The sequence below is a fragment of the Larimichthys crocea genome, chromosome VIII (assembly GCF_000972845.2).
Source record: "Larimichthys crocea isolate SSNF chromosome VIII, L_crocea_2.0, whole genome shotgun sequence".
Taxonomy (NCBI): domain Eukaryota; kingdom Metazoa; phylum Chordata; class Actinopteri; family Sciaenidae; genus Larimichthys; species Larimichthys crocea.
The window spans coordinates 18,705,138-18,993,495 of record NC_040018.1 but is presented as its reverse complement, the minus strand read 5'-3'; the positions used below and the strand labels follow the sequence as shown (position 1 = coordinate 18,993,495).

General features: G+C 38.9%; 5 protein-coding genes and 1 long non-coding RNA gene across 10 annotated transcripts; 2 read left to right on the top strand and 4 right to left on the bottom strand.

The window, feature by feature from the left end:
• Positions 1-49,054: 49,054 nt before the first annotated feature.
• mdga1 (MAM domain containing glycosylphosphatidylinositol anchor 1) lies at positions 49,055-211,941 on the bottom strand. 3 transcript variants are annotated; one of them, XM_027281803.1, is made up of 18 exons: positions 211,265-211,941; positions 210,058-210,147; positions 166,454-166,593; positions 146,904-147,078; positions 113,672-113,868; positions 111,045-111,177; positions 97,926-98,195; positions 95,700-96,029; positions 94,200-94,499; positions 88,213-88,479; positions 87,895-88,043; positions 79,039-79,219; positions 78,910-78,933; positions 77,175-77,327; positions 76,862-77,023; positions 70,453-70,583; positions 58,582-58,696; positions 49,055-52,489 (listed from the first exon to the last, which is right to left on the bottom strand). In XM_027281803.1, the coding sequence occupies exons 2-18, from the start codon at positions 210,122-210,124 to the stop codon at positions 52,404-52,406; spliced, it is 2,880 nt and encodes a 959-aa protein (XP_027137604.1). In that variant the 5' UTR covers positions 210,125-210,147; positions 211,265-211,941; the 3' UTR covers positions 49,055-52,403. The 3 variants fall into 3 exon arrangements, with proteins under 3 accessions (XP_027137604.1, XP_027137605.1, XP_027137606.1); XM_027281804.1 differs by having other exon boundaries at positions 58,591-58,696; XM_027281805.1 differs by lacking the exons at positions 146,904-147,078; positions 166,454-166,593; positions 210,058-210,147; positions 211,265-211,941 and adding an exon at positions 134,591-135,009.
• A 30,895-nt stretch (positions 211,942-242,836) lies between these two features.
• Positions 242,837-256,831, bottom strand: LOC104921781 (AN1-type zinc finger protein 3). Its single transcript, XM_010734423.3, has 6 exons — positions 256,454-256,831; positions 251,310-251,350; positions 250,491-250,676; positions 249,130-249,195; positions 247,197-247,418; positions 242,837-244,917 (listed from the first exon to the last, which is right to left on the bottom strand). The coding sequence occupies exons 1-6, from the start codon at positions 256,534-256,536 to the stop codon at positions 244,763-244,765; spliced, it is 753 nt and encodes a 250-aa protein (XP_010732725.2). The 5' UTR covers positions 256,537-256,831; the 3' UTR covers positions 242,837-244,762.
• On the top strand, positions 256,785-269,668 carry LOC109139292 (uncharacterized). The gene is made up of 3 exons (XR_002042140.2): positions 256,785-256,921; positions 267,681-267,762; positions 269,428-269,668. It is a non-coding gene; the product is annotated as an uncharacterized LOC109139292 (long non-coding RNA).
• On the bottom strand, positions 266,954-275,198 carry slc7a9 (solute carrier family 7 member 9). 3 transcript variants are annotated; one of them, XM_019262425.2, is made up of 13 exons: positions 274,986-275,198; positions 273,869-273,994; positions 272,920-273,067; positions 272,261-272,503; positions 271,290-271,415; positions 271,067-271,166; positions 269,979-270,023; positions 269,757-269,880; positions 269,421-269,524; positions 269,113-269,209; positions 268,455-268,604; positions 267,865-268,039; positions 266,954-267,725 (listed from the first exon to the last, which is right to left on the bottom strand). In XM_019262425.2, exons 2-13 carry the CDS (start codon positions 273,983-273,985, stop codon positions 267,664-267,666), a joined length of 1,491 nt encoding a protein of 496 aa, XP_019117970.1. In that variant the 5' UTR covers positions 273,986-273,994; positions 274,986-275,198; the 3' UTR covers positions 266,954-267,663. The 3 variants fall into 3 exon arrangements, with proteins under 3 accessions (XP_019117970.1, XP_010732724.2, XP_027137248.1); XM_010734422.3 differs by having other exon boundaries at positions 273,869-273,991; XM_027281447.1 differs by having other exon boundaries at positions 273,869-273,991; positions 275,029-275,198.
• Positions 275,199-277,571: 2,373 nt separating this feature from the next.
• On the top strand, positions 277,572-281,407 carry nudt19 (nudix (nucleoside diphosphate linked moiety X)-type motif 19). Its single transcript, XM_010734421.3, has 3 exons — positions 277,572-278,546; positions 279,074-279,275; positions 279,940-281,407. The coding sequence occupies exons 1-3, from the start codon at positions 277,656-277,658 to the stop codon at positions 280,152-280,154; spliced, it is 1,308 nt and encodes a 435-aa protein (XP_010732723.2). The 5' UTR covers positions 277,572-277,655; the 3' UTR covers positions 280,155-281,407.
• A 3,958-nt stretch (positions 281,408-285,365) lies between these two features.
• Positions 285,366-287,992, bottom strand: LOC104921778 (regulator of G protein signaling 9 binding protein). The gene has a single exon (XM_010734420.3). It carries the CDS (start codon positions 287,059-287,061, stop codon positions 286,318-286,320), a length of 744 nt encoding a protein of 247 aa, XP_010732722.1. The 5' UTR covers positions 287,062-287,992; the 3' UTR covers positions 285,366-286,317.
• Between the last annotated feature and the right edge of the window lie 366 nt (positions 287,993-288,358).

The window sequence follows — 288,358 nt, the reverse complement described above, 5'->3', positions numbered from 1 at the left end:
AACCTTCATAGAGCAACAGCAAGTCAGAGAGCAAAGACAGAAAGCCAGAGCAACACAAGAGAGAGGCTTTTAAAAGGTGTCCTCCGTCTCTGATTGGCTGACTGACTCAAGGGTTAGCCAATCCCCAGCTCTTCTGGAGCCCACAGGTGGCAGCCAACAGAGACACACACACACACACACACACACGCACACACACACACATCTATACAAGTAACAATTGGATTAGTGTTGAAGTTAATTTAAATCAGATTTCAGTGATGTGAAATTGTGTGTGTTCCAGTCAGGTCTATCGAAGTCAGTTCTTTTTTGGTGTTTTTCCGATCTAAAACTCAAGCAAAAGGTCTAATCAATCAATATTTACTCTTACTAAAGTAGTCACTACCGCCAACTGATTCATAAACCCATGTTAAGTTTACAGTATGTGGGTTGTGAATGCTCAAATTGTTCATCTACAGGAACAAACAAACAAACAAACAAAACAAAAAAAAACATTTAAAGCTGCACAATGTGGTCATAAAGTTGATTTTCTGGGATGCAAATAGAAACCATCCATAGGCACATACTTAATAAAGGTGACCTTTTTTTTTGCCTCAGCGTGTCTCTTTTAGTTAACCTTATTTCCGTATGACTGGTTGCAGAGAAGACAGGTATGTTGTACCAAGAAACTGAAGCACATTCCTTCTTGGGGAAATCCTGCTATTGTGCATACTGTTTAACTGTCACAGTTACTGGGACACTTTATGGAACTTAGCCATAGTAAATGTGTAAATGTATTCACTCTAACTTACTGTTATTAAGTCCACCTATATCTTTTTTTATTCTGTGACCAGCCAAAATGTCTACTGTGCAACCACCATTTTATTTTTGGAGAGCAGTCTCCTATATGAACTCCTCCTGCATCCTAGACATCATCCTCACAAAGCTGCTGAAGGTGGTATCTTCTACTTTTATTTTTAACAAATACATTGCTTCCAGTTTTAAGCATTTCATTGTCCCCTTATTACTAAATAAATGTATTTTGGACCCTTTGTTCTTAAGTAACTATACTATAGATCAATTTCAAAACTGTGTTTTCTTTTTTTAATCTAAGGTTCTGGCAAATATAATACTTTAGTTTATGTATTCTACAGATAATAATACTGTTTTTTGTTAGTCTGGTTTTAGAGCACTTCACATTACAGAGACAGCCCTTGTTAAAGTTACCTATGACCTAGTGCTGACTACAGATAGAGGTGACTATAGAGGTGATTTTCATTCTTATAGATTTGAGGGCCACCGGGGCACAGTTCTTACCTTACAATACTCATATCTCTCCAACTTTTATACACTCTGGGTAACTTTACTTCCTCAGTGCCTAGCTGTGGTGTCTCTTTCAGTTTCTTATGTTATTCAGAATTATAAAGTCCTTTCCCATTTCTATGTTGATTACCCTAAGCTATATATTCCATTAAAACCCATAAATTCTTGCAGCCTCTGTAATATCACAACTTTGATCTGCCTCTGAAATCCTAGATGTCCTTAAGTTTACTGATCATGAATTTGAGGTCATTCTTCTTGGCCCCCCAAATTCTTTCAGCTCTTTTAGTGCTGATCTTCACAGTCTCTCAAATAATATTAAGCAGATGATAAGCAGGTCTTGGATTTTTTAAAAAAAAAAAAAAAATGGTACATGCTTTGACCTGCACTAAAAAAAATAAATAATTTATTTACCTGGAACGTGCCCTCTTGACCATGGAGGTCTCGAGTTGCAACCCTGCTGGTTACTCCCAGGTCACAGTTTTCGACAAAGGGTGACCAGGCTAGCCTCTTGGCCTAATGAGCTCAGCCACAGTCCCTTGCTTTTGTTTTTTTGGGGGTTTTTTTTTAAAGCAAAGATGACATTGATAAAAGCAATACATTTATATTTTTGTGATGAAGCACCCCTAGTTTCAGAGTGTCTTTCCACAGTATTTCAACTTTAAATGTATCTAATATATATACATAATGTCATATACAACTCATCTGAGGCATGGACCTGTACAAAATCCATGTGGACTACTAACCCAGTTCTCAAAGACATACTAGTTTCAGAGGTAAATTTAGAACAATGGGCCCCAGATTAGAATTATGGAGGAAAAGAAAATGAAACTAGCTGCAGGTATTTGTCATTGTCATCTATGAGGAAGCCCCGGATCCTGGGGATTCATCATTGTTGCGACAGACTCCAGTGGATACATTTCCTTTACCTTTATCTAAAAGAAACAACCCACAACAGCTTGATTTCACAAGACCAGTTCTCCTCACATTACCTACCACTCAGGAGTGTAGTGGAGGGTAAACCCACATTTCAAATTTAGAAATAGCATTTTTCAAAATCTCCAGGGTATTTTGCAGAGTTTACATTGGCTAGTGCTTTTTGTCTTTGGTAAATTCTGGAAACACTGTAAAATGTAAAAAAACAAACAACTGAACCGTTGGCGCTGCTGTTTTTTGCTGGACAGGTACTGTGCAGGTAGCTGCATTTCCTTGTTAGGTGCTGCTGAGGGCATGGAAGTTATGTTAGTAAAAAAATATTCCATTGCTGATGAAATTCTGAAAGTCTTTTTATTCCTGTATAGTACTATGTTCATGAAACACAGTATAAAACTCTATAATAAACAATAATATATATTTTGATAGAAAAACTTTCTTCAGTTGTGACTTATTGGAATGGAGAGCTATGCTTTGCTATGATTCTAATGAAGAAGACAGTGAAGCACTTTTATCTCGCAAAGTATTTTCTTCATCCCTCCTTCCTTCAGCTTTACTCATCCCAAGATGACCTTTATGAATAATGAGATGCTCCAAAGGTAGCCGTGACAACAGGTCTTCCTTGGAGGCTGCAAATAGGCACCGAGATAAAGTAATTCAACACCTGACAAGGAAGTGCAGTGTGTTCGTTTCATCCTCTGAACGGGGGGGATGGAAGTCTGCTGATTAACGCTGACAGTCTGAAGAGAACATTGTGCCAGCACATTAATAATAAACTCTTTAAATGCCTGTGCATGCTTTTAGAGAAGGTTATACAGCCATGAAAGGAAGGTAAGATGTGGGAATGAAGGATGACCAAGGGATGGCAGCAGGGTTAAAAGACAACTTGGCTTGGTTTCACAGACTTTATTTGCAGTGCTTGTCCTATTTAAAGGTCTTAAGAAGAAAAATTACAATTTTGGGGGGGGATACTAATTAGCTATTTTTTTCAGCATTGGAGGATATTTTAGTATGTACAAAGTGCATAATTAATAAGCTAAGAAACTTAAATGGCTTCCGGGGTGTTCAGCATTAATTGCTTCGGCAAATTAACATATCCGCCCCATCATTTTCTCCCACTGTGACTTTATAACTCCAGCATATTCTGTGTGAAGAAGAGGCTTCATCACAGGGGATCAGAGAGGTCATGAACCTGACAGTTTTAGAACACATGGCATATTTATGGGGTTTATAAAGTATGTTTTAATGCTTGTCCATCTTATCTAAAGTCACAATCTGTTTCTTCTAGTCTTCAATTTCCTGTTCTGCTTCAAAACATGTTCAAATGCTTTTAGGTGTGTCTTAAGATCTGTTTGCATGTATGAATGTTGGTCCGGGTGTTTGCTCTAAGCACAGAGAAGGACAGATGCCTCAAGCACAAAACAGCAATATGGTAAAAAAAAAAGCTTCTGTGGCACTGAACTGCATTCATTTAAAATGTGAAAGTTGATAGGAAAAATAATGAAAATTAATGGGCCCAATGCCGGTGATTACCCACTGCATTGCTTAGGACACTGCTCCCTCTCAGATCATGTGAAGCCCCACCTTTCACAAGATATTTAAGGTATTTGAAGCACTAAATCACATACTAATATGGTATATATGTGAAGACATATATATTTTAAATATTTATTTTACAGTTTGGGTTCACAAAAGTAAGGTTGTATTTGTTCAATTATATGCCTCTGCATGAGTCATTGTTCCTGAGAGACCAAGGATTAAAAAATATACTTAGGGAAATGACAGTCTGGGTTAAAACTTAGTTGACTTGCACCCCGCATAGATGCAATGATGTGTGCCCAATGTGCCAAACCAGTGTGCCAGCTCAATGGGCGCAACTCCCCCAGTGTCAGATGACCAGGTTGTGAATCATTGATCTGAGCAAATCAATAGCCAGCACGTCCATCTCGCGACCACTCTCAGTGGGTTGCCATCTGTGTGTGTGTGTGTACATATCCTGTCCGAAGCCATCGCAGGAGCCCATCAGCACACAACAGGTGGCTGCCATCTGGGTCCCGCCGCTTAACACACAGCATGGTTCCCTGTGTAGGAGAGTGTTGTATGTATGCATGAGTTTGCAAGCTAGAGTGACCATAAAATGTCACGTGTGGGTGTGTATCCTCACTGACTGTACTGTGTGTAAGTGCTGTTGAATTGAGTCAGTGCAAGCATGTAAGAATGTGAACGTGCATGGCGTGTCTTGTGTGAATCTCTCTGTAAAATGTGTGTAGATGGAGATACAAAGTGGCACTGTGGATGTGTTGGCCGACACTGAAGAAGGTGGGGTGATAATAAAGTGGTAACAAGGTACGTGCTGTTTCGGCATGCCACTGTCATGGTGGTTGGCTGTGAAATATTTTGGAGGAAGCTTTTGGCTTGTGTGCATGTTTCGCACTAAGTGTACAAACATGGAAGTGTGGTGCGTTGGTGTGAGTTTCTGACACTTCTTGACAAGCTCCTTTTCTCGCTCTTCAGACTCACGGAGCTCTCTGCATATGTGTGTGGGCTTGAGTCATGATACTCTTGTCAATAATTGCACATGGGCTCCTATTTTTCTGTTGAAATGGGGACAAACCTATCTCCAGAGTGGTCCTTCAAGGTTGATTTAATATTTTCATGGCTTTGTATGAACAGATTCTGTATCTGAAAACAGTATATTCCTGGAATTTGTTAAATAGCACATCTAAAAGATCCCCCACTTCAAGCATCACATGGTGCAAATACCGTTTTTGGCAATTACAGCTTTGAAAGTACAAGCTTTATATGTTATGCTTCTGTAGAATACAGCTTAGATAGGAACATTTGTAGAGGATCCTGTGGTTTGTTTGTTTTTTTCCCACTCCTTTCAGTTAGGTACAGATGTAGTATTTGATGCCCTGAACTGAACCTCTTAAGCAGTATTCTACACACAAATCCTGCTATTTTAGCTAGATGAAACCCAGAACCATTGCTCCAAGGATGCAGTCCTGGTGTAGGGCAGACATGTACATAGGTGTACTCAGAAGAACACAAAGTACCTATGCTGCATGTATGTGCATATACTCTGCACCACACCACTGTCTTTAGCCCACATTATGACTTGACCTACATCCCCTTCTCCTCAAAAGTAGAGGTCCAAACTCCCAAGTCACGATACACTATAGCTTGGGGTTGAGGAGCAGATTTACTCCATGTCCAATTTCTTTTAAAAATGTTTTACACTATTAAATGAAGCAACTGTAGACATAATACTACAAACATGATTTGGTTGAATAATTACTACAGCATGATTTGATGAAAAAATGTGTGTGACAAAATTAAACAATACAAAGTATATTTAAAGTGAAATACATTTTGCTGTTTAGTTACATCTACTTGTATGGTGTGTGTGTGTGTGTGTGTGTGTTGAGAATTCAGCTCCTGGCTATAGTTTGATTTACGTGCATGTTGCAGGCAACCCAACCCATTATCTGCAACATCTATCACTGCCACAACCAACAAGGACGACGCACCACACACACCCCTGCTCCTGTGTTTGTATGTGTCTGTGTTGATACAAACATGTGCATATGTTTCCATGTGGATTTCCAAGTGTGTATGTGTGCACATTAACATGCACGCACCGTGTGCTTGCAGAGGCTTTGTCCCAAATCCCCAAACAGTACTACCTGCTATCAGAGTTACTGTTACACAGGCTGCGCTGTGGAGCAGAAAAGTAAACACACTATGAAACTCTCTGAGTCCCTTGGTAAAACTAGCAGTGGCCATACATCACAAGAAAGTGACCTGAAAAAAAGGAAAAAAGACAGATTCGGGTTCATAGGCAAGGATTGTTTCACTACTAATTGAAAGGAGATGACGCTTGTTTTTGAACTATGATTATAGTTTAAAAGTAAACAGTTTTTTCAGGTCACATCTAAATTAAAAGACAGAATCAGTATGCAGTGGTGTTGTGTTATGCAAGTACAGACAATGGTTTCCTTGCTAAAAGGAAAGTCTACATCAAGACACAATAGCATAGCGTGATGATAATGTACAGACTCCTCAGTGAATCAAGTCATTATATTTTCACTCGTTTAATGTTTGCTCAACACTAGGAGGATTTTTTTAGCCACACTGGTGTTGTGGTTCTGGGAATCAAAGTATGTAGTAGTTTAGATACCAGATGAACTCAGCCTGCCAGATCTTATTTGGGGTCCTGCGTTTACCGATGTCATAGCACATCAACACATTATGAACGGCTGTGTGTCAGAACAGAGATGAGAAAGAAACAAGATGGCTCACTCGTTATCAGCATGCTGAGTCTTCTAAATAGTATCTTGGGTAAATTAAATAACTTGGCACCCCTTTTGCTAACCTTTAATAAGTTGAAGCAACACTGCTTGAAATTGGTATACTGGTGGAATACTACTGCTAGACTACTATACCCATATATTATAATTACATTACTTATGATCAAAAACTACAAGTTGACAACTTCGAGCAAATGCAACAACACAAGACATAGCACCATGCTTATATTACATACTAGTCCAATAGCAAGAAGACCAGCTTGGCGTCTGTCTTTCAGCCTTTTATTTGACAAAGCTCTCACCAACTAACTATCAGTCCCAGATTTACTCATCTGACAGCTTCTTGCTTGGTCACTCTCTCCTTTCCTCTTTGTAGCTTCCTCCGTCAGCATCACCTTCTGTCTTTTCACCTCGAACATAGAGGCCGCAAACCCCAGTTATACCCGCTGGTTCTGGCATGACACCAACTCCACTTCCCATCAGCATTCTCTTGTTTCAGACCTGAAAAAACCTCCTCTTCTTCCCGGTGGTCCATAATACCTGTTTTACAAACCCTAAAACTCCCACGGTGCTCTGCGTTCACAGTCTGGTCAGCCCAGACTAAAACAATGGACTTAGCATTAGCAGCGGATATAGTTCACAGCACTTTACTTTCTGTCCATCAGGTAACTCACAGAGAATTGAGGTAAAGCAGCCGGAGCACATCAGGGGAACAGTAGAAACGTTTTCTTCAGAAAATATGATCCAATTATACCAAAATCAGTCAGAAAGTGTGTAACTTAGTGCATTAATATGTGACGTCCTTCTCGCGGGCAATCATATCCATAGCACAAAGTTACATAGTGCAAGAAAAGGCGTATGGGACAGAGACACCATTCATTTAATGGTAGAAAAGTTACCATGGATGTTGCCTGGCCTCGACATTCTGAGCTGTGGCCCTGAAGATTTTTGTCTTCTGCCATAGATAGTGGGTTGTCACTAAAAATAATAGTGAGCGAATGAGAGACAGAATTGTTGATGTCATAAAAACTTTAATCATAAAGTCTAATGTTAATCTACAGTTCTGTAGTTAATCAGTGAAGTGTATGAATGACTGCAGACATGAGTCTCTGTTAACAGTGACAAACAAACAGACAGATCTGCATCATATACACTTGCATAACGAAACCTTGTATTCATCCATTCAGATGGCAGGCGCTATATTATAATAAACAAAAGACCTATTTGCATGAGACTACTTTTACCAAGGGACCTCATGTAATTTAGAAATGACCCTCCATGTCTGTGTTTTGTGCAATGCATTTGTACAGGATAAGCATAGTATACAAGTATATATTTTACTCAAATTTACTGACATTATCCATGAACTTTTGTGATTGTAAACATGTCCTTTTCTCTTTCTTTCTTTCTTTCTTTTTTTTTTTTTAAATTAGTGGAATAGCATGCCAGGTTGATGTGTGTGTGTTGATGATGATGGTGAATGTGCGCAGCACTAGCTCAGCCGCAACCATGGGGACCATCTTTCCTTAAAGACTGTGATGCTGCTGTTGTTGTACGCACCAGTGATTTTATTTTTGTGCATTCTGAAATAAAGTTGTTCCAATGGTTAATATTAATTAAATTTGTTTAATACCAGTTTGAGAGAGTTGTTTCTTGGCAACAGTTTGGGAAATGAGCAATCTGTTCTTGTATTTGTTTGATATGTTGATTTCTGAAGTGTTTCCGAGCAAACAGAGCAGTGATGATGGAGGGATTCTGTAGTCCAAGATGGTGGATCATTTTTGTGTTACCCAGTCCCAGAAAGTGAACCGGTTGGCAGGAACCAAAGTGCGTGAAAATAATTATCTGTTGTGCCTGTTGTGCATTGTGAGCACATCATGCTCTGTATTGAGTAATATTTGTTCTGTGGATGATTTTGCATTTAAATAGTTGTAGCTTTGTATAAGCAAAAACACATGAATTTCTTGGTTGAGGGAGAGATGGTTAGGTCAGTGTTCCAGCTAGAAGTTAAAGTAAAACAGTTATCTGAGGTTAACAGGAGTCTGTAGGTCTGATGTTAATTTATATAGATTTTCACTCAAGGAGGGTCTAAGTTATGTAAATTTTTGTTTTAAATATGGATTTAAATTCTAAAAACTTTTCAAGATGACATTTACTTTTGCACAGCTGAGCAGGATTGCTGTCTTTCCTGCTTGATTGAGTCTAAGAGGATTGTACACTGCCTTTTTTTTCTTCTTCTAAAAATCAAAATAAGCCCTCAAATAGCAGGTAGATGATTCACAGGCATGTACAGTACAAGTGTATGTGCGTGTGATTCTTCAGTGGATATTTTGCGTAATTCAGCTCCACAAGCCTTTTCTTCCCTATGATGCTGAGATGACAGGGTCGTATGCCATCTCTTCTCCCTGCGTTCTTCAGGTGTCAAACTTGGACAGGAAGTCAGAGGATTTAAGCCCTGTGCTTCCTGCCTCACTATAAATTCAGTTATCGTTCAAGCACAGCTGTTTCTGCTGAGAAGTGTTGTCATCCCCCTTGTTGCCAGGATTATTTCGATTTAGGTATCCGTCACACATCCTGATGCATTTTGAGAATAAAGACAGCACAGTTCAGAGAAAGCAGCAGGAAGTGCTGTTGTTTAAATCCTGACCTTCAAAGTGTTCCATATAAAGCTAAACCTTAAACATACAATATTTTGATAATGCACACCATGAATCTTTTTTTTCTTCTTTTTTAGACCTAACATCGAATGTAAGGACAGTAACAAAATTTTAACTGGTTTCATTTTAACATTTGTGCAACATGTTTTGGTAACATTTTCATTTAGAAACAGAATTGCTGCTTGTGGTCAACAAGTTGTGTTTGTTTGCATGGGAATTGAATGTAGCATGTGGTACGAACGCGCACATGCTCTTGTATCTTATCTTTTTCAGCCCTGGTGGTATGCAAGATGAGGCCATGTGGGATAGCACATTAACATTTATTTTTGCATTTAAACTTTTGTTTCCTCTGTATACTCAAGGAAAACTTCACTAGGGCATTATTGTCAAATCACTTTTTTTCCCCTTTTTTTTAAACACAAGGCTCATTTAGACTATAGAAATCTTTTTGGTAGAGAAATTAATCTATAATTACATTTCACTGTGCCGGCTTTCCACTATTTGAGTTTTAGAGAAAACGTAGGCAGTACCATGGTCACACTGGCTAACATCCCATAAGCTTATGTTCTGCAGTAATTTAAAGGGACTCTTATAGCAGTGGCATTTCAGAACAGTGCACACACACACACCGATAAATGCTTTGATTTTCAAAAGAACTGATATTTGGCATTATTTTGGCATTCAAAATGTAGATTAAATACTGTGTTAAAGGTTCTTGAAGTAATATTCAGAAATCCCTTGTTAATGACACCTTTGGCCTGTAGGTTAACTGCAGCTAACAGCATGGCAACTTTTACAAACTGCATCAAATTACTATGGTATTAAACACACACACACACATTTTTTATTTTTTGCTGACTGCAAGTCCACAACCAGGTGCAACTAGCTCTCCAGTAACTGAAGTTATTAACATCAACTGTGTGAACATAACTAACTAGGCCTGTTTTAAGTCTGACTAGCACGCAGCTCACCCAATAATGTATCTATGTACCTACCGTAATGTAGCCATTAGAACAGTCAGCGTACAGGCTGACCTGCCCATTGCTGAACATCTGTAAAGGAGAAATGTGGATTGAACCAGAAAATCCTTGTAAGCACCTGCTGTACTATGTGTGTGTAGTAGTAATGCGCAGGGCGGGCAAGTCAAGTGATAAAGCAGCATTCTGAGTAAGTTATTAATAACTTACAGAAACATTGTGTGCACCTTCAACCTTCTCTTCTCCCTCTCTCTGTCACTCTCTCTCGCAAGCACACACATACTTTTTTTTTTTACAGCAGTGCTGTGCAGAACAAGCGCATCTAGTAGGGGCATTACAGTATGCTGGAAGCACATCGAAATCGATTAAATGCTGTTACTGTGGAGTCCTTGTTCCTTTTCTACACAGTGTATCCACACATTAAAGACCAAAAAAGACAGTATAAACCCACGAATGCTAATATTTATTTTGTTCAAATTCGGAAATTTACAGTGTAGCTAAAATGCAGCAGAGGACTGCAAAGGACAGTCACTAGAGGAGGGTAACACTGACACAGGACTCACACAGGAGGCGTGACGGCTGCGTGACAGCTGCGCCATGTTTTAGCTGCGTCCTTTGCCCGGCGTCAACTCACACCGGGTGCGTGTCTTCACGCGAGATCGCGGGATCACGTGAGAATCCTGGACGTACGCGAGACCCCGGCTGTGTCCGAAATCACTCCCTAACCACTATATAGTGCACTATATAGTGACCACGCCATTTTGTAGTGGTGTCTGAATGTTTAGTGTCCACTATATAGTGCACTGCATGTATCCCACAATTCACCGCGAAATGTAGTGAACATCCGATGGTCACTAACTGAAGCAAGATATCCCATCATGCATTGCCAGAAGTTCTCTGGGCGCGGAAAGGAAATAAATTGAAATAAAAAAGTAAATAAAAAGTAAATAATTGAATTATTGATAAAACACAAACAGCCAGACTGACAGTAGGTGGCATTTCTATAGCGCTACATGAGTTTTCTAAAATAACGGTGTATGTTTTTTTCGGCGGATGGATGAGAGGATGATGCTTAAATAGAAAACAAAACACGAAAATAAAACATACAGGACAGTAATCAAAAGACTCTAATTTAATAAAAATGCAGTAGTAAATGGACAAGAATTATGTGAGACGACATTAATGTGGTACGTTTTAATTGTCCGACAGCAATGACGTAATTACCGGCGCCAAGAGAAGTGTCCGAAAGTGTCCGAACATTTTTTCTGTTGAGCTCACTATATAGTCCACTACATTTATTTCCCTATGTAGGGAGTAGGGAGTAGGGAATGAGTGAGTGATTTCGGACACAGCCCCCGTGATAAACTGTATAAAGAAAACAACAACAACAAACAGCTGACTTTGCTTCTCTGAGGTGGAGGAGATTATAAAAAGCATCTGTTGTGTCATAAATTATTATGTGTTGTTCCACTTCAACAATTAGTCTCTCATCGTCCATGTTGAGACCTTTTGATCGATCTTTGGTCACCTGGTGCCACCGGTCATGAAGTAACGTTGATGTGAAGTTGTGATAAGCTACATGAACTGCGTATTGTGTTTTATTTTGAAAGGGGACGGAAGTTTATTATTATGTTGATTCTGTGTCGGATTTCCTGTCTGGTGGGCGGCTCGAGTCAAAAATAGAAATGCTACGGAATGCTCGCGCCGTGGCATGGAGAGACGCCCTGTGTGAGTGCTCTCATTGACTAGACTGGCAGCTATCTGCTCCGGTGACCGCGGCGCAGCCGTAACGCCTCCGGTGTGAGTGGGCCTTGAGTGACAGACGGAGCACTGCTCAGTATAACAGGAATACAGCTACCAGTAGTCAGAGCTAACCAAACTTTTCGAGAGGCACCTGGCTGCAGACCTCCACTGTCAGGCCCGGAAGTGATGACGTTTTTTGGGGAATGGGGAGGTGGAGAGGACATTTTGAGAGGGTCATTTTCATTTTCAGATGAAAATGATTTTCAGATGCCTCATTGAGCAGGTTGGTCCGTTGCTGCGTTACGTTAACGCGTCCGCCATATTGGATGTGGCAGATCTGCCCGTAAACTAATAACAGGAAATGGACTGAACTTCTACAAAGTTCTTTAAGTTAATGCCTCTTATACACCCATTCACACACACACTAATATATCTGGGAAACAAACAGGTACCAAAAACAACGTATGTAACTTTTAAAGTGATGATTATAAATGTTTACTCCTTATGTAAGCACCAAACCAACGTATGTATTTTTCTAATGCTGAGTGTTTACAGCTACTAATGTGTGTAACACTGTTACTGTGATGATAAGTATTGAAATATCTATATTTAACATTTAATCTGTGTCTATAACAACCAGATCCCGAAATAGTTTACTATAAAAACAATATATACAATAGACCGGGAATTGAAAGATTTTATGTCATTGTTTACTAATTAATTCATTTGTGAGGAAAACAATTCAACCGGAAGTGCATTCACAAATTCACGATTTTATTTTGAAATGTGTCCCTTGCATTTCCGGGCCTGACAGTGGAGGTCTGCAGTTTTATTTTGAAATGTATCCCGTTCATTTCCGGGCCTGACAGTGGAGGTAGGTGCCTGACAGTGGAGGTAGGTGCCTGAGGGTGGAGGTCTGCAGCCAGCATCTCTTGAACTTTTCTGCTATGAGCATCTGCTCTCACGCTGTCCGTGTCCATGCTGGCCAAAGTGTCCTCTGGAGCTTTGACAGTCATTCGAAGCAAACTGATGACTGTTTGTAAAACTTTCTGTGCGGAAGCTGTGTTGTATTGTTACTGTAGCTCTGCCTTTCTGAGCCGCTGTAACTGCTGTCAGGCTCTCCATGGCCATGCTCGAGACAAAGATTGCACTGGAACTTTGACAGTCACTTGAAGCACATTCATTGCCATTTGTAAAAGCTTCTGTGTGGGATCTGTGTTGTATTGTTAACTGAAATCTAGCATGGCTTAGCGAGGCAGGGCTAACAGCCACGAAAGTATTTCTGTCAAGACTGTGTGCATGCACTGACACACAGAGAGACTGCCGGAGCTATGACAGTCACATAAAGCATTCACAGCCATTTGTAAGAGTTTCTGTGTGGTAAATTTGTTATAACGCTATTTAAGCCAGTAGCTCAAAGAGGCTATGTCTCTGGTGTGTCTGTCTCTCTGAGACAGTATAGCTATGTGGCATGCCCCAGCAGACCATTTCACCAGTCCATTTTTTTCCTCCAAAGGAAAAAGATCTTTAGCTTTGGGGAGACATAAAAACCAATATCCCCCATAGATAGCACCAGTGCACAATGGTGTTATCCATACGTAGTATTGCAAAGGAAAGTAAAAAGTTGCTAGAAGTCTCTAAATGACGTCATCACCAAATTTGCATAATTGACCATGCATATGCAATTGTAATGGATGCTGTAGAAAAAAATAGGAATAACGTCAAAAAACACCTAAATATGTTACATATGAACTCCAAATGAACTTTATTCTGTCAACATTATATATATATATATATATATATATATATATGTATATACACACACACAAATATATATACAAATATATATATTTTAAACAAAGAACATTTTTCGTTTAGCCTACATTCGCACAATTCATGCGCAGTCTGGGCGATGTGAAGATCTCCTGCTCGGACTGCAGCTGGGATAGACTGCTGTATGACGACTGGCCGCCTGTGAGTGCTTTGTATATGTCAGACTCTCTGAAAGTCTCCAGTAACACCCGAAAAAAAGGCTAGATTTGTTGCTAGGCGCTTTTTTGGAAAAGAGTTGCTAGAGGGGTCTGCGGTATTTATTCATGTCTTGTAGAGCTCCAGGCACAACTGACACAAACTTTACTGCCAGATCAAACTTTTTGAGCAGGGCAGGTTGTTATGTCTATAAGTTTTATAAAACACAATTTATTGTCAGGAAATGAGTTGTTCAAATCTTGACAGTTATGGTTGACTTTATGAACACAAAAGGATAAATAATTTATTAAAGAAAATTCCATTAAATGGAGGTAGTATTGGGGCGGTGTTTAGCTCAGTTGGTAGAGCAGTCGCCCCATGGGCGAAGGCCCAGTCCCTGCTGCGGAAAGCGTTCGAATCCGACCTGTGGCTCTTTCCTACATATCATTCCTTGTCTCTCTCTCCCCGCATTCCTGTCACTCTTCAGCTGTCTCTATCAAACTAAAGCTTGAAAAGGCAATAAAAATAAATAAATAAATGGAGGTAGTATGAACTGCACCAGTGAAGGTGTTGAGTGATTAAATTCAATATGTGCATGTGTTGGTGAAGGGGTGGGTTAAGGGCTGTACTCATCGTTTTCATCCAACATTGAAAATTAAGCTTGTTAAACATTTCAGAAAACTTCAAAAATATATAGATATAGGTTTTATAGGTTAAGGCTTCATTCGTGAAGCAGACAAATTGTACTTGTAATTCTCTGTATGTTTGGCTTTTTAAATAAATGCATTACTGTGACACACTAAATTGTGCATGTAGGCAGTCCACTTTGGATTTCATCTGTCCATGACTACATGCCAAAGATCAATGGTTTCTCATTTAATGGGTCACAGATCAATGGCTCTGTACTGAAAGCAAAAAAATCAGTATAGAAGCAATTTTCCCATCTTCTTAAATTACTCACATGGCTGAAGGAAGCATACAAATGATTCTGTGTTCTTAAAATTTGCTCTAATATCATAATCATTTTCTATTTTAAATTTGAAGCATTCTTTAATTGTAATGTGCAGTATATCTGAAAACAAAACAAATACTACAACTGCTGCCAGTTTTGTATTTCACACAGTACAATCTAAATAAATTCAGAGGCTTACAGTAGCTCATGTACTAAAATGCAAGTACTTTTCTCACCTCTGCCTCCAGCTTGGATCAAACTGTTTCTTCAGGTGTTGCCAGCAGCCCTCTTAAGGCACAGTTTGTTTCTCTGCTTTAAGTGAATGGGTTATCATTATCACTATGTTCATCTCAGGCAGGTCATTTAAAACCAGCACAAGGTTAATTAATTAATCAAGTTTAATGGAGGACCTTGAAGTACCCCTCGAAGAAATATGTGTTTTATAAAGGCCTTAATGAATGCGACTTCACTGTTTGCCAGGACTTTATTGATCGGAAAACCTCATTCTTTCTAAAGGTCTTAGTAAGTCACGTTTTGCTTGGCGGTGGGGAATTTACTATGCTCAGCTTCCGAAGTCAATAACATGCAGTTGTAGAAGTTGCATGTTTTGAATAATTTGATTTTTTGTGTGCATTACTGTACAGTTAAAGTAATAAATCAAAGCAAACCATTGTAACTGTCTTGACTGGTAAAATGGATAGTTCAGGTATTTTAAGGTAGGAATTACTTATCCATACTAGATGGCAGTCAACTAACTGTCTGCTGTACTGTCCCTTTAACTGTTCTGTATATGTATACTCCATTTTACATATTCGCCCATGAGGACTGTGATAATTATATCGAAATATCATTCTTTAACCAAAGAAAAGCCGGTTCCTTTAAACTGTTAATAGTTGCTATGGAAATTTGTATAGTGCTCTGGGTTAAGTGGAGTAATTTAGCAGACTTAATCAGTTTAACAACTTCAATTAATCCTGAGAGCTCAGGAAGCTACATTACACAAAGACCATTTCGACTGAATTTCTGTGTCAAGTACAAGGTAAGTAATTGATGTAGTCTTATGTTTCAACTGTCTACAGTCAGTATGCACTATTAACATCAAATTAGTATTCTCTTTTATACACCTCTATACAGGATGCTATAACTAGGCTGGCACATAGTGGCATGAACAATATGTACAAAATACTAGGAAGGAAAGAGGTTAAAGAGTCTGATGTCATCTTCACACTTCTTTTGGTGTGCAGCATTAACAATTGTCTGTTAGTACCAAGATCAGTCAGCATTTGTGCACCCGGTCATGTTTCAGGTTTTATTGGTCTTATTTACATCCATTACAAATGACTGCACCACTACCCAGCCAGGGAACTGAATCATGTTATCACTGCCACTCTTGGCTTTATGCACAAAACATCATATTATCTCAAAATATGCTTTTGATGATAACAATGTGACTCAAAACATCAAGAAAATGCAGGAGATGGTTCTTGATCCTAGAGCAGTGAGCAAATGCCTGCCAGTTATCATCTGCAGCCAATCTATCACTCAGGTCAGACCATATAAATATAACGGGGTCCATCTGCATGATCTTCTCGGGGGGACAGTGGTCTCCAATATTCAAAAGAACAATTTTGACCCCCCCAAGAATCAACCACAGTTCGACCTCATATTTATTTATTTATTTTTTGAGAGAGTGGCGCATTTAATGTACTAAGAAAAGTGTCATACAACAAAAGAAACAGCAGAAGAAGATACTTTGTGCACGTCCATGTGTGTATGAGTGCACCTGCTTGTAAAAAAAAAGACAGCAGAGATAAAAGAGGCAGACAGAAAGTGGACTGATGAGATTCTGGTTTGATGTGAGCACACACATTGTACTACTCAAACAACACTCATGTCACAATATTACTGGCAGCATTGTATCGAAGTTCATTATTTCAAAGTTTCTCCAGGATGAGAAAATAAGTTTGCAGTCGAAGTACTATAGAAGTTGTCTAACAGCCAACCTCCATATTATCAGTTGTTGTCCTGGTGTCTGTCTCTCTTTGGGTTATTTACTTCACCTTAACATTGGTGATCCTGGATCATTTTCGGTATCATGAAGCCAGTTATCAACTATCTCTGTTTCCAGCTGTTCAACACATTACAAGACACATAATCATGAAACATAAATGTCTAAATAAAGTATCAAGATTAGATAAAATGCTCAGTTGATAGTACCTGCAGGAAAGACCAGTAACAGAGATAATGAAGTGATATGTAAAGAATATAATCACATGAATAAACATGAGAAGCTTTAGAAAAACTTGAAATAATTTCCCAATTTATAAATAAGGCTAAGGCTCAAATTAAATGTGGATATCCTAAGCTACAGTGTGTCTCTAAACAAACTGAACAAAACTTGTGACATGCTTGTAAACTTGTGTCTGGCTCCTGACTGATGGATTTTTTTTATTAGTGGTCAAACTGGTGAGTGGTTGGGCTATAGAGATGGTTTAATGTGAAGCAGGCCTCTATTGTTTTTGTTTTTAGGATTTCCAGTACAACCAGAAGCTCATGTATGTTTCTTATCATATATTCCTGCAGCCACACTATGTAGCATAGTGTGGCTGCATGTGGCTTTCATTACAACATTTGTGGCCAGTATGGTTAAACAGCTGCCTATTTTATCCATAGGGAGGTCAAGTGCACAGACGTCTAAGAGGATTAGATGAGGACGCTTGTTTTGATTGTGTAGAACATGTTATATATCTGATGGCAGGATGCTTTAGTCTATCAGTTTGGCTTTTATGGTTTGAAATTATGGTGGACCAGCCCTGTTGTGAGTCCAAAAGAGAGTCTCCATAAATTATATTATATCTAATCATAACACAGAATTAGATTTTTGCTGGCACAGTTTTTGTTTTACAGTCACTTATATTGTATCTGTGTTTGCAGTGACATTGTAAATAGGCTGATTTAATACATTTATGTAGTGTAGTCTTTTAAATTTCTGTGGCAGAGATAGAAGATAGTATATCGCTGCAGTCTCCATTTCCCACCCTGACCTACGCAAGGCCATGTTTTGTATTGACACTGGATGTAAATTGTGTACTGCAGAATGGTTGACTGTAAAAAAAGAATACTGTAACTTGTCCATTACAGCTTCAAGTGTCTTACTCAGTTTTAAGCAGTTAATACAAAATGACTCATAATTTTAAAAATAAGTATAATAACCAAGTGTACTGTGCCAACACAATTACTCAATGCCAATCTTGTTTGAGTTAGACAAATTGGTTCTTACTTATTTGCCAAAGGCATCATCAGTTAGCAGATATTTTGCAGATTTAGTAAATAGCTTATTAAGCTCTGACGCTAAGGAGACACACATCATCCCTTTTTAATGCACTGGCAGAGACACTCGCTTGTTTCATAAACACAAGAGAGCATCCCAGCGTGAAATGAAAAGGTGTCCCTACTGGTAAACGTTTGGTTTATATTCCATATTAGCATGCAAAGTGTAATTAAAAATTGAAGCAAACTACCTGCATGTGGCTTGTGAAATGGAGTGTGCTGATGAAGCTGCATTAAAGCATTGATTTTTAATTAGCAATTCTCAGGAGTGACATGAGCTGAAACATGAGTCTGAATAAATATAGTTTCTGATTTCAACTTCTTACTTATGTTACATGTATTTCCTTTTTTCATATTTAAAAAAGATTATTTGTGTTTTAAACATACTGTTGATGTTATTATAATGAGTTACTGTAAAGCAATTAGGTGTTACTTTTCATTTATTTTTTTTATTTCAACAGCTCATCCAACATAAGCATAAGGCATTCTTGCCAGCCGTTTATTAAATCTTCCACAGTGATGGCATAATACAGTACAGTATTCTTCCTTCTTTCTTTATAACCATTACCTTAATATGACTGTGGGTCTGTTGTGATAAAAAGGGGATCTTGGTAATGAGAAAATCATACTGTGCAGCAAATATCCACTGAGCAAATACTATACGTCACTCTAATCCACCTCCTGTATTACTCATGCATGGTTATAGCTTTGGTGACTGTTACAGCATTTGCTGCTATTAACCCACAGTCATTTCCAAAGAATGGGCTCACTGGTTTGTTAAGACAACATTGTTTCTCTTGCACATCTCATTCTGTGTGAATTCTATTGTTTTTTTTTCTCCCACTAGTCTTTTTAACAACTCTGTCTGGTCCTGTCAAATGCTCAGCTGGCTTGTATTTTCAAAGTTGTTAGACAGCCATGAATTCCAAGTGTTTCACCTCGAATGAAGCGAGCTGTAACTCAACCAAATGCTTTGGATAATGGTTGGCTATGAATTAATCTGTTCCACCTGATAGGTTTATTTGTGGGGGACAAGACAAAGTGATGTGTATTTAAATTACAACACTTGATTTCTCTGTTTTAAAGGTTTGAATTAACAGTTCTCGGGTGATCATAGGAAGGACATGAAAAATGAGGTTAGCAAAACACATCATGATATAAAATAAAAGTACTACAAGTAGCTTTATAGCAGGTTACAGACTTATTTCCCCTGATGCACACACCTTAATACAGATACACACACACACATCCATTTGTTGCACTACAGCTTTAGTAGTATAGGTTAGAGTTTCAGGATGCCGATTGATTGAACAGCCTTATGTATTTACTTCATTGTTTACCAGTGTCAAATAAGTCATTCTAATCTGAGTTTGCCCATCACACACAGTCCAATGGAAGCCTTTCTGTGATCTCCACACACAAGACACATATCCTGGATCCAACATACACAAACACATGTGCACACATAAGCACATGCACACGTGCAGTCAGTTGGAAAATTGCTTGGTGGTGATGTGCCATGTGTGAGGAGAGGCAGATTGGTAAAGAGACAATGTGAGAGAAAGCAGGGGCAGTCTGTTGAAAGACTGACAAATCCCTGACACTTAGTCTGTTATCTCTCCCCTCTCTCATGCAGTTTGCCTTCATATATTATCATGTAATATTTTTATAAGTGGATTATGAAAGTGTTGGCTTGATTTGGTTTAAAGTGGTTTAACAGTGCAAAATCAAATCTTTGAATTTTAAGAAGAAAGGTCCAGGATTGGTCAGGATTTTCTGACATATAAAGAGAGCACAAATGTGGTCAGTGTCCTTTTGTTAAAGTCACAGTGAAGCCAAAGTTAAAACATCTTTATCCTCTGTAATGGGACAGTTTTGTATGTGTGTTGTCAGACCTGGAGGTGGAAGAAAACGGTTAAATGAAAAATTTAGACCTCAGTCTGTTTTGTTTTACCAGATGTAATCCAAGCACACACTCACTCTGATATTGCTCTTGATCAGTGCACTTCTACATGAGAAGTGTGTTTGGAGATGAAATATGTTTTACAGGAGGAGAAAGTAGAGACATTTCCATATAAAAATACTCTGGTATAAAAAGATAATTTACATTTAATTAATTAGATTCAGCATGTAGAAAAAAAAAGAAGAATTAACACTGGGGCAAAGGATTAGAACTTGGAAAATGTCTCCACTGCTGGATAAAAAAAGACTTAGTAATAAAGATTACACATTACAGTTCAAGAATTCTGCTTTATAAGATAATTACTTGGTCTTAATTGTGTTTTTTTTCCCCAACAAATGAAAGCATGTTCATATAACTTAGACTCATTATTTAACATGGTATATCACAGATGTTATTGCTGGCTTTCATGACAGTTGCTAAAATAACTCATCACATCATCTTATTTGGTGGGTATAAATCACAATGTCAAAACAAACCTTTGATAGCTTGTCTCCCCTTTTGTATGTTCTCTCAGAGATTTCCTGCTGGAGTTTGTGTTTCAGAAGCAGACTGGTGATTTTGTGTTTTTTAATTAAGGCCGCTGGTTATGTCTTTGGTTTGATTATAACAGTGTAGCACAGCTCCGTTTGTGATGGAAGAAAGAAGCAGCTCCTTCACATTGCTTCTCATTAGAGACACTCCCGGGGCCTCATCAAAGATCTCCCTCCCTCACTCCCTCCTTTCTGCCATGTCCCTCCCTCCCTTTTTCCATAATGTGCCGTTTTCCCAGTACACTGCTCCGTACAGCTCTAGGACATGCTTAACAAATACACCAGCAAAACACTCACACTGAAGCTAGCTTTTCACTGTTTTGCTTCACCACGGAAAGAAAATCACAGCAGCTCTCTTCCACTGCAAAGTTCACTCTTGCTTCTTTGCCAACAAATGAGGTTTTCAGTGATCGATGTTTGATCTGTATACAGCATGAAACAAGATCTAGAGTTTCATATGCTGATGTTGTTCTAGAAAAATGAAGGAGAGGGGGTACACTTCATGAGTAAAAAATCCTAAGCCAACGCAGTTTCTGGCTGTATTACCTCAGTGTCACCAGGTTTTTTTCAATGAATGCATTCAAAAACAAAACAGTCTGATTTGACGGTAGACAAATTATAATTTAGTTTATTAATGTCTTTATTATGCAATATATAAATGATTCTTCTTGAGTCTTTACTCATTAGATCTTCAATGAGGGGAATTGGCAAAAGTTAGGAGATACTGAATAAGAGGAAATTATTTATTTTATTTATTTTTTTGCCTTCCTGTTCTCGGGTTTCACTGACACTTAAAAGCTATAGGAGGCATCAAGTAATAGCCTTATCTACTATCCACTGTAGCATCATACATTGTTAATTTGCACAGACGAGTAGACAGTTAAGTGAGTGGCGTAAACCCATTCATTGAGTAAATTCAAATCTGGAATGGGATTTTATAAGCACAAGATACAATTTTGTGTGATCTACAAAAAGTGCATAATAAATAATCCAGCTTTTGCCTTTAAATTGAACCCGCAGGGCCAATTACATGTGTTTTTTTTTTTTGGTTTTTTTTTTTTGCATTTTCTACACACACACATAAAAAACCCACACAAACATAGTCTTTCATTACCAGCCACAAAAACGGTGGATAGTGAATTCACCCAGCTCATGAATCATGAGATGACAGAAAGCCAGAAAGCTTGTGTTTTCTTAGAAAGCCATTTAAGAAAAAGCAGACGTGGTGAAGCTGGTGGAGGGAGGGAGGAGAACAGTGATTTTTTTTTTTTTTTTTTTTACTTGAGTCAAATAGTATTTTTAAAAAAAAATCAAGGTCTAACTCATCATTGCAGCACAACAAACAAACTGCCACAAAGAGTTTTAAGAAAACTGAGAGAACTGAGATGTTTTCAAAGCAAATGCTCAGAAAGACCTGCCTACACTACATGTATGTGACCAAAGGCTGCACCACTATTTTATTTGAATAGCACCTTTCAACAACAAGGCAATGCAAAATGCTTTACATGAGACACAAATGGGCATTAAAATAAGATTTATTTTTTTAAAAGAGAAATACAGAAGGGCACAGACAAATAACATTTTTTGCAAACCACTTTTCTCTGCAGATATTTTGGTTTGTGAGGATAATCATAAAATACAAGTAATTAACAACTTTAAAAAAATGTTTTAAATATCTTATGACTTATAATTTACTCCAGAAATAAGGACTTTGTTGTAGTCAAGACAAAAGATAGAAGATCAAATTACAGACAAAGATTGTAACCAATAAAATTTTCATTAATTTCAGATTGGTTTTAACAAAAACATATAGTCCATGTAGTTGGCATTAGTAAGGTGTATGAGAAAAAATGCCAAACTTCTTGCTGACAAGAAAGAGCTTAGAAAGGATAGATAATAAATAATAGTTGCCTCAGTCACGTTTTACTCAATCTTTTCCACCTTGAGCAAACCTGTGCATGCAGAACCATTTCTAATTAAAGTGATTTCTCCAGTTTAGTTGGCCATTATTTGAACGAATACGAGATGAAAATTGACTGTTTGAACACTGGACCTCACTCAAAATTATTATTTATTTTTCAGTTACAGAAGCTGACAAAGTGGTCGCTCAAATATTTTCATTTTCTACATTACAGACGGACAAACTGGGTACACTGTCATGATGGGAAAGGATAGTTCGAGTATTTTTATTTTTTATTATTCATGACTTCAGAGAGGAACATTATTTACAGTGAAACATAGCTCAGTCGTACCAAAGGGCTAAGAACTGGTGCTTCATTCTTCATTCTGCAGGATATATGTTCCCTCCTTTAACTTCTCTGCCAAAACCTGGAAAAGGAGAAATATTGCTACCTGGATAGATTTTTTTCACTACTTTCTTTTGGTGAGATGGTGCACCATAATATAATTCTACATAAGTCCGTATGCCCTTCTACCAACACATTTCTATGGTGTGAAACATCTCAGTGCCACTCAGCATTCAAATCTGATGTACAGTTTGCAGGAGACATTCATACATTTTAAGAGCATGGACAAAAAAATGGGAAAACTGAAAACAACAAAAAAATCGAACTGAAATACTTAATAGGGTCATCTTAGAGGCCTCTGTTGTCTTATATATATATATATATATATATATATATATATATATGCACATATTGGTATATAAATATGATGACTATGGGCCTTATCTTTAGATTTACTGTATGTCCCCTCTAGCCATGCTAACAGAACCATGACTTAACTTTATATGGACTGAATGACACATTTTACAATAAACGTCATAATCGTCAGAGGATGTAAACCACTGACTTTGGTGACCCTCTGACTCTCCACCAGCAATTTTACAGTTCGAGCTTTTTCTGAAATATCTTGACTGTTGAATGGATTGCCATGACATTTTATATAAATATATATTCATGGTGCCCAGAAGATAAATCATAATCCCACTTAATGATTTCTCCTCCAATGGCACCAATAGGTAATTTATTTCACTCATTCAATAAAATATCTCAACATCTACTGGATGGATTGGCACAACCATTCATGGTTCCCTTATGATCCTACAGACATTGGTGACCCTCTCTTACTTCTACAGTACTGCCATTATGAGGTTTACAATAGTGTTTTTGAACCAAATGTCTTATCAACTGTTGGATAGATTGCCAACATTTTTACACACATTCCTTTCAGGATTTTAATAACTTTGGTGATCTTTTGACTTTACACTGTGCACCATCATCAAAATTGCAATTTATCCAGTACTTTGTTTTGTGACCAAATACCAGCAAAAATAATTACATGCACATCAGCCTTATAATGATATTCATAAAGCAGCCAAACCAAGGACCAATGTCATAGTAATTATTCAGTAATTCATTAAATCTTTATTTGTACAGGGTGGTTCAATTTCCCTGTGTATACAGGACAATCAAGCAAACAATCATTTTAAGAGTGATTCAAACTTTGGGACTTTGGAAAAAATAATAATAAAATGGTGAAGAGGTTTTAAAAAAGGGCACCAATACATTAATGTGTTAATGTGTCGAGATTAGCATTAACTTTCCACTCAGATTGAGATTGAGCAACTTTCTGTGGACACCTCTGTGTGTCATTTACACATTGATGATGCATATGAGTGGGTAAGGTCCCACTGTAGTTATGAAAGTAGTGTGAGTCAGATGATTTTAGTTGTGAAGTTAAGGGATGTTGGAAGAGCATCATAAGCAGCCATACTTTTTCAGATTTGCTAAAAATAGCACTTCCTTAAAGAAACTTAAAGAAAGAAAAGTGTCCAAGACTACACAGAGTTTGCAGCACTTGGTGTTCTGGGAATTGTCTCAAACAATGTGGCCTAATTATCTTCTATTCGGCAGTTTAGCTATAGGCTGAGACAGAATAGGAAAAAATATTTTAAAAAGGAGGAGGGAAGTTGTGAGCAAATAGATAACAGAAAACATGATAAGCCACCCTTTATCCAAGTCCCCCCCCCCCTCTCTCTCTCACACACACACTCTCTCTCTTACACACACCCCCCCCCATCTTTGTATTCCTCGCTACATTCAGAGCAAATTGCTCTGAGACTCTTATATAAAGCTCCTCCAGCACAGCTCTCACCTGGGAACTGGCCCGGGTCTACGATCTATGCCTCATGCACTTCTAACTTTAAGTGCGTTGCCATCAGCTCAGCCAATTAAGCCTCTTGTTTCCCTGAAGTCCTGCCTTCCTCCACTAACACTAGTCATTGGAAATGAAAATAAGGTAGAAGGTTTTCCCCAGCCGGCAGAGGGGAATAGCCTCCTCAGGTCTGTGCCTGCTGTTGGACAAATCAAGCTTCTGACGTGTGCCTAATCTGGAGTTTAAAGAGTAAAAATAATACAACCCCACATAAAACTGTCCATTTCTCATCATGTGAGGTTAATAAATATCTTGTCAGCTAGGCTTGTCACCACAGTCTCCAGCTATGAGAAGTATAATTACGTACAATCCCAGGCCTTGTATGGAGATAGGCACATTACAGGATACTGGTGTTAACCCCTTGAATACTAAAACTCTTACTTGTAAATTGCAGTCAAGTGCTGAGGGAAGGATGAAGCGCAGCAAGCATATTAGGCTTCAGATTTTTAATGGTCTCCTCTGAGACTGAGAATCCCATTTGTCCAGAATGGACCATTGCTATTTCAGCTCATTGTAAATATATATAAAGAAACATAAAATACATATGGCCAAATGTGTTGTAGGGCCATATAAATTATGCATCTTTTATTGAGCTCCAACTTGGCTCAACAGAACCATTGACTCAGCTGAAGAAAGGCAAGTTAGTCTCCTTTCTCTGGTGGTCTGTTCACAGCAGTTTTAATGTTTCCTAAAGTATATCCTGCTGCTTCTGTAAGCTCAGAGAACAAGATGCCCTTCTGATATGAAAATCTCTTCTGCACTACACTCATGGTCAGTGTTCTGTTTGTGCAAGTATAATGGTGAGTTCACAAAGAAAGAGAGAGACAGAAATGATTATGTGCTTATCTGCCTGTTCTATGTATGCACAGAAATATTTCATAACTCATAAATTATGATTCAATTGCATAAACTAAAGGAATATTTAGCAGTATATGTAGGTTATATGTTGTACTGATTTAATAAAGGGTCTTGATATTTACTCTACTAAAGCAACAAACAACAGATGTTTCCTTTAATTGCATCTACTGTTCACACCTTTGCACCTCACAGAAATAAATATTTAAAATATTAATGCATATTGTGAAATAACAGATAATGACAAAGTCATGTTTTATTATTAATGCTCTGTGTAGACTGGTCCATGCTCATTGCACTCTAATGCACATGGTAAACAAGAGTTTTTATAGCAGTGGGTCTTCTTTTTATTTCCTGAAGCTGTGGACATGGACATAATATGACCCTTCTGAAATCAACCAAAACAAACATCTAAAAACTGTTGCAGGAACCCTGCAAGGACTGCATGAAACACTAAAGAACTAGAACTAAACATGTTATCCTTTTGATTGTTGTGTGTCTTATAATTCCAAAATTAAAATCAATCAAAACAAAAACAAATATTCATATCCCTCCAGTTTTCAAAATAAAGTAGATTGATGAAATTGGTAAACCTCTGATGTGAAATCACTAAACTAATGATCATACATGTGGTAGTGTCTTTACAGACACTTGTGTTTTCATTACATTATAGTCTCATAGTTGACACCTGTGTTAGTATTCATCCCATGTAGCGGTGAGTATAATGATGGGATTGCTGGGTAAGAATGCTTAATGATTTAAGTGATCACATTCAGTATGTTACATATATAGTGCACATTGCAACATTTGGACTCATGTACATTCAAATGTGACCTACAGAAGAACACTTTATATCTAACTTTGGATAATGATTGACTGATTAATGATCACCTTTTAAAGTCTCAACACGTCCATTAACACAAAACATTTAAAAACTCTAGAGTTTTCTCAAGTTTACTTGAGTTTTAGGGGCAAAGAAGTTTTAGCCTAGATTTAAGCCCTGATGTTCTGGAGCAAGTGATTGTGTGCAGTGGATTGTTGTGAATGTTGATGATATTACTGACTGATCTGATTCAGTGTATAGTTTTAGTGTGTAGTAAAGTTACTGAAGATTACCTGCTCCTGCTACCCAAGACTAATGATTAATGTGTTGTATGAGTTGTTCCATCTTGTTTTCACAGTGGCATTATTCTCAGAAAGACACAGGCTTGTTGTTAAACTCATTTCTAAACATTCTAAAATAACCCCAAATTACACCGCACGCGTAGTCCATAAGGCTACCGCTATTATTAATCTATTAGATGTGTACATAAATTGTATTCCTCATTTTATTGCAGACTTGTACACCACTTGTTGACAGGACAGAGTTGACAGGTTTGCTTGAGTATGAAAAAAAAGCCAGAGCATGTAATGGGCACTTCCATTTTGTTTGTCCATACTCAGGTTGCATAATTAATAAACAACTGGATGGTTTTCACATCAATTTGGTGTAAAGCAAGAATCAGAGACTTACTAAAAGATATTTCATTAGGACATTTCACAATGTTAGCCTTGGGCTTATGAATTGAAATCCTAATTTCATTTCAATGATTTGTCCTCCACTTTCCAGAACAGATTAGTTTGTGTTATACAGTACAGGAGCTTAGAAGCAAAATGTTACGCATGAACAGAAAAAAAAAATCTGTTGATAGAATGGTTTCAATAGTTGAAAGAATAGCTACAGTGTAAAAGTATAATTTAAACAACAAAGACACAACAAGACAAAGATCCCTGTGGTATAGTGTTCAGGAACATTACCATTGGCTCTGGTAGGTTTAATGCATCTTCAGAGAAGGACATACTTGTTTGTTTGTGGGCTGGGTGAAACTAAGCATGAGGTTCATTTTTTTGTTTTGCTGCCCTGTCTTTAAGGACATACTTTTGAGTTAAATGCACTCCATTTATGTTGATTTATTTTGGCTGAATGATTATGAAAAACCTGCTGTGTTACAGAAAGTGAACATTTCTTTTGTTTCAAATGTAATTTGCCAAGCTTTAGAGAGAAGATATAATATTTAGTTTAAGACAGAGTGGTAGAATAATCTGTAATTTTGTAAAAATGTTTAACCAGTGCAGCTGTACTTTTGATGTGTTTGGCATCACTTGTGCAAGACACAAACATCATCAACATCAAATTAAATCAGTCAATAAATATTCCCCAAATATATGATCTGATGTCTGAAAGTTGCACCACTGAAACTAACATTTGGAGTTCAGAATTGTGGGATTTAATGATTTCAAAACCAAAGTAATCATAGATTTTTTATTCATAAAGCATGTGTTTAATAAAAATTGGAAATTACATCTTTTGTTAGAATAAACACTGGTTTAGCAATTACAAATAAAGAGGAGAAAAAGTGTGGATCTCTGCATGCAATATCCATTTATTTCTTCCCCTCGCCTCCTCCCTTTGCTTTGACGTTCATTTGTGCCCCGCAATTAACTCAGCATATCTTTGTCATGATGTAGAAATAAACTGCAATTTAGCTCAGAAGGCATTTTAAATGTGCGCGTGTGTGGAGGGTAATGGTAAAACAAACGATAGCAAGAGGTTAATAGGGAGAGAATCAAAAGTGAAATTAGACACTGATTAGCTCATGTAGTGCAGCTAGAACCAGAGGAAGGGAAGAGGGAAGTAAAGGAAAGAAGAGCCGGGGAGTACAGGAAGCAAGGCTAGATGTTTAGCTAAGGGAGGGACGGGAGATGCGAGACATGTGGAGCAAAGAGATGAGAGATGAAAGCAAAGAGGGTTGTAACTTGTGCAAATAGAATATTTGTAGGAAATAAAAACCAAGTTGTGTCACATTTGTCAGGCAAGCAGAAATGCTTTCAGGAAGTGGAAAGATAAGGAGCTTACACTTACAACCAGATAAACATACTTGCCCGTGAAGCAGAGATGGAGGTGAGGGTTTGATGTTGAGACCATTAATGTGCAAACTGGAATCTGTTGGTGCTGATTCTGTCTGCTTGAGTGACATAAAGGTTTCAGTGTACTTTCTTCATGTAATTTTGCACTTTGGCACACGTTTTGCAATCAGAAACAGGCACACATTCAAACACATATTCCTATATAAAATGCAAATATGGCCATCTGTGGAGAGGTTTGAAGTTTTTTATGTTTGCAGGTACCCTTGCACACACAAACAAACTTATTTCTAAAGTGTCCCCCTATACTCCTCTGCGTACTTACTGAGAGAGCATGGTGTAAGTCTGAGTTCTCTTCATTTTCTGCTTCATCCTAATAGAGCCCAGTTTCTCCACCTCACATCCACTAGTGAGATGCAGAGTTGCATCAAATAAATCCCACTGAGCACTGGTCTAGACCAGGCTGCCTTAGGTTGACTTGTGTTTAGATTTGTCAGCATGACCTCTGATGAAGTCTCCATTAGCTGTGGCTGGGTAGCTGAGTCTATTAGTAAGGAGCTGAAGGTAATTGACAAAATAAAGGAAATAAAAGAGATAAAAGACTCCATTTTCATGCTGGCAACAGAGGGGTAATGTTGTGAATGCTGGGAGATTGGCAATTTTGCCTGCCTGTCCTTTTTTGGTAATTTGGTAACTTTGAACACACCTGTGACAAAGCTGTGTCAATGCAGGTAGCCCAGTTGAATTTTGGTATTAAATCTGGTCTGTACTTCTCCAACTCCCCTCTAACTTCCTGTAAAGCCTGTTATCAGCAATGTCTGCGGTGCTTTTAGTTACTGCAGTCCACCTCAGATGCGATGCTAACACCTGCTAAGACAAGCCCATCTCATAGAAATTACATTAATGTACTATTAATTTTCAACATAATGCTACCCTAAATACAACATGTCTTATATGGGGAAAGATTATGAATATGTCTGCTAACTTGCAGAATGTCTAAGCTGGACACATCTGCATAATATTCTCTAAAAAACAATACAAAATACTAAAATACAATATCCACACCTTAAACACAATAAAGCAAGTAAAGCATGGATCACTTTGTATGATGTCGCCACTTTGGTATTAAAAATGTCAACCTGACATGAAGTAAAAGAAAGATTGTGCTTACTTATTAACATTTAAGTGAAACCTGATCTTTCCAGCAGCTGCTGCTGAAACATGTTTTGAAAAAGTGACGCAACACTGTATCATCCAAACAATGTGAATATATTTAAAAGGCATAGCTAGGAAATATATTTGCTGATGCTGGTGGAAGACTATTTTACTTTTAGTACTTTGTTCATGCTGGTGAGACTCAGTGAATCCAGGCCAAACCTTCCTGCTACAACATTTCAATCCAAATCAAAAAGGAGAAAATACTAAATATTATAGCAAACCATCTTGAAAGTAAAGCAAATAAGCAATATACATGTGCTACATATCTTAGTAGGGTTGTCTAGGAGACTGTATTTCCTTTCCTAATAATATATTGTTCTTCAACATTTCCTTGTCACAATGCTGTCACTCTGTTCTGGGAATGCGTTTGATCCTCGAGTCACCGCAATTGCAAAGTTAGTAGACTGTTTGATCAAAGAGTATAACTGTCTTTTTATTAGCAAATGGTTAACCGTAGGAATGGAAATCAAAACACAGTCTTAAACTGGCCCTAAATGATTAAAGACTGCAGTATCTGTAGTATCAAGAAGCTTTTTAATCAGTTCTGAGAAAGAGATCTTACTCTGAGCATGTTGTGTCATGTTGTGAAGGCCAAAAACAGATCTATGTATCTTTCTCTAATACACAGATGAGACCCCACTCTGCTCTTCTCTTTTTGTGTTAATGGTGGACAGAAACAAATGTTCAAAAGTCTGGTTACACTTAACTTGAGTTGAATCAGGCCTAACAACTGTAGTATGTTTAAAATCTTAAGTAGTCTCAAAATGAGACAGTGGTGGGATTTACTCTGACGAATAACTCCACAATACGACTGAGAGACGTTTACATTCATCATTTCATGTCATGTGAACAGGTTGATTTTTTTATTCCAAAAAAACTAATAATTGGCTAATATTTGTTTTATAATAGATAATGATTGTTGAGTGGAGCTTTTATTAATAAAGAATTGGATGATAAACTAAGGAAATTGCATCAAATTACAACAAAGATGTATTGGAAAAAACTCTCATTTTCAAAGTAATCTCTCTGTAAAAGCAATCTGTAGTCTTCCTGTTCATTTGTAACATTATAAGACAGCAGAGGTAGAAAAAACAAAACAGAAAAACAAACTTGAATCAAACCTTTTCATTTACTCATTTTCAGCATGCAAAGTTGTTGTTTTTTTGTGTTTTTTTTTTATCAAGAACATCTGAACACAATCAGCCCCAAAGCAGGTTTGTTCATCTTGTTTTATGCATGCACCCCTCTTGTTTGTTTTGCTGTTATTTGTTGATGGGCTTTCTCTTTTGTATTACTGGAACAAATTTAATTAGAGCTGAAGGAATACAAATCAGTGTTCACCCACCAAATTCTATTTGGCCCCCTAATGAAGGACTCGGAGAGAGGAAGGAACGAATTACAAGTGTGTTTTCAAGAGCTAGAAAGAGAATTGCTCGAGGAATGTGAGTCTTTTAACAAATGGATGTAATTTTACAAACCAGCTCTATAGGCTACTGTGAGTGGACCCACTAAAGAACAAAAGGACAGTTTTTCTTGTTATTTAGAATATGTTTTGAAATGCATTGAGGATTCACTGGAAATTTAGACAAATATTGTACCAAAGCCTTCGTCTAACAAACCACAGAATATATTCGTTAATTAATCAATAGTGACTGATTCATTCATTCACATAATCTCTCCAGACATTGCTGGCTTACAGTAATCAAATGCTTATTCATTATCTTCATCCCGCCGTACCGCTCCTCTCCTATTTTGTTTATTTCTGTTTCTCTTGTTCTTTTATCCTGTCTTATTTCCCCCCTCTGCCTTCATTTTCTCACTCCTTCACTATTCTTTTTATTCCCCCTTTTGCTGTGTCCCTCCCCATTGCCTTGTTTTGTGCCTTTTCCACCTCTCTCATCCTCTATTCCCCTATGCTCTTCCTTTGCTCTTCTTCTCAGTCTCCCGTTCCTCCTTCCTTTCTCTCTTTCCCACTTTACTGCAATCCCTCATGCACCTTGACCTGAACTCCCTGCCTCATTCTCCCACAGGCAAGCTTTGTTTCTCAGTATTAATTGGCCTGGTATTCCTTCTGCTTCATGGGTCCATTAATAAATGATTTTGTGGCTGAGAGGGTTAGAGGAGGTGCAGGTCTGGGTCATCAAGAAACTGCAGTACACAAACACGTCAGCAGATATACAAACTTAACAAACAAATACATTGCATACATGAATAACCTGCTAAACATTCTGTTTAGGATGCTTAATGTGCAATACCAATGAATCACCTTTTGAAGGCACATTCAAGGCCCTTATGAATTTGGAGGTGGACAAACCTTTGTTAGTCTCTGTCCTGTCATGAAGTGAAGTCTTGAATTCATTTCGTAATCCTTGTTTTAATGCGCCAAAATTGACCGAGAAATACCTTGCTGTTTTAACGCCTGCCAAACTACCTGTCTCATACAATTGGAGACATCATATGTCCTCGGTAGCTCAGCGCTTAGTGCCCAAAATGACGTATAAAGTCCTTGTATGCATGCGCACAGCTCTAGAGAGATTCGCTGGTCGTGAGTTTGATTCCTGCAAGGCTCAAAGTGGTATGCACTTGATTCTTCATATGCTCCTTTGACTTGCAGGTTCAACTGTACTGGATTAAGGTCACTGGTAAAGGAAGTACTCGGGCGTGAGAGCAGTGAGACTGAACCAGAAGACACAATGAGCTAATACTGGGAGTTTACCTTCAACTTCAAATATTCAAATATCCAAATATCAAAATTATGACTTAATGCAAGTAACACTTTTTCAAGTTTCAGTCACGTCCTGCCATGCTATTCACTTTTTAAAATAGTTTATGTTTATGCTTGTTCATGCTTTTCTGTGACTATACATTTAATTCGAAAATGTATCAGTGTTCTGTCTACATTCTGAGGAAAATTAAAGACACAACTGACTCAATAAGAAAATGATATTTATGGTTCTTTGCTTGAGATCAAACCTTGCAGTGTTTGCAGTGAAGATACGGAGGGAGGGTTTAGGAGAATTTGCTTATTCACTTCCCCATTCCCAACTTGGTTTGAACATTAGCAGTGTATATGAGAGTGTGCTTGTCTGGAGAAGTGACCCCACTGACCATTAGAGCACAAATTGGGACTCATTTTTCGGGACTGAGGATTTGGGGAAAGCTAATTTACTGTAAATGGAGACAGACTGGGCCCTGGACTGTGACTGACAGATTCCAGCATTTTATGCATATTTGTTTTGACAAATTGTCTTAGTTTGGTCCATTTATTATATTTACATTTACATATAATTTATCAGAGAAATGTGGTGGTCAAAAGTAGATATTTTCACATGGATCTCCTTTATCGTTTGAATGGTTAATGGTTAAAAAGTAACTAATACTAGTTTTTAAGAAGAATACTTTACTTACTAGTAAGCATTTTAACATAGGTTGTTTTACCTTTTGTTCTAAGTAATATTTCAGTAATGGTGAGTTGAGTTAAGATTTTTAGTACTCTTTTTCACTGTTGTTAGTGGCTTCTGACTCTGAGGTTGGAACCTCTTTGATAATAGACATTGATTGATCATTGATTGATTGATTGATTGATTACTGCTGCCTTGACCTTTTGCCTGAAAAGAAAGCATGGAGCAAAAGTCAAAAAGTCCAGAGTGAATACAGAACTACTGGGTATCTTTGCTTCTGGATCATGAACCAAAATGCGGCCTGATGCTAGTCAATGTCAGCAAGCTACAGCATGACTGCAGGGCACAGGATGAGAGTTTTTCTTTATTTGGGTTGCAGGCCAACACTTCAAAATAAATCCTGGTATATAGTGCACCACTCTGCCCGCAGTGTTTGTATAGTAAGAGGGAAAAACAGGCAGCCTGTTGAAAAACACATACAGCAGAATAGTCCTATAGAGATATCATGTATACTCCATTACTGGCATGCTGATCCAGGCTATGCTGCGTAGACATAGTTTGGCTCCATGCAGTGTTCACTCTAAGCCTTTGCTGTATTTGCGCCCGTGTTCCTACAATTTCCAATTCATTAGGCCACGCTTTTTTTGAAAGGGCCTTCAAATTAAAGTGCCGGATGTTGTTTTTTTCCTCCACTTTCCATCCTCCATCTCTTTGTATCTCTGTCTACTCTTACACAGCAGAGTGTTTCAGTGAGCATGACTTTGTCTCTGAACTCCTAATATACAGCCTGGGTCCTCTGTGCTCTCCACTGTGTGTGTGTGTGTGTGTGTGTGTGTGTGTGTGTGTGTGTATTTTTGTGGATGTGTCTGTGTTCTGTTGGAGTCCTCTCTGTTCTGCCAAAGAAACTCAGCCCAACTGAGTTCTTTCAATTCATTAGCTCCCCACCAACGTACCCTGCTAAAACAAGCAGAAGCGGCACTTGTTTACTCTGTGACAATACACAACAGACTTAATAAACAATCTAAATCAGCAAATCTATCTTTGCTATCCTGTGTATGTTCTCAGTCCACACCTAATGAATTGGTTGTTGAATTGATAGAGCCAGTTATGAAAATTTCTGACTGGATTCTGTTTTTATTTTTAATATAACTGTTTCAGTGAAGCTACATTTCATATCCTATATATGTCTCCTGCTGCACGTATGCACATCTGTGCTTTGAACTACTGTAAATGTTAACATCTTCATGCTAGCATGTTCACAAATATGTGCCAACATGTTGTTGTTAAATAGCTGGGACTGTTCACGCAATTTGGATGAGGTACTTAACCATAGTCCGTGTCACTATGATCACTTTTACTACTTTACCTTCAGCTGTCAGACAATCTCTTTCTTTGGCACTAACCTCTGTACACATACACCACCCAACTACACACCATACTCTATTACACCACAAATGAGCTGTTTGGATTGCACAGCCAGAAAAACATGTAGCGTGTACCTTCTGTCAAATCTTTAGAAACATGAATGATATTCATCTGATTTGCATCTTTCTGACCTTTCTGCTTCTCTAAACAGGTGATGCACTGATGCACCATTGTCTACTGCAGGTAATACTGAATATGTATGTACCTAAGGCAACTTTATTTTAAAACACAAACTCTCCCTTTAGCACAAAGTACAGCAGAGGCTGATGGAAATGTCATAGTCGTTATCCTCTGATGAACCAGACTGTCTGTACAAAGTTTCATGATCCATTAATCCATCCCGTAGCTGATATATTTTAGTCTAGACCGAAGTGGTTGCCGACTGAAAAACTAGCAAAAGACAAACAGCCAAAAGGCAAAACATTTTTAGAAGTTTGTAAAGCTGTGACAACAGAGGCTTACCTTAATTGAATGTATGCATTCATTTTAGAGCCAAACATATTATGACTAATGTCACAGGGAAATCCAAAAGAAATAATCGTATTTCCCCTTTTTGGGCAGGGATCTAGAGTGTATTGGAAGATTTATTGCTTTCTTCCACATTTTATACAGCATGCCTCTGTGCTTCAGGTAAGAATAATCTTTTTAATATCACCTCCAGCTCCTTTTTTCCCCACCTCCCTACTATTTCCCTCAATAAATTTGTACAAAACACCCAATTCAAGAACCCAAACAATCTGGTTCAGAGTTCCACAGAGAGAGGGTAGGCAATATAGTGAGAACATTAACTCAGCTATATATTTTTTTTCCCTGCTCTCTGTCCACAAAACTCTTTGTTTCCATCTACACACAAAGTCTTGCTAAGCAAAGAGCATTTTAATCTTTGTGTTTTCGTGCACTAACTCAAACTCTGGGGTCTTGTTAGACGCCCAATTCCTTGTCCAGTGTGGGGCCTCTTCACCACAGGACTCTCACTCACCCATTGGCAATGATGGAAGTTTGTTGCTGCAGTTCAGCAGCAGTGGTGGTAGCAGACAGGCATTTTAGTAAAGTGGAGAGAGAGGAGGAGGATGCTGGTGGGACCACAATGCTTCTTCCTCTATGAAATGCAGGTCAGGTCTAGCCAGTGCCATGCTCTGGCTGAGGACATCTCACCTAATAAAGTTTTGAGAAAGGAAGACATGAAACACAAAGAGGAAGAGAGAAAGTGGAGAAAGCATGGGACCAAGAGAGAGCCAGCACTCTGGGATACAGACCGACAGACCAGAACATGCGAGGAGGCAGAGCTTAGACAGAAAGAGAAAGAGCCCACTGGGAAAGAGGAAGACAGAAAAAAAGAGTTTGGGTTTAATCCAGTGAGGGCTTTTTTTGTGTTGTGAAACACGCTGCTTTCATGAAATTTGATGAATTGTTGATAATTTAGCTGTTACTGGATGGTTTTTTTTTTTCAGTTTTTCTCCTTTGGTTGACATTCTGGTAATGACAAATGCTATAGTTTAGCTGTCGAACTTTTCCAACAACTTTTCAATAACAGAGCTGAAAGATAAGACAGTCACAGTCACATCAGCGATTGTATGAACTGTTATCTTGCTGTTAGCACCATAGGAGAGCAAACAGACTTAGTGCAATGTTCTCTATCTGGTCCGTGCTGATGCGGACTAAACAGTTTATACTGATTGTGCCTGTTTGTGTGTGTGTGTGTGTGTGTGTGCCTGTGTCTGTGTGAATATGAATACATTTATGCAGAGAGTGTGCAAACATGGGAACAGATAAGGGGCTGATTCAGTAAGAGTGGGTATGAGACTAATTGGCCAGTAATAAAACCACTGGCTTAATTACTTACACAGATATTTAGCTTGTCTGAGGCAGAAATCAGAAAAAATATCGGCACAAGGTCAGAAATACACTATAGCAACTTTGCAGTTAGACTACACTACATTATATATATTCATATAGAGAGAGAATACGAGAAAAAAGAAGAGAAGAGAGAAAAGAAAGCACAACTGGTTTGTAACTTTCTGCCTGTCATTTAGCATTGGCGGGCAGTGTAAAGTTATCAGAGCTTTCCCACTAAAAATAGCTTCCTGTTGAGGCTGGAATCGAGGTTGATGGAGTGAAAAAATAGACCAAAACAAACAACAAAAGAAGCTAAAGCAGATAAATGTTGAGGGACTGCAGTGTAAGGTGAAATGTGAGATGGGTAACAGTGAAAATTAGTAAAAGTATTGCTTAAAGTTTCTTTGTGGTGTGTGGGTATGACCACAGGATATGGAATACTGCTTCTCATAAATACCAACCAAGGGTATGGTGGTTACCTTTAGGTACTGGGGCAGACATCCAAGGTTGATGTGTTTGCGACTGAATAAAATAAATATAAATTGTTGTTCTAAAAAACTAAGGATTACTGCTGCTCACAGTTCCGACACATAAGAAGGTTGCTATTTTTTTTTAGTAATCAATCACCAGAAGTATATTTCATTTTAAGTTTCTGCTAATTAAGATGACTGCAGTATAATGGAATAATTACTCTTAAATAAATTAAGGCAGTGCTAAACGCTATAGACCATTTTGTACTTGCAGCTGGCCTCTGTCCCAGTTCTACTGATGTGACTTCAGCGGTCTACAGGGTGATTTATGGAAGAACCTTCTGTACGACACTGTCAGTGGCTCTGTATGTGAAAATATCAGTAGAAAATATTCTACTAGAAAGCACTTGGTATAATTGACTCATTTCCTGTCATCATGTTTACAAAAAACAATTTCTGGTGGAGGATACTCCCAGTGACTATCAGTAACTGGACACAATATTGAAAATTAGAATTACTATGCATTCCCATTCACTAAAATTGAAAAAAAAAAAAAAAAAATGAAGCATTTCTCATGTGCCTGCTGTTCGATGATTAATCCATCTGGCATGGTGAGATTTTGTAAAGTGCAAAATGTTTTTTTTGTTGTTTTTTTTGTCTGTAGTATTTCTCTTCTCAATGATTGAATCAAAGACTTACTGTTTACTGCAACCTAAAACAATTTACCCTTTACCTACTGCATGATGATTTGTTTCATCCTTCTAAGAAAATGAGTCATTCTCAAAGAGAGCTTTTTTATGTAATCACCTAAAAATGTCACAAATGTTAACTCAAATCCATTGCACATTTTGAAATATAAAATTGTATATTAGCTGCTGTTATTTTTCGATTTTAGTAGTTGAGCACTCATCTGTAGCAGAGCACCTGCTTTGTGGCCACCAGCAAACCCATCTGATGTCACTTGGTAGCACCAAGTTAAAAGCTTGTAAATGATCCTTCCTCCTACGGCATCATTTCCACCCACGCTAACCACAGTCATTCATCCGTACCCAAAATAAATATAAGTTAAAATAAAAATCAGCCATCTCAAACTGCTTATGCAGCCTCTGTGTACTACAAGCATTTCACAGTGAAATGACAGACCAAATATTTAGAAGTTATTTATCTCTCATTAATAGGACATTCTGTGTTCTGTCTGGTGAAAGTGTGTACTGAAATCTAGAAACTTGCTGTTCTGGTGCATCCCAGAAAATCTGTTTTTTAATCTCTTTTAAAATTCATTTCTAATGGCTGATGTTCTCCCATGTCTGGAGTGGCTACAGGCAACAGAAAGACTGAAGAGTGGATAAAAGAGAATGCCCTGCCCTGGTTTTCTAAGGCTTTATTTAAGAGGAAAAATGTAGTTTTGTAAAAAGATGAACCAATAAAGGCACCTCTGAGAATGGATGTGCTCCACGTCCTCTCCTACTAACCTCTGGCTGTCTCTATCTCACCCCGTCCACTTACACAGACACACATACCGAAATGCAGCTATACTAAACTCAGTAACTCCTGATCGCAATGATGAACGGACCATTTAGTGATAATGTGGAATTAGAAAAGTAACAAATTGCTTTTAGAGAGCCATGTGATGATGAACTAACCACATTATTGGTTTAGTTCAGTGGGACTACAATAACACCTTGACCTTGCAGTCTCAGAAACAATGATAGCAAACAAATAATGTTTGTATAATAATAATGTATATAATAATATATAATAATGTATAATAATTACAAAAGTAGCAAAAATGAATGACTTAAAACAACTGATTAATAATTGAAGTGAGAACATGATTTTAGCACATTTTAATTATAATATATCAACAACTTCTTCCTTTTCGCTTCAGTATTAAATACTTCTTTGACCCTTGGTAAATATTGTGTAAACAAAGACTTTTCATATTTTGTATCCTTATATTCTCATGAATTAATGCCAACGTATAGTGTTTAATACATTTAAAACAAGATTAGTCAGCCTTGTTGTTGGCCATGGTCTTGCCTCTTATATTGATTGCCAGCAAGAGCTGTGATGAGACTCTGTGTTGTAAAACTTCTAATACATCCATACTGCATCGCTCACGCGTGTATTTAAAATGTCTATAACATATTCATTTCATATTCAGCTGGGATAACGCAGAACTAAATGTAAAATGGATTGCTATTATATTGTGAATCCAAATGTGATTAAACCTGCTTCCTAAATGGCACATTTTGTCCCTGTTGTTCTTGGTCATAGTATTCTGCTTGACCTTGCCTATGCGGCACAGACCAATCGATGGCTGTGATTATTACAGCAATGTGAGTCACTTTAATTCCCGCTGGATGCCAAGGAATATCAGTATTCATGAGGACAGGTCATACTCCTTGGAGTTTTTTAATCCAAAATAAAATCGTGCTGATTATCTATCCCTCTCTTGTTCCTCTACCTACCTCCTTTCTCATATGTCATTCAGCAACAACTGACATCCAGAATTAAGCTTAACATGAATTTGTAGGACACACAGGAATGAGTCTACAGCCACACTAGCAGCAGGTGCTTGGGCTCAGTGGTGCTTTGAGCTAAATGCTTATATCAGCATAATAACATGACAATGTCTTTACCAAATGTAGTTTATTTTATATTAATGGTTTATTTGATAGACAAACACACACTGAAAAACAGCTATCTGATGCAAGCACCATTGTTAAGTGTTAATAAGCATATGCTAATTTGACTTGTTTAATTCAATACCACAAATTTCAACCTGATGGTGGTCAAATGATTACGAAAGTCATTTTGATTCATCCAAAAATATCTGCACACAATTTCATGGCAACCTGCAGTGTAACATTATAAGTGGCCTTGGTGGAAACCTTGTGCAACTCTTACTCTTCAAACCAAGTTAGAAATGTTAAAACCAACCTGTCAATGCTAAGACAACATGACATGAGTTAACTGTTAAAAACAGTTTGCAAATATAGTACAGGCTATGACTGAGAAGCAATTATTTTTAATTTACTACATGGAAAAGAAAAAAAAAGCTCCTGTGCTGTCTGTCAAGGTCTGCCACTTACATCATGTAAAACGTGCCTGCATGTTCTGTTTATCCTGTCAATAAAGTTGAATTGAAACACTTTTATCCCAAGAAAAACAGAAGCAACAAATTACCACATCATACTTGATTGACAAATTAAGGGACTTAAGCTCTACTATTCCCTGCCCTCATGAGTGGACAGGCCCAAAAGTACGGTCGATATTTACACCAATGATGGCAGTTCATCTAACAGTTATTGAAGAATTTTATTAAAACTGATTTCCTAACCTTATGGTGGTAGGCTACTAGAGTAAAAGATGGAGAAATGGATTTCATGGCAATCCACTCAATGGTTGCACAGTCATGGACTGTCCAAACAATTAATATATTGATATTGAAATTGGAAATTAGTAAATCACACCTGATAAACAAGCAGAACACAAACTTGCAGAATTGTGACATCTTCACCCACTCTGTAAGTGCAGCTGGGTCTCCACCTGTGGCTCCATTGCAACGTTTTAGTGCATTCTAGTTCTATTTGTGGGCTGTGGGCACCCACTCAACCATAACCCTTCACCAACACCCCTTCATCATGTCAATAACATGAGGGTGGCTGTGGATTGGAGACAGAGCAGGTCGTCGACTAATCAGATGATCAGCAGAATGATCCACAGCACCTCCAGCCTGCATGTCGAAATGTCCTTAGGCAAGAACCCCAAAATTGCGGTGTATGAATGCGTATGAATGGTTAGCTCCTACAACCGATGAGCCGTTGCCATGCCATCAGTGTATGAATGTGTGTGAATGGGTGAATGAGATATGTATTGTAAAAGCGCTTTGAGTGGTTGGAAAAGTAGAAAGGCGCTATATAAGTACAGTCCATTTACCATTTAATAATAAAAAAAAATAAAAAGAATAAAAAAAAATAAGCATAGTTCTTCTTATTTTTTTCCCACTTTAAGCATGGCTTGTGAACATGAACAATTAAATTATATGTGATCACATATGACGGTATGAAGGACTGTTGTGATCGCTGGCTGTCCTAATTAAACTGAGAACACTCACCTGAATAGCACTTGCTGGATGGTTGCTGCAGACAAGTACATAATATTCAGTCAAAACAATGAAATGATAGAAGTAAAAGTGGAATAAATTGTGCAGCATTCTGATTTTCTGCATAAACTGAATAAAAACATATAAAAGGAAAGGCGCAAGAGATGCTAAACAACTGAAGGTGGAGGGATCAGGTCATCTACTTTAGCAGTCAAGAAAGTTAACCACGTTAAATGTTAGGCCAAGACATTTTCCAGTCTGCAAAAAATATTCAGGTCACAGTGAGTCAGCACTTGTTATCTTGTGTAATGGTGCTTGTAAAATTTTAATCTTCCTCCTCCTAATTAAGCCTCAGACATGTTGGATAACCAAGATTATATCAGTTCTGTCCAATATTTGAACTGAGATTTGGACCAATGTGACTATCATTGTTATGGAAATTTCATAGGTCACGTGTGGGCCTTGAGGTCCTCGGCAGTATTAGTTTTTTGGCTTTGGTTGAGAACTGTAGGTGCCAGCCTATCTCAACACTGAAGTGGCCAGGGTCGAAGAGACCTAATGATGCCTTCCTAGACAAAATAGATAGCTTGCCGTTGACATTTCTTTAACATAAACAGACAACAGTGTCTCCAGACTAGAATGTACGTATACAGTAGCATTTGTGGTGTTATCTTGGGGTTTAAAGTCTGACCACCAGGATGAGTTGGGCAGAATGTCAGACTCAGGCACTTCTGATGTACTTTGTGAGTGTCTCTAATTCTCCTTGGCCAAGCGTCAATAAATAATACAGCATAAGACATCAGAGGCTCCTGAACACTTTCTTCCCTCCTGACCTCACCACTGACCTTTGATTTCAGCTAGTTCTCCACAACAATCATGATCAGCTGTTAAATGTGTTTGGAGATTTTAAAGTCGATTATTTCACAGATTTTTTTTACAACCATTAAGACCAAGGGTGCAGTGGTATATACAGGACAGAAGTTGGTGAACTGTAGTTTACACACCTTGTTTCACCTTACTGATCGATAAAGTTGAAAATATTAAATAAACTCTCTTAGATCTTACTGTTTATCAACAAAATTGTTATTATCAATCCTGCCAATTAATAATCTTTTCTCAGGCAGGTGATTAAATCTTTACTTACTTATAAATAGCGATGTAAACAGCATGGGAAGTTCTTAGAACTGAAGCTGAACGCATCGATTAAAAGACTACACATCTACACTGATGACTTCTGTTTTACTCCATGTATGTAATTACTCTCATCTTAATGCAATAATTTGTCTCTTGATCATTCTAAGGCCATTTAACAATATTTCCACTTCTGCAAACATCCATAAATAATGATTCCATTCATGTGGATATGTATGATCAGAATATAAATGAAGATTTTAAAAAGCTCATTTTAAATCTGACTTTAACCTTTATAGTATAAATATACTGTCTATTTCGCAATACATAGATTGCTGTATGCAAGTAAACTCAGTCAGAAAGCTGATGTGTGAAAGGAGGAAGTGGAAGATGTAACCTTTTGTTGGATATTCAGGTCGATGGTCGTCCTTTAAAGTAAATCATTCTCATGAGACCCTGAAACATTTATCAGAACAATTCAACATTTTACCTTCAGATTTCTGTCACAGAAGAAGCATTTAAAGAAGTCACAGAAGAGCAGCATTTGATTAATAATGTAAAGAGGACAGTCGTAAGGATGTAGAATTTTTTCCCCCGCTATACTCAGAGCGTCTGGAATAAAGCGCATAAGATCTCCATTGGCAGAATATCAAACAAATGGAATTTACTCTTCAAGCCTAACAAAAGATTTTCTCTGTAAGTGTCACTCCTTTGAGAACATTGCACATGTTAAGGTGTGTGTTTAACATAAAGCTCTCATCCATGAGATGACTTTGTGAGTATGGAGGTGAGGAGGAAGCAAGAATAGATCTGAGCTGCTGTGCTGTGTGTACATATCTTGAAATGTAAGCACTTATTATTATGATGAATTTTGTACGTTTTAAATTGACCCCACAGTTATATATATAATTATTATTATATATAAACATATTTTGGGCTGAAGTTTGGAGACAATATATAAGAGATGATGCACAAGACATCTAGATATTTTCATTTGAAGTGAAGATAAAAACATTTACTCATGTATTAGAATGAGAATAAATGTGCAATATTGCCATCAGTGTGGAAAATATGTCTCTTTTAGATTGTTCAAATAATTTTCTAAAATTTTGACTAGACACACTCATTTATATTTGCTTATTATGTTAATAGGAAAATCCAGGCAGTGTTACACTTGATGTAAACATTAGGAGCATTTTCAGAAACATGTGCTCAAGAACTTCAGAATCAAACCTTAACTTGGATATGGCCAGATGATGGGTTGGTTTGTGCACAAGCATTTACACTGATTCTACACGTCATAGGGATTTCTTTGGAGCAAAGCTCGGACATGTCAGTAATGAACCCAGGGTAATCTTTGAATCAACAGGCACAGTAGCAAAGCCCCCCTCCCCTCTTTGTACAAGTGCGAGACAAACGGAGTCACAGGCTCAGTAAGAAATCCAACCTCCCAAGTGAGACAGACAACAAATGAAGCCGAACAGCGCAGCTCTGAACCGTTCAGCCCAAACCCCTCCAACCTACGCTCCACTAAGAGGCGGCTCAGAGTAGAAAGCAGACATTAATTAGACTTCTATCTGTACATCTCTGCTTTGCTCAATTGAGGGATGAGAAGGGTAAAAGAGGAGAAGAGCTGCATATAAGCACGTCTCTCACGTCTGATACTATTCATGTAAGCCCATACCATCACCAAAAATGTGAAAAGTGAAAAACAAACAAGGGTGGAGCTAGTTTGAATGTGTGTAAGAGAGCAGCCATGTCTCAGCTGGATCTTGCAGTTTATTCTGAGAGGAAAAGCTCTATCAGAAGTCAAAGGTCAAGACTTACAGAAACGACTCAACCAAAAATAGCTGAAAACTTCAGCTTCATGACACCTATCACTTTTCCCTCTCTACACTGAGGTAAGCAAGCTCAACAGGAACAGCCTGTTACAAGAAGGTCAAATCCAGACAGATTTTTTATACTTACTGTATATTTTTGGTCTGTCTATTTTAGTTGTGGTAGAACAGGAATGGGAGACAGTGAGGGATGGAAAAGGACAAAAGGGTAAAAAGACAAAAAAACAAAAAACAAATAGGGAGAAACAGAAAGCAATTGCAAAACACAGTTACAGTAGAGGCAGTGATGTGAATGTCAGTACAAGTGGGAAATCACACGCCCTTAGAGTGTAAATGAGTTCTGATTACTGTATTCGTTGTAATGGTATGACTTTGTGGTGACATCCTACACTGAGATGCTAAAAGATGGGAGAAAGCCATTTGTGTGAGTTCATTAGACTTTTACACATCTCACAAATTAGGCACGTATGAGCTGGCATCCTTGGCAGTATAGTCATTAATGAGCAAGAGCTGAAATATGTTTTGTGATTTTTTTTAAATTCCTGAGAATTCTCATTAATTGCTACGTATGTGACTGTGATGCGTGCTTTGTGCGATCTCTCACGTCTACTCAGGACAAGAGTCATTTCAAGACAAAATACGTGAAAAACAAAGTCCAAAGCTTCGTCAAAAAAAAAAATCAGTGTCTTTTTTTTCTTGTCACAACACCATGTTTACCTTGATGGAGCAGATTCAATGAAACACACATGGTTTATTTGCTCCTGTACTATTTGTCTTTCTCTGCGCATTTGTTAAGTAGTCCAAACATGTTGGTCTATTAATCACACATAATGAGTGATTAAGTGTGTGTAGTAATTAGTATCTTTAGGCACCAGTAACACTTCTGTAATTACCCCCCTGCTGTTTTCTTGTAAAAAAGGTCACACCAGGCAACATCTTAGGCAGTCAGTCTGAGTACTAACACTTGCCGGCAGTGTAGTAAGTCCTACAGTTATTTAATCGTTGTACTTTACATGTTTTGTAAGTTGCATGAAATTGGTGTTCTTTAACTCCATTTTAAAGCCAAGACTTGAACTCAACAGTGAACCTTGTGACTTCAAGATGTGCTAATCGGGTCGAAGGTTTTAGGATTAAAATTTTTAACTATACTATAACAGGTAGTTAGCGTATTTTAGCATAGTCTGGATACAGGGAGGTTATTAGGGGCAGTGTAGCAGACTGGAGTTTTGGCTGGGAGAAATATCTTTCTGAAGAAGAAAGAAAGAACTGGCACAAAACAGCAACTTAAATTTTACACTTTGGCTTTTGTATGAATTAATTAAACAGGATGTAGCAAACCATACAAGTGCTGGTAAGCAGAATGTAATGCCTTTGGACAGAGCAAGGCTAGCTGTTTATGTTAATTGAAGATATCTAGCTACTGGCTATGTATAGGGAGTGGGGTTCAAGTAGTAGCTTTAAGTTGTAGCAGCAGTATGAGCTGCAGCAGATTTGTATTCAGCTATTTTGTCTTTCTTTTTTAATTTCAGATATGTGAAATGCTTAATCAATGCTGATCTTATGCTGTTCAAACAATGGATTGGATTTAGAGAATAATTCTGACTACAGAGTTCTGAAGCTTAAAAGTTTTCTTTTGAGAGACAGCAACTCAAATCATGTTTTTTTTTGTTTGTTTGTTTGTTTTTTGTCTGGAATTTTCTTTAAACGTCTGTAGAGACATCTTCAGCACCAAGGACAGTGCCAGTTTTGTAACAGAGCTTCAAATGAACGCTCACCACTGAGGCATCTTATTTTGCAATGAGTATAGTTTTGTATAAAGCATGGTAATACGGTATTTGATTGTTACAATGATGCAGACTGACATTTCCTTGCAGTTTCACGTTTCACTATAGAGAATTCACTACATAGCATCTGTCAGTTGTTCATAGAAGTGTGTGTGGACCATTGCACATACGCATGGATTCCTTCCTGCTGAAAATATGTTCCCTCACGCATGTTGCCATCCATCGTGTATAATCGATCAGAACATAAAATGCACTATCCCTACGGGCAGGGGCGTAAATATAGACAGCGTAGGGACTGCAGTTACACTAGTGCCTGTGGGGGTGGTGGGGAGGCCCGTAGAGAGAGCAGGTGGAGAACGGGCCCTTGTAATTCAAATTGTCACCTTGGAACTATGCCTGTGTTGAAAGAAGAACCCACATTAAATTAAAAATGGTGTCATGCCCTTGAAAAGGCGAATATCTCCATCATGGTTTTCTTTTTTTTTTATAATAGTCTGTAGCTATCTATAACAAAATGATATGCTTAATCTACATTAGCTATAAAGACTATAAATTAACTATGAAAATATATATATATTAAATTAAATGAATAGACTTTTATACAAAACTGAAGATCTGAATGGCAGATGGCCCACAAGTGTATAAGTCCTGTCAGCTGGAATTAGTAGTAATAGAGTATTTTCTGTCCTTTGGTGGACTGTCCAACCTGAAGCAACATTCAGCAGGGGACTAACACGTCTGAGCAGCCTCAGAACATGGAATAGAGTTATGTTGACAGACCACACATTTTGCCCAGGTCTATGATCTGATGTTTTAATCTTTAATAAAATGTATGCAGTTGGTGTTTATAATTGGTGCTTTGCTCTTAATTACACTGTATTTCCTTTTACATTCACATGAGGAGTGGACTTTGAAATGGAGGTATAAAAGCACAATTTCCAGCATAAAAATCACTAGAATGCGGGAGATGTGTCAAACATTCAAAATATGATGGCAGACCTCCAAATCCCCCATCTGTACATTTAGTGTACAGACATAAGAGTGATATCGATCTTTCATTTAACTCACAGCACAAATAAATGTATTTCCCAAACGCATATTACCTTTTCATACAAGGGCAACGGCAGCAACAAACAATAACTAAACCTCCTTGTTTCATTAATGTTTATTTATACCTTTCAGAGTCATATTTCAAATATATTTTCCTCTAAAATACTTCAGTACATGACAGAGAAATACAACACCCAGCACTGTGTGATACCCTTCTCTCTTTTTTTCTCCAATAAAGGTGCACTTCACATATTTTGTTCCAAAATAGATCAATACAGAGACTGCCGTATGCCATAAAACCAGACAGTCAGTGTGTGTAGCTATCACTGTGACCAATGCACTGTTTCCCAGAACTTACTTAATGCAAAGACAATGCTTGTCACAGTGAGTTACAATAGTCAGGTTAGTCCTAAAAAAGTAATTTAAGGTTTTAAGGCTTATCCCTTTGAAGCTGCTTGGTGAAACATTTGATGCCATAGAACACTGCAGAGAGACTCCGTCATGTGAGTTGGTCAAATGTCAAAAAAGTCCAGTGGAACACAGCGATTCAGGTGTGGGTTAGTTTATCGGAAGGTGTAGCATTTAAAAAAACAAAACATACTGCTTAAGATGATATATGGAGAGAACGTACCTAGTCAAACATCATACTGGAACTGAAATGTTTACCTAAAACAAATTGACACTGTTTTTTTATCTGTTTTCTGGGAAACCAGAGCAAGGGTCACCGTAGTTTGTGAAAAAAGTCATTCCGCTCTGTAAACCAAGGCTGTAATACTCTGATAATGTTTCAACTAACATTACAGAGAAGCATTACGTAGAGGTGTTTCCAGCTCTCAGTCACCGTTTGTTTCACATCTTATTTCCCACAAAAAAGAAAATAACTTTTGAACGTGTACCTCACTTTATTACTGTTGCCAAGAGTAATATTTAATCTATTGCCCCGCAGTTGCTCAGTGTATTGGCAGCTTGTACAGTTAAGGAGGGGACATAGGCTGAGTTATTCCAGACAGTCTCTTGCAGGTCAATTCCAGTCAATTCAAGACAGTACAGACAGTTTACAGTAGATGGAAGCTTAACAGTCAGTTTGTCATTCCAGTCATGTGTATGTATGTAAGTATGCGTGTACATGTGCAGCCTATACAGGGGTTCATTAAACGGATGAATGAACATGTTGCAAACATTTACAGCACACAAACAGAATTCTGTACTTTTTTGGAAATGCTACACTAAACACTTCTGTGTCACTGTCTTGACTTGTGTTAGAGGATTTCAGTTGATATCAATATACTTTTTAAATGTAACATATTCAATAGACTTTCTTACCGTGTCAGCTGCCTGATAAGAGAAAATCGAACAGTTCAAGTCATTCAACACTAATTTGTGTGGTAAACATTTAGCTAGTTGTCTTTTCTTTGGTTTGTCTTCATCAAAATAATTTAAAACTGGATCCTCTTAGTTCCATTAGTTCACTTGCTGTACTGTAAATGTTTTTTTTTTGTTTGTTTGTTTTGTTGTTTTTTAATTTTAGTCAATCCATCATTCTATCCAAGGATCAATTTATCAAAATGATAAAAGCCAACTAAAAAGGCCATTATGTTTGCTGGTTAAAAAACAATTTACAATGTTAAGGTCAAATAAGATTTATTGTTTCTGGTGCTTTAAAGTTGAAACACTTGTATGCACTTTGTATGCTATTGTATGCTAACTACCAGTTGTCCTACACAGTCTCATTGTGCTCAGATGTATGACACCGTATGACAATCATGATGTTTAATATGTTTGTGTTTTTGCTACTAAAGGTCACGTCACCTAGGACAGATATTTATTATTATTATTATTATTATTCACAAAACCTTTTGAATTCTTTGCTTTGTTAAAAAAATTAAGTTTATTGCCATATGTTAAAAAAATAGAACAAAATGAAGCACCTAATTGTTATTTTCTATTTAAATAATGTTAATCACTTGAAGTGATGCTTTCAGCATGTGATTATATTATGGAAATACTGTATAAGCTAATTTACTTTGTATCTATCCTAGATACTACATGACCAAGATGAAGTGTTGCTACAGCTGAGTTACACTCTGAATATTGCGAAATGGCAATTACCATACCACAAATAAAATGGTTTGTATTTAAACCAATGACAGTTGCTTGATTTACATTCTGTTGAAAACAATGTGTTCCATTTGGATGGTCATCAAATGGTAACCAAGCACTGTTTAAGATAACTCATCATAAATGATTGAACTTTTGCCAGTTTTAAAGAATTTTGTTGATTAGTTTTTGGAAAAAAACAAAACAAAAAAAGTTCCTCTCTTTCAGGAGTAGATGGCTACAGTACCAGTTACTTTGCAACCTTGCCATATTTCCACATGACACAGATTTTAATACATAGTGGTAAAAAGTGACAATTTATTGCCACGTTACTGGTGTAACATCAACATAACGATAATTGTAAAGCTAAGTAATGAGTTGGACTGTTATGGTATGTTATGCTTTACTATTTCTATTTGCATGTGGGTTAAAATAATACAATGTTTCCCCTTTGAATGTCATGTAAAAATTGCCACATAAAGTCAAAACACAGCCAAAGTGTGTGTGTGTGTGTGTGTGTGTGTGTGTGTGTGTGTGTGTGTGTGTGTGTGTGTCATTTTGGAAATATGACAAAGATTACAGTTCCACAGCACTCTGTCTGTTAATTTGCAGCTGTCACATGTCTGAATGCAATACCAATGGTAGTGTTTCCCCTGTTACTACTGTCATTGAAATATGAGGTAACACGAGAAAATATTTGACTGTTAGCATGATGAAATGCCATGCACATCAATGCTTAATGATATTTCTAAAATGTATTTTTACATGGGTTATGTACTGACCCACAGTGTGCCGCTTTAGTGCTTAATAATGCTCATGATACTGTACAACATAAGCTGATATAAATATCACATGTAGCCAATTCCCTATTAGCCATGTAGGCTGATGGAATTGGAGGTATTGCAATGAATACCAAACATAAAACATGTTTTATGATGTTGTCTTTTGAGAAAATGACATGGGAATTTTGAGATTATAAAAGGTTGCAGAATGAACAAGCTACATTTACAAGAAAGCATGTCACTTGAATTCACTTCTTACATAGTTTGTATCATTCAGGTACAACCTGCCATCAGGTGCACTCATTGTACCAAAGCACATTTATGATGAGAGAGATAAAGCTAAGATACATAAAACATTTTATATTGAGAGTTTGCGCACAGCAGGTTTCACAGGGCTTCCATGTTCTTATAATACACTACTGTTGACAGATCTACCAAACATGCCTTAACATGGAAAGTGCCTATCATACCAGACTGGGCAAACCAAACAGGCACATCATTTCTGTATGCTATGTAGAAGTTATGATTAGGAAATAATCGATACAATTTATGCCAACCATGATAAAGAAAAACAAACAAATAAACAAACAATAAATGGTGCATTGATCAAGTCAAAATAACATAACATAGACAAAAGTACATACAATGTTGAAAGGACTGATTGACATGTAATGCACATGGTAATGAAGCAAGTCAGCAAACACAAGCAGATCAGTTACTGGAACAAGGTGACTGGTGAATGAGTTGAAGCATGATAGAGCGAAATGCAAACATATTCGCCCTTGAATGGATTAAAATAGCTACAGCTGTTGTGAAACTTTATGAATGGTGAAAAATGAAGCGTGATGTACCCATTATCATGAGTTTTGAACAAGGTTTTAAGCAGACTGAACTGCTATCTTAAATGTAATCATAAACTATTGTATATAGATCTATAGATATGAGTATTGCTTAACTTTAACAATCATATCTATGTGGTTATGAAAACTGTTTACACTACAGACATTCAACGTTAATTAAACAATGACAGAGAATCTGATATGCAATCCACACTGCACGCCTGTCAGATACTGCTACTCTTCTCCATCTTTCACTCCTAAGTGTATGGCAAATTCATACATGACATTCAATAACCTGTGGAGAAAGAAGCACTCTCTAATCATATATTCAACTGACCTCACTGCTCTTCTCTGCGCCCCCTGTACCACACCATGCTTCTCTTTTTTTAGAGACATGTCCAGCAACTCTATTTCGGAGTCATGGTGTCCAGTGATGGGAAGTTCATGGTGAGGGAGCAGAAATTTGAATGTTGCATGTACCATCCATGGTCGCCCCTCTAGGTCATTCACAGATGAGACGTGTTTGAGGCAGAGGGTGAGCTGAGCGCCCAACTGTGATGTCAGCAAGGAAAACTGAGTGTGCATTTGTGTGTGTGTGTGTTTGTGTGTGTGTTTGTGTGTGTGCGAAGCAAAGTTGAGGTTTCTATCCAGGTGGCTTGGGTCATCCTTGCATTTTCCTCCTCGTGTTCAATTCAGATTCTGGATCACAAATCATCTTCTCTTCCTTTCATAAATATTAATATAATACTTTATTACCCATTGCCCTTGACCCTTAAAATGCCATAAACAAAACAAAACAAAAAAATTAAAACATCAAAAACACTGAATAGGTCTGACAAATTGAAACATCACATAATAAGTAGAATAAAACCCAAAGGAACAGCAGAGGTTGTATAAACGTTGTGCTTCTTTAATTTCACTTTGTAAAGTCCTCCACTGTCCTAGTTGTGTTTTAGTTTAAACTTTGTTATATTCAATATATAGAGAGATAAATGTACACGTATAATCCGCACTGAGGTTCGTCTCTTGTGGCAAGCAGAGGGCAAGCAGAGAGGCTACCAGGAGTGCCCTTCTTTTTCCCTCTGTTTCTGGTTTGTCCTTTCCTCACCATTCATTTGTTTATTCAGTCATTCATTCATCAGTTTTTTTTTCCTCTGTCTCTTTTTTCATTCAGCAGCTCCCATGTTCCCAAAAGTTGGGTTGGAAGGGAGACGGTCATTGTGAAAAAGAAGGATTTTTCCCCTCTTTCTCTTTCTTCCTGGAATCCCTGTTTTCTCGTTTTATTCCCTCAGGTCCTTTGTCATCTTTGGTAGAGTGTCCGACACTTTGGTGTGTCTGGGGAATAGGGTGGAAGGGGCGTTGAGGATTACGGTTCGAGGGAGTGAAGATACATGAGAGGGTGCACATGTGGATGAAGAAGGGTTGATGAAGGGGGAGGAAAAGGTGACAAAGTGACACGCCGACATGGATTACGTGAATCTAATCAGATTAATAGACTGACAAAGGAGTGTGAATTTCGACTGTCAAAGATCATTAAGTATGTTCACCCTAAATACAGTATCCGTTGGTTATACTGAGTGTCTGGACGAGAAAGGTTAAAAGAAGGCAGAGAAGGAAAAAAACTAGACAAAGACTATGTGTTACTATTTATCTAAGCAAGAAGGATGAAATGGATGCATAAAAGATAGAAAGGCAAGTGGAGAAGGACAGACAGTCAAGGAGACAGGTAAATAGAGGAAAGGACTAGAGGAGGGTAGAGAGAGAAGTAAAAGAGCGCGATTCAGGGCAGTGTCTGTCACTACAGACAGGTGGTGTTGTAGGAAGTGCTCATCATCTGTAGAGTAGTGACAGGAAGCAGGATAGGCCAAAGGTCAGCCAGCTGGCCAATGGGAGCGAGTGTGATCCACCGATCAGAACTGTGGAACAGACAAGAAAAGAGTTGCCTTATTAGCTCATACATAAAATAATAATAATAAATACTTACAGACTCCCTGTATCTCCATGTGATTTATTTAATGGTATGATTCATGACTTTCTTAGTCACTCTCCACTGGGTGTGCCTTTTTAAAAACACACTATAATTAGAGGCCTGCTGGGCAATCATGAGAGTTTTTAACACTCCAGCCTTCAATTCAGTAATTTTGTACTTATAATTTATCTCTCTGAGAAAAAAGGAAAAAAGATAGCATTTTATCACAGGCTGACATTCGTTTACATTTCACACGTGCTGTGTGGGTTCAAAAGTTAATTCAGGGATGAATACAAGAGATCCAAGGGAAATAAGACTTTCTCACAAATATAATTTCTCCAAAATATACATCTCAATTTGAAACAGAAGAGCCATTTTTACTTGGATGATTCATCCAAGTAAAAATGGCTCTTCTGTTTCCCACCGAGATACACTGTATACAGTATATATAAAAGCTCTCTTTATTTTTTCATCTGTCCCTTGTACAGTAAACTGCAATTTATTAAGACCAGGCTAACTTTGACATCACAGTAACCCCAGGCTAAGTAGATAACTCTACATGTATATATTTATCTCTTTGGCCTGAGGCTGCCTTTAAGCCTGAGGCTGAAAGGCATGTGTGATGCCAAAACCCTGGTGCGGCAAAAAACTTCTTCAGTGTAACAAAAAGCATGATTTTAACAATACCAAAATCATGTTACCAATGTGGAAAGAGAGTAGAGTGTTGTAGCAAACTGGATCAGTGTTTCATGATTTTACATGAAGAAAAGTAGGAGAATGTCAGGGGAAAAAAGACAGAGTCGAATGAAAAGGAAGGAAAGGGAGAGAGATGGAAACAAGAATGATGGGGAGGATAATTAAACAGATTCACACTTTGACAGCTTTGAGATTTTAATAAGAAAAGGAAGTTACAATTGATGTCATCATCACCGATATGTGATGAATTGTTTTTCTTGATTTTTTTTCTTAGGAGGTTGTTATTGTTTTTCCACGGTTAGAAGTACACACATCTTCTATGGTGTAAATCCATTTTACTCCTATGAATAACCACCAGTTTCAGACATTAATCAACTAACAACTACCTATTTTTTATGTTAACCTCTTACACAGGGAGGCACACTCACACTCATCTTTTACATAAATAAAATACACTAGTGCCAGGCGCAGATATACCTAGCACCTCAGCATTTTGATATTCGACCTTATGGAGATTGTCTCGTTTTGTAGCCAGCCTCATGTGGCTGTTCAAGGAACTGCAGTCACGGCTAAAGAGGTTGCTGTGTGGTTTCAAGACATTGTTTCAGTCATTGTAGTCTGCCTCTTTTTTTTTTTATCTCTGTTGCAATGAAAGCCCACTCAAACATGATTGGGACAACAAATGGAAATCAGAACGCTTCCAGCGCCAAAATCTTGGTTGCTTGCCTACAGATTGTGCATTCATATGCAAAATACATCTGTTCATAAATTCAGATTGTGCTACGACTTTTAATGTTGCAGCAAAGAACAATCAATTAAAGAGAGAAGAAGTGCCTTTCAACAATGTAAACCCTCGTATCAAAGGGCTAAGTTCCTGAATTATACCTGTAAAAATACAGCTGAGGTCAAGAATCAATGAATGTTACAACTATAAACCAGTGCGAAAATGACAATTACCAACATAAACCACCATGTTCTGAACAGATACATTACAAATACTCTCTCTTTTTACATGTACAAGCTGCTTAAAGACAGTTTCATAAATAAAACGTACGTATTGTGTTAAAAAGATCAATATGATTTCATATTAAGGGTCCATCCTCTAGGCAGAAAATCAATATTTATAATAAAGCCTTGATCTATATGCAGCAGACCCCAACCCAGCAAACAAACATTCCTCTCTCTCTCTCTCTCTCTCTCTCTCTCTGCCTCTCTCTTTCAAATCAAAATCAGATAATGGATTGCTATAGGTATATGAAGTTCAAAGTCTTTTGTGTGTGCTGGTGCATGTGTGTGTATGTTGTGGGTGGTTCATGTATGTCGTAGTACAGCCAGTGGACAGGCATTTTAATCTACTCATATGAATCTGAACCTGAATCTCTACACCCGCTTCACATGCTTCACTCGTGCTGCAACCAACTACAGTGCCTGTAGCTCAATGACAACATTTTACTTACCAGGTTAATCAGCAGGTAAACAGCACAAGTGGATAGATTTACTGTAATATAACTTGTTGTGGCGTGGAGATTCAAAACCGATTAAAAAACAGGATAAGTCCCAGTTTATCCAACATTTATAATGACTCCCCAAACTGTCAATGTTTTATGCCCATTAGCTCTTCCTGAGCTATGTCCTGATTTATATTTGAGCTAAAATAGATTAAGCAATCTCAGATTTCATTTTGTATTACTCCTGGATTACTGTTTCACCTATTTGGAAAGTTCTCAGAAAATGATGCAGTAGATCAATGTGACAGAAGAGCAATAAAGAGACGAGGAGGAAACGTCAATGCAGAAAAGAGAATAAAGTAAAACATTAAACAGTAAGAGACAAGCTTGCCTTCCACCATCGCTTCTCTTAACACACAAACAAGCCAGGTGCTCTGTGATTTATTTAGGCTCAGTTGCACCAAACACGTCAGAAGCAATTGTCCTTCATATGTGGAGGGCCGTAGGACAAAAGTCCCAAGAGCGTGCACACAGTTAACCTGAAGAAAATGTGTGCGCATCTGAGAATGCATATACTACAGTGTGTTTTTGAGTGGATGTGCATCCCTGTACTCGTATATGTGCAAAACACTTCTGGCTGAATGCACATATATGTGTGTGTGTGTGTGTGTGTGTGTGTGTGTGTTTGTGTGTGTAACATAGGTGTGATGTATCAGCTGGATGAGGCTACCATTCCCTCCACCTCCTGTGAAATGTAGGGAGCAGCAGCAAAGTCTCATCTGAGAGGCGCACTCAGGCTCAGAAACATAAAGATTCTCTCTCTCTCTCTCTCTCTCTCTCTCTCTCTCTCTCTCTCTCTCTCACACACACACACACACACACACACACACACACACACACACACACACATACACAAAGCCATATGACAGTTTGCTGATCAAAGCTGCTATTGATGTTATGTGCTGCTTTGTACTGGTGCATGCAAAAGCACTATCTCGCCATGTGTCTGTTTTTATCTATCTATCTATCTATCTATCTATCTATCTATCTATCTATCTATCTATCTATCTATCTATCTATCTATCTATCTATCTATCTATCTATCTATCTGTCTGTCTGTCTGTCTGTCTGTCTGTCTATCTATCTGGTGATGTACTATACAAGATATAGACATATATAGAACCGACTCGTCGTACAAATACATGCATACACAGAAGTGAAGTGAGACTGTGCACATACTTCAGTTTTGTAGTGGGTAATATGATAAGCAGGAGATTAAATCTTAGGTGAGAGGTGTAATGTTTCACTAAATAATAGTTTAGCCAATTTAACTGATTGCTATTATTTTTGGAGTCTGTACAGGTTTCTGTAAAATGTCAAAGTCACATCCATTAACTTAATTTTAAATGATTTGAGTATTAAATTTTATCATTCTTTTTGTTCACATTAGAGCTATCAATTCACTGTTAATGGTCATTTGATCGTACCCTGGATTGTGAAGCACTTGGCAAAGCCATTTTTTATGAATTAGTCATTGATCATCTTTCTGATGCCACGACGATGGTTTACAGGTACATGAATTTATTATTAATAAATTAGTGTTATGAAGACAGCCGTACTCAAGATGGTTTTATAAATAAATTTATATAGAAATTGCCTCCAAAGACTGTCTGTACTGAGACAATATGGATCTTGCGTTAAGCATAATTGGTGGTCTGATATATATTATTTTGCATTTTCCTCTAAATTAGATTCCTTTTAATTTCATCATACCTGGCAAACACAAGTTGAGTTTAGTTCTTTGCTAATCCTCATGTTTCCACTCCAACTGCATGGTGGCAAAATCTGTGCTCAAGACAGATGCATTTGTGTTTCTTACAGTGGCAAAGACTCGTCAGTCACCTGCCTGATAATTACCCATCTGTCTGCACTGTAAGTCTCTGCCTGCACAAAACCTGCAGGACACACATGCACACGCACACACGCACACTCAAAGAGCTCAAGAGCTTTCCTCTTCCTGTTTACACCGTCATCCATTATTCACTCTATCCGCCAGTGTCTGTACATGCACATATGTGCGAGATCGCACACAAGCTCACACGTCTCACATTGGGGGTTTGAGGAGGTAAAAGCTGGATGTTAATAATTCACTCTCTCATTTTTTGCTGTTTTGTGACGGCACAGATTTTTCTTTGTAGTATAAAAAAGTTCTCACCACATGCTGTTGCATAAAATCATAAAATTCTGTACATGTGACATTTATTGCATGACTACTTCCTGAAAGAGAGGCCTGCCTCATCTGTTGCTCTACCTGACCTGTTTTTCCCCATTAAGAGGTGTTTTTGGGGAGAATGTCATTTAAATTGAGGATTTAAAGACAGGAGGTGTTGTACAGTGGTAAAGGAACAATGGTTAAGGGGTTAACACATCAACAAAGTTTCAGTTTTAAAGCATCCTAATTTTACCTCACAGCTATGGCAGTGCACTTACAGAGAATGTTATGCGGGCTGTTATGAGAATTTAATGTTTATGCACCTGTGCGTGTGTGTGTGTGTGTGTGTGTGTATGCACATCTTGGCTAGAAGAGGGCAACTCTTACTGTAGCTAAACCTGCTGGCAGGTTTTCGTTTTATATTCTCTTTCTTCTTTCTTGGACCCGTTTCTCTCTCCATCTATTTTCCCTCTCTCTCTCTCTCTCTCTCTCTCTCTCTCCCTCACACACACACACACACATTCACACAAGCACATGGAATCAGTCTCTCTGTGTCGTTGACCTTTTCTCTCCCTCTCCCTCTCTCCCCCTCTCTCTTTTTCTTTGTCTCTTCTCCACACCCGGACCCTTTAGGGTATTTGATTCTCTCTCCACACGCTTACATGGACATTGCACTTGTTCCTTGTAACTCACTTGTTTTTCTCTCTGCTTCACCCTTGAGGAAAAGTGGACCATCACAAACAGTAGTTATACGTGGCAAAATAGTATTCTCCTATTCTATTTATGAGCAAATAGCTTGGTTTGGCTTATCTTGCATGTCAGCATGAGTAATGTGGAGACACTGTGATCAGTTCATGAAGTAAAAACTACTCTCTTGTTGGACTGATGCTTCAGCGCTGCTGATTCCAGGCATCGTTCTCCTTTCCTCACCGCACAGACATTCCTCCTTCACTCATGCTGTTTTTCTCTACATTTTTATCATTACGCCCTTTCTCTCCTCTCGCTCTCCTCTCTCTCTCTCTTTCTCTCTAAAGGGTAAATAACAGAAGCTTTTAAAAGATGACGAGCTGTGTGCAGAAGTGTAGCGATAATAAAGGGTAGATGACTAATGGAGAATAGAAGGTAAGGGGGGGAGTGATGTGGAAACTTAGAGGATGTGGCTGTGAAGTAAGAGAAGAAGGACTGCAAATGGTGATGAGGATACTAAATTGCTTCCATGCTGGTGCCCTACGGTGTCCACTTGTCTCCATAGAACCTCCAAACTGATAATCTTTTCTCTCAGTGCCATATTCCCATACCACCCAAACACTTAAGAAGATGTTTAGTTCTCTTTCTCTTGGTCTCTTGTATCCTGGAAATCCTGTCTCTAAAGTAATCGCCTTCTGTACTGCTCCTCAATTCTTCCTTCAGCACAGCTCTATTTGCATGTCTGCTGTAAACAAAAACAAAAACTACCAACAAATTGTAGATCTTTAAAGAATAATATTGCCTTCTTTATTTCAGTTCCCCTGAATGTGAAGAAAGAAAGAAAGAAAGAAAGAAAGAAAGAAAGAAAGAAAGAAAGAAAGAAAGAAAGAAAGAAAGAAAGAAAGAAAGAAAGAAAGAAAGAAAGAAAGAAAGAAAGAAAGAAAGAAAGAAAGAAAGAAAGAAAGAAAGAAAGAAAGAAAGAAAGAAAAATCTTACCTGTCTTACCTGCGCTGGCTACAGTGTCCTGCTTGCACTTTCCTACGGTGATGGACACATCATCAATGGCAATATCTCCCTCGAAACTTGGACCTCGAATTCCTTCAAACACAATCTGTTTAGGGAAGAGACAAAGATACACACATGTGCTGGGTGAGATGTATAATATGATGTATACCTGCCGAGTCAAAAAATTAAGTTAAGCATAACAAAGTTTTGTGAAGACCAGATCTCAAATTGGCTAAATGACTTAATTGAATGACACTGAATTTTAAAAAGACATTATGCTGAAACATTGAACAAATAGCATCCAGGTAGTAGTACCCTTGAGTATTTAAGTATTTCAAAGTTGTGTTCTTAACCCAAAATTATTTATGGACCCATAACAACAGAACTAAACAGGAGTTACATCTGAAAACCTTCCAAGCGACTTCCCTGTTTTAGCCACCAGCCATCTGGTTTTGACTGACAGCCTAATTACTGTGGTGTACCGAGACACCCAGCTAATCAAAAACCAAGTGTATTCTGCGTGGAATATGAGGAGGGAAAAGGCAAATAAACAAGGGAACTTTGTTGCTCCAAAACAACGACAAAAAAACAACTCTCATGGCTGCAGTTATTGGCTTTAACTGCAGACTTTGGCACTTTGTAATGTTTAATTTTAAATGTCATAGTCAAAGTCCTTCCTATATAATCATGTCTGAGAGGTTTTCAATCTTACAGTAATAATGGCTTATTATATCAGTTAAGTGGTTTCTACAGAAATGTGTATTATTCACAAATCAATGCATGAGCTCATGCATGTAGCAAAATGTTCAAGTAAGTTAATCTCCCAACTTGCTTTTGAGCAAGACACGTGTGACTGTGTGTATGAATGTGATGCTGATGGAAAAACTGCCAGCATGTTTACCATACAACATACAAGAGAGTGAGCAGGTGCATGAACGGAGGGGTGACAAATATGCATGACTGGCCTCACTTTAAAAACTCCATCTGTTGACACCAATCTGCTGTATTAACAGAGTATTTAACCCAGTAAACAGAGAACAGACCTGCCAGCACTTCTTAAATGTATTAAACTATACCAAAGGTGGGTTTAATTAACCCGGTACTGACCCACAAAAGAGAAAAGCCTGATCCCACTGCATATACTGTATGTTATATGTAAATGAAATGGCAGAGCAAACACACCGTGCTTACCACCTCTCACTGCTGGGGAATTCCATTACCTATGTTTTAATCTGCGAGTGTTGTGCTGTTAGCAGTTTCAGCAATGTCAGTTTGAGGTATCAAACAGAAATTCATGGGGCAGATACCAATAACCTATTCACTGCTATAGACAAGGATCAGCATGACTGTGTGCATATAAAGTCATTTCAGACAGTGGAAGCAGATAACTCTCTAATTGCCCCTCAGCTAGTTCGATCAACCTCTGGCTCAGTTACTGTTTGCTCTTCTGAACTTTTTCTACAGTGCAGGATATGCTATGGCCCCTACAACCTTGCGCAAGTGTATAGACGGGTAGCCTAGACCTTTTGTTGCTCTCTCTATGTATCAAGCTGTGCTACTCTCCAATTGGGAGAGAGTTTGTTCAGTTACATTCACAAAAGGGAGGGAATCACAAGAGCAGCACCACCTCTTCCCCTCTTGCTTTCTAATTTAGTCCCTGAATGAGAGATCTTATTTGAATGAATATATAAAATTATTAGGAGGACCTTGACACTGACTTGGTTTAGAGAGAGAAAACAATGCAGCAGCACAGGCTGTATGGGTTTAGCTGGTCAGCTCATTTGTGCAAAAAGATTATTTGACCTAAAAGGCAGAGGGTAGCTGTGATGGAAATTCAGGGCTAGTGAAAGGAAGAGGCCAACTGGTCAAAAATGTAGTTAACAAATTTGGTTCACATTTAGTTTTATTTATTTACTGTGAATTTGCGTTACAAATGGAAGCAGCCTACAACACCACAGGATCCCTATAGGAAATAACATAACTATGCACATATAAACACACCTACATGGACACCTGTGCTACTCATGCCTGCCTTCGTACACCCGCAAGCCCATCTGAATTAAACAAGTCGAAGAAAAGACACCAGATTGTTCTATAATTAGAGACGATGAGGGAGATAATTGGAGGAAGGAAGCTCACAGAACACCGGCCTTGACACACTAATACAGGGAGCCACAGCACAAATAACCATCTCCTTTAAGCTACATAACAACAGAATCATGCCGACCATAATAATTTGCTCAAAGATATCAAACAGAATGGCACAGCACAAAGCAATGCAATATCCTGCTATGCAACGCAGGATGGCAAAATAATGATTTCATGTGTTTATTTTTCTGGAGAGGCTCAGATAAGCAGGCCCGTGCCCTTTCACTTACTGTTCACTGCTGACAGATCAAGCTGAAGTATGTGGCGCCAGTGCCGACAGTGCCCTATACTATACTTAAACATCACTGCTGGGCACTGTGCTGAGGTGAAGTACTGTAGATCTCTGAGTTTCTGAATGGAGTGGTAAAGTTGCTTGATGTTGTGGAGAAATTGCTGAAGTCAAAGGTTAATGGTGAGTTCAGGAAGGAAGAAAGTGTTCAGGAGCCTCTGATGTCTTATGCTGTATTATGTATTGACGCTTGATCAAGGAGAATTAGAGACACTCTCAAAGTTCATCTGAAGTGCCTGAGTCGGTCTCACATTCTGCCCAACTCATCCTGGTGGAAAGACTTTAAACCCCAAGATAACACCACAAATACTACACGGCCAGAATTAGTCAAAGAGAATGTCTTTACCCATGCAGGTGTTATTGTCAGCATATTCTAGTCTGAAGACACAGATGTCTGTTTACACAGATTGGAATGTCAAAGGCAAGCTATCTATTATGTCTAGCAAGGCAGCAATAGGTCCCTTTGACCATGGCCACCACAGTGTTGAGATAGACTGGCACTTGGTTCTCAACCAAAGGCAAACAACTAATACTGCTGAGGACCTCAAGGCCCCCACGTGACCTTGTGTAACCTAAGGATAGAAACCTCCATAACATTCCATCACATCTTTAGGACTGATATTTTTTAGATATATTTTGAATTAAAACAAATTAACTAAATAGTTATTTAAGTATATTACCAAAGAGTGCTTTTTAAAAAGTCACATAAAAACTTGAACAATGCCCTAAATGCTATGGGTCATAAGATTGTGGGATGTAAAAATGGGGTCATGGACAATTAAAGGCTGCTATATCTAATGTGCTTGATATTTAACTTTGACATTTACCAAACACTCAAGAAACATCAAACTGTTTGGGAGAGGTAGAGTATATAATCTATTCTCAAAACAATTGTGAGCAAAATTCTCTTAATTCCCAATAATGGCATAACAGTGCACAGGGTGTGTGTGTGTGAGAGAGAAAACCTGAGTGAGATCGACAGCTCATGTGTGTGTACGTGTGTGTGACTCCAGGATCAAAGGGTGTACAATAAAGTGTCAGGTTGGAGTTGTGAATGTGTCGTTTTGTCGAGCCTTGTAACCTTTAATGTTCCCATTGATGTGCTGTCCACATACCAGAGGGGACACAGCCGTGAGAGAGAGACAGAGCGTGTGTGTGTGTGAGTGTGTGTGAGAGAGAGAGAGAGAGAGAGAGAGAGAGAGAGAGAGAGAGCGAGAGAGCGATGTACAGAGACAGCTTTGAAATACCAGCGCAGAAGAGAGTTGGTGCAATGTGAGGCACACAAATGTGGGTTGGCCTGGTTTCCAACAAGCCCCCCAGGTACCAAACACTGCGAGGAACACAGATGGCCTCTGGGTAATCCACAGAGGAGCGAATGGGGACACAAATAATCTACTACAACATGTTACCTCTTTTTTTTTTTCCTATTGATTTGTGCTTTATACATTGTTCTTTATGAACAACCAGCTTCAAAGCCAATTTATTTTAACTGTGTCAGATTTTACAGGAATGTGACTGGCAAACTTGCAAAAGTGACAGATGGCTGGTTCATGGAACGATAAAAACATTAGCCAATCTCTAAAGATATAATGTTTGACAAGGTATTAGTAGAGACATTTATTTTTCCAACGTGTACGGGCAGCTTAAACAAATATGTTCAGTTTTCCCAAAAGACGCAGTGACCCCATATCAAGAGGAGAGAAACTAGTGCAGTGGCAGTTCACATTTCATGAATTTACATCTCTAATATACACAGGCAGTATGTAATAACCATGGCCAGCAGGTAAACAATTTAAATTCTAATGCTTCTTTATCGGTTGGCTCTACAACTGTTTATAATAAAAGGCTTGTAATAATGCAAGCCATCAGCTGGGCAACAGCTTTTTTAGTAAGGCAGGATGGGAGGCTGTTCTCTAAGACATCATTACTTTTGTTGGACGGAGCACAAAGAGAGGGGAAATGCAGAGACGAGTGGCAGCACCTCAAAGGGCTTTGGTGTATGCAGTCAGTGAGCTGTGCACACGACTAGAAAGTTTGTGTTCTCCACGGACATGCTCTCAACATGAAGCACAAATGAAACAAGCCTCAATATGCAGTCACTCCTGCACTCTGTCAGACAAAATCACATTTACTTCAAAGAACAATCCTCTGGGAATTTAACTGAATTAGAAAATTGTGTGAATGTTATGGAAATAGATAATAGATAATGGACATGACAAGGTTGTAGCTGTTTCTTGGGAATATAAATTAAGGGTTTCTTGTAATTGTAGAGAAAAAATGAATAAATAATAATAATAAAATTTAACTGCAAAGTAACAGTCACAGTTACAGCCACTACTTTACTCAACAGTATCTGTTGAGTATTCACCCGAGGACATTTAAGTGGCTGATACTGCAATCTGTGGTTTAGACATAAGAAAGGAGCTACCCAACATCAACTCGTTGTAGAACCCAAAAAACACTGAGTTAGTAGGTTGCACAGTTAAATTGTTTCTTTTTCTGTCTGCACAGGGTGTTTTATTTTGAAAATTAACCAGATTCTCTATGCCATTTCGATCTGGACCACTTGATCTGCCCTGTGCTGCTTGACACGTCAAAAAGTAGAATAGCCGTGTACATCAGCAGAGCAGAGAACTGCTTTTGAAATCCTTTTGAAACGTGCTACGATGCTTCTGGTCAAATCTCAATCATTGCCTAGTGCAGCCATGATTTGCTTCACCAGTTGTGGTGCAACAAGAAGGCATCACAATTTAAGACAGAGAATGCTGAGTGGGCAAAACTGAAACTAAAAAGGGACACTTTTTATTTATTAAAATTATTAATTTATTAATTTTACTGTACAGGTGCTGTGCTGTACTTGCTATAGGTACTAATCAGCCTGTGAAAGCAGTTTTAATATGATTTCTTTTTCATACTGAGGTCATGATATCACTGCTGATAACTTCTATATGCTATATTATTTTTGATTTTCCTTTTGTCTCTCTCACCAGTCCTCAAACTTTATGGAATTACAATACTAAATCAACGGTGAACTGACTTAACTTTATTAGGATATAATTAGGTGTAATTCTGTGATTTACAAAAATGTGGCACTGCAAGTGCAGACTCTCTGTGTACAGTGACTGCCAGAGATTTGATACCCTGCGAAGCTTGGTAGCACCATGGAACAATGTTGTCACCAGTGGGTCCACACTTTTTATTCTACAGTGAATGTGCATGAGAGTGCAAATTCTGCCATCTGTTTTGTACTACTGCACAGACCAACAATTAGTGATGGTAATATGGCAACACATGTAGCTTTGTGGCAACAAAGACAAGAACAGGGAACATACCTGTACCATACATGTAACAGCAGCCTCATATGAATGCCTTCAATGAATTGCATGTGAAAACTTATGACTGATCGTCATGCAACATTACGTCTCTACTGAATCAGAATGTATGTAAATAAGTAATGAAAATGGGCAGTGTTTGGAAACTGTTTAGTTGCCAAAGGCTGCCAAGGCCTTGCATCATTTACTTATGAAAACACAGCAATGACTGGACCAATGCTTTGCCTTCCAGCAGATAAAAGTCATCTCCTCCTTCATAAATATCACTACCAAGAGTTTTAGATGCAGCGAGCCATAGCAATTGGCAAAATACACTTAATAGAGCCATTCTTTACAATTGCAACTTGTAGAAAATAAGCTAAACAGCAGAAAACAACAACAGATATTGTGTCAGGTAATTCCCATTGTCAACAGCAGCCAGCTCAATCATTATTATTGATTGTAAGGAAACTAGCACTTCCCCAGAGACAGAGACAGACAGAGAGAGGGGGGGGTGAGAGACAGACAGAGAATGGGAGTAGACATGGTGGCTGGAGGAACAACAGCAACAGGGAGTGGGGGCAGGAGAGGCAGCGATGAGAGCTGCAAGAAAGTGTATGGAGGACAGGCTGAGGGAGAAAACTCAAGAGAGACAGACAGGTATGGAGCAGAAAAATAAATGGGGTTTACCCTTCTTATCTCTTTTCATCAGGCCTTTGGGGAGCTCGATATATAACAGAATATATATTTATTTTTTTAAAGGAGGAAACGTGAGAGAAGGGGAGAGAGTAACTAGTCTGTTTATCAGCTCGCCTCCACTGGCAGGTGCTGGGATCAAGGCTGCATGCTCTCTACATTATTTAACAACTCCATTTGTTACACGGTAGCATTTTGTGTGTGTGTGTGTGTGTGTGTGTGTGTGTGTGTGTGTGTGTGTGCAATTGATAAAGTTTAAACTGATACAGCAAACTGTTTTCAATTGAATGACAGCACAAGAAGTATTTTTGTTATAACACACACACACACACAAAAATATATTTAATGCTTCTTCTCTCAACATCAGATGCACACAACTGTGACAACTTGGCTTTATTCTCTGTAACGCAGGTTGAACATTTCTGTAAAACCCTCAGTGGTTTTCAATATTATGCAGTCTTTACAAGACATAAAATTTACTACAAAAAAGCTATTATCTGGGAATTCAACAAAATTGGAAAATTGTGTGAATGTTGTTAAAATGAAAAGTTTGAGATAACAGATAATGTACCCGACAAGTCTAGAGAGAGAGAGAGAGAGAGAGAGAGAGAGAGAGAATATGTCAAGGACATAATGAGCAATGCTGGTTTCCTTGCAACCAAACTACAGCAGCCGATAATCAAGATAATAAAGCCAGAGACAGTTCCTATGATCACCGGCACACTATAGACATTTTTCACAGCAGACATTTTGACTTGTCACAGCAGGAAAAGTGCAGGTGACTGACTCTGTTCCATTAAGCGTCCTAGTAAGCCATGCCAGTGTGCCAGCATGCACAATAAAAGCAGTGAATGCAGTGATATATAATGTTGATATATAATGCTAGGACATGCCACAATGTCTAGTGTGAAAAGGATCTAATGGACCTTGATTGTACAAGATTGAGAGCAATTAATAATATTAATGTAGTGGACACATTTTCAGGAAACACTTGGTGAAGGACACACACCTTTTTAAGTAGACAAATTGTACAGTATAGATACAAGATAGTGCAGTATGTTATGACCAACCTAGTTTTTTATCTGTGTGTACTTAGTTTCTGTTCTTTCTTTCAGAAAGCACTCTATCATCTAACTCCTTCTATCCAATCAGTGGCACGGGATCCACCTACAAAAGGTCCTACCTCCACCTCCCACACACTCTGCCTCTCAGCCAGCAGACTCTGCAGGACCAGAGTCTCACAACACCACTTTGTGTTTTCTTTGTTTTCTTTTGTTTATTTAATAAACTCAAACTCTGTTTAAAAAAAACTCCTTTCCTCCTTTCCTCGTGTTACATTTTCTTCCGTCGTGAGCGTGCGCACATGAGAAAGACCACACAAGTAGGAGAGAGACAGAAGAGAAAAATAGTCATATACAAGGAAACTTTCTGTTGCCAAGGAAACAACCCCTCTCTCACATGAAACCTTTCTCATTCATCCATCTGGTCTCACCTACCTGCCTGAGTCACAATACAAATGACAGGGTGGAGAGTGGCGTGTTGAATGAATATTTAAGATGCATTAAGTGCTTTATTGATGACACAAACACATTCCCATGTCTCATTCCCTCACAGCCTTTTTGTGTCTCTAAAACATTTCCCACTTTGCTCACAAACACAGACACACAGTTCCCCTTGCTGTCGCCTCCTTGACTGTATAATTCCTATTCATTACCATCAGGTTATGGTGCCTGGACCAATTAAGCTGCCTGCTTTAAGACTACATTGACACAGTGTGGAAAGGACAAGGTTCTCCCTGGTGTCTGCCTCTCCTGACACACTGTATTTGTTTGCTGTGTGTGAGCGGTGTTTCTGCATGCATTTGCATCTGTGTCGTGTGTGTATGTCTGTTGTCACATATGTCTGCTCTGTAAGAGGTGACACCTTCAGACCTTTGATGGTTTATCCTTAACCTGCATTTTACCTTTTCACTCACCTCAGTTCCCCCACCACACACATTAATACACACACAGACAATTTATTAACTTCACATGCAGTTTGCCGTTGATTCAGTTATTGAAATATGATGACACATTCTCTTTTAACAATAGTATGGTGGCCAATAAAACAGTAAATAATCAGACCAAAAAAGAAAGTTTTTGTAGTTTTTGTAAAAACACTCGTTTCTTTTCTCATCTTATACACTGTTGGATTTGCACCATGTTTTAAACTCTCTTACTTTATGACAAACACATATTCTGAAAAGTACTAGTTATTGGTTAGTATTAAATAAACTGAAAGATGTAAGAGATCTGAGAAAAAGGTGCCACATGACCAACCTGTTAGCTTTCTGTGCTGCAGACTGTTCTGAACAAATTAGGGCAGGCCAGAAACATTGACACCAAGTTAATTACATATGCAGGATAACAAATGGATTACACTGTACACTGAGTGTGTTTACATGAGTTCAAAACTTTTGTCAAAGAAACTTGTTAACATGCAAATACGATAAAGTCCACACTGTCCAGCATCACAGAGGAGCCCTTGGTATGGCCACTGTTTCAGGCTTAATTTTCCCTTTAATGGTGAAAGAAACATGGTGTTACAGAGGCATAGTTAATGAAGAGCAAATGCAGCCCCCAGCTAAGGCCTTCAGCCTACATTCATCATGGATTCAATTTCCCCCATGCACGAGAGTATCTGGAATCATTACAACACAACTAGCTGGCATCCCTTGCTCATAAATAAGCCTGTTAATTGACCTGTCATAGCTAATTGCTGCAGGGGATAGGAGACTGGTGTGTGTGTGTGTGTGTGTGTGTGTGTGTGTGTGTGTGTGTGTGTGCGTGTGTGCGTGTGTATGTATTTGTAAAAAAAGAGTGTCTACGTTTGCATGTATCTGAATCTAACACAGTGTTTATGCATGTAAATGTGTTTGTGTGTAAAGATAACACAGATATAAAGCAATTGTTTAGTTGTTTAGTTGAAAACTCTTGCCTGAGAGTTTTGATTTTAGAGCCATTAGTCATCAGCCTTGAGACAGGGAGATGTGAAGTAGACCAGGGCAAGAATCGACCCAACTGGTCTGCCTGTCCCAGAACAGGGCCAGAGAGAAAGATAAGCAGAGAGAAAGAGAAAAAAAAAACAACAACAAAAAAACAAAAGATATAGAGAAACACACACTAGAGGATAGAAACGCAAAACAAACAAAACCATCATCATTTTTAGCCCTCACTTTTTTCTCTCTCTCTCTACTGGGTTGTAAACTTACTGAGGCACACACACACACACATGAACACACACTCATAAATAGACACAGTGAGGGAAAAGGGCTGGGGAAAATGAATGAGAGAGGAAGCATCATGTCCAGTCAGAAAGGAGGACTGAGTCATCTAGTTTACCCGGCCACATCCCAACAGGGAAAAGGTTACTGCAAGCGCAGCTGCCAAAGAGCCAAAGGGACCTCAATGGTGTGTCAACAGACAGTCTTCAAACACACACGCTTCCTCTGTTATGGCTCCCAGACTATTTTCCTCCACTATTGACTGAATGTGGACAGTAAACTTTAACTTTAAACTCATGGTGAACTTAAACAGGGGAAAGCTTATTGTGCAGCACAAATTAGAGAAGACTCTACCCCGAGAGCTTAATTTGAACTTGGTCAGAGTTTTAGTTGAGAAATAGTTCAGATCAGTTTCTAATCAAGTTCAATATTATTTATTTACTAATGTTACAGTAGGCAGGGACATCGGTAAGTAACTATCATTGTTACAGCAAATCAACTATTCTCTGTCCAAACATTAATACTCAATACAAATAATACAAAAATACATTTCTGATTACAGTACATTAGGTCCCACAGTGCACCTGTGTATTTGAACTGTATTTCATACCTGAATATAAACTCTAGTAAACAGATCTGCACCCACAATAACATCCTACATGCACTCATCCTACTCTCTCTCTCCTGAAATGTTTCTAATACTATAGTCACGGGACTGATTGATATAGATTACTGTTCTGAAATGTAAGTGGTATTATTGTAGAATGTTTTATAATTGTAATATCGCATTTTTAATTACAGGGACTAAGAAACTGTATTTAATTTGGATTGGTCACATTTGACTGATGCCTGATCACATTCATAAACATAGCATTTGTGTTGATACCAATCCGGTGTATTCCCACTGCTGCATTGCTAACTTCACACATTATTCTATTCTCTTATTTTCTTTCTCGTGACAGGCGGGTAGCGACATATGCACATTATTTGGATCTTTCAAATCAGTGTAAAACCTTTTTCCCCACCCTGTGATCAGCACATTCTTGATGAAGCAAATAATCCTCTGGTTACTGTGTGGATAGGCTTGCTGCTGACATTCAGCAGAAAATGAGCTGAATGTTCATTCAAAGGCCCTCATTTATCAATACTCCCCTCAGTACTAAAATGTCAAAATGCTGTACCCACATTTATTTAATACATGAAAAATGCACCCCAGTCTTTCATATAAAAGCTTGTGGTTAATTCATATTTATCATATTTTTACACTGCCTTCATTAGTACTACTTTTCTCACAAATGTGTGTGGCTTAATAAATAATAATGTGATGCTATATTGATTGCAGTAGGCAAACGCTCTCATTGCTTACATTCTGAGGCTGCAAGCTGGCAGGGGCGCTAACTACACAGGATGCTAATATGTGTTGGCTCTGACATCACCATATATAAAGTGGCAATGATTCTGGGAGCTCAAAAGTAAATCTAAATCTGATGCCTTTCTCGGCTTCTTTGGATCTTTAAATGTCACCGTGGAGACTTTCCTGTGAATTATCAAACTCTAAGCAGAGTTTCAATTCTTTGTGGAATTCCCTTGATTGCTAACGGTCACTAGAGTACAAAATCCCATCCTGTTCTATCTAAGCTGGTGTCCTCTTGGGGAAAGACACAGTAGTGACGAAATGGTTGCAGTCGAAGAAATGTCGTAGAGATGACAGGAAGGAGTAGGAATGTGGATGTAGAAGCATAAAATTCTGTTTTTTTCTGTCTTCTAAGAGCAACAGCCAAAGCAGAGCTGACAATGGTGTCGGCACATGGTAGAAATTAACCCTCAAGAGAAAAGTGCTGGAGGCTGATTTCAATTCAGAGCTTGACTTCTCTCAACATCAAGCAAACAGCATAGAGCACACTAAGTATACATGTTTGCCTCTGAACAGATGACCAGGTCATTCCTTCAGGTCAATTCATGCAACACCTCTCAGAGGCTTAGTGTGGCTGCAGGGGCAGGGGGAGTCTTACTGTCTCAGGTTATATCCTCTGGTCTGTTGTATGTTTTTCTTCAACTGGTTGCTGGTATAATAGTACAAGTGTGCACTATTTTCTGTTTTCCTATTGTTTCTCTAATTGTCTTTGTTACAGGAAAAGTAATCACCAAGCCATTACCTGGAAGGGTCCACTGGGGCTTATGTCGAAGAATGCTTTCTTCCAGTCTGGACCCTGATCACCAGACTTCATCCACACCGCCGAGTCCACAGAGGCAATACTTCTTACTCTCAGAAGTACATTGAGTGTGCCTGTGAAAAGTACACACAATCACACACACATACAGACCATTAGAAACTGTCAATGAACAAAGACCGAATACTGAGTTACGTTAAATGTATGTAAAACCTTAAGATTATTGAAACCCTTAAACATAACGACCCACACATGGTGACTTATTTCCACCAACACAGACATATGATTTAGTCTTGACAGTCAGAAAGGAGCACATACTGAATGACTAACTAGCACTGAAATACCTCAATCTGAACTGTAATTAGACTAAAAAGCATGTGTGTCTTTACTAAGTACAACAAGATAAGTGACCAACTCATGACAGATCCCAACGTACTTACAAAAATTCAATTGATTGTTTACAGTCACAAGAGAAACAGAAGGTATTGATTGTAGCCACTGCCTCCATCCCACTGAATACTCCATGGTTTACAGCCCAGCAACAATTTACTGCAAAAGGAACAAGCTCTGTTCTGACTGACGGTCACTGGCACAAATTAAGTCCTCCAGCATCACCAAGTATCGAGCTGCTGTGAAGCTGTAAACATTAAACACCATAAAGAAAATTAAGATTTTTTCTCACAATAATGGGGACCAAACTCTAAACACCATAACACTGCCAGAGCTGGTTTATATAGGAAGTGGAAACAAATGCATTTTTCATAAATCAGGATGAAGCTTTAAGGTCAGATATTGTATGTGGATGACATTTAAGCAAAAATGAAATGTCTGAAGCCCTTTTGATGAGAGGTTATATATCTTGAACCCTACGTTGACAGTCCAGTACATAGTTTTATTTTACACTGACATAACTGGAGCAAGGGGACAGCAGCAAGGAAGAAGGAAGAGGGAAAGTCAAGCACAGGTAATAATGGAATGAGACTGAGAGAGCTTTCAGGATCTGGAAGTAAGATCTGTTGATAAACTGACCACTGTTCATTAATTTAGCTTCCTGCAATCTACAGTATATACTTTACTTCCTTGTGAAGTTTGGTTAAAGTCCTAGAAAACGCTTGTAAGTACTGCAGAAACATGGCATAAAAATCAATTGTCCTGAATCCTGAAAAACAAGCTTGAGAGAACGACACCATTCAGCCATAAGGAAGTGGTCCAAAGAGTCTCTCTCTCTGTTTCTCTGTTTCTCTGTTTCTCTCTCTCTCTCTCTCTCTCTCTCTCTCTCTCTCTCTGTCTCTAAGGTGTGAGAGAATCATTCATCTTCTTAACGATCCTCAGCCAGCTCCTAATTGGAACATTAACCAACCACCAGTCTCTTAAACAAATGCGCAGGCAGGGGGCACGGTATCTGTAAGTACTGTATGTGTGCGTATGAACACAAGTGTGAGTTTGCCTATGTCCACAAATGTTTATCATTTGTTGTGTGTATGTGTATCTTCGAGCTAATGTTCCTGAAATAAGCAGTAGAGTAGGCTCAGAGTCATTGACTTCTTACACTGTTGGAGGTGAGACTAGGGGAAGTGCACTGGTTATGGGGTGCAGGGAAGTTAAATAACTAATAATATGTTGAGCATGTCCATACATTGTAGCCCATGCTGAGAAACTGTGACACTGTGAAATATGACTGAAGTAAAGTATAACAACTAAAATATGTGCACTGTTTTGCAATACTTCACCATTTTTTGGGAAAGATGTTTTTCCAATTTTTTGCCACTTTGCAAATGCCCATTCAATGAAAATTGAATGAAAAGATGGAGTCAGTTAGCTTAGCTTAGCATAAAAGTTGGTAAACCTCTTGTCATCACTAAGTTGTTGCTAGGCAACCAACAGAGCAAGAAACATGTAAAACAACCTTTTAAACTTCAGTTTTTGTACAGATTAGACACTTTTGTTTTTGTTTTTTTTACAGATTGTGTTTGTGTGGACAAACCCAGGCTGTCTGCTAGCTATATGGAACTGGTGTTCTCTTTTAATTCTCTGTAAGTTATCAGATAAGTGTATTTCTCCAAAATGTCAAACTATTGTTTTAACAGGAGGTTCATTTTATGTGGCAGTCTACAGACTGGATCATGCACCCTATAGTAGAATGACATGGCGAAAATGATGTGCCGATACTGCAGCTGAAATAGCTACATTAGAGAGTCACATGCAAATGTCCATTGCATTACATTTGAAAGGGCATGGACCGCACTGTGAAATTGTTATATAATGGAGACAAACATTGGATAGTTCTGGTGTACTCACCTTCACCTGCTCAGCCTACTCTCTCATTCTACCTCCACATATCTGAGCTTCATTGTCTCTTTCTCACACACTACCCATTCTCTCTCTCCTCCTACAGTATCTCTGCTGCAGCCTCACCTCACCACCTACACACACACACACACACGACAGAGGGAAGAGGACTCTGATAAGCAGTCTATTGATTGGACTGAGGTAAAGTAGAGTGTGTTGGTAAGAGTGTCAGAGAGGCAGAGGAGAAGGCACAGCTCTATCAGGGCTACTTGTCCATAGAAGCATGAGTGAGGAGGACAGAAGAGATATACAACCACACACACGGTACACACCCACTGCTATACTTTAACTCCAATGACTTAGACTGGCTGTCTTTTGATAATTAGAGGTAAATCCACATCCGATCTTTCCTCCTTCTGCGTCTGAATAGGCTTTAAATCCAGTGTGTCCCCATTTCTTGCGCTGTTTAGCCCCAGAGCTACAGCTATGCTAAACTGTGCACATAGAACTGAGATTTACGGTCCGTGGTCTGGCTTCTGTCACCAAACAACAACAAGCCAAAGCATGCTCTTCAAAGTTCTGAGTAAATAACTAAGTCACAAGCATGAGAAACGGGACCCATCTAGGCTTTTCTGAATCCTTCTTTAATCCAAACTTCCTTTTTGACACAGCGACAGTCCCCCAGTTTCCATCAGTGGCAACCACTTTGTAACTAATGTAACTAAAAAAAGACAAACAGCAAAACATGCACCACAAAATAAGTGCATTAGTGATATTTCAATATTTCTGTTACGGTCAGTAGTTAATGTGTTTAGTGTGCACAGTCATCTGTGTTAGAAACAATGGGGCAAAACAAGTGTAGTTTGATTGTGTGGTGAAATGTTGACTAATCCAAAATATTAAGCTGTTGGACAGTATAATTGCATAGTACCTTAATTACTCAAAATATAAGGTGACAGAAAATGTTTTAAGTTTTGGCCGCAAAGAGCTGATGCCTGTGCCAGCCTAGCGACCACTTTTAAAAGTGATGAGGTGTGTAATGTTTTCCTGAAAATAAGAAACCTGAAGAATTAGAGATAAACATGTTTTAATCAATAAAAAGTGTCAAATAAAAAATAAAAAACAAAACAAAATAAAGGCACATTTGCTAGTTGGTATTAAAAAAAACATCACACAGCATGTCAAAGCTTATGCTAACACAGCCAGCTTGTCACATAGGCACTCTGCTTCTGTTACATACAGACCTGTACACATTAATACAGCAAACAAATTAAAAGTCTTACTTAATAAAAATCCAAAATGACATATGGGGTACAATACTTAAATAACCTCAAACTCTAATTTGTTTTCATCACTCTGAAGTGTAAATAATCCTGTGATTTCAAGTAAGCTTGCCAGTGGCATTCTGCAAACTTGAGCTAGTCTAAAATATTACCCACTGCCGTACAAAACTAATTAAATGTTGTTTATTATTGCTGCCAGCAATCCCAAAGAGAAACGCATTAAGGTGAACAACAAAACATATCACACGGGGCGGTCTTTATTTGCACTGTCAGCCTTTTGCACACCTAAAATCCAAACTAGTCAAAGAGCTTTTTTAACTTATTTTGAAACATACACAAAAGATAGTTTTACCTGCTTTATATCCACATAACCTTATGATTACGAAATTGCTAACATGTATATGAGGGTTGAAAAAGAGGAACATTTTAACAGTGTTTCTAAAAATTGCTTTGTGCCAAAATATCTAAAGGCTTTCAGCATATGCAGCCTTTTTAACACTTTACAGTGGAGTAGATTAAGTACTTCAGCATAAAGCACTACCTCTTGCATCCTCTCACTACTTCTAACCATTAATGAGTTGATGGCCTCTCCTGCAGCTCTCTGTTCTAGCCCTTTTTACATCCCTGCTATGCCTCCTCGTACTTGTTTGCGCGCACTTCCTTTCTTGTTGCACTTCATTTTTCTCAGTCTATCTCCCTTTTTACCACCATCCTCTCACTCTCTTTATTAACCCTCCTATTTTTCTTTCCAAGGCTGGCAGATCCCCATCGTCCCCTCACTCTTCTCATCTCATCTCTCTTCTCACTGACCCCCTCTGTCTTATCCTCATCTTGTCTCTTTTCGTCATTAAGAATCACACTGTGTCTCCCTTGCAAGAGTGTGAGATCTGCCAATGTAAGGCAATTAAAGTGACAACAGACTGGAGCAGACTGGAGGAACAACAGAGTAAATTGAGGGAGGGCTTGTAGCAGAGCTGGGCGTAACTGGTGACAGAATGTACTAATTGTCAGCAAATGCTGTGTGCCTGATATAACATTGTCTTGTCTCAATTCTACAAGACCTCTGCATGTTCAAGTAAGTGCTTTAGTATCCACCACAGTTCACTTATAATTTTTGAACATGAGTTGAACACAGGCATATATCTCAAGTGGCAATCTGAATAATTCAGAATGTTTCTGATTCTCTGCCTAACACATTGTTAGTCTATTCTCACTACATGCCCACCCAGCCCATGGACCCAAGTGTAACTGCACTGGCTGCATTCTCTATTTTCATGTCACTGCTTACAATCAGAATAGTAGCATGCTGATGTTTAGCAGATATAATGTTTACCATGTTTACCATGTTTGTTAAGTGTGTTAGCATACTAACATTTGCCAATTAGCACTAAACAGTACAGCTGAGGCTGTTAGTCGTCGATGTGTTGTAGGTATTTGGTCAAAAAATCAAAAAGTATTGGACAACATAACATTTTGGCGAGATGATGGCCCAAGATGAAAAGTCAGATATGAAACCACAACTCATCCTCTGGGGACCATGAATGTGAATACCACATTTCACAGCAATCCATCAATAGTTGTCAGATATTTCAATAAAGAACTATATTGTATGCCTAATTACCAGTCACTAAAGTCAGCGGCATAGATTGTCTGCATGCCATAGAGACCTGTAGTAAATTGCCGGTCCATCATTAGATATCGAGATGCTTCACAGCATCAGTGAAGAAATTGACCTGCTAGTGGCGCTAGAGAAAAAGTCAGCTCACCAAAACTATTAAAATGTATTCTCTAGGGATCATAAATATCTATACAAAATTCAAGTGGGGTGCAACATCTATGGCCACAGGCCAAATGAGTAGTGAATGTTTAAGTTTTACAGGCACTCAACAGATTGTTTTTTGGCTCGTGCATGAATCAAATCTACTAACTGGCTTCTTTTTTTCTTTTTCTTTTTTGCCAGCATTTAGTTGGTGAAAGGTACTAACGCTGTGCCCTGACTTCAAGTGGTGGACTGACCAGCGGACCACTACTGCTAGCTGAAAAACAATATGTCCCAAAAAATTTTTTTTTTTTCTCATTCATACAGGTAAATAATACACATGTATTACATAATCATGTCTGTGAACACATGCATATACACACATTTGCGCAGAAACACTGTGCCCTTCTACACACCATAACATCCTTCGGAGACAGGGCAGGTCAGAAAGTAACAAATGTTACAGTAAAGTCTGTTTGCTTGGGCTATGAACACATAAATCAACGTTTTTGTATGTCTGTGAATAAATGTGGGTGTGCCTTCATGTTTTTGCTCTGTATGTTTTTTGTGTGAATCCATGCCTGGGCGTACGGTATGCTTGTGGGTGTGTGTAGAAGTGTGTGTGCAGGTGTGTAGGCTACATGATGTATGCATTCTAGCTGTGTGACAGAGCATATTATGATGAACAGCTCCCCCAAATGACTGATTGTGTCTTGCCACTGCCATAAATCACACACCCACTGCCCCCTTCAACCACCTCCAAACACACAAAAGCACCAGTGAGGCACAAGCAGGAACATACGAAGAAAACTTTGATAACAACCAAACAACCCCCCCAAGCACACACACACACAACTACAATGTTGTGTCTGACAAGCTCTATAAGTGAAGGTCAAACACAGAGTTCAGCTTCTGACAGAAGCCGAGCGATACGAGTATCCCGATAGTATCGAGTGTCAGCACGCTCTCCACTGTGTCATGTCATTGTGTTTCTATGGATGCTCTCATGTGGTAAAAGACAATGTGTGTACTTTTGAGCGTCATTCTCTGTTGTACTACTCACCAATATGCTTGCCCTTCATGTGATAGTAGAAGGACACACAGTATGGAACTCTGCCGGAGCCCTTGGGGCCCTTGACTGAGGTCACGTTAAAAAGTGGAGAAAGAAGACGAGCCTTGTCTCCCTGAACACGCGGCCGTGATGCTTCAATGTACATGTAGTAGCCTGAAACCAACAAGACAACACTTTATTGTCCAGAGTCCAAAATGTATAACAAATTTTATTTATTTTATTTCTGTTTTCTCAAATGTTCTGTCACTTCACTGCTACCAGTACTATATGTAAAACTGGACGTGTACATAAAATTATTCCTCACCCTCCTTGGTTCCACTGCGGTCAGTCTCAGGGCCAGTATTGGCAGATCGCTTGGGATTCTGCGTCAGATGATTCTGTCTCGTCCAATCAAAGACGTCACCCCGGTCTTGAGAGAAACCACAGATCCGCTCATCCTCAAAACCACACACATGGTCTGGTATGTGCGTGTGTGGGAAGGAAAAAAACAAGAGAAAAACACTTTAGATCTGTGGCATGTCTACAGGTAACATGACCTGCTATTTTATTTCCACCCACTTTTGCCAGTAAAATTAATGCCAACAATATATCTGTATAAAATAATAAGATAATATAACCATGTAATAACTTCTGCAATATAAACGTCAAAGGTAGACAACTTCAGACAGGCAAATACTGTTAAAGTGATAGGCACAGATGTAGGAGCGAGAATGCTGTATGTAATGATTTCACATACTATGCGTATTCTGATGTGTGATTCCCACATGCAGAAAATGCTACAGGTTAACTATTATTAAGTCAGACTGTGTCAACTAAAAACAATTCAATTTCAATTTGACTGTTTAAAGACACAAGATTTCCAACAAAACAAGGTATGGAGCCTTGAGATATTTTGGAGAAAGAACACTTGATCTACTAGTTTACACTATAGAATATTTCTTAGGATTTATTCAAGGAATGTTTATCAATGCCACTAAAAATACACTACTAATGAAAAATGATCTGTGAGAATCCTAGCTATCCTAGTTTAATCTGACTTTTGATACCTGAATTTATATTGTGCTCACAATAAAGCTTAGGGGAAACTATGACCAGATGTATCCACATGATACATTATCTTCTAGGATTTTTAGGATTAATTGTAATATTCTCTCATTTATATGTTTTAAGTTTAACATTTTGGATTTTCTGATGTTGCCACATACAAAAGGACAAAAAAAACATTTAGAGAAAGACCTTTGTGATGGATTTGCCACAATTTCTGATGTGGACGTCGTCTTGTTAAACCAGATATACATGCTTCTCTCTCTGCTGTTGTCACCTTCATTAGCCCATCTGGAGGGCTCTGCTATTATCAGACGTTCACCAAATAAATCAAAATTGAAGCAAGCGAGCGCAACAATAGCTATCGAAAAACAATCCAAGCTGACAGATTCAGTAAAGGCTTCCCGGACACTCACACAGTCCGCTGCAGATGCATATGGCTCGATCTCCCCATGAGGATGGCTTATGTGTGTGTGTTTCTTTGTTTCAGGGAAGCTAATCTATTACTATTCACACCCAGCTCCACTACATGCGCTCCTTTCAATTTGCACTGTTGTTCTCGCAGTCTGTTCCAATCTGCTGTTGTTTTAATTGCCTCACCCTGGCGGAGCCAACTGCCACTCCTGCCAGAAAAATGCTGTGTATCTCTTAATGAAGAAAATAGACAAGATGCAATTGACTGAGAAAGACAGAGGGATGTAAGAGAGAGGACAGTGAGAGTTTGTTCAATAGAGCAAGATAGAGATAGTAAGGTGGACAACAGAGAGAGGTAGGCCTTTAAGGTAATGCAAGATGTAAGATAGATTCAATATAGTCTACTAAATATACTGAATTTCAAATATGTATACCTATTTTCATATTGCATTAAGTGTAGCTTGCACAGAAACATGTCTTCCTAGCTTTTACCACGCTGTCAACAATCAGCAACAACAGGAACAACAAGCTGAACACTAAAATGTGGAGGAGCTGAGAATGGTAGTGGAGGGAGGTCTCACCTGAAGGTCTTGGGTAGGTGTAGGCTGTAAGAAAAATAGTACTGATTAACATTTAGATCTGTTAGTGTATGGAAATGAAAGATAACTTTAGAAGAAAAAAGTCTCCCCTTTTTTTCTAATAAGACTCACGTTCTGAATACTGAATGATGCGACTGATGTAGTCCCCAGTGCTGTAGGTGGTGATGGGTGCCAGTCTGACCTCGTAGGAAAGAGGGATTCTCAGATCTGATATGGTGTGGGACAGCAGCACACCCTTCTCCGGCTCCTTTCCTTTGAGATCTATCTGCTTTGACAGCAGGTTCTGCTTGTTCTAGATTTTTAAAAAGAAATGATCATCAGAAAATGTGGCAAAGTTGACTGAGGCAGAATACAGAGGTGTCAATACTGTCAGGAATATCTCACATATTTTCTCCTTTCCTGTCCTACTCCCATCATACCAGACACACTCTTATCTCTACCACTTCATGCTGATATGCCCGGATATCAAGACTTAACCAATAAAAAGTTAACCAAGTGATGGGAAACTCACTCCAGGTAACAACCCAAATATATTGCAGTGGAAATCCTTCAGATAGGTGATAGAGGAAGGATTTTGATTGCAATATTAACTGTTCCTACTGTATATTACTGATACAAGACTTTGCGATTTAATGCAAACAGGCAAACAGACTCGATACGTAAAAACTTTTCCTGGCAAACATATTCTCTTCTCAAATGTGACTAAAGCATACCCTCAAACCACTGATCAGTGTTGCACAAATATTTGTTTTGTAGATCAGCAATAATTTACTACACACACCTTATTAATCACCAGATCTTCATATTATTTTGATTAGCAGTATCTGTACATGTTTCCCCACATTTCCATTTACAATCAACATACCTCAGGTCTTGGATTGTACCTATCTTTAACTGCATAAGTCTTCAATCTTTTCTTTTAACCAACACATGGTAAAGCAACAGTCAAAAGAAAAATTTGCAACAATGTCTTCTCTTTAAATGCTTATTGTCAGTACAGATACAGTATGGTCTCCTGCACCAAGGTATTCAGCATTATTGAACTAAACAAGATGTTTGATTTCCAACAAAATGTATTATTTATTACTGTATTAACTACCACAACATAGACTAAATATTACTATAAAAATTATTTCACTTGTTGCTATTTAGTAATTTATGATTAAGCATTGTATATCCTACCAAAATGAAATACTAAACAGCTTTAAATAAATTGAATTGACTGTGCATGAAAATGAAAATGGATGGGATGAGATGTAATCCAGTCCAATTGTCTCCTTGTTTTTTCTAAAGTAAAGTCAGAGCTGTTTTTTTTTTTTTTTTTTTTTTTGTAAGCACCACTTTCAATACAGCTATTGCTGTGTTATTCCACCCACGGAGAGAAGGATCCATTAGCTGTGTATCTGCCTCTGATCCCAGCTACTTAAAGACCTGACAGTGAGCTCAATCTAATGCATTAGGTCAGCCACTCCACCATAACACCTTTGTACACCCACAGCATGCCATTATCAGGTAATGCATGCAGCAGAAGTGTGTGTGTGTATGTGTATGTGCGTATGTGATTTGAGTGTGTGTCTGTGGCGTGCATGTGGTAAATGTCTACAGAACAGCTCTCACACAGTGAGCAATCAGTGTAGCAGGTTTAAATATATATGTTCTTGTATTAATGTGCCTGATCAAGCCAGTTATTAACAGTGTGGAAGGTTAGAGGTCTCAAAGTAAATGTCCCTTATATATACTGTATATATATACCTGCATATACATTGTACACACAGTATAATATATATATATATATATATATATAAACAGGATTTATCAAATGTGCTGTCTAAAATGCGCATGCTGTTGTTCACACAGTCACACTGGGACGTCTGGGAAGAGGCACTGATGCATTCCATAACTTTCTCTATAATTGCTACAGTTCTGTATGCTCTGACATTGCCACAGTAAAATCACCTTTTCCTCCTCGCCTCTGGCACTCAAGTTGAGTTGCGCTATTCCCATTGGATGTCTACTTACCACCACAAAATTCAGACTCAGCTAGACTGAGCTGATCATTTGTATTGACAAGTCTATGGTGACTCCTGCTCTGTCTGCAAAGAATTTGATATGACTCCAATTATTGTGTGAGGCCCACATGGCAGCTACAGACCGATCCATGCAAGTTTGTGCTCGGCAACATACTTGGAATCAAATCCTTGCTTCCTCACTAGGCCCTATGCCACTAATGGCTGTTAAATCTTCTTTCCTCAGTGCAAGCCTGGCTGTTTCCATTTCAGTTACTCCAACTTTTTACCCTGTCTTGCCAGTTATGGAACATCCTTCCAAATGTGGGTGAAATTATCTTCTTTTTTTTTAATAAATCGCATTTCTTCCCAATGAATAATATGTTCTCCTCAATAATTTGTGTTAAATGCACAAAAATATTTGAGTTTGTTACAAGCCTGACCTACACACATAAGACTTTTCTTGTACCATAGCTATATTGGAGAGATTTTCACTTTATCAGCTATTGCAATCTCTAAATCACATCACTGTTGTTGGAAAGAATTCTGAAAACTTAACAAAGGACTTAGTAAGAGGATGATGTATAACAGGATACTGCCTCTTTTAATGAAAAGGCACCAAAGTGACCTTTTGCTTTAAGAGACCGTCACATCAAGTAAAGGTCAGAGGTTTCGATTTCTTAAACAGCAATGAGTCTTGTTGAAGTTTTCATGAATAAGGTACTAGTACTCAGATCATGAGCACCAATGCAAAAAAAAAAAAAAAACCCAAAAAACAAAACAAAACAAAACAACCAAAAAAACGTTAAGGAGTTAAAGTTTGATGTTAGAGCAGCTGCTGACATACAGTTTGATTTTTACATTGTTCTTGCATAAATATACCACTTATTAATGGTACGGAGGGTTAGAGGTACTCATTGACATGGTAAATGTCCCTTGTGACTAATAGATGTTATATATGACTTTTCTAGATTGTTCATGAGATGACAAATGGGCGAGGACAGTATAAATAGCAATGTTCTGATACACAAATCTGTTTTTATTTGTCTAACTTTCCCTTTAATAAGTGGTAATGTCTCTTTGGTGGAACTGCTAACAATTCAAACAAACTCTACTGTAGGCATCCAGTGTAAGAGATTTGGTCAGGTGGCACCAAAACAGAATACATAAACTCAAACATTATCATACAGTGTATAAAATTCACATGGTTAACAGTTAGATAGTAGAATGTATCATGCCCTTTTAACATCAACTTATACTCACATTCATCCATATAAACATTTACACACTGCTCATGCAGCATCTGCATAATTGTGTGAAATATAGCAGGAAAGTAAAGCTATGCTCATGTAATATGCATAGAGTGTGTCTTAGCAGGGAGACACGAGTTATTAATACCGAAGAGTCAGAGCTTTAGAAGTATGTTGAATGTGCTTTCTTCATACGTGGACAGGGTCTATGTATATACACACACGTACACTTGTTTTGGTGCTTTTTACAGAGTGTAGAAGATAGGCGACAGAAAGAATGAACTAGACTAAAACAATGCACTGACACACACACACACACACATACATGCTGCATGGACCTGTTCACTCTCACACACACACACACACTGGATCAATGAGGTGCTGAAGTGTGACTCAGTAGAATTCAGCTGCTCCCACTGCTGCTCTCTCCATCTGCTTCCCTCACTAGGTCAGTGGACATAATGTGTGTGTCTTTGTGTGTGTGTATGTGTCTGTGTGTGTGTATCAACTTAAGTGACAGGGAAAAGGAGGAGGGTCAGAAAGATATACAGCATGTAGAGAAAGGACCAAAAGAAGGATTGACTGGAGCGAGTGACTGACATATCCAAAGAAGCAGAGAGGTGGTTGGTTGATAGACTGATTCGGAAGTCCGTATACCTCTCTGGGTGTATGTGTGTGTGTGTGTGTGTGTGTCTGTGCCACACGCCTTGAGAGATTTCAGCCAGACAGTGTTTTTAGCTGTGTCTCCATCAGACTGTCAACAAAGAGACAACAAGACAAAAAATGTGTGAAGAGGGTGAGAGCAAAGGAGCAACGATATAATAAAAACACAGACACAGAGTGACGTGAGCTTATGTGTGTGAAGAGGCGGCCTCTTCAAATACTATGGTGTATAAGGTTAATTTTTCTATTATCCTATTTTTCTATTATTAATTGAGCTTTTTCATGACTGATCCAGTAGTTCACTGATATTGGCTCTGTGCATGTCAACAAGTCATCATCTGTGCATGTGTGCACTTGTGTCTGTATGTATGAGTATTTATGCTTGCACAGGCCGACGTGTTCTCCTTCTGGCCTTGTGTGTAAATATATGAGTGTATTCGCATATATACGTAAATAATTCATATATTTGATTTAATGTACAACTCTAATTCATCATGAATATTTTTAATTTCTCATATATATGATAATGGGGATGTGTGTTTGTGTGACTGTGTGTAGTTGTGATCTGAAGCCGGGTCAGCTGGCTGCCTGCACAACTTCAATGATACACAGACTCCATTGCTGCAGGCAAAAGAGTGGTCGATATAGAGATGAGGTGGAAAGATTTAGAGATGGGAGGAAAAAGGTGTGAAGAGAAAAAAACAAGGACAGTACAATAAGGACAAAGAATACATGCTGAAGAAGTGAGAAATTCATGATTAAAAGAAACGCATATGTATATTCTAGCATGGTATGTGTACAGAATCCAACATTTTGTTATGGAAAATGCTGTCCTTGTGTTTATATGTCTGAATCGAAATAGTTATTTCAAAGACAATCTGTTGTCACGTACTAAGTCAAAGAAAAGTCGAAATTCGGTGCAAATGTAGCCAGTGAAACATGAAAGAAACATAAAGACAAAATAAATCGCATTTATCCCGGGGCTTATAAGTCTGCTTTATAGACTTACAGAGACAAGAGCGAACAGTAGCGAAATTATAGAAAGAAATGGAAATTCTATTGAGTTTAGTCAGTGGTTGAGCTGCACACAAACTCACTCAGGCACACTCCCACACACAATCGATGCATCCATTACTATCTAGGTTTCATTTGTAGAGTTGGTACATTGGCTGTTTGGGGTAAATCAACAAGGACTGTACAAATAGTATAACTGCCTTTAGGTAAATTTAGGTAAATGACACAAGGCCACATTTGCTTAGTTTTCTGTTTAAGGGAATGGGAGAAGATTTGCTAGATGCCAAATTTATTATTAGCTACTGCATGCTTGATCAAGTCTGCAACTGCTTTTTTCCAAACTTCATATTCCCATAAATGCACATGCATGAGATAAGAGCACTGCATTAGTTTAATTTAAACAACTTGAGCTTCCTATGCCAGTGCCATGTGAAAAGTGTCTGAAATGAGCCACAAAAGGCCTCATAATTTTGTCTCTCTTGTTGCCAAAAGGTATAATTATCACTCATTAATTATCTCTTTTAAGAAGCTGTAAGGGTGGAAGTTGTGGTATGATGAAAAGGGGTACAAGGACAGCTCGATGAAAAAAGGAGGGCCTGTCAACTCTTTTAATTCCTTCACAGGGAAACCTCCTATAGGGAGAATGAAACTAAATTAAGTAGTGTAAACAGGGATTTCACAGGCTGGCAATGAGTCATAGAACAAAGCATGCCAGCCACACACACACACACACACACACACACGCACACACACACACACACACACACAGCCTGGACAAGTAGAAATGAAATAGAGGCTATTCATATGTGCATAAATATAGGCACAAATAAATAAAAAATACACAATTGCACATTAGAAAAGCACATTAATTTACACAACAACAACAAAAGCAAATGGACATAAAAGTCCTGCTCAGACTAAAGAGCATTGCCCTATATGAACTGATCTGAGTACCCTTTTATTCCCCTCCGAGTCTGCATGTCTCCCTTGAGAGCCCCTACATCATTTTGTATGTGCTAAAAAGATAGAGTGTCAAGGCGTTAAGAGGATGAGCTGGAGAAAGTGTTGCAGAAATAGATGGGTTGTGAAATTGAGATGGTATTACATTTGAATGTTCTCGTAGTCTATTTAATAGTCGAGAGGACCAGTGAGATTTGCTGCTTTTCTTTAATTTGCATCTTATTTCTCTCTTTCACACCCTTTCATTCACTTCTTTGCTCGCTCTCAACCTCTGCTCTGCATTTTCTTTCCTCTTGTCTCGTTTTTGACGCTCTCTAATGCACACATAAAAACATAGGCAAAGGTAAAAAAAGATTTTAAAAACAACAACAACAACAAGGAAAACTTGGAATTAAATAAACTTTAACAACATTCAAGAAATCTTAAACTGCCACTTAATGCGACTCGTTATTTTAACACTGCCAGCATAAGAACTCGCAGCCACTATTTATCACCGCTTTTTCAGCTGCCACAGTTCACCCAACATTAAATGCCATTAAGAGAGCTGGAGGAACTGAGAGGGAAAGTGAGAGAGGAGCATGTGGAAACAAAGAAGACTGGCAGATGAGATGGCAAAGGGAAAAAAATGTAAGAGATGCTGTATGTGATAAAGTTAGAGAAATATTAGTAGAAGGACAGAGGACAAGAAGTAGAGGGAATGAGAGAAAGGTAGAGACAGAGTTTTCACAGAGCTAAGGCATGCAATCACAAGTGCATCTTAGGAAGGCCAGTGCTCATTGTCTGTCTCCCTGTAGAGTCTTACTTAATGAGGTAAGCTGCCAAGTCTTAAAGTAGGAGGGGAATTAGCTATTCATCCGCACAAAAGCAAGCTGGCAGACCATGCACTCCCTCTATTTCAGTGTCTCTTTCACACACACACACATACAACAAACCCTCAGCAAGTTGTGTATAATTCACTATTATCCTTCCTGTCTTCTGATTCAAGGCCAGTAATCTATGAATAGATGATTGAAACAAAACAAGAAGGTGGCCTGAGGTTGCTCTCCTATTGTGTACAAAGGTTCCCAACTTCAGATTAGGGGCCTGCTAAGAGGTCATCCAAAACTGCTAGTAAGGGTTTGGTCGGGGTAAGGGGTAAATCTGATGAGAGTCGGGGGGGGGGGGGGGGTTTGCATATGGATGGCATATGAAAAGCGTACAGCGAGAGAGAGAAAGCTGCGAGCTGCGAAACCACAAACAGCTGTTTCTACGTGCCTCCCCCTGCTGATTTAGAAATTCAGGAAAAATGTAGCCCTCTGCTAGTGCCACATTTTTATATGAGTGCCCTGATTAATAATGATATAAAGATATAATCGAATAATAATGCATTCTTTGATTTTTGAAACAGTAGCCTTAGGGCTTGTGTCCATATAGCAGTTTTCTCTCTCATTGCACAAGCGCTTCATCCCAGCACTCCCAAGCATGCTGCCAGTGCTTTTCTGCCAGAGAAAGATGCTATATGGACACACAGTCTTAAGTTGTTGTTATTTAGGGTATTGCACTGTTAAATCAGTGATTGTGTTGAGAGCAAACCTATGCCCTTGCTAGTAGCATTAGTAAGTTTTTAGACACATTTGTGAGGAAATAGCTATGTGTGCATGTTACTTGGCATATAGGAAATTCATATTCGTATTCTCCCAGACCACGTCTATTTGGTTTAGTGGCTTAAAATCTATAATGGATAGCATGAGTTTTAAGGTTTAAGAGGTTATTTGAGTTAATTAACAATCAAGTTTGAGACTGCAAGACTGCAATTTAACACCCCTCACAGGGCTGTGAAAATTAAGTCACGTCAATGTTAAAGTCAATCATTTGAGGACAAGATAAAACATGAAACATAAGTTGTGGTTTTAACATCAGAAGTAAACACATTATTGTCTGTCTGGCACTCATTAGTAAAATATTTCTGTGGAGTAATTGTATGTGGAAAGTTTGAAATGACAGTTTTAACCTTAGTCCTGTTAACACAGACTCAGCCCTCTAATGGATCTTTTTAAAGCTGCCCACTCATCTTCACATCTCTGACAGTGGGAAGTAGAAAATGAAGCTTGTGTTTGATAAAGTGATGTGATCTATTAAAGGGGATGTGATGGCCATTAATTAAAAAAGGTGTAACAGGAAGAGATGAAAGGGGGAGAAAACTGAGGAATAAAGGTCTCTAGGGTTGATTTACATTAAAAAAAAATAAAGAAATCCGATAATCTACCTGTATTTATTTTCAGTGTTGACGTATTGACATAATAAAATATAAAGAAAGTAAACAAAATTCACGTATTGACATAATAAAATATAAAGAAAGTAAACAAAATTCACTTCATTTTCTTATGTTGCTGCATAATAAAAGCTTCATTTATGTTTGCTCTCTTTTCTATTCACTTTGTTTTCCTGGAAGGATTGTGAAATGAGCACACTGCAGGAGAACATTCTTTACAGCAGTAAACAGTGTGTTCTTGGAAACAACAACTTCTCCATGCATGAGAACATGAAATCTGGGTAAGAATTACATCAGAATGAACTGCAAAAAACGGGGTTATATTCCAGGAGGAGAGGAGAGGAGAGGTTGTTGAGAGTAGTTGTAGCACAATTCAGCGCAGGTCTCTATTGATTGACTACACCCGCCTGACACTACGCAAGCTCATAAAGCCCATGTTTACTTTGCATGCACATTACTACATACAGACTTGTGCGTATGTGTGTTCTTGTCGATACACGTTATGAACCTGTTCAGTCAAGGTAATACAAAACTTGCAAACAAATGCAGGTGAGCAAAGTTTGTCTTGGTTTGAGCCAGACTGATCAACGTCAGTCTTATGAGTATTTGATAAACCATGTCAGTGAGTTCCCATTTGCAAAACTATGTCCCTGCCTGTTCTCCAGATGAATATCACAGAGCCTGTACATGAAAGTGTGTGTACGTACATGTGTGCAATACAACATGTGCCTGTGTTTATTGGCTTTGAGCCGTACATAAGTACATGTGCTTTCACGAGTTGTGTGCACGTGTGGAATGAATACTTTGTGTAAGAGTGCTTTACCTTTCTGATATTAACCCAGTAGCCTATGATACGGTCTGTGGCCTCAGGATCTTTCTGTGTCCACTGCAGATTATAGGAATAGTTGTTTCCTTTTAGGATTCGGACTGGGTTGGGTGTGTCGAAGTAGAACTCAGCATTGTAGGGTTGTGCTGAGGGAGAAAGAGAATTAAATGTCACTAACATTGATAATAAAGAGGGCAACTGCCTCATGCTGAATACGAATATAAGATGGATGGATGGTATGAATAGTAGATAGAAAGATGTAGAACTATTTCCACAAATGGCTAAGAAAGCATTGTCCCATATCTGTTCACTAACCAGAGACGTTATATGTGCACGTTGATGTTCCTGCACTATTGCTGACTCGGCACTCATAAGAGCCGTTGTTGATGGGTTCCAGTTTAAACTTCAGCTCCGGCGTCTCCTTCAGGTCTGGCATGGGCATACGAATGAAATCGCCATTACGGAACCAGCGGATGTCTGTTAGGCCTGGTGGGTTTGACCGCAGGACTGTGCATCGCAAGGTCACCATCTGATAATTCCTAGAACGCACATCTTGGAAGACTGGATCCAGTATGGGAGGATCTGTGGACACAAAAGCATTGTGAGTTTTAGGCCATTTAAAACATTTGTTGATTCAAGTTTTTATACATTGTTCATGTCACCTTCACTTCAATACTTCAATACCAGAATTACAACACATTTTCTCACATGTTCTCATACACAAAATGTACAACATATTAACTGTGATGAAGTGCAGTGATGAAGTGATCCATGTAAAACCCATTATCCCTAATTGTTTTCCATTTTAAAACCCATTTTCATCATAAAGGAGAAGATGGAGATAGAGTGTAGGAGAAAGGGAAGTTTAAGCTTTGCTCTGGACAATGCAAAATGGACTGTGGTAGTGTACATACATCACCGTCATCCATGTCTCATTTTCTCTGCCTAGTCTCTTCTCTTTTTTTGCTCTCCACAGTGTAAATTTACTCACAGCATCAGAAAACGTCTGACACAGAGCAACTGTTATTGCCATGGGGGATCAGGCATTTCTATGAGGCATAATACCATCCCTGCTGCTAACCTATCCTAACCAGCCATAATTAACCTGTCAGCAGCAATGTGTGGCTCTGCGGTTAATGACTGAGTAACTGCTATTGCCCTGGGGTCAGCCCGAGACACAACACAGCCAAATGACTCTGCCACAAATCACCAACCAGCTAGTTCACCTCTGGCTAATCATGTAGATAATAGACAAGATGCTAATGGTGGTACTGTCGTACTAACGGTGATGAGATCTGGTGTTAAGGCCCCCGGAGGTGAGGCAGTATGACTAGAGTCCCGAATGAATCAAGTTTATCAGACTCAGATGTGTAATTATAGTCTAATCTATGATATGCCTGTAATTTAGACAGACAGGGCTATGGGTGAGCTACACTACAGAGGAGAGCCAGAGATAGGCGGAAAGATAACATAAAAACAGGGTCTGAAACAAAGAGATGCTTGTGTTGTGCTTGATACAATGTGCAAATCTTGAGGCAAATTTTACCATCTCAGGAGTAATGAAAGACACTGGACACGAAACTTCCATCATCAAAGTGATGTGTGTGACACATTATTTTGATAAACAGCTGATAGGGGAAGTGTCTATGGAATCCTGTCAATCTAACACACATTACAGTGTTGATGTCTTTAAATACAACCTTAAAACCCTCTTGACTTTTCACCATAATGTTTCACGGTTATTACTTATTTTTTTGTTAATTATTTAATTATTGTTATTCTTAGTTTTGTGTTGTACAGTATCTTGTTGTTTCTTGAATCCTCGGTTGTTGTTGTTTCACATTAGTGTTAGGTTGTTTAATTGCTTATTTGTATCATCCCATTATCAGCTTGTCAGACAACCACAACACTGTATGGCTTTTGACATTTGTACATACGTTAAAGTTAACAACTCTAAAGAAAATACATTTCTTTTTTCTGTGAATTAAGCTTTTACTCCTTATTTTCTACTATAAGCTCGGGAATACACAACCAAACCAAATCCGCAGTTTACCATTCTGTGCTTGCGCTCCAGTCAGAGGAACATGAGTAAGCACCTGCATGCCAAAAAGACTGGAAACCACCATAACATTTAACTTCTCAGCTATGTGTTGCCTGTTGTTTTTAGTCTACTCTCCCAGAATATGGATGCAACATATAAACAGCTTCTACTTTGCTACTGGGTGTGTTTTGACCTCTTGAAATCAACATATTAACTATCACATGGTGCCACAGCAGCACCATGTGATGGAGCTGAGGGATGGGTGAGTGGTCAAAGGTCATACTGTAATCCTATGAACTGATTAGTGTATGGTCACATACCCCAGTCCTGCTCATAGACACATATATGCATACTGATGGCTATCTGACTTTGGAAACAGGTGGCAAGGGTAAAGCTAAAGCAGGCAAACTGTGGAGCCATGGTGATAGAAGAAGGGAGGAGGAAGGGAAAAAGGAGAAGAGCTGGTTTGTGAGCAGTTTATAAATCATCCTATCCCCAGTAGAATTTGGTAGACAAGTTGTCACAGTTCCATACCTGGTCTTGAGTATTCATTTCACAATTATGTAAGTTTCTCAACAGTAGGTTACAGTTCCTCCGTTCTAACCCAACTTTTCAAATTCTCTGATGCTTTGTTTTTGCATTTCTTTGCCACTCATTCAGGACTCACGGCACCATAATGCAATACTTCATAGTCAGAAGACCATAATCCATGTAAACACACCATCGCTATCTGTCTTATCGAATGTTAAATGGATTCCATCCGGGAATGCAACACTGACCAAGCCAAACATTTACATTACACAGAGAGAAAATCAATTTACATGAGACTGAGAGAGGAGGGAGGTGAGTGGAGAGTACGGTGTGGTGGAAGGGTGAAACAGAGAAGGAGAGAAACCGCTCTTAAAGGAGAAGACAATGAAGAAGACAAATGACAGAGAAAGTGTGGTGTGAAAGTGAGAGAAGTCGATGATTGAGTATGGGAGGTGGGGAGAGAATGAGAGAATGCAGGATGCAGAAAGGGAATGACAAGACAGAGAGAGGTCCTCTCTCATGGCCAGCAGTTAGCTGATTGATGATGATGAGAATGGCAATGAGGAAGAACAGCCACCTCTCTCGGTGGGAAAGTGGGCAAATAAAGAAAGGATACAAGGCGAATAGAGGAAGCGGTAAAGGCAAGAGTGGTAAGAATTTGCATATCCACTTAATTAAATATGCTATAAAAATGATGGCATCCTTCCCTCACATTGATCAACAGTGCTAAAAGGAATGAGGCAAAACAAACCAAAACCAAAATAAACAAATGAAGTAAAATCGGAGTGGAACATAAAGAAGAAGGGACAGATCTGTTTGTTCGCACTTTTTTTGGCTGTAGCTAAACAATATCTCCTCTGCCAGCCTGTTTCTCTTTTCTTCTCTTTTCCATCTTTCTAACCTCCCAATCATTCAAATGTTTTCCTCAACAACTCACCCTGCCCTCCTCCCTTTCATTAACATCCCTAACCCTGCTTCCCTGTTTCAAGTTCTCCCTTAACCCCGTTTCTCTCTCTTTCTCTCTCTCCCTCGTGGTCCTGCTCATGTATCTGTGTCATCTCTCTGTTTCTTTCTCTGTCCAGAGTGGGGTGGCCACCTGGTCCATTAATCAGACTTGGCCAGTGTGGACAGTAGAGCTCACAGAGTTTTGCCCTTCCGCCCCGCCTGCATTAGCAAGCCCTGTAAATCCTTCTTGAAGGGAGGAGAGGAGAGGAGAGGAGAGGAGAGGAGAGAAGAGAAGAGAAGAGAAGAGAAGAGAAGAGAAGAGAAGAGAAGAGAAGAGAAGAGAAGAGGAGGAGAGGAGAGGAGGGGAGAGGGCAATGATTTGGGGGTGTTTTTATCAAGTACATCAGAGTGGAAAAATGGTCGTATAGTGGCTGATTTAGGATGTACTTTTAATTGCTCAAATATAAACTGGTTCCTCTCTTGCAATTTTGATCGATTGGAAACTAATATGGGAAGAAATATGGGACTGGGGTATAAAATCTCTTTATTCAGATAGAATGACCTTACTTAAGTCCTATGATTAAAAATATAGGGCCACAATATAAGTCAATTTGAGGATTCAGGTTCAAGAAGGACACATTTCTACTGTACCCTAAATTGCTTCGTATATACAGACCCATGTATTCTCTCTTTTTTAATTTTTGTGCTTTTATGTGTTACAGATGCACTGTTCTTGTTTTGTCGTATCCTCATGGTTTTTCTAATATCTGGTACATTTCATCACTTTGATTAATAGTAGCCTTTTAACATGACCTTGCACACAGGGCACACTGGGAGTGTGCTGAAAGGGTTGAATTGAATAGTAAATTCATGTTAGCATAAATTTACTGACACCAACACCAGTGTAAGGATATACTGCTGTGCAAGCTTCAAACCAATACAGTACATTAGTGACTCATCTATTAAATTTGTACCCTACCGAATGTTAAGTTTTTACATATCAGTCGGTTTAAAATTATATTGATGATCATCAAATGCAGTTTCAAACAAAGTTATGAGACGCGGGATGCAAAACCAACAGGCAGGGTAGACATCCTTCAGTTCCTCAGTTCAGAAGTGTTAAATACTGTGATTTAAGTGTCCATATGTTTGTGATGTCACAGAGAGAAGCTCTGACTCAACCAACTACCCTCTGTGCAGATAGTTTTCTGTAGGTTATGCTTGACTGTATCCATTGGTTACATGCTACTTAATAACAACACTATCACTCACATCAGGATATTCACAGCACATTACTGCTGCTGAGGACAACTTCTAAAAGGTTTTATGTTATAAAGTGTTATTTTGCCCACCAGATGTACCAGTATTATGTTTGTAACTCCCTGTTAACCATACATACACTGTTCTCTTAAAAGCTAAAGCAATTGGAATTGTGTTATAAAATACAAGAAAAAGTCATGTAAAGTTGGTAAGTGCTCAAAACCAGCATGTCCATGCAGCTTTGGGCGACAAGTGATGGTTTGATGAGGGTGCCTAAAGTATATTTAGTCTCCAGAAAAAAAACTGATTTTTGCTCTTTCCCCGTGCTTAGTTTCAGCAGTATGCAGTCAGAAGTGCTGTTGCTTGGTACTGTGAGTGCCAGTGCCGGCACACTTCAAGCATTGCAGAAGTAAGTAAAAGTAGCTAACCTCATGGGAGGGGAGAAGTTATTGAAATCATGTGTTACTTTGGCAAAGCCCATCCTCCGGGAGTTTATAATGATAGATCCCACTGGAGTACTCACAAAGAGGAAGGGGTAGGTTTAGAGAAAACATCCTTTAAGCTGTACAGGTGTGCTCATTTACTTTCCTCTTCTTTTGTACTCCCTTTACGTTACCATACATTTCTTTATCTGTCTTTAGGGTACATAGTTTTGAGAAAATTGTGAATATTATGCCATTGTTGAGGGTGGGGAAAAAGAAAAGTACAGTGTTTTAACAGATCTTACCATATTACCATAGCAACAAAGAAAATATAGCCTATAGAGGTATACACACAGGAATTATTACAGTAGGTACCTTTTCCACTTCCATTGAACATGATACCTACCAACATTTTCTCTCAAATGGTAATACCATGTTACTGTATTCAGGGCCGTTTTTTGCTATGGGCAATGTGGGCAACCACCCAGGGTGCAATCTATGTGAGGGCCAGTTTTCTATACCGCTCATTTCCACGTCAAGTTAGTGGAGTGGGTGCCCTCAGTGTCACGTCAACTTACTGCTGAGAGTCATACAGGTTTTGTGTGTGTCGGAAGGCACAAGGTGGAGGGGGCGGGGGATAGACTGATCCCAGGCGGCAGGACAGACAACACAAACTGCTTCCAAATAAATTGTATTTCATTCCTAGAATTAACATAGACCCATATACCTACATGTAATTAATTGAGTTATGTGAAAAATGAAAAAAATAAAATAAAATCTACGGGACCTCACGTGACTCCGGTTTATTGACGGGCGAACCTGCACTTGTTGTGTTTGCAACACAACAAGTGCAACTTTTATATATAATAAAGTAATACAGATCATTAGATTTTTAGAGTTTTGTATTTTTCTGTCTGATGTTAGTAGTAGAGAAGATGCAGCAATAATATTTTTTGAAAGCAGTCATAACCAATCTTCTTTACACCAAACTGCATTGCAAGAGATGGCACAAGTCCTTTCAACAAATAACCAGGCCTTGATCCAAATAATAGTGTTGTATGTTACTGTCGGTTGAGTTGGAGCATAATATGATAGACACTTACACTGCACCTTGAGCTGCACCTGTGTCTCTCTACGTTTGATGTTTAACCCGTTGTATGGAGCAGTCTGGCACCGGTACAGTCCCATCATGTCCCGACTGACGTTCTTTAGCCTCAAACGGCCATCAGGCGTCTCAATCATGGTCTTCCCTCCCGGCATCAGTAGGTCCTTTTCTGTCCGTGACCACAGTATAGGTGGACGTGGTTTGCCATCCACCACCAAACACACCAGATCAACATTACCTCCCTCTCGCACACTGACCACCTGACCGCCTGGTGGAACCCCCAGCACTGGAGGAGAGACTGGAAGGGAGGCAAGGACAGAGAAAGAGGGAGAGGAATAGATGGCAGGTTTTAGTTTGTTTTTTTCTCACTTGTACATACACAAACATAAATAATGCATTAGAGACATATGATGTTTTTAATAGATACAAACTGTTGCAATTAAGAACAATAGTAGCTTCACAAAAAAGCCAAAAATCTGATATTGCTTGTAAATATGTCCTAAAAATATAGATAGATCTTTTATTGCATATATATTAGCATTAAAACTACTGTCTACTCTAATCTACTCTAAATATATATATATTTTTTATGTTAGCCAAAGGAAAAAACGTAATAATATTAACAATTAAATGCAAAAGAAAAGTGCAGTTGAATGGAAAGAAATGTTGGTATGGTGTTATGTAACAGCAGTTGAATGGAAAGAAATGTTGGTATGGTGTTATGTAACAAGTCAGGAGGTGGAAAAGACTTTAAAAAATACAGAAGATGTAACGAGAGAAACAGAAGCAGGTGGAGAATAAAAAGGCATGGAAGAAAGTGACATTTACAAGGCTAATTCTATTGGCCAATCACACAGTTTGAATACGACATTGGACCATTACATGATTACTGCTCAGTACTAAGTGCTCAGGGGGTGAGGTGCATACTGATAGATAAACACAGAGGATACTGCATTAAGTGGATGTGGGAACAAAAAGAGCATATTCAGTTGATGCTGATGACGTGTGTGTGTGCTGACACAAAATGGAGAAGATTAGTTAGCCTTGTCTCAGTCTGTATATTGTATACAATATGCATATAATGTACAGAGAGTGCGATACTGTAAGAAGAAAGAGGGTAAGGAGAGAGGAAAGAGATGAACATATGTGAATGACACCACCAGGATGAAAGACAGAACAGTTAATTAATAAAGGCTGAAACAAACAGGATTTTTTTTAACAGAGTACAGTTGTTTACAAAAACAAATTGACACCGTCTCTGTGTTCAGAATATACTTAACTTGTAAAAGAAATAGCTTCTCAAACAAACAGCATGACCTACAATGTTAATAATTAGCAGTTACATACTGTAATACAGGAAAATGTGTCAGTCCATCGACAGATTTTTTTTTTTCATTTTGTGTGAGTTAACTATTTCACGATAACTGACAGTCACTTAGGAAGTCATGGAAATGTGTCTTAGTCTGACAGAGATGTGAAATAAAAAGAAGAACCTCACCGCTGTTCTGAGAAATGTTGACATCCACACGGAGCTCTATCACTCTGCTACCTGGGAAGTTCGCCATACAGCTGTAAGTAGCCAAGTCTCTGAACTTCAGGTCCACAATCTCCAAGCTGCTGGTGCCGGGTGCCATGTCTGGGTCACTGCGTAGCAGGATCAGGCTATCCGAGTTGAAGACAGGGGCACCGTTTTTGTACCAGGTGTAGTTGACCTTGTCCTGTGGGGTGGCATCAACGTGGCATGACAGCTTGAGGTCTCGACCCATTTGGATGGTCTCGCTGTCCTTGTTAGAGTCTGGAGTAATCTGGAAGGTCAAGTTTCTCATCGCTGTGTGTGGTGGTAGCGGCGTGAAGAGCAAGAAAGAAGAAAGGGTTAAAAAGTTAGTGCAGTGTAAGAGGTAGGCTGTGGTGAAGACTTGAAAAAAATGAAAGGGGGAGGGATGTCACCAACAAAATATCTAAAATTCTCACATAGAAACGATGACGTGCCTTGAAGAATTAATAAATAAATTAAGAAAATGTTTCTATACACATAAAATTTACAAAACATGAGTGTGTGTATGTATAATGCATACATACATATAAATAATTTACAAAACAATGCTATGCATAATCCACTCTCACTCTGAATGATATTGGTGGTAACCACCTCATGGAGTTAGCTTGTAATTCACCCACTCACTCACAAATTGAGCAGGTTTTGCAGGTTCTATAACAAATGGCACAAATACATGCAAAATGTGTGAACGAACAAGTTCACAAAGAGGGTAAAACAAACTTTTAACGGATAGAGAAGCATCTTTTCACCAGTGAGACTTGGCGAGAATTTTGTATATGTACTGTATATATAATACCGTAGGAGTGGCGCTCCTTCTATTTTGAAATTCAACCTTGGGAGCACGTATTTATGTATGGATTCCAGTTAAGTTTCTTACAATTTGCTGAAAATAAATGAAATAAAAATTAAAATAAAGTGGATGGCGAAGTTGGCTAATACCGTATAGAACAGTAGACAAGTTTGCTACAAAGTGTGTGAGACATAAGGAGGGGGCAAAATGACAAAAAGAAACTAAAGGAAAAAGGAAATTGAAGAAAAAAGAAAGAGAGAGAGAGAGAGAGAGAGAGAGAGAGAGACAGGAGCAAATTGTCAAGGAGGGAGAGACAAGAGGAGCAAGATAGAGAATAAAATAACAGAGGGATAAAGAGGAGGGGGGGACAAAATCAAGGACAAAGAGTAACTCTCACACTGTCACATTTAATTTTCGGTTTCAAAGCTTGCGTTTCCCCAACAGATTTCCATGTTGCATGCAAAACAGCTTTCTGTTTCCCCACTAAGGGGAGAGAAAGACAGGCGGCGAGGAGGAGAGGAGCTTGAGTTTAGTCTCCTTCCGAGCTTGTTAACAAGATGCTTGGGTGGAGCCATGTGATGTGAAGCGGTGACCATATGGTTAACATGATCCTGCAACTTTACCTGATTAGTGTGAAAACAATGTTGTGTGTACGTGTGGGGAGCCTGTGGAAGTCTGTGCGTTCATGTACATGTGCAACTAACTACCTGCTTGGAGACTGCTCTCTCTAAGCGCTCATCGAACATGCGTGTGTGTGCATGTGTGCCTCATTCACCATCTTGCCACCTGTGCTGGTGTGACGGTGCGTTCAGGCCCATTAAGCTAACAGGAGAAACCCATCCAGCATACGTTCTCTACAGTGTTAACTAACAGAAGAGACTGTTGCTAATTGCTTCCACTCCAGTCTAACTAATTGGAGGGAATAAAGATGATTAAAGGGGCTAAAAATAGCCGGGAGGGGAGGGAGAATGGAAGGCTTCTGTTTTAATGGCAGGGGAATTAGAAAAAGAGCAATACTTAACCCGCCTATTCTGACAAGACTCACATCAGCTCTCTGTAATGATGGATCAACCGCTTACGTGATGCACACCACAGAGGCACATACTGAACAGTACATGCACAGATGAATATATTTGCACACTAAAGCTACCAGTGACTAAACAGATGGCGCTTTTGAAATGAAAAAGAAAGCATGTTTAATCAAATATGTCAAGAATACTAATATATCTATTACTATATATAGATATGGATGGACCAAGCATTTTGCACCCAATCAACCAGACAGGCAAACATATTACACACACCTACCATCAACCTCAAAATACCCCCACTGTCTGTCCCCTCTGTCATCTGAAATCAAACACACAGACACTTACTCCTGACAACAAGATTGACGTTCTTGCGAGCAGGGTTGCCCACATTGTTGACAGCCGTACAGTTGTAGAAGCCTGCGTCGGCCGGTGTGACAGCCCGCAAAATCAGCGTTGGCCCTCTGACTTGGGCACTGAGGGGAAGGGGGCCAGGGTAGCGCGACCACGTCACAGTGGGGAGAGGGAAACCTGCAGTCACCTCGCAGGTAAAGAGCACATCCTGACCAGGGTCCACAACCACCGTGTCGTTTACTGATAGCCGGATCATTGGGGGAGCTGGATGGTGTGAGACATGGGAGGAAGAGAGAAGATAAGGATTAACAGTGCAAATCACTTTCTCTGTGGGTACACTGAGCACAGCTATGCTGTTTTTCTTTTCAACTGTCAAACTGTTTGCATTTAAATGATGACGTTATTTAAAAGTGAGAATGGAAGTATGTGTTAATGTGTGTGTATGCTTTTATGAGTTGTATTTAACGATGTATGCAATATAACCTAGCTAAGGAAACACTTTTCCTACCAACTCACTGAATTTTAAGTCCTCACAATCAATTGTTTATGAGTTAGTGGTTTGACATCATGTCATCTAAATAATGTGTTTTCGATTTGTCAGCAACTTACTGTACATGCATGGTATCCAACTCTTTCCTCACCTCAACCAGTTTAAGTAAAAATCTGAAAAGTACTGTGGTATGCAAGGACCAGACATGTATTGGTAATAACTACATCTTGAGCAGCAATGAACTCCCAAATTCTCTGAACCACTTATGGATATTTCAAAGGAGGGGGTTACAGCTGAGGATCACCATTTCACTATGTAAATCCCAAGACACCTGACCTCCAACCAAATCAGGACACAGCACCCTGTTTATAGTGTTCTTCTGACTGCAGATATGATGTAGTGTGAGGATAATTGTAGTATGAGTATGTTTGTTTCTCACAGCGTCTGTAAGCCATTGTGCATTCATGTGAGGATGTTTGAATTTCCAGCGTTTTCTCAGTACACACTAATCAGTAACCTTAGTTAATGCATGCTGCTGTCCCCTTGCTCTCATGTTACCCATATCTCACCTAAGCTACTGCGTCATTTTCTTATGACTGACCTAAAGGAAAAAGCACAGGATGACCCAAAATCTAACTGCAGAGGGGGAAACAAATCCTGTTGCCAGACAGAGATTGATTGGACCCATGCAGTTTTAAAAATACGGGAAAAGGGCAGAGTAGTGGGAACAAGAAGTGTGCGCGCACACACACACACACACACTGACACACACACACACGGTACTGAACAACTGATAATGAAGGAGAGAGTAAAAGACAAGACTGAAACTGATGAGGAGAAAGGGGGGCTAAAAACAACAAAAAAGGGGGATATTAATCATCTAAGAGGAGGTTTGGAGAGAGGGAGTAAAGAAAACATCCACGGAGACAGTGATACCAGCATGTACACACACACACCGACACACACTGATAACTACATGGGCTCACATAGTGTGTACTAAAATATTTTGACATTTGGAGATTTAAAACAGCTTTTCTCACACTAAAGGAAATCCACTGATTTGTAGTGAGTACAGATAAGAGTACTCTAAAAAAGGGCAGGGCATTGTTAACGTTTAAAATGTTTTACTTTTAAACCATCACCAGGAGTAGCAGATGGAGTTGTCAGGAAAACAACAGCTAATAAATATCGTGTGTGCCAGCTGATGGCTCATCACTTAGACTGATGACTGTACAGTACTTTACTGTATCTGCAAGTACTTCTTCATTTTGTTAATGAAAGTGCACTAATTCTACTGTGTGGAGGCTATATACATATTATCTGTCCAGTATAAAAGAGTCTGTGTGGAGTTTAATTCTACTTGCCATAAATCTAGTGAGGGTGGGAGTAGTGACTCACAGGCTCCCTCTTTCAGTATGTCCCTGGTGGCTGTGTGTAACTTTGCCAGCTGCGAGTGAGGATTCCCAGCTCAGCATTCAGCAATTGTGGCAAATTATATGCTATCTCTGTGACTTACTGTATTGAATAATAAGTGTAACAAGTGAATATATGGTATTTTGCAGCACTAAATTGGTCATAAAATGTGAAATTGTGCAATCAGCAAGTGGTGGTGCTAAAATAACCCTTCATCATTCCTCCATCCATCACAACACAATTTAGACTCAATAATTCTGTGGTGGTGAGTTTACTTACAAGTTATCAAGTTACACCAGCACCTTGCAAAAATATTTCAAGAATGTTTTTTTTACAGTTCAATGCTTCATGATAAAAAATTATAATTTTATACTGAGACAGAATTAAATGATCTGTATAATACGACAATTATTTTTAGTGTCAAACCTCCCTCAGCTGCCTCATGTGTTACTGATGGTCTCTTTTAGTTCATAGCTCTTAGCAACTCATTTTTTAGCATCAGCAGTTAATCGTGTTCAGAAAACAAGTGCTTACAAAACCACTATTATGCAGAATGATAATCAAAAGGTAGCATCCAGTGCTAGCTATCCAGCAGCTAAAGCTCTAGGTGGTGCTGAAAACTAAACCAGAGTAAACAGCAGCTTTATACGGTGATAGTATTCTGCTCCCTAGTGGCCTAAAAATCATGTGATGCAGTGGCAAAACAAGAAAACAAATACTGTATAATACTGCGCAAAGCCTACATACTGCAGGTGCTACGAAAGGGCAAGATGTTTCATCTTAACAGTTAATTGTTCATGTTTGTTTCGTTTTTGAAACTTACTGAATGATGCATTTCAATCATGTGAAGGCCTTTGCAGTAAACACATCCTGTTTATTTGTTCATTACATAATGAAACTACCTTTGGCAAATGGTGGCAGGCAATTGTGGTTTATGTAAAACCACTAAAGGTTTCTTAGTTGCACGCTCTGGCAATAAAATTTCTGGCAAATTGTGTGTGCTGTTAAAAACCTCTTTACAAAACAAGGCTCTCTATGTGGTGTGCACTGCACAGGGTTTCCCCACAGTGTATTGACCCTGTTTCAAGTGATCATACTTGTGATTGCGATGTGTAGTCCTAAAACTTTTAGCGCATTCAGAATCCTCCACATCACGTAGACGGCAATCTTATCTGCAACATCTTGTTATATAGGTTTATGCATATCTTGCCACAGGCTGTAAATGGGGTGACAAGAGGGTAATGCTGGGGGAAATGAGTTTGTGACCAAAATGTCACCTGTTTAAAAATCTGAATTTGGTGGAGTAATATAGAAAGGTTTCCACCTCCTAATCATCATCATCCAAGTCACCACTCTCAAAGTATTTGACCATGTTATAACAGCAAAAGAGTAGAAAAACAAGGTAATTGTTTAAAACATGCTCAGTCTACCTGAAACCTTGAATTATGTATTCTCTATTAGGCCTCTGTGTCACATGGATAATGCTTGTTTTCTATCGCAACTGTAACCAGCAGTTGATAACTCTATTTCTTTACCATATAGAGGCATAATGACACATTATTCCTTTATTTCCATGGTAATTTTATAGACAAAATCAAAGGAAACAATAACATTATTCCTTATATTAATTGATTTGCTTCACATAATTATGCTCTTTGTTTGGAAACACATGCGCAGTAAAAAGAGCTCTGATAAATACTTTATTTTCATGAATTCATACCAGCTCAATGGATAAAGAAAAATGAAAGAAGCTTACATTCTCAAATAGGTTTAGATGCTTTCAAGTCAGAACCAGGTGAGCTTACAGCGACCTGAATTATTTACAGCAATATGTGCAGTGTACCATTAGCTGATATTGTGGCTGGGGAAATAAAAGGACAATATTGTACACTTCCAGACATCCTTTATTATCACTCAAAAATTGCCAAAATAGGATGTTTTCAGCTGAAGAGATGAAGTGGACCCTTTTCACTGTTACTCCTACTAATGTCCGTGTGGGTCCTGACAGATTTTGAGTTGTGAGTCCTGTCTGAGTACCTCTGTAGTCAGCAGATAGGGAGGCAGTTGTATGTTTGATGGTCCAGAGACTTTTATCCATGTACATGTACATCATTTATAAATATAACTGCCATCTTTCAGTTTATCACAATTAATGAAAAACACACATTTGTTTTCACATGTCTTTGTACTATATAAAAAATTTGTAATGTGCTATAAGTTATTTCTGTATTTTTAAAATTCTTTTCAGGGATTGATGCCTGACTGAACATTATGGGTATAGAACTCATGCTTTCCTAATGCTGTACCTACAGTATTATGAGCACCATATGAAATACTGTATATATGTAAGATAAATAATGTATTCAAAATAGCTTGTTATCAAGCAACCGGAATGTCTAAAAATGATATATTGTTATATGTTATGTTGTGCTCTATGTTAAAGTGTTTGATTATGTACTGTATTTTCTATTTTTTATTTTTTCAGATTTATTTGACAAATAAAGACAAATAAAGCAGGGGATAGAGATGGGGGATCGCATGCTGCAATGAGTGTTAATAGTATGAACTTGTAATTGTAAAGCCATTATCAATATTGAGCCATTAGTTAATGATGCATTGTGGATTCATGCATTTTGCACTAAGCCCCATATTGGAGTTGTGAGTTGCTCAGAACTTGCTGGTGTGAATGTGTGTCAGTCCAGAGCAGGTTGCGCACTGTGTGCTCAATAAACCAAACACAGATTATTAAATGATTTTTAAAAATCCTGTCATGTCATGCACTAGTTAATGCATTATTTATGCATGGATGATCTTATGAGAAATTGTTGCTATTTTATTTTTGTTTGTTTTTTAAACAAGAAATTGGTTTACCAACAGTGTTGCTGAACATTGTGAGAGGACTTAATTTGAGAGGTTTTAAATATTATTTGGGCATTTTGAAGGAGTATACACCTTTACTCAAAAACAGACAGGCTATTTTAAATGGGCTCTAGAGGACAAGAAGGAGGAGAATCCAGGATTTTATCGACCTGAGAGAGTTAATCCTCAGTGAGAGACCGACCCCACAGAGTACAGGAAGCAATTCATTCCTCTAATAGACTTTGTGCAGTACATCCGCTCATCTAATCTCTTTTTTAACAGATTGCAATCGCCGTAATGAAAGAGGTGCACGGAGGCCCAGCAAACTAGTTTACAGATGCGTGTTTCTACTAATACAAGACCGCGCACAGTGCTGTGCATGCAGACAGACAGACCCGTACTCTCTTAGAAGGGTGAGAAAAATATGCACGCAAAAACACACACTAATGGGATACCTCTTGAGCTAACCTCACTGGTGATGGCTCTCAAGCTGACAAGAAATTTCACTGGTGTAACAACTGCAATCAGCACATAAATAGCACTGTCCACTTTCATTCTATCAAATCACAAAGCTAGGAACATAAACCCCTGTAGGTCTGAAGAGCTTTCTAAGTATTAAATGAACCTCCACAGAAACTGTTTTGCTTTGTTATCTGTCTGTTTGTTAAATACAGTTACAGTAAAGTATCAGGTCAGTTGGGGATATACTGTAGCAGAACCATATATGTTGTCATAACTGATTATACTGGCATTTTAAGGTCCAATAATCAAAGGCAATACGCATACTGTTTATGGTTTTCCTCTGGGTGCAGTGGTGTTCTGCATTAACTTAAAAAATGTATAAGTCAGGTTAACTGGAGACTTAAAATCGCTGCAGGTGAATGTCACCATAAAACAAATACACAAATTACAAGTTTCAGTAACAGGAACGACCAAAAGTACAGTTTCCAGAGAAGTCTGGGGGGAAAAAAAATAAAAATAAAAATAAGAGAGAACACTCTATGTGAAGCAAAATGGGGGGAGGAACTGAGGATTTGAGAATTATAGCTTCAATTTCCTGGGGATGCGTGGGTGACGGTAACGGTGGGATCAGCCAGCACTCTTCCAAAAGTAATGGGATTTATGTGCAGCACAGCGGTTTACAACCAGGTAACAAATGCCTCTCTCTTCCACGCTCGCACTTTCTCACTCGCTCTCTTCCTTTTCTCCCTGTCAGTTTGTCACTTCGGTATCTTCAATATCTGTGTCTTTACCTTCCCTTGTCTCCATCTCTATATCTAGTTCTCATTCTTTCTGCATTTTCCATTCACTGCACTCTCTGTATAACTAGCTTTCTCTCACACATCCTTACTATGTTTTTGGATTTGCAGGATTTAATTCATCAGTGAAGGAAAGGCAGATAGGTTGTTTGTTTTTTGGGGGGAAGGATCAGCTGGAAATAAATGCTTAAATGTTGATTTATATAGAGGTTTATTCTGACAGGTGCTGTGTGTTAATGTTGTGTGCCCTGAAAGTTGTCACCTTTGGGTTGGCCTAGGGGTTTGCCAACAAGCAACTGTTGATTCTTGGTGCCATCATAACAAAATATTCCAAAATATATTGTTATTACATCAATGCACAGATATTATACTCTGAAGCTAGGTGAGAAGAAGAAGCCCCGAGCATTTTAAGTGCACTGCACTGTGGTCAACCCACTGCTTCTTCACTACCTTAAGGTATTCTATTTATTTAAGAATACTATATAGTTTAATGGAAAAATTGAAAAGCTGTCCTCAAATGTTGATTTCAATTTCAAATGCATTGTGATAAAACCAATTAAAATGAAAGAATATATATTAAAAAAAAACAATGATAATTAAAAAGAAAAAACAACAGAGTTGGAAACATTCTGACATGTCAAAGTGAGCACAGATGAATCAATTAGAATAAACTTATTAATGACAACTGATTTTACAACTGTGGCAAGTGAAAATGTCTGTCTGTCTGTGAAAGTGACAGTGAATATGGAGAAAAAAATATTTGAAAAAATATTGACACTGAAAGTGTGCACGCACGTGTATGTATTGTATTGTATATTTGTTATTTACATGCGTGAATACTGAACCATCAGCAGTAATGTGCCTGTGTGTTTTTCCATAGTGTGCCTGCATGTGTGTCCATTCATATTTGTTTACCTGGATGTATGTGTATATCAGCTATTGTTAAAGGACTTACAAACTCATGCTTGCTCATGCATTTTCAGTTACACAAATACAAATTTAATTTGTACATTAAATACAATGTAAACTGGTCTGTTTATAGACATATTGAAAGACCTGTAAGTTGCCAATTTAAATCATTAACCACTGTTGGTCTCATTCATTTGTACAGTGCAGCTCTTGGGTATAAATGTGTGTAAATTTGTTTGAGTGTTGAACAGAAGACTGCTGGAAAGAGGCTGCGTACACACTTGTATAGTTAAAGCAATGTGTTTTAAAACTGGAAAGGTCAAATGCAGCGGGCGAAAAACAGAAATTGTGAGATTCTTAAAGCCCCTTCCAGTAACAAAAAAAAAAGATCAAAGCAGTCTTACAAGCAAATTGATTCTCGCCAGTGGTGTGCCTTTATATCCCCACACTGATCCCCAGTCTGGACTGGATCTACAGTAACACTGGTGGAGAAATGTCTGGAATGAACAGTGTCATAATTCCTGTAGGATGTCTTTAACCTAAACTTATAGAGCGCATGATCTATACGATAAATATATAAACTTATATTTGTATGAAAATAAACAAATATAAGCAATCAGTAAATATTGTAATGGATGAACAAACAATAACTTTAAACAAAGCTTTTAGATGTTAGATGATGTTAAATGCATTTTTCTCTCTTTCCACATGACCACTGTCAGACATGGATTATAGCCTGACATAAAACTGACTGCACAGATGAAGTACTGTACAATGTCCCATCACAGAGGTTTTACAGTACTAAAGGTTATTGCAGATTGCTCATTGATCCTCAACTTTTCATGGGGGAATTCATACGTAAGAGCCTTTGCCACCTATTGATCTTATCATATATATATTACACACTTGTACAACTGTCATATTATTGTGAAGGTATATTGTAGTAAGAGTTACAGTAATCAATAAAAGACTGAATCAACTCTCCCGTCATTCAGATTTACTGGCTGACTCTCAAAATTCTCTCTGTGTGTAAAATGCTTTAAATCACGGCGTCTGTGTGTGTGTGTGTGTTTGTGTGTGTGTGTGAGTGTGTTTCCTCCTTCCAACATACCAGAATTATTCATAAATGAAAAAGAGTTTCCAAATTAGCATCAATCTCGACATAAAAAGCTTCATAATGGAGAATTTTCAATAAAATCAATGTTATATAAAACTGAAAAGTACTTATAACGTGATTGTTGTTAAGAGCCAATTTCTCTTTTTATCTGAGTGGAGTATACCTATTTCATTTTCAGTTGGCACTGAGTGTATCTAAATCCATTCAGCAGCGTTCAGTTAATTGTTGATTTTTTTCCTAGGATGGGGAAGGCATTGTCCAATTTTAGTGGATGGAGTAAGCAATACCCAAAATACATAATTACGTAGTTATCTCTGCACCTTTTCTGTGGCTAATGTTAATTTCATAATAATCCTTATGTGACAATGTGCAAATAATACTGGTCCATTTTGGGGAGAGCTAAATATGCAAAAGTAGTCTGTTCATAACAGGGTGTTTATCCTTCTCTGGACAGGTTGGATTAAAGAAAAAGAAAAATCAGGCATGAATTAAGTAAATTGAGCATAACCCCTTCTCCAGGCACTACTACACCACTGACTATACCCATTTACTGTCCAGACACATTCCTGTTTTATGATTTTATTATGCTACCTAGACCTCTACAGGAGCCCACTTGTACCTCATGGTGCAAGTTTTAACTTCAAATGAAATAGTAAATGATAAATGACTGCCCTGTCTTCTTTCTATCTGGTCTGTTTTAAAACTTGTAACTTTAATATTATAAAAAATATCAGGCCACGATTGTGTGTGCCACGGTTATGGTCAGTGGAGGTATTTAGTCATAGTGGATGTCAATCTAATGCAATCTACTGTTTTGCTCCATCCTTTCACAAATCCAGGCCCTGTTCCATTAACCCCGTCCACCCCTGTACTCCACTTTAAATAACATGACAAGCTCCAGAGCATTGCCGCTTTATTTTTATGAGAGGCAAGGGAAGAGGATTTAGCCACTGTCAGCAGTTACTGGAAGGGGCAGAAGCCCTGTACTCAAATCCCAGGTTGGGATTATGATATAAAAATCAATCAATCTCCTTGTCCCAGCACGGAGAATCAGCGGTGATGGCATGACCTAGTTGGATGAATCTAATCTGAGCAGTGACTGACGCTACAAGGACAAAAGGCACCTCAGTGGGGAATAACAAAATACGCTCATTAGATAAATATTGTAGAAGATAAGAAACAATACAGCAACTCATTGTTGGTTTTCTTCTTTTACAATTCTCCGTCTCTTTGTCCATCTGTCTATTTCTCCCTCTCTCTACCCTCTGCGTATTTCATTTCCTCTGTCCTCTGCTTCTTTTCTGTTTCCCCATCTGTCACTTGTCTTGTTATTTTGGAGATTTAAAGTGTGATTTTCTCAGAAAACATCATTTTGTTTACATTAATGGTTTACTCTGAAAAGTGGTGTTATTTGTCTCTAGCTGAATTCATTTTAAAACCATGTTATTACATTATTCCCACTTTTCCTCTTCATCTTTTCATATTGTCTTGAATGTTGTGGCTAAAATGTGTTCAGGTGCACAACTACAGCATCTAGCTAAACGCTTTCAGTAGGGGCAGTCGACCGAATGAGATCAATTACAGTTCTCAGCAGAAATACAGTTACCTGGACGGTAATTGTACAGGTCGCCAGTGGTGCAACTATGGACATTGTGAGATACTAATAGGAGAGTAGGCAGAACATTTTACCATAGTTTATTTTGCTTATTTTACCTCTATTTGTATTTTCAAAACACACATTTTGACAGTTTTAGTCCTATTCACACTGGACTAGTAGCATCTAATGTGATTTAGAAATTACCATCCTAGGTCTGTGCTTTGTGCAGTACATTTCAACGAGATAAACAAAGTTTAATTTCTGTGTGGGGTGAACCATGTCACCAAAAGCCATTCAAGCAAAGCATGTCATCTATTTCATTGCCTTTTGACATTTCGCTTCTCTGATGGATTTGAGCTTGGTCTTTCTGTGAATGGTTCTCCATGCTCTCCTGCACAAGGAGTCTCTTGAATTTGTATCCAAAAATCTATCAAAACCTTAATTCATAATTGCCAACGCGCCCTCCATAATTCTTGGCTGGCAAAGAGGCAGAGAGTACAGAGACTCAATGAGTATCTAGAGTTTACTAAAATGATGCCTGTTCTTTGTTATGGTGGCACAATGTGAGGTTCAGGGTGGTGGGTGTATAGCTTGGGGAAACATGTCAATGCAGTTAACTTGAGGTTTATTTTAAGAAATGTGTTTAGGAATGGAGAAAAACTATAAACACACACACATAATCACACAGACTAAGCAGTGTGGTTTGTGTGAGGCTGTGAGGTCCAGACAGATTGGCTGTTCTGGCAAGTCTCTGAGCCTGTATGCCAACACCAGGCAGACTCTTATTGTTATTATGGCTGTTTCTGTGTGTGTTGACTGAGCCGTGGGCATACAATCGATCTCAGCCACAGGAGTCCAAGAGGGAAGGACAGGAAGAAAGAGGGAATAAGAGTGAAGAACACCCATCACATACAGCTTGAGCATTAACACCTATTTGTTTTCCTTTTTCTACCTGTTTGGAACACTCGTGACTGTTTTACAAAAGATGTTTATAAAATTCTCTGGAAAAGCCTCAAGCCTCTAGGAATATGACTTGAAATAGTTAAAATGCATATATGGTATCAAAGTTGGTGGTATGTCTATGGACAGGGACAACAGCACAAAGTGTAGCCACTTAAAATCATCAGTAAGACAACCTTTTCCGACAGGAAACTGCTGCAATTATCTACACCAGAATATTTCGAAATTTTACTTGTCATGGTTTTATTTTGTTTCTGTTCGTGCTTAGATGAGTTAACATGGCAGCTAATCTTTGGTAAAAGAGTTCAACTTGAATTCAGAAAGTGTACATTGTATTTTTCTGTTAAATAAGGAAAACAGTTTTTTTTTTTAAATGATTGGTTCACAGAAGTAATTGCATTATAAATGTCTAAGCATAACCACACGCAATTTCAAATCAATATCAGCAATATCAACCCAAAAATGATCAACTCCAAAAATTTAAATGACAATATTCCAAATTGCGAATAAAACTAATTCCTAATACAGTAGGTTTTAGATGTTTGCTATGTACATAAGATCCTAAATTACTTAAGTTAGAAGGCTGTTGTGGAGGTTTGACAGCCTGGTCTTACACTTTTTGAGAATTATACAGTCTATATATAGAGATAGATAGATGACCTTATGTGTTGTCTGCTTTAATCAAGTCTGTGAGCTACAGAATTCACCTGAAACCTATTCATCACTCGATTTTCCTGAACATTTCTCTCATTTTCTGTTTCAGTTTTTCATTTCCTCCTCCTTCTATATCTATCTCTCACCATGTCTTTCTCATGCCCAGTCTTTCAGAGAGATTCTAAATTCTGCTCCCACTCCTCTTAACTTCATCACAAGTTTGTTCTCTTCTTTGATGGGTTTCTTTTTTATTTTTTTTATCTCCCTTTAGCTCACTTTAGAAGACTCCTGGGGAACATTATCTCTTATCTAAAAGAGGCCTTATTGCTCAACTGATAAGCTCTCCCTCAGTTCAAAGTCTGTAAATAAAAAGTAAAGGGAAGTCATGGACACCTGTGGCCATCATAAAAAATGTGGCAAAAAACACTGAAGCATCTAAAAAGACCAATAATTTTCTTAATACTACAAAAAATACAGCTCTATTACTGAAGAAACCTGCAATTTGACAGTTGTATTAACCAACCTCAAAACCAAAACATGAATTGCTTGCTGTTTCACATTTCAGTTTTTGGATAGATAGACATGCAGATAGATATAACATTTAAGATTTAATTATTGAGCTTTGAACATTCTTGTAGAGGGAGAAGCTATATATATATATATATATATATATATATATCTATATATATATATATATATATTATATATAACTTTGAGGAAAGGAAGAGTAATTCCAAAAATGTCGAATTATTACTTTAAGGGAATATTAATATTTAATTTTCGTAAAACTAGTTTGATATAAAGAAACATATTTTAGCCAGATGATTACTTCTCTAAATCCTCCTTTCATTTAAATCCATCATTATGTTTGCTCTATTCATATTTTCAGTGTACATCTATTCAGTGCCCTCTGACCGTGAGAAAGACTGGATTGAGACGAGAACCCCTGAATGGTCCTCTTATCTTCAAAAAGCTCTTGAGTATGAAGAAAACTACCATGTTTCATTAAATATGATAACAAGGACGTTTCACATTTATGCAATCACACTAATAAAAGGAATTGATAATATGTTTGAAAAACACACATATTGCTATAAATCATGTAATTGTCTAGAAAGATTGAACAACGTACATTCTGGCAGTCTGGCATTTAGAAAATGAAGCAAGAAGAAAGGGAGAGTAGAAGAGAAAAACGAACACGACAGAAAAAAAAAAGAATAAAAAATTCTGCACAAGCACTGGGCTTCCCCTTGTGGTGTATCAGTCTGACCGTAACAAACCTGACAGGATTGTCAACCGCAACGATGTTGTCCTAAGTAACAGAGTTGCCGGGCGATGGCGTGCAGATGGACAGAGGGGTGTAGAGTGAATTGGAGATAACAGAGAGTGTGACAACTGAATTACAGCTGACGGCTCTGACATGAGCTCTCAGCAATAGAAAAACAAGACAGATGGGCAATATAGCACACTGGGAGGCAGGTGAAGCGATACAGAGACTGAGAGCAAATGTGAGTAGAAAGTCAAAGGGCAGGGGAAAAACCCATGAAAAGAAAGAAAAAGGGGACAGAGAGAGAGAATAAAGGAAGAGAGAAAATGAGAGGATGAAAGGAGAATGCTATTTCCTGCACAAGTAAAGATGGGTGACATTTTAACAATGAGAGAAGGAGAGCAAAAGATGTTGAGCCAAGACGCTATGACTATGCAGAGAAAAGATGGATGGGATGGGAGAAAGAGGAAGAAATTGATAGCAGAGGAAAAACAATCTTGGCTTTATAAACGTATGTACACATGTCTGTGTCCACACAAGCATTTGAAGCATTTCTCTGTCAAACAAAACAACAGTCAAACAACTTACTTGTGGCATTGGTGAGCCTGAAGGTGACCGACTTATCTTCGATGTTGCACACATTGCGGACTGACACCTGGCACGTGTAATCAGCAAAGTCCTTGGGTCTTAGGTTTTTCAGCTTCAGCACCTTGGTCTCACCCTAGAAGAGACAAAACACACACACACACAACTGTATCATGCTGCATGCTACATAACAAAAAAAAAAAAGTAGTACACTTTCTTTAAAACAGTGAATCCTAATATGTCCACATTTTCATTGCATACATTACATCAATTACAAGTCATTTTTATTCCAGGCCTTTCTAAACTGGGTTGTGATCTTGTGTAAAATTACTTCAATATTTGATGAGCCACAGTGTGATAAACAGGGTCAAAAAACAGACACAGATGCATGCATGCATCTACGCACACACACACACACACACACACACACACACATACTGTGTTTGTATGCCTGACATGCCCTGATTATCAACTAAAGTGTCTCAGATCTACATATAAAGTAATATGAATAATGAATTTTAAATGGCTTTCACAATGAGACCATTATGAAAATGAATGTGATCTGACCTGAAAGAGAAAAGCCAAATCCCACCATCCTCTCTCGCACTACTCATAAAACAATGTCTCTTACTACTCTAGTAGCTTTCTGTGTGCTTCATGCACATAAATACTCTCTTGGACACACAGAGATAGTCACACATCTCTTTTAACAACACAGGTGATTCTTCAGATCAAGACATTCTATCTAATACAGTGACTGTCTGTCTGCTGGAGTTGGTGATGGGCTAACAGTGTCTGAGGCAGCCATGGGAAGATATCTGCTCGCTGGCTAATTGAACTCAAGAGGCTCTGCTTTGTGGCTGACTGATTCTTTGATAAGTGGAGAAAAAAGGGCGCCGATGTGCCAATGCAACAATTGTGCTTGAACTGGGAGATCAGGCTTGGGGACTGTTTATTTTTATTATTTGGTTACATAGTTGCGAGCACACCCCCCCTTTTAACCAGGCTTCTCATGTATTTCAAGGCCATCTCCCAGCATCCTTGCATTTTGTTGTTATGAATAATCGTCATTGGTGTTTTTCTGATGTAACAAGTTGTGCGATTGTCTAAGCACACTAAGCACATCTCAGCCCATCTGTCACCACAATGCACATCTTTCAATGTGAGAGTGTGCACAGCTGCTCTCTGCTCAGGCAGACAGGCCAGCTAACGTAACTTAACAGGAGCTGTGATGTCACAGCACATTCCACCTAGAAAAATCTAAATACCTACATCTGCAGATTTTAGTTTAGAAATGTCAAGTTCTTGCAAAGCCAGACATGACCACATTTGGATGAGTGTGGCTGTGCAGAATGATCTGTATAATCTTTGTTTTTATTCAATGAGCACTGCCTAGTTTGACAGTTTGATCTAAGTTTTGTGAGCTTGTTTTGTTCTGGATTGACTCGCTGAGAATGACTTGACAATCACAAGGTAGCCACGCTCTAAATCATACCCTGCTTTATCATCTGATTTACTCTAAATGGGGCCATAATTTATAAAATGAACATCATGCTGCAATGAAGAAGACTTGAAACTAGAGATTAATGCCCTAATCTCATGAGGAAACTATTTACTGGGGTAATAAATCAAATGAGAAGTCAAGACAGCCAAATGTTCTCCCCCCTGCTGGCCACTGGACAAAATACTGGTTTAAGGTTTAAGACAGTTCCTCATGGGCTTCACTTTTCAGACAAATATGGGCAGAAGTGTAGAAGTAAAATGAACTTAACTATCTTTGATCATGAAGCCTGAAGCCTGATTTATAATTGTACATTAAATCAGGGTGGCACTATCACACACTACTCTATAGCCTGACGTGCACCTTTCCAAAAACATAACCGTGTTGTGGTGATGCAGACCACCACAACAACTGTGACTGGTCCCCTTGGTGTGTGTGTGTTTTGTCTGATAATGTGAGACAACCATGGATATATTAAGGAAGAACAGCAGTGACTGCAAAACCCCTGAATCCCTCTTAAAAAGGTTTAAACACAAAATGTGCACATACAGGACCTGCATTAGTTGAGAGATGTCAGAATAACAGGGCCGCCATATAGTTGGCACTCCAATAAGTTAGGCTTGATGCTCCTGAGTACCATGGCAGTGTCCAGGAGGCGAACTTTCAGCCACCAGTAGACTCAGCAACATGGTCCAAGCTGGACCCTCTGGTTAACTAAATATGACATGATCCTCTAAATTTTTAAATGTATTACTCTTACAAGAGACCCATGCACACCGCTCCAGAATGTGGAGAAATGTACAGACATGTCATGTGAAGTTAAGGTTAAAGCCTCAGGGTGGTCACTGGGGAAGCGGTTTAATGAATATTTGGTTCAGTTCCTGTCACAATCATAGTGCTCTAATAGTGAATTTTAGACAGAAAAGATTTTTATAAAATAGATAAAAGCAAGCGAGAGATTTACAGTGAATGAGTTTTCCCAAGACAAGAAATAAGAAGAAAAGGATACAATTCAGTTTGTGAGGCACTTCTTAAAGAGAAAAGCAGAAAGCGGGACGCAACTGCGCACCTGGCAGTGTCTGTGCTGCGCACCTGGCAGTGTCTGTGCTGCGCATGTGTTTGTGTGTACCTGAGTGTAAAGCGGTTCATAGATGTCCACTCCGTTGTCCTTGCTCTGTTCAATGAGCATGTTCCCACGTTTCCAGATGAACCGTGCAGGAGGGTTGGAGTTGACGGTGCAACGCAGGAACACCGTCTTCTCCTGATAGTAACTGCCACGCACGTCGCTGATGGTCTGGTGCACCGTCAGAACTGGTATGTCGAGATCTGTAAAACACAGCAAAGAAACAGAGAAAATGAAAACATGAAAACTCAGATATTGTTGCAAGGGGAAGAATATTGGTTATTACAATCCAGAAGCTTGTTCATTAAGGCCTTGCTGTGTCACACACAAAAATAAACAGCAAGAAAACCACAAGGTACAGTTTTATAACAGTTTCAGACTATATGGAGTCATAAAATACCCTTCAGCTTGTATGATGTAACCTTGTCTGTGCAAAACATTGGCAATATTTTTTGTGGCAGAGATGGGATTTGGTAACTGGGACACAACTGTAAATAAGGGCACACAAGTGCTGTTTGTTGGCTGAATGGCCCAGCCAAACTGACCAAAACTGTCCAAACAGTTGCTTATTGATCATAGCTTCTAACGAGCATCACTATCCAAACAATCTGTGCATTTTGCCATTTCCCTCTCTAGCTGTGACTCTCTCACACACTAGATTTATATGTTTGTTTGTTTTTCTGTCATTTTTATCTCTTTCTCTCCACTTGCCTAGTTTCCCTTAACATTTCCTTCATGGGAGTGTCATCTCCCTTTTCCTCCACTGGATAGGATTTCAGCTGCTGTCACAGGCATGGAGGCTGCCCCTCCCCCACCCCCCTCTCCTGGTTTCTGCCATCGCTCCAAAACACACTGCCACTTTCACTCCTCATCACCACCCGTCCCTCTCCATCCTCTCCTCCTCTGTCTCTTACAGGGCAGAGTTCTGTATGTGTGTGTGTGTGTGTGTGTGTGTGTGTGTGTGTGTGTGTGTGTGTGTGTGTGTGTAATCCTGATTCTTTACAGCCTAATTGGACGGTTGCGGACTTCAAACATCATGGAAACAATTTATGCCAACTCCAGGGTAGTCTTTTCTTTCCTTTTCCTGCCTTTCCATTTTACCCTCTTCTTCCTTCTTACCTCCTTTTCTCTTTTCTCTGCCCTTGTCCTTTTTCCTGTATTAAACCTGCTGTACGCTACTAAGTCAGTGAGGTACAAGCTACAGGAAAGTGGTGGGTGTTTGGTGGTGGCTATTTGAATTGAATGTACGTTTTGGTTAAGACATTTGAGAGTGCTTTTGAAAAAGGGCACAGCTGTCACATGAGGGTTGTGTCATACACAGGCATATGCACACACACACACACACACACACACACACACACACACACTTTTGTGGTTTTAAGGTTAAAGCTTTGGGAAAAGACTGGCACACACGTGAACATATAAAGGCAGCTTGAACTCATACACATAAGTTTTGTGACTCAAAAGAAAAGAAAAGAAGAGGCATTGCGCATGGGAAAGTATGATAATCTAAACACTTGTGAATATAGATGTCCTTTAAAATTATCTTTAACAAAGAAAGCTGGCATGCTGTCAAATTCTTTTTCTCTTTTGATGTGATGCCTGTGCTAAAAGCAACAACTAAGCCATATACTGTATAATGAATAATGGATTAGTAAAACAGGTCAGATCTCACAATAATTGCTTTCACTGAGTTGAAGGATGCTATTATATTTAGTAAGAAAATTATTGCAAAACATATTGATGGATTTTTATATGAATTCAAATGTTCTGATATTAGCTGTGGTTAAAACAATTCATTACCACCTTTAAAATAGATTCTTATTCTTATTATTCTAGCACTGGAAATGGATAAATGGAAGAAAACGGACACATTTAAGCTTCATATACTGTGTCTGACCTGGCTAAGCTGCTTACTTTAATGCAGTGAAGTATTTTTATATCTCTCTTACTTGAGATTTTCTCAGTGATTCAGTTCTTTGCTTTGTGAAGTGCTCACCTGTTTCCCTTCCTTTCATCTTCCTGTGGATGCCATCATTTATAAAACCACAACCAACAGGCTCGGACAAAAGGCCCAGCAGGAAACTGACAGTGAGGTACCACCAGTCTCTCTAAAAGCTGCCAGCAAAAGGCCTTCAAACCTGGGCAGCTATTAAAAGATATCTGCCTGTTGGTTCTGCCACGTGTGCATGTGTGTGTGAAAGAGATCTGGCAAAAGGGCAAGCACCTTTACTTCAATTTGTGAATATGCTCATGCCTATGTGTGTGTGTGTGTGTGAGTGCGTGTTTGTGTGTGTTTGTCTAAGACTGGCACAGGATTTCTGTATGATTTTCACAGATCATTTGCAGCGCAGGTGGAATCTAAGCTGACTAATGCTGTGTGTGCGCGCAGGTCTGTGTGTCAGACAGTGAGTGACTATCTGTCATTCTGTCTGTTTTGTGACACTATGGATCTGGTGAATGTGGAAAAAGTGAAAAGACAGAGTGACACAGACAGATGCAGACACAGACAAGTAGATTCTCAAGAACATCACGTAACTGTAAAGGGACAATACAGAATAGAGGTATTCAGCGTTTTTGAGGCCAAGGACCCTGTAGCTGATAGAAAGATGGAGCAAGGACACTTCTACACACTACTCTATATATTGTATAAAATAGTGTTGCATATTTATCTAGACCTACAATAGGCAGCCTATAGTGTTAGTTCACATGACTGGATGAGGATTTGTGGGTAGCCTTTTATAAAAAACGGACTTTACATTGATATATATCAATAAGGTGCTATTTATATATCTACCAATACTTTTTGTACAACGTTTTTTGTAAACACTTTTACACACAGCACTTCACCCATCCACACACACAATCAAAAGCTGCCATGCAAGGTCCCAACTGCACATCACCTACAGTGCTTCCTGTCCAATGTGCTCACAAATGACAACGTGCTCTACCACCGTAACACAGCTACCTGTCATCATCAGTGCTGTCTGAAGTTACGTTTTTTAGGAATGTTATTTGTCTAATAATATATTGGATTAATGTGTATTTTTACAAAAAAAAAAAAAAAAAAAGGTCAAACAATAATATCCCCCAGGACCACCTACTGAAAAACCAGGCTGTAAAGTCACTCAGGTTCACGTTGTACATTCATAATATACAGCCACAAGAATTCTGACTGCACAAATAGTTGCAAGTTAATAGTAAACATAACAAAAACACAATTCACTAATACTGCAAGCACAATCTGGTGTATTTGCACAGTACTAACAAACAACATTAAACAATCATCCCACTGGAACTCACACACAAACGAAAGAGAAAAAAATCTGTTCCTGCTGGCCTTATATTTTAAAATCCCTTTACTGGGGTCTTGGATAAAGCAATGACAGTACTTTTACAGCCTTTTTTTTTCACATGACAATTGTGTTGTAAAAGCTTTTATATTCCAAACTCCCAGGGTGGGTCTAACTTTACTCAGTTTGGGCCCTTAAGTAAATAGAGACACAAGATGAAACTGCAAGTGTACAAAAATACAATATGAAACTTTAATGAAGCTTCTGATTTCCCCAAAGTCCTGCCTTTGCACACAGCTTAGATCAATTGCACTGTTTTTGTTAGCCACAGCTTTTAATGTACATCTGCACATCCAAATTTCACGCCGCACTGGGGGTCTAGCATTGTTTTGTGCTTTGACACCACTGGTGCTGACACAAAGACATTTTAGCTCTCCCATAGAGCGTGGCCATTAGCTTGGACACATACCTGTGGGTAAAGCACAATATCACTATGTGTAAAAAAAAAAAAAAAAAAAAAAAAAAAAAAGTAGCAGCTGCCCTTTCCAGACCAAACACACTGTAGTTTTTCATATAGTTGGTACTATGACTGAATATATAGCATATACATATGTGTACAGTTGAGAACTCAGCCCAAAATACACAGCAACTTTCTAGCAGTACTGGCAAGTAGTCTTTACTTTAAAAAACAACAAACAATTTTCAGTTTTTGAGCATTAGCTTATTTTGTAAAGTTGTTTGTATTGTCAGAGACTGAAAAGGCACAGAATAAAAAAAAATATACAGGAAGAATAAACAGAACAAAGACAGAACACACACAATTAAAGTCCCACACTAGCTTGAAATCTACAAGGTCACAGTTATGTATGTGACATCCTCTGAGTGTGTCCCTTCCTCCTCCTCTACTCTGGGTGTGGTTTCTCTGCAGGTGTTTTCCATTACATTATTTTGGATTAGAGTTTTTATGCCACTGCAGCCAGGCGCTCACTCTCTTCTGATCTCTCTCGGGCTCTGCCCTGTTCTGGGCCAGGCATTCAACTGAGTTACCTAGACTACCAGGATCCTTGAAAACTATATTTTAACATAAACAAATAAAGCCTTCATCCAATCCAATCCAATAAACTCAGACAGCAGAAACAGAGAGCAACACTGTAACAGCCACTTGCCACGACTATCTGCTGTCGTTTTAGCAATTAAATATTTACATAATGGCAAACACCTCAGTTAAACACTCACACTTCATGATTAAATAAATATGACTTCAGTTCATTAAAAAAAAGGCATATCTCTAGCACACTGTATTATCTGGTTGACACAAATTAATACAAGATGGGGCAATTCAACAATGTTTTATAAAGTGTTGATCAGGCAACCAGATCCTATTAGACCAGCAATTTTACAACAAATGTAAAATTGTACTTCTGTTTGTTTAGAATATTCTCAGGTCCCATCTTTTAAAAAAATAATGCTGGAAAGTCTATATACACCAGCATGCGTGCTTTAACTTTACTAACTTGTTTGAGGTATTCGACAGAATAAAATTTTGGTCAGGTATTCCAATTATGTTTGCACCTGAAATTGGTGTTTGTTGTTTAGAAATAACTTTCAAGGCAAACTAACTACCAGAAAGAAGCACCCCTGTACAAACTTTGTTTGCTTGTTATCGAAGGAATCAGATGATCAGAAGTGTGATGAGAATGCTGGATGTCTAGTGACTATGCTGCTTGCAACTGCAATAAAACCCAGTGGACAGAATGCACGTCAACAACAAAATAAAGAGCCTTTTTTTCTGGATCGACCTCCGGACCTTTTAAAAATCTGTTCAAACCCCTTATCACTGAAGAATAAATACTGACTGACAACGAGAAAGAAATAAAAAAGGTAATGAATTAATTACTCAGACCTAACAGTTGCATGCATGTACAGTATCTTTTATAGACTCTGTGTAAAAATGACTCCACACCATCAGCAATCACACCACAAAAATCTCTTCGAAATAGCCAGAGTAGCCATGGCAATGATGGAATCAGAGATTTGCTCAGAAGCAATCCATCTGAGCGGTCAGGGTTGACTGAGTATGTTTTTGTAACAAGTTGACCTCTGCTGGGTGCTTTCCCCTGCAGGAGGACGCCCTAGACTCCAAATCCTCTTTGATTTCCAATAACATGTCCTGTACTCTAATAGCTCTCTAGGAGTAGACGGCCATTAGGGGACCAAAGAGGAGATGACAGGTTCAATTGAGTGTGAGCGTGCAATGGAGGAGAATAAGGTGTGGTATGGTTTGTGTGGAGGGTTGGGTGAGGGGATGTGATTGTGGGAGTAAGGATAGCTATGTTTAGCATCTATTGTAAAACACAGAACATAGTGCTGTTCCCATTAAACAGAACCGTAATCATTGTGATTCACTGAAGGTCAGTGCAGAATCTATTATCAATTTGCTGAATAACAAATGGGAAGGAAACTATATTGTACGTAAGATAGAAAGAAGGAGAGGGAGGGAAATAGTAACACACACACATACAGTATTCACACTAAACAGATGGGGCATTTTCTATTCAACACAGAGCAATATGTACTGCTGCACTGGATGCTAAGAACAAGGCTGATCCAAGTTGATATTCACACAATGTGAGAGTTTAGATACTCAGTTGTTGCTCACTCCATTTCTGTGGTCCTCTATGTTGATGTTGATGTGGCTAGAATTTCAATAAATTGATAACAAGACTAAGCGTACATGCCGATTGCCTTGTTTCATCGTTCCTCACTCCTCGGTCCGCTTCGCCATCATGAAGGCCGTTCCAGTCCTCTTATTTCTTTTTTGAGAAGACACGAGTGAGGATACACAAGAGCAGCCTTCGCAGAAGTCTTTTATCAGACTGACACACCTGTTTATTGCAGATCTGTTGGTGATTGGATGCTGCAGCTGATCGGACTGATTTGATGCTCGCAGAGATAACATCAGTCACTCCAGTTTCATACAGAAGTGGACAGACTACAGAACCAACTGAAAACTGCCACATTTTTGATTGTATGTGTTTTCAGACTCACCAGCCATTTTAAACTAGTGGATCAGTGCATCTAGTGTGATATGAGATATATAATTTTCACTTTGTCTAAAAAATATTGAGGCTACTAAATAGTCCAAACCATCAAAAGTGAATCCATAACAAAGTGACTGACAGCTGATTCAGCCGTGCTGTCGTCATCCCAAATGGATGTCACTTCATATGCTGGTTCAGAAGAAAGGATGGATCATTCTCTAAAGGCATGTTTCCTTGACCCCTCCCTTCTCCCCCATCTTTTCCTTTCATTTATCCTCAGGTCTCCAATCGGAAAGACTAAAATGCAAAGAAAAGATGCAAGTAGGTGCATAACAGATGAAAAGCCCAAAGAAGTTTCTCAGGTAACAACTAAAAATCAGTTTCTATAGACAATAAAGTCCAGACATATTTCAGTCTGCAGTAATAAGCGATCAGAACACCAACTTCAAAGAAAAAAAAAGTCCAACTCTCTCAGTCTATCTCTTTTTTCATACACAACACATTGCAAACACATTATTATAGGCTATCGACCACACAGACATGCATCCACACACAGAGAGAAAAGCCTGTGCATTCAGAGAGGCACAAACAGAGGCAGACTTGTCGTTTGATCCAGTTTCGCATCTCGTCAATTATTCAGCATTCTGCTCATAGACATCACCATAAAGAGGGCATAAAACATGCACGAGACCCACATTTGGAAATAACAAGAACATTGCCTGTGTTTAAAATGTGATATTGAGAAGTAAAGATTGATTTAGGCTGATTTTCTCTGTGAGGTTTCTTTAAGTGTACCGACAAAAACCATTGGGCTTTTGTGTTTTTAAACCTGCAATGTCTCTAGCCCAAATAAAAAATAAAAAATAAAAGAAAGAGGGAAGTAGAGACAAGAATGGCAAGACTTTTCCAACATTACTATTATTTTGTATAGAAGCACAGGAATCTGATCTGCAATGTATTCTTGGCGCAAAGAACAACAACAGTGTCATTTGTCAAAGCAGACACAGGACCATTTATGGAAGAAACAACTATGGAAGTGAAAAGTCTTTATATACTAAGAAGAGAATTAAATAAAAGTGGAATGATGAGAGATGAAGAGGTGGAAAACATAGACAGAGGTGGTGATATGAAATAACAGACAGAGAAGAATAAATAATGAAGCAGGAGACTCAGAAAGCGGCCATAAAAATATAAATGAAATACAGCAGCTTGATTGGATCGTATCAACACGATATCATAGCATACATATTTACGGATTAAATTGTGAGATGTCCTTATCCAGTGACCTTTCTTCATTCATAGTAAACATGTAGTCATATCGTTTTTTATGATTGTTTAAATAATTCTTAATGAGTTTGTTTCATACAAACATAGAAAGCACATGTATGATGATCATGAAGCCAGGTCACGTAATCTATGATAGCATTATTTGTTGTTGTTGTAAAAATCAACAACGTACTCGTTGTAGAGCTGTTGGCTGCAATCATTCTTTAATGTTACAGATAATTGCAAAGAATACGAAGAACACTGCAGTCTACATATGAATACACAGCAGCATCTTGTCTTACATCCTGTATTGTTAGGTTTAACAGCAAAGCACAGCCGGTGTTAAGAAGAATTACACAGTGAGTCTTCTCGCAAACTAATACTCATGAATTTGCTGAAAATGGTGCATTTTCGTTGAGCCAGCGCGTTATGTACAAGCCTTAATTAAGCTTTTGTCAGCAAAGAGCCTGGGAAAAGGTATTAAACATTCATGATGGTGTGACTCTATTATTTTAGGGCCATAAAAAGACTAATTTGGGCATGGTTATTTACCCTGAGTGTGACAGTGTAGCTGCACAGCAGTGGTGGCAGAAAGAGGGTGTTAAGGGACAAAGAGGCACAATTCACTCACTCAACCTCCGGGCTAAAATAACACACACAAATGCAAAAACACACATGGAAACACAGTTATGCAGTTATATGGGAATGCACACTCAAACATGCATATGCCTCTACACACACTCCTTAAGGCCAAAATAACACAAGAATCTCAGTTCCCTCGTTGCAGCCCCCAAGGGCAAAAACAAGAAAGTCCTTCTGTGTCCCTCTAAGTGCCTTCTGAAGTTATCTACGGGGAGCAGAGTGGATAAAGGATGCCCTTCTGAACTACTGTGGTCATGGGGGCGCCTGTATCATGGTGTAACAGCTGTGATCCATACAATACTGTGTGAACACTGTCTTGATGGCAGGTTGACGAAAAAGAGCATGATGACATCAAGCTTGCTCCTTAAAGTTGGCAAAAGAAAAACATGCAGTTTCCTTTACATTTGTGACAGTCCATATGCACAAACACTTAGATAATTCAGTCCCTCACATACACACACACGCACGCATAAATGTGGGCACACAACTAGGTGGCAGATGTGTAATGCCCAAACCTCTGGCCTTGGCTTGCTCTTTAATTAGCTTTGTGGCGTACAGGTCACTGTGGACTGCAGAGCATATGGTATGTCCATATAGATACACACACAGTAATATAGGCTGTTGCTGCTCTTATAATTACCAACTTGCTTGTGTTTTATTGTGTTGTGTTGAGGGACGAACACTAGACTCCGGGGCAATCTGCACAATGCCTTTAATAAAACAACTCTGGTCCACTTCTGTGGATTCCTGCTCAGATACTAAAGTGGAATTCTGGCACAACTTCACTTTTTATTGTCTTCTGGTTAACAGAATAATAATAAATAAATAAATAAATAAGACCCAAGAATCTCCCAGGACAGAAACAGGGCTGAAAAACACAGAATGCACCAGTCTCATCACCATTCTTAGTCAGAAGTTGGGATAGTTTTTGTCCATAGTTAGTTTGAAAAACAAAATGTAGAAGATGAGAGGTTAACCAATCTGTAAAATGAAATAAAACATTTAATATCAAGTTTTTTAATAATAAGTCTTGTTGTAAGTCATTTAAACAATACTTGCCATTCTGCCATTTTCTTCCAAGGTATTGAACAAATACAGGAAGCACTGATTCACTTTAAAGAGTATTTATTATTTTACTCTTGGATAGTCAATGCAGATTTATACAAGCAGAGTTTCTGTGGTATTTTCTTGACTTGTAATTGTATTTTTGTTCTCACTAGTGCCCACACAGTCTGACCTAACAAAGTTGGGGAGTTGACTATAAAGTGGATGACAAGGATACTTTGCAGCTCTTGACTTTCAGGTAACTAATGGATAGGTGGGTTTATGGTTTGTCAAGAGTCCACAATCCCTGCTTCTCTTTGGCTAAATGAAACCAACCATTTACAACCCCTCCATCTGTTATACCTCACATTCTACTTAATGAATTAGTGTCCCACACACATTTATAATGGTTTTAGATGCAGAGCATTTTTAGGCAGGCCTCATGTTATGTTTGTTTTTAGGAGAATTATTTAAAACATTCAAAATATCAGTTCAGGATGATCCAGATCAAATAAAGATTTTGCCCAAATAATATGACCTTAGTTGTGTTTCAGCTAGTCTACTATTATGACATAAAGAGTCATAATGAAACGTAATGATAGATCAGTGGATATCAAATATATTGAAGTTGTTCAAATAAGTAGAGATGCAACAGTCCAGTAATACTGGGCCACAAGCTTTGCAATAAATATAACTCAGTGTCCCATACTGTCATCCCCTCACAATTAGTGAGAAAGGGTATCACCAATATCTTTGACGCCTCATAACTGGCAGGTCAAAGGTTCAGCACTGCTCAGTGGCAGCTAATAACACACGCTACCATAATGCCCTCAAGCAAAACACTGAAAAACCCATCTGCTTACTCAATAAATATTTAACAACTCTAGCTAAAACCTTAAAGGTACATTTGAATTTTGAAAGGGATAAAGCATTAATAACTATATATATATATATATATACATTTACCATCTTTGTTAATCCAAAAACAAAACAGAGAGGAGAACATGTTTCAGGAGAATGTCACATGGTGCATTATTTGTGACCTGAGTGGTCACAGTTGTCCCCTTATGGACCATTAGTGAGTGAGTAGGAATTTGTGCAGATGTCTTTGGCCTGAACTGCAGCCATCTTAAGCATTCAGGGACATAAGGGAATATAACACATGGTCTTTATGACCTTCATAAGGCTTTATAGGGTCAAAGGTCGTAGGGAAGTATGAGTTGCTGTTTTTTTTTGTTTTTTTTACAGTAATGCAATATGAAGACCTCAGTTGTGGATGCTTGTGTCAAAGCACAATTCAATTTACTTGATAAATATCTCTGACATTCCGTGTATAATACATATACATATACATATATATATATACATATATATATATAAATAAACAATATACAACGAGGACACTCACAGCAGGCAGAGTAAATAAATGAACATGATTACATGATTATATGATGAAGTGATGATGACAAAGCTACTCCCATCACAACTCACACACTGTTACGACCCGACAGGGCAAAACATAATCTAGGGGAATTTAGGGAGGTAACAATTAAAGACCAGGAACAAAGGGATTAACCAAGGACTGACTGCTTTGCAGGGATTTATCCAATAACAACAAAATTTATACAAAGTAAGGAGAAGTCTTTCTCAAACGACACGATGCCGGCCAGAAACGATCACACTGCATACAATGAACCACTCGCTGCAAGACCACGCCACCACTGAAACACCCAGTAGGCAGTTATAGCCTACAGGGATTATCCAGTCAATCAGCTGATTGAGGGGGAGAGGGAAAGGGCGGTACCGGAATTAAAAAAGAACACAAGAGACAACAAGCCACACGCACCACGGCACATAACACACGCATACATATCACTGTCACTTATCGCAAATTCACAATAACAAAAAAGAGAGTTTGGGAAGATCATGAAGAGCATGGCCTTACAGAAAGGACAAAAAACAAAGCTGGGTCCCTCAGTCCAACTCCACCTTGGAGGATCGACTCTCAACCAAATTATAGCTCTTCAGGCCACCAACAGTCCTTCAAGTCTTATTTTAGAAGCTGCCCACAGCAAAACTCTTCACAAAACTTATTAGGCAACACACCAGAGAGAATAAACCCCGCCAGCCTGTGGCTGTGATGGTTATTGCCTAGTCTCCAGACTGATTTCTGCCGAAACTCAGAAAGTGCTGAGCTAGCCCACTCTTAACAAAATTTAACACCTTATGTTTGTGGTAGTGCACCCACTGGATACGCCACTTCAGATTTTTGCCGGTTTATTTTCCGGTTTAATTCCTGCTTTCTTTACATTTTTTATTTGTTTATGTCTCCAAGTTTTTCTGTCCCTCCCTGCTTTCTACAGCGACAGAGACTATTTCCCCAGGCTGGAACACTTGCTGGTAGTTTTGCAGACCTGTTTTGAACTTACTTTGGGTTAGGAAGTAAAAGTGCTGTAATATTCACTTGCTGTGATTCACTTTGGACTGAGGTTAAAAGCTTTATAACAATGCACACACACTGACAAAAACCTGTTCTCCATTATAATGGCAAACATGTTTCCTAAGCATCTTTTTAGTCATTTGGAAGTTAGTTGAATTAAAAATGGCATGTTATGTCAGTGAACGGGGCTGGATTCTCACATGCACTGCAATAAAACAACAGCATTCTAAGATTCAGCTAATAATGTTGATGTCTTACAATGTTTCATAAATAGTGTGTGATGCATGTATGTGTGTAGGTACTTTAGTATGTCACAAAATACTCAAGTGGAGTGCTTTACACTCCAATAAAAAAAGACCAGTGTGGGCCTCAACTCCCTGTTTCCATCACTATACATTATTCTCTGTATCTCAGTTCTCTTTATTTCTCAGTCTCTGCTAACTCTGAATCCCATCACTATTTCAAATCCTTTTCTTCCCAGACTGAATCGCCTCAAACTGAAAAAGACAGTACTCCTGCATGCAGCTGATAAAAAACAGATCTGTGCTGAATAATTGCCTCCTCGGGTGATGCTGATGTTGGTTTATTTGCTCCATTGATTAGGCATTTATCTGTTGACATATCTGTCACTTTGTTTCACCTCTTCACTTCGGTCTACAGTGGATCTGACACAAAGGCCAACAGAGTCATATAAGAAAACACACTTTGCTCCAATAATATTTGACTACATATTTCTAATCTTGGATCATTTCTATGTTTCATGGTCTTCTAATCCTCTAGTCTGTCCCTCTGTCTTCATCCTCATCCTATTTTATTTTTTTCTATCTGCCGATACACAGGCTGTGAGCCTGCCGGGAGGCACCTCCCATACTTTATAACACTACCTTCATTACCCAGCTCACTGCAGCTAGCCATAAGTGAAAAAAAAAATGGAAATGTAGGAGAAGGAAAGGGAGGTGAAAAGTAAAGAAGGAAGTACAGGAATGGTGAGGAAAGGGTTGAAAACCACAGAACAGAAGTCAATTGTGAAAGAGATTGTAAGGTTAGAGATGGAGTGAGAGAGACTGACATTGAGTGAGCACAAGAGTGAGTAGGAGGTACAGTGTACAGAGAGAGGCTGAAAAGGGAAAAAAATCAAGGAAGAGCAAAGCCATAAAATCTAAGTTGGAAGTTATTGGAGACTGGCTGAATGAAAAATGCCATCGCCATAAAATAATATTGGAATTGGTCTGGCCTTATGGCGCTGATGAATACAGATGCTGCCCAGCGGGGTCTTTGGCTGGAGGGAACTGGCTAATTTGAACAGCTATCCTACCTGTGAGGGCGGTAAAAAATATTAAAGGAAATGAAATGAAGGGTTCACTGTCAGTTGTTTAGTTTATTGCCTCACATTTCCATCTCATAGGAGGTTAGGTGTCAGACAAAAGTCCTTCTCGCTAAGAATAGCTGCCAGTGGGGTAGTTAACCATGTGTGTAGGATTTATCGTTAATATGCCTAAAATGAACCACAAACCCCTGCAGAAATGAACCCGCTTCAGCTTTAAACAAATATAATGCATGACACGATTCACACCGTCCCTCAACCTTGCACACTGAAATTAGAGCGTATTTTACCCTCGTCCCACTCCAACACATCATCAATAATTGGTCCAGAGGGGCCATGAGTAACAGCAAATTGATGACAGCTGAGTGAAAAGGGACCAGCTGAAATCTGATCAGGTATATCGACCTGAGGATATTGAAAAGACAGCTGGACGTCTTAATTACCGTCATGTTATGGGAATGCCTTTTTTTTCACATTTGAATTGGGTTTAAAGAAGGGTGTCAGGAAACCATAAGGTCATTTAGATCACAGGGGAAGTGAGTGAAATGAGAATTATTCTCCTTAATGGCTCTTAACAAAGATCAATGCTACAATTTCCACCCAGACTGAGAAATGTGGATTAATTATGCTGTAAGAAAACAAGAAGGATAAACTGTATGTAATCTAATCTATATAATTTTAATGAAGCGGTGCTGTTGTTGTTATACCAGGCTTTTACTGAAAATCCATAAGTGTAATGTTACTCTTTAAGTTGTCAAATGACACAATTTCTGCACTATTGGTACAAACATATTTTTTATACCCTGCAAACAAAATAATTTCCCTCTGCATGACAATCTACATGTTGCAACTGGTGACAGCTCAGTTGATCCTACAAAAGCACATTACATTACATCTACTTAGTAAAGCTTTTCCATTCTCACTCGTGTCTTTCTCTTAGTTCCTTTGTTTTTATGATTGCCTGTCTTTCATTGTCAGCACCACAGGAAACCCACCATGAACCACTTGATTTATGCTTCATTCCAGTGTAATGGTTATTTTCCCTGAGAAAAATATCAGTGTGCTTCAAGAGCTGGTTCTAAGGTCAACGTAATTTTAAGCCTACATTGCATTGTATAACCTTCATATAGAGGAGAGAGTCAATAAATAAGGGATGGAAAAACAAAGGGGGAAGAAAAAAAAACACATTTTAGATAAAGCTGGCCACACCATTGGGACAAGTGTAGTGGTCTTATCTCCTCACGGTGTGCAGGACAGCTTATAACCAATACGTCACCCTATTGTAAGTGTGTGTGTGTGTGTGTGTGTGTGCTCTCACTATGTGCCTGTATGGTGGTCTTGCTGCTAAATGCTTCATTCCTTTTCAATTCAGTACAGATAATGTATGTGTCAACTAGTATGAAACATAGATTTTGAAATGTGGAAACATCAGTAAGTGAAACAAAAATGGATTAACACATGGCTTTTTGTGTCTGTCAGGATATCTCACCCTCATATATTCTTTTATATCTCCTTGTCTTTCTATCAGTGTCGGGCAGTCAGCCTTTTTGATCAGTAAAACACAGTTTTCTTATCTTGTCTCCGCCCAGAAAAATGATATAAAAGCCTACCTCACTTGACTATGTATGAGATATTGGCGCGCTGCCATAAAAAAATCCACACTCCTGGCAATTTTTAATGTCCAAAGCTATGGTGTGATGGTCGCAAGATCATGGTTCACACAATTTTTCAGATATTCTATATTACAATGTAACATATATATATATTTTTTTGTTGGTTTTACCTATCTGCAGCTCTGTGTGGTCTACATTTTTCATTCTGTTGCTAGGTGTCCTTCCTTTCCTTCATCCTCTCATCTTTTTCTCTGTTTCTACACCTGTCTTCTTCTTTCCTCCCCCCACTCTCTTCCTTCACCCTCAGTTTCAACACCGTACCATTACATACTTAATGTTGAACAAAGCCTTCAAGCAGCTCTGCTTTGAAAGGAGTTAACCATGATGTAGTACCTCAGGGTGGATAGGTTGGGGACACAGACGACCCCAAACTGTCATGGAAACCCATGTCACATGTTATCAGTGACTCACCACACTCAAGCACAGGGAACCTGCTGTAAGGGAACTGTAGGGACTGTAGGTGTTGTCTGTGCATACAGTCACTTAAACCCATTCTATCAAAACCGCATTATTTTACACATCCATGTTGGGAGGCCAACGCGCACATGCAAATCATACACATAGAGACACTCACTTAGATTTATGCATTTCAGAAAAATGAAATCCTTGCGATCATACGCCACAAAAGATGGTAGAAGTCTGTACCAAGATGGTAGAAAACATATAGCCATTACACGCCAGTACTTAGACTAAAGGGAAACCTCTATAGGAATGGCTTATTCCAGAATAGGAAACATAGCTTTGTGTGTCAATTGGAGACGTCACATGTCCTTTGTTTAAAAAGAAAGATTCATCCACCTATTATCTGTAACCGCTTATCCTCATCAGGGTCATGGTGGGGCTGGAGCCTATCCCAGCTGACTAGAGGCGGGGATCCCTGTAATAATCCAAATCAAAATAATCAAAATATATTAAAACTAAACAAACATTTACAATATGATATAATAAAATACAATTATAATAATGAATGTCTTTACTGTCTTCACTAAGATATGCGACTGGTTCATGCAAAAAAAGGGAAAACTATTCTTCTATGAACATTTGAGCAAATATGTGCAGTGTTTGTTGAAATGTAAAGTGAGAAAATCCATACAAGATTCCACTGACTGTGAATTTCTTAAGTGTTATTAAGGCAGGCCATTAGTGCAAGCTAACCAATATCTAGAATTTGGATCAATTAGATTCTGCTGTGTTGAAGCAATCTGACACAACTAGATGGAGCCTGAAATTTGGATAAATGAGGCTCCATTGTGACAGTGTAATTGTAACATGTCATATTAAGCATATGTCTGGGAAGGAATGGCAGGCTGATTGTGGTTTGTGCTCATCACTTCCATCTGCTCGTCCATCTGTCTTGACAAATACAGCTGATATGCAAGCAAAGTCTAAAACTTCTCAAGTTTCACTAATTGGGGACCTCTGATGACCTCAGAAATGTTGTGATATAATGCTTATTGTATTCACATTTATATACCTGCTACTGTAGCTACATTAGCCATTGTGGCAGCAATTCTTTATAAATGTTTAATAGGTTGATATACCACTGTTTACTCAACAACTCTAAAACAGCTGCTGGATAAACATCTTTAGAAATATATGTCTCGATTGCACATTTATTTTTACATGTTAGAATCAGAAATATGTCAGTGATTAAAGATCTTTTACCTAATCTGAGTATTTTCTTAAATCTGCTTGCACAAAAGGTTGGGTAAAGGAACTTGAACTATAGCGATAAACTGCTTGATTGACATTCAGAGAAAAAAAAACAAAAAAAAACACTGCTGTAAGGCCAAAAGAACCATTTGAAACAGCCATTTTAAAGCAGCAGTGATGACATGACACAAAATAGCAAAGTGCAGTAGAACGACCAGTTAAAAGACTGCTATCTCGAATGACACTGTCACAGAGGAGCTGATGCAAACAGTTCACCTTAATATTCTTAACAGGAGCTAGTATTACTGTTAACACAGTTTATTGAGGAAGTGGCACCAAGTTAATTACAACAGTGTCTGCATGACTGTCACAGGCTGTATATTCAGTGGCTCACACTCAGCCTGTCAGAGGTGAATCAATACAATTCAATACACAAGAATGACATAACCTTGGCTGTAGTTACAATAAAGGGTATCCTAGAGCGGTGTCTGTTACTGTTTGAATCTCTAAAACTATTAAATACCAGTGTTTTGTTATTTCACATCTTAGGATGCCATCATATGCACACAACACCCCGCAGCTCTGTAAAAGTCACCAGCCACATGTGCTTTCACATCCACAGTACTTCCCATTCTACATATCCCTCTCTGAAGCCCTGTGTGACTTACTGCTATATAATTGTCCCAGCTGAATGGTCCCCCAGGGAGACCAAATGACCTCTCACAATAGAGATGCTGGGGCTAGAGCACGAGAGAGGACATAATTCTTGCATAATGAACTAAGTTGCGGGCCCAAAGCAACAGCACTGTGACAGCATTATGTTTAAGGAACAGAGCCACTGATACAGTAAGATGTTAGCAACATTCTGGGTCAATGCAAGTACTTTTTTCATTTGTCATTTTTCACACAGTTTTCGATGCAAAGCACTTCACCTGGAAGACCAGTCCTTTTAGTTAACTCAGTTCTTTTAATTAACTCAGTCCTTTTAGATAACTCAGTCATTTTAGACAACTCAGTTCTTTTAGTTAACTCAGTCCTTTTAGATAACTCAGTTCTTTTAATTAACTCAGTCCTTTTAGATAACTCAGTTCTTTTAGGTTGATGATAAATTGATTCAGAAAAACTGCACTTATGCAGCAGTTTAAGCTAATAACTCATGTATCCTGGACAAATGTGAAGAAATGTGTTCAGTCCAATACAGAAAGTAAAGCACAAGTCCACAGTTTAGCAATTTAAAGGATGAGTGCATAGGATTTAGTTGCATCAATGCTGAGTGGAACCCCCTTGCCTCACCCTAGAGAAGCAACGGTGGCCATGAAACAAAAAGTATGAAAATGCCCTATCTATCTATCTTTAGTGTTTACAAATTTTCAGGTATTTATGCACTAATGAATCCATAGTTATGCATATATCCCATTTCTACAATTATTCTGTAAAAAGAGAGACCTCTCAATTGCATACACTGGAGCTTTAAGTGATTAATGGTCTAAATTAAAAACATGCAGTGTTTTTAAGGAATGGCAATTAAAAAAAAAGAAAAAGAAAAAATGAACAACAGGAAAGTTTGTTGAACTTGCAGTAAATAGAGCCCATTTTGGAGATTAGCATAGCCTCCATGGAAATGAAGTTGAAAATCGACAGCGTACCTTTAAAAGTTTGACCTATAGCAACCCCACTTATGCAAATAAGTCATTCCTCATTTGTAGGCGTAGCTTTGTAGCTGGTTTTATGTTAACCACATTCACGAGAAATAGTGCCTTTAAAAGAATAAAATTCTGAGTTGTAATTGTAAATGTTATCAGACAAATGAACATATTTACTATACAAAATAATGAAACAAAACTGCTTAATTTCTTAAAGATAGAAAAGTGGTGTCATCATCTGATATATAACAAAGTCTGCTACTCCTGATTTGGGAATATTATTGATTTTTGAAATGATGGCCAAGGGATTCTCATAGTGGCTGAGTGTTGAATGAGTGAAAGCCTCCTCTTTTACAGGCATCTTCACTACTGAATATTTTACATAACATGCATTTAACTAAACGGTGCTCTAAAGAGGGATTCATAATACAGTAACTTCACTCTTTTATGTGAATACTGCTATCAGTAACATGAAAAAAATCCCAGTACTAATGTGATACAATGTGCAAGAAAATATCTCTTACACAAGATTAACCTTTTGAGGTTTTAAAAGCAGAGTGGAATTTTTTATTCTGTTCACTATGCTGATCAAAGATTTGTGGGATACATTTAAGTGCTTTTCCTTGTTTGGTTTGATCCACATTCTCTTGGACACAAAGGAGCCATTATCTGCAGTTGTGGCTTCTTTGATGTCTCTGCATGTTCCTCCGTCAAGGTGACACTAACCGACTTGTCAGGGAATGCACATGTCGGATTGTAAAATATGATTTTTGCTTGAAGGCAAAGGTTGTGGTAAAGACTCAATCAAACACTCTAACCCACTCTCTGTCTCTCCCTCGTATGTTCGCACACAGTGTCTGGCAGCAAGATAAAAATAATTAGGCCAGGATGGCTGTCTGAATAATAAAGATCCATTAGTAGCAGATCCTATACATTACAGGCTATCTTTACAAATGTAGCAGGGGACTGATGAGTAGGGCAAAGAAAAACCACTCATCTCCAAAGGAACACGCTCCTCTATCACCTACACTGTACTTACAGTGCTGTAAGCTATTCTAACATAGCTGTGTCTATACCTGTTAGCATGTATTTAATAGTTGCTCACAAGTGTGACAAATACCTGAAATTCACATACAGTAATGACCAAATGCATCTTTAGTTGTAGGAATTCAACAAATGGATGTATTCAGGTAATTTTTTAGAAAAGGATGGCTTCCCTTTTCAGGACTCATCGGTTTCTACTTTTGGAACCACCACACCTGCTAACAATTACCAAGAAGGACTGAATCAGGGTGCATTTGTGAGGGTGCTCTGCTGAAATTGTTCACTAATTTATTAACTACATATTTACACTGGAAATTTCCTCACAGCACATTGAAAGTAAACACAAAAAACCCCTGCAAATCTAGGGTGAAAATGATGTTTTGATTGATGATTTTGCTTCCAATTAACCTATGATATTACACAGCAATGAGGAATTTGTATTAATTAGTATTTAGAGATGTTTACCAAATCTGGGAAACAGGATAACATCCTGACACATAATAAAAATTATGAGCAAATCAATTAAAGAGAAGATGCTGCTCACATGTGGAAACAGATGGCCAGGTTAATTGTAACACTATGACAAGGCCAATGATTTAATATTTAGTGACACACCGCACATGACACTGTCAGTGTGAAATGTCAACTGTAAGCACTGTGATTCCTGTTAAACACCTTGCAGGAAAGCAAAACAATAACCTGTGCCACATTATTCACAACATTTAAATTTACAATTTTAATAAAATGCAGTAGTGCGATTACATATAGTATGTATAATCAAGCTTTTCTGTGGGACTCCACTCATCATTTAACCCATCACCTTGCACAATCAATTCACCCACGCAATGCTAATGCATGACATGCGCGCACACACACACACACACACACACACACACACACACACACACACACACACACACACACACACATACACACACACACATACAAAGAACAGAACAAAGTGGAAAAGATATTTTTATTATAAACACACCCAGGAGAGGGCTGCCTTTGTCTTTGGAGCACTGAAAATAACTCCAAGGTCAGTGAGCTTCCATTAGGGATTTATACCATAGCAAGTGCTAATTAATTAGGCCTAATGTGAGACAATGGTCGGATTTTTGGCTCATTCCCTTGTAGGAGATACAATGTAATACTCTGCTGGACTTTGGAGGCTATTTCAGGTCAGATAAAATCCAGTTGTTGTTTTTTTTTTTTGTTGGGGGGAGGGTTACCATAATTTAGCTGGCAAGCTTTGCTGACAACGCAATGCCTGTATTCACACGGGCAGCAATACCACATTACCACTGAGCAGCTTTTCTTGAAGCATTTGAGGGTTAAGTGCCTCACATAGATCTCTGATAAGAAAGGTGAACTTGTCGACACAGGTACTGCAACAGAATCTATGTAGCAGCACCATCTCTGTTATACTGGTGCTAATATTTTGCTTTAGTCCTGTTATAATCTAAGGCGAAGAATGTAATCTCTGTTTTGTGAACCTGATGGAATCCCATTATTAACAAGACACATCTTCAATACACATAAAATAAAATGTATTGTATGCAAACAGAACAAAGATTTGGAATTTAGTACAGCTGGTGAGAAGTATGCGTGATCATTACACAGATGCCATTTGACAGCCTCTGTCTTAAAGGACCACAGTACTGGTTTTGTTATTTAAATATAAAATGACACCAGTTTTCACTCATTATAATCTAATTGTACAGACTTCACATTCAACATCATCTTTGTATTTATATTACATTACTGCTGTGTTTTCCACCTACAGTACTGATGCATTGCCAGATAACAACAGCATGACTGACTGACTGACTAAACTATGAGCAGAAAATATGATGGATTACCTGCAGATTTATGTCCCTGCAAGCGATCTTCATACTGTAGTGAAAGAAATGAAGCTTAGCGAAAGTTCAATCAGTTCAATTAAAATTCTCACTGCATCTCTCTCTCTCTCTTTTTCTTTGTTTCTCTCTCAATCAGCTGATTGAGGGTGTTTCCCCTTTCAGTCAGACCAATCAGATTTTGCCCTGACTTGTGTGAGCCAATAATCTTGTTGCTGTCAAACTTGTAATCTGTTCCTTTCTCTTCTCCTCTCAGCTGTCATTTCACTGCCAGAACGATGCAACCCTCTTGTAACACACCTCACTTTCAGTTTTCATCACATCTATGCCCAAGGGTCCTTCTATTGAAGGAGAAGTCGAAATCTATTGCTGAAGCTCTGCGTGGATGAGATGTGGAGCAGGACCTCAGCAATGGCTGAAGCTCTGCATGGATGGATGACAATAGTATGGATTGTGATGATTGCATGGATGCAGAATACTAAAATAAAAAGAATACCAAGAGGGTTCGAGATTACAGTGGAAGCTGCTGCCTGTTCCGGAGCAATGATGCAAACAGGCAGGGCATGAGCACAATAATGTACATCAATCATAAACATAATACGCAGTATAAATATATAAATGTATACAGGAACACATGTAAATGTGTATATGTGAACAAGTGGATCCGCTCACATCGATCTGACAACGAATGCAAAAAACACAACATGTTTTCTATATAAACGTTTAAACAAAACTACAGTCTTTTGCTAACCTTAACCAAAGTGCTGCTAAATGGTGAAATTCAGGAGTATATAAACACAATTTCTTGGACACAGGCCTAATGTATTATGAAAATCATAGACCTATATGATAGTGTGCGGGCAAGGAGTGGGTAATACAAGTCATTCTCCCTTTTATTTCAAGAAAGTCAATTTCAGCTTTCAAAAACATTAAGTAAAAAATAAACCTAACCAACATGAAAATATGATTTTTTTCACAGTAGCATTTTTCATCTGATTCATTCTCTGAGATAGAATATGCTGGACCATGCTGACATGAAGAGGCAAAAAAACAAAGTGAGCTTAATAATTAGCTTTCTCATAAAATAGATATGCCCATGAACCTGAATGTTGTGTGGCAAAAAATCTCTCTGCTTCCCTTTTATCCAAAGGACTTTAAATAGCAGAAAGATGAACTTAATCAAAAAATATGTATTCATGTGGAACCGGACAATAGCTCCCTCACCTTTTCATACTGCCCTGCTGTCCCATATCTGTGGAACATCTTTTGCCTGTTTAGTCATAAAAAAAAGGATATACTGCAGGACAAAATTTGATTTCATTGAAAGAGAGAAGTATTATTTTCCTGCGACAATAGTCCTCCTGTTGCTGTTTAGCATACACACTGTCAAGCACATACACTTTGACACACTTACTTACCTGTACATACACACTATACAAATTAATTTTTCTTCTGAAATACAGATGGAAATACAGACTAGAAAAGACTCTACAGACTCTATATCTTCTTATTAAGTCAAGCCCATTCATGTGACAGAATGAATATATGTGATTGGTAATGAAATCCACCTTAGTGTTCCATCATATTAGTTCTGAAGTGGGGCTGACAACGATATGATAATAATCTGATAGCAGTGGAGGTGATACTAATGATATTCTCCTCCTTACAAAGATCAAATGAGAACCCAGAGAGACTCCGCTGGCGCTGTATGGTGCAGGTATATTTTTACTTTGTATTGTGAGTCAAATTATTTCTTTTACATATTTGACTGGAGGTGAGATAGTGGTAATGAGAATCTTTTAAACGCACAGAGAGAGCAAAGAACATGACCGATAGGTGCATCCATTACTGTGCGTATTCTACCAGTTAATGTTGAATAGTAGATGCACAGCTCTCCCTTCGATGTTGCTACATCAACATTTTTTAATAACTTGCTATTTGGGGTCATGTCAGGTTCGTGTACGACCATAACATGAGTTTCTTTTTAGATTACATTCCCAGGATAACCTGAATGAACTGTGTTTAGACAACCTTAAGTCCAGTGACGTTTAGTATTCAGTTTACTGAGCTGCTGCTTAGGAGTTAGTACAGTAAAACAGGCCATGTCCACATAGATCATTGTTTGCATTTGTCATGTGCCACTATATGGTAAATACATATAACACATTTTATTCTACTACAAAGCATTGATTTCAGTATCTCCAGATTGCACACAGCATAAGAAAGGGTATTGTTTTCGCCTGCGTGGTGTATTTGGTGGTGTATTTTTGTAAATATGTTACACCTCCTGGCCAAATCACAACAGTGACCTGTTGAGAGAAGCCTGAGGCCGTTTGCATATTATCAACACAACAACGCTCAGTGTTGCATGAAGACAATCTTCTCTGATGGATTGACGCAACAATGCCTATGTATAGTGTAACACATTGCTTCAAAGCTATGCTCAGCCATGAACCTCAAAGTAAAGTGAAGCAGTTTGACGCTGTCCTTTCAGTTTCCATTGAAAACACAGCTTTGTATTTTTCATGCAACTGGTGTGCAGGGGAAGCAAATGTTTTTGTCCTTGTGCTTGATTGCTCTGAGCTTATACCGTCACCTGAATAACTTAGCTTTTTGCTCACTGTATATTTCTTTCACTTTCAGGTTCAAGTAAACCCTGCTGCAGGGTTACTGTTGCCACAGGAGTAGCCTGTTAAGCATTTAGTACTTTTACAGCGAAAACTAGGACATTAACTTATTAGAAATAATTGAAACAAACCCCAACACACTTATTCCTTAAAAACTAAATAAATAAATAAAAAAATAAAAACGTTGTCATGTTCAAGCAGAATTTATTCAGCTACTGTATAATAGCATTTTCTACTCATATGCTGTAACTGAACTTGAAATCAACATCCTGTTATAATCATAGATTATGTATGCACTTTCAATGCATAGAATAAAGTGATGGCCACAAGCTGTATGTTCTCCTTTAAATAAAGCAGCATTATAATAATCTTCAACAACATATTTAACATAGCCCTGCACTACATACAATTTGGTAGATGGTTTAGTCCAAAGTGCCTTGTTGCTACAGTGTATGAGTGCTTACATCTTTGGCAGATGGGCCCAGTGGGACCCAGACCCCTAACCTTAACAGTGTTAGCACCACATTAAACTCACTGAGCTACTTTTCAGCAGTGCCATGTATCATTAAGTGGAACATTTTTACTTTTAAGCATGTAGCCTTTGGTACTGACTGTCCTAGATAGCTACTGACAGCTCACAATGTGCAAATGTGTATGTTCAGTCTAGACATTTAAGTGAACACTTGGTAGTGGAAAAGGCCTGGATTGCAGGAGGGGTGTTACTCTGGAGGGGTGTCAATCATCATGCTATGAGGGGTAGTTAAGTTTTAGTCAGTAACGGCAAGCTAGCTAAGCATAAGAGCTTCTAAAAGGCTGTGTGTGCCTACTTTCACAGAATAGAAAAAAAAAATACCCATGTGGAGTGAAAAATAAAATACTTTCATTTCGACTATTGAAACTGAATGCTCATTTCAATGACATACAAAAAAAAAAAACATTTAAATGAATAATTTTTATTCTTTGTGGTCCTCAAAGTGATCTTTTTTAAATGAAATAAAAAAACACTTACCAGGACAAAAAGAAGAAAAAGAAACATCTGAAAGCAACCTTCATGTACCATTTTGAGACCTTTTGATACAGAGGCTGTGAGATTCACAATGATCTCAATGGCCTTCTCTAAAAAGTATTCTGACAAGAAGGACATCATGAATTTATTGTCTTTTATGCCCTTCTGTAGACTGAAGAGGTCACCCTGAGACAACTTGTCTTTATGTATTTATTCATGTCCACAACAATGTGCCCACTCATGTTAAGGTAATTTTATTTTATTTTTTTTTCAAACTTCAGAAAAGTTATTGAAAGGCTGTGTATTGTGTTCACATAAAAATAAAAAGTCCCTATGTGAAGAGAAACATTTTATTTTCCCTTTTATTCTATTTATAGCAGCTTTTTCAAATTGCTATATTACAGTACCAATATTTAGTTTATTACCGAAAAACAAGTCAGTCAGACAGCATGTCTGTCAGTGAAATCCATATGGTAAAAACATGAGAACTCCATCTGGGTTCATATAAAGCATTCTTGATGTGACGTTACAGTACAAACCACCGAGCCAGTGTGCCATCTTCAGTTAACATGCAACGTTAGGAAATTATCATGGTTGACTAAAACATCTCCTTCTGTTGAATATCAGACTGCAAGGAGGAAAGACAACAATGAAGCTTGTCATTGTGGAGAGATAAATGTTCTGCATGCAAGCTGAAGCAATGTACTGTATGAGTTTTTGTGGCTGTTCTTGTGAGTACCTGTGTGTATTCCTGTGTACATGCAACATATATGAAGGTATGTTAACCCAAGTTGCAGGAACAGTAGATATGAGCTGTATATTCCTCGTCAAACACCCCTGCATGCATCGGTGAGCATCGGTGAGTGGCAGTGACACTTTGAGTAGATCATAAGCCTATGAAATTCAGTGTTAAATGAAAAACAACACATTACCATTTATGTGTCTATGTGTGTCAAAGCTTCTTGTGTATCTATGGCATGCATTTGCCAGCCCTATTTCATCATTGTATGTGTATGGTGCAAAGGAACCTGCTGTGTTGAGTTGACAGACACCAAGAGGATATTTAAAAAAAAACATTTTACCATTTGTACTATCATATCTAATGTATTGGATGTAGCTGTGCCATGCTCTCCCACTGTGCTACTCTTAAATGATCCCCTCATTAAAATGAACGTCTTTGAATAGATGTATTATTTTAATGGGCATCACTGAAGCCTACACATAAAGTGACAAAAGCTCAATGGATTAGCATATATATACTGTATGTATATATATATATATATATATATATATATTAGGGCTGTCGATCGATTAAAAAAATTAACTAATAATTGCAAAAAATTAATTGTGATTAATCGCGATTAATTTATCAATAAATTAATTGCATTTTTCTGAGACTGAAGCTTATAATGAATATTTATTTATGTAAAATGATCAAATTAATGTAGAATAAACACAGAGAAGGTATATTTAAATTCATTCATTTTATTGGCTTAAGGTGCACATATGCACAGTGCAAATAGAAAAAAGCCGGAATGAGGAAATATACTGACGAGGCCACACTCCCGTAGTGTAGACTGGCGAAGTCCCGTGGAGGTAATTTCAGCAGGGTGTTTTGCTTTGAGGTGATATGTTAAAGTCGTGTTACTTCTGTGGAATTTAAATTCGGCTTTGCAAACTGTGCAAATTGCCTTGTTTTTGTCCAACGAACCGTCGGGCAACTTTTTAAAATGAAATGTTCCCCCTAAAAGTCTGTCCTTATCCATCTTTCCGTCATAGACTCTCCTTTAGTTAGGATAGATCATAGACATATACATAGACGCCTCATTGAGCAGGTTGGTCCGTTGCTGCGATATGTTAACGCGTCCGCCATATTGGATGTGGCAGATCTGCCCGTAAACTAATACAAGGAAATGGACTGAACTTCATAAAGCGCCTTTCTACAAAGTTCTTTAAGTTAATGTCTCTTATACACCCATTCACACACACACTAATATATCTGGGAAACAAAGCTCTACTTTGCCACATCCAAAATGACGGCGACGTAGATTTAGCACTCAATGTGACGTCTATGTGTCTATGGGATAGATGTTTGACCGTGCATGTGACCAAAGGTTATGGGTCAGCCACCACCGGAAGTAAACAAAACCGCGTTAATTGCGTCAATTTTTTTTACACGTTCATTTTTTAAAATTAATCGGCAAAATTAACGCGTTAATTTTGACAGCACTAATATATATATATATATATTGATCTGATTAATATGGAATTATCAGTGGCAAAAGTGCATAGTGCTGGAGCTGGTATTTTTTTTAGCATGGTAAGCGATGGCAGATAAAATTTAAGAATCGCTATGATCACCATTTATTGCTAAATTATGGACTCCTGTTTCCTGCAAATACTATACAGAGATCGATGGGTATGTTCTGGACTGGTGCTGTCCCGAAAGGGTAAAAGTCTTTATACGGCAAGGTAAGGATTTATTTTTCTTATTGGAAGTGTGACAGATGTTACAGTTGACAGCACACTGGTACTGCACATACTGGCTCATTGACACAAGTAAATGAACCAGAACCCGTATTAATATGATTATTACACGTGTGCTTTTGTTTACCATGAGAAACATAAACCTTTTAAGTCTTTCAGTTTTAGAAAATTGGGCAATATGAGAAATTCACAATCATTAACATCCTAAATTATGTCTAACCCTGGGAAACTAATCTCTTACAGTACTAATGTCTTATGTAAAAGTAACTATTTCATCTGTTGAGAAGGAGTAAAGTAGAAAGCACAATACCAAGATTACACACAAAGGCAGACACAGTCACATAAAACTGTTGCTTGTAGGGAAATTAATAGTACATACTGCAAGGAGAGTTTATATATTACCAGGACTTTGACATCATACGATATACCTCTAATGTCCTTTTTCTATGTGCTGCAGACCAATTCAAATCATGGTGCGAAGGTCATATGTGAAGTAATAATAAAAAATAAAAAAATAGAATATCTATATAAACTTAAAGTCTCTTCAATATGAGACCAGCATGGGAACAATGGTCATTCCTTAATAGACACAGCCAGAATAATAAAATTAGACAGGGGATGAAACCAACAAAAGAAAGTAGAAGAGTCAAATCCTATAGAGACAAGGCTGAGCAATGGAGAAAAACACAACCAGACCAGGGAAATCACAAAGAAGCATGCACAAACAGAAATATATATTGGACGAGCAACAGAGAGTAATAAAAAGTAACACACAGAGAGGAAAAGGCAGGAACACATAGAATGAGACGATGAGCAGAAGGAAGAAAGTTGAGTGTGAGTTTTTGCCACACTGTGTGACTCAGACAGTAGTGTGGAGGTTCAGTGATTCACCCTCTGGATTCAGCCTCAGTCCCTCTAAAAGGTCAACGCTTCTTTTAAACTACCTGTTACCACCTCTCCCTGTATATGCCACAGTTCATTTGCCTTCTCTCTGTCAATGTCTGTGTTTGCAGCTTGTGCTAAAGGTGTGTTTGCATGCGTGTATGTGTGTGTGCTTCTTGCATTTCCACTTAGCACCAGCAGTGGCAGTGCCCACTACTCCTGCTCCAGCCAGGACTGGTGTCACCCTGAGGCACAGGCCCGTGTTATGACAGAAGACTCTGTCCAACACAGACAGACTAAATGCCACCTAGCCTGCTGTTTAAGGGTGTGAAAGTGTGTGTGTATGCCATTGCCAAAAAACACCAATTGAGATCTTGTATTACTGCACTGGGACTATTTCTAAAGATTACACATTCTTCCACTGACTCCAATATCCAGTGACAGTTATGGTGATAACTGCCAAACCTGTGAAAGGGTTTGTGTACATTTGGAGATTCATAGTCTTATATTCCAGTGACTTACACTGTTATTATTGACAATGCCACAAGAGGTTAGGGCCATTTTCCAGAAGTCAATCTGGCTGAAAAAAATCAGCTGAACAAAACGTTTATCTTTGATCAGCTGGATTTGCTTCTACACACCTAAACCCTAAGTATGTTGGTGACACTCACTCAACATCATTAGTGTTTGTGACACAGCTCCTAAATCAGTCAAACATGCTGTAGACATGATGTGTTTAGATGCACTGTGACTTACACTTACTGAGGATGTCATTATCCATTTATCATGGTTAAACATCTATAAATCAACATTTAAATCCTAGGGGAAAAAAGACACTCCTTATGAATCCAGGAGTTTAACTGAGACCTGAGCTTTCTTTAGTGTCACACTACATCAAACGTATAAGTTATAATAGCTAATTTGGTGTACAGCATCTCACAGACCCCATGGCAAGACATTATGCTTCCTGCTCGCATCCCCTGAAATTCTCCAAATTATGCAAACTGTCTTTCTAAAACGCATGATTTTCCCTAAGACAGTTTGTCTTCACAACCAGTATTTTTTGTGATATGATTGTAGCTCAGAATGTCCGACTGACATCGTTCTTATTTTTTCGGAACACTGACACTGTCCTCTATCTATTCATCAGGTGTTTTTGTTTTGTACAGAAAACGGGCAGTGGTGCTGTGAGGGGCTGCAGTTGTCTCTTTTTTGTCAGACGAGTACCCACAGTGTCACAATTTAAAAAAAAAAATCCCTGGTTTAGGGTAAGGTAATAAATCTTTTTTCTGTCTTTTGCAATTTTGAGTCAGCAAGAGTTTCACAGAAACCAGAATAAACCCAAAGGAATCGGCATCTCATCTCATCATACCCACTGTCACATCACTATTATCATCATCATCATCATCTTCATTGTCACAACATCATCATCATCATCATCATCATCATCATCATCATCATCATCATTATCGACCAATACTTTTTCACTTACCTGCTTGCGTCCTGAGGAGAATAATGAATTCACAGAGAGGATTTGATCTGAATAAAACATTTTGATCTGATCTCTAAGCTACAGTTAATCATTGGTTGGGTTTCTGAACCAAGTCCATCCCATCAGTAGAGGCTACTTAAAGTTAAACCCCGCCTGCTCACTGGCCCACTGCCTCAGTGGTTAGAGTGCTAGGTCAACGGTCAGCTGGTTGATACAGGTGACCCCCGTGCGATGGAGGTCTAACAGGGGAAGAAGGTTGTTTGCAGAAATGGGTGATGAGTGGATGAGATGTAGATGCAGAGTGGAAAGCAACAGTGAACCTAGTCTAAGTGGCTGTAGATTACTGAAAGGTTTTCTCTGTGTGCTTTCTGTGGCATTGGAAAAGAAAAGATTGACAGTGTGAAGCAAAAGCTTCACCTGCGTTTGCTCATTAACTACATAGACTTCAGAATTTCTTGACTGAAGGTCCCGCATGTAAATTCAAACAGAAAACAAGCTGACTGACATAAACTATTCCATACAGTCTGATTTATTGAAATAGCCCGATGGTTAATAAGTAAATACATGTTAAATTAATAAATGATCCACTGGCTTGAGTCAGGGTATATAACTAAAAGAAGAAAAGTATGAAGAATGTGTGTGAGTGGTGGTACAAAAGAAAAGGAACAGAAGAAATGTACAGATGCAGGTAGAGGGGGAAAAAAAATTAAAAACTAAGACGCAGGGTGTTGGCACTAAAAGCATGCAAGTGACTTTCATTGCATGTTCCTTATATTCAAAGCAGAACATTAAATATGTTCCTTTATACAAATCCTGAAACTCTCCACTCATATTTTTGTATGTCTTTTCATTCTCTTTCATTTCATTTCACATTTCCACTCTCTCACACACTAGATTTGAGTGTTCGTTTTGGCGTGCGCTTTTGGACACATTTGAGTATATGCACATACTTGAAAGTTTATGTTATGTGTGTGTGTGTGTGTGGTACATACAGAAAATGAGTGAATAGCAGGAATTTGTGTTTGTATGTGTATGTGCATACTTTCTTGCGTGCCTGTTTGCAGCTGTATGAAAGCAAAGTTAAAGCTGCATGCAGGGCAGATGACCTAGAGCCAGACACTGCTGTGTTTGGTTTAGCGCTTAACATGGAGGATGAAAGAACAACATGAAAGGAGGAGGAATGAGGGAAGGAGAAGGGGAAAATAAAGAGTGAGGTGTAGCATTGGCCATTTAGTTTAAAAAAGCTGAGACGTGGGAAAAGAACAGAATTGTGTGATTGAGAGAAACAGGGAGAGAAAGCGAGCTGAAGCTTGTGTTTGTACCGTGTGTGGGTAACAACATGTTCTGCCCTCTAGTCCAATAACTGATCTGTTGGATGCATCCAAATTGAAAAGCATATGAGTGCATCAACCTTATTATGTGCATCTCTCTCCCCCTCCCTGAATTCCATTTCCCCTTCTCGCTATCTTCATTTTCCTGTTTGTCTCTCACTCCATCCGTTCATCCATTCCCTTTTTTTTTTGTCTTCTCTCCTCTCTTCCTGTTGTTTTGAGTGTAACAACTACCTGAACCCCACTCAGCCTCAGAAAACCACCATGCCTTTCTATTTCTTTCTATTACAGCTGTTCACTGTTTTTCTGTGGAAAGGTAGAACCCTTTTTATGTTGTATTAAGCAAAATGAAAAGTGTCTTTTCTTCAACCTTGCAAATCTCTGCTTTAACTACAAATTATGTTCTGTTCCTCACATATCACAAGGTCTCCCATTGGGTTTTGACACAGGTCGTTTTTTGGAACCATGGAGTTTGTGTGTACTGCCAGCTATTTGGTGCCAGAAAAGCACAATGTTGGCAAGAAAGTTAAGCCTGGATTGAGCAGATTTTGGTCAGACAAGCAGCAATCACATTGACTGTGTATTCAGGCCTGAAAGGCACTTGTCAATCAAGCAAACCAAGTCCAAATCATTTAAATCATTTGAACTGCCGCCAAAATGTTAGGATTAGCTATTGTGACCCCATTCCCTTAAAATGAATCAGATTTATTACACTAAATGTACAGTTTATTAATATATATAAACTACACTGACTTTCTTTCTCTACAAAGCTGTCACTGGTCTTTTCAGTTGTCCTGCTGCTCAAACTGCATCTTCAAGGACACTGAGCCATGGTGGATTCTGCTTGCGACCCCTCTTTCTTCACTCTCCCATCCATCTTTCCTTCCACTTTCATCTATCTCTTCCCATCTCTCCCTCTCTCTCTTTTCCCCCAGTAGTCTGGGCTAATTGTTACATCGTTCTAGTACTAAAGTCGTCCTGTGTAGGAAGCGTGGCTGACCGCCGCTGGGTCTAACACGGCATGGGGGATGGGGAATTGAACAAGCATTGGCCGTCAGAGCTGGTTAGCTTCACAGAGCTCCTGTCACAACTACACACACAATACAACCTGTTTACTACCCAGGCCCCCTGCAATTACCAGCTCCCCAGCAGGGGCCAAGCCAGCGCCTGGGGAGAACTAACACTAACAGCAGAAAGGGAGGAGGATGAATGCGGGGAAGGGAGAGCCCCATTAAGAGGCTCAGGCAGGGTGGTGTGTAAGTGACAAATCCTAGAGGGGCAAGTGTGTGTGTGTATGTCTGTATATGTGTGTACTGTATGCTTGCGACTGCATAGTTTGGTGTAATAGATCTGATGCTAAAGGAGGAGTGGCTGACAATGGTGTTGTACTGCACAGAAAGCAGAGCAGAAGAAGACATGAATTCAGCAAATGAAAGGAAGGTAATGGATGTATAGTGTTATAGGGCCCTTGGAAAATCAGCTTTTTTTTCTATTAGTCTATAAACCCACCATTAAAATGATTGAATCAATAAAGGAAGGAACTATCTATGCAATAAACTGATGTAACGGATGGACAAGGATTTTAGAGTGCTGGGAATGAAAAAGAAACTGTATAAAAGTATTGATGTGTTGGGTATGTATTGCGTGTGCATCAACCTGTCACCATGACCTGGCCCCTGACTCACAGGGACAGTGGGGCAGTGAATCAAGCAGCAGCACGGGACCCCTACAACACAGCACTGCTTCTCACAATTCTATTATTATTATATAAAATAACAAAGGACACTTTGTAATGCCCCAGAACAAAGGTACAGTTTCAAATGATCTGTAAAAAGATCTGAAATGGAGAAGTCATTTCTTAATTATCAGTTGATTAGTCATTGAATTACTAATTATGGCAGCCACTGTCAAATCAGAGGATGTGACAGGGCTTAACAGCAAACAGATATTGAGAATGTTTCAGTCTAAAAAGCTTTTTAGAGATTTTATAGGATTACTTGAAAAACAGTGGGTTAGGGAGCCCGTACCACCTGGACTAACTGTTATAAAACTCACATTATGTCCCACAGACTTCACTTTTTCCAAGGAGTATCTGACAAAACAGGTTTTTTTTCTCTAATTATCCTCACTGGTGGGGTGTGCACATCTACATTAGCAAGCAACGGTACACTATAGGCAAAAGACCATTGAAATTGGGATGTTAGTTTCTCATGAGTTGCTGTCTCTTATCCACACCCTCTCCAAACAGAGCACTTCTATTTGATCTATCCTCTTCCCCACTAATCCTCCAACCATGCTTTTCATCCTTTCCACCATAAGTCATCAGATACTCCTGGAAGCCATTCCCACCTGAAATCTCATCATCTATCCAATCTGTCTTTCATCTTTCCTCCTCCAATCTTTCCATCTCGGACTATTCTAACAGTGGGAATGGCTGTAGTGATAGTCAGCTGTGGTCTAGAAGTGGACCTCTTTCTCCCTGCCCACTTACACTGCACATCTACGCGGATGGACTTGATGGCAGCCACCCCCACCCCGTTGTCGGCCTTGCAGTAGTAGCGACCCCCCTGCACCCTCTGGATGCCCTCAATGCGCAGCGTCTCATTGTAGATGGATGTTTCCTGGAACTTGTCTGATGCACTGCCAGCCGTCTTCGTCCACCGTACCTGGAAAGAGCGGGGGAGGGGAGAACATGTTGAATTGACAAAGATGCTGTCGGTGAAAGTGAGGTGTACCGAAGGACAGAATCAGTCAAAGTGTAATGGAAGAAAGTTAAGATGGCAACAGAAAAAGACTTTTGGCTGTTTCCAAAAAACCTTAAAAGACACCCACTCCAGTATTTCTCTACACAAACAAATCTTCATGTTCATGCACACTATTCATATCAGTATTAAAGGATGGTGTTTTTTTCATTCTGAAGGTCATTTAATTTAGAGGATATGTTGGATAAGTCACTTCTTCACTTCATTTTTGTCGATGCCTCCAGACAGCCTTTAATATCTGTTTTTGGTACTATGAGAGATTTTGGTGAAAATGTGTGCTCCCTGACAAAACTGTCATCTTTTTCTGTTGCCAACTTAACTTTCTTCCAGAAAATACTCAACAAAGACTCTGTCATAGACATCATGTATACAAACAAAAGATGTGGTCTGTTGAAATTTATGTCTACATAAAGCAACTTCAAGAGATTTCACTGCGTCAATAAATGATGCGAATAACTGATCAAAATCAGGAATGTAGTTGTGTCTTTTTTCTTGTGGAAAAAATCTCTGTCCCAATAGAGTGGAAGTTAATGACACTAAGCACTGTACTCTTAGTGTGTCCATGATGCTAAACTCAGACCACTAAGAGTTTTGACAAACTCTATATGGCTTTTCCACGCTTCAATTATCCCATCAAGCCGTGGGAATGCTGCACAGCTGACAGCTACATGATACATTCACTCCACTAATCAGATGCACACACACACGCACACAGACTTCAGAGCTACATGAAAGCCTGTAAACTCATCAACACTGAAATGTTTTTTCTCGCTCTCATGTATGTGTGTGTGTGTGTGTGTGTGCGCGCAGTCCATTAATCCCTATTAACCCTTTTGCCTGTTATCAACATCGTAGAGGCTATCAACTGTGTCCTGTTGAAGAGGTCAGAGAGGATAATGGACAAAAGTCACTGATACATGCATGCAAATGGTGGGTGTAGAAGTGTGCCTTTTCCTGCTTTCACGCACAGTTGTCTGCTTGTATTCCTGGATATGCACACAGTATCAGCATACATATTCACTCCAGCATGCATGCAAGTGTGTGTGTGTGTGTGTTTGTGTTGATTAGAGAGCAGGTTATATGGATTAGCAGATTATCAGGGTCTGTGTAAACGCTCCCTGTCTGTTTATTCAGCTCTGTTTGTGGGAGGGATTTGCAGGAGGCAGAATGCCATTGATCAAACGAGCCAAGGTGAGCAATGAACCGAACCCTGTCTCTCCATGGTTTAGTGAGTCCAGTTTGCATGTGTGTGTGTGTGTGTGTGTGTGTGTGTGTGTGTGTGTGTGGGTGTGCGGTAGTTTAGGAGAGACAGAAAACAGGAGAGAGTGAAAGTGAGCATGAAGTGTGCCATGTTCTGCTTTTATCCTGCCATTTAAGGATTAAAAGATGAGTGGAAATCTTACAAATAACAGACATTTTGTCTGCTTTAGCTTTGGAGAGGCAGTTGTATTCATAAGATTATAAGGAACATTAAGATTAGGTTCAAGTTAAGAAGAATATTGATGGTAAGATTATGTGGTAGGGATTTTGAAAGAGGGGAAATAACATAATGTATTTCAGTTAAAAGCACTTATTGGATGTTTAGTGGCATGTCCCTTCTTTGAACATGAGATTGTAATGATGTATTGCACTCAGTGGGGATGGAAGTAGTATATGAGCTTACAATAATACATCTCAAGTATTGTTATAAAAGGACATCCTGCATCCTGGGGTAAAAGGCACGAGGAAAGTATGCAGGGATACAGCAAGACAAAGCGTGTAAAGAAAGAATAACAATGTGAGCTGGTGAAAAATACAGTAAGTAAGGAGAAGGTGTGTATGTGTGTGGGACAAAAAAAGACTGCATGTGTAAGTGAGATACAGTTTTTTTTTATTATTATTATTTCAGCGAGTGAGAGCGAGAATAAGAGGGAATGATATACACAGTATCGGTGGCAGCTGTGTGATGGGGAGAGAAAAAGTGCGTCACACTGGGAGTCGCTACACCAGGGAGGCAGATGAAGTGAAATAGAGAGAGGTGATATTGTGAATAAAGGGGATATTGTGTGCGATGCAGATGACAGCCAGGCGGCAGAGGAGCCTATATCTCCGTGTGACACCAGCAGCTTAAAACCATCACCTACGCTCTCTTTCCCTGACCTCTTTCGCTCTCCCTCTACACCTCTTTCTTCTCTCTTCCTTCTATAGAGGAGTGATGCTGGTCTATTTTTTTCCACTCGGGTCCCGACGGATTGGTCTGAATATCTCTCTCGGTTCTTTTTCTCTCTCCCTCATCTTATCCCTGTCTGGGCGCTTTTCTCTTCCAATCCTTTATTTCTTTTACAAAGCTCAGGAAAGCCAAACATGCACTTGTCATCAGATCTTGTGTCTGCATTCACATCCATTTACACGCATTAAAACACACACATACACACACACATTCCCCCAGACTTTCTCCCCCATGCAGAGACACACAGACATGCTAAGGGATGAAGATGCATTTGTTGAGTCAGAGCCTTTTGTAATAATAGCTCTTACATTTGGTTAGAAGTGTAAAGTGAAGGGAAGGTTTGGGATCCCCTGGGATGAAATGCAGCAGGTTTTGTTAGTTGTTTCTGTATTCAGCTGGGGAGCTGTATGCTGTCTAGGACACAGATGTTTCAACAGGAGGAAGGAAACAGTGCACAGAGAAGAAGACGATCTTTGTCAGAGTGTTGCAGGAGGAAGTTAGGGAGCACTTTGTGTTTGCTGCCCTCAGTGGGCTAGTAAGTTTTTACATTAGTGGTTACATGTTGTGTGATTATCATTCACAATAAATCCCTTTCCAACCAATGCATGGCAGTTTCTGCATTGGTAAAACCATAAACTCGCAGTTATAACTTCTCCTTGAATAGTATCAATACTGTCTTGTTTATACTGAGCCAAGTTATTAGAGTCTTTAGGGTTGAAGCTTAAATTACTTCTGGCAGATTCTGCAACATTCACTCAGCAGCGGAAATGTTTTGGATGAGTTGTTGGGATGTTATTGTGGTCTCCTGCTGCTTATGGTAATCAGATAAACAGACTTTATCGACATTGTCAACCAAGTTGCAACCTTAGTAATAGCTCACAGCATCACCAGCGACAGTATGTGCTGTACTCCATAATACAGATGGATATTTTAACAATACACCCAGATGCTACTGTAATAGGTACATACACCTTGCTAAAGCCCCCACAATCTAATACAACAGCCCAGCAATAAAACCTAACTTTATGAAGCTTATAAAGTTCAGATTTTGTTCAGATAGCGGACAAAATATTGGATACACCTTTTGATGCTCTGACTCCGAAATGATAGAGCGAACCAACACCTTTCTGACACATTGTCCACAAAAAGTGAACATTATGAGCTTCATAAATGTAGCATTTATTGCAGAGCTTTTGTATTGGATTACATTAGATTTCGCTTTAATAAACTGCCAACAGATTCCAGCTTCAAAATCAGCCAATCTGTGTTGACTTGCGAGGAAAAAGACAAGGACAGCTAATTATGCATGATAAAATATGGGTCAGAGACAGTGAAGGTTTGCTGTAACATGGACTGAAGTGAAGGAGTGACAGAAAGAGAGGAGAGGAGAGGAGAGGAGAGGAGAGGAGAGGAGAGGAGAGACGACAGGTGAAAGGTGTGCACTTTTTTAGGTGATGGGGGAGAAGGAGGCTAATGTGTGTCAACCATACTGACAGGTCAGTGGCCTGCAGCTGTCTGCCTCTCTCCACTCTGTTCACTCTGTGTGTGGTCTCAGTCTCAGTCTTTCTCCTCATCTCGCTCTTTTGAGGTGTGTCTCTGTCTCTGTTTCCCTCTGTCCCTTCCGTCTCTGCACGTCTAATGTCATTCATCTTTAACGTCTCTCATCTATCTTGCCTCCTTTACACACACATACACACACACTTTCCTTCCCACTCCTGTTCACTCTCCTCTGAGCCTCTAACTTCCTACTCCTCAGAGTGACACATCACAACAGGATCTAGCAGACATGGACCAATGGCTGTCGGAGCCTTTTGCCCTGCTGTCTAAGCTGGAAACTGTCAACACTACACAACAATACATAAGAGACCTTAATATTGCATTAGCATTCAGTCTAGAAAAAGGAGGTGGTTGTTTACATCTTGCTCTTTATGTTAATGTGTTATCAATATTCAGCACACCTGTCATAAATAATAAAAAAAAATGCAAAGAAACTGCCCTAATCTCATCCATTTTATTTTGATGCAAATAACAAACTGGATGGGTCACCTGTCGATTGTTTATCACTACACATATTTACATTTCTACCCGAGCATTGTGGAGAGCAAAGACTGAAGTACACCTGGCTAGCAAATAATAACTACACTGGTGACACATCATGGTCATGAAATATGAATTATCATGACATTGTGCATGAAAAAGCATGAATTTATTCATATAATACTCCACGAACAATGGTCAGAAAGTGGGCAATATGAACAGGTCCATGACCTTGCATTAGGTCATGCGTGACCTAATGCAAGAACAATATTCGATTATGTTACATTCTTACTACTTATATGATATGGTATCATCTTTTTTTTTATTTAAAGAAAACAGAGTTGTAACTTCAGAAAATAGATTAGAAAATGTATTTTACTGTCCAGGAAATTATATTTTTTTTGATCAGAAGAGTTATTGGAGATCCTGGAAATAAATAAAGTGTTAAGTGTGCAACTAATGCTCAGCTCTGTGAACAGACATAATAGCCTAGATGAGAGGCACCAACATTACTTTGGATAGTTGTGGGACCCCAGTACAGGTCTTTGATGTTTACTTTTGACCTCAAGCACTCTAAAAAACACTTCTTTCACCTACTAGTGATGGTTCATCTTTTCTATTTTTATCATTAATATCATTTTGTATTAGCATATTTTGATGACTTACATAAATGCAAATGGACTTGCCCTTTCTTATCTCTCTGATCTCATTAAACCTTATGTCCCATCCAGTGCTCTCCACTCTCAGAGGTTCCTGTCTGACCCTGGAGTCTGACTCATTTATTCACCTCAACTTTCAATTAGTCCTTATTCTCAGATTAGTTCAGGCTTCTGCCTTGTTTTATTATATAAAAGTATAAACTATGACGTTTCTGAAATGACATATGTAATGATAACTGTGAAAACTGTGTTGTATGAAAAATGGTGTGTTATATGTTAATCACAATACAATTGTTTGATGTTGACATGATTGTTGTGTCATCATTTTGTTCTTGTAAAGAAAGTTGTTTGGGTGGGGATTAATTTTAACACTAGCTCAAATCAAAATTTGTATTATTGAGATGCAACATGGCGGTGAAACCAACTCTGCTGCACTACGTGCACCACAGCTACCGTTTTTGACTCTTCATTGAAGTGAAGTGATATAATCTTTCTCAAATAGTCCCTATCTTACCCGTGCTACGGTATGCCATATCAAAAAGCATACCAAGTTAAGAAGTTGGGGCTGAGACTGTCATGCTTGCTGTAAGCAGTCTGAAGCACAGAAAAACCCAGAAACTGCAGCCTTAATTTTAAGCCTGGCTGCCTACCTTTCCTTCATGGCAAAAGTTGCTCTCATCAAACTCCCTTTCATCTCACAGGTGGTGTCCAGTTCTTTTTTCATGTTGCCTCATTGCATGTCTGCAGACTTTTCTTGCACAAGATGCCATCTTTGAGAGTGTGTTTGAGCTTTACACTAAGCCATCTGTCTTCATATCAACCTGCCTCATTTGCAAGCCTAGTGGAAACCTGACAACGGAGAAAATTTACCTGTTGCAGTACTGGGATTCTGAGGCATCCACACCATTGTGAGAGAGTCCTAAAGTCCTGACTATATAGTTTGCATCCATCAAAACAAACTTTATCTTGAGTTCTCAAACACAGATTATGTAGTTATTCTTGTAACACATGTTAATAAGCAAAAACCAATAGCCATTCAGCACATATGATGTAGTTCAGTGTTCACAACTGTAATATGTATTCAACAGCCAAACATAAGTGGGTTTGTAAGGTATTCCATTCATCTATGTACATTATGGGTTATTGTGTGTAGACTGTAAATCAGTTCAATCTGTTCCAAATTAAAACTATAGCACATTAAATTATGCAAAAACTGGTTATTGTGCAAGGTACAGTGACGACATTTGGATTTTAATCATGTGTTTTATTAAGTCATCTGTCACATATTTTGGTAATACGAGTGTACTTATGATAGATAGGTCACAAACATGTTGAGGATATACATATATCTTAGATGTACTAACTTACAATAGATTGTAATCAGTTACATAAATATGAGTAGTATCAGGTGGAAATTCCAGCTTGATGTCATTTCTACATGCCTCTGAATATGATGACTATGTTACTTACATTCCCCACTCATAAAATACTTTTTACTTCTGCTTCTGTCTAGTCTAATTTTCACCCAAACGTGTCAGTGCATCTTGAACTGCACAGGCTGAAAACTGCTTTTGAACTTAAATTAGTTGTTCACGATGGAGTTAAGAAGAGACTGTCAAAATCAGAGTAAAGGGAAAGCTGTGATGTTTTTCTTAATATAGAGTTATTCAACGATCAAACATTTTAATGTAGGCTCACTGTACAGTAACAGTGAGTGTGTTGTGCAGGTGTATTAATGAGCACAACATAAACAGCAACATTTCAGCATTACTAATGCTGCAATATCTTTGTAACTGACTGCCTTCTTTGAGCTGTCGTGTTTATTTGATCAATGAAACTACTATTTTATCATTAACTATGATGGACTACGGTGCAGAAAAACTGTTTCAGTTTTTTCAGTCCAATTCAAGTCATTATTTATATATTTTGGGGTGTCACTTGGTACTAATGGTTAAGATAAAATAACCATGCGGTATGGTAGAGATACACAAGATACACAAGTCCGTCCTACTGCACAGACTGCTCTGTGCATCAGCCTCCACAAAACCAGCAAATAAATCTCCAAGACGCTTGAAAAGGTACATCTGCTGCATTATCTTGTAAATACTGTTTTTATTGCAAGGTCAAGACTGTGATGACACAACTTTACCTCTAGGAAATTGTTGGCTTATTACTTAGCGGCTATAAATCCAAATACATTTCCAACATGCAGTATTATCTGATGAGAAGACTAGGTTGAATATGATGTAGCAATGGTTCTTACATCTCCAGAATTTCCTCACTGAAGAGGAAATGTATTTTGTATAATATTTATGTTAAAAGACATCTAGGGTCAAACATTGACCTGGTTGCTATTCAGTTATAATATTGCATGATTGGCTAAAAACAGAACACTGATACCTCTGTAGGAGAAAATACAAAATAAAACTGTAAGCATGTGTGTTACAGCTGGCTACATTTAATAAAACATCTGTTTCTTTTTTTTTTATTTGTCTAAGGTGTGGTTTTATGCTCCTTAAAATCTGTGTACCAATATTTTATTATGAGGCCTATTTGTTTCAGAAGACACCACTCTACAGTCAGCTGATATGCTTACTGAGGTGCAAAATTTCCTCTGGGATAGGCTTAAAGAAGGTGAGGATGATCTTAGGAGATTACAGTTCACAAATCTACATGGGTGTTGCTTGTTATGACACAATTGCTGAAATAAGTCCTTTGCTATTGTTTTGTACAGATCTTACACTCAAAAATGATGTGAGGTGGCATGGTAGTCCAACCTGTAAGGCAAATGTCTTGACATGATGAAACAGACGAAACCCTGTTGGTCAAGTGGCTATCTGAGTGTTGCTTTTGTTGTTGTTTTTTATTACAGTTAAAACCTCTAACCACTCCTCTCACTAGTACAACATGGTACTGGTGGCAGTCAATAAACTATGGCATCAGCAAAGCTGAAGCTTAACTAAGGCTTGGGGTGGATCAGAATACCATCGTGTATCAGATCCTAATTGCTGAACACGCAGCTGCTGACCCAGAGCTGTTCAAGGCACTGCAAAGTCCACCTTTAAAAGAAAGGATAGCACAAGGTTTACAGAAGTTTGCAGGGGAGCATGAGCCTAAAGGCTCAACAATTCTACAACAAAAGGCATGGAATATTTTCAGAAGCTTAAAAAACTCATTGTTTTATTTGTCTCTTCTATAACTCAGGTACCTTAGCTTAAGGTGTCACTGCATCTCTGCGTTTTATGGACCCAGTCTGTAGTCTACAAAACGCTGTTGTGAAGAGTTAAATCCTTTCTTGTTTGACATAACTCTAAGCAATGCTTACAAGGATTTCCCCCTCTACTGCTGCTACTTCCTAGGGTGTTACAGGGTTTGATTCCTTTATATTCCCTCTCAGTAACCTACCAACAGCTTGCTAGGCCTGCCTTCTACAATCTTTCTAACTCTTTTCTTGATGTAACGTCAACAGAGTTGTCGATACAGTGCTATCCATCCAACTGGCTCACTTACCGTGAATAGGCTTAAGATAGTAATCCTGTTATCGGGGAATACTACTTGGCGCGGACCCACTCAGACCCACTCACACATACACAAACACAAGCGTAAGCACACAGTATGCAAGCTCTTAGGGAAAAGTGTGTGAGAGGAAGAGAGAAACCCGACAGAAATGACAAAATGATAGAAAGAGGAGCAGTGCTGTTAGTAATGGCAGCTTGAACCGATGATCATTGCTCACGCTTTGCTTTGCAAGCAATGGCTGAATTGAATGACTTAAAGTGATGTAGTGTGGATGACATACAGGAGAAGACTAAATAAACTTGTGCATGGGAATATCTATTTTAATTATCTGTCACTGGGAGGAGAGATGGAGGAATAGGATGAAGGATCTGAAAGGAGAGAAAAAATAAATGGGTGGTTAAAAGACTAAGAGAGTATAGAGTGAGTAATAAATATCATTTCAAGCATCACTGGCTGCATGGAGGTTACTTTGCTGATTCATGGCATCAGGTTTTGGGAAGCTTAAGTAGAACAGAAGAAGGAGAAATGCATGGGAACAAGAATAAGACAAAGAGTTTCCTTTCGTTTTTCTTTCATCTGGACATGAAAAAAGAAAATTTGGGCAAGGAAAAGGGGTTGGAGAGAAGACATTAGCAGTAAACGAGAAGAAGAAGAAGAAGTGGACCAAGAGAAAGCAGAGGAAAGGAGAGAAGATTTTGAGAAAAAGAATAGATGAAATTAAAAGAAAGGCACAAAAGAGGAGAGAGCAAAGCAAGGAAGGGAGAGGAGAAATACAAGAGAAGGTTAACAAGGGACAGAAAATATAAGCATGATTAATAAGAGAGATAAGCAACACTACACAAAAAATGGACCAGGGAAAAAGGAAATATTTAAAAGTAAAAAAGGAAATGAAAATATTAAAAAATGAAGAAAAATTAAGGAAAATAGTCTAGTAATGTAAGAAAACTGAGAGAAAAAAGTGGTGAAAAGATGAGATGGATGTCAGCTAAGTAACATTTTCATAATATGATAATATGATCTCACTGCCTTTTTAAATGTGTAATCAATAGTCTAGGTAATTGGCAGGACTACTTTAAGCCAGTAGCGTTTGTCAATATGAACATAATTGATTTCCCATACTTACTCACATCATTTAATAGCGTCTATCATCTGAATAAAACTGAGCAACAGTTTGCCCTCAGACTGTTTTATATATAAATATAAATATATATATATATATATGTGTGTGTGTGTGTGTGTGTGAAACACCTTCCACAGCTCAGTGCAGAGATCACACAGACACAAAGTTCAATAAAACTGACTCATTGATATTGAACCTGCCATCCCTCTCTCTAACCTTGTCATACAATATGGATGCCTTTATCGCTCTTTCTGCCTCTGTAATATGAGACCACAGCTGTGATAAAATTTCAGGAAGCAGAGGAATCATCAACATTTACGATAAAGTCATGATCTTTAAAAAAAAAAAAACCTCTTCATGAAGTCTTTGACGCTGATGACGGTGATGTTTGTTTGCAAGCAGAGATAACAGTTGAAACTATGCTATTTTTTTCTATGTCTTTCATTACTTGCTTTTGAAAGACACCAGATTTTTAAGCATATTTAGAAGATCTGTTTACTTGTCTTCTCCCATTTGAAAAAAACACACATTTTTTGAGATTACTCAACATTTCCTTGACCATCAGATGGAATGAGTCAGAGAGGAAAAAACATAGTAGTCATAAGCAGCTTTCTACGAACGACGAGTTGACAGCCATCAGCAGCAATGTCAGCCACTACCTTACACACTCTGCCTATGTTAGATGTGTAAGTTGTAAGTAGCGGTGGTAGTGTGGGTTATCCAATAACCCCAAGGTTGGCGGTTTGATCCCCGCTCTCGCTCGCTGCGAGAGTGGGCACTGTGTTCCAACAGGTGCCAGCCTGGATGGGTTAAATGTGTAAGTAAGAAGTAATTTCACGTTCAACGTGATTAATAAAGTTCCTTAAATTAAATTTAAAAAATAATAATTAATTAGCACAAGCAATGGCATGGGATAGCAAAATTTGAGCTCCCCCCTTTTTGTTGTGTGTGCGCACAGAGCAGATGATGTCATTGCTGAGTGGCATGATAGATGCCAGGATGCTGAGAAATGAAAAATGGAAGGAGGGAGAGAGGGACAACAAAAAAAAAGCCTGACAAATACCTATCTACAGCATTTATTTGTAAAGATGAGCCGATATGTATCCGAAAACCAATAGCCAGTGATTCAGCTACATCGATAAACGACCACTGATCTGACCCAAAGTCTGCATGCAATTCGTAAAAAAAAACAATGTTCCAGCTTAAAACAAAAAGGTCCAATTGACTGTGCTCATTACTTTCTCTCTGCATTCCTGTGCCTGTAGCTTGTGTGTATGTGTTAGTGTGAGCGACCCACACGTCAGTGCACAACACTGACTAACGTCTCTACATTGCTTTAGCAGTCGTCGAAATGCGCAGCAGCAGTAGCTATCATGACATATGTTGGTGGGTGACACAAACCTCATTACTGATTAAAGCAAACAAGATGTGCACCAGTGGCGTAGAACAAAATTCAGGGGCCTTACAGCCTTACTGGTCCCCCTTCTGCTTTTAATACATCTGTTGTCATACCTACAAATAGCTAAATAAAAAAGTTAACACAATCTGCTATTAAGGCAATTACCAATTCTTTTCTGGAGCTTGTATTTGTCTATCTCGATCTTTGTCTAGCCACTATCCAGTATAGAAAGGCTACATTTTTCTTTATGAATATAGACATTTAGACACGGCCTTTATTATTTTTAGTTGCTTGTCTGAAATATGTGCGTTACCATGGCAGCAGACACTCCAGAGACAGTATGGAGTTGTACCCCCCAGACTCATCACAAGCCATATTACGTTTTTGTTTGTTTGTTTGTTTGTTTTTGCTTCAAGATCTAATTTGATTTAGTCTTCTCTCTCACAGTCTCAAGCAGTCAAGGACACAGATGCAGAGACTCACTTGAGTACTCTCATAGACACATCTCAAGTAGTTTGGTTCTGTTGTGTTATTTTAGTTTCGATTTGACCCAAAGTGTGAAGTGAAGAGATATGCAGGTATTTAAAGTTACCTTTCATCAAGTGTCGGATAAGTGATTGCAGTGAAAAGGTTGATTAGCTTGTTGAATTTATCCAAACACTGCTTCATGAAATCAGAAGCACAGCGGCAATTCCTCCTACTTTAAGCCACAACATAGGAAGTGTTGACAATTTTATGTATGTCTAGGCCACAATTTACTTTGTCTACTTATAAAAAATAATGCATGTACATTGCTTTGTAACAGAACGTCCTTCCAAAACAGTGAATAAACACCAAACAGTGCTTTTGTGTGCAGCACAGTACACAAGTACACAAGACGCAACATTGCCCAAAGCTACTGCAGCAGATGTTCTCTCTGCTTTTCTATTGGAAGCTGAAATTCACAGTGAACATAAGGAACACAGACAGCTCATGCTCATCTTTTTACCTTGTCTGTTTCTTTTACTAGTGGTCAGCATGTCTTTTGCACAGTCTGGTTCTCATTACCAGTATTTGCTTCGTTCTATGACTTTATGCAGATTTATTCTGCATCCTTTGTTTACATTCGTACACTCATACACAAACATATAGTTGTATAGTCAAGCATATGGTTGTGGGTAAAACATCCTGTGTTTTTTATTTAAGGTGGGTGGAAGCTTTTATTTCTCGAGGTTTAAAAGGGAGTTGTATCATCAAAGAGAGTTGAAGGTGCCCTGTCTCTCTTCCTTCTCTTTGCCTTTCTGAAATATGTAAGTATTATAGATTTCTCTGTCTACAGAATCTTTCTAATTTTACTCCATTGCCACATATCCATGTCTCATCATGTCATCATGTCTTCCTTCTATGTTTATCCTGCCAACTGTCCCTTCTTCATTTTGCCAGAGAGATGAAAAGTAGTTTGGTTGCAACTTCAACCTCTGCTTTCCAACTGTCAAGTGACACTCGCGCCTCTTTTAACCTTTTTTCTACCTATCTTGATCTTCGTTTTCCACTCTCTTTCTTCCTCTTGTTCATGTCCCTCCATCTAGTTAGGGGTCAGGCAGTGACCTTGTTTGCGTCTAGGTCGTGTTCCCGCTGAGTGCCTGTGCAGCCTCGTGCTGCCACCTGATCAGCCTTGCTTTCAGCCTCACTATCGATCGCCTTCCACTCACCCCTCAAGGACGGAAATCCAAACCCATATTCCAGACCGCAGCCTTCATCTCCCTCCCTCCATCGCTCCTTCCTCCCCACTTCTTTCTTTTCTCTGCCTCTCCACTTTTCTCTTCTATGGCTCTCTCCACCTTTTCTTCTCTTATAGAATTCATCACACACACACACACACACATGCACACACACCAGTCTCAAGGTTGCAATGACCAGCAGACCCATGAATAAATAATAAGGAGGTAGGAATCACTTTCAGAAAAACCATTTACTCTCCTATTGTGTTCTTGAAGAAGCCATGTGAGTGTGAGCGTGTGTAAGTGTGTGTGTGTGAGTGTGAGTGTGTGCAGGTGTGTGTGCCTAGTGTGTATATGTAACAAGAAAAGCTTTGTGAGCGAGACTACAGTGCTGTTAACTAAAAACCCTGCTGTCCCTGGAGTTAGCATGAGTGATGCTATAAGCAGCTGCGAGGTGACCTCTAACACTATGGTTTTATCTTGTGTCTTTCTTTCCTTCTTTGAAGAGTCTTAAAATATTCAGAGAAATAATCAATGTGCTTGACTGGAGGACAGCATATGAGGAAATCATTGCATATCATTGCCTCATCCTGTTGCCTGCTATCTTGAAACTCTGTGCTGTGATGCTTTAAATTTCTTAAAATGTTCTAAGGTCATGTTTGTCGCGGAAAGACGATACCTGAGTTTGAACCAGCTGTTTTGTGACTTCCTGCTAAAATATGCACACAAAATTGACTTTTCCCAAACCAAGCTGCTCCTTCAGGTGAACTAACTGTTTCTGACTTGATGTATGGCTTGTTGCAGTTGGTCTGAAGTGTAGAGAGGATAGAGATGAGAGGAAGCCCAAAAGAAATAGAGAAAAGAGGCATGGGATGGAAAAAAAAAATAGGGGAGCTAGACAAGGAAAGGAATGAAGAGAAAAAGGTCTGTTTGGAAGAAAGATAAGAAACAAGTATGAAAGAATTACAGAGAACAAAGACGTGAAGACATCTGCGGTGAAGCATAGGAAGAGTGACAAAAGACAAAGAGAGGGAGGCAGAGAACGAGACAATACTGTATGAGGGAAAAGGGCTGCAACAAAAAGAGGTAGAAAGAAAGACATAGACAAAGAAGGACAGACAGAGAGAGAAATGATTAGATTTTTCTCTCCTCTGTATGGATCAGGGCAAGAGCTCCCTTTTCAATCCAATCAAACTCAGGCAAAGGTAAACAATCAGTCTTGATAAAGGATTGGATAAATCCTCAATCAGACTCATTCTCAGTAAAGCAGCTATTTATTGGGCTGGCCTCACATGGCTAAATTGGATCCTCCTCCCTTTTGAGAGAGGTGAGGAGAGAGAGAAGGAGTGAGACAGTGGATGGGAAAGGCTACATCATTTCTGGGAATGTAAAGAAAGTTTTGTGGGCAAAAGAGTCCTAATAATACACAGCAGACAAGTCTTTCCCTGTAATACATCCAAACTGAAAATGCAAAAAAAATCAAAAGAAATCACTGCCGATCAGAACTCATACATCATATTCATATGATCTTAAATAGACACATCAAAATGTAGGACAAGATCGGCTCACTGCCAAAGCCAGAAAGCAAGACTGTGAATCAAGATTTGGAGCTTCTATGAAACAGCTTATCTGATTAATAAAACATGAAACTCTAATGTTTTTAAAGGCTCAGTGCGGTCCCTTTAGCATGTGGGTGCGCTTATCAGCAATTGTATTAAAGTGTTGTCGGTACAAAAGTGTAAAGTTTCTCTGAAGAATGAATACAGCGAGGGCATTCACTTTGAACTGGAGTAGATCCATAAATAATAACAAAGCAGCTAGCAGCCTTGAACATCTTGTGAAACCAGCAGGTCAATACAAACTTCTAAGTGAGGATGGGGGGAAAAAAGGCAGACATGGTTTACTTTGGTAGCTGTTCACCTATTTCTTTTCACTCCTCATGAGGTGATATCTACGAATAGGCCAAACAGGGAGGAGTTGTGTTCCAAAATAAGATCCATCACAGCTACTTCCCTAGTAAAACACCATTTTTTTTGCAGGTTTTGGCTATAATTTTAAATATTTCCAGTGTTGGGCAGTAGGGTCACTACAAACATTGACATTTCCATTTGAACTCCATTTCTCAGTAGTCTGGTGACTACCTACAAACACCAGCTATAGCTAATCACTAGCTAGCTACATTTATTTCACTGTCTATTGGAAGAAAAAGTGGCTGGTCATGGTAGCTTAGCTCACTACATTTCCCATGTGTCTTTGGAACTGGATATTTCTTTGCTTTAAGCTATGGGTATAACCTTTTCAAAACATCACTCCGGGTATGGAATAATGACTTTCATATAGACAATGTATTTGTCTGAGATAGCTGCTAATTGACTAAAACTTTAAAACTGTCAGGAACCTCTGCAACACTGCAGATTGAATGCACTTACATAGATGTAAATCAAAGCATGATTCAGCAGATTATTACTAGTCAGCAAGCAACATGCAATTCTGCCAAAACGAGTGCCAAGTAACCACCTCATTTTGAATTATGAATATATGCTTTTCATGCATTAGTTGATGTAAGCTCCTCTAGGTCAATGTCACAGATAATATCTATCCCAAGGCGCCATGACTTTGCTTTCTGGTTTGGACAAGAGAAAAAAGGCTTCATGAGCTTTTTTTTTTAATTTATTTTGGCTCACAAAGACAACAACTGTTAAACAAAATCAGAACATCAGAACTTTGTGCAATGACAGAACAGTACAAAGAAGAGGAGACATGGAAAGCTGTAAGGATGGATGAAGGAGAGCTGGGGTGACAGGGATCAGGTTATCAATACAGCCAATGGAACGCAGTGGAAACTCTGTAAGCCCAAAGGGACCAACTGCAGAATACTGCAGTGTGCTACTCCAGCAGAACACACCGGAACAGAGGTCAGCACACTCACTGTTTACTTCTACTCTATTTTACTTTATTCTATTCTACACTCACAGGCCTTGATGATGAATGTTTATCTGACTTTAATGTTTAGCGTGGCTGATTCCGTCTTATTTCTTTTTACAGGTTCTGATCGTTTCTGTCTTTTTAGATCCACTGGACAACAAAATATGGGAGAAAGAAAGAATGAAGATGACGTGATGATAGTCGGCCATGCAAAGTCTCTCTGTCAGCAACAGCTTCTCAGATGTTCAATCTTCTCAAAATCTGTGTTCTAAAATGGTAATGCACACATGTGAGATAAACATACTAACACACACAAACACACACACACACACACACACACAGGGGTACAGACATGATTATGTTGACTTTGAATCGATCTCTCCTCTTTATCACAATAGGCATCACCACTATGTTTCTTATCTCTTATCGCTATATCTTTCTTCATTCCTCTGGTGCGGGCATAATCTTTCATCACCCCGTTTCCCTTTATTTGTCCTTACTATGTTTCAGCCTATTGTTAATGACTAATCTCTGTCTCCCCTTCTCCAACAAACACTAACAGCAAATACCACAGCATGTTGTTTGTTTGCATCTATAGATTCAGTCAACTTCCATTTTTCCACAATTTTTTGTAGCCTTCTAACACACCGCACTGTCTTCATTAACAGATTAAATTTGAAATTGTAACATAAGAAGATGATGAATATGATATGACATGACATGACATGATATGATATAATATGACATGATACGACATGATATGATATGATATGGTATGATATGATATGATGTGATGTGATGTGATGTGATGTGATGTGATGTGATGTGATGTGATTTGATGTGATATGATATGATATAATAATGATGAAACAACAAGGATTTATTAAAAAAACCCATGACAAGATTGTCAATGTGTTGAATGTGTTCCATCATATTTGATTCGAACAAGGTTAGGACACAATTAAGATGATCTTTGTTTTCTTTAAATATGATCAAACAAGACATCGCACGACAGGTATTAGACATCTTTCTTAAATTGTGAAGTAATTTATAGCCGGCCCTCAATGACACATTTTGCTCTTTAAGATAATCTTCTTATGATTTAATCCATATATGTTGTCTCACCCTTCCACTGTCTGAGGGCATAAAGCTAATGAAATGTTTTCACTGCAGCAACTCTTTGTCTTAGTATGTTATCTATTTCTTTGTCTCCGTCTGCTTTTGTTTGTTACTGTGTATCTACATACACATCTTCTCCCAGACAGGCACACACAAATACACAAATGCAGGCACAGACACACAACACACGTTCAACCAATGTCTCTTTGCCAGGGGCAGTGTAAGTCTTGCTTGTGCACACCCTATATACATTTTACATTCTGACAATGTGACCAATGTGATCATTATTCAAAATATACTCCCACCTCCGACCCAGAGAACAAGCAATCACTGACGCAATTTCCTACATCTTTGAACTGCTGCAGGGAATGAACTTCTGTAGTATGTGTTTTTCAGAATACGTTTTGATAATGATTATTATTCCAGCGTTGGAGAAAATAAAAGTTTTATTAAAGTTTGTATTTGTTTTAGGGCAAAACAGCATGTAAATGTAAATGTGGTGCGCATCTGTGTGTGTCTGTGTGAGGCAGAGAGAGAACCAGAGGACGAGGGATGGATCAAATGAAAGAGAAATGACAGCCGCAGTTAGTATAGACAGGTTAGGTCAACAGGTCTGGGTGTAATTAGATATTGTAGCTATGTACAAATGATTAGTTTGCATCTGCACAGTCACACAGGCTGCCACACACACGCAGTCGATACACACTTAAAACAAACAGAAGAAAACAAGGCTTAGACACGGGCACTGTTTTATTCATGTTGATGTGATGCCAGTGGACATGCACCCGTGAGGAACACTGTTTTTCTCACCTCACACACTTGCACATAAAAACACACGAAAACACACAATCCCTCACAGTCACCTCAGTTCATTTTACATCTAACTCTGTAAGCACGCACACACACACGCACACACACACACACACACACACACACACACACACACACACACACACACACACACACACACATACACACAGACCCTGGTCCAAAATGTTTTTCTGAAGTTCAACCCAGGAAACCAGATGTGTCCATTGTTGGCTGAGTTGACTGCTCTGTGTGTGTGTAGTTGTTTGAACGCACATGTGACTGTGCATTTGTGTGTGTGTGTGCGTCCGTGCGTGCGTGTGTGTGTGCTCTGTGCTAAATGCCCTCATATATAGAATATGTCATCATGAAAGAATAGAGACCATGTTTCTTTGTAACCAACCAATCGGCTGCACTCCAAAGGCAGCATGTGCCACCCAGTCTGAGCTGCTGTATAATAGTATTTGTTATTCTTCACTTATTTCTAGAGTAGCAAAAAGGACAGAAGGAAATTGAGTGGCGCACTGAAGTGGAGAACAAACTTCATACTGAGATTTAGCAAATATCACATGTATTTATCTTAACGCAAGTGATCTTTCCTGTGTCTTGTACTATATTTTTAAGATCTACTAGTGCAGCTCTACATAAGCCTTAAAACTGAAACTGAGTGAATTATAAAGTAAAGTAACTTTACAGCAGGCAGTGCACATTTAGCCTACAAGCTGTTCTGGGGAATTAAACCCATGGCCTTTAAGTCACAAGCATATTCTCTAAATCCTAAATTACTGTGTTTATTCATCAAAACAAATTGAATGTGTCACTAACAACAAACACAAGAGAAGCATGGCATGGTTTTAGTTAGTGCCATTTTAAGGGGACTAACGGATGAGATTGTGTGACTCAGTGCAAAAACAGAAGCACAGTGACACTATAAACATGACTAATGGCTCTGGGATGTATCGTTTAATCTAAGCTAACCAGGGCAGGTCATGTTTTGTAACTGATGCTAATCATAGAAAGCGCCCCAGTCGCCTGTGGTCTTTACTGTCACCAGACATGTTTGTGTGAAAACAGGCACATCATGTAAACAAAAAACGAGGCTTTAAGGAGGTATTCATGCATTATAACTATATCAACAAGACCTTGGGCTTTCATATATTTGTGTCAGGAAAATGAAGGCAGAGATATCAGCTTGAATCAGAGACAACAATAACAGTCCAACAAGATCTCAGAAGGAGAGGTCTGAGAATGTGGAATCTCATTGATTACACAAGCCAGAGTACTCAACTCTGATTGGCCAGAGGATGGATTGGTGATATATATTCATGTAGCAGATTGATCACCTAGATATTATTATCCCTATAAAAAAAGAATCGTAATGCTGATTATTATACCCTACAGTAGGTAGCATTTTATGTAATTCAGCTTTGAAACCGCACTAAAACTGTATTTATTTATTTATTTATTTATTTATTACAATATTTTTGTATGGTTTTACGGCACCAGTCTGAATAAACCATGTATGTAGTTTGAACACACACTGGAAAGGCTTCACTCATCCATCCAGCCATCAGATGCCATGCCCAGATGCCATGTTCAACTAGTGGCATGTTGGATTGCTGATAACTTGTGTTCAGAGCCACTAGAAAAAACACTATTGTCCAAGTGTCCTTGAGCATGAGTCTCAAAACCTACCTGCTCACTCATTGAAAGTCACTTTTGATGATATGATTAGCATCAACATACATATAAAACAGTCCATCAGCAGGTGGTTTGGGAGCTTACCTGTGGTCGTGGATGTCCTTTAACAATACACTGAAGCACTAGCGTGTCTCCTTCTTTGATGGTGTAAATTCTCTCACTGATGTTATCATCCTTGACGTTACATGCTGCGCCTGAGTGCACAATCTGGGCGTTGGCTGGAGCTGTGAGCAAACACGTGGACACACACACACACACATGCGGAGACATGCAGACATACAAATACACACACACACACACACAAAAACAAAGAGAGAAAAACCACATCACATATTTAGTAACTTCGCTGCAGCAGAAAAAAAAAGGTCATTCGCTTGTGGGTGTATGTGTAATACTAGTGCCAGTATTGATGACTCAGATAAATAAATATATCACATTACTCCTGCATCTGCATGAGCGAAGCCTTTTACAAAAATGCTGTGTTACGTGTGTCGGTGTTTGATGAGATATGCAGCCATTTATTGGAAAATTGAAACTTTGGTCTCCATTAGAAGGTCAAAAGGCTGATTCTTCACTCTGGGACAGTGTTTTTGTTCTGTACAGTATCGAGTGTGCAATAACAGTCTCAAAAGTGAAGTGCAGATCCAACAGTACAAAATAGGTTTATTGAGGTCTTGGTGCAGTGTCAGACTGTATGATATCAATTTTTGAGGCATTGTAGTGGCTGCAGTGACTTCTCAGAAGACAAAGTTTATGACAAAGCAAAGTAACTCAAAGTAGTACGATTATGCAGAATGGAAATGACGTGCCTTCTTAGATCTGCATGTAAAAGAGACGCTAGCTCCTCGCATCATTTCCTTTTTATCGTGTTTAATCATAGCGCTAAGATGAGTTTTGTTTTAGTTGTAGCATTATGTTAACTTGCCATTGCAAACTGTTTCTGCTTTATAAGACAGAAACAACAGGCAGTGACGGCAGCTGCTGAAATATTGAATTATAGATGCTTGATGGGAGACCTCTGCAGTGGTGACAACTACAATATCTGATTCTGCACAGTTCTGACCCATCAGGATGGCTGGCTTGCATGCAAGTATCCTCGGATGACTTCACCTCCCCTATGATGAGGGGAGACAATAGGGAGGAGAGGAGAGACAGAGACAGAGTGAGAGAAACAGCAGGTGAGGAGGAAAAGGCCAGAGAGGAGTTTGAAACCCCAGAGAGAGGCGTGGGGGACGGGGAAGCACAATGATGTGATTAGCATCGATTCACAGGGAGAACAAATTTGTTCCTTGTGCACCCTGTTCTACAACTGTTATCATTGAACAGACAGGAAGGAAGTGGGTGGCCAGTTCACCTTAAACTTCGACTCGATCAGACATAACAACACTGAGCAAGATCTCCAGCTGGAAATCACGTTCAAAATAAAATAAGGTTCTGAAACTGTTAGTGCAGGTTTTCCTATATGTAGCAAGGTGGAGCTGCTAATAGCTTAGGTTATTGGAACACAGTGAGCTTGTCCACTTACTTTTTGTTGCATTTTAATGACACTTTACTAGAAAAGGATTTTTTTTGTCTCTTTCAAGAAACGATAAAGAAAAGAGAAACCAGATAGAATACTGTAGGTCGGATTCAGACCTATTTGCAAACATGAGGCAATGCACAAACAACCGTACTCTTACAACAGTAGGCTGTCTCAGGATAAAATAAAAAATGGGAAATCTTAACTGCATATGTGCACCATTGTAACTGACAACTGAAAACAGTCTGCTCAATATTTCTCCTCAGCTATCATTGTGTTTGTTCTCAATTTCTGAAACTGGATGTTTTGGAGAAGAAAAGAGAAACCAAGAATGCTTGTGGTATGATACTGCATACACAGCTTCCTCTGTGTGTATTTGAGTGAGTGTGTGCTGGTTTTCAGTCTCTGTACTGTAGAAATATATGAGTAAATGCCTGTTTGAATATGAAACTTAATGTTTTGTACTTTTTTGTTTGAGGAGCTAATCAACAGAACAGTCAACCATTCACTCCTTCAGTCTTTTCATTGTTCTTATTTAACATACCACAGACATTTCTTCAACAGAGCAATATGCTGTACACACACACACACACACGCATGCAAATAGACACATACACGGTATGCTGCATTACTCTTGATGCAGCATTCTCTACTGCTTGTTTTCTGCTTCTTGGTCCGTTGCTGCTTTCTATCCTTTCCTTAACCTCAGTTTCTCTCTCTGTCTCTGCAGCACATTGTGCAGCAGCATTATGTCACTTTTCTACCATAAAATAATAGATTTTAAATCATTTTGATCCTACACTGACTGACTGTAATCGGGTGAATGGAGCCTCTGTCATTCCCACTCTGCGCCCTGACTGTTCTTGCAATATGTAACTTTGTGCTCAGGGTGCGATCACCCCACATGCATGTAACGCTTTATGCCATTAAGTCACACACCACCAACTGTTTCACTTATTTTGGTGAAACTCAATCATGTTTTATGGAGAAAATGTATTTTGCTTTCCCCTTCGATGTCCTCCGGTTGCTCCTCCTCAACTCTCCTGATGGACAGAAACGTAAACAGCTGTGAACTGTAGCTGCTGTTAGTTATTTAGCTCACTTAGTTGAGTTTTCTTGAGCATTAGCTGTCTGGATTGTGAGCACAGAGCACTGGGGGAATGTTAGTGTTTGTATCTTAGGTGGTTGTGACCAACAGGAAAAGGATTTTTTTTTTAGGTACGGGGCAGGAGGCGAAGAGACAGAAGCGAGTGATAGAGGAAGCCAAGAAGAAAAAAGACAAAACAACCAAGTGTGTAACCATCAGACAAGAGTAAAACTCGGACTGACTTTTACTCTTTGGCGAGAGCTCCATGTAAAGTAAGCTTAAATGCTTCTCTCCTACATATAGAAGATGGGAAGCTTCAACATTTTAGTTTAGGCATGTAATTATTAACCATGATTTAACCAAAACTGGCTGTCTGATCTTTTTCAGCAAAGCCTCGGCTTCAGATTATCACAGATTTCACACAAGGGAACTGCCCAGTCTAATTACAGTCTTTTTATGCTGGACAGATCTAGTCGCACAGTTGGGGGTTAAGTGCTCACTGAAGGGCACGTTGGTCATAAATTAAGAGGTTTTCGACACTGTGCACTGCCACATCTACATACATAATAAACAAGCACATATTGAAATAAACAAGCTCAGATTTGATCTTACACTAAAATTCACCCACAGTCGAAGCCTATTTATATATATGTGCACATGAAACACTAGGGAGAAAAAAAAACAGGTTCAAATAAGGCTTTTAAATAAATTGGGAGAGATTTTGTCGTTTTGTTCCATTTCTTCAGATTTTCTCAGTTCGCCCAAAGAAATTAACTTCCAGGAAAAAGGTAAAGTGTAACCTCTAGGCTACAGTTTTATGGTGCAAATCTCTACCCATTAATCAATGAAACTATAATTCATGAAAGGGTACAAGCAATAATACACCATGTGGGGTAACAGAGCTGGGTTTCAAAGGTGTGCTGCGCTAACTCAGAAAGACGTAGAGCTGATATAAATAGTGAATAATTGTCTCCTTACAGCTTATTGGTGTGTCGGCATTAGTTTGCCTCTCCGGAGAGGGAGAGAGGTCGGACAGAGCGGCTCCTCTGTCTGCGCTCGCCTCCGGCAGCTTGGCTGCTTCAACTGTCTGATCGACTCGAGAAAGGGAGGCTGAGAGAAAGAGGAGGAGGAAATAAAGGCGCAAGAGAGAGAGAAGGAAGAGAGAGAGGCAGGAGATGGAGAGAGGATACGCAATAACAAGGGAGGGGAGCAGAAAAGCACAGAAAGAGGGAAGAAGCTAAAAGAAATGAAATGCAATGTTGAAGGAGAGAATAACAGTAGAGGTAAAAAAAAAAAATTGATTGAAAAGAGATAAAACAAGAGATTTGGTAAAGTAAGTAAAGTTTGGTAAAGAAGAGGCCAGAGTGAGGAGAGACTACGTGGAGGCTACTCAACAAGGGGATGCAATCACAAGCAAAACAAAGGAATGATGCAAACAAAGCAAGAGGCCTAGGCCTGTTATGTACACTACAGATACATTCACTCACTCACTAGTCTAGTAACACACTGCACAGACATAACAACAGAGGTCGCATCATCAAAAATCAAAAACTGGACACTCCACCTAGCCAGCTAACCAAGTAACTGACACTTAACCTCTCTGAAACTTGCGTGTGTATAAAATACACGCAACATGGCGTTCACCAACTTTTCTGGTTAAAAGGAAGTGTTGCATCCCCACCTGAGCATGATGTATACGCAGCATCCACTGCTTTGTTGCTTAGCAACAAAAATGAGCATCACAGATTAGTTTTCACACTTCATAATTAACCGAGCGGGAAGTAGCAAGATTGTCATGTCTAAGGTAAAATTAGTACAAATACGTAATAGTCAGTGTATTCATGTAGTTTAACTGGTAGTCTTGTGTGAAGGATCTATAATGGTAACTTCATGTCATGAAACTGATAAATGTCTTAAGTTTAACCATCGTTTTAAAGACATCTCATTACTCTGGGTTGTCATTTGTTTGCCATAAGTAGGATATCGACCGCAAAAGCACAGATCCTAAAAAAGAAAAACAAAACAGTGCAGGAATCAATTTTCTAAATCAGGCCAAAGGCTTTAGTAGAGAAAGAAACAAAACATAGGAAGAGGTAGAAGTTATTAACACAAATATTGGCACAGTGTTGTGTCCTGCTCAGAGGTGCACCTATTCAGTTAGTGACGATCATCAGTCATAGAAAGCTGCTATTTTGACAGCAATCTATCTAACTCTGATGATTCATCGATCAAAACTGTTTCAGGTGATGCTGATTGAAAGTGTTGTCCATGCATTATTGGAAACTTTGAGACATTCAATGCACATTAGTTGTAAGTGAAACATAACTATTGGCAAATGCCTCGTCTGATTAATTGATTTGTCACCGCCTGCCATGTTTGTTTTTGTTGAGGGGACAGGACATCTCTCACTAAAACTAATGATGAGACTGGAGAGCTGGTGTCAAACCGCAGTGACAGCTTGACAGAGTGCTGCGCAGCGTGTGTATGGTTGTGGTTGGTGTGTGCCGTTGAAATGTGAGTGTACGTACATGTATATGTGAATGTCTGTGTATGTTTCTGTGTATGTTATACTGTATCTTGCCAGAGGAATCCCACGGAAGGTCATGAATCCTGTCGAACGTGATGTCACGTACGGCATGATTGATATGCGTAGTTACTTTATGGGAGCTGCTTATGCATGCTAATGAGCTCTGTCTCAATTCACTTCATTCACAAGAGACCATTTAAATGCTTTGGCCCTTCTCTTGCCATCACAAGTATAAAGGAAAGGAAAGGAAAGGAAAGGAAAGAGGGAAAAGGAAATGAAATTAAATGGGGAGAAGGAGATAAGAGTAGTGGAGAGTGGGTATGTGAGAAAAAAGACACATACTTTATCGATTAACTGCAGCAGAGGGAAGTGTTCATTTGACCCAAAGAAACACTAATCACACACACACACACACACACACACACACACACAGACACACACACATACATATATATATATATACCCCTCGACATGCACACACACATCCAAAACTGCCATATGACAGCAGAATTTTTATCAAGATTCTTCTCTGCAAACAGGATAGAGAGAGATCAAATGGTTGATGTCATGACCCCATCCTTTTCATTTGGCTCGATTGGAGCTCTAGATATCAAAACACGTCAGGAACATTGATTTAACTTTTGACCTAACTGTTAAATGGCCGTTATAAATGAAAGTACTAACCTTCAGTAACCTCAATCCTTCAGTGCCTTCAAACAACTGTAAATTGCTGTTTCCATTCTTACACACACATAAAAAAAATGTACACAATAAAAAGTTAATATTTAAATATAATATAAAAGTTTTATATTTTTCAATGTATGTCATTTTTCTCTGCACATCCTTCAACGAGTCATTGTGTTTTCCGTTGTTTTTTTGTAAAGTAGATGTAAAGTAAATGTTCACTTTACCACTAAATAGATACAGAGTCCCTTAAACCAGAGTTGCATCTCTCAAACATGAATCTAATTGGTGCAAACCAGAGTTGCATCTCTCAAACATGAATCTAATTGGTGCTGAAATCAGTTGCAGAAGCCCGGACCACCACCAAACACCAGAAAGTTGTCATTTTTTTTCACTTCCTTGCATCTTCTAATTTGATTCTAGTCCTAGAGCCATCCACATCTGAATACAATCTCCCTTTTGCCCTTTTTTTCCTTCAGGGTGATTCAAAGGTTAAAAAGAAACAGGAGAAAAGCTGCTATACTCATCTCAATTTGTATGCACATTCTAATACTCAAGTCCCGTCACTTAACTTCACTATAACTGGAGATAGATATTCATACACAAGAACATTTTGTTATGAGTTCAATTACAAGGTGTCATGACTTAAGCTGATTTGAATTCTACTCCTGTAGAGTTTGACAAACATGGAAACTTTTGAGTGATGGAAGCAACATGTAATATTTTGTGACGTTATTTTTTTTTCTAAAACATGCAAATCTCAATATTGAATGTGTTCATTGTTCATTCCAGAACTGATATTGGCAAGATGGAAAACAACATTTAGAACATAATCGGTTTTATCAAACAATGTTCCTACTGGAGCCTACCTATTTTTTTTTACCAAACCAGCGTATTATATTCATAAACCTACTCAGCAACACTGATACATTGGTCAGACTTTAGACAACCGTTTATTTAAACATTTTCCCATAGCAAAAGTGAGTGCAGATTCCAGATAGTCACTGTTTCTGGCCAATAATCAACTATCTGTATAACTACATCAGTAATTTTTACACAAAGAAACAAGGTATGACATGTTCATTTTTGAGCTTTAGAGGTGCTGGTGAGATCATATTTACTGATATTAATTCTTGTTGTGTTATTGTTATTACAAAATACACCAAAAGGTTTCTTCTAATGAGCAGCAAACTTTGTGGCTGTGAAATAAAAGAGGAATGCCAACATGCCAAAAACTGTAGTTCCTTGAACGGCCAGGACGGCATCCGTCATTTGATTGGTCCACACTCTAGTTGTCTCCCTATTGGCTGGTGAAACACACTATTTTTAGCGCAGGGAGGGACATCCTTTAGTCTGAGCAGATACCTCAACCTAAGAGGATGTGCTTGTTCTGAATGCGTGCACATTAGATTTTAGCATGCAGACTTTCGATCTGAGTGCACACACGACATATTTGAATGCGAGCGAAATGTTTGTGTCCAGGAAGAAGAAATGTGAGCATGAGCATGTGATTTTTGAGTTCAGGCACAGAGCAGAAATCTCAGTGCAAGCACAAAATGTGAGCACGAGGAGAATAAATCTGAGCATGAGGAGGAGCTGTCACTGAAAGGGAATAAAATCATGCTCTCGAACTGAAAATCTATGCTCTTGAATAAAGATAGGACAATTCTTCCATAGATAAGGCATTCAGAGGTGAAGCCATGGGAGTCGTTAGACAGTGTGCAGATTCTGCTTTGTTCAGTCTGCTCTACCTGGAGGTAGCCAGCTGCGATATCAATCTGATGTCAAGAAACACAAACCGAGCAGATGAATTAATGAACAGACGTTTCTGCTCTATCAGTGCTGAAATTTATTATTAAAGTGGATGTCCATGTTCAACATAGTTGAACGATATCACCTCGGCGATATTTTGCAAAAGGTCTAAATATTACTTTAGGTGTGGCACACACTTCATGCAACAAAATGTGAGTAACATGATAAAAGCATGTAAAACACAATATAATGCAGTTCTTTACGTGATCATAGAAAGAGGAAGAAAGGATCCCGTTTAAAACAGTGGAAAACACATATCAAATGATCACACACCACACTGATTACATGGCCACAATGGAGGAGACAATAACACAACAGTACCATGTGAATTAATTGCACACATACATACACACACACATGATCACCAATCATCACTTCCCTGAGGTGAGCCTAATGCAGAGTGCTAACAGAAGAAACACAGAGATAGAAGAGACAGACCATGCATTATGTATATTAAATAATGAATCTCCAGTAATTCAGTCCAGTTCATTCAGTGCATCATGCGTTTGTAAGCATCTTTATGCCTGCCTATGCTTTGATTACTGTGTCATGGTTGTCTATGTGGATGGCTATGAATGGGAGAGTTAAGCGAGCATCTGACAGCCAACAGTGCTGACTACACACAGTCAAAGCCAACAACAAGAGCCTTGATTAATTTGTTTTATCCACACCAATGGAAGGCTTTTCTAGGATCATGAAATCGGCACGTCAGGGTGTGTTTGATGGCGTGCGATACATGCTGTGATACCCAGACTACGTGTGTGTGTACCTGTGCTTGTCAGTGAGTGACTGTGTGTTTTCCACTACTATCACTGTAAGAGGACAAAGAGATTGTGCGATCAACAAAAGTGTCAGATGACAGAAGAAGCTAATAAAGGAGGATCATTGGAGAGCAGAGGGTAGATTGGAAGAGCAGAGAGGTGGAGAAACAAAAAAAATGTAATGGAAAAGAGAGGGAGAAAGACAGAGAGAGAGAGGGGTGGGGGTATAAGAAGAGCAGCAGTTTCCTTGCAGCACTGCAGGCTTCATAACCAAGGACAGCGAATCTTCTCTTTGAAATATTGTTCAATATAGATTATTGGCAGACACAGAGCATGCAATCCTTGAGGAAAAGGAGGAAAGACAAAAATTCAAAAGATCTTCACTTTTTCCAGCCAGTTTCTCCAGACATAATTGAGATTTTTCAACATCAGTGTGAAATTTTGTCTGTTTTCTAATACTTTTCTGAAGTGCCTCTGATACTAATCTAAGCTCCAAAAAATGTTCTTCTACCAAAAAAGATCCAAAAGCAAATCCAGAATTTTGATTTAATTTAACTGTAGTGACAGGGAAAATTCTAATTAAGTCTGCAAACCTCACCTCACCATCATACCAGCAAATACACAAAGCTGAAGCTAGGCAGCCACATAAACAGGTCCATTTCATATGTGAATAAAAATGACAGTAGCTGTATACAATGTTGACAGAAGGAGAAAAGACAAGTCAGAGGTGGGAGATTAGGGGTTGCGTCTGTTGTGTGGACTGGAGTGATATGAAGTGATCTGGGGTTTGTAGAGCGCGGTCAAACATGCCTCGCACTCCTCCAGAAGAGCATGTTTGCCGCACTTGAGCTTTCCCAGGATGAGAAGATAACGAGGGGAGAGAGGGGGAGAGTTCCGACAAAGAGATGAAAACCTCTTAGATCTTTGGCACAGACGGACAGAGGGGGGACGAGAGGAAAGCAAGGAGTGGGAGCGGTAAGGACAGAGAAGAGGAGAAAATAAAGAAAAATGTGACTGGCATTCTCTTTGTGAGAGCTCTATTCAGAAAGCCTGTCATAACCAATATACACTGTTGAAATTGACAGGCCGAGAAACAGGAGAGAAGAGAAAACATATGCGGTTATTTCACACCAGCTGACAACATTATTGGGTTTCATGAACTGATATACAACTCTTCTGCAGACAAAATTATTTTTTCTGGTATCTGCTAATCTTCACCTGACCAAGTCTGCCTTAGAAGATGGGAAAGCATCACGTTTCTTTGGGTGTTAATAGATTTGGATTCGATTATGCAAGCCCTGGCCAGCACTGCTCGGCACTACTGTATTAGGATTTTGATTTAGATGGTAGAATTTTCTATGTTTATAATGGTGAGAACCAGTTGAAGTGGTTAGATGGATGTGATACATCATTCATCTTGTGATTCCAAGAAAATTGCAGTATGACTACTTTTCACATTTTTCTGGCACTTTCAGCTCTAGGGATGGTAATATCTGTTAGACGGTTGGTCGATCTACCACTTCGATCCAGACAATGGGGACTTCTCAAAGGCTATTGTATGGATTACCATGTAATTTAGACATTAGTGGTTCCCAGAGGATGAATCCTTCTTCCTCCAGGAGCATGTCAAAATTGTCCTAAATCTTGTTAAATATCTAAACATCTGCTTGATGAATTGGCATAATATTTTATACAGACATTCATGGTTCCCAGAAGATGTATCATCATGACTTTTTCTTATAGCGCCACCATGAGGTTGACATTTATGATTTTTAGATTCAATATTTTAACAACTATTAGATGGACTGCTGTGAAATTAGCTATATACACTAATAAAATTTAATAACTTTGTCAGATTCATTCTTATTCAGACTTATGACCACATAACTGCAGAACTAATGCAGTATAACTACAGCTTCATCTGTACTGTGTTTTGTGCTGATTAGCACATTACCATTTTAATATGCTAAACTAAGATGATGCTTAGCATCAGTGCATTTGTATTTTAACCACAAGCCTGTTAGTATGGTGATGTTAGCATTTATCTCAAATTCTATGATCTGTTATTTCTGAATTCAGACCGCTATTATAGACCCTGAAGCACTAGTAAACACAGTAAATATTTTTTAAAGGACAGTTAAAGAAATAGAGTTTAAATCAATTACACACAAATATTGATTTCTCTTGTAAGTAGCCATGTAATAAGCAGGATATTGTACAGCAAAGGCAAAATTGTTGAGATTTATCTCATACCAATGACCAGTTTGCTGTACATTATCCATTACATGTAAGTATGTTTTTAAAACAACCAAAACCAAAACAATTATCTTGATATGAAAATTAATACCGTCGATGTTGGGGGTAGTCAGTGAAGGAAACAAGATCCTGAAATACCTCCATTTTGAAACTTAACAACACATCAGTGTGCAGTTAGAGTTACAACACCACATATTGATGTCTTGATTAGAGTTTAAAGTGTTCAGACGAAGTCGTACACAGAGACAAATCTACACAAACACATTGCTCTGACTGAGCTCAGTGCTGCTAAAAACAAATACATCGTTATCATCATCACACGTTTGGTGAGACTTTAATTCTCATCCTCTTAAACTGGGTGATGGAAATCTCAGCTGGACAAAATTGTCATCAAACAAAATGTTTTTCTTTCTAATACTGAACCAACCAATGTAACCTGAATGTCTCAACCTTCTAGTTTCTTCGTTTAAATCTTTTAACAATCTCAGACTGAGCTTAATGGGGCACCCTGGTGGGCAAACTATGAACCTCTGCTATCTAATGTTTAAACTCATCTCTAGACAGTTGTCCCAGATTATCTGCCCTCTCTCTGCACACTGTCCTGTTACTCCATCATACACTTATATTATTAAGAGAGGAAAGAAATGAGAGATGAGACTGAGGCACCACTGATTCACAAGTCATGTCTCCTTGTAGAAAAAAACTTAGAGGTGTAAGCGTTGTTGAGATTTGCACTTCGCACTTTCTATATCATCATTCCCACCAACCTCTGGGTCTCTCAAAGCAACACAAGCATCTGTTAAGACAAGAAAATGCAATGTGAGCAGCAAAAAGAGAAGGAGAAACAGGCATAGGGCAGTAACAGCTGGCAAGGCTCAGAAATTGCCGTACAGGTTTTGCTTCTTCCGTGTGTGTGTGTGTGTACTGTAGGTGGGTGGGAGGGTGTGTGACTGTGTGTGTTTGTTTGTTTCTGCAGCGTATGACACACAAACCACCTTAGGTGTAACATATGGTTATTCTAGTCAGTGTAGCTTTCTGAAACAGGATGGGCATGATGAGGAAATACCAGGAAAAGTCTCTCTACTCTCTAGTTTCTGTGATTATAGAGTGATGGAGGAAGAGGAGAGATAACAGAAAGTCACGACGCAGACAACAAAACACTGAAATGACAGGGAGGAATGAGAGCAGAGAAGAAGCACTGTATTTAGGAGGAAAGAGAGAAGTAGTGAAGACAAGGCGGTGTGGCGTGGAGGTCATGTGCTCCACATCATCTGTCTGCCTGACTGTCAACCTGACCTTATTCTACTCAACCATAATGCTCCGACTCGCTCTGATGGTGCCCACAAACACACGCACACATCTACAGTGCCAAATAACAAGAGGTACACTTGACACACAGTGGCAGAGCATATGAACAAAAAAAACAAGAAGTGTGTGTGTGTGTGTGTGTGTGTGTGTGTGTGTGTGTGTGTCTGTGTGTGTGTGTGCATCTCCAAGGAAACTGCAGCAGAGCAGCTGACAATGCATAGCGGTCAGTCCAGGTGAAGTGGTAGGAAGGAAGGAGCTACTGAGAAAGGATGTCGATAAAGAGGGGAGCGAGGAGAAGTGCTTGAATGAAAGGTCAGAGTAAGAGCTGGAGGTAAGAAGAGAGGCAGGCATGTGTGCGGATGGAAAGAGGAGTGGCCGAGGGAAAAATACTCACAAGTAGAGGCAAGATATTACATGTTCTATTTGTTTTAACTGTTGTGCCAGTAAAGTGACTGAAACTGGAAAACTGACAGAGAAAGGGAGACAGACTGACAAGAAGTCACAGATACAGTAATGCTGAAGCAGACAGATGAAGAAAGGCACAAATGGAAATGTCCAGTAGGAACAGGTGCAATGTCTGAATCGTGTAGAAGAGATGATGAAGAAAGTGTGAAAAGAATAAAGCAAGAAGAACAACTGTAATTACTCCAGAACTTAAATGGAACTCCCTGTGAGCCTGTCAAAACAGCCAGACTTTGGATATTGATATTAGTCTCACACATAGCTACTGGATCCATTTAACCAGTTGATAAATAATACTTCATTAATGTGTCAGACTTCATTGCCTTTTTCAGCTGCTATAACAATTTAATGAAGTGCTGGCTCACAATAAAGGCGGATCTTGACAACAATGTAGAGAAAACTGCTGTCATTTTGTCATGCTCATTAAGATGGATTGAGATCTGTGATTGGATGGATGGACGGATAGATGCACAGATACAAAGAGACAGATGGAGTTTTTCTACTTTTTCATACAGTCATTTTAAAGAAATACATCAATTAATCCAAAAGTATCCAAGTGTATGTAGTGGCTGGCCAACATGACTGATGCTGACTGCTTCATTACTGCACATGCTAATACTTGAGCATAAGAATGGCAGACTATCAGAGGAAATAAGAGCAAATGGTGAATAAGTGTAAATGATAGGGAGACAAAGCCAAGTGCCACTTCTGGTATTCTGTTCCACAATATGTATTCTCAGAGATCTTATTAGGAAGATAATGACATGAGACTGTTTTATTCACTCCAGAGAGCTTGCCAGATGAGATAAAAACAAGTAATGCGGATTGACATTAAAGTACAATAAACAAGATCAAAATAGAACAGAGTACAATAAAACAAAGTTCCCAAATGCACGTGAAAGTTGCCTATCTAGAGCTTGTGCTTGTCCATTCTGGGCTACTGTGGAAAAATGTGTAAGAGGACCCGCTATCCACAACAATTATTATTTTCAGGTGACTATATTTCAATAAAAACCTAGTAATGATTCAATTTCTATCTAATATATCCTGCAAAGCAGAGATACCAATCTCATTATTCTATCTGATTAAAATACTAACAAGGTGGAGTTTAACTTCTGCAACTAACTGCATATTCATTTATTTATTTAAATTTTTGATTGGCATGATAAGGCTGTAATGTATATCTGTTTCCCTCCATGTCAAAACTGCTAACTGTTTATCATTCAGAGTAAGAGAACTGTGGAAGACTGTTAAGGTGTACAGCTAACATCTGCTGCATTTGGCAAAGACAAGTCGTGATAATTACAGTTAGTGAAGGTGTGGATGAGAGGAGAGGTGAGGAGAGGTTGAGAAAAAAGAAGAGACCATGTTAACAACTGATTTGTGAAACTGTTAATCTGTCTCGTCTGAGAACAACTCAGCTTGCCCTTCATACAAACTGCAACGTTTTCGAAGAATGGTTGTCATGGAAATCAGCACATGGTCAAAGTCGTTTATATGTTTACAATAGCAAACATAACCACTCTAAAAATAGCAATCAGACTTCTTTTACATGATACCCATGTATGTGAAGGCAAAGCCCAGCTGAGACACTTCTTGGGTGATGCGAAAGAGAGTTTTAATTCAGTTTGCTGTGCACATTACACGTACACTATTCCTGACTGTATGTGTTTAATACAGTGCGTTTTAATGGACTTCAGAAAGCTAGATATTTCAGTTTTCAGTTGGAAAAAAAACTGCATTACAGAAAACTGAAACTCCAAATGTGTATGTGAGTGTTTGTGTATGTATAACACCCAGTAGCATCAGCTATGATGGATTATCACCTATAGGCCTGCCCCCGAATTGAAATTGGAGCAGTGAACTGCACGCTAAAGCCTGACAGGGACATCTGGCCAAGGATAACCTTCATGTCGCTGTTTGGCTTCAAAGCCAAAGATGGGTCAATAAAAAAAAAGTGGGGTCTGCAGGTTAATCTGGATTGGGAAACTTTTGAACTTGAAAAGTTGTGTTTGTTGAAAGAAAAGACATAAAATACTAAACCCAACCCTCCATTTTTCAGAACCACTTATCCTGTTCTGTTCTGTGTTGCTAGGGGACTAAAAGTCTATCCCAGAATGCATTGGGCAGAGGTGGAAGAATACTCAGATCCTTTACTTGAGTAAAAGTAGCACAATGTGGAAATACTCATGCTACAGTACAAAGTCCAAAATTATTTGCATCAAAATATGCTCACTAGTACCAAAAGTAAAAGTACTCATTATGCAGAATAGCCCATTTCAGAATAATGCATATTATATTACTGGATTGTAATTATTAATGCATTTAGGTGTTCATCACTTTAATGTTGCAGCTGGCTGGTGAAGGTAGAGCTAATTATATCTGCTGGGTAGCTTGTGAACTTCCCCACCAGGGATACATTTTTATCTTAAATAGATAAAGCTTTTCTTATCTTCTTCTTAATCTATAATTAACATTACAATTTATTTGTCAACTATAATTTGCATTATTATTATGAATCTGCAAAGTAACTAGTAACTTAAGTTAATATAATGTGGTGGAGTGTAAATGTAGTGAAGCAAAAAGGACAATATTTACTTATGAAATGTAGCTGAGTAAGTTATGAGTCCAGACCTTAGAATACGCCCACTCCACTGAGTTGACTGATTCTCTGGTCCGGCATCGTGACATAAACAACGGTTTCTCGATTAAAAAATGATCAGTGCAAAAACCGTGGGAGGATAAACGCCATTGTCAAGTGTGGACCGAGAAATATAATAACAAAAATGGCGACCACTCTACACAAGATAGATGCTGCCATCGAGGCATCGATCTGTTCTAAATCGATTAAAAATACCAATTACTTTGAAATCCAAACAACAGTCTGCTTTGAAGGCATTGATTCAAAGGGGAGATTCGCAGCTAGCATCTCGTTATACAACCCTGTGTTGTAAAATGAAAAAGAAAATGAACCTTCTACCTTGTCCTGTGCATTCTCCCCAGTGGATTTGGGAAGTCTCTCTCATACACCAATTTGCCCCTCTGATGCTTGGGGAAATGGGTTGGGAGAAGCAAATAGTGACTGTTATTGCTCCATTACTTATGCGAGAGGAGGACCGAGTTTAGGAAAGTTCAATGCTTGGTGTCCACAGCAACGTGGATGTTTTAAATGGCCAATGCTTGTTTTCTACACTACAGCTCCAGAATGACGAATGGAGTAATATGCTGAACTCCCAACATCTAACAAAAAGAAGCCGTTTGGTATCATTGAGGACAAGTGCCATATCATGTCCGTGTGTATACTAGTATTACTATGTAATACTATGTATTAAAATTTTTTCCTGTCTTTGTTGGCGTCTCATATTCCCTCTTCTCTGATCTTCTTAAGCTTATATATTGTGTCTTTCATTATCTGAAAGAACCTATTATTACGTGTAGAAGGGATTTAATTAAACAATCAGTCCCAAGAGGCTGATTGTTCACAGTGATTATTACGGGTCATTTTCCTAGCTGTTCTACAATCACCATAAATCACAGTCACAGTTATTGCTTTTATAGAACAGTTACTACATATACCTGGCAAGGTTTCATAAAATAAATACATACACTGTACACTACCATAATATATTAAAGTTTGAAACGTGTGTTCTACATACACAGACACACACACACACACTTGAAGTGAAGTCCACTTATAACTTGTCCTGTGTGACCTGCAAGGTCGAATCATTTCCCTTCTTTTCAAGAGACATGAACTCTTTCTTCCTCCCATCATGGAAAAAATGGAGTCTGCAGTGAAATCCAGAGTTGAAGAATTTCTTCTCAACTCAAGCGTGAAATTCAGCTTTTTACTAAATGAGGACGTGAACATTTTAGACTGATAATTTCATGGAATTTCATTAGCTCATGTTTTTCACAGAGTTTGGGGCTGATCATTAATTACACAAAGTCTCCATAAATTATGGGCTGAACATTTCCAGAGGAATTGTTGAACTAATAACATCATGATAAAACAATCCCCCAATTTCACATTGAGAATTTTCGGATGTGTTAAACTTGGAAAAAAGGCTAGAGATACCTTAAAATGACTTCAGTGAAAGTAAAGACTCTGCCGCAGAGAAAGGAGCCTGAACAGAATAAAGGCCTGTACTCAAAGTCTCACAGTCTCACACTCTTGGAAGGTATTCATTACAGTCAGTCTGACTACGGTTGGTGTATTATATCTTTTTATATATGATAATGCGTCTGTCCCCCATGACATATTTGATGTAATATATAACAGCCAAACTGCAATCTCACACAGACAGAAGAACACTGAGGGCAGATAAAGATCCCAATGGATTATTCTCCAACTGAGGATACATCAGATACCGCCTTAGCTAACAGGAATGAACACTAAGCCCCAAAATTCAATGCAAGAGAGAAACATCACGTAAAACAGGGCTCATAGTCAAGATATGCAGCCAGTTGAAACATAAAGTAAAAATAGACATCTGTGCTTCTTAATCGACTATGAGATATTGACAAGCTGTTGCAACACTTTCTGTATTCTTTATCTCCGAGGTAACATTGAAATAACATTCTACACATGGACACAAGTATTGACTTCAGTGCAACATATCTTGTAGTATTCGCACCTTTTCTTCTTCATCTTTTCTTTTTTTTTTTTTTTGGTCCATCTCTTCATCTTTGAAAACCTTTCTGAAGAACACTGTTTCTATTATGAACAAAGTAAGAGTAGCAAAGCACCAAATATTACAGCAGTACTTCTGTTCTGGTGTATTTTTTTAAAACTGTGGTTCATGAGCCCAGCCAGGTTAGGGAAACTGTGCCTGGAGGGCCCTGATGGCTTAAATGGTTGCTAACATGTTTTTTTTTCCGAGGCATTTCTTACAGGATGAGAGACAATATTTCCCAGATTCGCAATATAAACCACAAAAAAACGAATAGACTCTGTGATTAAATACGTTTGAAAGGCAGACCGTGACTCATCAACAATGTGTTATTTAACAGTAGATTAAATATTAACTAGCAGCTGAGAACTCCAGAGGAGAGTAGTCAGTAAAACAACAACAGACGGACGAAAAGAGAAAAAAAGATGGATATTAATGAGAAAGGCAGAGAAATGATGAATGCACACACTGTAAAAAGGAACAAAAAAGAAGCTGCTTTCCTGGATTGACCTTCACCACGTCCTGTTGCAGGGGCATGTGGTTATATACTATCAACATCCAATACTATGTACCTCAAGTCAAGTGTATTTATTGTGTGATTAGAACTGCCATTATCTAAAACCACTTAATCATGAAAGATTAATAAAGGCAATCATGACATTGTGTTCTTAATAACTCTTCAAGTATGAAGTGAGCAGAGAATGCTTCTCTGAGGGGGGGAAATCGCACATGGAGTGCCTCTCTGAAGAGGGTAGTAATGAATTTAAAAATAGTGTGAAACTGGTCTTGGGAGAGTAATTTTGTACTTCCAACAGAAAACTAAATACTATTTAATCAACACATTTTACAGCTGTGATTCAAAGATTGAATCAGCATAGTGTTACTGTCAAAAGAAAACCATGCATGTCCAAAAATATTTTTTTTCAGGAGGATGAAAAAAAACTCTCAGAAACTAGCTCACAAAATAAACCTGAAACACTGTAATGAGACACATTTAGCACCATGTTTACACAATCATCAGTGAACCATTTAATATTTTAAATGGAAAGTGGATATGAAATATTTTTTTATAAACGTTTCTCACAACATGCGGAAGCTTCCGAGCCTCGACACTCTTTATGTCCAACTCATTTGGTTAACTATTAAAAGCAATGCTGTCCTACATGTTCAATCAAAGCTATTTTACTATTTTAGATTGAAATCAGCATAATCCAGGTTAATGGCCATCTGATACACACTCAAAATGTTATTTATTCAAAGCTATCCTCCTTCTATCTACTGTATACTACATACATGATGACAGCAACGATATATAGAGGAAGTCATAATATAACATTAAGACACAAAGCATTTAGTAATGTTCTGTATATTCTGTATGTGTGTATATGGGTATGAATGTCTCTCACGTAAACAGCATGAACCATCCCTCCCTGCACACACACAAAGCATCAGGCCCTTTGAGCTCTCTGTGTTGTCATCCCAGCAGCTCTGTAGTTTCACTCTGGGCTTCAGAAAAAGAGAAGTGGGGAAAAAAACAAGACAACAGAATCTTTTGAAGTTTCCTCTCCCCTGTTTTGTCAAAGAAGTTAGACTAGAGTGGAGGAGGAGCGTTGATGAGAACAGGAGGAGATGGCTCCTAATTGGCTGCTTGAAGAAGGGGACAATGGCAAGGTGGCATCTTGAGAAAACTCAGAACTGTGAGGGAAAGCATGTGTGTGCATGGGGACAACTCATTCCAATGAATCAGTGGATTCATTTACAGGGATGACCTTTGCGCCGATGATCAATAGCAAGCCATCTTAAGTGACTGAACAGAGAGCTAGAGAGTCCAAAGTAGAGAAAGCTACTGTAGTTTATTAATTGTGTTGCATCATACACCTCTTCTACAGAAGAGGAATGTTTTACAAACATGAATCAATGTATCAAATACATCCTTTGCTAATGAGCTTGCTAGATGCCAGTGAGCAAGCAGTTTTCCCTCCAACAAAACTCATACTAGGGAGCAGTGAACAGCTTATAGAAAACAGGGCTGAGCTGAAACCTATAATAGGGTTGCATGTTAACAGTTAGCTCAGTAGTCGACCAACTAACCCTGAAGGTAAAAACTATGTTACCAAGCCTCTTGACCCAAATATTGTGAAGAATAAATTGTACGTAATTCATCCTGGTTAGGTCAACTTTAGATAATGAACAGGCAGCCGTTATGCAGTATTCATTACACTAATATCGCAGTACTTCCCTGCAGTAGTGATGAAGGACAGATTGAGGATAAGTAGGATGGGGGGTTTCTATAATGGCTGATACCATACACATTATTCAAAAGCATGCAAGCATATATAAAGATCTTGCTCAAGGACACCGTCATAAGTGCAAGACACAGTATAGCACGAAAGCTATTGTTCTGCATTCTTCATAAACTGAATGTGCAGCAATACAGGGGATGAAATATTCTTGATATTTGAGTATTTGCTCACATCGTAACAACTGCAGCACAATATGGGTCATTGTGGAAGAACCAGAGAAATATATGTCACAATAAAAAAGACAAGAAACTCCATAATGTACATGCACATACGCTCAGACGTGCACGCAGCTACTGAGAAATTCCCCAGATGCTGTTTGAGTCTTGCAACCCAACTTTTCAACACAGCCATTAGAAGCCCAGAGTGTGAGGAGTGCCAGAGGAGATTGAGATAAAGTGAGAGAGAGGGGAAAAAGAGACTGAAAGAGCAAAATGAGAGGTGGAAAGAAAGAAAAGTCAATTCAGAAAGTGAAGAAAAGGAGCATAAAAGGAAAGAAAGAGAATAAAACACAGTTACAGAGTGAAGAGGAAGAAAATCTTTTAAAAAAAAAGGACCAAAAGAGAAAGTGAGAAAGACAGAGGTACAAAAAAAGAGAGAAAAGACGACGACAAAGACAAGTAGGGGAAAGCGAAAGTAGTGAGCGAGCGATGTGCTGTCACTGAGTGAAATGCCACCCGGCCTGTCACATATCTCTACAATATTAATTACACTGTGCCACGCTTCTGAATAATGGAACAGCCCTATTTAACCAGACTGAATAATTTAACAGCTGCTTGGCCTAGTGTATATAACAGGATCGATAAGCACCAAGTACAGGTAATGATATTCCAAAGGGAACCACAAGGAGGAAAGTTGAATTCACCTGGACTCAGAGTTAAAGCCCATCCAGATGACCTGTGAGTCTGTGTGTGGGTTAATGTGTGTATTCATTTGTGTTTATTTACTCTTGCATAATATGTACCTAAGTGGAGAGTCCCTTGAGAAGCCTTTGTGTGTGTGTTTGCTCTCAAATACTTGATGTATTGGCGTATATGTGTGTATAATTCTTGCATAGAATGTAAAAATACAATGAGGCTCCCTCATTGAATCTCTGGTAATTAAACCTGGTGTTAGTTTTCATACTGGACTGTCTTTTGTCTGTTTCTCAGTGGCTCCTTAAGTGAAAGATCCATTTAGGACATTTTAGGTGTATAAAGTTCTGTATCAGATAAAAAGAGAAAGTGATTTATTGGCATGTGAAGAACTCATATTGTTTTTATTCAATAACACCCAATACTCACACTCACATGCATATACACATGCACAGCTGGAAGTTGCCCAGCACAACCCCGGTCTATTGTGACCTCCCAAAACTGTGGAAACTGTGAAAGAATGACAGCATCATTCATTTTAGCAAGTGGCCCAAAACAACATACATTCACGTTTAAGTGACAAAGCCTTCTAAAACCTGTACTCCTTGATAAACACAAAGGAGGAAGTCAGGTGATGTTAATAAAATACCATTTTGTCCCATTCTAACCAAAAGTCTATGTTGTTAACAACCTAAACTAAGTACTTATTTTAACTCAAGCCATGACCTTTGCCTGAACCTAATTAAGTCACTTTTGTGCCTAAACCTAGGAAGACCTTCTGTGATCTCACCTCCTCAAGAGTGGTTTGGGGTTAATGTTGGGGGTCATTTTCCCGCCTGCTATAATTGCCGACCTTCCTGTTCCATTTCTCTAACCTTCAAGCCATAAACCTATCTGTAATGAAATTAAACAGTCCACAAAACTTGAAGATAGTGCATGACGTCTCCCTCTCTTCCTACACGTGCTGCAGTATTGCTCCATAGCTGCTGTTGGCAGAGTGGTATTCCAGTCACTAGATGCATGGATGTGTGTGTGTGTGTGTGTGTGTGTGTGTGTGTGTGTGTGTGTGTGTGTGTGTGTGTGTGTGTATGGCAAAACTGGTGCCCATTCTTTCAAACAGAACTTGCTCACTCATCACTTGTAGCCCATGATGAATGAACACGGGTCTTTTTCCCCTGGCTCCACCTGGCCTGCATCAACAAGGTTTAGCCCACTGGGACATCTGTGTTTTTTTGTTTTTTTCTGTGATGTAGCTGACGTCACAGAAAGGAGCCTTTCTAGGCTCAAAGTAAGTTGGAAATTTTTAAGCATTGATGGTTTAGAGATAGATAAAAAAAGAGCAATAACTTATGTCCTGATGATCTGTCATCAGGCAGTTTATACTTCACAAATGTCACACATTTTTACTAAATCTGAATGTAACACACAGTATGATGTTCCTTCAAGGCTATCGAGGATAAGCTGGTGTGTGCCACAATAACAAACTTATTAATGCATATTTAACATACAATATTCTTTAACATATTTGCTTTAAAGATTCAGATATCGAGTACTTACTACTACAACCTTGCAATATACTGTACATATTGTAAATGCAAACACACACAGACACACATAAAATGGTCTCAGTAAAGAAGTGAGTTGCATGCAAACTGTTGTATTTAAGATTAAACATTCACATATTTCAGTCCGTGTGAGAGAAGTCTGCTCTCCTGGAAAAAGATTGAAGGAAAAGAGGCATTGTCCTTCCAGTGAAAGTGCCTGTGTATGTCTGTGTGTGCCCAATAAACAATATAGCCATGAGCATGCATACACGCGTGAGCGAGTGTCTATGCAAATGTCTTTAAGGAGCATGTGTGCGTGTGTGTGTAGGTAGGTAGGTGTGCTTCTGTTGAGCACGGCAACCCACAATTAATCAGCCCTGCCATCCTCACCTCCCTGGGAAATGGATGTAAGCAAAAAGTTAAAAGACTTAATTCAGAAATAAATCACACAGTAAATAATAGGTGTTTGTGTTACTTCCGACAGTAGTCAAGGCTGTATGTAAGCCAAGGGAGGGAGAAGATTTACTCTCACGCGCTACAGATGCCGGATGAGGTAAGACCACTGAAGACAATAAATGCACATTACCGCCAGCTGGTATTGAATACAACAGGTCCAAAACGCTTCGAATGAGGAAAGATTGTAAGAGATGGAGCAAAAGATGGTGGGGTGGATGAGGTGTAGGATGCTGTAAGAAAAGGAGATATGAGGGAATCATGAAAGAGGGAGGGACGGAGTAAAAAAGGACAGGGAGAGAGTGAGATGGTGCGCAAATGCATAAGGGGAGAAAGCAGTGAGATAGTAGAGATGATGAGATATGGTGGAGACGAAGAAAAGAGATTTAGGAGAAAGAGGATCGAGTAAGACAGAAGGAAGGGGACTTGCTCAACTTCTGTGTTTACATGAAAAAATATTCACATAAGTCACATTTTACACTTTTCACTCTACATTCATCCTAGATATACAGGACTAAAGGTTGTTTTTTGTTAAGAGCCATTACTATTTAAACATACTCAAAATGAGGTGTGGTTAATAGATGAGGAGTGCTCGACTGCAGGCGGATAATGCAGCACGGAGCACAGGCACTATTGTCATGACTTTCCTCTTTAAACACTTATAACACAATCTTAACACGCTACGAAATGATTAAATATTCACATGCAAAGAGAGAGGAAGAGTAATAATCATATGCACACACAATCTACTTACTCAAGCATGTATTTTCTAGTTTCCCTCATGAACCCTTACAAGCACTGAGCCATAGCCTATAGAGTTATTACACCTCCACATTTTCTCACTCACTTTCAGTTTCACTGGTTCTCTCCTTCTCACTCTCAGATAATCAGCTCAGTCTCCGGCTCGGTTTCTCTCCCAAATCATCTGGAAAACGCAGCCATCACTGAGATCATTGTCTCTAAATGAACGGTCATTACTTTTGGGATAAAATGCACTTCTGAGCACTGCTTGAAGCAACAACCATGTCCATTAGCTGCCTACTTTCCGTAGCCATTTAAATTGGTCAAGGTAGAATACAAGTACAAAGTGATGATGCCTAATCCCTCAAAAGCTAAACAGCCCCTCCATCATCATTTAGTGATATGATGCACCATGCACAATTATGGGTTATTCAATGCTTTAGATTCTTTGTGTCGATATGCAATTTGCATAACAATCATCATATCTTTTGAAATCCTCGGATGCATTTTAAAGTCACACTTTTGACAAATAGCAGAATCTTCAGAAATTTACACTTGCATTTATAAGCTCCTGCTGTTTGTTTGTTGCGTAGATGGGCACCAACTGAATTAATGTTCTAACAAGCATCTGACTTTGACAACACTATGTCTAAATCTGTGCCTAAATATGTGTCTTCTTCATTTAATTGTGGCCAGACAGACATTCTGTACCTCACTGCAGCTGAGAAAATTGTATTTTCACTCAAGCACATGCATACACACATGCACGTGTGCCTTCAAATATCCCTCCCTGTCCGCCTGCAGAGCCTTTTTCCCAATGACTTTCATTTTTATTAGTGCACTTGGCATCTGATTAAGGTCCCTTTTGGAGTGTTAATTAGCTTAGCTGCTCTGCTCCGACTGTCTATACACTGAATAAGGTCAGACAACAGTGACAAAGCCATCAGGTTTTGTTCGAGAGCAACTCACAGGTGTTCCCCTTTTAACGGGACAAGTTCATTTCTTTTGAGTCTAACCTGAATAGCAGCAAAAAAAAGAAAAAAGAGGTGACCTGCACAGAATCAATTGAATTCAGACAGTAGTACTGCTCGAACAAGAGTGTCACCAGAACAACACAACTGCTTTTGATGTTTGAGCAAACTCTTCAAGGACCTCTTCATGTTTCCTAATAAACAACCTCGTGCTTGTGAATTCTTTCAGTAGCAATGGCCAAAGTGTTATGACAGCGTTACAGTCTTAGACTATGTTCAGATAGGTAACAACACTGCTTGAAATAAAATGCTGCACCCTGATCCATTGGAAAGGCACCCATGGTGTCATCATTTTCTATAATTGTGAAATATGTGTCATGATATAAACCTTCCAACTGATGAAAATACCCCTACTAGATTGGACTTTTTGGATTATAATTTATTGTCCCGTGGCTATTTGAATACACAGCCCCTTGCAGAGTGTTAACTAAGGACTGTGACGTGACCTCGACACCATAGACCACAGCTCATGTCCTGTCTCCTTCCAACAACAGATATCAGTTTCTTTTACTGTAACCCAAAGCTCCTTTACTGTTCTTCCTTCCACTGTATGCTTAATCTGGATGTAATTTATCTGATCCCTGTGGTCAAACAGTGAAAGTGTACAAAAGACTGTTTTTCTTAGTTCATGTTCAAGTTGCTTTGAAGGTTCATATTTTGTCGCCATACCTTCAGGATGAGAGCTATAGCTACTTTGCACACATTATGCACAGATGTTCAACAACTACTGGAAAAAAAAAAAAAAAAGTTAGTTTGGGGTGCAAAGATGCCTGTTTTTCCTTTGCCTCAAAAGGCTACAATGCAACACAGCTCTAAAATAACAATTTGTTTTCAGCTCTCTGTTGTGTTAATTCAGTATCGGTCTCTCCAGCTGCACCTACTGAAGAGAACAGGTTCAGGTGTTTTCTAAATTGAAATCACAATTTAAACAAAGCCAAGTGGATGAAAATTGTGAAAGAGTAAATTACAACATTCATCACAACAAACTTTGATTGATTATATCCAACATTTTATAAGAGTATACAAGGGTTCAAAGTTTTGTTTGTATGAGTCAGCAATCTGTTTCAGTCTACATTCTCTTTCGATTCGAACCACCAACACTCAGTCTAACAGCGGCCTGCGTTACCATGGAAATTAACTTGTGAATATCAAAGTCACAGAGACAAGAGGCTTATGACTTTCACACAGGGAGATCACTCAACTGACAAATGGATTAATTAAAGCTCAGGCTTACTTTTAGCCTGAAAGCTGTGATTGTATTATTTCCCCTGATCACAGGCAAACAAAGGCTTCTTGCCAACAGTTCACATTTTATGCAACACTACATATAGTAGTATTCCCAAACAGCTTATATCTGTGAGAACACGATGTGTGTGTGTGTGTGTGTGTGTGTGTGTGTGTGTGCCCCTGTACTTCTATCTCTATGAGAGCCAATTTGAGTTTAAAGCTTCAGAATAATAACATTTTTGCAAATAGATGTGATTCAGCCCGATCCTTTCTCTTGGGACTTGGGTTTAGTGTTAAACGATTACTTCGACATTTTGGGAAATATGCTGACCTGCTTTCTTAGTTAGATGAGAAGATCAATACCACTCTCATGTGTGTAAAAACACAGTGTTGCAGTACGGAGACAAACAGTTAAGGTCTTCCCACATCTGCTTCACAGTATGTAAGAATCTGCTGCTTTTGTTTATTTTATATAATCTTAAATTCAATGTTTTTTTTATACTATTGGTCCAACAAAACTGATGTCTATGGATCAGAGAAACTTTGTATTAAAATGTAATAAAAGGTATATTTATTTATTTGTTTGTTTGTTTGTTTGAGTATTTTTTTATTTATTATGCAAAGCCTTACTACAGCTAAACTGTTTTACCACCTCAGTCTATGTGTTATGGACATATGAACATGGTGGAACATTTAGCAGCTTAAGAACCAGATATTACTTTGAAGGGTTAACAGAGACCAAAAATATAGCTAAAAGAAATTAGATATTGGACTCATCAGGTTCCAAACTTTTCATAATGTTGTATGAAACTGCTGGATTTGTAAATTAGCAAATGTTTGCTAATTTTCCGTATCAACTTAAAATGTGATAATGTGTCAATGTTGTGTTTCTGCTGCCCCCAAGTGGCCATAAAATTGGAGATTACAGATTTTAGGATTGATATTAGCAAAGCATATAAAGGGTGTGTACAAAAATATGTGTGTACATGTTTTTGTGCTTGTGCATGTGTGTATAATAGGTTCTGGTTTTGCTCCTTTAGGCTTTGCTGAGTGTATAAGCAGAGCACACTGATGAATAATGAGGCTATTAGAACCACAGCAGACCACAGAGCACTGCTTGCTCTCATTCAATACCCTTGGACCCTTGCTCTATATTTTCTTTCTATGAAACACTCCTGCTGGAGCATCACGGATAATTCAATATTCACTTTATGGAATGAGTCCTATGGAGAATTGGTAAACTTGTGTGTGTGTGTGTGTGTGTGTGTGTGTGTGTGTGTAGGTGTGTAGGTGTGTGTTTGATATTTAATACTTAAATACACATAAGCATGCATTTGTGAGAGCATTTTATTGACTTCATTCAGTCTAAAAGCCATTCACTTAAAATTAACTCACATATACATGTCTCACCCTTACATTGGCCTGACATTACCATACAATAATTTAAAATATCTCCTCCACTCTGGAAGAGCATCAGCAATGTTTTAGTTAATTTCTTTTCTGAAGTACAGCCATATCTGTGAGGATGTCCAGACCTACAGCAATCAGAGAAAGCTTCAAATTTGGCTTGTGCTCACTTAATACACACACATACATACACATAGAGTCAAAGTCAGCCATTGCTATTTCTAGTCCTTAATCAAGATCACTGAGAAAGCTGCAGGGTTACAGATAACATTTCTGCCAAATGTCCCATTAAGGAAAACAACAGATAATTAGCATGTCTTTGTGCATGTGCATATGCATCATCTTTTTCAATCCTCCAATGTCAAAAGTTTTAATATACTTTTACTCAAAACTGTACAAAAATGTAATTTGTGTATTTTTTTTAGGTAGGTATGAAGTAAAAACAGTGCAAAGTGTGTTAAAGTCTATCTTAAAAAGACTGAAAAAAGACTCGTCTGACAAATGCTTTGATTGTGATGACACAGAGTTTTAGAAGTCATATAAATGGAACGGGCGAGGTCGGGGTTTTCCTGTGGGATCCGAATCAAAGACGTGGTCAGATCATTTAAAGGTGAAAAACTTAACAGTTTGAAGAGTGAAAGAAAAATATAGACCATGAATTAATTGCTTAATAGAATAAAATAACTCTTTTTCAAAGTGTGCCCAAGGAAAAGCAAGTCCCTTCCCCTGAAGCATGCTTAGTTGTATTAAAGACAGGCAGCCAAGAAGACAGCACATCTCTACCTGACCTTGTCACCTCCCGCAGCTTCTGATAATGGCTGCTCTATGATCAGTCCCCCTGTGTAAAGACATCTTTGCACCTCCCCAGTGGTTGGCTTTACATGTCCCAGTTCAGCTTTGAGCAGCGTGAAAAGACAGTGAAAAGAAAATCAAAGACAATTCACTGTGACTGACAGTTAGACTGTCAAACGTGGGCTTTTCTTTGTCTCTTCAGCCACAGTGGTTTTATCAGTGCTCATATTCCTTTACTTCAAACATGTGTTAAAGCAACAGATCACGATCACAGCCACACAGGAATGTGTTCACTTTCTTCTCTTGGTCCTAGGCCCTAATGTTCACATGCTAAGTGTGATTTCTACTTAACAAACTAAAAAATCTATAAACTTCACATTATGACATTAGCTCCGTACAACTAAGATAAAAAAACAATGATGTTCATCACTCAGCTTTCGTAATGACAGACGACAGGTCGAGAGATATGATCCAACCACCACGACAGAACAAGGGAAAAAAATGCATGTGTTTTCGTTTGTGCACATATGCAGCTGTGAGTTTGCCCACGACTTGGTTCATTAATAGATCAGATATTAGCCAATGATGAAAGAGATTGAAAGAGAGGGAAAAAGAGGTGTAATATAACCACTCACATGTATAAACCCAGGTATGTTTTCACTTTTTCTGTGTTTAGCTACCGTACAGCTCAAGGACAAACTCACCCCGAGAAGATTAGCTGATTGCCATGGTATCAGCTAATAGGAAAAAAAAAAGTAGTCTCAATAGTCTCAATATACAGTAATATTCTAAGATCTGCGGAACTGAAAGTGACACATTTAATGAGTCTCTTAGATAGATATTCGAGAAGAGAGCTACTGATAACATGTAAAATAGATTCATTGAACACACGCATTCTGCCTCCCTCCATACCTTAAAATCATCCCCTTTTTTTTATTAGCTGCAATAAAAGACTTCATTTAAAATCACTTGTCAAACTCAAGGACAACAGCTAAAACTAAAAGTTAACCCGGGATGCTCACAAACATCTGAAGGAGTAGTATCTGCTCAAAAACCGAGCCAAAGTACATTCATCAACACTCTGGCAGGGAGCCGATACCGTGGTGAAGCGCATTTATATTGCATCAACAATTTTCAATTCAATTTGGCACCAATAAAAAACATATTTTCCTGGGCATGGATTCAAAGCCTTCACTGCCAAACAAAAAGCAGCAATTAGAGAAGTGGGCATCTTAAAGGAAGATGAAAGTGCATGAAATCTCTTGGTTACCAATTACAACATTCATATCTCTTACGGGGTGAAGTCTTCGCAGTCTGGTCAGGCATTTCAATAACACAGACGACATAAAGCATGCAAAAATGCAAACATTGTTCCTTTTTATGCAACCCTTAACATTAACGTCTTAAATTTCATACAAACGATTACTCTTTAAGCAACTAATATTTGATTCAAATTATGTTCCACCATCTGTTCCAGACACGTTTTTTTTTTTATTTGTTAATTGTTTTTTTGTTTGTTTGTTTGTTTGTTTTTTTTTGCCCCAAATCATGATTCATTTATGTTTTCCTACATAGCACAGATGCACACTCAGTGTTTTGTATAATATTCATGAGTGTCTGTTGTGCCTAATCTGTTGTGGCGTGATGCTTTGGACAATGCTTGGACAACCTCTCTTCATCTCCAGCAACTCACAGAAAATGAAATGCAGCACCATCAAATTCTGTGGTACAGTTTTTAATCTTTTTAAAATCAAAGTGCATCAGGTTGGACAAAACCACACAAAATGCTAATACTGTATACTATATGCCCTCTAGACCTTTTATTAAAGTATGGTTATTAAAAGCTCTCTGTTTACGGTGTACATACAATGTTTTCCTAAGTTATTACAGCAAACTGTTGCTAAAGGAAACCATACAGCAGATTTCTATATAAACACTAAGTTTATCAATTATGCTTTACAGTTCATGCATTGTAGTGGAGAGAACCATGGCCACTCTCATCTGCATATGAATGATGGCTTTACAATAAGTGTTTATGTCTTGTTCCCGAGGACGGTGTTAATATACCTGTACCTGCTGGAGAGCAGAGAAGGGTAAAATGGGATGCACAGCAGGATTTCTGTGCAAGTCACAGCTAGAATGTTAAATCCAAAAGTCTGATTCAATGCAGCATCATAGCTGCTTGGTCTGAGTGAAGCGATTTACAGAAAAGGGTAACGTGTGAAATCAGGCTGCAATGTGGCCCATGAGCTGAAGCAATAATGACATCTATTTCAATAGTAGAATAATAATGACAGTGTATATTTACACTATTGCAGTATGAATATGCTGTTCATTCGTCCACGTCAAGGGGTTGTTTCATTGTAACTGGAATTCTTTTGGACATCTTAGGCTTTATTTATCTTTTTCACATCAGCACATTTCCATCGAATACAAGCTGTGAAAAGAGAGAATTGAGTAGATGATGCAACTAATGCTATAAATCCATTAGCTGCATAAATACTGTCTCTCAGCTTTTTGGTTACCCCAACCCTAGTACTGCATTTATGAAGTGTAATAAATTAGACAAATTCAATTCTTCATTGAGGCCAAAAGGCTCAACAGTGTTAAGAGGATGAATCCAATATGCCTCTCTGAGAAGCAGTGAATTGAGCCACCTCACTGTAGGTGAGGGTGAAATGTCTTCTATTCACCAGAAGTTTAATGATGCTGCAGAGTCATAGTTGTGCATAATATTGAGAAATAGCATAATACTATAGAGTTCAGATACATGAATCTTTAAAGCTGTTCCAACATAAACCAGACGACTTGGACATTTAAACATGTAGACAATGTGTCCTGCTGCAATTTAGTGGAGATTTTATTGGCGTGTTTTTCAAGTATGTGGATGAGTATATAATGTACCGATTATTTACAGTGGCCACAGGGGAGAAAGCCTGTAGGTTGTTTACAGCTTGATGTTGGGTGGTTTTCTAGTGTCAGAATGAACCAGTCTGTCTCTGAGATTCAGAGAGCATTTGAACATGATCAATGGAGGTACTCTTAGTCAGAACATTGTGCACTGGTGGGCAGGGTCAAAAATATAATCGTTAAAGGTCCATTGTGTAGGATCTAGTGGCATCTGAAGTTGCAAATTGCAACCAACTGAATACCACTCATTTTTCAAGTGTGTAGGAGAACCTACAGTAGCCGTGAAATTTGCAAAAATGAAAAAAATCTCCATGGTAGAGGATCTTCTAGATATATATGGTTTTTTCCAAGGTTACAAAAATGTATAGATTCTGCCCATAAATCACCCTAATCAGCCCCCACAGCTCACCAGGTAGAGTGTGCACCCATGTACTAAGGCTCCTTACCGTAGTGACCTGGGTATGATTCCAGTCTGCAGCCCTTTGCTGTATGTCATTCCTACTCTCTCTTCCTACCCTTTCTTGTCACTCTTAAGCTGTCAATGTCAAAATAAAGGTGTGGAAAGCCACACTAAATAAATCCCCCTAAATCTTACACACTGGGCCTTTAAACATTAGATTGTCCTGAAAAGTGATCCATATGAGTGCAGTGCCTCATCCTCGAACAGGTTCAAACATTCTTACAATCTGCTCCATCCCTCTGTAAACACAGAGCCACAGACTTGTAGAGGCAGTGTAAACAAAACTAGATTTACTTCTACATTTCTTTACACCCTGAACACCTCCTGCCTTTGTCCTTACAAATCTATCCTCTCCATTTCTTCCAGCCACCCTAATTCTTCCCTCGGTTTCCTCCCACCTTCCTTCCTTCCTTCCATCCTTCTTTCCTTCCTCTGCGGCCCACTTCTGCACAGAGGGAATGGCAGCAGCAGCTTCAATAATTCACTTCCCTTCAGAACAGGTTGTGTTTGCATTGCAGGGTGCTGCAGGCGAGAATAGAGAGGGCGAGGAAGAAAGATTAAAAACAAGGAGGAATGAAGAATGAAGTCGAAATGGATGAAGACTTTGAATAGAAAGATGGAATGAAAGTAAAAGAAAAAATATATACAGCAGAGGAAAAAGCCTGTGGTGAGTAATCATGATGTGGAAAAACAAAAAAGAGAAAAAAATAAACAGAAAGAAATTGTTTTAAGGCAACAAGTCAGTTCTTTCTAGTCTCCTCTGTTTGTCCTAAAAGGTGAGAAAGAGTAATATAAGAGACGAGGGATGTCACTCTATCAGAGAACATGTTGAGAAAGGCGCCCCATGCAGAAAGTGAAAAGATGAGGATGTTAGTCTGATAAAAGTCAAAGCAGCACCTATCACTGAAGTATTCTCCCTCTGCTGCCTGCGAATACCTCTAAACTATGAACGAAGTCTCAGAAGTCTCTGCCTCCAACTCTGCCAGCTCTTTTAAAATTCACAGTGGTGTGTGTGTGTGTGTGTGTGATGTTTGAAGCAGTTTATGTGAACGTTTAATCCTTTAGGTTTAAACCTTTAGCTTGTTTTTGACATTTGGAAAGATTATTATAACTACTAATAATTTAAACATGACTATCGTGTATTTACCTGTTGTACCCTCAGGTTTATTTGGTATGTTGGCATCTAATAAACGAACCCTGGCCTGCACTGTATGGTCCATGTTTGAAAAATACAACTAAATGATAAACAGACAAATAACTGCAGCAATTGATGCTTATGGCAGAAATTAGAGCTCAAATAATCATTTAGAAAATGAATGCTTGAATGTGGGTATTTGCTGATTTTCCTATTCCAAATATATTTAAGTGAATATATTTAATTTCTTTGACTGTTGGTTGAACAAGACTTTGAGAAATTGTGATGGGCAATTTAAAAAAAACAGATTCAATAAATCTGTTTCATTGACAAACTTTCACAAGGTAGACAAACTTCTTGTGTGCCTGTGTCATTTTGATTTAAGTTCCCTTGTAGCACCTGAGCAGTGTGATTCACAAAGGAACTAAATGTGAAAGTGCCCTAAAGCAAACTTTTCAAACATGGTTTGGGCTAACGCAAATAAAGTTTAGGTCGCTCGCTCATTCTCATTTTCTCTCGCTCCCTCACACTGACTGGTTCCCTCCATTTCTTTCTCATTTTCTGAGCCCCTTGTCGGTCTAGCTTTCAGTCTCTAGGGAAGCCTTTCTTCTTTTAGCTGCTCTGTATCTGGCCCTGCTCTTTTCAATGTCACTCTTGCTGTGTCTCACTCAAATATATGTTTTTTAATATGAGCCTTTCACTCTGTCATGTGTTCTTTTTTTCTTCTTTCGTAAGCCTGATCCAAGTAATTTCTCTGAATCTCAAAATTCAATTAGATTTCATAAGCTTCACCGATCTGTTAATACCTGAAGTGGAAAGGAGGTGTTGTTGATAAAGAGATGAGGTGATACATTTCAGAGAAACACAGATATTATGTGCATTCGGCTTCACGTACATGAAATTATGTAACTGATTTCTCTCTGCATCATTTCACATCCTCAGAGGTCGTCTTAAAATATGCACATCACAGCTGCTCAGAGAATCTACTGTTGCTTCTGACTGCATTATGACTGTATGGCCATGACATCTTATGAATCAGAGAGTGTGTCTCTGTATTCTTTTGGAAGTGTGAAATTTACCTGATACATTACCTTGCTGAACAGCACACCCTCCTCAGATGAAGGATGCCTAGCGAAATGATTTCTTATGTGGTATAACGCATCCTCACTGAGCCACAGGCATCATAGTGATTGAGTTAGAAATAATATTCTCATTCATGTACCTGGAAATGCCAGCTCTCATTTGTTTTGTTTCCATATGCTTTCAGATGCTTTTTACATTTTCACCAATTAGGACTTGATCATCTCCATCTGCCAAGATTTTGATTAAATCAAAGACTGCAACATATCTTCTTTACTACAATTTATTAGAATGATAATGTGCTTGTATTACCAGGTCTGAGTGACTTCCATCAACAACTGTACTCAAAGGGATACTTCCCAGGAGATACAAGTTAAGATTGTAGAGTAGATGTATTATATTGAAGAAACACAATTATGATATGAAAATATAACTTTTTTTTGTTTGTTTTGCTGGGAAATAACCACACAATTAAGACTGCCAAATATCAGTTGTAATTGTCGAGCTGCACAGGACACCACTCACACCAAACTGAATCAATTGTAACAATTAAAAAAGTACTTGGATTCACGGAGAACAACAACAACAAAAAATCATAAACAATGCAACAAAACCAGAGATAATATATATATTTTTTGACTAAACTTTCATTACTCAAAATGTAACTCCACCATCATCAAGTTGTGTAATGCTAGTAACAGCTAGTAACCTTCAGTCTCAATCAAAGGCGAGGAGTGGGCTCCAGAGGTCTGGTGAGATCTCGTCTCTCAAACCCAACGGCCCTGAAACATCACTTGAGGTCATTTATCAGATTTCTTATAGGTCACTCTGGAGCCACAAAAGGCTTTTAAAACTTTTTTTCCACATACTCCCCAAGACCTAACAGACTTTGATGTGTAAAATCAATGTTCCATTTGGTCAAAACCTAATTAGCAAGTGAGCAGAGAAATTGAAATATATTTCAATATCGGATAAATAATTAAAAGTCCAGCTTTTGCCAAAAATCTATTCAAATGAAATCATTTGGAACATGACAGGTGGTTTGGATGAAGGGATATTTAAACTTGTTTGGTAGGGCTATGGGGGTACGTCAGTCAAAAAAAAAGTTGTCATCCACACTCTGCTAGCCCGGTTTGCATAAAAATAGGCTGGAGTAATTTATTCTCTTTTTTCTATGACTGTCAAATTCCTGGCAGGGTTAAAACTGCACTTCTTTTCATCGACTAAATCAACAATTTACTTTAATTCACAATTTAAATAATTGTTACATTTCTTGTTGGTTTCACCCACTTTTACCCAAATCAAACCACCTTTGCTCATGATGCACCTATCCCTCTGCCCTCGTTTCTTTAGGATGCTGCGAGACCAGGCTGTCGGCTTGCTCCCCAGTGTCAGCCCTCCACCCTGTTTCCCAAAGCCTGTCTGCAGCCTTCAATGACAGTGTGCGCTATGTCCTATATATGCAGTAAGTGGATAGGTGGGTGGATGCTTGCCACTGAATCGGCGGATGATAGCGAGAAGATGACAGGGCTTCGCAGGAGAGAGGTGCTGGGTGTGGAGAAAGGATATAGGGAGGAGAGGGGAGGAGGGAGAGTGTGAGCAAGCAAGGAAGAAAAGTGATGAGGAGTTAAAGGGGTGTATCTGTGGAAAGGGTTTGGATAAAAAGAGGGAATTAGAATGGAATGAGGATGAAAGTAGAGAATTGGTACATTTTGCCCCATTTTGACATGTTAAGGGTAGCTATATTGATGGCTGGGAAGGAAAAGAGGATCAGAGAGAGAAGAAGAGAAGAGAGGAAGATGACAGGAACATCTTTCTTGACAGGTACACTTTTAGTAGATGGGTAAAGACAGAATGAGGGAGGAGGAAGAGGAGGAGTCGGATCAGGATGTGTAGCTGGTGACAAGTAAATTGCTACACCGACAACATGGGAACTTTTTAACATATCCGACAGATTATACCACATCTCGTCTGAGCCAGTTGTCATGCATGGAGAAAGAATGTATGAGAGTAGCAAGCTAAACATTTCAAACTCCAGAGTCTTCTTTTTTTTTTTTTTTTTACTAAAACCATCATGAGCAGAGTAGGAGAGGGGAGAGCGGTTGGCTGCTGAGGGCAAACAAGTTTGAGTGTGGACGAGAGCTAGAGAGGGAGAGGGCGAGATCTCCAAGCACCACGCATCACTGAATTATTGAGGCCAGACATGTGTAGGAGCAGAACATAGATTTCCAGCGTTGATCCCTTTCTGCTGTCAGAAAGTTTAGTTGGACACAACCAACTCCAGCAGTTACATTTGTGTTGTTGTTATTATTTTAGGGGGGGGGTGGGGGTTTCAGTACACAGCACAGGAAAAGGCAGAACATATGTGGGAGGAGCAGTCTCAAAAAGTATGGTTTTAGCAGTGTTTGTGTGATTACCTCCTGCCGCACTTTGAGCCAGAGCATATCTGTATATGGTTTTCCCTGGCAGGCTGTTCTATGTGCAGGATTTCTATGAAGTGACAGATCAATATATGTCTGTGCTGAAGGTGTGACAGGCGGCGAGAACGGATGCCAGTATGCATAGCACTTTGCACACTGTGAAACCCCACCATTTGCTCAGTGTGAGTCAACAATATCACAAATATCTTAAAGCTCACTGAGGAGATTTACACCTACTGTAAAGACTGCCACAGCATGCCAATTCCAAAAGATAGAGACTGTCAAAATGATTACTAAATATTATCACATTAACTCTGATCTAGTATAGTGTAACCAACTTTAATGAAAATAAGGTTTGATTTGTACAGTGTCAATTGTTCAAACTCAATATGTTTTCCTTAGTGTTACCCACTTTGCAGAATAATGTATGTGCAGAGTTTGATGCAAGAAGGCTGTTTTACGGTTTGTCTCATCATCAGGTATCAATTATTATTAGCATTACCTATTTTTATTTTTATATATCTTAAAATATGTGTGCAGGGTATTGTAGCTACTGTCTGTAGCTACAATACAGTTTTGTCTAGTTGCTGACACACTGAAATGACATGGATAGCACAAATATTTAAACTGACACACAGGAAGCAAAACCTCATCTCAAATCTCCAAAAACTTTAAACACATTTTCTGCTTTACACACATTTTGCTATTCGAAGTGGCTCTTTTTAAGTGTACTGAACGTGGTTCTCTGCATAAGACACAACAATCTGACATAAAGTCACATGTTTGCAATTTCAAAACACGCTATAAAATAAAATGACACTACATGAGCTCATTGGCCACTATATGTGCCACCTACAGTACCAAACATGGTGTTATGTAATCGTTAACACTTCAGTCAGGAAGTAAGCAATAAAAGACCATAGGTGAGCATCTTTGGAAGACATTGCTGAGAGAGGAAGAGGAAGAGGGAGGGTGAGAATGAGAGAGGGAGGAAGAGTGAGAGGTAGGTGTACAGCAAATTATTTTGCTTTCCTCTTTATTTTTTTATGTATTTATTTTTTCTGACATTTTTTCTGCAATTGTATTTTTCAGCTTACTGTTTTGTGAGCATATTTTAGTTCACTCCAATGTAAATATATCTGCTGTGCATATGTTGCACTGACTTGTTTGGTGAAAAATAAATAAAATAAATATTTCAATAGCACGTGTGCGTATCTGCAAATATTTCTGTGCATGTGAACAATCTGAAGAATTCTCTACAATTTGTATGTTGTAAAACTATGTTAGTATTATGGCAAAGCATACTAAAGATGAGAGTGCTTTTCATTATGTGTGTAGTTGGTTAGAGAAAAATCTACAAATACGAATGAAGTGTGTGCCATCTGGTGCAAAAGTTTGTGGTTTGGTGAATTGTGTTAGTATTTTGATAAAACCAGCCTAGTTTGCAAAATTGTGTTTAAGCAAATGGAAAAAACTGTAATAGGAACTGTGGGACCTCCCAGAGGTAATCACAGAAAAAGACACTGTGGCAGACAAATAAACTGCACATATTGTCTCACAATTTTTTTCCACAAACAAAACCTTCATTTCAATAATCTGAAAGATGCTCTAATCAGATTTTAAAAATCTGCACAGTGATTTTGAAACTGCACTCAAAAATATATATCAGAAAATGTTCTAAATGAAAACATTCAAATAAAAGAAACATTCAATAAAAAAGTCTCTGAAACTGGAGCTGAAGACAAAGGACAGGAGGGTGAAAGAGAAGCCAGTGAAGAAGAAAGAGAGTGACAGTCTGAGGGAAGTGCAGGAGGAGGCAGACGGTCTCTGATGTAAGCCATGTTCTTGCCGCTGTTCACAACCGTCCTGTCGCCTTCATGAATAAGTTAGATGCCAAATGTTCCCTCCCTATCATGTCCATGCATGCAAACACACACACACACACACACACCCTACCCTACACACAGCCCTTGTTCCTTCACTTTCAAAGACACCAGGATAAGGACCCGCACATACAAAAAAAACACAGCACACAAAACACACCTACACTTCCACAACTGTTAAATTAGCATCCACTACAATATATCTAAAGATTAAATTGCCTTGCAGACACACATTTGTATATATTCCCTCCTGAAGATGGGCAAATAAGAGGTGCTTGATGATGTCTGACAGAGTGACAGGAGTACAGAGGAGAAAAGTGAAACCTCCCTGACAGTTTTTCCCACTCACAAGGCACCCACGTCGTCCTGTTGCACTCTAGACCACTCATCCAAAGAGGTGAGTGTGTGTGTGTGTGTGTGTGGGCCTGTGTTTTCTTACTGTGTGTGTGTGTAACAGTGACTAACATCCCGGTACAGAGAGATGAGAGTGGGTGAGTGTGAGGTAATGATCTATGAGTTCAGAGAAAGGTAATTGCAGTGAGGTAAAGTGATTTTTAAGCGTGTGCACATTCGTATGCGCGTGTGAAAGGCTCCCGTGTGCATGTGTGGATATGATCTGCATGAACGAGAACATCATCAACGGAGAGAGTGAAAAGTAAAAAAATAAAAGTGAACAGACAGAAAGGAGCGTTTACATGATGATCTGTGAGCAAATAATTAGAATAAGTCTGTCAGCACGTTAGTGTAGACACAAGGCTGCTGGAGCCTGCAGTGATTCTGAACATTTCAGTCCTCTTCATCAAACTTCTAGCTTTGATTTTTTTTTTTCAAGGCTGGCTTGGAAAACAATGAAACATTTCCAGGGAAATGAAATTAATCATGAAATTAATTAATTAAAATCAGTCAATCAGAACTATCAAAGAGGTTTTATAGTACAAGTTGACAGAAAAACAGACAAGATAAATGTCGCACAATCAACAGCATCAAATGGGTTTCAGTGAATACCTTTAGTAAAATGTACTTCTTGATTACTTAGAGCAGAGAATCCCCTGAGAAGATCTACATGTCTCCAGTCTTTATGTTAAGCGAAACTAATCTGCAGCTGCCTCCCAATAGATACAGTACAGACACTAGGGTGGTTTTAATCTTCCCATTCAAGGGAAAATTCACTTCTTTAGAAAACATTTTGTTGTCATGTCTGCCACTGCCCACTACATTATTATATGAGGCAAACATAAAAGACGGGCAGATAGCTAATACCATGGTGTAAAGACATACATAGACTCATTTTATAAGGACAGGCTTTACTCAGGACTCCAGAGAGCCAGACTGCCCACCTCTACTTGCCACCTTGTGCCCAACCCGGGCTCAGAGCGTAACTGGTGGGAGGCAACGTGATAAATCAGACCTCCCAAGATGTTGTCTTAGCGCTCTTATCCTTTAGCCCCAGGTAACAAGGCTAGTGTAAACCACAGTCAACATATCACTTTGGCCATAGGCCTATGGCTCTGCTACTGACCTGTGGGTTAATAGAAATGTTGTCAGGCTTTAATATCCATTCAGCCGGAGAGAAAAATAGGAAACTGGAGAGGAGAGGTGAGGAGAGGATGAAAAGAGAGGGTCAAGGCCAAAAAAAAAAAAAAAAAAGTGGCAAAGAATGAGCTGACTAAGCATCAAAACAAGGAGGTTGCGTCCTGTATGTGTGTGAATGTTCTCAAGGTATGACCCTTTTACTATTAAGCCAGCGGGGGCTATGCTGCCGCACAATGGACCTAGTTAACGCGAGAAAAAAATGAGAGCATGAAGAGATAATTAAAGCACCATGTGCACTAAAATTTTTAGCAGAAGGGATGAGATCAGAGAGACTGACAGAGATGAGCGGAGACAGACAAAAAGAGGGAGGGACAGGAGACAAGGGGGGGACAGATACCGCCACTCGTGTCTAATACATATAGTTGTTCACATCTAAATTTTAAATTTTAAGTTGTGGTGAACAACAGAGAATTTGATATACATTACAAACAATAAAGACACTTGCCAACATTCATCAGCTCTGCTACCCTGCCAACCCATTATCTGCTATCTGTTCTGAGCAAAGAATAGCTCTCCTAATCGTCTGGCACTCGACACCATAATCAAGCTTTCAAAACAGACAAACCACTGAAATCTTCTGTCCAAATATTGACCTGCTCCTTATGTCTTCTATCTATCTATCTATCTATCTATCTATCTATCTATCTATCTATCTATCTATCTATCTATCTATCTGGTCATTCTAAAGGTTGGAAAACAGTTTGAGCACCACTAATTAAATTTCAAGGACTTTAATTAAACGTGATATAGAGGGGAAGGTCATTTAACATCTCTGTCATTGCCAATCACATTTATGTAAAGCAAAAAGAGGCATGTGTGCGTGTATACATGTGCATGTGTGTGCGCGTGTGTGTGTGTGTGTGTGTGTGTGTGTGCGCGCGCACACCTACCTGTAAGTGTAGTGCACATAGAAATAAAGCAGAGAGGTAAGAAGTAGGAGGAGGATAGTAGGTGTTGGACTGTGGGAGGTAAAAGATTATCATCATCTCTAGCTTAATGCTTCAGTCTCTTTATATCACCGTCTCCCGTCCCCTCCTCCATTGCCTCAGAGCCACCAATAAATTATGGATGCTTATTAGAAAAGGGCAATATTCAGCATCCAAAATAAACTCAGCAGCAGGAGACATAAAAGAGACACAAACAAAAAGTGCTGACGTGGGGAGAGGAAGAGTTAAAGTCACAAGGGAGCCAGTGGCCGGGCCAGTTAAACCTGGAATGATCTCTTTCTAGGTCAATGGTTTTCAACCCATGTGCCATGGCAAGCTATTGTGCTGCAGCGAGTAAAACTCCCCATTAAAAAGATGCCCAAATGTTGGTTGCCTATCGACACGCACACATATATATGTATATACACATATATGTATATACACAGGCTGCAAATAAAAAAAACAAGCAAGGAATTCAGGTGTTTCATTCTTCCTTGGGCAACATCTTCAAAGTGATTAGTGATTTTGCGCAATGTCTAAATATGAAACTTTTTCACTTTCTACATCTCTTGCCGTGCTTTGTTCTATGGCCAGTGGCAAGGCCTCAACTCTCCTGCTGCTGCTAGGGCCTTGCTCAAATCCAAAAAAATCATTGATTTAAGTTCATTACATTTCCTGTTAACAAGCACATAATCATGCATCATATTGCCAGCTAATGCAGTTTGGATTCCATCTACAGCACCAGCTAATGGTGTCAAGCAGTCAATAATTTGGTGTCCCTGAACTCTGTTGCTTCACAGAATTTGATATGATGCAGCACCAGAAAGATGGAGAGACATTTTTCTGGTACACTTTGTTTGGATTGATCTCGTATCCATTCAGACGAGGAGTCAAACCCGATGAGACTGTCTTGAAATTTCCTGAATTTTGCCTAATCCTTAAGCTTTGTTACGCTGGTTTATTAAGCTCACTTCTCTCCTCTCATCTTTACCGCTGGTTTTTTTTCAGGGGGATAAGCTTTTTATATGCATCTTCACACTTGATCACGAACATCCCTGCATATATACATACAGTGATTTTCAAGTTTAATTTAATCTGGATATACTGTAATCCTGGGCATTACTGTACAAGAATGATGCGTCATTCACATGCGCCAACTCTCAACATACTTAATGTGAAAAAGTACAGCATAAAGTTGAAGTACAGCATTGCATTTACTTTGTGTATTTGTCCATCCAATCACTATTTGATGGACAGGTGTTACAAGCTTTTTGACAGCCTATCAAAATTCACAGTACAATCAATACTACGCTGCTACAAGAGACACAGTGACTGATCCACAGGTCCCTGCTAATCCAGCAAACTGTTGCAGTGGGAAGAAAAGTGTGCCTGACGTACAAACACGTCCCACTCACACAAGCAAAGCACGCACACAGAGAGACTCACAGGTTTGCTACCTCACACACTTCACATCCGTGCATCCATTTGGCACATGAAGTCACACTCATATACTCGAGTGAAAAACACCTGCACACACAGACTCACAGGCCTGAGCTGAGAAAAACGCACACATCCAAAAACACCCCAGAGAAGGCTACAGTAAATGAACCTCACAGCCGTCCAAAGCGCTGACATCAATCAGGCACGCTTACACTGTTCGGCTCCCGACGGACTGTGAGTCGCATCTGTCTGCCAGAGCAAGTGCTAAACAATTCCAAAGTGAAGGAAACCATTTTATGCATATCTGCATACACAGCGAGCGAGCGTGCCAGACTCGTTGGCTCTATTCCCGATCTTCCCTACTTGTGTTGTTTACTGCAATTGTGTGAATTGTGAAATGATTTGCTCTTATTGAATGACTCTTTTTAGTGATGATCATTTCCCTATATAACCAGCTGTTGCACAGCTGAGCACCACCACCACACGAGCCACATGGGAAACGGGGGCCTATGAAGCCTGGCCAGTATGATTCCCAGAAATCTTTTGAGACTCTTCCTCCCTCAGACAAGTGACCGATCACACCGGCGGAAAAAAGCTATCATACAAAAAGACTGAATATCACTGCAGCAGACACCGCTGGCACTGACTGCACACCTCTCTGCTTCGACCCACTGCATATTTGTGACAGAGCCCATGAGGCACGGATGCACAAATTCTTCATGACAATCAGCGTATCACCCTGTAGAGAACCAAAAACTGTTTCATCGACTTATTATGAAAAAAAAAATAAATGAGGACAAGAATGCACAAGGGCAAACTGGAGATGTGAGCCGTCTGCAGGACAGCATAACTAGATCATAAAAGTCACTCCACGAGTAGACAACTGATTGAAAAAATGAACACAGACTCCTTCAAATTGATCGCTGGCATTGAAAGTAAGTTCTGGACAGAATACATTTTTAGCATATTACATTTACAAAATATATATGTATGCCATAAATATTTTGGAAGAATACAAAACAGATTTACGGTAAATCCTGGCTTTATCACAGCAGGTAAGGAATACACCTGTTGGTATTTTAAAAAATCCCAGATAAGTATGTGATGTGTAACTAAAACTCTTGTACAGTCTTTTCCATTGTAAGGCTGTGTTTGACATTTCCTATAAAGATAGATAGTGGGGAAAAAATATATAATATCTCATCGAGCACTGTCACACTACACAGACACTACGGCTGTGAATCACAAAAAATGATTTTCAAGCTTCACTATTGTGTATTAAGACATCAGTGTAATGCTTCTAAAAATGTGTCAAATGGTGGTCATATATATATATATATATACTGTATATATTAAAGGCTAAGAAAAGATGTGAGAATTTTCCTTGTAAATTATAATATACATGAATTCTGACAGCCGCAGATGAAGTACTGCTGGTACGAGTGGTAGCAGCCTGATTAGTTAGCGAGGACTACTACAAGAGGCCTATATGCTTCAACACATGACAGATTGTCAGCATTTCTCAGTGTGACGGCAGGCTGTGGGATTGCTTGTGACAACAGCACTCTGTGCTACTATGACTAAACAGACCTTGTTTTCAATGGCTGCCACATGCCTTCAAACATCAAAATCAAAGTATCTGAGCTGACAGATCAGTTTGTGTGTTTGCCATACCCCGGAGGGACAGGATGACTGCATATCTGGACAGGTGCCTGTAGCTGAAGAAACCGAGCCTCTTTAGTGCAGTGAGGCTGTCTTAAGAAGGGGACAGAATCTCTGCTTTATCCTCAAAAGCACAGTGCGACTGTCCTGTTTAACCTGACGGAGCCTCATCTCAGGGAGCTCTGCCAGATTTCATCTCCTATTGAAACCTGTTGTGAGTGTGTGTCTGCACTAAGTTAAGTGACCATACTACAGTATAACCTCCACTCAGTGATAACCATAAACCTTTAATAACTCAAAGTTTGATCATATTTTGTGTAATAAAGCACAAATCTGTAAGACTAATATGAATTTTTTTACCATAAAGATTAATATCAGCTTTAAAATGGAATTAGATTGGATTTACAGCAGGTGGGTTTTTCCCCTCCACTACACACTGCTGGATGTTTTCCCAGCCACCTCCTGTGACTTCTAAGAAGTAATATCTCTCTCTCTCGAGTTAATTTGCTGTCGATCTCCCTGAAGCTATTCTCGGAGTAGTTTAAACGCCAGTTATTATCCAGCCTCCTATTAGCGCGTCTCACTGAAACGCCGGACAATATGTGGCACAGAGAAGCCCTTAATTAAGGTTATGGACTAATAATTGAACAAATTAACATCGCTGCCGCGGATGGAGCTCAGTTAATAAAGTATGCATTGATGTAATAATAATAAACACATTTGTAAATATCACGTTCTTACCGTAAACACCTTGGCCCCAGACGAGAGGACAGACACTAGAAAATAACAAAATCCAGAAAAGCTCCATGTTCAGCTCAGTTCCCTCATAACCTAAGAAAGAGACAGAGAGGGGTGGGATGAGAGAGTGAAGGGAATAAACTGCAAATTGATCTGACAAACAAGAAAGGACAGCTGAGTGATTGTTATCTAAAAAAAAACAAAGAAGTGGTTCTGTCATTTTTTTTTCTCCCCCATGTTCAACTATGTCGCCCTCAACCTCTTAAGCCGTGAAAATAACATTACAGAGCAATTTAGCCCCCGGCAGCGCAGCCCTCCATCCTTTCATTCAACTTAGACGACGCATAATTCAATCACAAATGCTGGATTAGAGAAAGTTTACAAGCAGAGCTGCGTGTGTTACAGAATTGGACTTTGACAGGATTGTACGCTGTTTGGCGTGACTAAACCTCATCTGTTCCTCCTCACTGAAGCCCGGTGGGGACGGGCAGGTGTAGTCAGGACAGGAGAAATCAGGAGGATTAGACGACAGTATTCACGGAGGATTAGCGACAACAAGTGGGGTCACGCACTTTAGGCCCCACCCACACATACACATGCCACCTTTGCTTCACATCAGTGTAATCATTCCTCTTATGACTCTGCAGTAAGGCATGTTCTTATCAAAATAAATGGTTTATTTTTCTTTAAATGCATCACATGTGGAAAACCTGAAGAAAAGGGGGAATGAAAGGCAGCCGGAGTCTAATGGACCCTCTTATGTGACACCTCTGACCGTACATGAGGATTTCCTCCGACGTCTGGTCTTTATATTTGTATAATGGCTCTGAGTCGGCTGCATTGACTGGTTGCATTATACAGCGCGCCCTGATCAAAGTTTCATTACATGATGCATGGGAGTTAATACCCAGCAGGACACGCTGCATGAGACTTGGTTTTCCGGACGTCTGCTATGTTGCAGCATAAAAAGAGATGCAAATTAAAGAAAGCCTGGTATGTAAAGCCAAAATGTGAATGCCACCGGTGAGGCATATTAACTGTAATTAAAGGCAATATTATCGTGTTGTAGAGTGAAATTAAATAGCCTACTGTGTACATGCATGTTTCATTAATAGAAAAAAAAAAAAGATACAAAGTCAACTAATAGATAATAATCCCTCCAAAAAAATGTAGTCTCAGTGCAGGCATGTAATCCCTGCTGCGTCTCTACCTTGTCTCCGAGTCGCCGTCCTTTGGGTCAGTCTGCTACCCAGCGCAGCGTGCACTCCTCCCGGCACAGCGAAGAGGATTCCTCCGCTCTTCGTGAGACCAAACCGCCTCCGTGTCTCTCCACAAAAAAAAAAAAAAGAAAAAGTTATATATGTATATCCTTCTCCTGTTGGGCGTCCCGTATGAGCTTTACAATTCCCGGAGACTATAGTGGAGAGTTTGCTGAGCTCCCAGACCTCTCAAATGATCTCCTTGGTGTGTTAAACTTTTATTTTTACGCACAGACAAGCGGACAGCGGAACATCACCGCCGCTCGGTTCCACAGGAGAGTCCTCTTCAAAAAAATAAAACCACTTCCCCTTTGAAAAAAACTCAAGCAAGGGTAGTTAGGCACCAAAAGGAAAAGAAAAAAAAAAGAAAAGAAATCCTCCCCGTCTCTTCTTTTGTGGATTATCTACTTTTAAAAGGCGTGGTTCAAATGGCTTTACTGTGTGTCTCAGTCTGACCGGTGACAGTCTAGTGAAGCCCCTCTAACACAATCATGCGCTCTGAAAATGAGCTCCCCTCCGCTCGTTCAATCAGCACTGTGTCTGTGGACTCCAAGTGACGCTGGCCAAGTGGAATATGTGCGCTGACTGAGAACGACCGCCCCTGTCTGTGCAGGGAGAGAGAGGGCTGAGGAGAGGGGAGGGGAGGGAGGACAGAGGCTTACACATAGATGCGCTGGAGCCTCACAGCTCCACACTGAACAGGTTGTCAAAAGAACAGCATTTGCTTCTCTCTCTCTCTCTCTCTCTCTCTCTCGCCCTCTCTTTTCTCCATCCCTCTCTCTCTCTCTCTCTCTCTCGCCCTCTCTTTTCTCCATCCTCCAGATTGGAGGATTTGCTTTGGAAAAAGGTTTTCAGGAGTTCCACAGAATATCTTAAAGAGCAGAAGAGGCACCGGTGGTGGTTTTTGTGTTTTCCCCCTTGTTTGGCGGAGTTCACCAGATGCGGTGCCACCAGTTGTGGGTGCCAATTAGAACTGAAAGGCACCCCGAAAGTTTTTAAAGCTTAATCGGGGAGCCCTTAACACTACCACCCCTCCCAGTGGACCAATTATTTATGACAGCAAAAACTAGACTGAGTGTTGACCCTCCCCAACACACACACACATATGACACTCTGATCACAGGGATCAGAGTTGTGCCGGAGGACTTTTTACTTCCCAGGGTGGCCACAAGAGGGAGTGTTTCGGCTCTGTACCACTATTGGGGTGTACAGTATGTGCGCGAATAGGGAGCGTGTACGTGTGTGCACTCTATGTGCGTGTGTGTGTGTGTGTGTGTGTGTGTGTGTGTGTGTTTGGCACTGGGGTGATGAGAGTCCTATGTAAGTGGTCCTTGTATATCTAGATGCTGGTTTATCGCAAACCTCACAAAGTCTCTGTGTGCAGATTCTATTCTTATGTGACAATGTTGAAAGAAGTTGGATGAAGTTGCTCAGCAGTCTGTGTAACCATCAGGCTTCAAAGCATGTGAGCCTGTAAATGTGTGAGACCTTGCGGACAGAGAGATATTAAACCGCACAGTTTCTATTAATTTTCCAGGCTAATTTATTACATGGCTGGTTGGCCTTGTTCAAATAATTCTGTGTGACAAATAAATAAATCCAGATTTTAACCTTGAGGATCGACTGCAGATGAATATCTGCTTGGTAAATGTTTAGTATGAAGCACTGAGTGGGTGGATTTTGCATTTTCAGGATGATGATATGTGTTGGAAAATTCATGTTGCATATTACAAAATACCATGTGGTTGCAATCCATTTTAACTGCATAATCTTAGCACATAATGCAGCATTAATATCCTACAGATCATTTACCTCCGCCAGTATAGCATTTTAACTTGTCATTGCTTTTGTGCAGTTTGTATTTTTCTTTATGACATCATTATGACAAATACAAGAATTCTGTGACCTGTGATTTATGTGCTGCTTCTTCAGTCATCAAATAGATGACTGAAGTTCTGCATTAATTATCACCTACAGTGAAGTTTCTGCTTGGTCTTATCTGCAGCTGTTTCTGGAAATTAATTTGTAACACACACAGCGTATCCTGCAGGCTGCATGCAGATTATTACTATTTTGAGCTGCTCCACAGGTGAAGTTACAGGTTGTGTGCTTTACTGAAGGGCTCCTTAGTATTTAAGGCGGTGAAGAGCTATTTCTAGTCCATGTTCAGAATCCAACATTTTCTCCTGAATTGTCTGGGAGTCAAACTAGCAACCCTCCACTCAAATGTCCATCTGTTTATTCTGCAGGTTGTCGAAAGCCTCTGATGTTAAACTTCAAAGTGGTCTGTGATGGTGTACTCTGAACGCCTTCTACACAGATTCTGCTGAGACAGCCAGTGTTAATTAATCCCACATGACAGTTTGAGGAGGACGTTTACTAGAATTAAAATTTTACCAAATCATCTAATTTGAGTCAGTGCACTGTAAAAATCCATCTGTATGACGGTATCATCCTGAAAACTTTGACTAAACTGGGCCCTCTTACATAACATAATTAAACTGCGAGGCTTAAATGTTGTTTTTGTTGGAAGCACCAAAAAAAAAAAAAGATGATTTTGACTAAACTGATTTTGTTATTCAGCAGAGTCATAATCATGATCACTGGAAACAAAGTGTTTAGATGGACAAACCTTTATCGCAGGTTGCTCTGTGCCTAACATAGCGCTAACATGTGTACACTTCAATCATTTCTGGACAACAGTGAGCAGTAAACATTCCTAAACAGAATCAAGACACTCAGCAATTACTTAGCTTTCTCAGTCCAAATGAATCTTTTATTCAGAGTAAACAAAATCATGGGATCTGGCTCAAGAATCTGTCTGTTTCTTTCCTTTTTGCCCCTCATATTGGGCTAGAGCCAGCAGTCTTGGCATGTCTTGCTGGGAGCACATCATTGCTGCTTAAGGCAATGAATCTCAAAAGACAACATGTTGTAGGAACAACCTTGGGTGGCAGCCACACACAAACACACACATATTCATCCTACAACATAAAACCATGTTTTTTCAAAGAGTTGCGGGAAGCTTCTGAGAGAAGCAGTAATTGCAGTGAATTTAGAGAGCCAACAAAGAAGTGAACATAGACAACAAAATGCTCGTCATATTCACTATTTTGGCTCCACTGCACCCACACACAGATCATTTTTTGTTCCATATATTGTTAATTATGTCTGGGTTTCTGTCTTGGGTAGCCAGTTATGAACACACTGCTATTTCAGATTAAAGCTGCCCTGAGTTTTTAATGTAAGACAAGTTTATTAATATTTATATTCAGTGTTACTCACCAAAACACATTGTGTGTATCCTTGAGCTTGTTAAGTTTATTTATTGGTTAAAATATAAAAGAAATATTTCAGCTGGAACAGAAATTTATATATTATAAATCTTTCTTTGAATACTTGGAAGAATTAATTGGAACCAAACACAATCCAAGTTGTTCAGTCCACTAAAAGAAAATCCCTAAAAAATTCACATGAAACACCATCAGTGTGTTTCCATCATTGCTTAGCTTCTTCCTTCAATTGGTAAATATAGGGAAAAAAACTCACAACATCCATCCATTGGTTGGTTTAGTTATAGTGTACCAAAGATCTGAAGTATTCTCACAGACACTAAAGAAACTGGTCGTTATCTCCAATGCACTCATAATGCATCTCCAATGACACAGAGCTGCACTGCCAAATATACAGTAACAGTAGTTATAACCTACTGTAAGTGCTATAGCATCAAGTTAAGGTAATACTTTATATTACAGCCAGCACATTACAGCATAATTTTATTAAAATACTTAACTGTACTTTGTAGTTTGATGTTTTTTGTGACTGCAATTGATGACACATTTAAAGATCTCGAAATTTTTCAGTTTGGGGCGGCTGTGGCTCAGGAGGTAGAGCGGGTCATCTGCCAATCGGATGATCAGTGTTTCGATCCCCAGCTCCTCCAGTCTGCATGTTGAAGTGTCCTTGGGCAAGATACTGAACCCCAAATTGCTCGCTGTAAGTTGCTTTGGATAAAAGCATCAGCTAAATGTAAATGTGGAAAAATCAGACCATGATCAGACCTTCAAGTCTTGAAGTAATGATGGACCATCATTTCTCTTTGCTTAGTTGAGTGGTTCTTACCACAGTATGGATTATTACTATAGTAGCTTAATAGAGCCATTTATTGTATGCCAACACTACCTCTGAACCACACAACTGATGGTTTCAAACACATCAAGGCAAGATGTTCTACTAATTAACTTTTAAGCCATGCCTGTTAATCGAAAGATATTCCAAGAGTGTGCAAAGCTGTCATCCTTTGTTTACATTTTCTTTTGTTTACCACACAATTCCACGTGTTATTTCATAGTTTTGATGTCAGTGTTAATCTGCAATGTAGAAAATAATAAAAATAAAATGTTGAATGGGAACGTGTGTCCAGTGTTAACTGCTGCTGTATACAACCCCATATTTTTACTTTTGCAGCCCATCAGAGCACTGCACACAGTAATGTGATCTAAGGTGCTTGGTTAAAAAAAAATTCTGGTACCATACTCTGTAATTGATGTTCCCATCAGTGTAATTCAATCAGAGCTTAAAGTGCTGTATATCAGCACCAAGCACTTCCCCACATAGAAAGAGCTAAATGGACAGAAAAGATACACTTGAGACTAGCGATAATTTCATTGTCTGTGTGTATGCGTGCATGTGTGCGTATGTATGTGTGTGTGTGTATGTGTGTGTGTGTGTTTGTGTGTGGCAGAGACACTGGGCAAAAGAAAAGCAATATAACTCTGTTAGACTGAGATGCGATAACAGGCATCTCATCTAGACAACTCGACACATCAATACACAGACGAAGTAGGAAAGTGGATGGAGCTGAGAGGATTCTGAATCCTTGAGAGCGATATTGAAGACTGACATTTGACATTACAGAGACGAAAAGGAGCCCAAGCTGGTGGACATTTTTTTTCTTAAATACACAGTGCAAAGATTATGCATAGTCATCCTGGTTCTATCCAATAGAATGCCTTTATTGTTATTGCACCTTGTACAACTAAATTTACTGTGCAACAGAGGATGGCTGGTTCAAGTCCATCACGGACCACAGTATGGAGCATGGACTGGTAGCTGGGTACTGCCAAGGTACTGACCTCTTAACTGCTCATAGGGTGCCACTATGCGGCTGCCCATCATTCCACTATCAATCCACATTTGTGTCTATGTCCATGTCTATAAGCATGTTGTGTGTGTGGTTGTATTTCAGGCCTCTTGAGAGCAAAAATAATGTAACAGTGGAAAGATACAAAAAAAAAAAAAGTCACAAATAAAAACAAAAAGGGTAGTACAGGAGGAGCAAATTTGCATCATTTTTTTCAGACAATTAGAATTATTCCACTAGCATCAACTTGGGTAATCATCCAAAACTCTGAGATCCCAAACAATGCTGATTCACATACATAGTACAGGGTCACAAGGGGTAAACAGCCCACCATGTGTGCATATCCACCAGATCGAGGGGATGAAGGTGCTCGCTAAGCCTTTAGAAGTCACAACTGCACCCCAGATGGGTAGCAGCCACCATTGCACCTAGCTGGGAGGTGAGATTACAGGATAACATCAGTGAGACTGAGTCAGGAGGGGCCAACAGAGAGGTCATCATCTGATTTATTGTGCTGCTCTCTCAGTCACTGAGAAAAAAATGGATGGCCAGGTTAAAGAATAATTGCCATTTTTCCTGCTACTATCAAATGCTTGGACTATGTTAAACTAAATGATGGCCACTTATGGAGGTGGGATTGTTAGGTCTGTCCTGATTACAACAAGTGACATGTACACGCAAATTTCTCCTCAGAGCAGTGTGTTGCTCAGGGGGTACTACCTGTTTTCATAGAATAAAGGATACACAAATTGTTTATTCATTTTATGATTTGTGTGGAGACTGACAAGTAGCCAAACCACAGATTACTGACAACATGTTTGAACCCTCACTGATAATGTGATTATTGTTTCAACAATATCTGATCACAGTAAATAAAGAAGGCTTAAAGTAAGATTAGGAAAATTAGAGCACATTATTTACTAGTTCTGTCACTGTCATTCAATGATGGCATTTAACACAAATTACTACTGCATAATTGTCCATTGTAAACATATTATTGTAATGATAAACCAACTGTGCCTGGAAAGACCACATTCAATATGTATTCAAGAAGACAAAACAAAGACTTTTGGGGCAAGTACACAAGTACACAAATTCTTCATCTGCTTTTTACTTCTGTGTTTGTATTATGTTATGTTAAAGATTGTAGACCCACACCTTGAGAAAGTCAAGAGCCAAGTCAAATGCAAGAACAAATGTCCGATTTTACCTAACAATAAAGTATTATCATCATCATCATCATCATCAAGTTTGAGACTTAAACCATGCATATTATGTTCAAATTCTTGTTCCAAAACACAATCTCCCTTAAGGCCAATTTGACAAACTGGCATTCATGTCTAGTTGGCAGCTATCTTTGTTTCTTTCAAAACTGCAAAGGGTAGCAAAATGGGCAGAAATGAATAATAGACTGGTTACAGTATCATAGAAAAGTAGGGTGTAGTATTGATAGATAGCTAATAACTAATCTATCAAAAAGTTTGTCTTTTGCTTTGGTGTATTGTCCCTTGTCTGCTGAATTTATGGTGTATTATACAAAACTGATCACCACCAGTGAAAGTTGCTTTCTCTAGCGTGTAGTAACAGGAATCCTGTAGTCCTCTTAAGCTGATGGATAATTTGCAGTACCTACACAGCTTCCGAAAAACAAAGTAAAGAAGGAAAAAAAATGTTGATCATCAGTCACAGTATACAGCCATATTTACATGTGTGCATGCATGTGTGTGTTTTGTGACAGACTAACAAACAGAGGAGGCATCACTGTCCACGAGTGTGTGACATCAGCTGGTCCATGTCAACTTCTCCACACACACACACACACATACACATCCAAGAAAGGGTCATTTTTCACTGGGTAATTGGCGGCAAGGCACATTGCCCTTGGGATTCGATAATTCATAACCTCCTCCCATCCGATATCGGATAGCGGGTAGAAATAGGCTGAGACAAGGGGTGGTGTGCACAGAGAAGAGAGGGGGAGGCTGCATCATTAGAGAGGAGAGGGTAATGGTTCTTATTGATTCCGCCCCGCCGGGCCCCCTCACCATTTCATGTTTAAAACAACACTGATCCTCATTACCCAGGCAGCCGCCACAACCCTGATAAGGAAGAGAGGAAAGAGACAGAGGGACGAGGTGAGAGGAGAGTGAGGAGAGAGAAGGGAAGGGGAAAAGACAGCATTATGGGGAAAAGAAGGGAGGGAAGGAGAGACGGGTGGGGAGATGGGTGAGGAAGAGTTCGAGCAAGGAGGAAAGACAGAGATAGAAGGTGAAAAGGAGGAAACAATCAGGAGGACGGATGAAAAGGAAGAGAGTAGGAGCACAGCTTGTGTTTTGCTGTCTTAATGACTCAGTTTGAGTGGTATAAGTAATTACTGTCACTGTGTTAATGCGTGTAATGCAGTATTACTTGTTTAAATCTCTCTCCCTCCTTCCCCCTCTCCACCCCCTACCCCCCTGCAGTGCGTAATAAGGCTAAAGAATTGACTCAAACACAGACTGCAAGGATCTGTCTAATAATTCTCTGTGCTATTATCCTCTCTTTGCTGCTAACACACAGCTCGCTCTCTGTGCGTTTGGCCACAGGCAAACATTATCATTACTGCAACAGTGGTATAAGCTCAGCTCTAATATGTCTCTCTCTCTCTCTTTCTCTTGACTCTTTCCAACTTTGAGTTTTTATTAGAAGGAGGTAATTTGCCAGCTCAAATTGCTCCAAACTTACAACCAGGGGATCAAATATTTTATTCATTTCCAAGCCTGTATTTACTGGTATTCAAGGACTACTTCCTTTGTTTAGCTTTTTTTCTCTCTTTCGGTTATTAGTTGTGTCCATTTGACCCATGAATTTGGTGGTAAGATGCCCCTTTGATGAAGCCTGTGTATGTTTATGTGTGCTTGTTTGGTGGGTTGGAGGTCTCCATTGTGCACAGAGATTAATAGGTGGAGGTGAAGTCCTCATTAAATTTTAAGACCAGGTTCAAGTATCTTTTATTACTGTTCAAAAAGGCTTCTGGGTCAAGAATTAACATAGATATGAAGTTTTTCCAGATACCTGAAGTTCAAGATGGCTGAGCAGAGACGTTTACTGCTTGCTACCAACATAAAAGTTTCACTGATAAGATAACACTACTAAAACGCTGAGCTCTTTGCAGAATATCTTCAGTATGTCAGAATGTTATGATACAGCGCCACAGCTGCTTGGGAAATTTAGCATGGTTGCAACATAGAATTCAGTTAGGTATGGTTGGATTCACTTTAATTTATATACCAGAGGTACTATGTATTTATTGGACACTAATACATCAAATATATATGATAAATACTGAACGTTTTTGTTGTTTTTGGAACAGCTCCCACGTTCCTATCAGATCCACCCACTCCAGGCCTAAACATACTTTTACTCACAAGAACTGATTCCTCCTGATGTGGCCAGTTTCTTGACTGAAGGCTATTTTACAAAAGGCTAGATAGCTGATTAAGCCAGGATTTTCCAGTTATCTTGGCTGAATTTAGCCATGTCTCAATTTCATGAAAGCAGGGGCACATAAGTTACCATGAAGATTTATTCTGTGCAGCTAGCCTGCTCCAGAGGCTTGGTTAATCCTGGTGTCTTATCTGTTCAGTCAGCAGTAAGAAACCAAGGACCAACTCACATCAAAAACCTTTCAGCACTTCAAAAGTCATATTCATTTATTTAGTGTGTTCAATAAGGTTCCAAATATTGTTCTAAACTTCATATCCATTGATGCCAAAAAAAAGTACTCAAATGGTGGTTGAAAGACAGTACCACAACCTTAGCTTCAGTTCCCAAAATTTACTCACCATCCACCCACATTACCTGCACCCAAATATAGCAATACGTATTCTAGCTTAGTAGATTAATGGTTATAATTAATCTTCATGGAACATTTCCTGAGCAACATTAACTTCCACTGCTCACTGATAAAGCAAAGTCTTGCTTTAAAGTGTTACTACTTATGCTCTCTGCTTTGGTCTGCCACACTTTTTTTTTTAATTATTATTACAGCAGGTCGCATTTCCAGTTTTTTATAATATAACCTTATGCTTTAGGTAAGCTTCAGTTAAGTAACAATGTACAATGCTTCTCCATTCTAGCATAAACTTGCATTGAACATACAACCTGGCATTCCCTAGTGGTACCTCCTAAGCCTGGCTTGACCAATGTGAAACATATAGAGCTATGACGCACGACTGGACTCAGGCCTCACTTTTTTCTGGTTCTCCTGGATCTCTGAATTCTGCTTGTGCAACACAACCTACTGATGTTTGAGCCTCTGAGCTGGTTATTTGTGTCTATGAGCTATGTACATTAAAGGGATATTCTGGGTTGTTTGAAGTGGGGTTGTATAAGGTACTTATGCATAGTCAGCGTGTTACTTACAGTAGACAGTTTGGAGAAGCAGACAGAAGTCCTGGCACAGAAGTAGAGCAAAGCACTGCTGTGGACAGGGCCTTCGGAAAAACTTGAAACAAACAAATAAGATAAATAATAATATCCATTTAAGTGTATGCAATCATGTCTGGGAGGTGGAGCGTGAGCGCGTGCGATAGGACCCGAAAGATGGTGAACTATGCCTGGGCAGGGCGAAGCCAGAGGAAACTCTGGTGGAGGCCCGTAGCGGTCCTGACGTGCAAATCGGTCGTCCGACCTGGGTATAGGGGCGAAAGACTAATCGAACCATCTAGTAGCTGGTTCCCTCCGAAGTTTCCCTCAGGACAGCTGGCGCTCAGAGTCTCGCAGTTTTATCTGGTAAAGCGAATGATTAGAGGTCTTGGGGCCGAAACGATCTCAACCTATTCTCAAACTTTAAATTGGTAAGAAGCCCGACTCGCTGGCTTGGAGCTGGGCGTGGAATGCGAGCCGCCTAGTGGGCCACTTTTGGTAAGCAGAAGTGGCACTGCGGGATGATCATGATCCCACTACTTTACCTTGCCATCAGAGCTGTGATGTAATACAGCACACTTGGGTTTAGGTGTAGGAATACGCGTTCTACACAAGTTAATACACCTTCCACAAGTTCAATAGGTGAGATAATATAGTGCCAAGGTAAAAACGCTGACTGATGTAAAGTAAAATTATACCTTTACTGTACTGTAAAACTACAGATACAGAAATTAACCAGTACTGGTACCAAGAGTAGACAAGGAGAGAGGAGGCTTCTGGAGGAGCTTAGAGTAAGGAAACATAGGTGTATCGTACGCAGAGGTCTTATCAAGTGGCAGCAAAATTCAATCATTCTTAATGCACACAGTTTATTCTCACAGTGCTAATTTTGTAGTGTTGTGTATAGATAACAGAACACAGTTACGTGATAAGATGCAGCATAATGCAGTGAATATGTAGGATATTTTAATTTGCAGGTGTTGTGGCATCACACAAAGCAGCAGTTTGTTTTTACAATAAAGTCGACATAGACACATTCTTACTTGTTAGGATGGCCATGTAGTAGCTGGACTTTGAAAAATAGGAGGCCTGAGGCAGAGGTTAGGTTTTCACCCACAATGACGACATAGTGACAATACAACAGAAATATTTTTCCACATAAACTACTTTGGACCTCAGGCAACATGTGGTCGTGACAGCAGCCACTTGAAAGGCCTATGTAACCTGTCACTGGAAATGACCCCGACCCCTCCCACAGTACAGGGGAATCTACCTCTCACCTGAAATCAAAACTTCATATAACAAATACCTTAAACATCTACATCTATACTATACTATTGGCATTTAGTCTACGTGATCTTACTTTTTGTGAGACATGACATGATAATGAATTATAGAAACCCTGATCAGCAGATTAAACTATACTCTCCCCCCTTCCATAAATTACCACATGGTATCTCCCGGAACCTTTAAAATGGTGCTCAGGTGACCTGGGGACCCTTTTAGCCTGAACAACTTGGAGAGGAGGCACAACAAAGGTGAGTGATCTGAACGCAAACATTTCACCTTATACAAAATTGCAAGCCACAGTTAACTATCATTTTGGTTTAAATTTACCCCGACAAGCACAGTAAGTTAAGGTCACTACAAGCCAAACAAGGTGTATGTGTACAAAGCACACATCATTAATACAAGGAACAATCGTAATAAAACACAAACCCTTTTTGGTTTGTGCATTACTTCCTTTAACAGTATTGTACTTACATTGTGCTACAAAATACTAATAATAAAGAGGACCTTTATTACACACACCTATGTGCAGATAACAATAATGCAAGTAAATAAATACCCTAAAAAAAGAAACCTATAAAAACAATTACATTAAAGATAGAGAGAGAGAGAGAGAGAGAGAGAGAGAGATTTTGAATTTGTTCTTGCATAAAGGGTTCTGTGGGTAGGTGATGTGCAGCACATTATAGATAACCGACACTGCTCAAGGCTGGCTCTATGGAACCAAGGAGTTCTCATTTGGCAGCTTTCAGCTCCTCCGTCCTCCCGTCTCTTCCTCACATCTCTCTCACATCCTCGCTGGGAGCAGTGTGGAAAATAGATTTCACAGAAAATGTATGACCAATCGTGTGAGTGTGCGAGGACCTGAAGACATCTGGCCCAGCAGACGATTTTCTCCCACAGAAACTAAGATCCAAGGACAGGAACAGAGTCACGTGAGAGACACGTTACCATAATAAAGCGCACCCTTGGTTTTGTTTTATGACTGCTTTCTTGACAGGTACTGGAGGTAGATGTGGGAAAGGGTCATCAGCAAAATGGCAGCACCTGGGTGTTGTATTCCTGTGCTGCTTCAAAAACCCTATTGGAGCTCCGTTTATGGCTCTCTCCTCCTTGAGACATTGGTTGGTTTTTGGTTGACCTATGGCTTGTTACTGCATAATACATAATGTGCTTACACACCTCGCCACTTATGTACTGATTACACATTACTGTTTAAGTTGTCATCTTGGATCTTAATGAATATTTTGTTAATTTTGCTTGTCAACAGATTTTTGTCTTGGCAATCATCAAGCAATGAAATTGGTGTTTAATTTACAGTATTTTATGTCAAATGTAACAGTTTTTACAATGCGTGAATGTGCAAAATAGTTGTTTGACTGAAAAAACAGCTCTTTGCTTTTGAAAGGTGTGCTCATTAAATATGCTTTGTGTAAAAGCAAGGAAACACCCTCTTATGCTGTACTAAACTTAAACTGTATCCAATGCTATGTTAACATAACATGCTTGTAACAGCACACTACTTACATGGGCTCTGACATGCTCGTATTGGGTAATATCTGCCATCTTGAAGCTTGGCAACCAATCAAATGACAACCTATGATTGTGATGGTAACCTTGTATGTATCTAAATTACCGGTCTAGTCCATGTCAATCTGTTTTGGAGGTTTCTTTTGTTGTTGTTTTTTCCAGTCTTAAATTATACATGAGAAGCACACACTAGAATGTCTGTAATTCAACAGATTGAAGTGATAGACTCAGTCAGTTGAATCTGGATGTCAATCGGATGTCATGAGTGTTTTCCTAATGTAGAAATACCTCATGAGTTATTGTGGAAGACCCCCATTTTGCATCATTTATTCTGGATTAGCTGTGTAACCATGACATTGAGAAAGCACACTGAAAAACCTCACATCTCTCAGCTGCTGGTTTTCGTCTATTGTGATTCCTAATGGCAGATCAAAAGAACATATTGAAGCTATCCAGTTATTTTGCTTTGCCAGTAGGAAGGTAATCCAGCAAGGTAGTTGGACTGAGAAGAAGGCAAATCACAATCTTGCAAGAAATCCATCCTGTGAGTAAGTACTAGATTACTACACAAGGTCAGATACAAGCGGCTATAGCATGACCTATGGCCACAGCCTTACACTAGCAAACTGTTTCCAAAGTTGACTCCCCATGTGGTTCTGTGTAACAAGTCCCCATGTGGTTCTGCTGCAGTCAGGTTAGCCGAGTAGTGCAAGCGAGTGCAGAATGATGGATCTGTACAAAGGCTACTTTCACATATGAATCATGTCTATTTTTGCCTGGTTAAAAGATATTCTTAGAAAAACCACATCAGCTTCAGCTCCTCGAATTACTTTTCTGCCTTTTCTCCCCACACGGGGAACAGGGGGGTCTGGGGCTACCAAAACAGTCGGTTGTCTCCCTCCTCATGCCCTTGCCCCTGCCTTCTCTCTGATGCCCTTTCACTCTGCCCTTGTTCCCTGACAACAAACAAGCAGTCGACACTCTCCACTCCCTTTCAATTACGAGTCCTTTCTGACGCCCGCTATCCCCATACAGGCCTGTTAGCAGGGCAGAGGAGGAGAAGAAAAGGCAGTAAATTGGAGAAGTCGACCCCTGAGGGGATAATCCTTGTTCTGTGGCATGTTCAGGGTCAGCTCTTTGCATCCTGCATAGTAACGAGCAGAGCATGAGAAAGAGCGAGAAGAGAGACTGATTATTCTGATTAGCTATGCATTCTTCCATCCATCTAACCCAGTGCAACGCTGGCATCCACACACACACACACACACACACACACACACACACACACAAAGGCTGACCAGCCAGCCAGCAGATCTTGAGATAAGCTAGCTAAAGGGCAGAGTGTCCACAAAGCATAATACACAGAGAAAATCATCAGCAGACTGACATGTTGGTCGTCGTCTTCTGACCTGACACTGGCTGTATCAATTCAGTCACGGCCTGAAAAGTGCCATGGCTGCTTCTACAGCAAATGTGTGTGAATCAGACTCGGGAATGAATAAATAATGATTTGCCACAAAAAGTCTGTCTAGGTCTCTGCATTCCCATCACTTGGATGTGCCACCCTCGCTGTGTGTTTGTGTGCATGTCCGTGCGTGTGTGTGTGTGTGTGGTTACTAGTGGAGACGTACTTTCCACAAAATGCCTCTATTGATGGTAGTCAAGTCAATGGCATCCTTGCAATAGTCATCCACACAGTCAATTACCTCACAGAAAGCCGGGTTATCTCCCAGATAGTCTGTGCTGGAGCTGGCAGTGAGCCCAGAGTGTCTGTTAGGCATGAATGTCTTTCTTGAAACAGCTTCTTCTTCTTTCTTTTTTTTTATCCTTTTTTTTTTTTAAGGAAATAATAGTAATTCAAATATTGGGTCTGTCTGCAGTTCACACTGGAATGTCCAGAGAAATTGAGGTTAAGTGTGGACAACAGTTTTTATTTTACCCCTGGATTAGATTAAATCCCCAAACCTCTTCAGTCTTCACTTGGGTTTGTTATGATTAGCTAAGCAGATCTGTAGTTGTGAGGCAGGTTAGACATTGGCTTTAATCTCACCATGTCCAGTTGATATTAAATCCTAGGGGTTGTCAGACTTCTGCTGACTGGAACTCAAAATTAGTTTTTTAATCTCTCGCTCATTAAGTATTCTCGTAGTCTTATGATGTGGGAATGAGACAGAAACTGGTCTGTACTGCCAGAAGTTTCTCCCCTTGTTCCTTTTTTCACACACAATAGGGGTTTTCATCTGTTACATCTGATGTGTTACTGAAGAATGTGTTTGTTCGCAACGAGCAGAGTTGGCAAGTTCTCTGAAAAATATGTAATTACTCATTAGCAGAAGTAATTACTGACATTTACTTCAGCTCCCTCTGGGATACCTTTAAATTACATAGCTGCCACACCAACACATTGCAAGTTTAACAGGAATATGTATAAATAGAAGTATTTAATGATACTAAACAAAGCCCATCCTACAAAACTAAAATGTATCCAAACCCACACAGATCATATCCTCCACCTATTTATTGTCATTTATTTTAATTTATTAATTTATTTTCCTGCGTCCTTGTTATTGTTTTGTACAAAAATGGTTTTGTTACACTGTCCATTAGGACAATGGCTTTGACGTCCTCAAAAAATAAATAAAGTAAAAATAAATAAAATAAAATAAACAGTCTCTTGAGACAATATCAATTCAAATCAAATTTTATATGTATAGCCCCAAAGTCACAAAGTACATTTGCCTCGGAGAGCTTTACAATCTGTACAGGCAGTGACACCCTCTGTCCTTGGACCCTCGGTCCGAGTGAGGAAAAACTTGCCCACAAAAAACCCTTTAACAGGAAAAAAGGTGGAAGAAACCTCAGGAAGAGCCACAGAGGAGGGATCATTCTCCCAGGACGGACAGACGTGCAATGGATGTCACGTGTACAGGACAAATCAACACGAACATACTGTACAATTACAATGAATGATAAAACGATTACAGTAGCAGATATGATAGCAATAATAACAGTGGTAATATGTGTAGTGGATGTCGTGCAGGATCACAGCAGCAGCCACGATCCACGAGAACCTGCCGGACGACAGAGCACAGAAACTCCGGGGAAGTTTGGTTAGTAACATGCATTAATGAGACATGAATGTTTACAGATGGTGAGAGACAGAGATGGTGTGAGAGAGTGGAGAGATGAAGTCCCCCGGCAGTCTAATCCTATGGCAGCATAACTAAGGGATGACCAGAGCCAGCCCTAACTATAAGCTTTTTCAAAAAGGAAAATCTTCCGTCTACTCTTAAAAGTGTTGACCGTGTCTGCCTCCCAAACCCAGAATGGTAGTTTGTTCCACAGAAGAGGAGCCTGATAGCTGAAAGCTCTGGCTCCCAATCTACTTTTGAACACTATAGGAACACCAAGGAACCCAGCGTCCTGAGAGCGCAGTGTTCTAGAGGGGTAGTAAGGTACTATGAGCTCTTTTAGATATGATGGTGCCTGACCATGAAGAGCTTTATAAGTAAGGAGAAGAATTTTAAATTCTATTCTAGATTTAACAGGTAGCCAATGCAAGGAAGCCAAAATGGGAGAGATGTGATCTCTGATCTTGGTTCCTGTCAGAACACGTGCAGCAGCATTCTGAATTAACTGCAAAGTCCTAAGAGACTTATTGGAGCAGCCTGATAACAAAGAGTTACAATAGTCCAGCCTAGAAGTAACAAATGCGTGGACTAGTTTTTCTGCATCCGCTTGAGACACGATGCGTCTGATTTTAGCGATGTTATTGCTATTGATGTTTTAGCAAAGTTATAAATTTGTTTTATGTGGACGTTAAAATATAGCAATATGGATTTTTTTTTTAAAAGTTCTTTAAGCAGTCGTTTGAAACAAACAAAATAGACAGGCCTAAAACAAAGATGATGACTAACTAGACAGATGAGAAGGATAGAGAGACAATGAATGAATGAATACAGCTCATTTAAAAGCACCAAGGAGCCTGTAGAGGGTGTGTTAATTGAGCGCTACAATAAATAAGCACGCATCAGATGAGACCTTCCCATTCAGGCGTTGATCAGCTATGGGAGAGTGATGAGAATCGACTGAGAGTCTCAATTTCCAATAGCAATCACACTGTGACATCTCTTTCTCTAATTAGGACTAGAGAGAAGGAGAGCTGAATCCAGTGGGAGCTGGTGTTGCTTTGAATAAGATGTTGTCTACTTTAATAGTCTCTCTCTTTCTCTCTCTGACCTGTAAATGATGTGGACCCTGTTATGCCCACGAACAAGATTATTCTGACAGCGGATATTGTTTGCTGCTGTGTGAATTAAATAGCACATACAGCGTTACTTTCAAACAACTCATATATTTATTCATTCTTTTAAACTGTAAACAAGTTAGCTTCATGGGAGGCGTATAGGTCATTCGTGAAGACTGAATTATTTTGACGGGTTGCAGGTCTTGTCAAGTATGCATTCAAGATGACTACTGTGTGGCATATGTGGGCTATTAAAATCAATTCAATAAGGGAAACACATCTGCCAGTGGTTAGTTCTGCATGTTAGACTGCATGAATAACAGAAATATTCAGCTAAAAATAAAAGGGAACAATTGTAAAGCCCTAGTAAAAAATATCTTATTGTCATAATGGATGGTGTTATTTCTGCAAGTATTTCTATATAGTACTTGTATAAAAAAACATAAATGATGGAAAATAACTATTTTCCAGAAAATTGTATACAACCTCATAATAACAATGACAAATGATGGTTATTTCTTATTTTTATACAGAAAAATAACTGTTCTGCAGTTAGTATAGTACTGCATACGTTCCATAATATACCCTTGAAAATACCTTCCTGTCCACATCTATCTTTATTTTTATCCCACTCCTAATGGCATGACCTTTTTATAGTAACTCACTCACATTCGGCCATTACCACCCTCACATGTATCTGTCTGACATGTCTTCTGATGCTCAGCATGCTCTCCCCCACTGTCTGGTCTGGAACTTTGTGGTTGTTAATGCAGCTGGTTTAAATTTCATTTCATGGGGCTGTTGCTTGAGCAACTTTGTGTATTTGCATGTCTCTGCCTACAACAAACATATTTGGTAATTTTGTTGAGAAAGCAAAAGTTGCGCATATTACAGACCAGTCTAGGAGGAAGAGGGACAATTCATGATCACTTTTGAATCCCATAATTCTCTCCATCAGCTGAATGACCAAGGGTTTTGTTCTTAAGTCAATTATTTTCTTATTCTCTTTGCTGATCCATAATGCACACGTCTAATACACGTCTGATTTTGCAGAGAATCACACCTGCTGACAGGCATTAAGAACAAAAAAACAAAAAATATCATATCTTCTTGCTGACGGCCTTGTTTGGTTAGAGGCATCAGCATTACATTGAGACTGTTCCACGACCATTTAAAAACTCCTTGGTAGTAACTTTAAAATAAATGTACCCACTTACTCAGAATGAAACACTGATATCAAAGCTGTGTCACCTGCTATAACATCTTACCATATAGCCAATTAGCACAAAGCATCAAGTGTTTAAACAAACACCGTGAAGAGCCATGGGTGTCTTATTAAATGACATATTTCTCGTGGGCAGTTGTTAAGGAATATGCATGGCAAAGAAATATACAATTATCTCACTGTTTGACTTCTGTGTATAGCTGCACAGTTACAAAATGCAAAGCAGTACTGTATAATAAAATGCATTTTAAAGGACCATTGATGGGAAGAAGTTGCAGTGATATCCGACCAAAGCAAGAAGGGGTTTATGGGTGGTAATGTTGTCTGTCAGCCAGTTTTCCACCACTTTCCTTAACTGAATTGATTGAATTCCTTAACTGATTGAAATTATGCACAGACATTCATTGTCCCCAGTGTATGAATCCTTGTCTTAAGATCATGTGATCTTTCCTCTAGTGCCATCAGAGGTTGACTAGTGGTTCAGAGAACTATCTTGACAACTACTGTATTGAATAGGTTGCCATAAAATTTGCCACAGATATTCAAGATCCCCAGAGGATGATTCTAATAACTCCTCTGATTTTTCTCTAACTCAAGGTCAAAGTTTAGTTTTATTCAGTGTCATATTTAATGAATTAGCACCAAATTTTGTACATACATTCATGGTTCCCAGGGGATGTTTTGTCACAGCATTGATCATCTTACCATCTAGCAGCATCATCAGGTTTTTTTCTTCTAAAAGTAAGGTGTATTAGAGACATTTTACCAGCTCAACACATGTATTTTCATTCTGAGCATATTAGCATATATTTTATAGTATCTTTTAATGATGACAGGTCTACACTGTGAAGCTGTGGACAGCACACTGCACACATTATTTAATTATTCTATTCTGCAGCACTGTGCATTCAAGCACAGTATATAACAGCAACTTCTCTTAACCACCAACCTCACCCCTACCTGAAAGTTATTTTAAAAAGATAAAGACTGTCCACTACTATACATATCTGTCTAAAATAGAAGGAAACATATATGGTTGACTGTAAATTCACATAGCAACATGGAGGCATAAGCGTGCCTGAAAAAGAAAGAGGCACACACTGATGTCAGAGAGAACAGACCCGTAAGAGAGAGATGCAGGTCACGGCAGCAGGTTAAAAAAATCCTGTTTTCTGTCTTTGGGCAGTCATTTAGTTTCCAAGGCAACTTTAATAATGCCTTCTTTAAGAATCTAGATGATCTAGAAGATCTAGATGCCTCAGTGGGCAGTGAAGGTGATTAGTCTATGCAGATCTCATAACAAGTTTACAGAAAACAGCAAACAATGTGTGCATATGTGCATTTGTGGTTCCTCAGACAGATGTCCATTGCTGTATGCAGCACTTTTCTGTTAAGTAAGCGGTACACAACCAAACCAACCACAAATGTAACAAAAGGGTGAAAAAAATGAAATTTAAATTAAATAGTCTTTCCTTTTTGGTGTAGCTGAATGTTGTCCATGTTGCTCAATAGTGTTGAGAAAACAAATAACCAAGGAGTGTTTGCCTTGACCTTGTTAAGTTAAGGTTTCCCAAAATTCAACATACCACAATAAAGAAAATAACTTCATCGTTCCTGTGTCTCACCTCAACGGAGCTTCCTGGCACAGTCATTGTATAGTAGTTATGACTTTGTGATATAATATCAAAACAAAATCAAATCAAATTTTATTTGTATAGCCCAGATTCACAAAACATACATTTTGCCGCTGAGGGCTTTAAAATCTGTACAGGGAGTGACACCCTCTGTCCTTAGACCCTCGGTTCGAGTGAGGAAAAACTTATCGTACAGCAGCAGAAAGTCATTAATTAACTACAGACTGTAATGGAGATATGGTAACAATAATATAACAATAGCAAATCTGTAGTGTTAGCAGTATTGTTAGCTCTCGAGTGGCCAGCATACAAAGTCAGGTTCACAAACCTGGCCTAATAAGTTCACTTGTGAGTCAGCCTCCTGTTCCTCCATGGGAATGTGTAAATGCATTTTGTGAACTGTTTGCCAGAAACAAGCTTTTAAATTTCTTTACCTTTAGCTATGTGTTCTACAAGCAAAGGATAATGCTGCAGTGAACAATAACAGAAGACTGTGGTGAGACTGAACACCTCCCAATCTTTGTAATGTATGGATGTGTAGGGAGTGTGTGCTCAGTAACTTCCCTGGATCGATAAAGTTTTTATGAGACCATGAAAGTGTATAGCTTAATTTGATTACATACATAAACACTGTTTGGTTTCATGGTGATTTGCTTTGCACGTAAGTTTATAGCAATTTTGATTCCAAGCTGCTTAAAGTAAGGTTATTTTTGGACCACAGTTTATGTTTAATGTTTCAATAAATATTTATCTCACTCACTCATATACACACAGCAGCACATACACACACACAGCATCTTCTCTGAAACCCAACCTGGATTGGCTTGTCCAATATCATGGATCACTCTGGATAAATAAATTTGCTTTCCCACTTCCTCCCCACTCAATCCTGTTTCCACACACACACACACACCACAGGGCTCTGTAAATTGTTAGAACCCGCTGTCTGTAATATGATATTACAACAATTAGCAATTAGACACTATACAATACTGGTACATTGAATTTATGTTTCTGTCTGCGCTTTTGCAGATGTGATGGTGCTGGGTGTCATTGGGAAATTTTATCACCGCTTGGGTAATGGAATTGGGGAGGGAGGTGGGAAGGGTCTGAGAGATTGTGTTGTCAGGGTTTCCTGACAGACGAGCTGAGCTTTTCCTTTCAGACCCTTCCCAGTGTCTAATGAGCTTTATTGGTATGAAAGTTCACAAACAATATTGCCAAAGCAATTACATACAATTGACATATCATTTAGATAATGATTAGACCTTCTGTGAGGACACACATTTGTATTTCTATGTGTGCAACAGAATTTAATATAATAATTGAATTTGAAACAATACAACAATAAAATAATTACAGCAACATGATGACTCATGAAGAAGAACAATAAAGATGATGAGGAGAACAGAAACAGTTTCATGTGTTGATCTGATTTTTGATTTTTGTTCATATGGTTTTCTCTCTGGCACATGGTGAAATACTGGATTTTTCTGCCTTGGGCACTGGAAGTTTTTTTGAATTATAAATTGGTCAGAGCAAATTCTTTACATTTATACATGTATCTAGAATTTTATAGGCAGAATCGACAGCAAACCTTTTCTATGCAGGCAGGCTTTTTTAAGTTTAAATTAAGGGCGTTGTCAAGTCTAGTTGAAAATGCTGTCAACTGTCCAGTCTGTCAGGGCAACTCAAAAGTAACTGTCACTGGAAAATCAACATTTTACAGATAATAACTTGAGGCTGCTACAAAGCACATCAGTCTACAGCACCTTTGGTCTCTAAAGCTAATTTCCCCGTTCATGACAACTGTACTCTCTCTGTACTGTATAAAGAAAATTTAACTCACCGTCTCAAATTAAGATATAAGGCTATATAAGGCTTAAAGTTATGCTTAATTAACAGCATGGCAACTTTGATTGACAGGTATGTGCTGTTACAAATTACTTTACATGTTTGAGCACCCAGGATTCATTTGGCCCACCTCGGGTCCGCCAATGACGTCTTCACTGATTTTTAGATTAGTCAGTAGGCGGAAGACACGGGACCACCTACATGGAAATGGCCACTGCTGCAGATTCTAAGCTTTTTAATCCATTCTTTATACTGGTATACATTGGTAAGCTCTTGCCATAGCTGCCAGTAGTTTATGATAGGACACTGATTGAGTCCAGCTGCCTGACATGATTAAGCTTCATGGAGCTCTGTTGCAAGTTTCAGGTCATTTTTCTGGCCTACAACTTTACTGATTTGGTTCATTCTCACCACTCTCAAAGTGTGGTATAGAGTCTTTAAACTTCAAATAAATAATGATAATAATAGTAATAATAATTCTCCTTAATTGCTGGATGTATAAATGAGCTACTGTTGCTAACAAGTTCACCATATTAATTTGTTAATGATGTGCTGGCAAAATTATTTATGCCCCGACCTAATCATTATATTTTCCTCTTATCTTCTCTCTCTCCCTCTTTGGGCCATGTCCACAACTCAAACAATGAGCAAAAGGACTTCATTGCCCAGAGTGCAATCTGCAGTGAAAATGATAGGCATGTTACCAAAGCACATAATTATGCTTTGGCGATAATCAAGGGTCATAAACCTTACCTGCACAGCAAGGCTGTGTAATTCCTGTGGTAATTACTGGGGCGCTATTATTTATTACCCTCAATCATTCTTGAAAACTGGTGAAGGCAGCTGATAACTGAAAAACACAAGCTTTAGGCAAAGACAAAAAGACATAATTTCTCAGTGTTAGAGGCTATAGAAAGCAGTATGTAAGTTTGTTATAGCTGTATTTCTGAAAATCTTTTTCAAAAAGATAACTCTGCTTAATGGTAATGGTAAATGCTAACATAGTATAAGGGACATGATCTTATACACATATACACACACAAAGTCACTGGATCAGCAGCAGAGATGTGTGTGACAGAATGTGGTGAATATGAAAGGTCAACAAGGGTAAAAAGACAGAGAGGGTGGAAGACAGAAAAAGAAAAGAGAGGTGTGTCTGTGTACGGGGGGCATTTTATGCCAGCACACTATACTAAAACGCCTTAACCGCGTCACCTATGCCTGCATAAAGACTGAAAAATACGCGTTCGATACGCATGCGTACAGGCACGCGTGTTGCGAGTACACCAAATAATGAAGGGCGACGGGTGATAAGTGTCATGCGATGTCAACTCAGCGGACGCCTGTGCGCATGCTCATCTCAATGTACAAATAATTATTTACTTTATGATGAGTGATGACGAATTTTGAGTTTAACAGCTGCTTCGCTTCACAATTCAAGCAGTCCATGTATTACCAAGAGAGACCGATCTGACAGTTTAGGCTTTTTCACTCACACGTGCACACGTTAAGGTGTCTGAAGCATTGGCTTTAGGACAATAGTGACACAAACGTTAACGCTTACAGTATAGCCTGTGAACTTTAAAATAAAGTTGTGTGACACTGAACCATCAGTCTCTACAGCTAACTGTTACATACGACAAAATGTGATCATACATTTTGTCGTATGTCACAGTTAGCTATGTTTCACCAATCACTGTCACACAACTTTATTTTATTTATTAAATAAATTATTTAAAATAAAATCAGGAACAGAAAACAAAGAGCCGGTGCGCCAAAGCAGCAGCAGCAGGTCATGGGGCCGGTGGCGCAGCGGGGAAAATGAAATGTTCTTGTTATGAGTTACAATTGTGAAGCAAAGCAGCTGTTAAACTCAAAATTTGTCATCATAAAAGTGAATAATTATTTGTACATTGAGACAAGCGTGCGCACAGGCGTGTGTTCGCACGTGGCACGGCACGAATGACCCCTTGCTATCTGATTTCCACAAACACTACACAGTGTGTGCCTGTACGCTCATGTAGAATTGTACCTAACAGTCACGCGTGGTCTTCATGTCACGTATTTGAGGCGTAGTTCACCCGTCACGTAGGCGTATGCGCAACAACCCCCGTCTGTCCATTGAAAGAGAATGGAATTTACACATGCACGTTAGACGTTTGATGTCATCGCATAGGCAGTGTACGCATTTTTAATATAGTGTGCTGGCATAAAATGCCCCCCATAGTCTGTGTGTGTCTGTGTGTGCATGTGTGAGTGCTTTGAGAATATCATGGGATATACAAAATAATTACTGGCCAAACTTTCCCTAAGCACTGGATGTTGAGTGCTATAAGATGTGCTTGTGTCAGAGAAATGGGACAGAAGAGAAAAAGGTTATAAAGGTTATTTATAAACATTTAACATCTAACACTTTACAATAACTAATCCAAAAACTTGTACGATGAAGAACCTCATGCAGGTTGACATTTACTACACCTTAGCAGCACACACATACACACAAAGATGCAGATCCACATATAGACACATACAGCACATGAACACACACTGCTTGGTGTTGTATCCTGGGTTTATCTAAGATCCCATTTCAGGAAATGGACAGTCTACTTGGATCGGTTTCCCACTTGGGACAGAGAGAAGGAAATGGATTGTATGGCAGTTGTTTGATTGATAAACCATGTAGATGGTTTCCTTGGCTAGCCCACTGTGTGTCTGTGTTTCTAAAATAGGGTTGCAAATGAAAGTCTGTTAGATCGAGCTAATAGTGAAGGACTCTTCGACTTGATGTAGCTGTGTGTGTGTGTGTGTGTGTGTGTGTGTGTGTGTGTGTGCGTGCGTACGTACGTACGTACGTAATTGTGTGACTTTATATGCTTCTTTTATTCAGCTCTTATTCTTCCGTCTCAATTGGTCCTATTTGCTTAGTAATACTATTTTATTTGAAATGTATGCTCAAAAGTAACCACCCACATTAAAGAAAGCACAAAAAAAGAAAGTTATCGCCTTGAGGGAACAGTGAGATTTGGATCTTGATATGCTTGACATTTATGGGAATGGATCACAAACACAGACTCAGACCGGAATGTATCGACATGGTAAGATACAAAAGATATTTTTGTATACACATTGATTGAAGCCAAGCGTATTTAAAAGCATGCAATACTCCCACATTCCTACAGAAATCAAGAAATATATTTTTGGTGGCCCCATTAGAATAGCTGAGTAGCTCAGGACATAAGCTGCAGTATCAAAGCTGCAGATACTTTGCAGGCACTGTTATAACACACCACAGTTAGAACAATGCATCAGTGCTGGATTTAGCAGGAAGTATCTGTGTACTGTCTGAATCTGTCACCATCATTTTAACAAGTGGGTCTTTAATGTTTTAATTTGACATATTATGAAGTATATTTAAACATTTAACATATCCTTTCACATCACTCTTAAACATGTGTGGGAAACCACTTAGTAAGGCTTGAGACTGAACATAAAATGATTGGGAAACATATACAGATGATCCCTTTCACTAAGATGGGTTTGTATTTCTGTATTTTTCCCACATAAGGAAAATGTTCCCTTGCATCTCCTTTGTGTCTCTGTTCTAGTTCTGGCATAAATATTTTCAGCAGTTCATGTAAAATCACAACAGGATATTAAAAAACGATTTCCAAATTACAGTATGTTAGACATAGCCCAATCAGCTTTGTCTGTTTTGTTGAGTTTCTGAGAATGAATTAACAGGATGTGGTTCAATGGTTCAATCAGATCAGAGGGACATTTGCAGACTGATATTCATCCAAGTACCAAATGATGTCATCCATTGCAGATAAAAACTTATGTCAGATCAGCTCCAATACAGAGCTCTTTTGTGTCTGTAAAGTCTGTATGTACAATGTTGACTTTGTTTTACTTTAAAAGTAAAAAAAAAAAAAAAAAAGCCAAAGGATTGTATCCCACACTATGCAGAGAAAAGAGAAACCACTGATTGTTCTTTCAGCTGTTGTCTGTATCCTCAAGGAGAAGCATCCACAGCTAATAGTGGAGGACTATGACTCAGCTCGATAGTTGAACGGTTGGGTGTCTTGATTTCCTAAATGGAAAAACAACATACATGCTTAAAAACTGATTGGATAAATGCACATGAGAAATATATAGGTGATATATTTCTTCCTGATATACGATTTAAAATTATCCCAAATCTGGAGGACATTAAGGGGCCAAAGCAATTCTTACTACGAGTCACGTGATTTTAAAATTATCCCAAAAGAAATGGTAATTCCTATGTCCACTCTTGACCACTGTGTTTCTACTGACAGTTTGTGATTTGCACACACTGTAAATCACAAATGGAAGCTCACACCCACCCAACTCTTTAGTGAAAGCAGCTAATGAAATTGAAGTATCAAAGTTCATTTTTTGTATTTACTATTTAAAGAATGTGAAACCTAGATCTTAAAGGATAGATAGATTAATAGCACATTATGTATAATGTACTACATGCATAATATATTAATTCGAATTGCAAGTATGATCATTACTATTAACAAATACTGTATGTTTGCTTTATTTTTTAAAATGTCTGCTTGATGTATTAAAATCTGCTTTGTAAGAGTTGAACCATTATACATTTCAAATAAACTAATAAGAAAATCACTTCTGCTGCTCATTATGTTTATTGTGTCAAGGTGTAACACACACATATACTCATTAAAATTCATTCTTTTCAGTTGTAGAAATGTGAGCAAAATAGAGAAAACCAGTTATGAGACATACTTCAGGTCATTGACATTCATACTTGTATTTTCTGATGTTATTTTAGAGACAGAATGTGGGGTCTGTGCCAGCATTCCCATTCATTTTGGCGATACTCTTCTAACAAGGCTGTGTCTCTGCTTGTGCCGCCGCACTTCCACTTGGAATGTCTGTCATGCTCTCTCAAGGTTGTGAATGTGGACTGTGGTGTAGGGATCAACAAACAGCATGATGGTTGTATTCAGTCCCTGCCAGAGCCCTACAGCGAAGTTTGTCCACTGGATACTGAAACAAAACAGCCGTAGTGAGCTTGAAGCAGAGAATGAGCTGTCATAACCACAGTCTTCTTCCATTGTGGTTGCAAAAAGCACAGTGATGTTAACGCTTCTTGATAACTGGGCAAGCAATCGTGACACAACAGCCTTTACGAATGTCTTATGACTGGTAATAACTTATTATTCATATTGCATGGATTATAATCAACCAAGTTGTTAGAATATAATACAGATATGGGTTTCATATCAGAGGTTACCCATTTAAACATTCAAATGGTATGGTAGGTTTTAATTTTAATTTAATAATAATAACACTTATAATTTTTATAAATATGTATTTTTCTACAGAATGGGGGTTAAATGATGTTGTTAACCTCCAAAATGAAAACAAAAAGTTAATAGGTCTAAGTGTTGCAACTCATACTGATTATGTTAAATTATTATTAGGCAATCAAGTTGTAACACAAGGACAGTTTTTAATTTTCTTCTGTATTCACTGTTTAAGGGCATTCCAGCAATGTAGCATTGTAGTAAAATTAGGGGGACTTGGAAAAAAATGACCAAAACTGGTAAAGCAGAGGTCAAGATATCTTGTTAGACAATCCCTGCCTGGCATCCTTTAAAATCCAATGTATAAAATAACCCTGATGACATCATCATCATAGGTGGAGTTGACTTATTTTAGATTGTAAAATCAATGAAGTGCCCCTTTCATTTTATATTTTGCAATATATGCACATCAGCACATTTACTAGTAATGAACTAGTAATAAATAAGAAACAACAGCAAAGTAGTAACAATAACCAATCGTCCAATCAGATGTCAGACAGTTGATAAAAGGGGGAATTTTGACCAAAAGAGTCAAACAGTGAATGTGGTCTTTAAAATCCACTGAAGTACGAAGTGGGCAGTGTGTTTTGCTGCTTATTATGCTGCCGCTGTCAAGAGTTTCTTCCTCAGTCCAAACTGGATTTTTGGATCTTTTTTAACCTCTGGGCCTTCAAAACAGACCAAGCATACCCGTGATAGAAGTAGAGCAGAACATTACACCAAGAAATAGTGGGGACATTTTAGATATAAAGGTTTGGAAGACAAAGGATAGGTGAGAAAGACAGGCAAACAAGAGAGAAAGAGAGATCCATACAAGCTGCCCAGTTTGGCCTCTGTTTAGAGAACTGAGAAACAGGAAATCAATAGCAGCAGCCACCCAGGCAGCCAAATAATGGAGGCTTTACAGTGGAACACAGCAAACGATGACTTCACATTAATAAGGGAAATGCCGTTTGGAGAGAAAATTAAGCACCATCGAATGCTGCGGCCTTGTTGTGGGAAGAGAAATAGACATGGAATAGTCAGTGCTTATGTTGATGGTTACTTAGTGCAAGTAATTAAAACATGACAATGTGCTCTTTACCCAGTAGCTTGATCTTACAGAGGTCTAATGTAAAATCAATATTTTCTGCAAGACTGAACAGCAGAAAATGCTGCAAAGAAAACATTGAGGGTTAGACAGAAACCTTTCAAGATATCTGCAACCACTAAAGAGTTTTGGCAATGTCTTGAACCATTTTAGTAAGGGTTAATGCACTGCAAGCTGCTTTGAATATGTTATTAACTCTGGGGATTCCTGAGTTTTCTTAAGTCATGAAGCAGAGCAATTGATCTGTGGCAAATAATGTCTGTGTCTATACTGAATGTGAGTTTAGTTGCAAAATTATCTTTATCTTTGTGAAACCAAGTTTGTCATTTTGACCCTCTTTCTTTGTGTCCTTGGAGGCCCCCCTCACTCTAATATAGACCTCTCGATTCATCAGGAATTCTTCAATGAAATCTTATCCTCTGTGGTTTATCTCACTCTGTTGAAGTCATCCACAAAGTGGAGAGAAGTGTGAAGTCAGCTTCTTCCTTAAAGGTCACATGCAAAAGAAAAAAATGCCCAAATGACAGTAATGGCTACACTGGGATTTGATCATACACTGTTGCTGGTAATTTCCTCTTAAACCTGACCAAATGTCAGCATCATGCCTGTTTGGAGCTCCTGCAGCATAGTGTCAGGTTGTAGTAGTTAATGGTGGTTGAGATGAATGGTGCTGAAGTCTTTAGCTTTGGTATGATGGGGGATTATGTTTTATGTGTCTCTGGGCATAGAGTTACACTCAAAGAATATTAAAAATACATCAACTCTTGATGCATGCTAATCAGCAGGAATACATGATGTTAAAGATATTTATAAGTGATTGATGATACAGTTCAATTATTTTATTATTCTTCTAAAGATACTTTCAGTTTTAATAGGCAATAGCACTAAAACACCTGCAAGGCCAAGTTGAAAATGACCAATGAGCCGGGGCAGCTTCCCCAACTACCTCCATTGGATGACTTGCACATGCCCCACCCATTTAATGACAGTTTGTGTTTTAGGTGAGCTATGACAAAACAGAGAAAGTTGCCATTATGTATGCTACCTGTAGAAAGCTTGTTTGTGTTTTGTTGTGTTTACCAAGAATAACTGATTTTTTGGCCACTTGAGGGCAGCAGAAACAAGCTATGACCACAACACAGACATATCCTCACCTTTTACGTTGATCTGAAGAATTTGTTAGGAAAACTTGGCTAATTTCACACCCAACAGAAAAGAAACAACATAAATATTCACTTGGTGCCGTGTTTCTGGATACCTGATGATCTGTTTTTGTAACTGCTGAGGGATATTTTTGGCACTTAAAGCTACAAAGCTTCTTGGAGCTCAGGGGACGGTAAGAGCAGAGTTGGGTGGTGATTTTCTATTGGTTAATCACTGCAAGTGACTCATTTTACATTACACAGTCATTTAATCCATTGTTATTGACTGAAACATCTGGTTTTCTCACATGGAGAGGTTTTCGCAAACAAGTTATTCCAAACTAAAGGGGAGACACATCTGGGAACTTTTAAATATGATTGCACAGCAGTTTATTATCTATTATGCAGACTAGGAGGGGGGGTGATGGTGACTGCCAGTAACCTCAGAATTTAACCTAAGAGTAATGTGACTCACAATGTGACTCTCCAAAGATTATTATTGGTGATGATCAAATTTAAGCAGGACCTTCAAACCACATGTTGCCTGATAATTTCACAACTCCTTTTCTCTCAGTTGCTTTATCTGTATTTTTTTTCCTTTTCCCAAACTAACATAATATGCTGGTCTCTTGAATTAATAAAGTGAAATTTGAAGTGAGACTGTTTACTTATACAGTATATATTAATGGGTACATTCATATTTATGACACATTTGAAGCATCAAATCTAATATGATGTTTGTGAAGATCGGACGTCCTTGTGTATATCCATTTTTATTTGCATAATAAATGAGAAAAGAACCTATACTTAAGTGGATGTAATGCATCCGATGTAATTACAGACATGCTTTCATGACAAGTGCTCATCACATTTAATGAGACTAATACGTGATTTTACCATAACACTGGGTGACACCAGCACTGCCTGGAAGACTATGATGCACGAAACCGTGAAACTGATCCTGTGATCATTTTGCCACCTTGCACTGCATTTACTGTATGTCTGAGATCATTCTTTCTCTAATGTCAGATTCAAAAGTGGTGCCTCATTTTTGAAGCTTGTACAGTACAAACTGCTGGTTTTGAGAGTATGTCTGAGGAGAGAAATGAGCAGCAGTTGAGACATGAAGGCACAGCTAGAGTAGCAAGAGGGACAAAGTACTTAACAAGGCAAAATCCAATACAAGGATGGCGTCTATAACTGATGTTAGCCAATCAAGGCGGTGAGAATGGCAGGCTTCCTTGTTTGTTGAGCTCTAAGGGGATTACTTTACACCGACCACAACATCTTATCTTCCAAATCCCTCTCTAACACCAGGCAGCCTCCAGCAAATACAGATCTCGTGCTCCTTGTTGCCACCCAATCCTGGCACTGTGCATTATCCTGTGTGTCAGGATATAGTCAAGACAACATACAGCACAAGAGAGTACAGACACTGCCAAACAAAACACAGAGGGGGCTCTAAAAGACCTGAGGGGGACTTAAGAGATTACAAACTAAAACAATGTATTGTAGCCAAATTCAAAAAAATGTAAAGCAGGAAAATATGGACTCTTTGTCAGAAACAAAGGGGTGTCTGAGATAAATGTTAATTCCCCATATCAAGGTCAAAGTCAGTTATCATATACTGGATTTCAATATATGACCTGCTGTTAAGAGCATAGAGGTAGCCCCAAATAGATTATATAGATGTTATATATTTCAAACTTTTTTTATTTTTCATCAAACAAATATCCCTTTATCAGTCTTGGAGATCTCCTGTGATGTCGTCTGCATGTCAGATGAACCAACGTGGGGACCAACATCAAAGCTGCGAAACTTTGACAGAAAAATCGAAACGGGATGTAAAATGAGAATTACAGGAGGACACACAGGGCAGGTTTTAAGAGAGCTAAATGCTCTCTGTAACTGTGCAGGGTTGTTTTCAGAGTTTCAACCACCTTGACAAAGGAGAAAGTACTTCACATTTAGGTGCTAAGTTTTGTCTTGAGTTTGGGTGAGAAAGGCTATGAGAGTTTAAGTTCTGGCAGCCAGCCAACATCAACGTCTGGAAATGTCTTTTGATCATGTTTTCTTTTTAACAAAATTAATTAGTGCAGCCAGCCCACAAGACTCATCCTACCATCAAGAGCCTCTTCAGTTAAAATTCTCCATTAGTGAGCAAACATGTTCACACACACAAACACACTCAAACAGATTTGTTAAGTAAATGAGAGTAGCTTTATAGCAGCCCTCTGTGAGCAGTAAACAGACATTTATATCACTGTAAAAAATTGGCAAGATGTTAGTACATGGCAGAGAGCCAGCAACAAGTTGCAAGAAGGTTTCAACACGTAACCAACCTCACCTCACACATGCATTCATTAAAAATACACTTTATGAAAAATATGCTTCATTGCACTCATCAATTTCTCTTTGCACACAGAAAGTGCAAAATCAAACCAGAAGGTAAAACTGATAAACTCCCAAACAGTCCTTCATCTTTCCATCGTGTCAATAAGTACACTAGAGATGTTCACACTTTGTCTAATCCAGTTTATTCTTTCTCAGTAAAAGAAGAAGTTGGAAAAGGGAAGCAAAAAGTAAAGCAATGGAAACAAAAATATCAAATTTTCCACATCCATCATCCCATTTAATAACCATATTACAACCAAAAAAAAATAAAAATAAAGCAGCTCTACACTAAAGTGTAAGTGAAACGCAAAAAGGGGTTAAATAAGATTTTCTTTAAGATACAGAATATTCATTCATTATGCAGTTTCTGTTCATTCCTTCCACAGTCCACCAGGAAAACCAAAGTAATTATTTGCTGATTTAAAATTTTAGCACTCTGCTCACCCCAGCCGTACTCATCTACAGCAAGAAGGGGGGTGAAATAAGGAAAGGAAAGAGAGCAATCAACAAGAGAAAGACAAGAAAAGGAAAGGAAAGGGAAAGGCAGGGGGAGGAGAATACATGTAAGTTCACCATGGGGCTTTGAAGGAAGGAAGGACATTAAAGTACTGGTAAACGAAGTGAAACCCAAACAATATGAAGACTTGTATCGAACCTGGAGCCAAATATCACCTTAAAAATGTGAAAAAATTGAAATGAAGGCCTAAGTCATTATGAAAAACCTGAACTTTAACAACCATCACCTCACATCTTAAAACAGGAACCTCTGAGTAACGTGCTGCCATCTCAGCCTCAGTCCAAACTCAATGTGTACAGCAAAGCTTGATTTTTCCTGCTTGTGCTCAATGTGAACAACAGCTGAGCACATAAAACAACAGAAAAGTGTGTATTTGCAAAAGCATAGTAATGTGTGGATGTGTACAATGCAGATATTTCAGGTCCAGTCATAAATTGGATGCACACTTTAATGTACATCATGTCCCGTCATGTAAATGGTGTCTTCTATTTGTACACATCCAGTACACATAATCCATGTGTCGCTGAAAAAAAAGACTTACGGGTGTGATAAGGACATGTCTCACGTGGGAGGGCTGTGGAGAATAAGGAGATAAAGACTGAGACCAGAAGAGGAAGACGGAGAAAATCCACAAACGAATTAAGTCTTGATCAATCACATTCCAACGTTGAAGACAGATCTGTGTGCAATCCAAGGACAACCAGCTCACTCCCACCAGCGTAATGGTGGACTTACAGTATCACCCCAGTTTCATCGTCCACAATGGCCTCCTCACCAAAGCAGAATCACCTTCAGAACAATCTTAAAACAAAAATAAAAAGGAGTAAAAGGTGTCCTGTGGAGAAAAAGAGAAGGACGCAAGTTGTTGGGAGAGGGGGTTAAGATTGGGCTTTGATATCCTGATAACCTGAGGTGGATGATTAACAGGTGCTAAAAGTTTAGGATTAGGGGTAGTGGACGGCCAGGGGGGTAAGACACTGACTTAAACTGAGGCTGGCTAGTTCGGTTTGCTTCAGAACGTCCATGCTCGGCGCAGAGCACAAAGCAGCTCTGTCTGATTTTGAGGTAAAGAGCACAGTCTTTAAAGAGCGCCAAAGCAGATGTGTACACATAGGGTAACCATCCCTTTCTCCTCTTTCTCTCCCTCCTCCTTGTCATTCTTTTTTTTTTTTTTTTTTTTGAGGTAAAGAGTATAGTCTTAAACTGGCTTGCGGGACAAACATTTGTATAAAGCGTATTTCTTCTCTTCATCTTTTCATTCTTCCTTACTTTGCTCATACTTGTGTAGTCAGGAACTTGCAAAAGAAGAAGAAATTGTATATTTCCTTTGCTCTTTATTGTCATTCCTGGGTTGGGATTTTTCCAAAAGGCATCTTAGCAGCAGGGATATGATCAAGCCAACAAAAGCACAAAACAACCAGGACACGAGAAACAATGGGATTTAAAAAAAAAAAAAAGGAGGGAGAATAATTTTAAAGAAGGGGTCGAGGTTTGTATCCAAAAAACCTGCAAAAATCTTGAAAAACAAAATGAGAAAAAAAAAAAAAAAAAAATCTAATCCCTGTTAATGCTAAGACACCGTCTGAACACCGAGATTCGTTGGAGAGGAGGAAAAGCCGCTCAGGAGCACTCTTCTCCAATGCGCTGGCATGAGCGGCCCACCTTGCGGTCGAGCTTGACCATCTTTAGGACGGCCTCCTGGCGACCACGGCCCAGGTGGTCAAACAGACACTCATGTTGCTCTGGAAGTCGGTGGAGCATACAGAAGACATAACCTGAAGGGCGGGTGCAAGAGAGGAAGAGTGTTAATTTGATAAGTTCAGCAAATGTGTGACACACAATGCAAAAGAATATTCTAAGAGTATATTAAGCATGTATCTCTACATTTTTTAAACCACCCCAGTTTATACAAAAATATATACATTTTTAAAAATCAACAAATGCGTGTGGTAATATTTTAGATGGATCCTCTTAAATACTCAAGGACAGATTATATTTATAGCTTTGCAGCAATTCCTTTGTAAACGTCTTGTTACCAGAGAAGGCGTTCTAGTTGATAGCTTCCTCTTTTGACTCCATTCAACAAAGGGAGACAACCCTCATCTCTCTCACTGACTCTCCGTCTCTACCACAGCACTCTCAACAAAAGGCCCTGCCACTGTAGGAGGCTTGATAAGCTCAGAGAAGCTCGTTAGCTCACATCGTCTTCAATTCATTCATTAATACACATAATAACACTGCTGGCATTCAATGAGCGCTGATTAAAAGCCCAGTTTGACAGCTGGTTGCTATGCAATTAAAACCTATGTGATTACAGCACACACAAATGTGAAAAGTGCAAGGGACAAAGTTGTATAACATTTGAGTCTTTTAAAGGGATGCTGCTAGACACCCCATAACCGGGGGGGGACTACTACTTCCAGTTGGTTACTGCAATAAAACTACAGAAAACGACCTTATGTCTGTCTACAGCTATGACACGAATGGAAGCAATGTGCATGAGATCCACTGTTAATATATTTTACACGACTTTCAGAAGTTAGAAACAACAAATGGTCATTTGGTCGATACAAAATTCCAAATGCACACTGTAAGTTTTAAAGCATAATTGAGCTAGAAGGACATTTAGTGATTTGAGAATGCTTTTTGGGTAATACGATAAAGCCTACGTGTGTGCAATTTCAAGATTCATTCATTCAGAGATGAGCAAGCTGAAATACACTAAAATCCTAACACAACCTGTTACTGTCTTAAGGATATTCATGCTTATTATTGAAGCTGTTTTCATCTTCTCTGCCGCTCCAAGACATGCAGAATTCTGGCAAGGCCAAACGGATTGCACCCACTGTGTGATGTGATTAAAATGTAATGATTATTTACTCAACCTACAGTAAATTCGAAATACTACAGCCTATCAGTAGAAGTCTCAACATTATTAGTTTCACACTATAAATTAGAAACTATTGAGAAAAGAAAGTACACATTGCATCACATCAGTATTGAGATCATGCTGATTTAATCAGTGTAATTTTAAGTTTTGTCACATTATGGCTATATAATACTTCTGATTAGGAACAAGCAACAATAACGCAGGTTAATTAATTAAACAATAAATGGGCTTGTACTGTGAAAGACAAGTGGCAGGCAGGAATAAGTGTTTTTTAAGATCCAGGGCCTTTACTCTGTGTCACACTTACAACTTGTCAGATGAATATTATAGTAAGTCAGCGTGTAGTAAGTCTCTTTGAGTCTACCGAGCGTGACAACATGGGATCAGATACTCCACTGGAGCTATCTTTTCTCTCCCGTGTATGATCTGAGTGGTGTTTGTGCTTTCAACTCATTATCAGACCTTCTTGCTTTACAGTGTCAGACATTCTGCAGAGCCATTAACAAAGTAATGTGCAATTACTGCAATAGTCAGAAATCAATATAATTGCCACCATTTCCCCCTCAGTCTATAAAAAGCATGTTTTCATAGTAAGGACTGGACTATTGAGGATGGATAGCCTTTGCATTAAGCAGCGCCTGGTGAAAAAAAAAAGGCAAGTCAATTTCCAATTTAGAAATGATTGCGTGGGTTTAAGCGGATGGTCTTTAAGCAGTGAAGATCTGTGACTTTTTAAGTACTTTAATTTGTATGCAAACAAGTTGATTAGCAAGCCAAGTATTGGTTTAAACTGCATTAGTGTTCGTAGTAATTGGCTTATGTTTTATGTGCAATGTGAAACATTCAGGCTCTCTGTAATTGTCCCCCAAGGCTAGCAAAAGCATTCTGGTCATCGACATTTCCGTCAACACATAAACGCACGCAAAAGGAGTAGATTCATTTCACTGAGCTGGATATAAAATTCACAAAACTGTTATGACGTTAACCAACATGTATTTATGTATTCATGAGGCCAATATAAACCACTGAAAAACTCATTTATAACCTCATGCATGTGACTGAGTGTTTTAATAACAGCAACCGCTGCTTAATGTGTGTGCTCTTGTGCATGTTTTGAAATGCGTGTTCTAAAAAGGATGTTTATGTAGAGTTGTGTTGTCATACCACAGCGACAGGAACCCAGCTCTTGCTGTACCAGCTCCAGTTTGGTTTGGCAGCGATGGCAACGTTTGCGGCTCCGCTGTTTAGAGCCGCTGCGAGACGAGGATGATGATGATGGGGATGATGCGGACAAAGATGACGATGATGATGAAGACTCCTCACCCTCTGGCACCTCACCCACTCTTGCTCGCTTCTCGGGTGAAATGTCACTTTCTGACTCCGAGGCTATGACACAAATAAGCATATGCACATAAAGGGTTATTAGCCGCAATCCATAAATCCTTTTTAATATTATATGTTCTTGTACTTTTAAGTAAAAGTTTCTGGAGTATTGCAACATTGCAACATCAGTAGTGAAATTGTGAAAGGTCCCTGGTGGGTATACCCACCATACTATATTGTTAGTATTGCATATTTAAAGAAAAAAAAAATATAAATATATATATAGCTATGAAGAAATCAGTTTTCTGTTGTGGTGCACAGATATGAAAGAGTGTGAAGGTTAATCGACCTGCTGGAAGTAGTTTTAAATAATTAATTTGCTTAATATATTTGCAGCCAAACCTTCTCAACTTTTTATTACCCCCCCTACCCACATAATAATCCAAAAAAGCATTCATCTCCCGTGTGTCCAGGACAGGAGCTTCGACTAGAATTTCAAGAGAAGACTTAGGACTTTCAATAATAGGCTGCATAACAACTTTCATTTAATACATAAAGACATCATCTGTGATTTAATGCAGCCTGCAACTGGGAGAGAACAGATGATGGCATACTGGAACAAAAACGCCTCTTAAATAAAATAGGTGCTTTGGAGATTAATGGTTCCCCTGCATTAGATTACAGTCAACCCAGCACCTGAGACATGAAGAGCATGTAGCGAGTTCCACTGGCCGGCTGGAATTTCAACTCAGCTTTTCTCATCAATCCTGCAGACTTTTTCCCTGGCCCGGCCGAATGCTGATCAGCGCTCAATAAATCTCTGAGAACTAGGCCACGCTGAGCAGCCAGATCCCTGTAGTCTGCCCCATCGATCCCTATGTGTGTGAGAGTTTATGTGTCTGCACATGTGCAAGTACATGTTGTGAGAAAAGAAACGGTCTTCATTGCCTGCCTTTTGTTATCCTGGTAAATCTCATGTCAGATTTAAATGCAGGTCAACAACAAAGAGAGAGGGCGAGACATTTGAATGCAACACATTTGCATTGAACTGGTTTAAGAGTGTTGCAAAAACCAAACCGTAACCTAAAATATAGAGGACCTCATTTAGGGGGAACTGTGAAAACATGAAATATCAACTCACCCACAGCAAAAGATTTAAATGATGCTGTGTGCGCATGCGTGTGCTCACATGATCCAAGGGATCAACATGTTCACACACCATTACTGAGCCTTGCCTACTCTGCAGTTGTCTTAAGTCATGCATGAGTGCTCACGTGTGTGAGTGCAGCAGGTTGTCACCTCAGGGTAAAAGCACAATACAGGGAAAATCTACACTGGAAGAAAGCCTGCCTCGTTCAACAACTTTAATTAATGCTGCTCATAATGCTATGGTATATGCACACATGTACATGTTTTAGCTCAGTCAGAAATGCATCACTGAGCTACAATGCTCACTTCAGCGAGACTTTAACAAATCTGCGTCTGCTTGTATTGTATGTCTAGGATATCAGTGTGTAACTACTGCATATTTGTATCCAAGTAACTGCTTGATTGGCTTTACATGTGTAGCCTCTTTGGCAGAAACACTATTGCGTCCCCAGTATACTTCGCCATGATATTTCCACTGGAGGAACAATTAACCTGCCCATTCTGGAATTAATCCAATGCTGGATTGGTGCTAATGGGTCCTCCACTCCAACATCTTTAGTGGACATGACAAGCACACAGTGCATAACACAATAATGGACATTGTAATGGTAGAGCTGAGGCATACCTGACTCAAATGAGCGTTTTGTGGGAGTGGAGAGTGAACTGAAGACTGCGTCGGTGTTGGATACTTCTAGAAGAGAGATATAAGGAGAAAAGTAGCAAAAAGAGAGAGAAAATGAGACATTAATTCCAAAATGCCTCCTAGATAGACTGATTTAGAACAGATCAATAAATTATCTAAAATAGAGTATCGAACTACATAAACGAATCTTAAATTCATACAAAATATACATAATCATGTATATGCACCCACTTCACACAAATTATATAGAATCGATGAAAAAAAGAAAAACTGCAACTGATTGACAGATCAGGTCACATGTTGTGTTGGTTGAAAGGAACAGTTTATTTAGTTTATAATTGTAACAGCCTGAGGAATTGATGAAGACTCTTCTGGCTGTTGCCAGGATACCGTGGCACTGTTTTCCACATGGCAGCAGGATGAAAAGACCGTGACTGAGAAGTGTGGAATCCTTTATTATGCTGTGAGTTTTTTTTTCCACCACAGAGACTGTGATAGATATCTGTGAAGGAGAGACCACAGTGTGCATGCGCGCAGACTGAAACCAGCTGAGAAAACAGACTGTGAGTGTGAGTGGGGGGGGTATCATCTACCTGATCCTGAAACCAAAATTGGTTGCACTTACACTATATATGCAACAATTCAATTGTACATATTTCACCACTTTATACACACATAGCATTTTAGCATCAGTCTTCAAGTACAGATAGGGCTGATGGATATTCAGTCATTCATTTCATAGGGCTTCTTACATAACTTAAACTGGAAGTTGTATCTTGATGGAGCTTAAATGAGCGAACAATGACTAATGAGTTTGTGGGTAACTTACTAGCCAGCCGCACAAGGTCTAGCAATAATTGTGTACTTGTGTTACAACCTAAACACTCCTGCTGTACCAGAGGAGCAGGTTAGTGTGGGGAAATGTTTTCACAAGTTGCACACATCCATTTGGTAGTCATTTTATTGTCCTGTCCTGGATCGGCCTCCACAAATAACCTTGTCGCCGTATAGAGATGACCGATGCTCTGGCAATTGTAGGCGTCCTCTTAAAACCTTCACTTCTGAATGGATACCCTTTCCTATCATTCTTTCTATCTGTGCCATGAGGACAAATATAGCCAGAGAAGGGGCACTGCAGCTGCTGCTACTGCTGCTGTTGGCAGAGACTAGTAACAGTCTTCTACAGAAAGATGCCCTGGACTTAAATATACAATACTCTGTAGAGGTTTTGACCACAAGGGTAGTCACTCATCTGATATAATAAAGAGACACAGGCCCGACACTATTTGAGCTCAAAAGAATTTTTCAAGAAATAATTTCTGATTGATTAACTGTTGTCTTACCGTCCCTAGCAGGTAGAGATGATGCTCCCATCTCCCCTGGCGAAGGGTCTTCTGTGTTAGGCATCGACATCAGTGACTGACTAATGCTGCTGTTTGTTTCATTACAGAACACGTCTGCTTGGCTGCCGTTGGAGCTTGATGAGGCCTTTGGGGCACAATCATTGTCTGGTTGTTTCTTCTGAATGTCTGTGGGGAGAAGGTCAAATGATGAGCAGTATAAACCTTTGAGTATGAAGGGTTCGTTAACTTAGGCACTAGGCCAATCCAAGTGTGGCATAGAAGGAACTCAGATGCATCTTTGGATGACGCTCAATTTCACTTAAAAACAGTGGTAGACAGTTCAAATCTTATGTAAATGGGCATCGTTTTCTTCTCATATCTCTGGTATTGTTTTTGCCAGAGCACAAACTATAGCCTGCGTGAGAGGGAACTAAATATTCTGATGAGACTTCAGCAAAAAGTCCCAAGCTTGAAGGCTTCTAAAGAGTATTGAATGTGGAAGGACAAATCTCTCAAAAAAATAGTCATTGCTTAATGGTTGTCAAGAACATACCAATAAAATAACTGACTGAAAGTTATACAATAAATTGCTAAGAAAATGTTTTTTTTACTAATTAATAACAATGAGCAGAACACTCCACTTTACCCAAGTTTGCTTTTCAGACTTGCTTCTGCCCTTTCTTCAAGTCCTTTTCAGTACAGCTACATAACTGGAGACATTCTTTGACCCCTGGCCCCCATCTCACTGTACACAGGTCTATGTTAGACACAAGATCAGTCAAGCAAACAAACACACATACTGTAGGAACAAGAAGTTACCTGCAAAACATTTTGAGCAGAGATTCATAGTTTTGCTCGACCTGAGGAAAAGAGCAGAGAGGAAAAGCACATTTGTTAATTTATTAGCTTGTATAAGAGTTGCAGTTTTTCTTTTTAATGTATATCCTACAACCAATACAGGAATGCTGAATATTAAATATCCAAGCAGAAATTAAAAAATCATGCATATCATTATAGAAGTTGTAGACAGTGAACAGTGAATCTTATATAGCGAGGTGAATGAATCCAAATCAAGCAACTTTTCAATATAAACATCCGAGTCTTGTTGTTCAAGCAAACAGACAGACAAATGCTGCATGTAAGTAAACTGTAACTCCTAGACCTAGAAATTGTTCTCAAGAGTTTATAAACCGAATTAAGACTAAAGCTTATGTCCTCCTCTGTAAGTCGCTTTGGATAAAAGCGTCTGCTAAATGCAATGTAATGTAAAAGTAAATCAAGTAAATACTGTTCTGTGATCAGGAAACTCCAAATAGAAGTCCATGTCGTCTACAAACTACGTTTGCTAACATGTTAACCATGTGAGCGTGTTATGTCAGAGCTGCTTCTGCTTCTGTGTATTTGAACTTTTCAACCCTTTGGCTGCCTGAATTATTCTTATTACTATCCTTTTACACTGTTTTAATTGAACAAATTGGAGAAGATCATGCAAGTATGTTTTACTATGATTGTGATTATATAATAAATTTCACTGAAAATGAATTTAATATGTTTATGTACTCTTTGTGTAGTCTTTCTGCCCCCTTGTGGTCAATAATTACTTAATGTAGCTTTAAAATGAGTTGGCTGTCATATAATTATTAACAGTTGTATTGATTTAAAGTTTTTTACATACATAGGGATTTCATTTTATCCATGGTATAGTTATCAGTAAGACTTGAATATACATGATGATATAGTTGTAGGTTATGGTCAATGGGCAGCAATCAGTTGTTTCAAACTAACACACATACATACAATGTGGTAGCAGTGGTGTAGAAAACACCAGTATGATGGAACAGGTTTGTCCAATATATAATAACAAATTATGTGTTTGCAATGTACAACATGAAAAAAAAAATCTTGCTGTTAATTGAACATATTTTCCCCTTTCCTATTCATTGATAAAGATGTTTGATAAAATAAAAAAAATAGCTGCTGTTTTGGGGTTGTTCACTGAAGCTTTGCTGATTTCAGTGGCACAACTCTTTCACAACAGATGGCTCTGGCTTTCCTCTGAGAGGGCTCCTCTCATTTCCTCTCCAGCCCTCGTCCTTACTGTCTGCGCATCGAGCGTGACGGTCGCTGCTATCAGTCACATTCTATTTATTTTGGGTGCTTCGTTGCACACCTTTGTCCTCATTTCTAAATGTAGGGTCAGCTGCAGTCAACCTGAGGGGTGTCTGTCAGTCTGCTGGTGTATGTGGTCTTGGATATAAAATAGAAAGGAGGAAGCAAGAAGTAAGAATAGAGGAGAAACCTCATCATGGGACACAGGCAAGGAGGAAGCCGATACTGGGTAAACAAGTTATATCCCGTTGTCAACTTTACAAATCTGAGGTAATCACAGATTAATTAAGGAATAAAAATACGCGAGGAAGGGTGAGCAAAAAAAAAAACATGCAAGAAAGAAACCACTGCACGCCTGTGTGAAGCTTGAAGAGAGTGAACACAATCACTTTATTTCATAGTCAGCCCACTGCTGTTACTAATGGGAATATCTGATTGAGACAAACAGAGGATGGGTTCACCTTTGTGCTGCAGTTTGACTGACATATGCAGTAAAATTGAATATGACTTCCTAAATAAAGTGTCCACAGACATATTGTCACCTCTGCACACAGTTCTATATTTGCACCTGGAGGAAGTCCAGTGGTTTTGCTTTGCTGATGGGCCCTTCAACCAGAAATCTTAAGCAGCACAAGCTTGTTCCCTTCATCTACCAAGGATTAAAAATGGCAACATCCGTGTGGAAAACTCATGCATGTTATTTTTACACTGAATTTTCAAGTGGTATTTGGTGGCATATATATGAAGTTTTTTTTTCTTTTCCAACCTGTAATAAAAGTGTCTGAGAAGAACATTCATCTGAATAGTTTTATAGCAACAAGTTTATTGAAATTTCATCGGCTATGCAGAATTAACCTTACGACTTGTACAACTGTGTAGACAGCTGGAATATCATTTGTATATAGTCAGGCCTTTTCATACGTGAGGTCAGTTAAATAATAAACTACCTTTGTGACTAAACTATGTAATTTTCTTTGCAGTACTGTTATAACAGTTCATTATATTAGATAATCAGACCATGACCCCTGGGTTGCATCTTTTACCGAGTGAAAAGCCTAACTACAGTGGCTTGGAAAGTTTATAATAACAGTATTCTCTAAGGCCTTGAATTGCAGTTATTCTGAGCTGAAAGTAAAGTGCCATTTTATTTTTATTTTTATTTTTTTATTTTTTTATTACTGCAATGCAGCCATGAATTCAAAACTTCTATTCATCCAAAGAAATTGTTATAAAAGCTTACTTATTAACTAACTGATGAAGAATTTACTTTATTAGTCTAGCAATTCTCTACAGCTTTGGCAACAGAAATCTTCAGTTCAGTATTATACATCTTTGTGCTAATATAAAATAATTACACTGGTACTGTAATGAATTTAAGAAATCAATTTCTTCATTGTGTATCCCACGCAACACAGCACATGACATAAAGCATATTTATAACTATTAAAACTGAACAAACAACACAAATTAACAAATATATATCATGAGGGAATGTGGCAGCTGGTTCTGGCTTTGGTACATCGTTTCTACAAAGGTGACAAACACTTTAATATCTCGAAATGTATTATGCCATTCCAAGTAATGTTATACACTTGCTTCATTAAAATGTTTTAAGGCTAAATTGGATTTGTATACCTGTATTTCAAGTCATCAATTAACAAATGCATTTGATCTTAAAGCAAATACAACATTAAAAGGAAACCTCCACTGAAAACCTGTTAGAGAATCAACACCTACAGCAACAAGCAGAAGTTGTGCTTCAGCTATGCAGAACCTAAACCTGGCTGCAGCTCAGGTTTATCCTATCTGCTCCTCCACCAAGTCAGGCAACCTAAACAAGGCACTGAATATCTTTTGTTTTATTACGAAAGATTAAAAGCCACAGTGAGTGTAGCCCTGCCAAATTAGTGGAGACACCTCTCTGATTCCAGATTTGAGAAAAATTAACAAAAGGGGCTTTTGTTTTACTCCTCTGTCAAAGAGCACTTAGTTTCTCTCAGGTGGGTCGAGGGGGCGGATAACTAAAGGAAGTACAGGCATTAAAGTCTTGTTATAATGTCAGATGCAATTATGGTTTATGAGCCACTGTGCACTAACCATAACTATCCATGTTGCTTTTGAATGTACCCTTTTAATAAAACAAGTTTGAGGCAGAAGGAGACATGTGAAAGTCAAACTGTAAGAAAGAGACACATGAGCAGTGACTGCCCTGACGCTATGTAACAAGCTGGAGGAACTTGTGTTTCATATATTACACTGACAAGTCTGCAGCTTACAAAAAAAACCAAGCAGGTGATTCCTACCAATCCAAACCCAATAGTGTATATAATAGTTCTTCTGTCTGATATCCTACATTGTGCTCTTGTCACTTGTGTAATAAGACATCTGGAAATCATTGTCTACTAATGAAAGTCTGAAAATATCATACACCATATTTATTAGGAATGTGTACTCATTAGCTACCGGTTAATCTATTCTATAGCATATGTAGGCAAGGGACAACATTTTGTTTTTGGTAGCATTCTGGTTTTCTTGTGTGAGTGTGAGCAACATCTGTGACTTTCTGCTTAAAATGGGCTTGCTCAGAAGAGTTACAAAACTGTGGCAGATCCTCACAGTGTGATTACTAGACTACTGTAAATGTGAGAGACATTTACTCTAGAAGATAAAACATCTTTGTGAGGAAATGTGTAACTTTCAGTGCTTCGTTTTGACACTGTAACATGACTCAGAGATGATTTTGGTGCAGACTTCACAGATATCTGGAACCCCCCGGCGAACTCTCATCAAGTGGGTCATCACGTCCATGCGAAGAAAAGCATTTGGAAATACGTTCATTAAAAAAAAAAATACTGTCTGCTATTGAGATCTGGTGACTGACATTGATTGCAATAGCTTTTGTTTCACACCATTTGCATGCTCATCCAACCAGTCAGTGGGCAAGCTGTCACCTCCAAACAGATCACTTCCTAAAATATGCAAATTGGGTGCTTTAGTGTACTAAGGCAGCTCTCATACCCTCTATGAATAATAATTGGGGAAGAAAACAAACTTTTCTTCCTCATCAAGAAATTAAATGCAGTATTCATTCACTAAAGTCCAACAAATCAACTATATTAGGCTCCCAGTGTTTACAAACATCTAAAGTGGGACCTTTGTACCAAACCTGTCTCATGATAACCCCACCAAAAGCAAATAGTAAATGTAAATCAATCTCTATTTGAAGCACCATAACTATATGTATATTATTTAAGTATATTTGTAGGATATGTATTACTTTAAAGTGTCATTTCACCATTGCTAATGTGCTTTATGGGCCTTGTATTAACTGGCCTCTGTCAATTAAAGCAAACATGCAGCAGACAGACACACTGATATATTTGGTTTACGTGTCTTTGTCGTCGATAAAATGTACTCATGAGGATTAAAGTGCTTAAAGAAAACTCACCCAGTGTCGACGTGTTTGTCAGTACATTAGCCTGACTGTGTGTGTGTGTGTGTGTGTGTGTGTGTGTGTGTGTGTGTGACCAAGCTTCATTTGTGAGCTCGATACTTTGAAGCTAGCCATTTGGTTAGCACACCTGTCACATCACCTGGACCTGGATAAATCCCCACACACACTCCTGCCCTGCTCTCCACCTCCTTACAGGAGAAGGTTACCGAGGCCAGCTGGCGACAGCTAGCAGCTAAAGCTACAAAACAATGGGGAGGAGGAGGAGGAGGAGGAGGAGGAGGAGGCGATAACAAGAAAAGCAGCTCATCCCTGTTTGAGCCGCTAACGCTAGTAGCTAGCGACTGTGCTAGCTGTTGACAGAGAAAGAAACAAAAGATATTTGACAGGTGTTTCGTCTTACCCCCAGAAACCACAGGGGCAGCGCGGGGGTATAACGTTAACGTTACTCGGAGGCTTGCTGCCCTCGCTCCCCGTGTCCCCCATGTCGGTCCTTCCGTGTGAGGCTCTCCGCGTAGCAGGTGAATCCGGGGATGGAGTGAGGGCCTCGTATTTGCGTTTAGATCCCGTGGCTTTGACAAGTACAAGAGGCAGAAATAACCCCGGCCGGATTATCCTTTCGAGTTTCACAAGACGAGGAACGATTTGCCGACACGAGCGGCCACTGACTCCGTGAAATTTAAACAGTTTAAATCGACGCTAAAGACGCCGGAGCCGTCAGAGCCAGCGACGGACGGAGCCACCGGGGAATCCTGGGCCGATCAGCTGGAGAGAGGAGCGAACCACTGCCGGAGAGGGGGGCTGTGTGGTTGATCTGGACGGCCCCAAAGTTAAACTGACGTGTTTGTGCTGGATTAAAAAAAAAATACAGGTATGATCCTTTTTAAACATAACAGAAGCTAAAACCCAAATTTCAACTTGGTACAATTTTAAATGTTTGAGTTTGATGAGTACTTGAGTTAACAATGGTATGATCCATACAAAACACAGGATCTCCTACAACCAGAGAGCCCATGACACTGTGGCACAGTGTTTTCAGGGGCTATTTTAAGTAGGAAAACATTGAATTTAGTCTGTATTTCATTTACTTTCCGTCTGGTATCTGCTTTTGCAGAACTGGGCCCACATTTTAGTTATAATGACATGCCACCCTTCCTGGGGCTTTGGAAAAATGTGAAGCTCTGAAAAGCATGTTCCCTTAAAGCAGAATCATGAGTATACAATCCTACCTACACAATGTTGTTACTTTGCATGTAGTCTGATAATATTTACCCAGCAACAGGTGTGAAATAGACTGAAAAGTGTCTTTTATCACACAGGATTTTAACAACTTTGTGTTGCAAAATACCTTTTTTTGGACATGTTACAGTTTAAATAATAATAAAATGAGTATTGGCTGAACTCCATTTAGCCGCTTCAGTTTCAGGGTTCATGTTGACTCACAGTGTTATGGCTTATGCACTGAATAAAGGAGAGCCATTGTTAATGTTATTAATATTTGTTCATTTCATAATAAGACAAGTCAAAAAATGTCACAAGACGTCACAAGGCAAAAGGGCCCATGGAGACCCTTTGCACTTTGTGGCTTGTCATAGGAAAAACATACCTATATGGAATGCAGCCACTACACCTTGATGAGACGTCTAAAAAGATCCAAAAGCTTGTGTTGGTCAAATGGCATCTGACAAAACTGTATGACTCCAAGAAGGACTACTTTTGCAACAGATTTATTGGCTGTTTTTTTCTTCCATCTTAAATTACCATTAGTCTAATCTGTTTATACTTGACAGGATGTCAGACAGTCGTTCAGGGTGACCTGCAGTCTGATTGGCCAACATTTTATTACACTGCAGAGTAAAATCAGTTGGCAATGCATGAATGGCCTTGAAATTTGTCTGTTCATCCATTCATTCAATGTTATAATGACAAAAGGATGAATCCTACCATCTGCAGGTCAAAATTTCCTCATGAAAAACTAATGATCAGCTTCCTCTGCCTAACAGCAAAAATGTTATTGGGCTAAACGTCAAAATGAAACATCCATTCTGACTTATTAGGCAGAGGTCAACAGAGCCATTATTATTTTTATTAGTTACACATGTGCATTTTCTGTTTCGACAAGTACACATTAGTTGTTATCATGTATGTTATTATGTGGAGCTGCAATTAGTGATTATTTTCAGGATCAATTAATTTGGATAAATCCATTAATCATTTGATCTATAAACAGATAGAAAAAAAGTGAAAATTGTTGATCTCACATTCTCAGAGTACAAGGTGACGTCTTTCAATGCCTTGTTTTTTCACTCCATAACCATTAAATATTCTGTTTAATAGGATATAATACAAAGAAAAGCAGGATATCTCGGATATCTCTATATTTAAGAGGCTGAAAACTAAAAAACAATTTCTACCATTTTTGCATTAACAATAAATTTAATGGTAATCAGTCATTGAAATAGTTGTTAATAGTACTCTATTAACATGTTAATGATAGATAATCTGCACGCTAAAGTTATTACCAACATAATTAGAGCTGGATGTTTAAAACAAGTCAACTAAACACTAATCACGAGTGAGAATAATCTCAAGAAAATCAGTGTGTAACATGTTATGACAGAAACCTAGTAGTTTGCTGACATCACAGCTGGTTTCTAGCTTGGGAATGGGGTCGTTTCATGTTCACAAGTATTGATGGCGCTGTCTAAAACAACAGAAATAGCATCACAGATTTCTGTTTTTCACCTCAGACTGACTTTCAGAAGAATGCAACACTCCACTTTAGAGCCAGGAGGTTTGGATTCCCCTCAGCAAGACCTGCCAAGAAGTAGCTTCTGTCTGCAGGGAAGGACAAGTGGGCCCTGGGTGGAATGAAGATAGATAGCTGATAGTTCATTAGCTAGTTAGGCACAGGGAGGGGTACACCGCAGAGGATTGCAGAATCTCGTTTTTCAGTGTTGCTAAGAGCCCAGTGCAGGGCCAAACAATGCTAGCAGGCTCAGTTGTTATTTGCCTCTCAGTCTCAGTCAAAGCAAACTTTTAGTTTTTTTCTCTGTTGCCCTTTTGCCGCCTTAGGACATTATGGAACATATTGTTTCAAATAAACAGATAACAATGCTAATTTATTGTAGCAAACAAGGCCGTGGCATACCCCAATTTTGGCCCCGCAGTAGAAAATTGGTTGTTGCTTCTTTCCCCACAGCCCAAGTCCAGCCTTAGGCTTGGTTGTCCTCTTGAGATTTGCAGAACACCACTTCAAAGACAGATCCCCTCTCACTACATACGATATACCCTCTCTCCCCTCCCCTGCTATAAACACAAGAACTTAAGGAATTAATTAGACACTGGATCAAACACGGGTTAGCAAATTCAGCTCACTGATATTGCAGGAATAGTGTAATCACATGTTGAGTGTTTTCATGTGGGGTATCTTTGATATGTATGTAGAAGCCTCTATTTCATTTCAGATCCACCAGGGCAGCTTACATTTGCAGTTTGTTGACCCCTCTCTTAGCCACCAAGTGATATAGTTAGGGATATTTTGGAGGCTTTGGTCCTCAGACTGAGGGACAACACCACACCCCTGTAAAAATGCAAAAAAGAAAATTCCATTATAGTGCAACTGCTCCTTCAAGGCATGTCCATTAATGAGAGTTTCTGCCACAAGGGCAGCTCCCAAATTCATTTTCTCATGGCTCACATCAAACGTGGCGCTGTTTATGTCATAGGTGAAAAGGTGTAGTGGTTTTGCAGTACATTTTATTCATGTTATGGTCTAATCAATATCTATGGTGTTACTTCACCATCCTGCAATCTTACAGCCCCCATGGAGCCAATGTAACAAATTTATTTACAGTAACAAATCACCTGTACTGTACATGCTGATTACACTTGCATTACCCCATGTGTCAATAAAAAGAGAGTTGATTCACGGCTGCCAATATGACAGACAGGCTGTCTACAACATGCTTTAGATAGATATGGGAAATCTATATGAACACATTTGTTCATAGATGAGAGTCTTTCTTATCAGTTAATGCTATCCTCAGATAGGCAGGCTGGCTGTTATTGACTTGATGACAAGCGACATGTCACAGCTTATAGATTTGCTCTGAGGGGGTATATCAGAAAACATGATTACCTATTTTAGTCTGAACTGTGAAAACGGTATTATTGACCTGAATAAGCAGGCTATTTGGACTTTGGATGTTTTGGACATTTACTCATATTTACAAAATTACATAAAAAAATCCAGCTGGTTGGAGAAGAAAATCTAGAGTGGAAGACAGCTGACACATTCTGCCTTAAATTAATATGTCATGTTCAGTCTCTCATGTCATTCTTCCAATTGCATTTTGCAAAACATTTGGCAATGCAGAGTAACATATTGCACTTGCCGTGCGTTGACTGAACTCAAACTGCAAATGCTTTTTTATCAAATTGTTTTCTGCTGCACAAATGCTCAATGACAGAAGAGGAAAACTATCTTTGACAAGGAAGCTGAGAGCCCATCGCTTGGCTGTGAAGCAGTAGCGTCTGGTGATAATGTTTGAAAGTACACACAGGCAGGATAAACATCAGAGAGGACCCTGCCAGGCAGTCAGTAAGCTGTTTCCCCCCCTTCGTTCTTACCCCCCGCCTAATTATTTCCTCTCATTCTCTTTCTCATTGTCTCTTCTTTCCTCTCTTTCACCACAAACTCTTTCTTTACCTATCTCTGCCTCTGTACTGCTTCCTCTCTCTTCTTTTTACACACATATGCACACACACACACCACCAGTCCAGCCTCCCACTGTGTGCAGAATGTGCAGTGGAGCCACCCGTGCATCAGGCAGGGAAGCCAGCATAACCAACCTCCCTACCATCTCCCTATCTGCTGATCAAAGAGCCGCTAAACAGCCAGAAACTACAGCAAGTGCAAGAGCCGAGCATGCACAGCAACACAATTAGCAAGCACCACTTTTTCCTATTTTTTAAATTCCACTCTTGATCCCTGGCATTTTTGCACACAAACACAGTCCTGCATGTATGTGCATACAAATTTGGAAAATATAAACACAGACATGCAAACACCTCTACTTGTATTAAATATTTTGTGTACAGCCGAACATAGAGGCTATATGCAAAGTAAGATAACCAGCGGCATCACCTGTGAGTGACTGTTCACGATGGCATCAGCCACTGATCTCTAAGTTGCTCAATTAAAGTTAGTAAAGAGCCTCAACTGGGCGAGGAGAGGGGAGGAGGAGGAGAAGGAGGAGGAAGATCAAAGAGAATACAGAGAAAAATCCTAGCAGGAGAAAGACAGAGAGAGGAAGTGTATGTGTGAGAGAGTGCACACAGAGGAAGGGTATGAGTGAGAGAAAGGCAGAGAAGAGGTTAACAGGGAAGATGGTGAAAGAGATGGATAGTAGTCTATAGAAAGAGAGACAGAATGTGCAATAAAAAAGAAAGAGAAGAATGGCAGTATAGACAAACTGTCACATTATATTTAGGTTTGTGTTGTAATTAATTATGACTCGGCTAAGTGATGTAGGAGTCATTGCTGAAGTCGTTTTTATTGTTAAAACCCTGTAAGCTGGCAGAGTTTGTGAGAAAACAGAGGTCAACTCGCATCATTAGCAATTTGTCATCCGCAGTATTCACCACTGCCTTGGGTGCTCGCAGCTCGTCCACACCTGGAGACGGTTGAAACATGATTAGATTAGTGAGCAGCTGTGCTGTGTGTGTGTGTGTGTGTGTGTGTGTGTGTGTGTGTGTGTGTGTGTGTGTGTGTGTGTGTGCCAGACAGTTGGATTTATGATCAAGAGCCATTCCTTGAGTGCCAGAAATTACAAAAGACAATTATATAAAGGGTATTTCATATCAAATTTAGTGCTTACTTTACAATTATATAAAGGGTATTTCATATCAAATTTAGTGCTTACTTTCCTTTGTACGCATTTTCTTACTTTTTAAAGTGTCAGACATTATCATAATGGAAATATCATAAAACATAAAGCAGGTTTTAAAAAGAAAAAAGCACCTGTAACTCACCATGTTTAGGGTTACGGTAAGTTTACAGAGAGTCATGACTGTGACCTTTTATGAACACAGTGTTTGAGGATTAAAGTTTTACAGGAAAGAACATGCTCACCTTCTCACAAATGAAATTTAAATTCATAAGCAATAAAACACACCCATGTTCAATTCAATACACTGTTTAGAGCCTGGTTTGATCTGACAGGACCAGTTGCTAATGGTGGCTAAGGTTGCTATGTAACTAACATTACTGTGTTGATTCGCTTTCTGACTCCTTTCTACCTGTGTTACTGGTATCTTGTATTTACAACGTTATCCTATTAAAAACCACAGCTGATAACAAAATCATGTGATTTCAAGTTAATCAGCAGCAGGCCCAACAAACAGGTATTCATAATGGTGAAAGAAAGGCTGTCAAACAAAGTTATTAATGAGACATTTGTGTGAGAACAGTCATTTGAAACATAATAATTCAAATGAAGAGTATTTTTTCATAATGTTCTTAACACTAAGCGCAATGCCAGGACACTTCTGGGAGCAGTGCCAGGTGGGGGTGAGCCACAAATCCGGGGAAATGTGTCAGGGAAAATGGATGTGGATTCTCTACTGTAAAAGGATCACAGTGTACATGAAATGGCTCTGACTCACTTCAATGCCACTGCTTATTCAAGTGTGCCCTCCAATGGAGGAAAATAGGTCATGTTGACAAAATAGACTCTTCTGCTGGATGTTTGAGTGATACTTGGTTCTTTTTTCCATCTGTGTTTGGGCTCTTCAAAAATGTTATTTTTGAGTTTCCCCTGCCATCAGATGACAAAATCAGTGAACTAAGTGCACTAACTCTGAAATTACAGGCACTTCTAATAATTAAAACTAATTTAATATCACAAAAAAGTAGGACAAAATAGTGAATAAATCTGGTCAAATATCATCTCTTGATCTCACCTTGATATTACAAATAAAACTTTTGCAAATTGAAATTACCACCAACTATTCTTCTCTCTCCGAGGTCTTGAAGCATCATTTCTGATAATCCAAAAACAATCAGAACAAGCACAGACTTCATTTGTAGCATATGTTCATCAGTGACACATCATACTGTAATGCAGTTTTTTGGAAAGGTCACTAAATGATTGCAAGGTTCTAATCCAAATGCTAATTCAGAAACTGATTGGAAAAATCACAGTAATGTGATGCTAATAACATGCAGATGAGTTCTCATCAGAGCTGTCTATCCATTAATGAGATGATATTTGAGTGTACAGTACATTTGTGTGTGTGTGTGTGTGTGTGTGTGTGTGTGTGTGTGTGTGTGTGTGCGTGTGATTTTGTAGGCAAGGCTGCATTCGCAGTCATTAGAACATTTAGCATATTAATCAGCCGCTTTGATTAAGACATGCTATAGTTGGTAATAAACAGACAAACAACTACATGTTGGAGATATCACAGCCAGCTTACATGACCAGCTAATCCCCTTTAAGAAAAGTTTTGAAATGAAGACATACAGCCAGAAGAAAATATGTATGTATGTAAAAACTTGCATACTAAGAATGTATTGCAACCCATCATTGGATTAAGCATATTGTAGTGCTCTTTAAAGTCCCTGTGTTGACAGAAAAATTCAGATTCCTATTCTCAGTTCCAGTCCTTCCTGTGGTGTTAGTTTCCTTTGAGTGCCGTGGTGTCCATTCACCCTCCCGAAATATGCTGGTTAATTGAGTGGCCCAAAAAAAGCAAAGATCCCAGAGAGAGTAGAGCTTGCTGGGATGTCAGCCAATCAGGATCGAAATTAGCTCAACAAGAAAATCTTATATGCCCCAGATTTCATTTGTTTGCTTGCCGTGTGTACTGATGAAATGCTGTTTGCTTTTCTATTGTAGTTTTTACAATAAGACATATTATAAATACATTTGTAATTATTAAATTAAAATTTTGAATGTGCATCCAAAACAGTGGGGGAAAATAACAAAGTAGATTTACTCAAGAACTTTACTTTTATTGTACTTTTATGTTCTATTCCACTACATTTTAGAGGTAAATGTTGTACCTTTTACTCCACTATATTTGTTTGACAGATATATATTTGAAGTAGTTACTTAACTGATTAAGATTTCACATTAACATTAAGATTTCACACTGCTTACTTTACTTGCTAGAGAATGCGCCCCATGAACCAAGGCTGAGTACTTGGTGTATTGGCGTCTTGGCCTGGGTTTGATTCTAGCTCACAGAACCCTCAGATCTCCTTTAGGACCTCTTAGTTGAAACCCACTGGACAATGCTTTATCTAAAGTAGATAAAATTAGCTTCACCTTAGCCAGCTACAACAGTAAAATGCAGTTTACAAATTGTTTCATGTCATATGGTATATTGATCACTCACAGGAAACATTTTATTGCTGTACTTTTAGTTGTGATACTTTATGTACATTGCTGAAGTATCATTTAGAATTCATGACTTTACTTGTAATGTACATTGTTATATTGATGTTTCTTCTACCACCGATCCAAAGTAACAAACTGTCAAGAAAGATTTGAGTACCAGGTGACAAAGTCAAAGCAGTGGGACACTATTTGTATGCAGCTGATCAGTTTCACTGGCTTATATTCATGACAACGAACTGAGAAGTAGCCCTCAACATCAGTGCCTCATATTGCCAAGCACACTTGAACACAGAACCACAATTACCTTGCAATCTAAGTGAGTTCAGTGTGGATCCCTGATTACAAATAATTACATTTTACAACTGCAAATAAGTCACCGGTCTCATTCTGTCATACCATCAGATCCCTGAACTCCACTGAGACCGAATAGAGAGTTAACTTGCATCATTTCAAAGGCACCAACACCACACAAAGACAAAACCTTTTTTTTTTTTTTTTAAATTCAGTTTTGGTTTTACTTTTTCTTCTCAGGACCCAAATGAAAAATGTTGTCTTTCATCCAGGGACCCAATGCCCATTAAAAAGTGATGAAACAGAATGCAAGTGTTCATCTCAACTAAATTTCAAAAAGCCAAAAATATAGGAGGAGGAGATGATGTAAGGCAGGGGCATTCATGTTATGTTACAACTATGTGCTCTGAATCACAACTCCATCTTTGGACTGATCCTTCCAGAGAGTCCTGACTTTTGTCAACAAGCATTCAGTCTTCATGCGGGACCTGTTGAGTTGATTTCGCCGGGCAACTTCATCTTTTGACTAACCATGCACATTTCAACAGAGCCAAACACACAACAGGCTAGACAACCAACATGCTGCTTCTCTAGACAGCTCCAACTTAAATTGGCAGAGGTTATGAAGCAGCTTCTCTACAAATGTGTTGTGAGTGAGCACAGCCAGTGTAGATTTACTGGCACTTCCTGAAGAAAACCTTCACTTTTCCACCAGGGGATTCTACATGGGAGATCCTAGTATGACTGTGTGGAGAGACTATGTGCCACTAGAGGGCAGCAAAAGACTAAATGGAGTTTCTGCCAGTCCTCTCTACACTGAGTGTCCATCTACAATGCATATTTGGCCACGGACATAGTGCTTTTATTTAGATTGCTTCATTCGACAAGATAATGTGTTCACTACACATAAGTACAATTATAACAATAATAACACCATCAATAAAGACCACTGCTCCCAAACTGCGCCCCCGACTACTATTACCACTAGTACCACTACTACCACTGATTGCAATAACATTAATAATAGATGATTTTACTAATGACAGCACAGACTCTCCATGCCTTTGCAGAACCATTTAACAGTGCTGTACTGACCTCTGGTGGAAACTTGGTACCTTGAGAGAGTCAAATCACTTTTTTTTATTGCTCTTATTAATAACTGTAGCAACATACATAATCACCCAGTCTTTTCCATAAATAGAGGTCTAAGAGTGCTTTGCTTCAAGCATCACACAGAGCCTACAAATACAAAACAAACATGTACATTTCTCACACTGCTCTTGTGGTAAATCTGAATATGGTGTTCATAATGTTTTGATGATTTTTGTTTAGACTCAGATCAGATTCTCAGATCAGAAGCAGTCAGCTCTTATTGTAGTGTTAAAGACAAAGTAAATGAGCTGCTAGCTTCCCTACTACAAATTGAACATTGTATCAGTCTGACGTTCTCAGCTAAATCTATGCGTGTAGTATATTTGGTGCTGTAAAAATGGGTTTATATCGGAAATGGAAGAAAACATTCTTATATTTTTCCAGAACATTTACAAAGTTAACCAGTTTAAATGAATGACTAACTATTTCAGTCATTATGCCAAAGACATATGCCTTTCTAGTCTGTTCACCTCGCTGAATACATAATTTTGCAGCTTTTGAGACGGATGAACCAGCATTTGAGGCAGAGGCTCTCTCCGGACATGCCAGGTGGTTATTGTGCGTGGTTATGTGAATCCAGCTGTCTTGCAAGATAACTATGACCTTATTGTACTCCTGCAAGTTCTGATATCTGATCCCTCACCAGCGAAACTTTGTCAGACATATTCTGCAGATTGTGATGTATAGTTGTTCCGTTCATTGGTTGTGCCTAATATGATATATGATGGAGTGCACAATGTGAAATGTAATTATAAGTGTGTTAAGTTACACAAAAAACACATACTTTTCCAGTCAGTATATCTCATAATACATCATAATTATCACTAGCCACACTTAATTATATTGTCTGTGAGGTTACACCCTATGACAGACATGCACACCATTTCACAAAAGATAGCAAGAGCAGCTCTGCACGGATACTTTTTAGAATCTCAAATTGTTTATTTTTCATGTTCACTTTATGCTCAACAAGATTTATACATTTAATAATCACCAGCCAACACAGTGTTCCAGTGTATTCCAGTGTGATAGACCGGAGTGAGACCACTATTAAACAATGTGCACATTAAAGAAACTTTCCATTTACAACCTCAGGAGCAACATGAATAAACATGTTTTCACATGTTGTTCACGATCTGCTGAGCTTTCATGTTGGTTTCCACAATCCATTTCCCTTTCCTTAAGTGCAGAGTCATGCATATCTAAATCTTCTTTACATCCCATGATCTTTGGCACAGTGAAAACATTATTGCACATTAACTACATGAAAAATGTTTAATATGATTGCATAATACTTCCTAGAACTGCAGATTATATTTATTATAAAAAAGGTTGTGTATTTCAAAGTAAAATCCTACCCAACATCCTCCAATTGTAGCTTAACTATCATCACAGGAAAGTTGATTTATTTCTTCATGTGGGGAAAGACATCATGAGAATATGGTCATTTAAAAAAAAATTTTTTTACATAACTATATCTGTCCTAGCTATTCTTATAGCTAGAGCAGATATGGACACTCTAAAAACATGAATCCTCTTTTTTCATCCCTGAACCTAAATGATGATTTTTATCTTACCCTGGTAAAAAGGGTTCATCATCCCCCTTTTATTTTTGTCATGCAGCTTTTCAGCAGAGATGAGCTCTGATGTTTGGCTCACACCTACTCAGAGCACCCAAATTTCTAGTCCACTGTTTCCAATACAAGGCTCGACGTGTTTCACGACAAGCAACAGGAGTTGACCTGGTTGTAAGTTCAGTCCGCTCTCATTCGGTTTTCTCAGGAGGAACTACTTCCATCAGCAGCTGGAGATGCATGGTGATGGGTCCTACGTGGAGGTGAAAGGTCACATCATCACTATTGAGGTTGGTTTACCATGAGGTCAGACAACAATGATCAAGAACCAATAGAAATATTTCAATAACTTGAGCTCTTCAATTTCAGTAAAAAATGAAGAATAGACTTACTCATGAGTTTGCGTGCCCAGTTGACCTTCCGGTAAACAAAAGGGTAGTAGAAGAGAAGTCCACTGAATATGAAGATCGTACAGTAGAGGTACTCCAGGTCTGGCTTATCAATGATGGGAGCCAGGACTAAGTAGCAGGACACCAGGACCATCAGGCCTGCTATGGCAATCGGCACCTTTGAGTGCAGAATTCATAAAATTACACAAGGTCCACTGTTAAGTATTTATTTGTACTCCTGTCCTGTGAGCACAACCCCAACTCAGTTCCCTAAAAATGTATGTAATATTTCATTTACAACCAATGCAAAATGAAGCAAAAAAAAATATGATCTACTGCATAATTGTGCTGGGTTAAAAAAAAAAAAAGTCCTGTATTGGGGATTCTATCAAAAAATGTTGAATGGCTCTCATCTGTCAAGCTGACATTGCTGATCACTTCAGTACATATATTTATTCACTGTCTCGCTACCTAATCAGTTAAGACACAGATTGCAATTTTGTAGTTTCAAGTTAACGAAGCATCTAAACTGTTGAGGCAAAACATCATAAAGGAGGAAGCTGCCTTCAAATAAATCAATCAGCAAACTTCACCTTTACTGGTCTGTGGAGATCCTTCCTGGTGAAGCGCATGACTATGAGAGCCAGTGCTGTCAGACCATAAAATGCCCACTGAGCAAAGCTGAAATAGTTAATGAGGGTGTTGATGTCTGCTGGGACAATGTAGAAAACAGATAAAACACCCTAAAACAGAGAGAAACCAATTAGTGAAGCTGTTCACTTGAAAGGAAACAACACAATGTACAGATTCTTTTTTTAAAGGTCCAGTGTGTAAGATTTAGTGGTACCGAGCAGTGAAGTCGCAGATTGCAACGTCTCACCTCTCCTTCAAACATGTAAGTAAAACTCTGGCTGTGAAATTCTGTGAAAGCCACTGTTTAGTTTGTCTGTTCTAGGCCACTGTAGAAAAATGGCGGTTCAACATGGCGAACTCCATGGAAGAGGACCCACTCAGTCTGCAGATATACACGGTTCATTTTTTAGGCAATGAATACATAACAATTATTATTTTCAAGGGATTATATACATAATGAAAACATAATTATGATATTTTTGCCAGTAGATACTGACAAATCTTACACACTGGACCTTTAAGCATGTGATATTGTAACATTGCTTTGACTTTTTTGTATACTGTTTATTTCAGATTCATGTACTGATTAAATCACATCATTAAAAATGTCAGACTTACATTGAATAGGAGAGCAGGGGATGGAGTGTAGCGCTTCAGACTAATGTAGGATAAGATTTTCACCATGTGACCCTCTCTACCAGCCACATAGGCCAATCTGTGAAAGACAGAAATGTTTTGTTTTGTTGACTATTCTTCAGACACACATCCGTATTCTCACCTCCACATTCAAACTTTGTTTATTTGTGCCTTCTTCTTCCCCAAACACACAAATGTGCACAGCGTACACTTTTACACATAGAGACAGACAGAAAATGTATTCTTTAGCTTCTTTGTTTCATATCTAACCTGACATTTGTCTCTTTTACCTGCCAGCGGTGAAGCAGCTTCCATTGGCAGAGCCGAATGTAGAGAAGACAACAAAGAGAGGAACCATCCATGACAGAGGGTAAAGGACTCTGTCTCCAAAAGTCTAAGGAGGGACAAACAAATCCTTTAGATAAGATAAGGAAGTGAAGTAAATGAATACTTAGCTGTTACTGACGTGTGACCAAATATTCTCCAGAATAGACTTATGTTAGCGTCCTCTAATTGTTGTATGTTAATCTTTTATTCTAACACCGCAATGACAAGTCATTACCAACTAATTTCGAAACTCCATGGCTCTCAGCTTCTCTATAACCAGGACAAACCACACTTCTTACCACAGCAACAGCTGGAGACAACAGCAGTTCACTGGTGGTCATAACAGTGAAGTAAGCAACGTTGACCAACACATAACACACAGATACCAAAGGGATCCCAATCAGGATGGCCAGTGGCAGGTTCCTGGGATTAATTGACAGGAAAACACATTGCATATTATACACATTTTATATATGAATATATGCTATTAATAATGACAGATGGGTTTTAGTTTGTCTTACCTGAATGGGTCTTTGAGTTCTTCTGTAATAAAATTCAGCTGATTCCTTATTTTTTTTAAAAAGCCAATGAGAAATCAAATAACAGGTAAAAGCCATGAAATAAGAAATACAAACAATATTTAATAAAAGGCATTTGTCCTGCAATAATCTCAAAGCTCTCTTAAATTACTCTCCCCTGTAGAGCACCGCACTGAAATCTGCAGCCACCAAGTCTTGTTTTTCCTGCAGTGCTAGGGTCACTGTGCAGGTATATGCTATGATTCCACACCAGCTATTCAACAATGTTTACCTGTGCAACCTTTAATTACAACCAAAGTCATGCTTGGAAAATAACTTTGATGTATGTACTTTACTTGAGTATTTCCATTTAAGCTACTTTATATTTAGACTCCAGCACATTTCACAGAGAAATATTGTACTTTTTACTCCCCTACATTTATCACACAGCTTTAGTTACTAGTTACTCTTAAGAATCAAATTAGCACCATCTCGACAGGTTACAACATTAATTGTCATGTTATTATAATAATAATTAGATAATATAGTATATGATATGGTAGCATGCCAATGAGCTACGTAATGTTTTATTTTTGATACTATACGTACTTTTGTTGGTAATACTTGTATGTAATAAAGGACTTTAACTTCTAACCAAGTATTTTTAACAATGTGATATTGCTGCTTTTACTAACCCTTAATATTTCTTCCACTACTGAACAAAGGTAAGAATACAGTGACTGACTAATGCAGGAATGGTAACATGGTCTGTGTAAACCACCTCTCTTATGTATCTAATATTCACAAGACCTGAGGGAGGAACTGGGGGAGCTGCTTTCACCTACTGGGCCTCACTCCACAGCCATATTTCTGCACTCAAAGAATGTGGTATCTAGTCTAAAGCATGTGGCTCAAGAGTAGTTGAAAGGCTGAGTAGGCTTAGAGTGCTCCTTATGCAAAGCCAGTACAGCAGTAAAAGGCTCATCATATTGACAGAGTACTCGTCTATGTATTGCTTTAAAGAGGAGACTGGTTAAACCTATACATCCTGTTAAAAAGCAAAGTGAAGTGAAGTGAATTAAAACTGTTACCATCCATCGTAAGCCCAAAACCCATTATAAAATGCAAGTCCGATTGCTCCAACAGACGATGACGTCCCATCAAAAGCATTTGACAAAGTCTCAGTTTTCCCTGGACACAAATACACAACAATAAACAAATAAATATATATTGTTATTATGAAACATTTCATCAAACAAACATTTTAAGGCTGGGTTGTATATTTAAAAACACTGATACTGCCAGCAGGCCCACCTTGTGCCAGCATAACGATGCCAGCTCCCACTATAACAAGAATGATGAGAAGTTTGGCCGCAGTGAAGAAGTTCTGCACATAGTTTGCCAGTTTGACACTCAGACAGTTGACAGTGACGATCAAGACTGAGAAGACACAAGAAATTTAATTATACACAATGCAACCTCTTATTTATGACATATATATGTATACCTTATTACCACCTTTGATGTAGATGGGAGTAATTTTATATAAAATTTACAATGATTTTTCTTTTGTCTTGTTAAACCATTGTAATAATGTTCCGAATTAGTTAGCACAACTAGTCTAGTATAACAGTTGCTTAATTACACATCCAACATATAAGGAGAAGCATTTATTTAAAGCTGTGTTTCTTTCCGCCTGACAAAAGAAATACAAGTTTCACTCTTCTTTCTTCTTTATTGTGGTTCTTCACCAGCTCCTACATGCTAAATGTTCTACTACCTATAGTCACTAACTTTGTCTGCTTTTTGGTGCTGAACAAGTACGGTGAATATGTCCCAGAATTTTTGCTGAAAACAACATCCTACTGCATCTGAAAACATCCCTGATGAGAGTGAGGTAGAACCTTTAGACCATAAAACCAAAACAATGAGCAGAAATGTGCAAAAATGTGGTGGAGCTGCAGAGGCAGTTAATAATCTTCTATGGTTTTATCACCGCAAGAAACTCCTTCTGTATTCCATGTTATCAGGATCCAGTAAAGCTATCCATTTAGTAGCTTTTAATGATTTACCATCTTTAACACCGTGTATACTGTTCATTTTAGCTGTTAACTACGTGATTCAAAAGTATAGTTTTTTAATGATTAACAGAAGCTTTTTGAGTTCACACACACAGATGAAAAGGAAACAAGTGGTGCCCATGATCAGTAACTTATACAGTATCTACTTGGTCTGTAATTTACTGCTCTTAAACATTAACTCATAGGGATTAAAGTAAAACTTACATATAGCTGCTGCTGATAGACACTTGGTAACAACAAGAGGAGGAGTACAACCAGGGTAGAAAGGAGCGGACGCATATTCAGCAAAGCTCAGTGTGATGATGGCGAAGGAGGAGGGCTTCAGTACCATGACAGTGGTCCAGGAGTAAAGGTAGGCTACAAGGGAGCCAAAAGCTTCCATTAAATACGCATGCTCTCCTCCCGATTTGGTGATCATGGTGCCAAGCTCAGCATAGCACAGTGCCCCTGTGTACAGACAGAAGATTGATTTTATAATTGATTATAATAAATAATTATGGTTATTTTGGTTAAATAATAATATTCAAGGTCAGTCCAGTACACTTGCACTTTCTGAAGACCAACAATAGTTCTGCATGAGAATGACAAACTGCAATACCGATCAACTTCTACTAAACACAAAGTACAAACCAATCATGTTTGGGGTTGCTTCAGGTGTGTTTCTTATGTTAAGAATATTTAACAATGAATACAACAACACTACACATTAAAAACACTGGGTTAAAAATCTAGCAGTACCATACATATTAAATGCTCTGTGAATTAAACCATTTCCATAAAGAGGTAGAAGTTGAATATAAATAGACATACAGACATCTATAATGCTGATTAAAGTCATGTATTGGTTTGGATGCCATTCTCACCCAGAGTAGATAAGACGCCACAGGCAGCCCAGATGAGGAGGCAGGGTCCCACAGCTCCAGAGTACAGCAGAACAGCCTTTGGAGAAATGAAGATGCCCGAGCCAATCATTGTCCCCACAATCAGACAGATGCCACTGAATAGACCAACCTGAGCATACATGACAAAAAACGGTCAAGGTGTTACTTGTAGTTCTCATATTTTTAATTCTAATGTATTTTCAATGTATGTTTGCACGTTCCTACTGGATGCTTAAATTTCCTTGGGGATCAATAAAGTATCTATCTATCTATCTATCTATCTATCTATCTATCTGTCTGTCTATAACACTCACATTTGAACTTTCTCTACTTCAGCCAGAGATGAAACTTTCTTGACATGTTCTACGCTGTTATGTCAATAGTGTTTAAGTAGAAAGTTTCAATAACACATATCCATTGTGTCCTAATGACTTTCGGGACCCTTTGTGTTGTAATGACCTGCCGGTAGTGCTACTTTAGTGACCCACTGACATAAAGTAGCACTATCAGCAGGTCAAAGTGTCATGGCTGTTGACTCATGGTTGTGGAGTCTTGTTTTATACAAATCCCCAATCCCCCACAAGTAAGGCAAATATGTCAGAGATTATATCATGATTATTTCAACTAACCAGAGATGTCACGATTATCTTGAGTAGAATGAAGAAAATTTAGGTAGTGCTAATTTTAAAAAAATATATATATATTATGTGAAACTTTCAGTCCCCCTAAATTCACTTTAGGGCTTAGAGAGCTTAGGGGGCCTGGACGACAACACTGAGTGGATCATTGTGGAGTTAATATGTACAGACGGTCATCGTGGTACTGCCTGGTACTCAGTTCCTGCCCCCGTTACTTAAAAAAAGGTACGGATTGTGTGATCCTACGGTGTGAACATCTAATGGGACTTGTTCTCAGGAACACATACACTTACATCTTTTTGAAGCACAGTAGCCTTCTCAGGCTGCTTGTCTTTAGTTTGACAGTCCATGCTGTGGCCGGTGGAGCCGTTTTGAGACTCCTTCCTCTTCCTGATGCTGCCTTCATCCATTTCAGTCTGCTGGTGCAATTAATACAAATGACTGCACACATTTTACACTGGTTACCTTAACCTTTTAATGGGTAATAAAATCTCTTTATCTCAGGTCATCAAACAGTGCAAAAGATATGATAAGGTTTACAGCCCTGATCCTGCTATCAGCAAATTTGCTCTTATCAAGCTAAACACTGAGGCTCACACAAGAAAAACAATTCACCCAAATTCACCCAAAACCAGATGTATTTACATTGTTAATCCAGTGATCATACTCATTGTATTACTGTAAAACCATCCCATGATCCGGATCTACTGCACAGATTTTGACTTTGAGTTGCACAGGTTTCTTTAAGTTTCTAGATGATGACTATTTCACTGTGGCACAGTGGTTTAGAGTCACAAATCTCTTCACAACAAGTGATCTCTCACAGCACTGTTAGTGGATCATTGCAAGAAAGGGTTTAGTTTTTTAGAGCGGCTTCATCTACTGAAAAGTAGTCGTCTTCTTTATTCTGGTTTAGATTGGATTTTCACTTTCCATTGTTTGTGAGGAGATTTAGTTAGATCACTGCAAATTTGACATCTTGAGGCTTTTTTTTAAACTTGTGTCAGTCTGAGCACTTTTTGTGCAGTAAGTATTAAAAATATCTGTTGTAGTATGCAGGCACAAGTTTGGAAGAATAGTTTTTATCACACCATTGACCAGCTCAAAATGTGATGATACTGTAATGTAACATAATGTTTCCTCATTTTCATCTAAAGAAATTACTTACTTTGAGCAAGCAAGCATTTTATATTCACATGAACCTGTTTCTAGGTGAGATACCAAGTCAAGTTATTCGGATTTTAACTTACACTGAGTTCAAATAATAATGTTTAACTTTGACATGTTATGTAACAAACACAAGAAGTCATTCTGCCTTGTCTTGAGTGAATCTGACGACTTTGTTAACATACTACATGATACATGACAATAAATAAACAGATACATAGATATTTAAACATTTTCACTTACATATGACTCCGACAAAAAAACGCCTCAGTGATACTCCACAAACCTTAAATGTAATTTCTTTTGAGCCCAGGTACAGTGATTTGGACCCACAAATAATACCAAGCCAACTTTAATGAAGCAGAGCAGGAATGTCGGATGCAAATGAAAACCTGGGGCTCCCTGCAACGGAGCACACTCCTCTGGTGGGAGGTTCCTAGATCTGATTGGACATCCTGGATAACCTTAAAAAGGAGGTAGGTAAAAAAGCAGAGTAACAGAGCAGAGTGTATGGGAATAGCTAGGTTTTTGAGTTAATGAGATCCACAGAACAGAGCTCAATGAGGAAGGGCTCTAGTTTACCATCTAGTAAGGAATTTTGATCTCTTGTTTTTTTATTGTTGTTTTTAAAGTGTTTTGGACTATACAGTGCATCCAAATTCTCTTATTTTAATGTGCATATAATTTGAACAAAGTAAACAAAAACAGAGAAACAAAGAAAAACAAAGACATTACACATTTTATTATTACTTTATTATTAACTGTGTTTTGAGGCAAATCACTTCATCTGTTGCTCAGGTAACAGTAATCCCACGAAGATGTTACAGGCACTCACAATGTTAGACGTGACCGATCTAATTTTTTCAGGACACTGAAACATTTCCGCCTCTCAGAGTTTACCGAGCCTTCACAATGCCCCTTTGATAAGGATACAAGGATACATGACACCCACATGTGTGTGCGTGTAGGTGTGTGTGTGCGTGTGTGTGTGTGTGCGTGTGTGTGTGCGCGTGTGTGTGTGCGCGCGCGCGCGCGCGTGTGTGTGTGTGTGTGTGTGTGTGTGTGTGTGTGTGTGTGTGGACGCACGCATGGACATTTGTCTGTTACATTCCCCTTCTACTCTGCCCCTTCTCTTTCCTCTTCTCTCCTCTTAAAACGTACATTTTAAATGTAACATTCTCCTTTCTTTTTTCTCAGACGACCTTTTTTCATTATTATATTTTATTATATGTCTCCACTTGTGCATCAGTTGTGTTGAAAAGTTAAACTTCTTCTTCTTTGAGCCAAGCATCCCCTTGCATAATCTTCAGCAGAGTTATAATTGAGTATTTTGTAGCCTTTGAAATGAGAAGGACTTTAGCTAATAATGAGATGTTTGCCTATGTGTTTGAACATTAGAGTGTAGTATGATTCATACTCTCAGTGAGAAAGGGAACAGTTTGCACAGTACACTATTTATCTACATTAGAATACTGTAAAATCAAATATGTTATAAGTCTAGTTGGAGTTCCGCAGATTTGTTCATTTTATTTCATATGTTTGACTTCCTCCAGTGGCTGCAGCTCTTGAGGCATTAGCTGAAACACGAAAGATGTGTTTTTTTGAAGCCTGTAACAGAATTTGAACAGTTGCCACACATGCATTTGCTGCAGACAGACAGCCTCGCCTGATTGTAGTAATCTGCTAACACAAGAACACATTGGCATATAAACTCAGTAACCCTGAGAATAAGAACGCCTGACCAATAACAGAGTGCAAATTTCAGGCACGATCACTGGGGCTTAGGATCTAACTAAGTGCATTTACAGCAACAAATACACTCTCGGTGAGCCTGTTCACTGCTGTATGTCAATATAACAACAGAGAACCAGGAACTGAAGCCAGGCAAAGGCGAGACACAATTTGAGGGAGGGCAATGAAACAGCTGGAGCAATAGCCACTAGGATACATGACCATATAAAAAAAACAAGTGAATAAAGGTCATAAAAGTAACAAATAAAGATAAAGATAACTAAATCAATATTTAAAAAGTCAATGTCACATAAAAACACGTCTATAAAAATGTGTTTTAGGAAGTGATTTCAAAATAAGTCACTGATTCTGCAAGTCATGTCAATATTTTGAAAGAAGGCACATTTTACATAGTCACCAATGTCCATGTGCACATATACACACCGCTGCCAGTTAGCAATGGTGTAAAGTTAAAAAACCCAATCTGATCTGCTTAATTCTTCCAATCTGGGCTCATGATGTGAAGAACAATATATTCCCTAAAATGAAACAATAGTCTACAATAGAGAAAGAAATAATTAGTCATAGACTGTGTTTAATTGCTTTTCATCATTTCCTGGGCTGGTAGACAGCAGAAACTGCACACAATGTATAAAACCTAATCTTTTTAGCAAAGGTACAATTTGGCACCACTGAAAAGTCACGGTCACACAACACTGAACTCTAGACAGAGGAGCAGCAAAAGAGTTTAGAGTGGATTGAAGAATGACAAAACGTTGTGTTATTATGATATGTATCATTGTTATCGTTATTTTGGCGGTCAAAAAGAGCTTCATAAATGATAAAGAAATAAAAAAGGCATCATGTCCATATTAATACATATGTATACTATTTTTATTATAAGTAAGTCAGTGAAAAATGAACCCTGAGAGAAATTGGAACACAATTTTTAACCGGGTCTAATATTTATCCAACTTAGTGATATTTAATGAGATTCAAACGTGTTTGCAGAAGAAAATAAATTTGAATTTCTGATTCATCCAACATGTTGTCTAAAATACAACAATTGATTAGATTTTGTATATTTTGAAGGATGTAATGTTTTGTGCAGTGAGGGGTGCAGTGGCGTCATCAGCCTGTAGGTGGCGATAGCTGCTCGTGGCAGATGTGCGCGTGTCATTCATGGCTCGCGTCACTTCCACCAAAAACAAATGTCGCGAGGCAGGTGACTGGGGGACTGAAACTTTCTCAGGTCAAATTAAGCACGCTGGTAGTTTTAGCATGAACACCACTCTGAAGCACTGGAAGGAGGCGGCCACTCTGATTGTAGCCGCGGGTCACAGGCTCGGTGCGGACGCTCTGTCTTCCAGGACACCGCTGACAGCCGCTGCAGGTTCCCCGCTGGGCAGCAGCTATGGGCGGTCACAGCTGCCGCACAAGTCCCGCTTTGATTACGACGTGTTACTGCTTAAACGAAGCAGTAAAAGCGGATTCATGCCCAATGCGTATGTGTTTCCCGGCGGCATGGTGGACTCCTCGGACTTTTCGAGTGAATGGTTGGACATTTTTAAATCTTTCAGCAAATCACCCAATTTTGGTTTGAGAAGCGTCAAACAGCCTCCGGAGACTAGACCTCCGATGTTCGCCACAGACCGGCTAAAACTGGGCTCTCCTATCTCAGGGGAGGTGGCCTTCCGGATCTGCGCATTGAGGGAGACCTTTGAGGAGTCAGGTGTGCTCCTGGTCGTGTCTAAATCGGAGGAGAAAAGTTTGTTAAAAAGCACAGAGGGCAGATGCGCCACTGATCATGTGCTGCACAAGAAAGCAAACGAGCTGTGCAGCAGTGAGCTCACCAAGTGGAGGACTCTGGTAAACCAGAATCCGTCCAACTTCATCAGGATGTGCAGAGAGCTGGAAGTGTTGCCCAACATTTGGGCTTTGCACGAGTGGAGCAACTGGCTGACTCCCGAAGGCAGATATGGTGTGTCGAGGTTTGACACAGCTTTCTTCATCTGCTGCCTGCAGGACACCCCGCACACGCTTCAGGATGAGAGGGAAATAGTGCGCTTTCAGGTGATGGATCAGTTTTATTCACACAACACATTACATCAAACGAATAGTTTAGTAAGTGTGCAGACAGAAAGAAGATGTGATCATCATCAGAGTGGGAGGTGAGGGTTGTTACTAAATTATCAAAAGCAGATCACATTGAATGAAACTAATTGTGTGAGTTGATTAAAAATAAATATTACTGCTTTTCCCACAGTTGGAAACTAATAAATACCTTTGGACAGATCGAGTTCAGTCTGAAGTTGTGTCAAACTGAAATATGAACCTACTTTGGCTTATTGTTGAGTGTCTGTGGCAGGTGTTTCTCAAACTTTTTACACCACCTCAGAAAATATTCGACATTAAAACCCAGCAGTGTACACTCACTCACTGTACGGTATAACCTTTTCTAATATTGCGATAAAAGGATATCACTACTTGTTGATTTTAACGTTTAAGGTTGCCGTTTTGTTCCATATTTTTCAAAATCTGTAGATTTTTCTGGTGAAGTTTGCACAGTTGTTAAACACTAACCTCTGTGTGTGTTTCAGTGGTCTACACCCTCAGAGGTCCTGCAGAGCTACCAGGCACGGGAGTTGTGGATCGCCCCTCCACAGTTTTATGAGCTCAGTCGTATGTGCCGCTTCCCTTTGCTGAATGACCTCCACAACTTCGCCAGCCGACGTGCCACAGAGGGCTGCGAACACTGGCTGCCCGTTCTCATGAAGGAACGATTCCTGTCACTGCTGCCAGGTGCTGACTGTCTGTCTCCTCATATACATATGATTAACTGTTAGTGAAGGCTGCCAAATAGATGTTATATTATTATATATTTAGGGAAACTTCATAATGTGATGAAGGTAAAGTGAGTATATATTTTTCTTAACAACAAACCAGATGATCTATCATTATTTCTCTGTGCCATACAGTTCTAAAACTGTCCAAAAACAAAGGCTGATGTGTTCCCTCATTACACTAAACATAGCCACTGGAGTGTACTTTTAGTCCATCCCACATACTCCATCCTGATGCAGTAAATACTGACTACAGCTCCAAACTAGCTGCTGAGAATAGTCCCCAACAAATGTAAATCAGTGTGAAGGAATGGGCTCAGGGCAGAGAGTGTCGGTTTTGGTCTTTTCATGGTTTTTGTTAAAAAATAACTGTCAAGAGTGAGATATGGTGAAAAACGCTGTACTTTGACTGCTTCTAAATGCTGCTACTGATGTTATTTAGCTGTGTCAGTTGGCAGCCCTTGCTGTCTTTGTGGGAAGATGTAGTTATTAAAGCTGACGCCACACTGCTGACAGCACGTCTGCTTTCCAGTCCTTTTATCAGATACTGTTACCCACTCGTTTTCCTGCTCATGAGAGCTGATAGACTAACCACTTCTGTCTGCTATTTTCTCTCGCTCTAGGTGACAAACTTTACCCGTTGGACAGCTCAGGAGAGGCTAAGGAGCACATGAGCACAGACCCTCACCTGGAGGATACTCAGGATTCTGGACTGCACCGCATGGTGTTCTCAGATTCACACAGTTTAACTCTACAAGTCAACATCACACCCAAGTACAATCATCTGGTCCCTGTTGGAGAACAAGCCCTCCCACATGACTCAAACAGTCAGACTTGACTTGCCGTACCTGTTGTACCAGCCCCACAAAAGATAAGTCTTTTTCACAAGAAGCATTTTGACTTGACATAGAAGGGTGAGCAGTTTCTACTGGTGACATCAACAGTGGCCATGTTCTCACTGTAAAGGGATGTTTAGTCATCCAGGAAAATGAGGTCAAGCTGGGTTAACCACTAGTCAGTCCCTTGTGTTAGCAGTCAGTCAGTTACAAGTCATATCACCATAAGCACTGTGCCAAATTGTTATAATTCCACTGCTTGCTGATTGATCAGCAACTGAAGAATGAAATCCGTTAGAGAGCAGCTAACGTGGTGAAAGATTGTAAATGAATTCTGAAATATCAACGCACACATTTATTAAAGTGTGGAAGTGAAATGCTCACGGTGTAATCAAGCTTGTAATGTTAACTGTCTTGCTGTCTCCTTACCCAATGTGTAGAAAATGCTCAGTGGAACACACATTTCTGTGTCGTGTTCCTACAAATTACATCCAACACAAAAGTGTGTACTTCGCACTAACACTCGGTATTTGTGGCATGAAGGGGAGTATGAAATCTGCATTTCATATACTTAAATATGCATTTCACATGCTAAATTAGCCCAAGATGTGCGTTGATTTATCAGAATGAATCTACAGCTTTCTTATCGTATCGTATTGTGTAACACTATCAAACAGTAGCTAGAAAGTCATTATGCTGATGTTAGCTGTCGTCTAACGGTACCTAATCGGTCATCAAAGTTGTTGGTTTCAAAATTGGGAAATGGTGAAATGTTAATGATTTGTCAAATTCCCTATTTTTATATGAATTACAACCTGGACACAGCAATAAAAAAATGTTGAAGGGTGTGTGTATTTTCCCCCTTAAGCATTTTTTCTCTCAGCACTTACAAACTCAGTTAACAAACTCAGCTCGTGTGCTAACGGGACAAGTTCACACAGTTAAAAAGAAAAATATTAATAGATATTTGTACATATTTGTTGACTCAAACAGTTCAATCCATTGTTAATTTGTGGGGCAGTTTTTAGTTCAACAGAGAAGGTTAAATGAGGTTTGTTTTCTTACTGTAACATGTAAAACAATGTCTTCTGTGAAAAAGGCTTATTGGGCTCTTGTCAATGACAAGCGTATATTTGTTTTCTGTGGGAAAAAATGTTAACCTATTTGTATTAATGACTGTTTGTGAAGGTAAAATTTGATTTTGTGTTAATTGTTCAATGTCACAAAATTATAATAAATACTAAATAGTTTTCTACCTCCTGGCTGGACCTGATAATTAGTAATCATAGTATTTTATTTTTGACCAAATTTAGCTTGTAACCTTTGTAAGAGGCTGACTACCAAATATATTGAAGGTATTTAGAGACAACACCTGCAGCTAAGGTAGCAGGTGATGTGTGTGTGAGATGGATGGTCCCTCTCAGTAGGAGTGCATATGTCAGTGGTGGAGGCACTGCAGGGCATCCACCCTTTCTCTATTGGGTGTCTTTCCTGCTCATAATAATCTCTGTCAAATGGTGCGTACCCTGTGTCTGGCATTTATGAATTAATTAATAAGTAAACAGATCAATTTAGTCAATATTAATTTGATCTTTTTACCGATGCTGTCTCAAACTGCTTTTAATGGTTTGTGACCACAGTGAACACAGGCAGAATAAGTTAAAAACAAATCTTTGTGTTTTGCTTTTTTAATCAGTTTCACCTGTTTCAACCAGGAAAAAGGTAACATTAAATCACTCTTCCCTGATTAAAGCATTTTCTTCTAATCCCCTCCTTGCTCACATCGCTCATCTTCCGTTTCACAGTGCTGTGTGTGTAGGATGGCAGTGGCAGAAAGGGGGTGAATTGAAATAACGCTACTCAACCTTCTGTGCTGTTTGCGCTGGAGAGTCTGAGGCTGAGGGTTTCTATGGCAACTCACAGCCTTGGAAATCCACCATCTTCATCCAGATGAGGTGATGATGCAGCGGTCTGTGCAGTGTGTAGCTCGTCTATTTGTGAACCAGTCTGCGTAGTTTATGTTTCCAAGCGACGGAGTGAAGCAAATGAATGGCTCTGTCGTGCATAAGTTCAAATAAAACGCCTCTACACAGCTGCAGAGAAAGTCGATTTGCTCACCTGTGAAGTGTTCGTTTTTATACCTGTGATTTTTTTTCTTTGCGTAACAGAGATTGCAACAAAATGATTTTAACAGGAACTGTCTGAAAGTTACATCAAAATAGACCTTTGCATGAAAATTCCTCCTGCTCTTTAAATATGACGGACAAATTCTGAAGTGCAGTGTTTCATGAGGCTTTATCTTGCACACTCTTTAAATCCCCTCCCTTTCCTCCCCATGTTTAATTAATCACCTTTTATATTTTTGGATCTCCAGATGACAATGTAAGTCTGTCGTGATCTTCAAGAGATTCATGACTCACTGTTAGCAGAGCTTATAGTGGCTTTGTGAGATGACAACCAGAATAAACAAGATGTCAGAAAGCCTGCTGTGCATGCATCAAAAAATACTTAGTAGTTTAAGGAGTTATCTTTTTTTAATATAATGTTCGATTAACGTTTCTCTACAGGATTCTCACATCCAGATGCTGAGAAGCCACAGAGAGCCTGGTACATGTTGACTTGTGAGTTAAAACACAGTGGAAATGGCAAATTGTTGCTATCTTAATCTGCAACTTTAATGTTTTATCTTTTCTTTTTTTTTAATATAAGAAAAATTTCATTCTGTTGCGTGCAAACCCTTTACTCAGAAGAGGAGGGGGGCTGTAATTAAATGTGATCCTGTGAGATTATAAGACACAACCACAGCCTGGAACTTAAGCTGAATGGTCTTTAAATGCCAGGTGTCTATTTACCACATATAATTACACTGGGGAACACAATTTTTGTTGAGTTATGTCTGACAGCTGTTTTTAACTCATTTTTGGGTGCCGAATCTGAAACCGATCTCAGTTGTTTCTCTATCACGTCAAGTTTTTGAACTATAGGATCCCCATTTTCTTAAAAAATATGAAAAATACTGTGCTTAACAGATATGTGCTTGTTTTCACTAAACCAAACTAACAGTCTGTGCAATGATCTTTTTGCTCTCGCCAATCCATGGGGATACCAAATGTCAACTTTTCACATGTTCCTTTGATCCACATCTGTAAACTCTCGACACACTGCTTGCACACTTTGTGGGGGGCCCATGGCTTGTCTTGATCACCGAGTTTTACTTTGCAAAATATGCTTGTTTGACAAATGCACTGATGTTTGCTTTCCTCTGACATGGAATGGTGAAACTAGCACAAATATAGCAAAAGGAGTCAGGGTCAGGAGCAGACATGATCTGGAACAAAGGAAATATATACCTATGTAAATAAAACACTAAGATGGAATAGTTACAAGCTTTGAAAACTACAAAAACAGCATAAAACCAAATAGAACTTATAATGGTATGCCCATGGTTACAAGGTTAAGAGAAAAGCCAGAACAAGTCCTCTTAATTACGATGCCGGCTTTCTGTTTGCAGATATTGATAGTACTGACCTATTGGGAGCTGCACACACCTCTCACCATGCTGTCTCAATTGTGACTGCACAAACAAGTTGCCACGTAACTGTAGATGAGTCCAATCGTGATCAGCTGGCAAGTCTTGCTACAGCTAATCAGTGAATTCTGCTTATCTGGAGGGTAAGCTGTGGAGAAAAAACTTGACGTGCTAGAAAAAAGCTGACTGCAATTTTGGAATCGGCATGCCAGTTTTGGTTTTAATCAGCATAAAAATCTAACTCAACAGAATTTGTTTTCAAATTGTCCCCCAGTGTTATTGGAGAACCTCCTCAAAGGTGGGGGAGATGATCATTACAGACAATTTAGAGCTCATTTGATGTGTAACTATTGAACTACAGGCAATTACAACAGCCTTTTCATTATAATTCACATTGAAATGTATTTGTATTTGTAAATGACGATAGAGTAATGTGATGAAGTAAGAACTGCTGACATTTTTCAGCAGATAATAGACATGGATGTATTTATCCAGAAGCCACTTTTCTCTGAAAGACAAACTAGCTGATGTCAAAGGAGGACAGAGAGAGAAGAGAGACACAGAATCCTTACAGTAGCACATCAGCATTGATAATGAAACACTTCTCTTTAATAGTAGTTGTTAGGACTTTAGACCCTTTGATATACTGTCTTTATCATTCAGTCTCACTTTTACATTTTTCAGTCATCCCAAGTCATCCCTTGCCAACGGTGACGCAGTGTTTTTTCATAAATTTGTTACAATAATGTACCATATAATTGACGCTAAAAATTAAAAAAAAGTTATTTATTTGTTTAATTGTGAACTCAATTCTTCAAAATTCAATTTAAAACTATGTTGGATCTACTCAGTGTTTTGTTTCAAATAAACAAAACAGTTTGGGGGGAGAAATGTAAAAGTGTTAAAACATCCACAAGAATCCTTATAATGTTGTCATCCCAATATATTTCAATATATTATATATTTCAGCTGTTAGCGATCCCAGCAGCATCCGACCAACAAATAGCTTTAACTTAGCTTTACTGTCTGATTACTGAATAAATAGGTCACACAAGGGCCCCAGAACTGTCATTCAGTGAAAGAATGTCAGAGTGAAACAAAGTGAATAATAAACAAAATCATCTGCTCACTGTAATTACATGTTTTTGTTAAGATGATCCCTCATCACAGAACATATCTTTTTTTAAATTTCATAATTAATACTCATATTGTGTTAACTAACATCTCCCTACTAAGTTTTTTGTCAGCCAGCTTTGTCTTTAGTCTCCAGCAGAATTTGATTAAGATTTCTGACTCCAAACTGAAAGAGTTAATGCATGGCACAGGACACAACCACCGCCATTAACGTCTCTCCTGGCTTTGGGTTTGACAGCCTGGAATGGTTTCCGAGAATAACTACAAAGACTCTTACAACTAAAACCATTAGGGTGTTAAAGCATTGTATTAGTCCTCCTTTTCATTTTAAGCCGGACACTGTTTTAACACCTAGGTGGCCATGTTTAAGATAGTACTGCTCTGCTTTATATACCTATTTGTATACATCTGATCTGTATGTGTCAAGCTTTTGCAGCGGTTTCAAATGAGGCCACTGCAAAAATCCTCACACATAATAGTTATGTGACATTCATTTTATAAAAAAAAAAAAAAAAGATTGGAAGCTATTTCTGCAAACTGCACATGTGTTTCAATTTTTTATTATAATAAATATACTTATGTATGTACATTATCTGACACAGCAGTCTGTATGTACAAACCCCTCTATTCACAATGTATACATTCAACACTGTTTGCAAGAAAAACCCTGAAAAGGAACGTGAACAGGCTTACAGTGAACTGGTGTATTATTAGAGGTCTCAAGGCTCTCATGAAGCACATTGTGATTGAATGAAATAAGATGCAGGCCTAGTACAATCAGGTTGTACGGCTTTTTTATATATATTTATATATATATGATGTATTAAAACTGTGCTAACAGGAGTGTGGAACAGTGCAGGTTTGATCACATCCAACCTGTATGATGTGAGGAGTTGAACTGAAACACTGGCTCTATTAGTTCTCATACAACAGGACCCTACTTTTCTTGATTAGATGGTTCCCCTGCTTGGCTTGAACACATCTGACTCTGCTGGATGATAATTCATAAACTGAAAGCATCAACCAGCAGAACATCAAACGGGAACACTTAACAGTAGGCTACATTTACGCTTGAGCTTTTCCACTAATCCACTTGGATTACGTGTTGCTTGCATCATCCTGATGGCCAGACACTGTCACGTAATTTCAGGACTTTTTTTTTTTTTTTTTGCTCTTCCAAAAATACCACGACCCCTTGGCCCCTCAAAATACTTAAACTCAAATTGTGCGTAAAGTCCATTCTCTCCGATTGACACACACACACAGACACACACACACTTGCCTATAGGCTATTGTTCTACATTTTACCTAGTGCAACTCCCTCAACTCCACCAAATACATTCACAAATCAGAGATAACTTCGGTGTGTGTCCGAAATTGTCCAGCCCCTCATGGCCCCTCTCTCTTTCTCTTTTGTGGAGCTGCTGGCTTTGAATCACCGTGGCGGTCCCGTAGACAGCCGCGCAGGGTGTCCATCAGCATTGGGCTGCTGGTTGAACAGTTCAGGACATATTGATGACTAAATATCCCAAAACCGCAGCGACCGTAACGATGACAAAGAAGACAAGCACGGCGCAAATGGAGGCAAAGCCAGCATCCCTGTTACCTCCTCCTCCCTCCTCTTCTTTGGGCTCCTCTTCGCAGATGGAGATAACACCCACGGAGGAATTTCCAACACTCATGTTGGACTTGAGCTCCGCGCCCGCCTCCTGCTTTGCCTCCACGGCCCACGGTGCCACCTGCACCTTCATCTCCATCTCCTCCATCATCTGGGTCATCTGGGAGATCTCGGACTGCAGGTCCCGGAGGTCTGCCGTGTCGATGTTGCTGTCCGACTCGTACTTCATGTTCTGCACGCTCATTGCCCGGGCCGCCACGGTGGTGGTGCTGCCGGTCATCCCCGTCTGGATGAGGTGTCTCGTAGGTACCTTGAGGGGGAAATCCTGCCCTATCTCCAGGGACCTTTTCATGTCCACCTCCAGGAGCTCCATGCTGCTTGAGAACAGCACCCATAGGCGTTCGTACTCGGTCCGGTCCTCTTTGCTGATGGTCTTGTCTTTGAGTAGAGAGGTCAGTTTAGTCCTGTTGGCCACGGCCAGCTCCTGGGCCTTTTTACGGGTCCTCTTCAGCTCCTCACGCAGGTTCTGCGAGTCCGAGGTGCTTCCCAGGGCTATGACCAAATGCCTGTAGCAAGCGGTGACTTTGTTCAAAGCGTCCAGCATTGTTTTGCACTCATCTTTCCCCATGACTGCTTGGAAAAAAATCTATCTCCTCGTCCAAAAAAATATGAAATAATAATGAAAAGAAGCTTGGAGAGAAATGGCGAGCTGTTAGTAATGGTGCTTCAGCCGCTGTCCTTAGTTTAGTTTCCACAGAAGCACACCCCCAGCTCTACAAATCCCCTCACCGCACTAGTCAGAGCAAATTCCTCTCTATCCATGCTCCTTCCTGTCTGCAAGCAGACCCAGAGAGCGGCTTAGAAATTAATGTGTCCGTAAACGGCTTTAGGCTACCTTTGCGCTTCCCCACTCGAGATCAGACAGCGCCGGTGCAGGGCGCAGACGCTGAATGGATGTGAAACAATCCAACCTCCCTCCTTTCTCCCTGAGATTGAGATCCAGATTCAGCTACAGGTGTCATCCGCCTAGCTGCTGTTTGTGTGGAGAGGAGAGAGTGAGAGCGCACGGTGCTTTTTTTTTTTTTTTTCTCCCCCCGTCAGCAGCTTAAAATAAGCTCGTTGATGTTCAAAGATGACGCGCGACTGAGAGGATGGAGATCTTTGAGAGAATTAAAAGAGAGAAAGGCGTCAGAGCGTCCATAACAGAGAGCCAGATTGGCTATTGGTGTTTTTTTTTTTGCTTTGTTTATCTGTAAGGAGGAGAGGGGTCCACTTCTGTACCCAATCGATGATGGTTAAGTATCAGTAAACGCATTCCGTGGTCACATGTGCGCACTAAACAGAGCCATGCAGGCAGGGAAACAAAGCAGCACCGATCCCATTGGTTTGCACGCGTAGGCGTCTGGTCCGAATGCATCATGTCATTGGCTGCTCTGTTCCTGATGTGGGCAGAGCTGTGATATCCATCAGCAAGGATGTCAAATCACAAAGCTCGAACCTGTCTGCCACTATCTGTCTGTTTGTCATCAGGATCCCTGCATATGATGTCAGCTACATTTCCGGAGACGAGTGACTCTGATGACTGACAAGATATTCAAAAACGATTCAAAATAGTCCTGCAAGAGCAAAGGTGTACTGTACACACTCTTTTTGGTGACACCCATCACTTCACCTGCTTGGTAAAGATATGTTTACACATTACAGACAAAGTGGTTAACATCTGTGCCAGATGTGTGCATAAGTGGTCCACATATTAATTTCTTCATGTCCTGCACTAAATTAGACACACACATGCCTGCACGCAGTTTATGATGCCAGTCTTTGCGCACTGTTGGATGGATAATGGGTTGTTTACCTTGTTGACTCCTGCTGTGTTGAGAGGTGAGAGGCAGATAAGACTGTGCAGTGTTTGCTTGGTTTGCTCT

What these genes read in the sequence shown, in the direction of transcription:
- slc7a9 (XM_019262425.2), bottom strand. Translation starts at nt 273,985, where the DNA reads ATGGATGAAGGCAGCATCAGGAAGAGGAAGGAGTCTCAAAACGGCTCC. An exon ending in CCCCTGCTCTCCTATTCAAT is followed by an intron (nt 268,605 to 269,112) that starts GTAAGTCTGACA and finishes TCTCTGTTTTAG; the next exon opens with GGTGTTTTATCTGTTTTCTA. An exon ending in CTGGGCACGCAAACTCATGA is followed by an intron (nt 267,726 to 267,864) that starts GTAAGTCTATTC and finishes ACCTCCACGTAG; the next exon opens with GACCCATCACCATGCATCTC.
- LOC104921778 (XM_010734420.3), bottom strand. Translation starts at nt 287,061, where the DNA reads ATGGGGAAAGATGAGTGCAAAACAATGCTGGACGCTTTGAACAAAGTC.
- mdga1 (XM_027281803.1), bottom strand. Translation starts at nt 210,124, where the DNA reads ATGGAGCTTTTCTGGATTTTGTTATTTTCTAGTGTCTGTCCTCTCGTC. An exon ending in CTGGGGCCAAGGTGTTTACG is followed by an intron (nt 166,594 to 210,057) that starts GTAAGAACGTGA and finishes GTTTGCTCACAG; the next exon opens with CTCCAGCCAACGCCCAGATT. An exon ending in CGTCAATCTTGTTGTCAGGA is followed by an intron (nt 96,030 to 97,925) that starts GTAAGTGTCTGT and finishes CACCACACACAG; the next exon opens with CGATGAGAAACTTGACCTTC.
- nudt19 (XM_010734421.3), top strand. Translation starts at nt 277,656, where the DNA reads ATGGCTCGCGTCACTTCCACCAAAAACAAATGTCGCGAGGCAGGTGAC. An exon ending in GGGAAATAGTGCGCTTTCAG is followed by an intron (nt 278,547 to 279,073) that starts GTGATGGATCAG and finishes TGTGTGTTTCAG; the next exon opens with TGGTCTACACCCTCAGAGGT. An exon ending in ATTCCTGTCACTGCTGCCAG is followed by an intron (nt 279,276 to 279,939) that starts GTGCTGACTGTC and finishes CTCTCGCTCTAG; the next exon opens with GTGACAAACTTTACCCGTTG.
- LOC104921781 (XM_010734423.3), bottom strand. Translation starts at nt 256,536, where the DNA reads ATGGGGGACACGGGGAGCGAGGGCAGCAAGCCTCCGAGTAACGTTAAC. An exon ending in CTGCTCAAAATGTTTTGCAG is followed by an intron (nt 250,677 to 251,309) that starts GTAACTTCTTGT and finishes TTCTCCCCACAG; the next exon opens with ACATTCAGAAGAAACAACCA. An exon ending in GCTGGGTTCCTGTCGCTGTG is followed by an intron (nt 244,918 to 247,196) that starts GTATGACAACAC and finishes CCCGCCCTTCAG; the next exon opens with GTTATGTCTTCTGTATGCTC.